At 47.8% G+C, this 288,358-nt stretch overlaps 1 protein-coding gene across 4 annotated transcripts; it reads left to right on the forward strand.

The window, feature by feature from the left end:
• Positions 1-14,577: 14,577 nt before the first annotated feature.
• NFATC2 (nuclear factor of activated T cells 2) lies at positions 14,578-172,540 on the forward strand. 4 transcript variants are annotated; one of them, XM_036827095.1, is made up of 11 exons: positions 29,838-30,175; positions 47,317-48,328; positions 52,650-52,821; positions 93,704-93,906; positions 94,856-95,028; positions 108,648-108,788; positions 125,082-125,137; positions 125,816-125,942; positions 128,151-128,840; positions 161,014-161,101; positions 169,560-172,540. In XM_036827095.1, the coding sequence occupies exons 1-10, from the start codon at positions 30,046-30,048 to the stop codon at positions 161,055-161,057; spliced, it is 2,748 nt and encodes a 915-aa protein (XP_036682990.1). In that variant the 5' UTR covers positions 29,838-30,045; the 3' UTR covers positions 161,058-161,101; positions 169,560-172,540. The 4 variants fall into 4 exon arrangements, with proteins under 4 accessions (XP_036682991.1, XP_036682990.1, XP_036682989.1 ...); XM_036827096.1 differs by lacking the exons at positions 29,838-30,175; positions 161,014-161,101 and adding an exon at positions 14,578-14,976 and having other exon boundaries at positions 47,831-48,328; XM_036827094.1 differs by lacking the exon at positions 161,014-161,101.
• The last annotated feature ends 115,818 nt before the right edge of the window (positions 172,541-288,358 follow it).

Below are 288,358 nucleotides of genomic sequence, written 5' to 3' on the forward strand. Positions count from 1 at the left end.
GAACCAATCATAGTGGTCAGGGGAGTTCCATGTGCTGATTGGTTTAGGCCCTGGTCACATGATACCCCTCCTCCCTCCCTTTCTTCCTCTCTTTTTCCTTCCCTCTCTTCCTCCCTCTCTCTCTTTCTTTTTCTTCCCCCATCTCTCTCTCTTTCATGTGTATATGAAAAGACATTTTGTTATTATTTCACTGTATTGGTGACTACACCAGATTGCATTTTTTCAGATGGCACATGGAGCATGGGCTAACAATTCTCTTTGATTCCCGAGAACCTCAATATCACAATATCTGTGTTTTGGAGAATCCAGTTTCTGACGGCGTCTGTGGTATCATCCCCAAGAATAACAGTGGTGCTTAGTAGTGTAAAGACCGTTTTGCTGAGTTGTTCTATCACGTTCGCTGCTCAAGGTGCTCCCCTTTCTTTCTAATCAGATCTTCAGCAGGTGGCCCTGTGTTTCCTCGTGATGATGCACAGGATCTGGTGGAGGCATTGGTTTTGTGGGTTTTACGGAATGTCCACAGAAGGGTGAGGGTCCTGGTGTCCTGCCCTCAGATATTGAAGCAAGCTCTACTTTGCAGTTCTAGTGGTCCGGAAGAGAAGAATATGTGGATTTATGACAAACACAATATAAAGCTCCATTTGGGAACTGGAATGAAATGCTTCAAGATAGCTGTCGTGATAGCACCCATTTCACTGCTCTTACTGCCATGGTGAGTCAAGATGCTTATCAGGAGGTAGGAAAAAAAAGTTTTAGAAAGTCCTTTTAAGATCTGCTTCTAGGCATACCAGTTCTCATCCTTTGACACTCCTCACCGTGGGCCCACCATCTTGCCTCCACAGGCAAGTGTGTAGACTGCCAAGTGTATAGACTGAGGGTTGGGGAATTGCCAGAGAGAGATTTGGGGGCTGTTTTGTCAGAAGGTGGGTCAACTGACATGCACTACTGTGGGTCTGGGTGAAGTCCTAGCCCCACTTGCCCCCAGGCTCACCCTTAAAATGTCACCCTTGATCGCATCTGAGGGGCCAGGGACCACTGCACATGGAGGGTCCCATCCTACCTGGCAGACCCCCAGCCTGCCCTGCATGGGGCCAGCTGTGAGGGAGGGGAAGAAAATCAGTCACAGAAGCAAAGGGAACATCTGCTGGGTCCCTGCTTGGTCTGTCGGCTCTGGGCTGGAGCTTTACACAGCTGGTCCCTATTCCTCACAGCCGCTATTTGAGATACGTGTGATCATCTCTGTGTTACATGTAAAAAAACTGACTGTGTCACCGGGCACACTTTTGGTGCCAAGTAATGCAAAACCTGACTCGAACTGGCTTAAACCTTAAGGAAGTGTATCATCTCATTAGCAGGAGCTTTAGTGGTAAGGAAGTTTTCAGGAGCTGCACGATCAAAGCTCCAGCCTCATTTCTCTGTGTTTCCCTTGGTTTGTCCTTGCTTTCCTTCAGGGCCACAAGGTGGCCTCTATCAGCAACTGAGGCCCCAGTTCCAGATTTCAAACTCCTATGGATGGAATAGGAGATGTTGCAAATGACAGAACATCCAATTCATATTAGCTTACTTGAAAAAGAAATGTTTTCATATATGGGAGAAGCTACACGAGTTTCCTCTGGCTTCAGGCGTGGCTGGATTCAGAGGCTCACATGTTGTCAGCAGCACGTAATCTCTTCCTATCTCTTGGCCTTCCTCTGTGGTCTTACATTTCTGACATCTTGCTACCTGGATTGCAATGCACCGAGCAGGCTGACAGCAATTCCAGGCTTACATCCTTCTATCTCAGGAGGAAAGACAGAAAATGTGTGGGTGAGATTCTCTTCTCTACTGGTTCAAACTAAAGTCCCAGGGCTGATTCTCACTGGCCTGAGCCAGTCGCTCTGGATGCTGATAAGCTGGACCCAGGTCACATGCACGTCCCCAAAGCTGGGACAGACTCAGTCCTTCCTGAACAGCATGAACTGCGAGTCAGAAAGGTTTGATCCCCAAATAACAATGGCAGCACTCTTTCCGGAGGAAGAAGGAAGGGATGTTAAGGGCTAGGGGCAAAGCCAGTGGGTATTTAGAGGGCGTCTTCCTGCAGCAGGAGACCCCCAGCAGGCCGCGGCATAAGGTCCCTCTCACCCTCAGGACCCTCCTCCCCGGTCAGGGTTTAAGGTCTGTCAGGACTGGGGCCTGGAGATTGTCTGTCGCCTGTGTCCCATGCTCTGACTTTTCAGGTTTGGGAAGAGAGGCCGGTGGCAGACAGTATCCTCCCTACAGCCTTCCATTCATGGCTCCCATTTTGGTTTTTAATGAGTTTTGCTCTTAAAGCTGATTACAGTGCAATTGTATACCGTCTGCCTGACTACAAACTGAGTCAGCACCATGCGAAAGGCTCACTTTGAGAGAACCTAGTCTACACAACTAATCCAGCAGACTGGCATGTCTTCATAAGAAGGAGGGAGGGAGGGAGGGAGGGAGGGAGGGACGGAGGGAAGGAAGGCCGCATGTTGATAAACACAGTTCATGGAATATAAACACTCCCCAAGGAGTGATGTCATAGGCTCCTGCTCCATGGGGCCAGGTTCTACTTGACGACCATCTTCTTGATTCACCAGCCCAGGCAGAGCTCCCAGACACTAAAGAGTGGGCTGCAGAAAAAGCTTCTAAAGAAACATCAGATGGTTCCCAAATGGAATAAATTGAGGGATCTTCTGGAGGACGTGGATCTTCCCACATCTGCCTGCCTCTAGGAGAAGCTGCCATGCACACATGGGAGCCGGGCAGTTTTTGGGTAAAAAGATTGGGAAACTGGATCCATTTGGCCCTGAGAACGAATGTGTCTAAAGTAGTATTAAGTTTCTAATTTTCCTCTAGAGCTGGGGTCAGCAAACTTTGTAAAGGGCCAGATAGTTGATATATTCAGCTTTGCAGGCCAGCTGGTCTCTGTTGCAACCCAGTTGTACCACTCTACCATTTTATCAGGAAAGCAGCCAGAGATGACCCAAACGTAAATGTGTGTGGCTGTGTTCCAATAAAACTTTATTTATAAAAACAGGCAATGGGCCAGATTTGGTCATAGTTTGTCAACTCCTGACCTAGACCAAAGAAACTGTAGGAACAGTTAGTTGCCTGAGTCAGGAAGCTGGTATTTTTTTAAAGTCAGTTTTACTAAATCATAACCTACGTACAATGAAATGCACATTTAAAGTGTGCAGTTCAAACACTGTTGACCACCAACCCCCCAGTCAAGATACAGAACATCCCTGTTGCCATTGGCTGTTGACCCCACCCTCCACGCAGCCACCTGTTACTCTGACTGCCATCCTACAGATTGGTCTGGACTGTTCCAGCATTTCACATGAATGGACTCCTACAGTGTATTCTCATTTGGTCTGTAGAAGCTGGTATTTGAAGCCCTTCTGGTCTGTTTAAGGAATCTCTTTGGTCACTGTGGTGATTTTCAACTGTATCTGAGTTCTCTGACACACTGCCCTTCAAAAGGCAAAGGCGGGGCCTTGCTCCTTGGCCCTGAAATGTGGGCTAGACTTAGCAACATGCATCGGGGAGCAGGATGTGGTGGGAGTGATGGAAATGACTTCCGTGACTGGTCACAGCCTCTGGTTCTGCCTGGTTCTCTTTCTCACTCTGAGGGCGGCCAGCTGCCATGCGAAGAGGATGCTCAAGCAGCCTGAGGAGAGGCCCACATGGGGAGGAACTGAGGCTTCCTGCCAGCATCTAGGACCCAGGTACCAGCCAAGGGAGGGAGCCTCCTTGGAACCGGATCCTCCAGCCACAGTCAAGCCTTCAGATGACTACAGCCTTGGCTGACATCAAGATGTCATCATTGAAGTCAAGCTTCAATGCAATAAAAGACCCAACCAAGCTGCTCTAGAATTTCTCACTCACTTTATGTGGGAGAAAAAAATGTTTACTGTGTTTGAAGACACTAAATTTTGGGGTGATTTATTATGCAGCGATAGATTACTAATACCGTCACTGACACATTGAGTCCATCTATCCATCCCTCCATCCATCCCCCCATCCATTTACTTATTCATTTCTTCATTCAACAAATATTGATTTCTTTAACAAATTGTAAACAATTTATAAAGTGTAATGAAATTTAGAAAGGTTTCTATAAAAATTGGTAAGATATTTTCGAGGGCAAATGCTTCCTTTACAGAGTATGCTTTAGTTATCTAACAGCAATGATTTTTTTTTTTTTTTTTAAATATTTATTTATTTATTTATGGCTGTGTTGGGTCTTCGTTTCTGTGCGAGGGCTTTCTCTAGTTGTGGCAAGTGGGGACCACTCTTCATCGCAGTGCGCGGGCCTCTCCCTATCGCGGCCTCTCTTGTTGCGGAGCACAGGCTCCAGATGCGCAGGCTCAGTAATTGTGGCTCACGGGCCCAGTTGCTCCGCGGCATGTGGGATCTTCCCAGACCAGGGCTCGAACCTGTATCCCCTGCATTAGCAGGCAGATTCTCAACCACTGCGCCACCAGGGAAGCCCTGATTTTTTTTTTGATTTACTTATTTTTTATTGGAGTATAGTTGATTTACAATGTTGTGTTAGTTTCTGGTGTACAGCAGAGTGATTCAGTTATACATATATACATATTCTTTTTCATATTCTTTTCCATTATGGTTTATTACAGGATATTGAATATAGTTCCCTGTGCTATACAGTAGAACCTTGTTGTTTATCTATTTTATATATCGTAGTTTGTATCTGCTAATCCCAAACTCCTAATGTATCCCTCCCCACCCCTTTCCCCTTTGGAACCATAAGTTTGTTTTCTATGTCTGTGAGTCTGTTTCTGTTTCATAAATAAGTTAATTTGTGTCATGTTTCAGATTCCACATGTAAGTGATATCATATGGTATTTGTCTTTCTCTTTCTGACTTACTCCACTTAGTTTGATAATCTCCAGGTCCATCCATGTTGCTGCAAATGGCATTATTTCGTTCTTTTTTATGGCTGAGTGGTATTCCGTTGCACATATGCACTACCTCTTCTTTAGCCATCCCTCTGTTGATGGACGTTTAGGATGCTCTAACAACAGTGATTTAATAGCTAACCCTGAACTGTGAACGGTTCTCTTTTGAGCATGTTCTTAATATTAACTTTCATTACTGTCCCCATTTTGCCGATGAGGAAACTGGCTCACTGAAAGGTTGAGTCACTTGCCCCAAGGCCCCACGATCAGTAAGTGGTGGAGCTGAATTAGAACCCAGGGCCCACAGGCTTCATCACTGTGCTGTATGCACCCCTCCCCCCTCCCTTTGCTTGTCCCCAGGGAGACATTTGCCACGCACCTGTGGGTCTACCTGCTTCCACGTCTGTCACTCTGCAAGGCTTGTGCTCCTCCAGGCCAGAGACCATGTCTTTTCTGTCTGTGTGGTACTGGACCCAGAGCAGGACATCAACAGCTGTGTGCTGACCGACTGACCAGCTGGAGTCAGGAGATGGATGGACGTGGCATGCATTGCACTAAGAAAGCCCAGGGGATCCTGAACAGCCGTGGCACTGCCCCTCTGCTCTAGCGGGAGACTCTGGCCTGCCCACAGAGGCAGACGGCCCCAGAGCCTGCTCTCCTGGGCTGGATCACAGCTCAGAGCGCAGAGAGCCCCAGAATAGGAACACTGCTCCCTCGACTTGGCAGCCCAGAGCCGGCTGACTGGGGTCCGGGATGAGCTCTGTTTACCTTGGAAGGCCCGACCTCTTTTGTAACATTCACCCATTGTTGCCAGGAGCCCAAAAATACCTTTATTAATGGAAAAACGGGATGACTCCACAAAGAAATATTTTGACAAGCCCAGAGGAGCCAGTGGGAAGGTTCAGAGCACATCCTCAGGAAGCTGGGGCTTCTTATCTCCTAGGGAGCCCGGCGGGGGAAAGGGCAGCGTGCTTCTCCTGCTGCGTTTCCGTGCGGGGCTCCCAGGCACAGCTTACTGGGCTGGATTGTGCTGAGGTGGCCCCTGCAACGTGGCCTGGTCCACGCCCCACTCAGATGCAGCTCCCTGGGACCCTGTGGTGTTATCTTGGGTTACTGCCCCATCGGGTGTTCTCTTTTGTGGCCCATTTCCTCTGACTGCAAATGAAGGATTGGAGCTGCTTCTAGACATCTTTCTGGGCTCCCAGGTACCTACCAGTGCCTCCTGGGAGAGGGAGGTTCCAACTGCTTTTCTAGTTCTTCATGGAGACCAAAGGGCTCAAGTAAGGAGTGTCTTCCTCCAGCTGCACTCACAGAGCCTAAGGCTCCCTAATATGTACCAGGTGCTATTTTAAGCACCCTTATGCGTGCTAACTCCTCACAACAGCTCTCCCATCGGGTAATATTACTCCCATTTTGTAGATGAGGAAACCAAGGTACAGAGAAGATAAGTAGCTTGGTCACAAAACTGGGGAGAGGCAGAGCTGGGATTTGCACCCAGACCAGCTGGCTCTGGAGCCTCTTTTTTTTTTTGAAATTATTTATCTATTTTTGACTGTGTTGGGTCTTTGTCGCTGCGTGTGGGCCCTGTCCAGTTGCGGGGAGCGGGCGCTACTCCTCGTTGCGGTGCGCGAGCCTCTCACTGCAGTGGCCTCTCCTGTTGTGGAGCAGGGGCTCCAGGCGTGCAGGCTCCAGTAGTTGTGGCTCACGGGCTCTAGAGCGTAGTCTCAGCAGCTTCGGCGCATGGGCTTAGGTGCTTCGTGGCATGTGGGATCTTCCCGGACCAGGGCTCAAACCCCTGTCCCCTGCAATGGCAGGCGGACTCCCAACCACTGCGCCATCAGGGAAGTCCCTCTGGAGCCTCTTAACCCCACCCATGGCCATCTTCTGAAGCACATATCTGATCCATGTTACTCAGTGTCTCTGTACTTGATGTCTTTATACTCTTAAAGTGAAATTCATATTGACTAGGAAGCAAGTTCAGCTGTTGTACCAAAGATCCACAAATAACAGGAGATTCAACAAGGTAGATATTTGTTTTTTTCTTACAAAAGAACCTGGGTGGGAGGTCCAGGGTTGATATGGAGGCGCCATGATCCTTAGGGACCTGAGCTCCTTCCATCTGACATCTTTGTCTTCATTAACACAGTTTCTATCTCATGGCCCAAAATGGCTGCTTGAGCTCCTACCATCAAGTCTCCATTTTAGCAGGAAGGGGAGAAGGGGAAGTGGATCATATGTCCTGTCTCTTTAAGGGTTTGATTCCAGGCTCTTCCGCCATGCGACCTACGGTAAGTCATTTAACCTCTTTCATCATCTTTGAAAAAAAAAAATTGAATTTCTTTCAAAGGTTATGAGGATTAGATGAGTTAATACATGTCAAGCACTTGGAAAAGGGCAAAGTGTAAACCCTCAATAAATTTTAGCAATTATTATTATTGATGCCGTTTAGATGACACTTTTCCTGACAGTTCCCACCCCCACCCCCGTGACTAGGTTATGTTGCTCTCTCAAGTGTTTTTTGGCTCCCCAAGCCTCTCCCGTTAGAGCACTAGAACCCTGCTTTGTAATGTGTGTTGACCTTTCTTGCCCCCACTGGATGGAGAGTTCCCCAAAGACATGCACTCTCTGTCTTGTTTCCTCACTGTATCCCCAGCAGCAAGTTCAGGGCCACAAGGTAGGTGCCCAGAAAACTTGTTGAATGTATGAAAGAATGAATATTTCCAGTGACAGCAGGTTCACTACCATAGAGGAGACTTCCTCAGGGCCTTTGCACATGCTGTTCCCTCTGTGCTCAATGAGTTCCCCAGCTAGCTGCATAGCCAGTTCTCGTACTTCATTCAGTTCTGCTCATGTCACCTCTTCAGTGAAGCCCTCCCTGACCACCCTGGTTAAAACTGGCTCCTTTCCCCATCATAGCTCCACTTTCTGTTTCTTCCTTGGCATATGTCACCACTCATCCATGTCGTCTGTATTCACGTGTTCTCTCTTGATCTCCCCCCTGGACTGTAAGCCCCCATGAGGACAGCATCCTGTATCTGTTTTTCTCGTGGCTGCAGCCCCAGTGCCCAGAATATTGCAGGTATGTGACAGCATTTGTGAAACGAATAAACAAAGCAACAAGACAGGCCTATTGATTTTTAAAATATGAGGAGAAAAATTCTAGGTATCTGCACCTCAGTCCCTTTTTTTTTTTTTTTTTAAACAAAAGGCCTGAATGTTTCAAGCTTAGCTCTCAGAAGAATGCAAACGAGATAAACCTTTCCTTCTCCCCGCCTTTCTCTTTCTTCTGCCGGCAGGAGGAAGGCAAGCCAAGCCGATTCCCTCTCCCTCCACGTCAGCTCTCCAGCTTCTAGGAAAAACTTCCCCAACCCTGCGGGCCTGGGGCATCCAGAGCGCCGCCGTTGGCCTCTTGTCACATCCCGGTTCTGCAGCGGAGGGAGCCCCGCGGAGCGGCAGGCTCTCGCTGGAAACTCGCTGTCAGCAGCCCGGTGAGCTGGCAGAGAACGTCGGGGGTTCTCTCCAAATGCCTCGGAAATCTCCCTGTTGGGTCACATTCCGGCTTGGGGGACCCTGGGATAACCAGGGCTCTGGGTTGGCAACCAGCGGCTGATTGGGAGGTAGCAAGATTCAGCACTTGTGAGTTGGAAAAAGCGGTGCTGGGTATTATTTTGGGAAGAGGCAGTCATGAGAACCTCCAAGAGAAGATCAGGGAGGCTATTAAAAGCAAGACAATGTATTTTAAAACGAACCAGGCCGGGGAGACACCTCGCTCCCTGCCACAGCCAGGGAACTGGGAGTTCTTTCCGGATGAGGTGAACCTTTCCATCGCTTGGAAACGGGGAAAGCCTCTCCAGCTACCCAGCCACCGCCCCATTCCTTCTTCCCTGCCAACCCCAGCTGAGCATCTCATCCATCTCCTCGGCCACGTGACGGAGTGAGGGTCCTCCCCGGCCAGCTGAAAAGGTGGCCAGACACTCAGGCCTGCCTGCCATTCATTCGACAAACCTTGAGAGGACCTGGGAATACGGCTCCGGAGCGAGGCTGCCACTATCCAAGTTCACGCTGTCTGCTCCTTACTATTTGGTGACCTTGGGTCTCTGTGCCTAAGTTTCCTCACCTGCAAAATGGGGATAATAGTAGTCTTCCTCCTACAGAGTTGTCGTGAGGACCAAATGAATTGGTATATAAGGAGGGCTTGGGAGGGAGCCTGTCACAGAGACATCACTCAGTAGACATATGATAGGATGATTTACTGAGTACCCACCAGTTCCAGACATCATTCCAAGCCCCAAGTAAGACAGACATGGTCCTCTTTTCCTAGTCTGAGTCATAACCAAGTAAACAAACCGATGAGACAATTTTACATTCTGTTATTTACTCATCAAACTTTTTGAGGTCCAGCCATATGCCAGGCATCATTCTTGGTGCTGAGGAGGCAGCAGTGAATAAAACAAAGTCCTGCCCTTGTAGAGTTTATCTTTTAGTTGGGAGGCAGGGGAGACATATGATAGACAAGTGAATATGTAATTTATTTGTGGTAAGTGATTCACTTATTTTGCTTATTATTGCTCTATAGAAATACAACAGGTGTAGTGATTGAGATTTGTGGAGCGGGGTTGGGCTTTAGGGCAGAGGAGCAGATTTTAGAGATGAAGGTCATGGAAGAATGTGTTCATAGGGTGACAACTGAGACCAAGAGCATGAAAGAAACCGGCCATGAGAGATCACGGGACAAAGGGTTCCAGGTAAAGGAGTAAGGAAGCGCAAAAGCCACGAGGCGGGACCAGGTAGGAAAGGACCATGAGGCTGGAGCAGGTGAGTGAATGGGAGAGGGAGGGAGATGAGATTGGACACGTGGGTTGGGTCAGGTCTTGGTGGCCTTCGTATTAGTTTGCTGTTCCTTCCAAACTTAGCGGCTTAAAGGAACAAGCATGTAATATCTCTGTGGGCCTGGAGCAGCTTAGTTGGTCCTTGTGGCTGGTGGTAGGAGGCCTCAGTTCCTCACCATGTGATCTCTCCAAAGTGCTGCTTGAGTGTCCTCACAACCTGGCAGCTGGCTGCCCCCAGAGTGAGTGATCCAAGACAGAAAGGCAGAAGCCACACTTCTTTTATAACCTAGCCTCAGTAGTCACATGCCGCCATTTTGTCAATGTCCTACTGTCACACAGGGTGGGAGGGCCTGGACAAGAACAAGAATACCCAGGTGGGCACCACTGGGACCTTCTTAGAGGCTGGCTATGACAGCCATGGTGAGGTATCTGGATTGTATTCTAAGAGGGATGGGAAATCTCTGAAATGGTATCTTTGATTGATCTGGGTACTTGTAAAACTGCTGTAAGTAGTGGCAAGATGATAGTAATTTTAGTACAATTATTGAGTGCTTCCTTTATACCAGGCACTGCACTTAGTGTTTCATTAGACACAATGTCATCACATCCTCATGTCTCCCTAAGACATTGGTATAGCTCCATTTTACAGATGAGGAAGCTTGCAACCTCCCCAGAGAAATGCTATCCAAGGCAAGCCCTCCTCCCACTGGAGGCCAGTAGAATTACCCAAGTAAAGAGAGAAGAGCGGGGATAGGAGGAGAGACGAAGCAGCCTGCTGGAAGGCCCTGTAGCGAGGAAGGACACAGATGATTGGGGGCTCTGAGTACTTCTGGAGTTCAAAGTGTCAGAGGTGAGCGGTGAGGCTGGAAGGGGTGGGGTAAATTTGATAGGTCTTAGTAGGCCACATATGGGATTCTGGACTTCATGCTGAAGGTAATTCTAATCCAGTGGAGCAACTGAGTTGACACTTGAGAGGCAGCGTTGCCTGGTGGGTCGGAACCCGGGCTCTAGAGTCAGGTGGTTGGGGTTCTAATCCCATCTCTGCCACCTACTGGCTGTGCAACCTAGAGCAAGCTGCATAACCTCTCTGTGCTGCAGTTTCCTCCTCTGTAAAATGATAATCCTAGGATTGTTCAGAGGAGTCAATGAGTTCATACCTGCCCCACAGCAAGTACTCAGTAACTGGTCACGTGATAAGAGATCAGTAACCCTCACCATTCTGGTTTTCATACATCTGGGTCTGTCCCACTTTCTGTGTTTGAGACACGTGGGAGTCCAGACCAATTCTAACTGCTGTCTACCTTCCAGCCATAAAGGGGTTGGCAGTCAAGGTGACCGACAGGTGAGGATGCCGCTTGGGCTATAAACGCAGTGAGAGGACCAGTGGGTGCTCTCCTTGAAGCTGCCCAAGTCCTCTTAAATATTCCTGGTGTTGAATCAGTTGTCTGGGTAGCACCAGTAAGTGATGTCTCAGCAGAAATACCTGCGTTTCTTATTTGGGAGGCTGTTGGAGGGAAGAGATTCTAATAAAAGGCTTCCCCGGTGATTCAAGGTCTCCTTCAGCCCAGATGTCTTGCAGTCTCCCTGGACCTTTCTCCCCATGGCCACCTGGACGCCTTCTATTTGCTTTGATTCAGCTTCTCTTTTGCTTTTTCCTCATACGCTGGCACGTTCCCACCCCAGCTGAGAGCTTCTATTTTGGGGAGTTTTCGTGGATAATTTTGTGGGCGGAAGCTCTCCCCCCCCACGGAGCATCCCTTAAAAAAAGGGAGAGTGCTCGAGAGAAGTGAAAAACAGTGGGTGGTTCAGTTCAAAAGGACAAAATATTTCTTGCCCTGGCACTGGGAGAGGAAAGAAATTGTCTGAGGAACCGAAGAGCAGCTAAACTAAGAAGCTGAAAGCTGCAGCCCATAAGGGCAAATTAGGTGACTCAGCTGCCACTCCCCCGGCTTCACTCCTTGTAGTATTAATGTGCTTTAAAAGGGAAAAATGCTTAACTGTGACAAAGAGTGGGCTCTATAAAAATGGAGCTAATGCTTATTCTACCCAGTTCCAAAAGGCGTCCCCCTCTCGGCACCTGTGGAGATCGGGACTCGCCTCCGAGGCCTGAGCCTGGGTGGGACTGAGTCTAAAATTATCCCCGATAATGAGTCTGGCAGAGGAGGGCCCAGCGTGCTCGTTTCCTGCCTCGCTTCTGGCCTCCAAGACCTCGGCTCCCAGGGAGGCCTCTGGGAGGCAGGGGCTGTGGTGCCAAGAACATGGGCTTAGTGGCCAAACAGAGTTGGGTTCCGATCTGGACTGACTGTGTGGACATCAACTCACGGAGTCTCGGTTTGCTCATCTGTAAACAGGGCTCCCAGCGTCAAGCTCAGTGCGATGGTGAAATGGACTAGATGTTGCAAAAAGGCTGCTTCATGCCCTGGATGCAGCTGAGTTTAATAAAGGGCAGCCTGGAGTTGAAGGGCATGGATTGCAGGGTCGAGCAGTCTTAATCCTGGCTTAATGACCACTCACTCCTTGAGTGTAGGAAGGCTTAAAGTATTGGGGCAGCCAAAAATTTCGTTCCGGTTTTTCCGGAAGATCTTATGGAAAAACCTGAATGAACTTTTTGGCCAACCCTATACACACACACACATATATACATTTTAAGCGTTTACCATATACCTTCATGTCCTTAGCACCACATCCCGACATCAACTCTTAGGAAGGCACTAATAGTGTCCCCATTTTACAGAGTGGGTAAGTGACCCCACGGCAGAGCCAGGCATCTGAGTCTAGAACCTGCACTTTGTCCTGCCTCTCAGGTTGCCTAAGCCCCCGTTGCCCTACAGAACTTTCTACAGTGATGGAAATGTTCTCTTCTGTGCTGTCCAACTTGGTAGCCAGTAGCCACATGTGGCTTTTGAGCACTTGAAATGTGGCTCATGCATCAAAGAACAGGCTTTTAGCTTTCACTTAATTGTTAATTAAATTTCAAGAGCCACACGTGGCTAGTGGCTACCCTAGCACACAGTGCTGGGCTAAGCCCTCCCAGTGTCAATGTATTACTTGGCAGGGGGTCAAGGGACAGGAATTGATCGAGGACCCTACCTCAGGGCCTGGCACATAGTAGGTGTTGAGTTAGGAGTTGCTGTTCAGAGCACTGCTATGTATGTTGGCTGTCTTCAGAGACGAAGGTTTGTAGGTTTGCCTGCCGCGTGGATCACTGCGAAAGGAAGTTGAGTGCTGAGTTTCATTTGTGCCCAAGACTTTCCTGCTTTTAAAACTGAAAGTCCTGCATCCCAGGAGCCACCTCAATCCCAGGCACACCAGGACGGTTGGTCACCCTGTTCGTGCCTCCGATGATGGGATGCAGAGTCTTCAGGGGATGGGGCTTCCTCAGTAGGGTTCCTTGAAAAGAATCTCTTCCATGGCCTTCCAGGCTGCACGCGAGTATCTGCCAAGGAAACCAGCAGGCAAGGCTTCTGCCTTCTCTGTGCCTTGGTTTCTCTTTTGGAAAGTGGGGGAGAAGGCTCCCCTGCTTCTAGGGTGGCTGCAAGGTGTTTGAGGTAAAGTTGCATGGTAGGTGGGCAGATATGGCTGCTCTTTGGGGGGACAGTGTTACTCAAGTTGGAGGCCGCCCTGGCTGAAGCGGGCTTTGAAGTGAGGTGGGTGGGCTGGGGGGCTTTGTGGAACCGCGTCTCCAGCAGGAGTGGTCATATCTGAGAGCCCAGCGAGGCTCTTATGGGTCAAGGTGTGGAATACGGAGTGGTTCCCCGGATGAAGCCAGCTCCTCTCAATGCTTCTTCAAGTTCAAGTCTGTCTGTGAGAAAGTGGGGAGGGGCTGATGAGTCACCAGCCTTGGTGCGACCCACAGTTTTATCAGAGCCCACAACAGCATCTGAAAGGGCCATTTTCAAAGCTGGCTTTATCTGGGGGCCCCCGATTCCCCACCCTGCACGGGGGTGAAGAGGCAAATCCAGGCTACGTTCAGAAAAAGCGTTTTGACAGCAGGACCTCCCCACCGACCTTCCGGGGTCTGTGGCCTGTTGACGGGAGACACGCGTGGCATCCCCTGGACCTTCTTCTGGAGGCTGTGCAAAGTTCATGACATCCCTTCCCTTTATTTTCCTGTTTATTCAGAGCATGAGTAAACACATGGGTTGCCTGGTTTCCGCGTCTCTGTGGCCATTTCATTATTGCTGGAGCCTCTGAGCATCACTGGAAACCTTGGGTTTTCTAAATGAATCTAAAAATAGACCTCTTTGAAAAAAAAAATCTTGGAGAGTTGACATAAGGCACCGTTATTTATTTCTTTTCCCTCCTCCCCCTCCCCCCGCCTTCTCCCCCGTCCCTCCTCCTCCCCATCAGCCCTGAGCACAAAAAATCTGGGCAGCCAGAGGCCCCGAGGGACTGGGAAGGGCCCCTGGGTCAGTGTCAGGGGGTCTCGACCACCTGGGGTGTTGATTTGAGCCCTGGGCGGCTTTCTCGGAGAGATGCCCGCTTGGAAAACGGGAGGTGGGCGGGGGGGGGGGCGGGGGGGGCTTGGGAGTCTTGGGCATGATTTATGCGAAGCTGCAGCGTGCTAGGGAGGCGGCGGCTGGAGCAATCCTTGCAAACAGCCTCCTGGAGCTCCTGCAAGGCCGACTTGGACACTCCCACGCCCCCACCCCCTTCTCCTCGCCGTCGCCCGCATCGCTCCCTCTCCCTGACTTTTCTCCCAAACAATCAGGGACTTGTGCTGGCGGCCGAGGGAGCCACGGAGCTGGCTGGCCGCGGAGGAGGCGACGTCATGGATTCCTGAGTGTGAAGTTTGCAGGAAAGCCCTTAGTTTTGGAGATGGACGGGATCCAGTGGTTTCCATGGCGCTGGATAAACAGGAGGAAACAGTGAGGGAATCCCGTTATTTTACTGCATTGAAAGCCTATAAACACGGAGCGCGGGGAAGGAAGTCGCGTTCCCTCTCGAGTAAGCCGGAGCGCCGAGCCGCGCCGACTCCGCCGCGCCGGGAGCCGGGAGCCTGGAGGCGGGAGGCGCGCAGCTCCCGGGCCGCTCGCAGGCTCCTCGGCCAGGGCAGCCCCGCGAGCATGCTTTAGAGAGGACGGCGCCCCCTTGGCTCCTGGTCTACCCAAACAGACCCCTCTCACCCCGCGCGCCGAAACCCCATCCCCTCCAGATGCAGAGAGAGGCTGCGTTCAGACTGGGGCACTGCCATCCCCTCCGCATCATGGGGTCTGTGGACCAAGGTAACTGACTCCCCCTCTATTCCGGACGCTTCCTCCTCCCACCTCTCAGCCCTTTCCCTTCTGCTCTCTTCCCCGGGCAGCGCTTTCAGCTCCTGGCTGAGGTCGCGGGGAGGCCCGGGGACTCCGGTTTCCCAGGGCGCACAGGTAGCGTGGCCGGGAGGAGAGGCGCCCTCTCCCTGGCCAAGGAGGGGAGACCGGGCAGCCGACTTCAGACCACTTCCCGCGGGGGCAGCGAAGTGTCCCAAGGCGGGATTCCCCAGGCCAGTCTGTCAAAAGGATTGTCCCCTCCATGGGACACCGGGAGGGATTCTCGCTCCTAACCGCGGGCTGCTTAACTATTTCCGCGCTGGGCTTTTGACAGCGGATGCCGTTCAGCTGTGTTATTATTATCACCATCATTTTATCATCATCATTATTTAGCTTTCTTTTTCTTTTAGGAGAACAGGCTTGGCATTTTACTATTTCGTAAATCTAGTAATGAAGACTTTGCTTTTTAACAGAGCAGCAGATGCTCTGGGACATTTAAACAATTTTCTTTCCCGTTTTTTGATGTGTCTCATGGATACAGTCCTCCAGCTCCCCCTTTAAAGTGCAATGTACCATCAGTTTGTTTTGCGATCCGATTACACTCTATTTTCCGTGTTTCTGTCTCTTTTTCCCTCCTCCTGGAGTTCGTCCTGGAATCATACTACTTGGATATTACGGGAGGGGCTTAACGTATACAAATATGATATGAAAATATCCCATCTGGCTGGGATTGTGGAGGGGTTTAGGCTGTACACTAATGAATCTGACTTTAAAAGTGGAAACCAGGCGATGTGATGTGTTTTTCAGAGGCCAGCCCTGCAAATAGTGGGGGGCACTGCCCGGAGGGCAGGGCTGCAAGAGTTAAATGAAATAAATATGCGTAGGAGGAGTTAGCTTCGTGTCATAAAATCAGAGTTGAATGTAGGTTTTGTGCTCTGCGTGGCTGATTAAAGTTCTGGGGTGGGGGGGAGAAATGACAATTTCAGTAAATAAACCTAAGGGGCTTTTTTTGAAAACTGGAGTGGGACCAAATGCCTCGGGTTAGGTAGATGGTGCGCTTTGCCACAGCGGACCTCAGTGACATATATTTTTAGTTGAGTTGCACTTTTGAAAGCAAGACCCTGCCAGCGCTTTGAACGTTTTAACTGGTACCAGTTTATCCTGTTCTCTGCTAGTGGTTAAGCCTATGACATAATGGCCAAAAAATGTTACTAATATTGCATCACCTGTAAAAGGGATGCTCTGAGACAGGCGACAGACATATTAAGGACGCGAATTGGTTTTTATTGCCGTATATACTGAAACACAGTATTTGATGTTATGATGGTGGGGGTGGGAGGACAGACTAACGCCAAATTTAGGTCAATTCGGAAGGAGAGAGCGAGAGCCGGGAAGAGGAATTGGACGTCTGTTTTACTGTGTGATCTCACACAAGCTTCACATTTTGTTGACGCTGCTACACCTCTGCTCCAGGTTTGTGAACTTGGTCCTCTCTCAAGGTGAAGTGTGCGTATTCTGTGTGTGCATGTGCATCGCCTAACCTCCCCAGCCCACGCTCATGTGTGGAGGGATTGTGAGAACGTGCGTGCCAGTTTGTGTGTCCACATGTGGGAGACAGGGCACCGCATTGTTCCCGGCAAACGACGCTTGGCATGCCAGAGCAACTGGGCACACAGAATGCAACTCCAGGCATCAAAGGCAGCTGGAGTGAGAGGCACTTCGACCGTGCCCTGCATTGGGGCCTCCTGAGGGAAACCCAAATGGCCCTTCAAACTCAAACACCACCACAAGCGTAGGGGCAGATCTGAGGGTGCATGCAGTTGGGTGGGGTCATTAAATAGCAAATAGAAATATTTGCATGGTAAGAAAATACTGACCTTGCTGTGCAGTTTTGGGTCAAGGCCCTGGGAAAAACTGAAGATCTGAAAGAGGTGTGTTCAGTTTCATCTGAAGTGGGATGATGGAAAATATTTCAGGAATAAACAAACCCAGGGTGAGCTCTGCTCACTCCCAGACCCGAACTCCCTGCCTTCTGCCTGGGTTAGAATTTTTGCTTAGCTACATTGCAGCTGTGTGATCTTAGGTGAGTGACTTAACCTCTCTGGGCCTCAGTTTCCACATCTGTAAAATGGAACCAATAATAATGTCTCCCTTAACAGAGATTGTGAGAGTCAGTGAGGTAGCGCACGTAAAGCATCTAAAATGCTGCCGTGCTTATAGTCAAGGCTGGATAAACATTAGCTGCAATTCCTGCTGAAAATGCAAAACAGTAACTTGTATTGATGTAGAAACTGGATTTCACGGCGAGAATTCTTTGAAGAGATGCAGTACTTTAAACCTCTCATCAAGGGACTTTATAACTTATTGGAGCTTCACAGTGACACAGATTGGGCTAAGATTATGGCTTGCGAAGCCTCCATTTCCTCACCTGCAAAAGGGAATAGTGATGACCTCACAGGGGTGTCATGAGCATCGTATGAAATCATGCATATAAAACACTTACCTCTGGGCTTAACGTGCAGTTAATACACACTGGATGTTATTATTTTCTGACAGTTGAGGACAATGAGAGCCAGCGTCGCCCATGGTCACACAGTAAGTTCGTAGCACAATGCCTGGCACACGGTAAGGGCTCTATTGCCTTCCACAGGGGTGAGAGCAGCCATGTTATGAGTATTGACTGGAAGCGGCAGGGCAAAGTGTTTTGCAAGTATCAAGTCTTTTAATTGTCAGGGCCACCGTACACCACAAGTGCTGTGATCAGTGTCTCGTTCGCAGAGGAGTGGAGTGAGGCACAGAGAGGGGCAGTAACTGGCTGAGTGCTACCTAGCAGGGAAGTGGTGGAGACTGTAATTCGAACCCAGGCCCTTGGCCACATGCTCTGCTGTCTCTGGAACTTACTAATGTTATCATAATTTTTTATCACATCATTTGACAGATGAGGAAACTGAGGCAGACCAGAGCCTTGTCCTGGGCTTTTTTGCCAACACCGTGTTGTTCCTTGACATATCCTGGGAGAGAAGGAAGTGTGGGAGGATGTGGAGGGTATGAGCATCATTTAGAGACGGGGAAACTGAGGCAGCCACTGATTTGTCCCAAGCAGAGGGTGAGTCAGGGAGAGCTCCTTGCCTTGCCTCAGGGAAATGAAAGCACAGTGTTTCCATTTCCACTAGAGGAAGAAAAGTCCCCGTATGGCCAGGAGGCTGTAAAGCCAGCTCTACTTTCTGTCCACACAGAACTGAGACCCCGTCCAAGGGCCCCTCCTCCTGGCTGAGCCCCTCCCTGGCTACCCAGATGGCCCCTCCACCAGCAAGGCCTTCCGGGTCTCTCCTTCCCTTCCCAGAACTTCAGGGAGAATCACTTACTTTCCCAGATGCTCCTCCGACTGCCTTTATTAAGACTTTCCGTAACTGGATTGTAAGCTTCCTGAGGACAGGGCCAGGTCTCCTGTTTCTGTGAATCTCCAGTGGATCCCAGGTAATGTTTCTACACCCAAGACGTCAACAGCTTGAGATCTGAGTGAGAGGTTCAAATCTTGGCTCTGCCACTTGCTGGCTGCATGACCTCGTGCAAGTAACTTCACTCTCCTGTGCCTCAGTTTCCCCACATATAAAAAAGTGATAGTAATATTGTCTGGAATATTGGTTAATATGTTGAACAACTGAGTATCAACCAATCAGCACAGCAGGAGCAGGGTCCCAAGAGACTCCCCTGCTGGGCCAGGCTTTAACCCTTTATTTGCTGAATTGTAGAGAGGGTCTCAAGGCAGCAGGCGCCCTTGAGGGGGGGGGATGACAGCCATCATTTACCAATCTATGGAGAGTTTCAATCTTTTAGTAAACAATATGAACCTCAAAGTACCCACTTAATTACTAAGTGCTGTTATTATTACTGGACGATTCATTAATTCAATATTTATCCCCCCACACACACAAAAAAATCCAACCTAAAAAAACCAATTACCAAGTGCCTCCCCACACGTATTCTCATTGGCTGGCTCTCACTTACTACACCCATGAGTGATTATTTCACTTCTTAACCTGGAAGAAGCCAGGCAGGTTCCTATTTTTGTTCCTTTGCTAGAACAGGAATTTGAGACTCCGACTGCCCAGACTAGAGAGGAGGCCTCCTCTGGGCTCCCCGGGCCTCCGCCCTGGCACTGCCCCGCCCTGTACTCATCACACTGGTGGTCGTTGTTCATGCCCTGTCTCTGTCTTCCTCCAGACTTGAACTCTGGGAACCAGAAACCACAACTGTCTTATTCAGCCTTGTGGCCCCAGTGCCTGGAACAGTGCCTGATACCTAGTAGGTGCTCAGTACTTTTTTTGTTCAATGGATGGAGGAATGAATGAATGAGGCACAGTAGGGGTGATATGACCTGTTAAGGCCACAGAATTAAGACTTAAACTCTGGGGACTTCCCTGGCGGTCCAGTGGTTAAGGCTTTGCCTTCCAACGCAGGGGCTGTGGGTTCGATCCCTGGTCGGGGAGTTAAGATCCCACGTGCCAAAAAACCAAAAAACATAAAACAGAAGCAATATTGTAACAAATTCAATATAGACTTTAAAAATGGTCCACATGAAAAAAAATTATTAAAAAAAAGACAAACTCTAAAGCACTGTGCCATCTTTCTGGCTCACTCGCTTCTGCCTCCTTTTGACAATGACAGTGGTTTTGACTTCCATGTTTTCCCACCAAGGGCTGGTGACCTAGGCGGGCTTCGTGCTGGGTCACCTACCAGGCACACGCTCTCATGTTGTTCTCTGGAATGAGTCAGCCCCGAACAACAAAAACAGCAGCCAACACTTATTGAGTGCCACCTGTGTGCCAGGCCCCATCCCCAGAGCTTCCCACGGGCTGCCTCATTGGTTCTCAGGCAGCCAGTGATCACCCCATCTTGCACAGGGATGGGTAGCCACGGCCCCAGGGTCACATCGCTAATTGCAAAGCTTGGAACCAATCGCACTGCACCATGTTGATCCCTGTGAGGCTGAATAATCATAGCCAGAAGGGGGTCTGTTTTCCCTACCAGACACATACTGTAGGGCCAAGCACTTTACAGAAATGATCTCAGTGGATTCTCACAAAATAACCTGAGAGGTTGGTACGGAATATGATCCTCCCATTTCAAGAGGAGGAGACCAAGACAGGGTGTGGTCAAGGCATTTAGAGGACAGAGCTGATGCCGAAAGCTCAGCATTTAAGGGCCGCACGGGCCTATCTCTCCTGCTTCCTGCAGCAGGATCACCCGGCCAGACGGTGAGCTGGAGAGAAGGGCTGCAGCCCCTCCAGGAGCCCGCCTTCCACAGAGTGTGCAGTGGGAGTTCCTCCTGCCTTCCACCTTGCCTTTCTGGGCCACTCAGGAGCTCCTGGCGGCCCCCATCCCTTCCCTTTCCGGTTGGGACCTGCCAACAGAGACTCATTTCCTCAAGCCTCTCTCAGTGGCCAAAGCCCCGCCGGGTGCTTCTTTGGCCCGACGCTCCAGCGCTCCCATTTCCGGTGCTGTCAGAGCCAGTCTGCGCCAGTCCGCTTACTCCTTGGCATGGTCCACTTCTTCCCTCTGCCTCGGCCGTGCCAGCCTTTCCACCCGGGGTCCCCGCTCCCTTTTCTCACATCTTTCTTCAAGGCCCACCTCATTCCCATCTCCTCTTAGAAGCCCCCTTGACCATTTAATTCATTTTCATCGTTTCGAGCATCTACTATGCGCCACTAAGCCTCCAAGATGCTGGGGATAAAGTGAACAAGACTGCTGGTGTCTACCCTCACCAGGCAAACATCAAGGGAACAAACCAGGAATATCCAAGATAGTGTGGAGTGGTGTTAAGTGCCAGAGACCAAAACAGGGGAACAGGGCTGCGAATGACTCAGTATATACGGGTGTGTAGTGCGTGGGTGTATGAGTTTCCTGTGGCTGCCATCACAAATTACCACAAGCTGGGTGGCTTAAAACAACAGAGATCTACTCTCGCATAGTTTCAGAGACAAAACGTGTGAAATCAAGGTGTCAGCGGGCCATGTTCTCTCTGAAGGCTCTAGGGCAGGATCCTTCTGTGTCTCTTTTAGCTCCTCGTGGCCCTTGGTGGTCCTCGGCGTTCCTTGGCTTGTAGCTGCATCCCGCTACTCTCCGCCTTTGTCTTCACATGGCCTTCTTCCTGTGTGTACGTGTGTTCTGTCCTCTTCTTGTAAGGACAACAGTCATTGGATTAGAGCCGTTAGCCCTAAGGACTTCATCTGAACTTGATCATATCTGCAAAGACCCTCTTGCCAAATAAGATCACAGTCACAAGTACCTGAGGTTAGGGCTTGAACATATTTTGGGAGAGGGAAATCGTTCAACACACAATAGTGGGGATTGCTAGTTCACACTGGATGGTCCCCTCCTCTCTAAAGAGATGTCTTATTCATTGACCTCTGAATGGTGAGGGATCTGCCTGTACGGGATCTGGGAAACAAGCATCCCAGGCAGAAGGAACAGAGAGTCCAGAGGCCTTGAGGAGAGACATGTGCTTGGGGTAGTCAATGAACAGCAAGACCGGTGTGGCAGGAACAGAAAGGGGGAGAGGGGAAGTGTGATAGGAGACAGATCAAGGAAGCAAGCCAGAGCAGGACCCAGCAGGATCTTGTGAGCTGTTTGAAGTTCATTCTCATGGTAATGGGGATGGGGAGGCTTTGGGGAAACTTGAAGCAGCAGAGGGTGTGAGCTCATTAACCTTTTCATAGGATCATACTGACCTTTACGTGGAGAATGTCCTTTAGCCAGGTAAGAGTGGATGCTTAGGATACAGGTGGGAGGCTATCATGGTGGCCTGGGCAGGAGATGACAGGGGCTGGGACCAGTGTGGGGAGGAGGAAGTGGGGAGGAGTTGATACTTCCCTGTCTGTAGAGCGTTCTCCTTTTCGGTTCTCAAACTGTGTTCCCTTGAGCCCTGGGGTTCTGCAGGGATGGTCCCTGTCTTTGGCACCTGAGGGTAGATGCTATTAATTTTGTGAATGATATGAACTGCTTCCAATGGGTCTTCCTCTTGGCCCAGCCTGGATTCCCCACGTCAGTTCCTCTTTCCCTCTCTGCTATCACTGGGAGTTATAAGACTTTTCGCAGCGTTTCCTCTTGGTCCAAAAGTGTCCCTTAGTGCATCCACCCTTAGCTAATAACCCAGAAACAGTGTGACTCAGTAATGAGTATCAGACTGGTGTGGGACAAAACCACTTCCGTGGTGGCATGTGTGACTTCAAAAGTAACATCACAACCTACTCCGTGCCTTAGTTTCTTTAACTGAACAGCGGGGGTGATAGTAGTCTTTACACATGGCGGGTGCTTCGAGGTTTGGAGATCATGGCTGTGATGCTCTCAGTGTATATAAAATGGTCAGTTCCTGTTAGCTGCCATTTACACTATTATTTTATTGTTTTAAATTCAAGTTGTTATTTTCCTTCAGCCTACTAACCTTCAAGTGTCCTTCCTGATTGGGATAAATCCATTTCCTACCAAATCTTTGGGGTCTTTTCTGGATGACCTAGTTCAATCACTCAACCAATGAGTTCAGAGGGGTTTGTGGAGGACCTGCTATTGCAAGACACTGGCTAGGTGGTGTGGAGAATATCCAAGATATATAAGAAGCTCTCATTTGCATTTGAAAGTCAGATAAAGATGTTTTGTTTTTCAAAGTCGGATAAAGAGACAATTGTGTGTGAAGCCATTTACATGCAAAGGAACTAAAAGTTTCCATGAAGTCTAGTGACTGTGCTGATAGAGGAATTTAAGAGAGAGAGGGCAAGAGCCGATGCCATGTGCTTTCTGGGGGGCGTGGGAGGGTGGGAGATGCTCTGGGGCGTGATTGTGCTGGAGGGAGGCTGGTGGAGGGTGGCCTGGAGATCCCCGAAGTCAGCTTGCTTGTCTGCGCCACTCCCTGACTTCAAAGATTATGAAATCGACACAGATGTTCGAGTCTGCAAGACCAGGGCAGGAGAGAGGATGGAGATGAGCGTCATGATACTGGGGGTGCGGTCATCTAGGAAGACAGCCTGGGTGACAGAAGGGTGATGGCGGAGAGAGGGAAAGGGTGGATGGTTGAGAAATAGTTGTGGGGCTGGGCAAAGACTAACCAATGCTCCATCCCCTAACTAATCCACCCTCTGCTGCCTGCCATTAAGGCTCTGATGCAGTAGAAGACGAAGCTCCCCCGGCAGAGGGATGGCGGCACCTCCTGTTTAACAAAAGGCAAGGACGGTAGTTTAAGGGCTAGGTGAGTGTTCTGATCGTGCTCTCCTGTTAAATATCAGTTCCATGAGGCAGAGGGGAACGTGCTACGAGGCAAGGAATGAAGAGGACAAAGCCAGGACAAAGTAGGTGAGCAGGGCCGAGGGAGAAGGAGTCAAGGGCCTGGAGACCAAGGTCTGGAGCTCACATGCTCGCGGGGACGGACAGGGGCAGCTGGGTGGGGCAGTGGTGACCTGAGAGCCGTAGGGTTGTCTGAAGGAGGTAGCCTCTCCTCAGCCCCAGATGACGGGTCCACCTGGGAATCCAGACCCTGCGTATTGTGGCCTGATCTTCCCATCTTTGGGGAGACACTGGACACTTGGGTTTTTAAATGAAACCTCTCAATTAAAAAACTGTTAGTTCAGATTAAAAAAAAAAAAAATTACGGGCAAGGCCAAACATACTATGCCTGCAGGATGGGTTTGGCCGAGCTACTGCAGACCTGTGACCACCCCTGCTGTCTGATGTGGCATCTTTTTACAGTCCACACCTTGATTTGGGTTCTGGCTTTTAGGAGATCCCTGCTTTCCTAGAGCTTTTACCCTCAGTACCTGCCCCGGGGGGGCCGCCAATTTCAACAAACTGCCTTCAGCTACAATTGCCTCCTGGAAATTAGTTATCTCACAGCAGAGAAGTCCTGTTCAGGTTTTAAAAGATGATGTCGATCATAGACTGGAGTGAAAGTCAACTTTGAAACTGTCTTGTTGTTCCCCCAATTCATAAGGAGCTCATTCCCGGAAAATGGCTTTGTGGGGAGACAACGTGGAAGGGGGCGCTGAAAAACTCAAGTGGTCAAAATGAATAATAGTTTCATGTAATATTTTAGAAATCAAAATTGATGCAAAACATCCAAGATGAACCAAAAATAGAAATAAAAATTTTAAATAAAGACGGGATCAGTATTACTCATCTTCTCTTTGCTTCAGGGTCCAGTACGACTCTGCACAGCACTATTACTGATTCTGTCTTTATTCGAAATGTAACGATTTGCTCACCATGGATTTTTTTTTGCTTTAATTTTGATTTTTAAAAAACATTTCATGAAAACATAATATGTTCAATTATTGAGGTTTTTGGTGCCCTCTTAAATTTTGCCTCACTCGCCTCACTCTGGTTCCAGCCCTGGTGGAGTCAAATGCATCCATCTATAAATTAAAATATTAGCAACTAGGGTGGTAATCCCAGGATGTGCTTAAATTGAGGGGGGATCGTGTTTTGGAATCTGGTAAAGAAAATTCCTACTTTTCGGATTAAACACGTTTCAGTGCCTACTTATAGTCAGGCTTTTATTGCAATGGGGGTTGTCAGGATGTGGGGTTCGGAATGAGTAAAAGATGAACATGTGAATAAAACATGCTGCAGAGATAAGGGCTATGAGGAACATAAAGCAGGATCAAGGGACAGAGGAGGCCAGGGGACGCTATTTTTATGGGGATGGTCATGGAAGCTGACATTTGGGCTGAGGAATGAACAAAGCAAGGAAGTGGCAAATATCAGTGGGAATAGTAGGTGCAAAGGCCCTGGGGTGGGGTCGTGCTTGGCATTTTCAAGGACGATCAGGGTGGCAGAAGGGAGTCAGAAAAGGGAAAATGGCAGAAGATAATACCTAAAGGGAGCTGGGGCAGGGGTGGTTTATCTAGGACCTTGTAGGCCAAGGTGCTTGTGTTTAATTCTCAACTTAATGGGAAGCCATGGGAGGTTTATTGGATGTATATTTTGAAAGGATCCCTCTCACTGCTCCATGTAAGGGCCAATGTGGAAGGGAGGAGGGAGGAGGGAGACCAGGGAGGAGGCTATCATACTCGTCCAGGTGAGAGATGGTGGGGGGCTAGGATTGCTGGGGTGGGAGGAAGAACAGTGAAGTCGGTGAAAAACCGTGGGATTTGGGTTACGTTTTGAGGGTTTTTGATTTGCCGAGGGTTTGCACGTGGGTGTGAGCAGAACGCGAGGAATAAAGGACTTACTCCTTGGTTTTCGGTGGGGGAATGGGATGAATGGGAGGGTGATATTTGAGCTGGGAACAGTGGGAGAGGAGCGGTTTCAGAGGATAATAGGGTTTGTTTGGACACGTGTATTTTGAGGGGCCTGTTGGATGCCCAGATGGAGATGCTGGGTGGACAGTGGGATATGTGAGCCCAGATTTCAGGGGAGGGGTCCAGACTGAGGCTAAAAATGAGCTTTATACCAGAAGGGGGAAAGGAGGGCAGAGCTCTGCATTGGGGGGGGGAGGGTCCTTCCAGGGCCAACTTGAAGGGGCCTCAGGACTCAGAGCCACCTGGGGTGGGGTGGGAGGGCCCCAGAGGGTGGTACACCTCAGGTATTTGTATTCACGTGCAATCAGATTATGCTGCCTTCTAAGAGGTAGCCTGGAAGAGGAAAAGAGATAACTCAAGGATGAGAGTATGCTATCTTTCATGTGCTTCCACTGTTTTCTATCTCAACTGCCCTCACCATAGTTCACGCCCCATTTTCTCTTGCCTGGATGACTGTAAGAACCTCCTAATTGGTCTTCCTGCTTCAATACTCGCCCCCTGCAGTTTCTTCTCCATGCAGAACCCAGAGCAACCGCTTAAAACCCCAAATATGATCTTGTCATGTATGTGCCTAATACACTTGAGTCATTCCTTGTTGGTCTGAGGTCCAAAATTCTCCACACGGGCCCTCGGGCCCCACTCACCCCCCAGCCTTACCTCACACCATCTTCTTGTCCGTTCCTGAGCACCTGTCACTCCAGTCTTTTTTCAGTTCTTCCACTACGTCCTACTTCCTCCTGCCTCAGGGCCTTTGCACATACTTTCCCATCTGGCTGTTCTTTCCCTCACTATTCTCTGGCTAACTTCTACTCAACCTTCTGTTCTCAGCTTCAATATCACCTCCCCAGGGAAGCCTTCCTTGAATTCCCTGTCAACATCAGGTTTCCTTGATATAAGCTCTGTGGCATCTTCTTCTTTCCTTTCACGGCACTTACCTCAGTTTGTAATTGTACACTAGAGTAAATGCTTTTGAATGGAGCTGAATTCCTGGGCCAGGGTCAGACGTGTGCTAGGAGTTTCAAACTCTCAGTGGCCTCACGAGCTTCCCATTGCACTTTTATTGGGGAACCCAGAGAAAAACTAAAAGGCTAGGGCCTCCGCGAGGAGGCCAGTGGCAGGGCAGAGGGAAGGTTGACAGAGCTGCACTGTCAAGGCCTCCATCCCACCCCCCACCTTCCTGCTGTGGCCTCTGAATGCATAAAGGTCATGTATTCTGCCCCTAGCCCTTGCTTCGAACAGCACAAATTATTTATTTTGGAAATGAAAATATGCCTTCCCCCACACCCAAGCCGCACCCTTCAAAGTGGCCTTTAGAGAAGAAAACCCTCTCACTTCCCACTGCTCTAGCAGAAACTTTGTTATGGGTCAGGGCCTAGTTTGAACCCCTTCTCTTAAAGAACTCTGATTTGGTGCAGATCCTAGAAACTTTAAAAATATATCCACTGTTCAGAGGAACAACTTAGACAATTAGAGTATTATTTAGAATGTCCTGAACCATTCTCATAAGGCTGAAGTTTTTGTAGCAGTTTATCAGTTGTAAAGTGATTTTTACCTTTATTATCTCATCCTATTATTGGGTATCTCAAGAGGATATCAGTTGGGGGTAAGAATTTAGATTCTTGCCCAAACAGTTGGGTGGCCAGAGGAAGCCTCAGGGAGGAGGGCCCTTAAAGAGAAATATAAGGATCTTATATACACAAGGACAGTCAAACTCTTTTATCCATCCATCCATCCACTTATCCATCCATCCATTCATCCATCCATCCATCCATTCATCCATTCATCCATCCATTCATCCATTCATCCATTCATCCATCCATCCATCCATCCATCCATTCATCCATTTATCTATCCATCCATCATCCATCCATCCACTCATCTATCCATTCATTTATCCATCTGCATATCCACACATCCATTGTACATAAAGCTGTGAATGAGCCACTCATGACCCCTGCCCTAATGGGTCTCGTAGGCTAGTGGAGATAAAATTCTCCAATTGGCCAAGCCTGGATCATTTGTTCACTTCTTTGCCAGGGGAGTACGGGACAGCTGGGTTGATAATTTTACCAAGATTGTATCAAGAGTAGTTTCCCAAAGGAACACACTGGGGTGTTGTTATCAGAAGAAGTGGGGAATGATGCCAGGGAAGCGAAATCAATAGATGTCCACTAGATTAGAGGCATTTAGTCATCATGGATGGAGGGATGAAAAGGGACACTTGAGGATGACACCAGCCTTTCTCCTTTTCTATATCACAAGGACTGGTTGGTTCCTTTGTTTATCCCTGACCAAGTTTCAGGGTTTGGATTTTGAGTCCTGTCATAGGGACCCAAGAGCATCCCTCTCCTTCTAGATACTTGGCTATAAGTGTTGCAGCCTGGGTCACCTCCTCTCCTCGACCTAAATTTATCAGCCACCCCTAAGATGCTTGTTGGATACACCCAGTATACGTATGCTTATGCTTAGGAAACAAAGAAGAGGATTTGTTTATGCTCTGACAACCAGAAAGTGCTTCCCAAGACTCTGAAAGTTCATAAATCTTGAGCCAGGCCCAGGACCCTGGAATGGAGTTTGTGTCTAAACTAGTGATTCTCACCTCGGGCCACACATTGGAAGCATCTGGGGAGCTTTTACACAGTACTGATGCCTGGGCCTCAAACATTCTGATTATAACTGGCCCCTCCTGGGGCCCAGCCATCTGAAGTGTTTTAACAGCTCTCCAGGTGAGTCTAATGTGTAGCTTGGGTTAAGAGCCAGTGGTCTAAGTGCAATTTGGAAAGCCCTATTCATTGCTGTGTCTCTTTGCTAACAGGATAGAAACATGATGAGGGTAGAGACCACGTCCTGCTAATGGCTGCATCCCCAAGATCTGTAGTGGTGCCAGGTACCTAGCAGGTGCCCAGTAAAGATTTGTGGAATGAATGATGATTGATAGCTTCACACAGACCCCTTAACGGAGCAGAGATGGCTCCCCCTGAAGAGTGCATCTTCTCTATACTTCTGCCACGTGGGGAAGGCTTAGAGTCAGACCCCATCTGAGATCAAGCTGTGGTTCTCAGGGACTCCTTGAACTTCTCCCACCTACTTTTCTGATCCAGCGATTCTCAACACTCGCTGCCCTTTAGATTCATCTGAGGTCATTTAAAAAAAAAAAAAACAAACAGCTTTGGGTGTTCCAGTTCAGTGGGTTTGGATTGAAACGTGGAAACAGGCATTTTTTTTTTAAAGTGTCTCAGGTGATGCTAACGTGCCGCTAACGTGCCATAAGGGTTGAGGCCACTGCTGTCATCTCACCGTTTTTACCTCCGTGAGTCTGTTTTCTGACTTTAGCTAACTTGGTCTGAGACCCCTGGAAGTGTTTCATGGGGGGTGGTAGTAGGTTCTTATGGAAGTGTTTCATGGGGGGTGGTAGTAGGTTCTTATGTACTGTTCCCCAAATGTACCTGTTCATAACATTCACCTTGGGTGCATGCTTTAAAATACACAACCCTGAGCCTTTACTCCAGACTTAGGGTTTCAGAAGCTCCAGTGAGGGGCCTGGGAATCTGTGTTTTTTACAAGCATCCAGGCATACTTGTCACCTGCCAACCTCTCCACCTGCACTGCCCTCCTTCCTGGTCTCCCACACGAGAACACCTTCTGGTTCTTACTTTCTTTTGGTTCCCACCGCCGGAACACTCTTCCCCCAGATCTTCCCATCAGTCTGGTTCAACCAAATGCTACCTTCCCAGAGAGGCCCTACCTGACCACTGAAGTGACCAAAGCCTCCTCAACCCCCAGCCTTTACCCTATATCTCTGGTGAGTTCTCTCCTGACACCCCACGGGGATGATCTTTGCTCCCCTGTTTATCTCCTTCATGACTCTTCCCCCACCAGAAAGTGAGCCCCAGCAGTGTCTGGGTCATGCTGGGTCCCCGGCACCTGGCCCATGTCAGGTGGCCAAGAGGTATAGATGTAAAGGTGGGACTTGCGCTCTGAGAGTATCTCTGATTCTTTCCCAGGTCCTGGGAATTGAGTTCAGGGGCACGCGGGTGACTGATGTAGGTGAAAATCATGCCACAGCTGTGGGCAGAGAGGCACCTGGAGACACGAGTCTGCAAGAGAAGGGCGTGGGTGCACTCCCTCCCCCCATCCTCCCCCCCCCCCGCCCCCTTAGATTAGAAAAGAGGAAAAAGGTTGGGATCAGCCGGTCCTAGAGGGCAAACGACAAGAGGCTTTCTCATCCGGATCCTGGGTCCGGCAGGGGCGCAGAGCTCACCGCGGGGAGGGTAGGAGCAGCGGCCGCACCAGAGCGCCTGGCGGTGGCCCCGGCGGGTTGCTACGCGCGGTGCCCGGGTAGTGCGGCCAGGACCAGGGGGCGGCCTCCTTCCTCCTGGGCCCGCCCGCCACTCCTCCCCTCCCTTCCCCCCTCCCTCCCCGGGTCCCTGGGTGGCGGCCCCGCCCCCGCCGACCCGGCCGCGCTGTCCCCGCCTCCCCTCTCCCCTCCCCGGGCTGCAACAGGTGCCTCCCGGAGCAGGAAGCCCGCGCCGCCGCCGCCGCCGCTCAGCTCCCGCGGGAGCGTCCAGGACTCGCTGTGCCAGGCGCGCCGTCCCCGGGCCCGGCGTGCGTTCCCACGAGGGCAGTGACCCCGCCGCTCCACCCGCCTCTCCGCCCCGCTTCCTGCCTCCTTCGCCACCCCCGACGAGGGCCCAGGAGACAGCCGAGCCTGCCCTCGCCCCCGGCCCGCCGCCCTCCCGCCGCTCTGCGCGCCATGGACGCCCAGGAGCCGCAGCCCGACCCCGACGGCGGGGACGCCCCGGGCCACGAGCCTGGAGGCAGCCCCCAAGACGAGTTTGACTTCTCCATCCTCTTCGATTATGACTATTTGAATCCTATCGAAGGTCGGTGGAGGCTCGCCCCGGCCTGGCCTCCGAGCCCGGGCTGGGGCTTGGGCCTGGGCAGTGGACACAGGGCCCCCTTTTGCCCCACGTGTCACACTTACTGGGGGGCCTGGAGCGGGGGGGGGGGTGCCTCTCCCCCCGGCTGAGAGGGAGGGCGCGAGGCGTCAGGGACTGCAGCCGCCTTTAGGGGGCGCTAGGCTCACTGCCGGGTAGGGCGTCGGTTTCCAGTTACTTCTCCCTGATTGTCACTGATAGCAAAGCAAAAGGTGGCAGGGGTCGCAGCTGGCCTCTTGCCTGCTGCTGGTCGTCAGAGGGCAGCGGAAGCTACGGGTTTGCCTTTGGAGGGAGGAGATGAGGAAGCCAAAGCATGGAGTTCGTGGGAAGGGGCTGGTGCAGACAGAGGGCAGGTGAAGCGGATCCTCCCACCTCCGCGCACCAGCGCGTGCGAGCCCGTCGTTGGGGACTTTGTGTTGACACTAAGGAAGAGGTTGTCTGTATCTAATGCTGGAGGGTGGTTTGACTTCATCTTAGGCGGCTGGCCTATTTCCTCCCTCGGGTCTGCCGCTGTGTTTGCACATCACCCCGCATGGCTCAGTGTGAGCTTTATTAAGGGATCCCCCACCCCGCGGTCATCATGGCTGTGGGCGGTTGGGGGGAGCCGACCTGTGGATTCAGGAAGATGCAGGCTGTTCCTGCCTCAGCGACCTGTCGGTCGGTGCCTTCAAGTGCGCTCTGCGCTGGGGACCGGGGATTTCCCCAGGCTGGGCCGTCATTTCACGTGTTTAACAGGAGCCTTGCTCAGAAGGAGAAGGTCGCACACCCAACCTCACTGTATTTTTCTGGTTAGCAGGTTGGCTTGGAAAAAAAAAAAAAACCCAACCAGGCTTCCTGATTTTGACAGCCTAGCCCAGCCAATGCTTATTGAAGCCTCTGGGGCAGGCCTGGTGGTAACTTCCAGATGCACTTGGGCTTGGCTGCATTAGGGAAAGCAGGAAGAGGTTGTTCTGGCTGCTGTGTGTAGGAGGCCTTTTCCGGACTCTCCAGGGCTTGCTGTTTCCCAGAGATGCTGGGTTAGGCAGAGAAGTTTTCACTTTCCTTCCACAGCGCCTTCAGGTGAAACTCCTTAGGTGAGGGGCTTGCTTTGACTTCGGAGATGCCCTTCACTCGGGTACCAAGTGAAGATGGTAATTCGTAATTATTCTCTATTTCGGCTGGAGGTGGAAATAATTATCCAGCCAAAGAGACCAGTCTTCTTGAGTTGCAATCCGGAGGCCATCCTTTGCTTTGAAAAGATACAGTTAAGAATCTGCAAATGATCCCTCTAGCATCAGTGGTCTTGCTGTTTGTTCAGATTAAACTCATATTTTGCAGGGAACTAATACATACACCCCTCCCAGATTCACAATCAACGAATTTTTTTTTTCCTGCAGTGGGGGGAGATTTCCGGGGAAATAGTTTCCAAGCCAAATCCGATGGGAGGTGCTTTTTATAGTTTTTCTTGGCAAGGGGTGCTTCGTGGCTGCCAGATGGGTGTCTAAGTGACCACAGTGAAGGCCCCACAATCTACTTCTTAAAAATAAACTTTATTTTTTGGAACAGTTTTAGATTTACAGAAAAGTTGTAAAGATAGTACAGCGAGTTCTCATATACCCAGCACCGCACCAAGCTCCCTATATGATGAACATCTTACATTAGTGGATACATTTGTTATAATTAATGAGCCAATATTACGATACAGTATTATGAACCTAAGTCCATACTTTATTCACATTCAGACTGTCGTTTGTTTTTGTTTTTTTTTTATGAGCTTGACAGTTTTGAGGAGTACTGATCAAGTACATTGTAGAATGTCCCTTCAATGGGCTCTTATGTTTTTCTTATGGTTAGACAGGGCTATGGGTTTTGGGGGAGGGAGACCACAGAGGTAATGTGACCATTTCCATCACATCATATCAAGGGTACCTACTATCAACATGATTTATCACTATTGATGATGGCCTTGATCACCTGGCTGAGGTAGCCTTTGGCAGGTTCCTCCACTGTAAGGTTACTCCTTTCCGAACTGTGCTCTTTGGAAAGAGGTCACTATGTGCAGCCCCATTTAAGGAGTGAGGCATTATGCTCTGAAATCTGTAAAATAATGACCCCTTGCTGGGAAGTCGGCAGCACAGAAACATCATGGCTCAGGAAGAGAAGGGATGTCTTGAGCCTTGAGAGGCTAAAGCGAGCTGTACCAGATGTGGGTCTGGCTCACCCAGATGTTAATAGCAGTCCCCTCTCTCTTCTTCCACATGATGGACCTCCCCAAGGGCCAACACTAGCCCTTATCTTGCTATTGGGCTTTGTCCCAGGTGACAATATGTTGGTGATGCACATGAGGTGTTCTCCTTAACTCTGGGCATGGGCTTGGCAAAAAACCAAGGAGGGAAGAGGACTGCCTATGGGACAGATGTTGTCAGAAATTGGTGTCGGCACTTAGGGAATTTGGGGGAAGTCGGGTGCTCATTTTATGGAGCTTGAACATGTGGCAGATGTTTATTAGCTCATGTAGTACCCCTCCAACCCTAGCAGGTAGGCACTGTTGTCACCCTCGTTTTACAGAGGAGGATGCAAAGGCACAGAGAGGTGAAGGAATTTTCCCAAGAAAGCAGGGCTGGTAAATGGCAGAGCTGAAACATGAACCTGGCAGTCCTGCTCCAGAGCCTGTTTTCCGTTCCTCATTCCCTCTCTTGATGAGAGACACATGTTAAGCAGTTTGTTAGGGGCCTGGTACCATGCAAGACTGGAATTTAAAACATTTACCAGCAGCGTGATCTTGGAAAAGTCATTTAACCTCTCTGGACCTCTGTCTGCTCAGCTGTCACATGACTGAAATGATAGTACTCACCTCATAGTGTTGTTTGCCTTGAATGGCTTAACCCATTTAAGTCAGTTAACACAGAGTGTGATTTCTTACTAGCTTTTTATTAAAGCCTTGATTTTGTTAATAGAGGTGTTCAGTAATGTGAGTCATTATTCATTTACTCATCCATCTAACTATTGAGCACCTATGGTGTTAGATCCTGGGGATATAATAGGAAATGAGACTCAGTCCCTGCCCTCAATGAGTTCGAGCCTCTAATTGTTTTCTCTCGTCTAATTGCATTGACTAAGTACCTCCAGTAGCATCTACATGGTAGTGGAAAGTAGGCATCTGTGCTTTGTTCCTGACCCCAGCAGGAGTGCCTTCAGTGTTGGCTTTGGAATCGAGCCATATGTATTTAATTACGTTAAGGAAGTATTCATCCATTTCTATTTTCATGAGAGTTTTGATTAAGAATGGGAGTTGAGTTATGCCATAGACGTTTTAGCATCTATGGAAAAATATGATTTTATTCTTCTAAGATCACTTGTATTAATAGATTTCCTAATGTTGAAATATTCCTGGTATCAACCCCACTTGCTCACTGTGTATTATTTTCTTATGGTGATGGGGCCGGCATCTACTGGATAATATTTTGTTCAGGATTTCTTTTAGCAGTATGTATGAGTGATATTTGTCTGTAATGTCCTTTTTGGTATGCTGTTAGGTTTAAATTTCTTTCCTTCTCTATGTTCAGGAACAGCATGTGTATTATTGGGACTATCCAGTTTCTATAGTTGTGATAGAATTCCTCTGTGAAGCCATCTAGATCTGGTGCCTTTTCATGGGGGTGGTTCTGCGTTGGCTTTCTTGATTGTGTCTATGGGAACTGGTCTGTTTACGTTTTCTATTTCTACTGGAGTCAATTTTGGTAAACTTTATCTTTCTAAGAAATTATGTATTTCACCTATCTGGATTTTCAGATTTATTTGCCTAGAGGCATTCAAAGTAAACGCTTATATTTTTCTACTGAGGGAGAGAGCTAAGTACGTAGTAATATTGATAGAAAGAATGGGGACAGGGCTATGGGAGTCCTGACCAGTGCTAAGTGCTACTGAGCCCACCTTGGAGGGGAGAGGTGTGCTGGCTGTTAGCAGACAGATCAGAAGTTTAATTTCTGTGTGTGTGCTTGTGAATTCAATGCATTCTTACTTCTCCCAACTTGTAATACACTGGGAGAGACGGGTTGGTCCTGGGAATACCCGGTCACCTCCAGAGGTGCCAGATCTCCTCCGGGCTGTGTTGGGACCGACATGTCAGGAGTGCTCGCTTCTAGTCTACCTCATTGGGTCTGGTGTGTCCCTCCTCTGATTCCTGGTAAGCCGATGCACGTGGCGTTAACTTTGACCTTTCAGAAAGGAAAATGGACTCCTGGTCATTGCTTGTGAAGTTTATTCTGGTGATCCTTAAACTTTTCGGGTCACAGCCCTTTGAAAGGCTGATAAAAGCCACAGATCCCATACGCTGTAGGAGCACACTGCACATGTGCACACTCTCCTGCACTGTCCCCCCCACCCCAAATCCCCACCCCAACCAGCATCCCCTCTGCCCCCAGCGCACCTTTTATACCATTTCCAAGTAGAGTCACAGGCCCTGCTGGAGCCCTAACGTCCCCTGCACTTCGACTCAGGGCCACCTGCTCTCAACCCATTCACAGGGCACAATTTAAACCTCATTCTTTCAGCAAACACTCACCGAATGCTGGTTTTGTGCCAGGCCCTGTAGGGGTACAGAGACGAATGAGATGTGGTCCTGCCCTTGCCTGGCCCCCAGGCCAATGTGGGACACAGCCTGGTAAACAAATTGGGACAAATGAGGTGCTGGGATATAGTATCATGGGTTTTTTTTGGGTGCTTACTAAAAATAGAGCTCTACCCTAAGCAAGCAGTTCGCTGAACACATGTGACATTCAGAGACGTTGCCGTCTGTGTCGAGTTAAGGACAGGCCTTAATAAGCCTGCTTTGTACAAATAGTGTCTCCAGGTGCAGCTGGAAAGGTGAAATGAGGGCTGAATTGAGCCGCGGCCTTGTCAAGGGAGTCAAAAGAACTAGGGAGAAAGTTGCCTTAATCACGCTTTACTATCGCACACATGCCATCCCAGCTTCCAAATTAAAGGCCTTCTGTTCTTAAGGTGGCCTTAGCTTTTGATCGGGAGTAGAGGTTCTTAAAATCTTAAAGCTGTGTTATTTGAGTTGGTTCCCAAGGCTTTTTAGTCCTGTACGGTGATGGGGATGAATAAATTGGAAAAATGCAGCATTGGTGGCCAGTGGTCCTCAATTCTGGCTACACGCTGGACTGTTCCAGCCGTACCCAGGACTGGTGAAGTCAGACTCCTTGGGGGTCAGTTCACTTTTGCTGAGAGTCATTGAGCGGTACATGGCAGGGCAGGCCTCGAACCCAGGCAGTTAGGATCCCAGGTCTCTGCCCTCAGCACTACAGTTCAGCCAGTATCTCACTGACTCCAGCTTTCCTGGGTCCCCTGTACGCCAGCATGGGGTGCATTCACCTCGTATATTTTGATATTTATATACTTATCAATTGTATGTTCACTGCTGTCCTAATGGGATTATACTCATAAAACATGCAACAAAAATCAAAGTGGGAAAGGACGGAATATAAACGGGAGTTCTGCCGTTCCTGTATTTCTTTCTACATCCCAGTAGATTGTCGTGCATGCCTCCTGGGGTACATGTTCCCCCCAACTCCAGGGGCCATTGGCTCAGCAAGTCAGAGCACCAGATCTGAAATCAGGAAATCCTGGCTTGAAATTCTGACTTAGCTGTCTCCTACCTGCGTGACCTTGGCCAAGCAAAAGTACCTGGCATTAGCAAGCATGCAATAAATCGTTGCCAAATAAATGGATGAAAAATTGCATAATTCCTTATTAGTGGTATGCCTCAGGGCAGGTGATTTTGATCCTCTGCGCTTGTGTTTTCTCATCTGTGAAATGGGGGTGGTGATGGCAGGTTCCCACGAGGCAGTGTGATTAAGCGCGGGCAGCAGGGCTGTGTGAGTGTCAGGTGGCAGTGGTGGTGGGCTCTGAGATGTCTTCTGGCTCGCCTGACTTCTTGACAGCATTGGTTCCTTGGAGGAGAGAGTCTTTGCCTTGGCCTTTGATGAATCCTGAGTCTTAAGAGAAGATGCTCTTTGGAGAGGAGCCACTGGCCGTTGGGCTTCAGTCGGCATCACAGCAAGTTATCTAACTTACGTACGATCAGTTCTGACTCATCGGGCCCCTGCCTCAGCCCCAGAACTTGGCCAGCTGCAAAAGCTTTCTCAGTTGACCTGACTCGCAGGCTGCAAGGTTCCCTGCGGCTGCCTCTGTGAGAGGCAGGGCCTCCCCAGGTGTCCTGCCCTGGCCCCCCAGGACCCCCTGAGCCAGGGCCAGGAAGAGGCAGCCTTGGAAAGTGCAGCGTGATGGATGCCTTGTGGCTTCCCCCCACGAAGGGACTTCCTCTTTCCTCTCTGCCCAGCACAGGAAATAGCCACGGGGCTCCGCAGAGCTCCAGCCAAACTCGGCTTCCCTGCGCTGGTGCGAGGTTCGGTTTTTGCCGATTGTTCCCAAACTGAGCTCAGGGAAGAAGGCAAGACTCGGCCCTGAGGCTCTTCCTGGGATGCGTCAGGGGCTGTCAGCTTACCTACCTGGAGCAGAGCCCCACATGGGTTCCCCCAAAGCAAGAGGAACTGCCTTTGACTTTTTCCTGAACTTTTATTACGAACTTTTCCAAAAATATGGAAAAGTAGAGACAGTGGTATAGTTAACTCCCGTGTTCCCATGCACCCAGCTTCAACAATCATCAACATAAGGCCGATCTTATTTCATCTCTGCCTCAGTGTGTTCTCTGCATCTCCACTCCTGCTTACTTTATGTCACATTCCAGGTGGCATAATATTTTATTAATAAATAGTATGTAGCTCAAAAATAAGGGCTCTTGAAAAAAAAATCAAATACCATTATCAAACCTGAAAAGGAATAATACTTAATTTCAAATGTCCAGTGTTTAAATCTCCTGCTTGTCTCACAAGGGTCTGTTTATGGTTAATTTGTTTGAACCAAGATCCAAACAAGATCCTCACATTGTAATTGGTTGACATGGCCATTTATGTCTCTTTTATTTTATAAAAATCCCCATCAGTCTGTTTTCTTGCCGTTTATTTGTTGAAGAAGCAGGGTCATTTTTCCTGTGCTGGTCTCCACGTGATGGATTTTGCCAGTGGCATCCCTGTGGTGTTTTTTAAACGTGTTCCTTTGTCCCTTGCATCTCCTACGGACTGGCATTTAGATCTAAAGTCCTGTGCCTTGGACTTTTAGTGCTTTTTTTCCTCTGCAAGAGAAATATATCAAAGGTAGACGGGAAGCTACAGGAAGAGCAGAGAGATTGCTTTTCCCGAGTTGGCATTTGGGGACCCTCCATGCCTCCTAATCTGAGGTTTTGGGAAAGAGCATTTTCTCACCTGGACCTGTTTTAGTTAATACGACATATTTCTAAAAGCCAGTCCTTCTGTGTGAATTTTAATTGAGCCACGCCTGAGTGAGCTGTCTGAAGTAAGAAAGTTGCCTGCAAAGCTCAGGATTTATAAAGTTCTTTATCAAAACAAACCTGCTTGGGTGTGCTGAAAAAGGGTGACCGTTAGACGAGGAGGTGGGGAACGCTTTAAGTCTGCAGTGCCTGCGAAAGTCATTGTAAAGACTTCAGAAAGGGGCTGTTTACCTGTGTGATCCTAAGAAGGTGGGATGAGGGTCTGAAATCCGCAACGGGTTACATCACCTCCGTTGCCAAGGAGAAAGGAGGAATGTCATTAATGACCGGGCTTGGCAGGGGCCACGATGGATGAAGTGTGCCCGCCCTCGGGGAACACGGCACCAAAGTGAAAGCTCCTGGGGACGAGTGTAAATAAAGCACCCATCTGTCAATCAGGTATTAATTTTAAGTCTCTGCCCCTGGCCAAGGGTTATGGGGCCCCACTGTCTTCAAGGGGAAGTTTCCACTTGGATTTCAAGTTGCCTGAAAGAAAGGTGGAAATCAGCTTCGCAGGCCGTGACAGGGGTTGTAGGACTCCGTAAAGGCTACAGCTCTTTGAGGGGCTGGCGTAAAGGTGAGGGGGCCTTTGCTGAGTGAGTTAGAGGAAGGAAAGCAAGGAAGGTGGCCGTGCCCCCTCCCATGTCCCCTTGCGCAGGGCTTTGACGGAGAGGCGGGTAGCCACGCAAGCCCTGTTTCTGAGGGAGGATTATCTGAGATCTACTTCTGGCTAATTCTTCTGACCAGATCTTTCCTTTTCCTTTTGGCGAGGAAGTCACTCTCTGTTGAGCACTGCGTGACAAATGCGGAGAGACTGCCTTTTCTTAGAGACGGATCTCCCTGAAGCACAAGTTCAATCTCAAATGGCTGTCTTCTTGAAAAACGGAGGCAGTATGGCAAGGTGACCAGACAAGTAAAGTCTGATGTCATCATTTGATGGACTATTACACAGAGATGCAAAAGAAACTGCAGCTGCATACGACATGGTTAAATCTCAGACATAAGGTTGAGGAAAACGGTGACATGTACATCTCGTACGGTTTTATTTATACGATGGTCAAAGCAGGCAAACCCAGGCTATAGTGAGAGAAGGCAGGCGAGCGGGTCCCCCTGAATGAGGGTTATTGGCTGGGGGGGGGGGCCACCAGAGAACCCTCTGGCAGGATGGAAACATTCTATATCTTGATTGGTGGGTACACGGTGCATACATTTGTAAAAAGGCACGAGGTGTGCTTCTAATATCTGTGCATTTGACTGCATTTAAATGATGTCTCAGTTTGAACCCCAGCTCTGCCCCTGATTGTTTTTGTGACTTTGGGTGAATCCTCGTGCCCCTGAGTCTCAGGGCCCCCCTCTGTAACACAGAGGAGTTGATGGTTCCTGCTTCCCAGGGTGCTTGTAAACCCCAGCGAGAGAGGTAATACACGGGAAAGCTCGAGGTGCAGTGAACGAATAAAAATAAGAAGGTCTTTGAACTTCTTAAAAGCACGAGGGCCCCATGGAATGACTTGCAACCGGTTCTTTCTATCCCAATTTGAGGACAGAGGTGAGGTCTCATGTCTGCCAGATGCCTGGGCCCTGCTGCCCCCATCCAAAAGCTGACCTTGAGGCACATGGGTTGCAGATTCCATACATGTCTCTGCTTCTCTCCAAAAGGAATACGTGTCAGCCTGCGGGTGCGTGTGTTTTTGCAGACAGCCACGCCAGTAGCCAGTCTGTAAGGCTCGGTGCTTGCAAATTGTCCCGGGTCCTGGATCCTGTGTCCCAGGCGCCTGGCCTCATGGCAGGCTGCCTGGGAGGCAGGACCGAGCCCTCCTTTCTGCCCTGTCTGGTGAAGGCAGACAGCTGCCTTAGCTGGGGCAAGGTCAGCAAAGAGCATAGCGTTCAAGGTGGCTTTTTCTAGTGGTTCCACATTGACGAGACAGGATGGTAAACTGCCTCTCTTCCCTTTCTGGCATTTCTGGACCTGACTTATCTGGATGGAATTTCTCACCTCTCATGCCCTGCTTCTGTGTATGTCATCTCTGAGTGATGGGTGTGACAACCTGATTCTCCGTCATTATTAATACACACGATCCATTGATTGGGAATCCAGTTACTGTTCGGCGTTTGTGCATGGTGGGGGCAGTAGGGGCATGGGGGGCCCTTTGGAAAGTTTGCTAAGTGCTGAATTTATTACTTGAAGCACAACCTGTAACTTTTCAAAGAAGGTCTTTCCTATAGGTGGTGCAAGCTGCCAGATGAAAAATCCATCCACCTTTTGCTCCTCTTGGCATTTCCTGCAGCCCCCGACACAGAGGAGGTTATGACAGGAGTGGGACGGAGGGAGGCGGGATTCCTTCCCTCCACCTTCCCCCCTGTCCTCTGGCTGCACATGTACAGTGCCAGGTTGTGGCATCCTAATGCTGCCGTGGCAACAGACTGTGACGTCTCAAACCCAGCGCCCGGAACTCACACCACCTTGGGGTGTGAGCTCATTGAGCGGTGGGTCTATCACCTCAGACAGGGATGGACTGCAGCTCTGGGGCCCTGCTGCCAGCCTGAGGGGCATCTGGCCTCCAGACCGTGCCCTGGCTTCTCTCCTCCGAGTCGTTCAAGCCTGAGAGCACCGGTTTGTGCAGTCCCTTTCCCCTTCCCCCTTCCCCAAAGGACAGATGCCTCATGTAGGTTCCTTAGCTGGGTTTCTATTTTGGTCATTCTATTCTGCTTCCTGAAAATTCCACCCGCCTGTAGTTCTAGGCGGAGAAGATGTTCTCTTGCTGTTCCTTTTTTCAAAAGCGATCTGTTGGCTGGTGAGTTGGCGCTGGCGGCTGTCTCAGACTTGGCCGTGTGTCCTTAAGGGTGAGCAACAGGCCCGCCAGAGGCTCCAAGAGGGCAGGCACTGGCAGAGAGCTCCTTGTGGCCTGAGTGGGATTTTTAAATAATCGTTGACTCAATCCTGGGGCAAATGGAGGGATTGTGAGTATTCCAGAAGAAAGGAATCCGTGTCTTTAGTTGTCTAGGGCAGCCTACCTCATGATGGGGCTCCAGAGCAGTTCCTATTCTGGGGACACCTCATTTCTATGTGTTGGAGTTAAGGTATCACCATCCAGGACATATCCCCTTTCATGTGTTATGGGGGTGGAGGAGCTGGGTGGGCTGCCTGAGACTGAATCTGGCTCTGCCACTTAGAAGCTGTGTGACCTTGGGCAAATTAATCACCCTCTCTGAGCCTCACGTTCCCCATTTATGAAATGAGGAAACTATCACCTGCTTCGTAGGTCTTTCGTAAGACAAACATTAGTATATGCTAAATGCATACATAGTGGTTCTTGGTATAAAGTATATGGTAGAGATGTGTTAGCGAGAATCACTTTTGTTACTGCAACTAGCTCACTGTGTCACTAACATTTTAGTAAGATTTAGTTGATCAGCTCCCAGGTACCCCAGAAGAGGGAGTACAAAGCATGGAGCGGAGGGGGTGTTCAGGCATTCTTTACTTACTCCACATATTTTCTGAAGGCTAGCAGAAAAAGAGAATTCCCAAAGTGCTGACCAATCCATTTTATTTTTATAAAAATTTCTTCTCTTTTTCTTTTTTAATGCTTTTGAAGGCACTTGGGGGCCAGTGTGTGTCACACTTGCAAGTTGTAAAATAAGCAATGAAAGCAGAGCAAGGGGAGAATTTTCACTTAGAAGATCGTTCTTTCCATAATGATAGTACGAGTATACTGGAAGGCCCCATTTACCGAGTGTTTATTTTGTGTGTTTTGGGCTTCATGTGGATAAGGTGAAACATCAGGTGGGTATTGTCACCAACCTCAGCAACTGTTATACACGAGGACTCAGAGGTCCCCCAGGTCACACAGCCGGGCGGGGGAGGGGGAGGGGTGAGCCGTGGAGCTGGGGGCCCCTAGCACTGTGTATGGACCGAGACCCGGCCCTCAGTGCAGACGCCTTGCTAGGGCGGGGCTGGAGTGGCCTCCGCAGCAGTCTTGTCTTGCGGTTTTTGGAGAGTGGCCAGAGATCTCCCCAAATATTCATGGGGCCTAGATGTTGGGGTCAGCACCTGGGAACTTGACGGAAGGAAGGGCGATGATATTTCGACTTTCAGATGTCTGCTGCACAAACGATTTACCTGCTAGGGCTGACGGGGAGCAGATGTCTCATTTCTGAATCAGTTCAGGTTTGACTCGTGGATGGATGCTCCCAACATTCTTTGGGGCCTGGGCTGCGTGCAGGGCCCGGAACCGTGGGGCCTAGAGCAGTGGTTCCCAGCTGCGGGTGATTCTGCCTCGCAGGAGAAATTCGGCAATGCCTGGAGGTGCTTCTGGTTGTTACAACTGAGAGAGGGGAGGGGGTGCTCCTGGCATCTAGTGGGTAGAGGCCAGGGGTGCTGCTGAATGACCTGCAGCCTCACAGCAAAGAAGTCTGTAGCCCCCAGTGTCAGTAGTTCTGAGGCTGAGAACCCCTGGTCTCAGGTCTGCTGGGTTCAAGCTGTGAGACCTCGGGCAAGTTAATTCACCTCTTTGTGCCTCAGTTAACCCATCTATAAAAGGGGAGTAAACAGTGCCCGTCTCATAGGTTGTGAGAATTAAATAATTTACTCCAGGTAATGTGTTTACAGCAGAGCCTGGCATATAAATTCTCAGCACATGTTAGCTGCTGTTGCTGCCGCTGTTGTTATTATGATCGGCCTTTATCTGCCTTCAAAAAGCTCACTGTCTAGTAGGGAGACAGACGAGTGAATCTATACTTGATAGGCTTCACTACACGACTCTTTAGGTTCTGGCAACACTACAGAGCCTGTAGTGTCTGATCCAGCCTAGGGAGGGCTTTTAGGAAGAGGTGGCCCAAGTGAAATCTTGATGGACAAATAGTGGCTTGCTAGGAAAAGTGAGGACAGGAGGTATGGAAGGGTGTTCTGGGCATGGGGAACAGCATGTGCAAAAGCATGGAGGCACAGAGGACTGAGAGCAGCAACCTCTGAATCCCTCATCTCTGCCTCCACCTTCTGCCTCTTTTGGAATCCTAATGCCTCGAGTGTGGGCTGGGTACCTCACATGGCAAGTGGGATGGTCTCACGGGCCGCCCCAATGAGTACATTGCATACGCGGGTCATCCCCTTGGCAGGGCGCCTTCTCTTGAGTCAGGAGTGAGGCCTCCATCAGTTGCTACTGTGTCTTTAACGCCTTTCTTTCTGACACTTGCCGTTTCCTCCCCCCCCACCCCACTTCCAGATTTAAAAAAGGCAGACTTTCTGGGGTCGTGGAAATGTCCTGCGTCATGATTGTGGTAGTGACAAGGGTGTAGAACATCTGGCAAAACTCACTGAACTCTGCACTCAAAATCTGTATGTATAAATGATACCTTATTTAAATAAAGAGCATCAAGGAGGAAAAAAAGTGGGCCTCAGGCTCAGAGCCTTTGGCTAGCAACAGTGTCTTGCTTGAATTTAGTAACTTTTATTTTGATTGTAGTTTTACCCTACCTTCTATTTATGGAGGTGACACTGATTTTCCATTTGTGGCATGGGTGTAAAGTTTCCGTAAAAAAAAAAGAAAGTAATATGCGAACGAATTTAAATAGAAATATTAAGTGAATAATATTCACTGGTGGTACATGAATATAGCAAAGATCATGCAAGTGGTAAGAAAAGCAAGCTTTTTGGAAACCCTTCTGACAGAATCTGGTACTTCTGAGATGAAATGAACTTGGCCCAGTGCTGTGTGGGCACAGTGAGGGAGCTATCTGCAAGGGTGGCAGTTGTTTACGGAGAAATAGTGAAGAATCCTAGCTACTTAAAGAAATATTTTAATCATGAGCCTTTTGTCTGTGAGAATTACTGTCAAATACCCAGGGAAATGAGAATTAAATGATTATAAATTACCTCCATTACTTGCTTGTGGGTAAGCTTTCAAACTCTTGGGGAGAGAAAAGAAAAAGAAACTCTGCTGCTTGGATTAATTAAAACCAATGTAAATGCTTTAAATGCTTTTGCTCAGCAAACTGGCCTTTCTCTTTTTCATTGCTGCCCCGGAGTGTTAGTGATGTGTGTTTTTATGGCAAAAAGTTTCTGTGACTTTCACATCAGCCCCGAGGGGGTGTTTCTGATAAGATGTAATGCAGTTTTTCTGATAAGGCTGGAATTTTTGCTAAGAGGCTTTCTGTGTTTTGTTTTGCTGGTTCGCAGGGCAATGGATTATCTGAATGTTGTCGGACATGGATTTGACCTGGATCTCTTCATAGATTAAAAATCTATGCTCTGTTACCTGCCAGGAAGGCAGTGTGTGTGTGTGTGTGTGTGTGTGTGTGTGTGTGTGTGTGTGTGCAGGCACAAGTACAAGTTTATCTTGAACTGCAGCTTTACAAGAACCCTAGACCCTACAGACTCTAGTTAGAAAAATGAAAGGACGTCAGAGCCAGAAGCGGCCAAGGAGACTGATCTGGTTTAACGCCGTCCGGTTACAAATGAGGAGGTTGAGACCTAGAGTGGGTGGGGGACTTTTCCAAGGTCACACAACTAGTTAGTGGCAGAGTAGGACTAGAACGCAATTTCCTGCTTCCTAAACCAAGTGTCATTGCTATATATCATGTTATGTCACCGCCCCCCGCCCCCTTAAAATAAATAAAATAAAAACATGTGCCTTTTGGAAATTATCTTTCTATTCCTCAGTGTAGTACAGAAATCAGAGTCTCCTTTCTGCCTCTGCCCCTAATTACTTAGTTCTTCTCCCTGGAGGAAATCACTGTTACCTGTAACTTCCAGGGAAAGCCTGTGTACCCATAAGCATTGTGTGTGTGTATTGTGTGTGTGTGTACACACTCACCCTCTGTTTCTATCCTATGCATACTGTGTGCATCTTTAACAATATCTTGTGGTCATTCTATATCAATGTAAAAAGAACGTTTTCAACCCTTTTTGTAACTGTATTGTATCTCACTATGTGAATGACAGAATTTAACCCATCCCCAGCTGATGCACAGTAGGTTGCTTCCAGTCTTTGGGGATTATAAACAGGGCTGGACTGACTAAACTTATGCATACCTGGTTTTGCGCATGTGCTGGATAAATTTCTAAAAGTGACATTGCTTGGTTCCAAGTATACGTGCGTTTGGAATTTAGATAGATATTACCAAATCACCCTCTCTTAAGATGACGTCTTTCTACCTTTTGGTTTGGATGTTAGCATCTTTGAGGAGTAGTTTAAATATTTCATGCTTTATTCAGCAGACCGACAGATAGTTTTGGAGGGTCTGCTTTGTGGCAGGTCCTGTCCAGTCGTTAGGAATACAGTGGGGGTGGTGGTGGTGAGAGAGTCCTCATGGAATTGACTGATTGGTGGAGGTGGGGCTGGGAGTTGGGGGAGAGGCAGATGATAAACAAGTAGCCACAGAATTACTGAATTAGAATTGTGAGAAGTGCAGTGGAGCAGAGCAGGGAAGTGTGAGTGGGGTCTGATCTCGTCAAGAAGGTCAGAAGGACTTCTGAGAGCACATGACACTTTAGCCAAGCTTCAGCGAAGGAGCGGTTTTAGTTATGAAGAGGGCTGGGTGGGGGAGGAGTTGTTGAGCAGAGGGAACAGCAAGTGCAAAGGTCCTGAGGCAGAAAGGAGCTTGGCATTTTCTGAGAATGACAGCCAGTTTGGCTGGAGTCCGGAGAGAGAGGAGAGGGGGAGAGGGTAGAGAGAGGCAAGGCTAGAGGGGCAGGCAGAGGCTCAACCGGGCTGACCTAGTTGAGGTTGTTTATCTTGATCCTAGGAGCTGTGGAAAGCCGTTTCTGGGCTCTCACCTGGGGTGGGGCACCACCTGAACCCTATGAGATCAGCTCAGCTAAACCAGATAGCACTTACCCCAGGATGGCCCAGAAAGGGCACCGAGGAAGTGGAGGATCACCTGTGTGCACCAACCAGCTCTGCTGTTATAGTGCAAAAGCCGGCCACAGGCTATGTGTAAACAAATAGGAGCGGCTTTGTTCCAATAAAACTTTACTTACACATGCAATCTGTGGGCCAACTTTGGTCCAGGGGCTGTAGTTTGCCTGCCCCTGATCTAGCAGCATGCGATTCTCTAAACAGATAATATCTGATGTGATGTGAGCTGCTAACAGGTGTCAGTGGAGAAAAGACGGCAGGGAAATGGGGTGGAGAATGACACAGGGGTGGGGATGGAGATGATCCTTTTGATGGGCCTGTCTAAGGAGCTGCTGACTGAGCAGGCATGTGAAGGAATTAAGGGAAGCAGCCAGGTGAAGATCTTGGGGGGAGAGTTTCTAGGGAGAGGGAGCTCCACAGCAGGAGCTGCTTGAAGAATGGTGAGGATGTCAGCAGGGCTGGTGCTGAGTCAGCTTGGGGAAAAGTGGGGAGAGTGGGAGTAGTGAGACAGGCCAGGGCCAGGGGACGAGTGTGTTAAGGACTGTCCTGGGGACATCTAGGGAAGCCTTTAAAGTGGGTTTCACTTTACAATGGACATTTCAATAGATGGCTGCGTGGAGAACAGACCATAGAGGGTGAGTGTAGAAATGGGGAGACCAGGAAGGAGGTGACGGCAACAGTCCAAGTGGAAGAGGGTGGCGGGAGGTGGTGACACATGAATTTGGTTCACGTTTTAATAGAGCGGTCAGGCTTTGCTGATGGATTGGATGTAAGGGCATGAGAGAAGAGTTGAGGCTGACCCAAGTAACGACAGAGAGGGTGGAGGGGCCTCTGTTGAGCTGGGGAGCTTGCAGGAGGAGCGGGGTGTGGGATGGTGGGAACAAATAGCTAGTTCCCTCACTAATCTCACTCTCCAGCCACGGGTTCTTTCGAGGAGGCAGCAGAAGCCTGAGCTAGGTGGCCACGATTAAAGAAAAAAATTAGATCATTCTGTATCCACTGATTTTACTAGTTTGGGAGGCTCTATAGCTATGGCTCTGTCTTTTGGGGGCCAAGTAGCTTTTCTGGGGGATTTCTAATCCTGTTCATTCTGTATTTGGGTGAATCTCTTCCCCTCCCTGGACCTCAGTTTCCTCATCTGTAAAATGGCACAAGATGAGATATGGCTCAGGAGTCCTGGTTGTAAATTAAGTCACTTTTTTACATGTGGGCATAAACATTTGGGATTTGAACCCAGAGCGTCATGGTCTCCGGAGCTTCTGCGGCCTCCCCCTGCATCTTGTAGCTGTATCATACAGGTAGAAAGAGCAGATGGGCCTAGGTCAGTGTTTTTCAAACTGTGGGTCATGACCCACTGGTGGGACAGGAAATCTGTTTAATGAGTTATGACCAGAATTTAAACAAAATAACCCCAGACAGGAGGATAGATAAGAGTGCATCATACGTAGCAGGGTAAGTATTGTTTTGGGAAGCTTTTGTTTCAGTTGCCAGTGAATATGATGGTGTGAACTGAATTGTGAAATAAAATCACATTTCTTTTAAGGGTTGCGCTGAAACAAAAGTTTGGAAGCTGTTAGCCCAGCCAGCCATCCAGGTCTCTGGCTGTTGCTGCACGGCTTGGACCAGCTGTGCTTGTGCACCTGCACTAAAATCCTTCCGCTTTGATCTCTCCGTTCAAGGAATCTGGGATGAAGTGGCCTCACTTTCCTTCTGTGAGGGAAGGAGTTTCTAGCTCTGGGGTTTGGTGTGGTGGGGATTAAAAATAAAAAATAACAGGAGACAAAACCCAATCTGTGATTGCTCTGCATCCGGAGTTGTGTTTTAGAGGCTTAAAAAGACCCCTCCCTCCCCCCTTCTCTTTCCAGAAGAACCGAATGCACATAAGGTCGCCAGCCCACCCTCCGGACTCGCATACCCCGATGATGTCCTGGACTATGGCCTCAAGCCATACAGCCCCCTAGCCAGTCTCTCTGGCGAGCCCCCCCGCCGGTTGGGAGAGCCGGATAGGGTAGGGCCCCAGAACTTTCTGTGCCCTGCCAAGCCAGCGGGGGCCTCGGGCCTGAGCCCTCGGATCGAGATCACTCCATCCCACGAACTGATGCAGGCAGGGGGGCCCTTCCGCGTGAGAGACACTGGCCTCCTGGTGGAGCAGCCGCCCCTGCCGGGGGTGGGCGCCAGCCCGAGGTTCACGCTGCCCGTGCCCGGCTTCGAGGGCTACCGCGAGCCGCTTTGCTTGAGCCCCGCTAGCAGCGGCTCCTCTGCCAGCTTCATTTCCGACACCTTCTCCCCCTACACCTCGCCCTGCGTCTCGCCCAATAACGGCGGGCCCGACGACCTGTGTCCCCAGTTTCAAAACATCCCTGCTCATTATTCCCCCAGAACCTCGCCAATAATGTCACCTCGAACCGGCCTCGCTGAGGACAGCTGCCTGGGCCGCCACTCGCCCGTGCCCCGTCCGGCCTCCCGCTCCTCGTCGCCTGGTACCAAGCGGAGGCATTCGTGCGCTGGGGCCTTGGTTGCCCCGCTGCCCGGAGCCTCACCCCAGCGCTCGCGGAGCCCCTCGCCGCAGCCCCGGGACGACGGCGCCCCTGCCGGGTACCCCCCCGCGGCTGGCTCTGCCGTCCTCATGGATGCCCTGAACAGCCTCGCTGCCGACTCGCCCTGTGGGATCCCCACCAAGATGTGGAAGACCAGCCCCGACCCGTCGCCGGTGTCCACCGCCCCGTCCAAGGCTGGCCTGCCCCGCCACATCTACCCGGCCGTGGAGTTCCTGGGGCCCTGCGAGCAGGAGGAGAGGAGGAACTCAGCCCCCGAGTCCATCTTGCTGGTGCCACCAACTTGGCCCAAGCAGCTGGTGCCCGCCATTCCCATCTGCAGGTGAGTCAGGCTTTGAAAACGATTTATTCCATGGTCCAGTTTTAAGAGAAGGTTTTCTGGTTATGAGCGTGGGATTCAGAGTTGGCTAGACTGGTCTTAAATCCTGGCTCTCCATTTACTGGCTGCCAGACCTTGAAAAGGAAGTTAAATTCTCTGGGAAAACAAAACAAAACAAAACTCTGAGCTGCAGTTTTCCCATCTGTAAAACGGGTGTGTTCCTGACTTACTGGGTGGTTGTTAGGAGGATGCAGTCATCGGATGCATGTGATTGCTCATATGACACTGAGCTCATTCATGCATTCGCTTATTTAACAAGTATTTATCAAACACCTACTATGTGCCAGGCACTGTTACAGGTGTTGGGGAGATAGTGTGAACAAAATGGGAAAAAAAATTCTGCCTTCGTGGAGCTGACGTTCTAGTAAGCTCAAAGCAAACCTGAACATGTGGAATTTGCTATCTTATTATAAGACGAATTGATGTTTGTTGGCATCTGCTATGTGCCTCAGTATTGCAATCAGTGATATGGAGGCCTTCAAAAAATGTGGGAGCCATAATCCTCAAGGAGCTTAAAATCTTGGCAAGCTGAAGAGATGCATGAATAGCAGCATGTAGGCTTGGGGTCTCCAGGGATGGATCTGAGTCCTGGCTCTGCCACTCACTGGCTGTGTGATCATGGGCATGTCTGCTGCTGCCATCCTGCTGTGCCCATAACAGACATCACTAATCATGCAGGGCCCTCTTTCTCACTGAGCACCTTTTGGATGCCGTGCCCAGGGCAGACATTGCTAATCAATCAGGACCTTCATTCTCATTGAGCACCTTTCTGGGCCTTGGTTCATTTCCTGTGAGATGAGGATAATAATAGTACCTACCGCATGGTTTTTTTGTTTGTTTTTTTAAGGATTAGGTGAGATAATATATATCAAACTCTTAGCATAGGACCTACATAGGTAAGAGCTCATGAAAGAGACAGCTGTTATTGTTATCGGGGAATCTTATCCTTATAGAGGAAGCACTTTGTTGCTTCCTCACTGATGAGCCGTGTGCTAGGAGATTGAGTCCCCAATAGCTGTTAGAGTGATGATAGTGACAATAATAATCACCAACATTTCAGGATGCTAGCTGTGTGCCAGGCACACTTCTGAGTACTCTCTGAATTATTTCATGTTATTCTCACATAAACCTGGATTGGTTATATATTTATCTTCATTTTGATAATAAGGAAAATGAGGTACACAGATTAGGAGCAGAGATTATTTTATCTGCTTTATTAGGTGAAGAATCTAAGCTTTATGCTATTCCCATTATCCCAATCGTTTTCGAAGTGTTATTTGCTTTTAGCAAATGGAAGCCTCTTCTTTTCAAATAAAATGTTGAATGCCAAAATAGGTAATGTAGAGCTGTTTTGATTGATGGGGGGTTGAGAGTAGCCTAGGGCCGTGCCCACTGGGCCTGGCTTCCCCACGCCCACCTGCCCCCAACCCCGACCGAAATGGACTGAATGGAGCTTCTGGTCTGATGTTTCCTCCAAAGCAGGTTCTGAGAACACTAGTGCCATCATAGGTCAGTCAGTCCCTTAAGGAAAGGAGTTTCTGGGTTTAATAGAGTTTAATAGACACCTTTGTGTAGGGACCGCTCCCTGCTGTGGACAGAATGTGCGGTGATTTCAAAGGCCATCTGACCACAGAGTTCTGAGACTAAAGTTTCCTGGAGCCACCTTAGGAATGCTGATCAAGATCAACGCCTGGTGCAGGTTGAGAAACTGGGGCTCAGAGAGGTGAAGTGATACGCCCATCAGCACCCAGCTAGTTCATGACCAAGTTGGAAATCAGAATTCGAGATTCCTGACTCCTTGTTATTTCTGGTCAACTCCTTGATCAGTCTCCAAAACATGACTTATTTGGGAGTGAGGAGGAACATTAATATAAAATACGATTGTGAGGCATTTATCTGAGACTTTACTGTATATAAAATCCTTCCCTCTCCATTATGTGGCTTGATCTGAGAGGTTCTGATGAGTTAGAATCCTTTAATCCCTAGCAAGTGCCAATCTGTGCCAGCCAGTGAGATATTTGCAAGAATTTTCTATTCGATTGAGAAGATAGGGCATTCAAAGAAGTCTCACGATGATATTTATCTCAGGGAGTGTGGATAACTCAGCAGGGGGCTGGAATTCAAATGCAGGATGTCAGACTGGCTCCAATGGTCTGAGTCTTAAGATTATATTTCGGTTGTCAAACACCTATTCCAGAACCAAACAAAATTAGAAGTTGATACTTAGGGATATTCCATTGAATCTTCTACTCACTAAATGTTTTGATTCATACAGGGGTGGAGTGATTTTTTAATGAACCTTATTTTGCTAACTTTAGAAAATTTTAACTTGCATACATGAGAATAAGAGTATTTAACACATATGGCACCTTGGATGTAGACAGAAGCTTGAAGGCATCTTGGAACTGTAACTAAGGTAGAAATAAAGGCACTTTAGACACCTGAGACTTCAGAGTTAAAGGGGCTTCAGGAGGCAGTGTGGTTATAAAGAAGGGCTGGAGATTCGCTTGCATAGCGAGGATGGAATTGTAAGTTGGATTGTATGTTCACGTTCGGCTCTGGCACTGATGGGGTTTGTGGGGCTTCTGCCCCCTCCACTCTCCCCTTGGAATTGCTGTAAGAGAGAAAGGATAGAATTGGCCTCCCTGCAAATGTTTAATTAAGTCCAGTTGATAATGTTAGCTTCTAGCAGTTTTGGGCTTAGCAGGAAAGACTGTCCTGATTAGATTAATGTTTTCTCCTGCGTGTGAAAAATCAGGACATAGTGACACAAATCCATGCATTTGCAACTTCAAAGCTACTTTGAACATACGGGTGTTCTTTGAAATAAAACTGCTTGTTCATTCATCCATTTATCCTTCCATTCATTCGTCCGCCCACCCACTGAATATTCACTGACGACCTAGCAAATCTCAGGCATTGCTCTAGACTCATTCCATCAGTGAGGTATTTTCTTGGGCCTATTTTAAATAAATTAATAAGATAAGAGACAGTGTAGAGATGTGGAAGGAGCACTGGACCGGGAGTCAAGAGACTTAAGTTGGAGCCTTGGCTGTGTCTTGCTCTGTGATCTTGGGAAAATGTCTTTAGGTTCTCCTGGGCTCTGAGTGAATGGTCTAGATAGATTGTCAAGACTTCATTCACCTCTTCAATGACCTAATTCTAACCTCATATCAAGTACCTGATGTGTGTGCTGGGTAGGGTTGAGACTGTATAATAAAATGAAACTTAACGTAATGCCCTCAAAGATTTTACAAATTCAGATGCCAAAGCATACATATCCGATACCATTAATACTGTAGTCAGATCGTCTGCAGGAAGTAACTATTTATTTGAAATATACACTATATTACATGAAAAAATAATTATAGCTAATATTTATTGAGCAGTTATTGTGCTTAAGCTCTTTATATGATCTCAGTATCCCCATTTCACAGTTGAAGGAGACTAAGGCCTAGGGAGATAGAGGCATTTGCTCTAAGTCACACAGGTAGGTAGAGGTGGAGCTGGGACTTGAACTTGGGTGTGTAACTCCAGTCATGCTCTTGACCTTTACTCCTCATTTAATTGTAGGAAGTCTGAGTGGTTTGGCTCATCCATACCAAAACCAGACACCTCTCTGTGGTTAGATGTTCTACACTTGACCCAAGAAGTAATGATCGTGACTGGGAATGGCCTCTCCCTAAATTTACTTTTATTTGAGACATCAGACATAGAAATAAGAGCTAGAAAAACTCTCAGATGTCATCTAGTCCATTTGTGGTTACAGGATACTGAGGATAAGAAAGATGAAGTTGCATACCTAACGTCACATGGCAAGTTAGTGACACAGTGGGGCCCCTGATTTCTATTTCAGTGTTCCTTCTCCCACACTTACTCCTTCGGAAAAGGAAAACATCCTGGCTAAGGGATGTTCTTTAGAGGTGAGAGGTGATATTCTTCAAAATTTCCAGAGGAAAATAAGCTACAGTGGTTCAGAACATGCTAGAACAATCATATTATGAACTTAGCTTCATAAACTGAGATGTCAGTCATTCTGTCTTCATCAAGATGGAAGGGAAAACAAAGAAAGAGAATGAAAAAGATCTCTACCTTGTGAAGAGCCCTACCTATCATGTCTGAGAAATGTGTGCCTCCCAACAGCCAACATTTTATCATATGCCCATTGGACATGATTTTCAGAAAAGGGACCATTTATGTTTATTGTACAGATTGACGGGATATGATTTATTGTACACATGACTGATTCTGTTTCCTCCTTCAGCATCCCAGTGACTGCATCCCTCCCTCCACTTGAGTGGCCACTCTCCCACCAGTCAGGCTCCTATGAGCTGAGGATCGAGGTGCAGCCCAAGCCACATCACCGAGCTCACTACGAGACAGAAGGCAGCCGAGGGGCTGTCAAAGCTCCGACCGGCGGCCACCCTGTGGTTCAGGTATGGCCTTGAGTTCTCTTCGTTTTGCGTCCTCATTTATCACTGGGTGATTTACTTCTGCTGAGCTACTGCTTGGTGCTTATTAGGTTGAGGTATGTGTCTTAGCCTCTTATTCCTCTGAGGGATGGGAAATTTGAGACTGAGTATCAGAAGCTAATCCAGCTACTCAGAAGCCATAGACAAAAGTTTTACTGAGCTGGATAAGGATAGAAATGATATTCATGCTCAAGCTTCTTCTTCCTTCTCTTTCTGATTGAGAGACCACTAGAGTTTTGCAGAGGTTTCTGTATTGAAGGTTTCTGAAGCCATCATTTTGTGTTTAAATTTCAGATGAGAGTCCATTGAGGAAAATCAATATATTGAAAACTGGGGAAAAGTTAAAACTACGCAGAGTCAAATACCTAAAATAACTATTATTAGCATTTTGATATATTTCCTGTTGCCTTTTTTTCTATTCATAAACATGGCAATGTCTATCACTGTACATTTTTATACTTGATGTTATAGTAGTTTGTACTTTGATTTTTTTTCACTTTACATTATACTCTGAGCATTTCCTCCTGGTTTTTCCTTAAGCATTATCTTTTATGTCTGTGGCTTTTGATTTAACCTCAGATTTTTTTTTCAAAATAAGTGGAGAACTGTTTTTTTTCTCCAGAATATTGAGTTGAAATATTCTTGATTGTATAGTCTGGTTAACCAGGAATTGCTGACTGGTGCCCACCAACCAACTCAATTAACCAGCCCTTTAATACATTTAAATTAATTTAACTCTTTTAAATTTGCCTTAAAGTAAAAGTATTCTATGATAAGAATCTGATGGTGCATCAAAACCCTTTAGAGTAGTTGTTAAAAATGCAGATTCTTGAGCATCCACTGAAACTACATGACACAAGTACAATTCAGACAAAAAACAAACATACAAACCTCTAACCCTAAAATCTTCACAGGTAGCTTTGAGTGTATATACCTGGTTAAGGACTTTAATGATAATATTAAGAACTTATAAATCCTGGCAGTTGCTTTTTCTAAATCTAACATCACAGCCTTTTGGGGATTTTGTTTGCATTCGTTGCTTCTTTTCATTTACCACAAGTCACATTTTACTATTTCTTTGCATGTCTAGTAATTGTTGACTGTATACTGACATTGTGATGATGACGAGTACTGGACATTGTAGAGCCTCTTGATTTTGTTATCTTCCTCTAAAGGTAGTTCAGTTACTGGCTGATCACATTGAACTTTTATAGGCTTGATTTTACCCTTTGTTAAGGTAGACCTGTGGAAAGCCCAGGGTGTTCCCCATGCCCTTCAGGTTCATGGGGTTAGCCATCTAATTCCTTCTTTTGTGGATCTAGTTGAGGCTAGGTTTTAGACCATGTTAGGGCAGGTCTAAAGTAGCCCTTACTCTAAGGCATGACCTTACTCTTAAGGCCTAGTCTTTTTGCCTGCTTCGTGGGGAGGTCACTCCTCTCTGGTGGGCTGGAATTCCAGTACTCCAGCCCTGCTCAACCTCTAGTCTCTCTGTTTCCCTTTTTACCCTATAGCTGCCTCTCTCTGATAAACTCTGCACATTCTTTCCCTGTGCTTACACAGCCCAGCCCTTGGCCAAGGACTTGGGGAGCTCCCCTAGCACCTTCCCCCTCTCTGATGCTTTACCCACAGATCCTAGCTGCTTCTACAGCCTGGGACTCTGAACTGAACTCTGTCTCCCCAGCTGAGCAGGACCACTGTGTTCTGCTTGAACTCCACTCCCTGCATGTGGGAGGGAAACTGTCCCCAGGCAGAGAGCTGCAGTGAACATGGGCTCACCTCCTATGTTTCCTTTCTCTCATGGACCACAGTCTTACGCTGCCTGCTGTCTGTTGCCTGAAAGCAACTGACTTATCAACTTTTGTCCTATTTTATAGTTGTTTATGTTGGTAGGGCTGGTCTGGTACTATTTACTCTGTCATGCTTGAAAACTGATTTTTGGAAAAGAAAGTCTTCATATCATTATCGATCGATCAAGGCTTATCTGCTCTAGGATGGGAACCTCTTGGCCTGGAGGTGGTGTTAGTGTGTGCTGGAGTCAAAGCCTTTGGTTGTAACAGAGAGAGAAACTCATTCAAAGCAGATTAGAAAAAGGGGATTATATGGGGAGGCTACTGGGGTAACATATCATCAGGTCAGGAGATTCAGCTCAAGAAGAACCTGGACTCATGGTCATGAGTCCAAGATTTATTTCTTTGCTCAGTCAATCCATTCAACAAGTGGATTCGTTCTGCAAGTATTTGTTGACCACCTACCTTTTGCCATATACTGTGCTTGATGCCGAGATACAATGAAGACTGAAAGAGAAGTGGTGGTTAGCTTCTCTATGGAGCTCATGATCTAGGGGGTATAAAGTTATTGACTAAATAATCATGCAAGGGCTTCCCTGGTGGTGCAGTGGTTGAGACTCTGCCTGCCAATGCAGGGGACACGGGTTCAAGCCCTGGTCTGGGAAGATCCCACATGCCGCGGAGCAACTAGGCCCGTGAGCCGCAACTACTGAGCCTGCGCATCTGGAGCCTGTGCTCCACAACAAGAGAAGCCGCGATAGTGAGAGGCCCGCGCACCGCGATGAAGAGTGGCCCCCGCTTGCCGCAACTAGAGAGAGCCCTCGCACAGAAACGAAGACCCACCACAGCCAAAAATAAATAAATTAATTAATTAAAAAAAAATAATAAAATAATCACGCAAATGATAAAATTACAAATTGTGGCAAGTGGCAGGAAGGAAACGTGCATGAGGCTCTAGGTGTGTAAAATGGAGGAGCCAGTGTAGAGGGGGGAAGAGTTCCCTGGTAACATTTCCTTGAAGAAGAGACGGGGGCGGAGGATGGTGCATAGAGGGAACAGTATGTGCAAATGCTTAGAGGCCAAAGGAAGCAAACTGTGTCAGTGGACCTTGAGGAAGCCAGTGGAACCAGACTGTGAAGGGCCAGAGGGAGAGAGGAGGGGGCCCGAGTAGCCATGGGGGAGAGTTTGGCTTTTACCCTGAGATGGGAAAAGCAGGAAAGAAACAAGGAGAAGCTTTAGGGGGCTCTGTCCATGGTGTCTGTCCTTTCAGAGCTATGTGGTATCTTTGTTCTCTGATTATCCAACAAACATTTGTTGAGCACTGCTATGTACCAGGCATGGTTCTAGATTCTGGGATGTGGTATGAACGAACCAGCCAGAAACCCTCACCGTCATGAACTTACAGTTCAGCAAGATGATGCTAATAATAGTTAACACTTAGTGAGCATTGACCGCATGTCAGACCCTATTCCAAGTGCCGTCTGTGTTAACTTATTTAATCCTCAAAAAAGCCCTAAGAAGCAGTTACAGTTCGGTCAAGGAGATGTCCAGGAACTTGTTCAAGATCATAGCTCTTGAATGGTGGACTCAGGATTTGGATTCAGGTGTCTGGCTTTGCCTGTTACACAGCTTTTCTCGTCTTCCACATCGCTCTGCAGAACAGCTTTCCCTGCCGCCTCATTCTCACCAGGCAGGGAAGTCCTGGTGGAGAAATGCCCACCAGGCCCTCCTGCCTATCGATTTTCTATGCTGTCCGTGTTCTAGCCCCTCACCAGCTCTTTGGAGCCCAAGTCCTGACCCTCAGGGAGATTCTAATTGGCCCTGGTGGGGAGGGAAGGGTGCCACCCCCGGTCCAGTTAGCTTGGCCGGAGAGGTCAGACCATGTGTAGTGCAAGGCTCTGCTCACCCATTCATCAGGGGCTGGGGCCATGGAAAGTTCCAGAGAAGGGAATGGGCTGGACATGCAGTTCCGAGGATGCCCACTACGCTATGCTTGATGTTCACGCCCCTCCTTCCAACAGCTCCCCAGGATCCGCCCCTCTTCTTGTTCGTAACTTTGAAAACTCAACGTATGACTTAAAAATCTGTAGCCATATCCTCAAAAGACACAAAGTGTCATGGACATAAATACACTACCAAATGTAAAATAGATAGCTAGTGGGAAGCAGCCGCATAGCACAGGGAGATCAGCTCGGTGCTTTGTGACCACCTAGAGGGGTGGGATAGGGAGGATGGGAGGGAGGGAGACCCAAGAGGGAAGAGATATGGGGACATATGTAGATGTATAACTGATTCACTTTGTTATAAAGCAGAAACTAACACACCATTGTAAAGTAATTATACTTTAATAAAGATGTTTAAAAAAAAAAAGACACAAAGTGAAGTCTTAAAAAAAAAATCATTTGAATAGATTGGGTTCTCTTCAAAACGAGATGTGCTAACCCCTGATTTTTAACATAGGAAGTCAGTTTTTTAAAAACTTCTTTGAAAAATGAAGAGAAGAGGGGACTTTAAGAAGACAAGGGCTCTTAACCTTTAAGTAGGTGCGAAAACCCCTTTCGAAATCTGGAGGGTTGCCCTTTCATTCCCAGAAGAGCAGCGAAGCTCTGTTTTGTACCTTGCCTAGATGTTTCTGCTGGTTTCTTTCTTGATCTCTGTCTCTCTCCTTATCTCTCCATCTGTTTCTATTTCTGTACTGTACCATGGCTCACTTTTCCCCCTCTCGATGATTGGTCCTCACCTTTCTCTTTTTTATTTGCCACACTATAAAACTTCACTTTTTTTTTTTTGCATGCCTAGTGGTTTTATGCTCCTCTTTATATGAAAATAAAATGAGTACATGACCATTTCATTCTCTTTCTTTACATGTAAAATTTCATATCTTAAGCATATGCCGTGTTCAGCTGTTTTTCTTTCTTTTTTCTTTCCTCTCTCTTGAATGTCACTTGATCTTGGAAGAAAGTTTGTTCCAAACCTTAAATGCTTTTCAGATCTCATGACTCATTCATTCGGTGAACATTTTGTCAAGGGCTTGCTGTGTGCCAGGCACTGTGCTAGGCGCCAGTAATGTAATGATGGGTGAGGTGGACACAGTCCCTGCCCTGATGTAGCTCAAGGGGCACCAGATATGCCAAGTAGACCAGGATGGTTGGTGTGACCGTTGCTGAGATGTGGGTGTGTCAGGGAGGCCAGATGAGGGCCATCTGGGATGACACCTGGACTCCAAGGTAGGACGTGACAGCTGATTAGGAGTTCATCTGTTGGATTCACAACTTGGGGCGGGAGGTGGTGGTAAGTGCTTTGACAATACAAACCGTGCCAAGAAAGTACTACTTGGATGACCTGCTTTAGAGGGAGGGAGGATCCCTCTGAGGTGGTGACTTACCAGCTGGGGCCTGGAGCAGATGATCGAACCAGCAAAGACAGGAATGTTGCCCTTCCTCTCTCTGTCTCTGTCTCTTTTGGTGGTGGCGGGAGCGTGTTCCACGCACAAGGCACGGCACACACGGAGGTCCTGAGGCTGGGAAGAACTTGGTGTGTCTGAGGAGCCGAAGGAGGGCCAGTGTCACTTGAGTTTAGCTTGGAGGGTGATGGTTGGCAGGACTCATAAGCCAAGATGAGGAACTAGGGTTTTATTTCAGGGCAAGGGGAAGGGAGTGCCGAGTTTTGAGCAGGGGAGGAAGATGATTCTGATTTAATGTTTTTGGGATCACTTGGGCTTCCCTCTAAGGAGTGGGCTTCTCTACGGGAAGAAGCAGGGAGGGGAATTTGATAGGCTGTGGCAGTGCCGGCTGGAAGGTCAAGGTGGTGAGGACTGGGAGGTGGCATTGGGAGGGGAGGGGATGGATTCCAAGGTGTGAGCTTCGGGACTTGGTGCTGGCTTAGGTGTGTGGGGGGGGTGAAGGAGTGCCTGGGTAGAGGGTGGTGTCATATGCCACGTGGGAAGACCTGGGGAGGCAGTCATTTTCCTAGGGGAAGATTACGAGTTCAGTTTGGGGTGAGGGAATTAGGAAGGGCTTGTTGGGCATCCAAGCAATGACAGCAAGTAGGCAGTTGCGTATATGAGTCTGGAGCTCAGAAGCAGAGTCATAGACTTTCTAACGCTCAGGCCATCACTACAGGGCTTAGTGCATATCCACTTGTAAGGATTTATTTCCCATACCCTCAATAACAAGCTGCATCTCTCTAGAAGGAGTGGACTAAGGAGAGAACCAAAGAAGTGAGTGCAGAAACAAGATTACAAACTGAGTGCTCGTGGGAGCCAGACGATGGAAGGAAATGACTGCCTTGGCCAAGCAGGGAGCAATAGGGAGTGGTGGGGAGTAGGGCACAGCACAGTATGTACCATCTCTGAAGGAGGCAGCTGGTACTCAGCCCCCCTTGGTTATGCCATGTGGGAACCAAAGTTGCCAGGTTTCACAGTTTTTATTAAGGGGAGCTAGGAATCTGAATTTTTATGTATAATTTCTGATTTTTATATTTTGGCTACTAAATCAAAATTTGAGTTAGATTTAGCTCAAGGCAAATATCCTCAAGTTCATAGCCTCTGGGGGTTAATAAGGACTGTGCTACGTTAAGGGTTATCAGTAGAAAGGGAGGTAGGAAAGAGGCTATGTTTATACGATTTCTAAGAATTGTCCAGTTAGGGAAGGAGCTCTGTGCGCAGCCAGACCCTGGACATTTCTCCTATAAAGCTCTAAATCCCGTGGAACTAGAGCAAGTTTATGGTTTTTTCTGAGGAGCCTGGGAATCTTACTTCTTTGACGTGACTTTGACCTGTAGGGATCAGAGAAAGGGAACCACTTGATTCACCTTGAAAGAGCCACATGCCTTTTGGTGGAACCCTGCCATCATCTCCTCGTTCTGTTTCAGGATAGGAAGCAGTGGTCCTTTGGTGGACAAAACTGCCATTCAAAGGCAGCTTTGCAAGGTTGGGCTTTAAGCGTTTCCATAGCTCTTCAGCTTATGGGATCTCATAATACCCCAGCTGAGAGTTGCCTGTATAATGCCACTGTCATTGAATCCTTTCCCTGGCGGCTTCCGGACCCTTTAACCATAATCCTGCATAGAAATTCCCGGTAGAGGACACCTCATTATTTTCCTCATCCATCTTTGTGCTGGGGTTTTCAATAAACGTTATTCTTACCACTCTCTGGGACGTGTTTTCAACTGAAAGAAGGATTGGGAAGCCATCCTTTTCGTTATAAAGTAGTCAAAATCTGAGATTGTTTAACCACAGTACACACCTCCAAAGACAATACTCCTGATTCTTTCAAACAGATGTTCAGACATATGGAAAAAACATGGGCAGTTCCTTTAGGAGAAATTCCTTGCAGATGCAGAAACCTGATCTCGATTTCATCCTGGGGAACAGTAATGAGCTTTGCAGAGAGAAGAGTGGGGGGCCGGGGCGCACCTGTCCAGGTTACCGCCTTCCCATCCTGGAGGAGGCTAGTAAAGTCTCCGAGCTTTCATCTCGTAAAACAGATTACGGGACAGTGATTTTCATCCTGTTGGATTTTGGCTTTTGTACTCTCTGCGACTCACTTTAAATTACATCTAAGACAGGGGAGAAAGAAGCCAGATGGGGTTTCCTCCTGACCAGGCGAAACTGGAGTCGTGACAGAGAGCCGCGCTTCTCTGGCAATTGGCTGGGCGTGTTGGCTTCCATTGACTAATAAAATTTTGTGCTCGGTGAGGCTGGCTCCGTGAAACAGGAAGCAGGTCTTGCTGATGCTAATTTGCCTTGATCAGGGGCTGCTGCGTTTGCTTAGAACTACAGAGGCTCGATGAGACCTTCTGGAGAAGGAAAGGAGAAGAGGAGTGAAACAGTGATCCTCAAGCTTCAGAGGCGGAGCACGTGGTCGGAGGTCATCAGGGATGCATTTTGCTCATTCATTCGTTTGCTCGAATTATTCACCCAGCGCCTTCTAGGTGCTCGGCACTCTTCCAGGCGCTGGGAATGCAGCCGTGAACAAAACAGACAGAAATTCCTGCCCCCGTGGCGCTGACCTTCTGGCTGCAGTGAGATAAACAATAAATCTAATAAATAGGAAAATTCAGTAGTACGTTGGAAGGTGATAAGTACTATGGGAAAAACTGCCAGGGCGAGGGGAATTGGGTGTGGTCAGATAGGCCTTCCTGAGAAGGTAGCATTTGAGCCAAGGGGGAGCTGACGGACTAAAGGGTCCGGGTTTCTGGGGATGAGTGCTCACGGCGGCCTGGACAGCCGGGGCCACGCTGGGTGCGGTCTGGGAGCAGAGAGGGGGCCTGCGTGGGAAGGGCAGGCTGAGTCAGGGCAGAGGAGGAGGGGGTGGAGGCCCGGAGGAAAGAGGATGGGCACACTTGGGCCTTGGACATTGAATACTTTCACTTGCAGGAAGGCGGGAGCCGGGAAGACCAGGTCTGACCTAGGTTTCAGCAAGATCCCTCTGGCTGCCTTGCTGATGAGGACAGGCTGCGGGGGGGCTGGGGGAAGGAGCACGGAGATGGGCTAGGAGCTGCTGCAGTGGTCCAGGTGAGACAGGACTGTGGCTGGACCAGAACTGGGGAGTGGAGGGCATGAGAAATGGTTGGACTCTGGGTATATTCTGAAAGTCAAGCAAATTGGATTTTTTGAGAGATCAGTTATGGGCGGGAGGCACGTGGGTGGTTGCAGTCTTGGGGGAGGCCGGAGTGCCCAGGGTTGAGCAGCCGTGCCCATCACACTGAGATTCTCCTGTTTTCAGAGGGAAGACATCTAGGGCTGTCTTGACCCAGTCTTTTCCTTTAAAGGTGAGGATGGGGTGGGGAGGGGATGCTGAGGCCGACTTCAGGAGGACCCATCCTCACTACCCTCTCTTTGTCTATACCAGTCTCTTTTTTTTGTTTTTTTTTTAATTTTATTTGTTTATTTATTTATTTATTTTTGGCTGTGTTGGGTCTTCGTTTCTGTGCTAGGGCTTTCTCTAGTTGCGGCAAGCGGGGGCCACTCTTCATCGCGGTGCGCGGGCCTCTCACTGTCGCGGCCTCTCTTGTTGAGGAGCACAGGCTCCAGACGCGCAGGCTCAGTAGTTGTGGCTCACGGGCCTAGTTGCTCCGCGGCATGTGGGATCCTCCCAGACCAGGGCTCGAACCCGTGTCTCCTGCATTGGCAGGCAGACTCCCAACCACTGCACCACCAGGGAAGCCCTATACCAGTCTCTTGATGATAACACTGGCCATTAATTAAAACATCTTTTCAAAGAGTACAGTCCAAACCAAGTGCATCTGTGGGCCAGATGTAGCCCTGGCGTGTGACCTTGGCTGAGGCTGGAGTGGTCACGGAGGCCTTGTAAAAGCGTGGAGATGGGTGCTGGCCTCCAGGGGTGAGCCAGGTGCAGAAGAGAGGCTGTCGGGGGGGGGCGGAGCCTGTACAGGTACAGGTGTGGAGGGATGAGGAGGTGCAGGGTTGGATGGTGCTGTGTGCTAACACGTCTGCATGTCAGAAACACACCGAGGGAAGCAAGAGGTGCTTTCAGCTCACATGAGAATATAAATTATCATGAATGAGCGTCAAACGTTGCCCCCCGCCGCCCCCAGTGTAAGCAGAAAACAGAAAATTTCCAGAATCTTGGAGGAATAATTGTTCCAAAAAGAGAGATTAAGTCTGAGGCTTGCAGTGTGTCTGGCAACCAGTGGGAACATAGAGAGGAAACTTCATTTGTTCTATAAACAAATTTTTGGATTCCTCTTACGCGCCAGGCATTGTGATGTAACAATGACACAGGTACACTTACCCAGCATCTACCGTGTACTTTCCTTAGAGGGACCTACTTAATCTTTGCAGCGATGCTATGGAGTGCAGGTGGTAGAATTACTCTCATTTTACAGGCAAGGAAATTGGGGCACAGAGAGGTTAAGCAACTTGGCTGATGTCACCCAGCTGGTGAGCGGTGGCTTTGATTTAGACATAGGAGGTTTAAAGCCAGAGCCCACACTAAACCATCAATCTGTGCTGCCTTTTTAAAAATTTTTATTTATTTATTTATTTATTTTTGGCTGTGTTGGGTCTTCGTTTCTGTGCGAGGGCTTTCTCTAGTTGCGGCAGACGGGGGCCACTCCTCATCGCGGTGCGCGGGCCTCTCACTATCGCGACCTCTCTTGTTGCGGAGCACAGGCTCCAGACGCGCAGGCTCAGTAGTTGTGGCTCACGGGCCTAGTTGCTCCGCAGCATGTGGGATCTTCCCAGACCAGGGCTCGAACCCGTGTCCCCTGCATTGGCAGGCAGATTCTCAACCACTGCGCCACCAGGGAAGCCCTGTGCTGCCTTTTGGTAGCAGAAAGAGCAGGTTGTTTGGAGCAAGGCAGTCCTAGCATTCATTAGCTTTGGGACTCTGGGTAACTGTCTGGGCTGCAGCTTCTTCACTTAGAAAATAGTAAAGACCTACATCTTTCAGATTTTTTGTTTTGTTTTGTTAAGAGTTGTTAGGATGCTAAGCAAAAGTGCCCCGCGTGATCTTGGGTACAAAGTAGGTTTTTTTAAAAAAAATTTTTGTTGTTGTTGTTGATGTGGACTATTTTTAAAGTCTTTATTGAATTTGTTACAATATTGCTTCTGTTTTACATTTTGGTTTTTTTGGCCCCATGGCATGTGGGATCATTAGCTCCTCAACCAGGGATCGAACCCACACACCCTGCATTGGAAGGCAAAGTCTTAACCACTGGACCACCAGAGAAGTCCCACAAAGTGGTCTTTTAATCTGCTGATGTTCTTTGGTTGAGAGAGAAAGATTGACATGGATCTGGGGTATTTTAAGCTCTGATAGCCTAAGATTAGATCCTGGTGCCCGTTCAGGTTTTTTCTGGTTGAGTTAACCACATCTGAGACTAACTTAGGGTACTTTATTTACACATTGAGGGTTGTTTATTTACACATCGTTTGTTACATACGTGATACTATTTCATCCTTGCAACCACTCAGTGAGTTGGTGCTATTATTCCCCTTGTACAGATGGAAAAAGAGGCAGGGGGGGAGCTAATGTCACTTATCTAAAGTCAGGCAGCCAGTAAGTACTGGAGCCCTGACTTTGGCTTTTAGCTTCTGGCTTCTCATCTTTCCACGCACCTATTCATTCATCTATCACCTGCTCCCAGCCGGCTCTGCATCAAGCCCCAGCACAGAGAGCTCCAGCCGGGGCTTAACATGAGGGTAAGACGGGACAGGGCTCATGAAAGGCTGCTCTGTAGCATCTTTGGGCAGCACCCGGCTGGTGGTGTGATTTGAGCCCTGGACCCGGCGCTAGGCGTCCAGGTCCCATCATGGCCTTCACTTTCTTCACTGAGGGACCTCGGGAGAAACAAAGACTGTCTCTGGTCCTGTGAGAAAGGAGGCATCTGCTAGAGGTGGATTGTAAGTACCTGCTAGCTCCAACATGCCCCGGGAGAGAGGGGAGGTGATGGCTTCTCACACGGGCCCTGTTCCCTCTGTGAGAGCAGCAGAGCCATTCTCTGCATCCTGGGAGACAGCGTGGAGGTAAAAGCTGCTTGTTCTGAGCTTCCTGGAAAACTGTGGGCTGACTCTGCCCATAATTGCATCTGTTTATCGAGCACTTACTGTGTGACAAGCACGTCACATGGAGTGGCTCAGGCAGGCTTGCTGCCCCTGCTCTGTGAATGAGGCTCAGAGGTGTTGAGTGCCTTCCCCAGGGGGCACGTGGTCACTAGTGACCCTGACCAAGCTTCCCCTGTGTGCCAGTTGCAGGAGGTCATGGTGCTATTATTAACCCCATTTACAGGTGAGGAAACTGAGGCTTAAGGTCACACCACTCAGCAGAGGGGGCAATTCCTAGGGTCTTTGCAAAGATAAAAGACTTAAGACTGGAAAGTGCGTAGAACGGGGCCTGGCTTGCACCAAGCACTCCATGTACGCGCGTTGTCACTATTCCCTGTTATTGTTTATTTTCCTCCGCACCATCCTGTTAGGATAAAAAAAGGGAGCCTTTGTTCTCACGTGGAAGTTTGGATTTCATGCTGTCATCCCAGAGCTGGGATGGGCATGAGCTAGATAATGATGATAGGATGATACGAGTGCCCATAATTTACTGACACGTGCCCTGGATGACGTCAGAGGACTCGCTCAGGGTCATGTAGCCCACACGTGGTGAAGCTGAATTTAAAAGCCCAGCTCTTGGCCTCCTTGGCCAAACTGTTTCCCCTGCTGTGTATGGTCCTCAGACCCACTACCTAGGGGTGGCTGATTCTGAACATTCTGACACAGGTTTGAAAAAGTTTGTGTGGATGTATATGTGTGTATATATATATATATATATATATATATACACACACACAGACTTACATATATAGATTATATATATATTTTTATATAAACAGATACATATATATGTAAATATACACATGTGTATATATAGACACTATATATATGTGTGTATCTGTGCATAAGATACACACATATGTATATAATTTTTATTCAATTATTTTTCTTTTCTTAGTATGTATCCATTGTTTAAAAAATACAGAAAAATATAAGAAACCAAACAGCACCCTTTGTCACCTGGAGAGGACTAGTGTCATTGCTTCAGCGTTTTCCTTTCAATCTTTTCCTCACGCTTGCACACTTAAGCTCATAGTACCCAGCTCCTGCCCCCCCTTCCTTAGTTGAGTCTGTATCAGGTTATTTTCATGACATTAGGGGGAAAATAGCATTTACCAAGCTCCAAGTAAGGTTGGGAATTGCTTTTTGTGCCTTCCATGTATAAATGGATATAATACTACCTTGATTTCCAGGCAATACTTGGAGGCACAGAGAGGTTTAGTAACTTACCTAAGGTCACACAGGAAGTGGGTGAGCCATGAATTGACCTAGAGCATCTAGCTCCAAAGCCTGCACACTTAACTAGTTCGGCCACAAAGAAGAAGTAGAAATCTTTGATGATCCTAAGATAATTTTCCAGGTTGTGCCTAGGGGCTTCTGTTGTTGCTTAGGTATTTTGAAAAATTCAGGAAATAAAACTAGTCTATTTGAGCATCACGGCAAATTCTTCCCTTGTCAGGGTGCTCAGGCTCATGCCGTCCATTGCTGTCTCCCTGCTCCCCTCTCCTCCACCTGCCTTCCTTCTCTCCCAGGGTTTGGCCACAGCAGCCAGCAGGCCCCTCCCAGGTGCAGAACAATAGCCGGCCTGCGGGGCTGTGCGGCCTGGTGGGGGGCATGGACTGCGGGCCTCTGTGGACACTCCCGATCATGTCCTGGTATGAGGCCTGGAGCCTAAGAGCCCAGGGAGGCCAGTGTAGCCTGCACTTGGGCTCTGAGACCTCAGCATCTCCAGAGGGTTTGGCTCCCAAATGCAAACCATGATCCCACCTGTGCTGAGCTGGTCACGGGACCTACCTGGCCATCCTTGTCCTTCAGCCTGAGTTGTTCTTACCACACTAGTGGTGTGACTGTGAACAAGGATCATCTGACCTCCTGGGGCCTCAAGGTCCCCAACGGCAAATTGGACAGAAAGTTACTTCTCTTTTAGGATCTAGGAGACGAGCATGTGTGTAAAAGACAGTGCTAAGTGCAGGCTGCTCTGGTTTCTTTTACAGTTTAACTTTGGGGAAGGAAATGCATTCACGTGATGCAGAATTTGAAAGATACAAGAGATGCACAGGGCAAGACCGGCCTCCCTCCTCATACCCTGGCGGCCACCTCCTCTCCCTGAGGCCCCAGTGTCACCAGTTTCTTGAGTGTCCTCCAAGAGAGGGTTTGTGTCTGTCCTTGTGGTCGGATCCATTGTTGTCATCGCCATCATCATGGGCATCATCTTGGGCAGAATGCCCCGCACACTTAAAATTCCCTATAAATGATCAAAGCAGTTATTACTGTGGCGCTTAAAAAGGCATCACATTGTGATTTTCCAAATAGGAAGTGAAGCTGAGTTGATCTTCTTGGCATCGTTTATTTAACCAAATTGACCTCTCCCCTTGAAGCTTAGGTTTCTGTTAAAGGAATCCCATCTTCCTAATTTGACATTTATTATAAAACTGTAAATACTGATCTAATGAGTACAATTTTTGGAACCTGCCTCAAGTAAATGTTTGTTATGCCTTGGCTTTACCTGACCCCGGGCATAATGATGTAAAATAATCCATCAGCATACACTGGCTGTATCCCCGGTCTATGCCTATATGCTTTCTCTCTCCATCAGAAAATGAAACACTGAAGATAAAAGCAATGGATTGTATCAGCAAGGGCAGGATGCCATAGTTACAAAGTAGCAAGAAGAGTGTGGAGTAGGATTGAGTGGTTTTCTGCTTATCTCTTATTTATTCAACAAATACTGATTGTGCTGCCACCACATGCCAGGCCCTGTGCTGGGTGCTCCCCACTCGTTTGGTCCACGGGCTAGCAGCACAGACCTCCCCTGGGGGCTTGTTCAAAATGCAGAATCCCAGGCTTCACAGTCTGCCAAGTCGGAATCTGCCTTTTACAAGATGCCTTGGTGATTTGTGTGCATATTGGAGTCTGGAGCACGTTATTCTAGGACAGGGGTCAACAAACTATGCCATCCAAGTCCGGCCCGTCACCTGCCTTTCTAAATAAAGTTTTATTGGAACAAAGCCACGCCATTTATTTACATATTGTCATAAATATGTAAATTTGTAAATATGTAAATATGTAAAAAGGTGTCTGCCTTTGTGCTATGTTGGCAGAGTTGAGTCCTTGCGACAGACACTATGTGGCCTGCAAAGCCTAAAATGTTTACTGTCTTGTCCATTATGGGAAAAGTTTGCTGACTGGAGATGGAGATAGAATAGTGAACAGAACAGACAAAACCCCATGTTCTTACGGAGCTGGTGTTCCGGTGGAGGGAGATATACAACAAACCAGTAAACCTAGTGTTGGTAAAAAGCAATAAGAAGAAAAATAAGGCAGGATGGGAGGATGGAAGATGATTGTGAGGTGGTGAGGATGCTATTTAGGGAAGAACTTTCTGAAGAGATGACATTTAACCAGAATTTTGAGTGCAGTGAGAGAGTAAGCTGTGTCACTGTCTTGAGGGAAAGTGCTGTAGGAGAGGGAATAGCTAATGCAAAGGCACTGAGGCGGGAGCTTTCTTGGTGTCCATTTTGGACATCAGTTCAGAGGTGGGTTCTGATTAGGAGTTAGGTATTGACAGTGAACATGTTTTTTTTTTTCTCACATGACCTTTGCTGTGGCATTTCAGTGCCTTTTATATGACCATGGAATGTAGACAGAGGTCCCCGACTTGCAGCGCAGGGAAGTCTTCTATGTGTCATTGGGTACAGTTGCACAGGCAGTGCACTGCACAGGAGCACTGCATATCATGAGGGCACCATTCACATTTGCATATTTATCAAGACAGTGTTCTGACACATGCCTTCTAAGGGTGCAGAGGAAGAGGTGTCTTCTCCTAATTTGTACAAAAGTACCAGGCATCTTAGCAGTGGCCCTGGTGGTATAATTCTTAAAAAGAGAAAAAATCTGAGTGTGAATGTCTTTAGGTTAGGGACATTCGTCTGTCTTTGCACTGGTTGCTCAGTTCATTTACATTACCTGGCCCTTTAAGCCATTTGAATTTAACTCTTGATGGCAAGAAAGGCATTTCTGCTAGTCTAAAAGACATCCCTACTCAATTATTTTCTTTCTTGCAGATGGGGTTTTTGTTGTTTTCTCCTTCCTACCCTCTAACCAACCAGACTGGCTGGGACAGCGTGGGGAGCCTTGTCAGCTCCCACCTCTGCCTTTGCCTGGCTGTGCAACCTCAGCCCACACACTTCTTCTCCCTGCGTTGTGGGAGCCTCAGCTCCAAAACAAGGGGGTAGTGCTCCGTAAGCTCCTTCCCACCACTAAACTTACACGATTCTGTGTCTCAGATTAATAGGTATCACCTGAGTAGAAGTGCCTGCGTTTAGCTCTGTTCACTTTGAGGTGGGAGTTCCAGCTTCTCTTCACCTTGGCCTGCCTTCGCTTGCATCATTTCCTACCTCCAGGGTTGACTCATTCATGGACTTGAAGCTGGCTTGTTTAGAGTTTGGGGATGATTGAGCTAGAAGGAGACTTAGAAATCATCTAGCTGAATGACTGGTGTGTCAGATTCATGCCATTTTACTGAGGGCTTTGGTTACTATCTTACTGAGGGCTTCAGCTACCATTTTATTGAGGGCTTCAGTTACTGTTTTACTGAGGGCCAGACTTTTTGCTAAGCCAATGTCTCATTCAATCTCACGCTGAGGACTTGAGGAAGGTACCGTCATCATTGGTTTGCATTTATCAGATGGAGGCTCAGAGAGATGATGTGAATTATAAAGATTACACAGTGACTAAATTATGTGAATTATAAAGATTACACAGTGACTAAATTGGCAGAGCCACCACTCAGACTGTTAAAAGCAGAGGTTAGGAATGTATTTTTTATCAAGCATGTACAACATTCCAGACATTAAGTACCAGTTTGCATTACCCATAGTTACCCTATGAATTGGGTCCTGTTATAATGAGAAAACTGAGCCCCCAAGAAATGTGTGGCATGCTCAGGGTAAGGCTTATGCAGGTAGTAATTGGAACCATTTCAGATTTCTGATCTTTTTCTCCTTCTCACGCACTTCTCTTTGCTTTGTGAACTTTTATGTGCATCCTGTTTACCTGTTGGCATCTGTTACAGGTCTGTGTATCTGTGCCAGGGAGGGTGGTGCTGATACTTTGGTGGTCCCTGGCTAAACCGTATCTTACCACCTTCCCTCTGCTTCCTGGGGCTGAGCTGTCATCTTCCCTTGTCTGGGGAGACAGCTATAGCTTCCTAACTGGTTTCCCTAGCTCCACTTGTGCCCCTTGCCCAGTCTGCTCCCCACCCCAGCAGCCAGAGGATCTGTTTGAGATGTGAATGGCTCCACAGCACTCCCTTGTTCTGAATCCTCCTGTGTCTCCCCTCTCACCCAGTACACACAGACTCCTTACCATGGACTGCAAGGCCCTGTGTCATCTGGTCCCTGCCTGCCTCTCTGCTCTGCCTCACTCACTCCACTCTCACTCTACTGGCCTCTCACTGTTCTTCAAACTCTCCAAGCAGACTCCTGCCTCAGGGCCTTTGCACTTGCTATTCACATTCCCAGATATCCACACAGCCCTCTTCTCTGCTTCACTCAAGTCTCTCTTTAATTGTCACTGCAAGGAAGCTTTCCCTGATTCTTCTATCAAAATAGCTACCCCTTGCTCTGCCATCCCCTCCCTTTTTACTTACGGTGTTTTTTTTCATAGCCTGATATATTCTTCCTTCCTCCCCTCCTTCCATCCCTTCCTCCCTCCCGCTTATCCCCCCATCAGCCCTCCATTACTGCTCCATCCCAGTCCCAAGCACAACGCCTGTCACTTAGAGGCACTTAATCTGTGCATGAGCGTTGGCTAAGTGAGTGTCACCGCTGTTCCTTGGAGGTGTTAGTGAGCCCCGGTTTGCCTTGGCCCCTTGGATGAACAGTGCCCAGGGAGTTGGGGTGACGGGTGTGCTGACACGGGCGGCCCCTCGGTGGCTTTCCTGTGCTAAAGGAAATGAAGGAAGGAAGTACAACAATTAAGAAGGACCAATTCAGAGCACTGGGACATGCCCAGGCTTCCGCGGCCCCTCGTCTCTTTGCCCAACGTGACTTGGCCTTGCCTGCGGCAAACAGAAGTCGTGACTTGATGGAATGGGCACAAGTTAGTTTTATAATGATTAAGAAGAAGAAAAAAAAAACCTTATTTTTCACTTTCCTTTTTTAATCAAGAAGTATGCCGTGGGTGTTTCCTTGTGGTTTTCAGTCAAAGAGAGGATTGTTGTTGAGCTCCAAGTTCCCCTGGGGGCTGCAGCTTTGCGTGTGTCTAACTTTAACTTTGAACTCATGCTTTTAGGGCTGCGCTGGGATCGGGGGTCCTGGGGTCCTGCTCTGAACAAGGCAACAGGCTTGTTTATTGTGTCCCAAGTGCCCTGTCCACACAGGCCGCCTCCCAGATCTCACCCCATCTTCTTCCTGTTCCGATATACCCTCCACAGCCCGTCCTGCCCCTGGAGCAACGGGGAGGAGGGCCCAGCGGGTGGAAGGAGCTGCAAGAACTGCGCTCGGAGTGGATGCCCAGTGGCGGGGGGAGGGGGGCGTCCGAACGTGGGCTCCTGTGCGGGGGTTAAAGGTGGTTTCGTGCTCAGCCGGGCATCTCTACCAAGGGCTGGTTGTACAGAAACAGGATCACACCGAGTTCAGACGGTGCCCCCAAAGCAGCTGCCAAGTGTGTATCTAGAGACCCCACATACTCTTGCTCTTTCTTCTACACCCGTGTGCCCTGCTCCCACGCATTCTTTTTTCGTGTGTTTATTTTTTGGTGGATGTGTTATTTTCTTGACAGGGGAGCAGAAGAATTGGCTCCTTGACTTTGGATCCCTGGTTGGGGATGAGGTTAGGGGGCGCTGCCCTCTCCTTGGGCCGAGGCACAACCTTGGAAAGTGCATCTCCAGGTGGCAGGCGGACTTTGGGAGGCTGTGACTCGCTGGGGACGTGGGTGCGAGTCCTGCCTTGTGGTCAGACCTGCGTCCCCTCTCAGGGCCAGGACGGGAGTGACGTTTTTCAGTGGGAAGCTTTGCGTCACCTCTTGCGCGCATCTGCCACCCCCCGGCTGAGCTGCTGAGAACATGGTACACCTGGACGCAGTGCCCCTGGATGGCACCCTAACACCCGCCCCCAGAGCCTTCCAGGGGTATCTAGGAGGTCAGGTTGGGCAGCAACCCTTCTTCAGTCAGCAAATATTTACCATGTGTCAGCTGTGCACCCTGGATGGAGAGAGAAATCGATCAGTCCCTGCCTTCGGGGAGCGCTCAGTCTACTGAGATAGGGAGAACCGGATATGGGAATAACTGAGGTCACGAGGGAGGCAGTTGAACAAAGAGGTTAATAGGAGGCGGTAATGGAGTCAGATGGCCTGGGTTAGAATCCTGACTCTGCCACTTACTGGCTTGGCTGTGTGACATTGGGCAAGTTACTTAACCTCTCTGTTGCTGTAAAGTAGGATGATGATGGTACTTGAAAAAGAGATGACGACTGTAAAGCATTAAGCAGAGCGCCTGGTAAAATGAGTCCCATAAATGTTAGTTTTTGTTTGTTTGTTTGTTTTTGTAACTGAGATAAGGGTAAAGTCTATAAGGGATGTGATAGAGGGAGGGGATGGTGAAGGTCTGGGTTCAACAGATCACTCCGCCTCAGAGAATCTGGGGCAGCTTCTGGGAGGAGGTGACATTTGATTGGGGTGTTGAGAGATGTGAAGGAAGAATGTTCCAGGCTTCAGGAACAGCCTGGTAAGCGTGCAGAGCTGACAGCACACTGTCTAAGAGCTCGAGGCCTGAGTCTGTCCACAGATGGTTTTAGCAGCTCAGGGCTTCAAACAACAGTTGACATTAGTTACCAGCATTTATAGATTAGGAGATTTCTCATAAAAAGTTGGATTTCTGGCTGATGTTAATAATCAGAAGATCTGGCAACACTGGGTCCGCATCCTGCACGGTAACAGTGGTCAGGAGCTGGGGACTGCCCTCCCTTTACACCAGGGCTGGAGTCCCAGATCCCCCCAGTTCTAACCAGGCCCAATTTGCTCGTTCAAGTCCTTACCTGGTTCCTCTGGGCACCTTGTTGGTGATCCTGGACAGGGATTTGTTACCTGTTTTGGGAAATGTTTGGAGAAATGAACCCAGGTCTCACTGACTTTAATGTCTAAGCATTTACCCAAAGTCATTTTTCTTAAATATAGAAGTGAGACTTTGAATTACAAAGTTGACCTTCCCTTTCTCACATTACTGTCCTTCATTTCAGTAGAAGGAGGTAGGTGGGGGTCTGTTCTGATCCACAGATTTTTCACAGGGAAGAAGGAGGGATAATTGAGACCTGAATTAAATTCCTCTTCAGGTGACACGCTGGGGTGTCGACCTGGCCAGCGGGGTTGATTTGAGCTGCTGCACCTGGGAGTGGGGATGGGTGTGTTTGTCGTGGGGCTTCGAGCTCAGAAAGTAATGGAATTGAACCCCACGGATTGAGATCAGGGAGCTAGTTTGCTTCCCTCGGCCCCTCAAAATTCCACACTTGCTAAAAAAAATGAGTGCTGCAGATTTTATCTGCATTCTGCCAGTCGGCAGAGGAAATCCCAGCTCAGAACTGGATGAGGCTGAACCCCAGACAGGATACATATGGTACTGACACAGCGCTCAGTTTCATCTCGGACATTTGAGATGGAATTTGTCTCTCCTCTCCCCTGAAATGATGGAGAAGCCGCATTCTCTTTGAGCTGAGTATTAGGGTCACGCTCAAATCCCGTTCAAAAAAGGAAGAAAAAAAAAAAAAAAGAAAAAAAAAAAAACAGGAGGCTTTGGGGTATCTGGGATTCTAGCCCCACAGACTTGGGTGGAGGCTTACTTTGCCCATCTGGAGGTCAGCTCTGACAACCCAGTGACTGTCGGGTGGCTGGGTGTCCATTTAGGTCCCAGGCTGGCCTCCTTTCCAAGTGTGGGTGACTTGCAGGCGGCGGGCACACCCGTCTGCTGTCACGCTCGGTGCAGTAAGTGGCCGTCCTCTCCGTCACCATCTCTCTCCGTTAACAGAGGACTTAAGAGTTTGGGCAACCACCCAGGCCTCGCTAATCCTTAAGGAGTTAGAGTGAGCGTTTCCTTCTTACAACAAACTTCATTTCCCTTTCCTTCCAAAAGTCCTTCTTGGCAAACTGTGGCTTCTCGGCCTCTCACCTCCCTGCCGTGGGAGGTGAGAATCTCTCCCTCGCTGTGAGGTGACCGGGGCAGTGGTGCCTGACTGCTGCCAGCCAGGTTCCAGCCCCTCACACCCCACCGGTCCCGAGTCTCAGGACTCGGATGGAGCCGTGTTCAACTCTTGGCCGGGGTAGGCTGCCCACGGAACGAACAGAGATCTGAAAACGGCAGCAAAGGAAAGGGCTTTGGGGCATGAAATAACAAACCTCTTACGAGTGAAGTGTAAGAGAATCACTGATGTGTGCTGTGTTTCCACTTGAAAGTAAAAGGATGATTTTTAAACAAAGAGGAAATAGGAGGAGCAGGTGTAGCAGAAAAGCAACGGGCTGGGGAAGACTCTGGACTTGCTTTTCGTTCCCAGTTGTAAGCCTTCCGAGCTGGGCGCCTTAGGCAGCTCACTTAGCCTCTCTGAGCTGTCGTCTGGAGGCGCAGTGCCTGGTTCCGGGCTTGGCACAGGCAGCAGCGTGGGCCCCGCCCTTCTTCTCTCTTCTAAGGAGACTAATGAACCAAATTAATGAATGATGACACTGACCTACCTTAGAGGAAGGTTTGAAATTAATGATGACGATGGTGCTGGTGATGATGGTAACTCTGACATTTATTGAGCACTTACTATGTGCCTGGTGCCGTTCTAAGCGCTTTACATGTATTATTTAATCCTCATGGCAGTGAGGACACACGAGGTGGGTACCTGTTATTATCCCCCTTGTACAGATGGGGGCCAGTGTTCTGACGAATCTTAGATCTGAGACACAGATGGGGCCTGAGAAAGCTGGTGGCCAGAGCCACCATGTCCCGGGCCAGGCTCTTTGCTCGGTGTTTCTGCTCATCGCAGTGGGAGAGCGTCATGCCCGGGGCCCTGGTGCTGACACTGGCACAGACGAGGGAGCCGTGTGTGGACCGAGCTGGACTCTGTCCTGCCTCTGCTCCCTGGCCTGTCGGGGGATCAGCACAGCTGGGTCTTTCTGGGGCACTGGGCCAGGGCGCTGTTTCTGCAGAGCTGCCTCAGGTGGAGGAGCTGGCTTGTGTCCATAGCCTGGCAAATGAGAGTCACAGAAGGGGAGGGTCTCTCCCCAATCGAGGATAGTAGATTCACCATGTCCATCTGGGGCCATTCACCCTGTGAGTGGGAAGGTGAGCAGAATGGCCTGTAAGACCAGAACGATTTCTCTGGTACGTCATTGATTTCACATCATGCAGTTGTGACATGATGCCACCAAACCTCATTCCGTGTCCACAACAGCCCCTTGAAAATCAAATGAAGATGATGGATAACGTTTATTGAGCACTTACTATGTGCTGGCACTGTTTGAAGAGTTGCATATGTAATAACTCATTTCCTTCTCATGAGCCTATGACATAGGTAGGCGCTGTTTCCATTTTACACACGTAGAAGCATTTTTGGAGGGTCTGAGTGCTTGTCCAAGGTCACCAGCCAGTGAGTTCAACAGCTGAGACTTGAGCTTGGGTCGGCCAGCTCCCAACCGCACCCCCCCCCCACAAGTCCACATCCCTGACTTCTACTGCTTTTGAAATCTCTTCTTCTGGTTTCCTGATGACAAAACCAGGGCCCAGAAGGTTTGGGTGACTTTGCAAATGTCACATGGCTAACCAGAGACCCAGGCTTGCAGGTCAGTATCCTGTCCTCTTGGAGATGCGGGCCCCAAGCCGAGGACGCCAGCACCAGTGCTGCAGTTGCGTGTGCGCGCGGACACGGCGGTGACCGGGGGACGCAGGGCGACATGAAAGGAACATGCTTGGCCTTGACAGGGGCGCAGCCCCGGCGCTCACTGGAGGCAGTTAAAAGGAAAGCTCCCGATAAGGAGACGCTTTATCACGCCTCTTGACAGGCTGCGTTTCCTCCCTGCTGCTACGTGAGCCTTAAACCTCTAACAAGCCCCTGGCGTGGAGCTCCGCCGCCTCCCGCTCCCACCGCGGGCTCCGGCGGCGGGGGAGGCCATTAGCGGTGGGAGTGGGCCCGGGGGTGGGTGGGTGCCAACCCTTTGAAACCATCCAGGGGGGCCCCACGCCGCCCTTATCTTGGCCTGTTGGTGTTTCCGGACCGGAAAAGGGAAGCGCAAAGAGGAAAGGCTTTCTCCTGCGACTTTTGTATTTGGCTCACATTAAGTGAGGCCGGGGCCGGGGTTTTGTTGTTTGTTTTCCCACTTTTCAACGCGAGGATGATGGATGATCCTTGGCGTTGCCGACGGCCGGTTCTCTGGGGGTGGCACGCCACACGCCCGGCCACACTCACGCACACCTGCTCCCGGCAGCAGTGCAGTCTCCCCTGTGGCTTTGGGACAAGCCCGGGCTGTGCCAGGTCTGAGCAGGGTCCTCTGGCCGCCCTCCCCGCCCCCCGGGTTAGCCCCACGGAGCCCTGGCGAGAGCATGGCCCTGCCAGGGTGTGGAGGGTTGCGAATTCATTCACTCCCGGGCCCCTGCAGCCAGCGGCCTTGTCTAGACAGGAAGATGTGTGTGATTGGATTGAAAGACCAGGCTCTAGCTCCTGCTGGGGTGAGAAGGAGCCTGGAGCATCGGGGCCAGGATACGGCCGCCCCAGAGGAGCCCAGGCTGGTGTACGCAGGGGCGTTTGTGGCGCGGCGGGGGGTGGGATGGGGGGGCGCAGGAGACCGGAGGAGGAGCAGCAGGGAGATGAGGGGAGGCCGAGTGGAGAGGGGGCCAGACTGCAGAGAGATCCTTACGCTTTTCACGGAGTGTGGGCTGGGGGCAAGTGTGTGTACGCTCTCCATCAGTGGGAGAAGAGAGAGAAATGGACAGACAGATACATGAGCAGATGTGCACGAGAACAGACGTGTGTAGAGACCCGCGTGTACCCAGGGGTGTGGCCCTGCCAGTTTGTACTGGCTCGTGGGAACCGATTGTTAAATTTTCAGGAGTTCTGCTACATTTCCCTATCATCTGCGCCCCTGAGGTTATTTACATCCATTGTCTCCGTACAGGGGAAATAGTCTGTATGGTCCGCCATTGTACATCTCTTGCCAAATCCGGTGACATTGCATTGGTAGACTGGAATCAGCTATGGTGGGAGTATTTACACCACGGAAATTGGCAAACATTACCGTGGAGAACTGGTTGTTAAACACTTAGCCCACCCCGGAGACCCTGCAGTTGCACACACAGAACACAGAAGACAGACAGACAGGCAAGCAGCTGCCTGGAAAATGGTCACTTTTGGTTTCAGGAAAATGCATCGAAGTTTTATACATTGGTGCATTTTCTTTTTCCACTTCCTTCTCTGCACAAAGGACCCCTCTGCTAGCACACGGGCAGGGCAGTGGTACTTTTTCTTCTTGTAGAGCTTCTCGGCTCCTTGAGCAAAAGGTTTCCTGAGCCTCTCCTGTGTCTGGGTGCGGACCCAGGTAGTTTTTTAACAAGTCCCTTGGTGATCGCCTAGCTCCCAACCCTGGCTCTGCTCTTCCCCTAGCACTGCCTGTGACAGACTTATGTGTCAGTCAGTGTTCTTCAAACTGGGGTTTCCTGGGGTTCCCTGGTCGATGAATTCTGTGGTACTTAGCATTTTAAAAAACATTTATAATTATTTTCTTGGCTCTGGTATTTTATTGTGTATTTATGTGCACCTTTGATTGCTGACTGATGATCCTGGGTTCCTATTTGTGGTAGTGACATAAAGTTTATTTAATTAATTCATTTATTTATGTTCTTTAAAATTTTAATTATGGCAGATTTCACACATACATAAAATTAGAATGGTGCAGTGAACTTGCTATATACCCATCACTCAACAGCTATCAACATTTTGTCAGCATTGTTTATGGAAGATTTTTGAAGAGGGTTATTATTTATCCAAATATTTCTAGTAGCTTTAACTTGAATTTATTGATTTTTTTAAACTTTTAAAATTGAGATATAGTTGATGTACAATATTATATAAGGTACAGGTGTACAACATAGTGATTCACAATTTTTAAAGTTTATACTCCACTTATAGTTATTATAAAATATTGGCTATATTCCCTGTGTTGTACAATATATCCTTGTAGCTTATTTATTTTATACATAATAGTTTGTATAACTATTTATGGTATACATTATATAAATATTTGTATTTATATATTATGTAAAAAATGTAAAATTTATTTTAAAATAAGTTTCTATAAGTAGAAATACAAGTTACTTTTTTTTTTTTAATTAATTAATTAATTTATTTATGGCTGTGTTGGGTCTTCGTTTCTGTGTGAGGGCTTTCTCTAGTTGCGGCAAGTGGGGGCCACTCTTCATCGCGATGCGCGGGCCTCTCATTATCGCGGCCTCTCTTGTTGCGGAGCACAGGCTCCAGACGCGCAGGCTCAGTAATTGTGGCTCACGGGCCTAGTTGCTCCGCGGCATGTGGGATCTTCCCAGACCAGGGCTCGAACCCGTGTCCCCTGCATTGGCAGGCAGATTCTCAACCACTGTGCCACCAGGGAAGCCCCAAGTTACCTTTTAAAGAGAAAGTTTCAGTAACTAATGGTTCAGTAAAAGCTCAGGAACATGGCTAGAGAATGATCGAGGTTTGGGGACATTGTGTGGCCGCTTGTGGGTGTGCTGTCTCCTCCATTCTGAGTCAACAGGAGCAGAATATCATACCAGGGTCAGGAGAATGGGCCCTGGAGCCCAACCTGCCTGTTTGGAACCCTGACTTCTCCCTTCCTGGCTGTGTGACTTTGAACAAATTGCCTAACCTCTCTGTGCCTCAATTTCCTCTTATATAAAATAGTAGTATCTACCTCAGAAGGTTGCCATGAGGATTGAATGGGTTGATAGATATTGGCACTTAGAACAATGCCCACTATTTAGCAAGCAATAATGCTCAATACATTATTAGCTGCTACTGTCATTACTGTTATTATTATGATTAATTATAGCATCCCCCTGTTATACAGATTTTCCCTAGTGTGGCTTTTTTTTTTTTTATGAATAGAGAGTGCTCAACAAATATTTGTTGACTTGAATTTTAAATTTTTAGAAAGCTGCCAGGCCTGGCACCTTTCAACCAGGAAAAAGCAATTCGGAAACCAGACAGAAAGTAAGCAGCAATTTTATTTCTAGCGAGCACTATCATCACCCCTGCATGTGTCAGACAGCCTTTCTAGACACTCATTCCAATTATGCATAAGAGGTAGAGCAGACTGACTTGGGTGTCGTTGCCTGAAATGTTTCTGAGCAGTTGGATCTTTGACTCTCTGTGTATGGCAGTTTCTTTCAGATTCACATTCAGTACTGGCTCTTAAGAGAAATCATTTTTTATGAAGCCTTTTGTAAAGCAGACTTGTGCACCAATACATCTACTCTTTGAATCTTGAGTCTTTTTTTTTTTTTTTTTCAATTGAAGCTCACCTAAGCATGGTCATCTTATTCCCATTGAGATGCAGTTGAGGGGACATGAAGGTATGGAGGAAATGATGGGATGGGTGATGGAATGATGGGTCTTTCAGTTAGGTTTAGTTGCATCTATCAGACACCCAAAATGACAGTTGCTTTAAACACTCAAAAGCTTATTTTCTTATGGGGAGAGTCTACAGATGGGTCATCTGAAGTACTACGAAGTTATCAGGAATCCAGGCCCCTCCTCTCTTCCTGTCCTGCTCAGGGTCACCTAATGGTCCAAAATGATTGCTGGAGCCACTGCCATCACATCCATATTCCAAGCAGTATAACTCCAAGGAAGAAAGAAGACAGGACAAAAGGGGCCCACTCCCCATCTGGGTTAGCTTCCTCTCAGGAACCTTTCTGCAAGTCCTCTCCACACTTTTGCCTACATCTCGTTGACTCAAACCTAGTAACGTGGCTGTGTTCATCTGCAAAGGGGCTGGGAAGTGTGGACTCTCAGCTGGACTCGTTGCCACCTAAGATAACTGGGATCCTGTTACTAAGGAAGGGAAGATGGGTAACGGATAGAGAGCAAGTGGTCTCTGCCACAACAGGTAACCTTGAAGAAAGATATTGAAACAGTTTTTATAATACAGTTTTAAAGTTTTGAGAGCTGTGGTCCTTCATTTATTACCTGATTTTCCATAACCTGTGGTCTAGAGAGGTGAATATTAAACTTGAAGATGTAGCAGGGTTTTAGGAGGGGTCCAAGGGAGATGCCAGCTGATGAGAGGGCAAGAAAGGTCTCCTATGATGGATGGCCCCTGGGGACCTTTGAGATTCTCTTTTGAGGGCATGTCTGTACCCAAAAGTCAAAAACCTCCAGCCTTCCCTCCTGCTAGTCTGGTCTGTCTCAGTGCTGAGTTTCCAGCACCTAGAACTCTGCGTGGTGCATTGTAGGCACTTTATCTGTAGTCAGTAAAAGGGTAAGTGAATCTGAGCCTTGGTTTCCTTATCTTGAAAATCCAGATGAGCACACTGGTCCACTGGTCCTTCTGGCCTTCATAGATGGAGCATATTCTAAGGAGCCATGGAGGTGTCAGGGGCCAAGGGCCTTGAAAGTCAGTGCTTGCAAGACTAGGCAAAGTGTGGCTATTATTACTTTTTAATAAGTTGTTTTTCTTATACAAAGGTTATAAGTGAAGGAGAAAAATGAGGTGTTCATTCCAATGAGGAAACAGACATTGAACAGGTTAAATCATAAGTTGGGTCGTTTCAGATTGTGATGACGTGTGTTCCGGGGAAAGAGCGGGCAATAGGAGAGAATACCTGGAGAGGTGGTTTACTTTATATTGGCATTGTCAGGGGATTCCTCTCCAGGCGTGGGTTCATTTAAGTTGATGTTTGAATGACAGTAAGCAATCAGTCGGATGAGAACCAGAGAAAGAGCCTTCCCTATAGAGCGAACAGCATGTGCAAAGGCCCTGAGGCAGGAGAGCTTGGGTGTCTGAGGACTGGCAAGGAGGCCTGTGTGGCTGCCTGTAGTGGACGAGGGAAGGAGCAGGAGGAGTTAAAGCTGGAGAGAGAAGAAGGAATTGGATGATGCAGGACCTTGCGGGGCATGGAATTTGAGCTTTATTCTTTATGCACCGGGAAACCATTGGTGGGTTTTAAGTAGAGCAGTGATGGGATCTGATTTGCTTTAAAAAGATCCCTCTGGCTGCTTGTAGAGAGTGTATTTAGGATGGTGAGGTAGGAGGAGGGCAAGAGAAAGGCAGGGAGATTATCAAGGGGGTGGGTGCAGTGGTCTGGGCAAGAGATGGTGGTGTTGGGACCCAGGGAAGGTGGAAGAGAAGGTGAGAGATTGAAGGATTAGAGGTGCCCTTTGAAGATTCTGCCAACTGCACTTTCTGATGGACTGCGGATAGGGTTCCAATACAGATTCTCTGCAGAAAAAGGCCCTTCCCCACAAATGTCAGTGTAATTGAAGAGTGGTCCTAAGTGGGGTGATTTTTGTCCCTCAGAGGGCGTTTGACAATGTCCAGAGACATTTTTGGTCAACACAGCTGGGTTGGGCGGGGGAGCAGTTTACTGGCATCTTGTGGGTAGAGACCAGAGACCCTGCTAAACACCCTGCAATGCACAGGACAGGCCCCCACAGAGAATGAGCTGGCCCCCAAATCAACCTTAGGCAATAGTGCTGAGGCTGAAAAATCCTGATTCACTAGTTTTGTTTTTGTTTTTTTTACCCGGCATCTTAAACAAATTGTGAGATAATGATAATCCCAGGTGTCACCATCCATCCAGAGAGGTACCCGATTCTTCACCCAAGGGTTGTGTGGTCATTGTTCTGAGAACAGCTTTCAGCTTAGCGACCCTTCCCTGAGAGGCCCTCTGCTCAATGAATGAATAAATGAATAAATGAATGAGTGAATGAGCACGGAGCTGCCTCCAGAAAGAGGTGAGTCAGATCGGATTGGCCCACATGCTTCCATCATGTTACGAAAGCCGGCCCCGAGCGGCTCCGCACAAGAACGGGCTCCTTGTTCCTGGATGATGCGATTTGCTGCTCTGCCAAAGGGGCCCCGCCTCTCCCCAGGTCACCGACAGAGGCCTGTCTCCGCGCCGTCTAGCCTGTGCATGGTACAAAAGCTATGCAGAGCCCTCCAAAAACCCACTCTTTGAAACGAAAGAAATTGGATATTAAAATCCCAAAATAGAGTGCGGAAAGGTACACATCACGTCTGCCTTCTCCTTTTTTTTTCCCCTTTGTGGCAAAAGTGACTCAGAATTTTTGGTCTGGATCCAGAGAGACCTGCGTGGCCTTTGGGGGGGGGGGGGGGGGGAGGTGTGTCATTTGATTGGGAATAACTCACCTTTTTAATGCCTTGACTGGCTCAGCTGGCTGTCTTGCATTTCACAAGTCCTGGCTTTTCCCACTCCACCATCTGTGGGTTCTTTTTCAGCTTTTGGCCCAAGGGAAAGTGGAAGGGCCAAAGTTTATGCCTCGCCCAGATGACCCTGTCTTTGGTGGAACATTTATGTGAGGCTGAGCTGCAGTTTCTTTGGGATGTTTTATCAAAGTGTTCAGAGGGGCTGCTGTTGGAGCCGGCTGTGGGATTCTTGTCCCAGCATCCTTGGGTGTTCACACTGCCATGTTGGGTACCACTGGTCAGGGTCAGATAGGTGCACAAGGTTTTCATGAGCTGCCTTCAGTCCTCAATTGCTCCCTCCAGGGGGACTCAGTTTCTCCCCCTTCCCTTCTTCTCCCAGAGACCAGGTCCCCTGCAGACATCAGGCACTTTGTTCCTCAATATCAGGTTGGTGCCCTGAGCGAGAGACTCGTGGAAAAATGTTTTTGAAGCATAGTCTCTCTTGTTGTCTGGTCTTTGGGTGAACACACAGGTGGCAGAGGGCATTGCCTGTGCCTCACCTTTCCTCACCATCTCCAAGAGGCTGCCGAATCACTGTACTTTTGACTCAGTCTCTCCCTGTGTCCATTCCTAAATGCTGCTAGAGAAGAGATTGTACACTTCATTTTTCCAGCCTGAGCTTGTCTCCTCTTTGACTTCCAATGGAATTAGCCTGGTATAATATGTCTCTTTCATGGTGAGACACATTCCTGCAGACTGGCTCAAGTGGTAGTGAATTCATGCAGACTCCAAACATGGGGATTCTCTTCTAGACATGAATAAGCCTCCTTTCTCAGGGTCACTGCAGGATGAATCACTTGGCAGTATGTTGAGCCACATAGGAACCTGAAAATTAATCTGTTCATTTATTTACTCAGCAAATATTTATTGAACATCTGCTATATGCCAGGTACTATTCAAGGTGCTGGGATGTGGTGATGAATAAGCTTTCATTCTAGCAGGGGGTGGGGTGGGGAGGACAGACAATCAGCGATGAGCAAATGTATAAGATAACGCTTCTCAAAGGAAATCAGCAGGAATGATGGAGCGACAGTGGGGAGGCTGTGCTTTAGCCAGGCTGCTCAAAGAAGGCCCTGAATTTAGGCTAAGACCTAAAGAATCAGGGGATTACCAGCCATGGGAAGACCTGAGGGAAGAGTGTTCTAGGCTGGGGGAGCGCAAGTGCGAAGGCCCTGTGGTAGGAGCAAACTCAGCCTCTTTAAGGAGCAGCAAGGGGGCCCGTGTGGCTGGACCAGGGTGGGGGAGATGAAGTTGTTGACATGGGCGAGGACCAGATCATTCAGGGTTTTGTAGACTGTGATGAGGCATTTGGATTTTCTAAATGCACCTGAGGATTATCACATGTTAGAGCTTGAAAGATAACCTTCAAGATGATTTCTTCCAAGAACTTAGACCAGAAGGAGGAATTTCATTGTCCAAAGTCACCAGCCATAGGTGAAAGAATAGTTGTGAAAGTTGATATTTATTGAATGCTTGCAACATGCTTTGTGTGTCACTCACTTGATCCTCCCAGCAACCCAGTGAGGGTACGTTGTCATTAGTCCCATATACAGATGAAGAAACTGAGGCCCAGAGAGGTAAACTAACTTCCCTACCGTGACAGAGTCAGTGCCCATGCCAGGATGTAACCCCAGATGGTCTGGCTTCTCCAGGGTTCATGCTCTTAATCTCAGTGTTACCTTGGTTCTACCCAAGGCACGGGACAGAGAGAAGATGTGAGAAGTACTCGTTTGGCTTCTTAGAGCAACAAAAAACCAAAACTCCTTCCAAAGATCCACCCTGAGAAGGCTCGCGTATTTCAGTCCAGCACTTCCAGACTCATCTCCTATATGACTCAGTCACTCCTTGGCCTGGAGAGATAGTTGGTCAGGATGGGGGTGCTGGTGGGGAGCCGTGGCGGAGCTGACGTTTCTGTTGAGTGGACCACAAGCAGGGGGCTGAGAGTGCAGTGGGGCAGGTGGGACCAGAGAAGGGAAAGGTGGTGTCTCCAGGAGGGAGGGGGCAAAGTGATCCAGTTTCTTTGTTCAAAGACCCCTGGGGGGCGGTGCTGTGGGGAGAGGAGAATGGGGTGCAGCATTGGGTCCTGAATCCCATTAGGCTAATGTGCCTGCCTCTGATCTCGCCACTCTGTTTTCTATGGCTTCCTTGGGGTTTCAAATGTGGACATGGTAATTGGAAACAAATTTAGCATGTTTCAGGCCATCAAGCCTCTCTCTTCAGTCATCGTGCTTGCTCTGCGGTAGATATGTCTGTTTTTAATTTCCAGTGATGTGAGAAATATAGAATGACTTGATTCTTAATTTAGAATACTGAGAGAGACTGACTTGTTTTGTTTTCGAGCCCATGCGAAGTGTCTCATTCTCTTTTTATGGTTCACCATGTGATTTTTAAAATGTGGCCCTATGGAAGCGGGCAGGCGCAAGATAGGGGTAGGGGGGATTAAGAGGTACAAACTACTACGTATAAAATAAATAAGCTACAAGGATATATTGTACAACACAGGGAATAGAGCCAATATTTTATAATGACTATAAATGGAATACAACCTTTAAAAATTGTGAATCACTATGTTGTACACTTGAAACTTTAATATTATACATCAACTCTACCTCAATTTAAATAAAAAAGAAAATACAATAATAAAATAGAATGTGACGCTAGCAGAGAGGCGTCTGGTCACAGAGGTCTCCCTGCGAGGGTGAAGACATATCCGGCCAGCGGGATCCCCGCTTGGGTGAGAAAGCAGACATGGGGCTCCTCTTCCATCACACCCTGGAGATGCTGTCGCCTCTTCTTGGAGCAGGGCAGTCCCGGTATCCGTCGTCCAACCAGCCGAGTTGGACAGTGTTCTCTGTGGGCCTGGAAGCTAGTTGCCTGGCGCCAGCGTGGGCAGCGTAACCGCCCTTTGTCATGGGGGAGGGGAGGGTCTGGAGGGATGATAGCCACTCAGACCCCTCTGGTGGGCCTCCCCTCCCTCCTAGGGTCGCTCACGTGTTGGGCACCTGCGTGATGTTCTAGGCACTGCAGATGCCTCTGTGAGCCGGGCAGGTAAGCGGCTGATGCTCTAGTCAGGGAGGGACCGGAGAAGGGGAAAAATCAAATAAATATATCACGCGACGTCAGGCTATGATAAATGGCTGTTGCAGCATAAAGCGGGGTGGGTAGCGTAGGTGAAGAGTGAGATGGGCGTGGGGTGCCACGTTGGGATGAGTGGTCGGGGAAGGGCTCTCTGATAAGGGTCGTCTGGGGAGAGGTTTGGGCGACGAGGAGGATGGGCCCTGGGAGGATGGGGGATGAGCTCACCAAGCAGAGGGAACTCTACGTGCTGAGACCCTGAGGCTGGAGCGTGCCTGGTGTGCCCGGCTTGTCTGAGGACGAGGCCAGTGTGGCTACAGTGGAGGGAGCGGGCAGGGAGGGCTGGAGAGGGAGGAGAGGGGTCCGATCATATAGGATCTTCTGAGTCACATTGAAGACATTGGCTTTTTGATCCGAAAAAGATGTTTGCTGTGGCGGGGTGGGCGGGGGCAGGGGTTGAGCAGAGGAGCCACAAGATCTAATGTACAGTCTTAAAGATCATTCTAGCTGCTGCGTGCAGAAGATCACGTGGAGGGGGAGGAGAAGGGGTGGGCAAGGATGGAAGCAGGGAGACCCTGGAAGGAGGTTACTGCAATGGTCCAGGCAGGAGATGATGGTAGCTCAGACCCTAGTGGTGGTAATCGGGCTTGTGAGAAGCAGATTCTCGCTGGATTTCAAACGTTGAGCCACCAAGATTTGCTGCTCCCCTGGATGTGGTGTGCGGTTTGCTCCTCTGTTGGTGTGGGCCCCTGCTGGCACCTCTGCCTGCCTCTTCTTTTGCTGAAGGCCTCCACCTTGGACTCCTGCTCCTGACCTCTCTGTGGGTGGGTCCTGGGTCTTTACTTTTCTCACAGGATGGGATGGGACGTTGCACGTGCATTTGTACCTTCATCGCTTTAGTTTACCTTCTTTGTGGCCTTTAAAAGAAATGTCAAGGTTTACAAAGAGAAAAGCAGAGGGGGGGCTCTCTTTCTTTGAATGAATATTTTGGCTTTATTTTTTATGTTATACATTCATTTGAGTTGAATTGTAACCAATATATTGGGTTTAGGGGAGCTACAACCGTGGAGTCATGGGACAACAGAGCTCCTTACGGGGAATGATCAAAGTCCAGTGGGCATTTTAAACTAAGACCTGATTTCTTTTCTACTTTTATTTTGGACACACACACACACACACACATCCCTTCTCCACCTTAAAAACACAGATATATTTGTTCTCACGGTTATGGTGTATTTTGGAGATTATTCTATATTGCTATATAAAAAGCTTCCTTAGGGTGCCCCATGTGGTTGCCCAGATTGTGCACTGCACAACTCCAGGGGTTGCCATTCATATTCACTGTCATGCTGGTCCCTAGCATACTCATTCTTTCTTTCTTTTTAATAACAGTATTATACTCTATAATATCCCAATACTGATTTAACCAGTACTCTTCTCATGGACCTTTAGGTCATTTCCAATATTTTGCTATTTTAAAGAGCGCTGCATTGAATAACCTTGTCATTAGTTTTTCTCTGCACATCTACCAGGGCATCCATGGGATAACCCACTTACTAGTAGTGGAATTACTACAGCAAAGGGAGTGTACATTTGTAATTTTGAAAGATAACTGCAAAATTGTCTACGACAGATTTGGGCACACCCTGTTTCTGTGGGCTCTGCTCTTAGGTTTACATATTTCAACCGGGTCACGTTTTACCTGGTTGGCACCCTTGTTCTGTCTTTTGCATCAGTCGCACATAGTGCAGATGAAGGAAATATTCCTCCTGGCGTCAGACCTGGGTTCAAATCCCTGCACTGCTGCTTGCTTGGTTGGGGACCTCATGTCTCTGAGCCTCCGATTCCTCTTCTGTAAAAGGGCAGTTGAATTGTTGATGGAACTTTAGGAGGATGGAAAGGGGACAGGCACGCCACAATTAATTGGGCACCTAATTATATCTTGCAATTATGAGAAATATAACAAAGAAGACTATTACTGGGACGCCCCGCCTTGTCCGGGGAGCAAGGAAAGACTTTTTTTGGGAAATAGTATTTGAGTCACATTCTGCAGTATGACTAGGAATTACCTAGGGCAGAGGTGGTGGAGAGGGTGACAGGGGGGATTGTTTCTGAAAGATCAGACACAGGGAGCCCCTGGTAAGGGGGTCGGGGTGTGATGGGAGGTGGGGCCAGATCGCACATGCTGGTGTAGTCAGTGGGAGCTGGGAGGTTATAAAAGGTCATTCTGGCCACAGGGTAGAAAGTCGTGGATGGGGACTGGAGGGGATGCAGGGAAACTCTTTAGGAGAGAAATAGTCGTAGTTTGGACTAGGGTGGAAGTGATGGATGGGGAAATGGTGATGGATTTGAGTGCACTTTAGGGAATCAAATTGACAGGACTCTCAGGTGGATCCGATATGGAGGTGAGGCAGAGGGAGTTATCATGAATTAGGATTTTTAATGATGTTATTAATATGTGCTCATTAGATGGATATGTAATGCTGGTGGCATCACTGAGATAAGAGTAAAATCATGGAGTAGTTTTCCTGGTGTGTGTGTCTGTGTGTGTGTGTGTGTGTGTGTGTGTGTGTGTGTGTGTGATGGGAGTGGGCTGGGGGTAGCAGCTATGTTCTGCAATTTTTGCATCCAAAAATAAAAGCAGAATTTGAGATCCACGTGTATTTGTAAAAAACTTTCTCCCTGCGTGCTGTGTGGCAGTTGGGAATTACAATAAAACATCCCCATGGGCTTTTCCCTTCTTTCACAGTGTAATATTTGAGGACGATACCAATTTCCTAATATTCCAAATTCAACAAAAAAATGCTACTTAACATTGTTAAAGTTTGATTTTAGTAAAATTCAGAACAGTTTCCTTGGCCCGTTGCCATTTTGAAAATCAATCCCACATTTCAGATTTGATGGTAGCCTCATCCATCTGAGAGGATTTAAAAACTCTGAACAGAGTTGATAGAAAAATTGTTTTCAAGGAAGTGTCATTTATGAGTTCTCATTGCAACATTATATAATGGGGAATGTCTGAGCAACCTAAATGCCCAACTGTAGAGGTTAAGCTGTGAGTCCAAACATAGGATGGAAGCAAGGGATGCAGGGGAGGGCAAAATTTAAGGTAGCACTCACTTTCAGGTACTCAGATAACATTTGCACAGCCCTGAGAGCTGGTGCCTCCTTAAATCATGTGCCCGGGCACCTCACTTGCCTTGTGCCAGTCTAAGCCCGGGGAGATACTATGCAGTTATTTGAGGTTGTCCCAGTGAACAACATTGAATGACAAAGGGCAATGGTCACATTATATTGTTAAGTGGAAACAGTATCTGGAATAGAATCCCAGATATGTTTCTCTAAGTGCCTAGAAGGAGAGTCTGGAAGGATGTACACTAAAGTGCTTATTTATTTTGAGAGAGTATTTTCTGTATAATATATATATTTTTATATTGTCTATTTTTGCTGCAATGAATGATGAACCCTTATTACTTTTATAGCAAGACGAAGGGAAAGCAAGTATCAACATGTACCGATGCCCTTTTACCTGTGCATCAGGACAGTTCAGTTGCTGCTAAGAGGGGGCAGAGCTTGAATTTGGGGGCGGGGGTGGTTCTGATGAGCTTTCTCTGGGAAACGGTGGGTCTCTGAGATGTGGAGACCATTTCAAGTCTGGGTCCCTTTGGCTGAGCTGGTGGGATGGACCTGCCTGTCGTAATATACATAGTCCAGCACCTGGGAGCGTCAGGAGGCAGCTGTGACACAGGGGAAGCAAATCTGCCCACGTCCCTGAGCTTCCACTCGATGGCTTTGGAGCTTAGGGTCACGAGCAAGTCACTTAACCCCGCTGAGCCTTGGCTTTCTCACCCAAAAAAAGGGATCACCTTGCTTTTCCTTCTGTGCGTTGCTGTGCAGATTAAATCAGCTCTGACACCCCCTAGCCGTGCAGCAGACCCTCATGATGTGCCCTAGGAGCACCCCTTCTTCCTGGAATCTTGTAGACTGCTTGGGAAATTTTCTGCAAAAAGCAGAAGACTTTTGCTCTCACCCTGGCTGCAGGAAGTAGAGCCTCCTCTTCTGCTTTGGAGGTTGGCTGACCTTGAGCTTCTAGGTTCCCGTGGGTGGGCAGGCGGGAGTCTGCTATGGCTGGGAGGCCACCCTGCTTGCCATGCTCCTGAGATGACCTTATCTTTGAGGAAGCCTGGAAAGAGGCCTCGAGACCCTCGAAAGAGGTTGGCCTCTAAAATGGGGGCAGCGGGGCGTTTGAGACCTTGAGGGCAGGTCATGCCATCCCAAGGCATCAAGTTCTGTTTGCAAGACCCAAATCACTCAGTTTTTGGAGAGGCAAGTAAATAGCCATATGGTCTTATCAAACCTCCGGAGAGCTGGCAAGGCTCCTCCAGAATGCACACGCTCTGGGCATCTTCTACCACCTTCAGGGAAGGGGAGGGTGGGGATGGGAGGGGAAGCGTTTCTTCCACGCTAGATGGTGTGGTTTCTTCCCCCACCCTCCTCCTCCCAGCCCTCCACGTCAAGGGCTCTTTAGCTGCCCACAGAGACGATGGAATGAGTGCCTGGGTTTCACCACACATGAGTATGTTTTGGGTTGTTTTTCACATTGTGAGTCTTTCACATTCATTCTTCGCTTCTCCATTCAGTTCTGTCCTATCACCTCCATGTTTTGATTTGCATCATCCTCCGATGACAAGGAGAATTCTCGTTTCATGGGTACCTCCTGTGTGCTGGGCTTTGGGGCCCTATAAAGGTCATCTTCTTTAGCCTTCAAAGAGCCCTGGGCAGTGGGAAGTGATGTGCCTGTTTTGTAGGAGCAAATGGAGGCTCAGAGAGGTGGAGTCACTGCTCTGAGGTCACACAGCAGCTGTTAAGAAGCAGGGCCTGGACTGAGAGCTGGGTACGTCTGACCAAACGTGAAATCCTTTCTCCTTCCTGCTCTACCACAGCCTCTGACAGCAGAGACCTGTCTCATGTGGGAGGGGGCGCTCACGAGGGTGAGGTGGGTTCCGTCTGCTCACGTGGCATCAGCTAGCCCAGCTCAACCAGGGGCTGCTCCGGGACACACAAAGTTCCTGCTTAAAGAAGTGGATTCTTCTCTTGAGGGGCAACGTTGTTTGTCTTGGTTGCCGTTGCCTGTTTCTCTGGCTCCCTCCATCTCCCTTCCTCCTCCCCTGCCCCCACCCCTTCTTGTTCAGCAGGCAGAGCACTCTTGATCTTATAATTTAGCACTTGCTCGTGTTTCCTTTGAGGACCTAATCTGCACTTTCTGAGCTGTAGTTGTAGATCAGAGAGCAGCTGTGGATCTATCAGATGCCAAGGGCACAGACAGTGCGCTGGGAATGGACTTAGAGCCTGAAGGCCCAGAGTCCGCATCCTGGCCCTGCCCTGTACTAACAGTGTCCACTGGGGCGAGTTGCCAGGACTTTGCCAGCCTCAGTTTTCTCATCTATAAAATGGGCCCCTCCTACCTAGAATTGTTGTGATACATGTAAAACGTTGAGTGTGGTGCTTGGCCTGGGGACAGTGTACACTTAGCTGCTGCCCGGTTGTTGATGGTGACTGTTGATTCCACGTGCTTATTGATCACACTGAACAAAACAAACACGCTTCCTCCTACCATGGACTTCCTGTTGAAGTGGAAAAGAGAGATACTAAGCAAATTAACAACTAACAAGAAAATTTCAGATGGTAACGAAGTAACTATTCCTGCGGCGTGTTAGTGAATGTTTAACATCCACTTCTCTAGAAAAAAAGAGCCCCGATTTGTAGCATTTGCCAATTTTTGTGGTGCAGATATTCTCATCGTGGCTGATTTCAGGCTATCAAAGTAATGTCCAATGGCTCTTAAAATTCCTGAAAATTTAACCAACTGCAAGGCTGAAATAGCTGGCTCCGGCACTGGGTGTGTGTAACTAATGTGGTTTGGGAAAGACCTGAAGATCTGAGAGCTAAATGTACCAGTGGAAGAGTATGCCAGCAGAGAAGATGGCTGTGCAAAGGCCCTGAGGTCGGAGAGAGCTTGGTGTGCTCAGGGAACAGAAGGATGGCTGGTGCTGGCAGGAGCCTAATGGGGTGGAAGGGCTGGAAGACAGAGGCTGGGCTGTTGGGAGCCTCATAGACCATGGTACCAAGTGTTTGGATTTTATTCTCTGGCCACAGGAAGTCTTTGGAGGGTTGTAAGCAGGGGGACGTCTGGGTCTGCTTTGCATTTTTTAAAGATCAGAGGGCTATTCTGTTAAAGACCAGCAAGAGGTCAGTTAGGGAGCAGTGGTGGTCACTCCAGGGAGAGGTAGTAGTGGCTTGGACTAGTGTGCCATCAAGGGAGGGGACTAGAGGTGGCTGGGCTCCTCTGGGATGTGACGGATTTTATCCCCAGGTGTTCTGTGGCTGTTTACCCTGAGTGCATGCAGCCTGCAATTTCTGCTCTTAGATCCCGGGAAGGAGGAAGGAACCTCAGACCATTAGGGTCACTATCTATCCTACCTACTCTCCTCTTTGATTCTGAGTGATACCGTGTTTACCACCTCCTGATAAATCCAGGACAGGAGGTGAGGAAAGATATTTATCTTGGGTCCAAATGCAAGGCAAGAACAACAAAAACAGAATCTGTCCTCAGTGCTGCCCTTCCTCCTTTGATTTTTGTCCAGAACAGTACCCTGTTCTTCAATTTGCATGGGGGAGAAAGATAAGAGACTGACTTCATTTCCACCTTTGCCCCAGGGTGCCTCTCGGGTGTGTATCAGATGCTTATGTAAATGTTGTAGGTGTCAGCCTGGCAGGTTCTGAAGAAGGTTGCCATCTGGCTCTGCTCCACCCTTAGCTCGCCTCTTGGTCCAGTGTTTAGAGGGGCACAAGAGAACACCATCTTTCTGGACCAGCATTGTCTGAAAGAACTTTTCTCAATGATGGAAACGTCCTGTATCTGTGCCGTTCATTATGGCACCAGCCATTTGTGGCTACTGAGCACTTGAAAGGTGTGGCTTGTGTGACTGAGAAACTGACCTTTCAATCAAATTTTTGTATTACTTGCTATATTGGACAGTGCAGTTCTAGACCATGTGTGATTATCTATTGCCCTGGAGCCTTTGGTTCTGGGCATTTGACTGGAGATCCTACTGAAATTTTGTAGAACTCTATGGAAGGGTGGGGTCTCAGTGAGTTGTCACTTGTCATAACCCCCCTTCCGCCCAATATGCAGAGGAAGGAGCAGAGGTGCAGAGGATTACACGATTTGCCCAGCATTTCTCAGCTGGGGAGTGGCAAGACAGGAACCCACCTTCTAACTCTTAGCTCAACATCCTTTTTTCTTTTCTTATGTATAATTTTCAAAACCAATGTTAAATTCCACAAGTTTCCAGGCAGCTCTTCTGCCTATAACTTTGTGGATGAAGTTAAATTCCTCTTTGATCACCTTCTCAACCTTGATCTCCTCCTCCATCCCTAGAAGTGATCATGGTGTGGTCAGTCTGGAGCGCATCCTTCCACACCTTTTCCTATTGCATTTACATGAGTATAAATGAATGGATCGAAACATTCAGCATTAAAAAAAAATAAGTTGTATTCTGCTATCCATATTTTTTTTTTATGAATTGCTTTTCTTTTTTAATAGTATGTCTTAGATCTTCCGGGTGAAGTTCATAGATCTCTACCATACTGTTTTTTTAACTGTTGTAGTCTTTCATAGCCTGGACATGTATTACTCATAAGCCTAATGGATGAAACTAATTGTTCATTATTCTGTTCATGTTCGTAAACATTTTTGTGCATATCTCCTTCATGCACAGCATTTCATCTGGGATCCATACTGAGAAGTGGATTTATTAGGTCATAGGGAATATGTATTTTTAATATTAATAGCTGCTACTCCAAAAATAGTTATACCAGTTTATGTTCCTATCAGCTATGGGAGAGTATCTGTGTCCTCACAGCCTCCAAAACACTTGATATTATCAAATATCTACATGGGTGCCCATCTAATGGGCAAAAAATGATATCTCATAGTTGTTTAATTTGTATTTTCCTGTTTACAAGGCAAGTTGAACATCTTTTCTATGCTAATGGTCATTTGTTTTTCTGTGAATTGCCTGTTCAAATCTCTTGTCCAATTTTCTGTTGGAAAATTCATTATTAATTCATTCAGCAAATATGTACTACTACTACTAGAATGCCTACTGTGTGCCAAGCATTATTCTAGGTGCTAGGGATTCTGTGGCAAGTTAAATAAATAGACATTCCTGCCCTCAATGAGGTGATAGTCTAGTTGTAGGAGAAAGACCTAAGCAAAAGGAATTGAGAAAATATATAGTATATTTTATGGGATTAAAAAGAAGGGAAAGGAGCTAGGGACAGCCATGGGGGTAGGACTCGATTTTAAATAGGATGGCCAGGAATCTTGTCCTTTACTTATTCACTTGTAGGCATTCTTTGTGTATTGTATGTATTAATCCTTTGCGTGTTATATGTTATACATATTTTCTTCCAGTCTTTAATTTTCTATCAGTTTAGATGACGGTACTTTTATCTTGCTCTTTCTTTTTTAAAACCATAAAATCTAACTTGTTAATTGGAATATAGTCATATAAAAACTGAAAGTTCCTTCTTTCTAGGCAACCCATTGTCAAGAGCTCTGGTTTATCTCTTCCAATTATTTTCTATTCTCATTACCACCCCCTGACCCCAGATCACCAATTAAGCATAGTTTCTGGCTGTTTCTCCATAAATGCAATTCTGATCTATCACACTCTTTCTCAGGGCTGCTTAATATTCTATTTTAGAGAGGATCCCTATAATTTATCCAAGCAGTCCCCTCTGGCCGGACATGCAAGTTGCTTCCAATTCTCCATGACTCTAGACATTGCAGCAATTCTGCTGCTCATGAGCTTCTTTGATGTTTTTGTTTGTTGGACTATAGCCACCATACCCTGTATGTTAATGGTGCTGTAATAATTTGGTTTTGTTTTCTCCCCCTCAGCTCCATGGCTACATGGAAAACAAGCCGCTGGGGCTTCAGATCTTCATTGGGACGGCCGACGAGCGGATCCTTAAGCCCCATGCCTTCTACCAGGTACACCGGATCACGGGGAAAACCGTCACCACCACCAGCTACGAGAAGATCGTGGGCAACACCAAAGTCCTGGAGATTCCGCTGGAGCCAAAAAACAACATGAGGGCAACGTAAGGGCTGGGGGCTGAGGGCAGTGGGTCTTCATGGGGAAGTGACTGGGGCCAAGTGGCAGGGATTTGGGAGAAGGATGGAGTTGATGGAAGCAACCATAGATGGTGGTTCCCAATTTGTGAAGGACCCACAGAGGTTTCTGTTTTAAAAGTTTCCATTTTAAAAGTTCTAGACCTAGACGTTTTTCATGTGTATTGAGAGGAAGAATACTTATGCATCTTTGGATTATGTTGCTTGGGATGAGGCTGAATTTATTTACATTTATAAATTTATTTGACTTAAAATTATTAAACAACTATGCAGATAGGTGTAACCTCACAGAGCTGATATGCATATGGGTAAAATGTGGGAAACATTGCACCCGTGTGTTGGAGTTTAAAAAACTTTATTAGAGAATAATCTCAAACATGAAAACTGTAAGAATTGTACAAAGAACCCCTGTTACACTGTTTGCTCAGATTTACCAATTGTTAACATTTTCCACATTTGCTTTATTACTGTTTTTCTCCCCCTCTCTTTATTTTTTCCTGAAGCGGTTGTGAGTTAGTTGCAGACATCATGCCTTTTTACTTTTAAATGCTTAAGCATGCATTTCCTAAGAATAAGCATGCTCTCTTACATGACCACGGTACATTTATCAAATTCAAGGTATTTAATGTCCATATTACTACTCTTACTATTGCATAGTCCATAATCAATTTTTCCCAGTTGCGTATTTGAGTTTTTCAGGTACTTTTGAGAGTAGAAAAGTAAGCAAGCAGAATCTCCCTAGAGAGGTAATTTCCACTGGGGGATTTTGCTAATTACTTTGTGTTTTACCCCCATTTTGGTTTAAATTCCTGGCTGAAAAATTTATCCGTGTATTGCAATCCCCCGCCCCCCTTGTGGGTGACCTTTCCTGCTCCCCGAGATGGTCAGTTGTCAGTGGGGTTCTTGACTTTCCGGCAGCATTGACTGTGCGGGGATCCTGAAGCTTCGGAATGCGGACATTGAGCTGCGGAAAGGCGAGACGGACATCGGGAGGAAGAACACGCGGGTGAGGCTGGTGTTCCGGGTGCACATTCCAGAGTCCAGCGGAAGGATCGTCTCCTTGCAGACAGCATCTAACCCCATCGAGTGCTGTAAGTTGGGTTCTGGGCAGGGTCGGTTTTTGACAAGTGCACTGTATGTGACCCTGGGCAGTGTAGCCTGGGTAAGGTACCCAGCAAGAATGTGTGACCCACAGGGGTCAGCGGTGGCCCAAGATGACCAAAGGGGCGAGAGACAGAGCACATTTCAGAGTTTCTCTCTGCTTCTATGTACTTGTGGAGGGTTTACTGTCAAAAATAATATGGCTGATAAGTAGCCTACAGCTTGGTTTAGAAGATTTGAAATGTATAAGTGTTGTGCTGGTCTCAAAAAGGGTAGATGCAGTTGGAGCGAGTTCACTGTACTTAGTGGCCTCTTTTTTTTTTAGATTTATTTGTTTGTTTGGTTGCGCCGGGTCTTAGTTGCGGCAGGCGGGCTCCTCAGTTGTGGCATGCGAACTCTTAGTTGCGGCATGCATGTGGGATCTAGTTCCCTGACCAGGGATCGAACCCAAGCCACCTGCGTTGGGAGTGCAGAGTCTTAACCACTGTGCCACCAGGGAAGTCCCTTTTTCCTCTTCTCTTCTTTCAGTAGAATAATAATAACATCACGGTGGCTCTCGCTTACTGCACTGACTCCACTGGTCACTAGGCTAAGTGCTCAGTGTGTAGTACTCTTTAAATACTCACAGCAGTCCTTGGCAATAGCTGGTGTCATGATGCCCATTTTAGAGAAGAGGAGGGAGAGAGATGAGGGGTAGTGTAACTTGTCTCAGCAGGGCTGGGATTTGAGTAGGAGCTTTGGCATGCAGGAGCCACACGTCCCCATCACCCTTAGCCCATCCCAGGGTGTTTACTGAGAATCTGCTCAGTGTCTGGTGCTGTGCTGGGGGCCTGCAGATGAGCAAGATGTTTTCTCTGTCCTTAGTGAGCTTACAGTCTGGTGTAAGCTAACCCACACAAACATGCAGAAGATTTTCAGAATCCAGTACAGAGTGGCCAAGATCTGCTGTTTGGAAGGTCTCTGAGCAGAGACCTGGCCCAGCTCCATTAGGCTTCAAAAGAAGAAATCACTTTGAGATCATTCTTAGGTACTTTGGGCAAGTTTGTTGTTGGATTTTGTAGTTAGATGTGACAAAGCTTATTGTCTGCTCAGCTTTTGAGAGTTTAGAAGTCATTTTTAAAAGCATAAAGAAAGAAGTAAGCATTGTTCCAGAAACAAAAGCTGTTTTTATTAGTTTTAAAAAGTCTCGTTCTTCTAATATTTTTGTGCTCTTACAATAATGTTCCATATTCAGTTATGTTTCAGGGTTTTTTTTTTCCCCTTTTTACTGGACATTTTACCATAATTAGATGTCACAAAATCAGCTGCCTGCAGAGACCGGGGAGGTCGTGGACATAAGTGGAGTGGGTTGGGTGGGTAGCAGTGGTAGAGACTGGGGGCCAGGGTGGCACGTTCCCCACCTAAATGGGTTGCTGTTACCCAAATCCAGCCAGTGTTTCTATGAGGGAGTGTCGACTCAGTGTGGCCAAATCTGATTTTTTTTTTAAGATAAACCAATAATCTCCTGATTTTTAAAAAAGCGACAACAAAGTCGAAATCCTCTGTAGGTCAGCTGAGAACTGCACGTGGCTTGGATTCTTCAGAGGTAGTCTTAATCAGACACTAATGAGGAAAGGGCAAGTATGAATATTTTATGCAGAAAGCATTGAGGAAGACTGGGCTTCAGCCAGCAAGAGGAGAGGGTGGACCCTCTTTGGTAGAGAAGCCAGAACTTGGTCTTGATTGGTCTTTGGAAAAGGATGAAGGAGGCCTGTGATCTCTTCCAGGCTGGTGAGTCAGGATGGGGATCAGGCTGAATGTGGTGGTGAGTTTGTGCTCTGAAGTTAGAGGAGGAAGACCCAACAGCAGACAACAAGGGAAAACAAGTGTTTGAAAAACATCGTCGCAGAAACAGAGGAGGAATTCCCCTCCTCTGCCCAGCAGACCCCACCCCTGCCCCCCAAGTGCTAGTCGTGGTGACTGCCCCACCCTGGTCTTGGTTTTGAACATCTCAGGACATTTGGGGAAGGAAACTCAGGCTCTTCCTCAGTGATTTGGGGGATTTTGAGAAGATAAGGTCTTGCCTTTCTGGCAAATGACTCAGTCTCCAGGATGGGGCTGTGGTTTGTAGCAAGGTGGGGATCAGGAGGCCTCAGGAGGGACCATTTGTAGGAGCTCCTGTTCCTCTCCATCTTTGGGCCCTTCAGGTCATCCTGTCTCCTGTCAGTCTGAGACTTCAACGATCATCACTGGCAGCATGCACCTCCAGCAAGATCCTCAGGGTGTTAAAAGTTGTTTGAACTCTGAACGTAGCAGTTTTTGGTTTTTGGTTTTCCTATTCGTATGAAAAAGTGTTTGGCTGATTCAACTACTGTGCTTTGACAGATAAGGAAACTGAGACTTTCCTTGGTAAGCTGATTTCTTGTTAAGGTGATTTACTCATTTTTACTCGGTAGGTAGCAGAGGCAGAGTCTCCAACTTTCTAGTTCTGTGAAATAGCTTCTTTTGGTTTCTACAACACCAACCTTTCTGGCAATATCAAGTGGAGCTACCGATGGGCCACTTTCCCTCTCACAGAGGGAAGGCAGAGCCTTCTGTCATTTTGATCTCCTTCTTTGTTCTGTTTTCCTGGATCAGTGCCTGGCAGTTCCATAAATATTTATGGACTAATTGAATTACTGTCTGTTTGATCCTTAGGGAGGTATTCAGTATTTGTTGACAAATTAGTCTGTGACATGTATCAACACAGTATGTGTACAGTAAATATTTGTTGACTAATTGACTTCATGTACACCCCTTGGGGAAGGTAGGTTGGTAAGAAAAACACTCCGTGGGCTGGTGCTTATTTGCAAGGCTAACTTATTTACTTTGGAGATGTCTTTTATGTGACGTCTCAGGGATCAAGGGAGAGTTCTCAGAATCTAGTAGAAAAGTCTTGAACAAGCTACTGGAGGCCACTCTTTGGAAAGTGGAGTTACTTGCTAGAAAGGCAGATTTGTTCTATATATTTATAGGCCAGTGTGCCCAAGGTCAAATCGCACCTGTGCACAGAGGGACACCCCGTGTTTCTAGTTTTCTATTTCCAGCGGATCTTCAGTGTTGCCAGGGAGGTCCTTTGAGTTCCCTCCCCTATTCTCAGCAGAGACTCTTTCGAACCTTCTCTGGTCTCCCAAGCTCTGGAGGCTGCCCCACCCTCCTCCCGCTTGTAGGAGAACGTGGAAGAGGTCAGAAGGGAACACCCTTGTCTTGCCCCACAGAGACCCTACACACGGTCACCGCTGTGGGCGGCCTTTCCTCGTCTGGGACCCTTGAAATGGGACAGTTCTCCTTACCCCCTGGGCTCCTCAGAGCTCAGCTTCAACTCCAAGTTCCCTTGTGGTGGTGGAGCCCTTGCTTCCCTCTTTTGCGAGTTCCCAGGGCTGGCGAAGCCAATTACCACCACCTGGGAGCCTGCCAGCAACAGAAATTGATTCTCCCACAGATCTGAAAGCCAGAAGCCCGAAATCAAGGTGTCATCAGGACTGGTTCCTTCTTGGAGGCTCTGAGGGAGAGTGTGTTCCAGGCCCCTCTCCTCCGGTGGTGGCCGGCGATCACCAGCATGCCTTGGCTTGTGGACACGTCACTCCAATCTCTACCTCCATCTTCACGTGGCCTTCTCTGTGTGCCCTTTTTTGTCTCTCCTAAGGACACTCTCATGGGGTTTAGGACCCCCCAATCCAGGATGATTTCATCTTCATCCTTATTCACATCATTGAAGACCCTGTTTCCAAATGAGGTCACATTCTGAGGTTCTGGGTGGGCAGGAAGTCTGGATGGGGGCTCAGTTCAACCCACTACACCTCCTCAGCTACATTTCTCGGCTTCAGTCTTCTCTCTGCTCCTCAATTCCCAAATCCACTGGCATCTTCCTCAGGCTCCTAGGCTTTTGCCTATGCTGTCACCTCCATCCAGAACAATCTTAGCTGCATGTTGGAATCACCTGGGGACTTCTAAGAAAAAATATGATGCCTGAATCCCACCCCAGAAACTCTGATTTAGTTGGTCTGCGTTGAGGCCTGAACCCGGAGACTTTCAGAGGTGCCTAGTGATTCTGACATGCGGCAAATTTAGAGACCTACTGTCGGGGGGGGGGGTGGGGTGGGGTGCCTACACCCTTCAGTTGCTTAGTTAACCCCTCCTTATCCAAGGCCCCTGTTTAGATGGCCCCTCGAGGAGGAAGCTTGCCCTAAACCCACAGGGTACGGGGTCCCCTCTCTGTGCACTGACACCCAGTTTACTTATCAGTCTCTCTTAGGTAAGGTTAGGGACCAGTGGGTGTTAGCCAGGGCCTGGCACATAGCAACTGTCTCTAGAATGTTTGTTGAAAAAAATGAAAGTGTGAAAACAAGTGTCCCCAGGCCGCCAGCAGGAGAGAGAGGCAGCCATGAGACAGAGTGGATGTGTCCCCAGGGGCAGATGTCTTCTCCCGTGAGAACTTTCCTTGGGTTTTCTCCTTGCCCTGCAAAGGGGCCTCTCTGTTCATCACATTTCAGGAAACACCTAAAGCAATTTCCAGCCCTGCCCCCTCAGAGCACAGAGTGTAAATTCACTTTGCTCGTTTTGCAGGAATTGGGGGCATGGGTATGAGGTGTGGACTAGAAAATGGCTTTTCTCACATGGTGTTTTCAGTCTCTGCCTTTTCATGACATAAATGTGTTTTACCAAGGTATAATTAAGATACACTAAACTGCACAGACCGTAAATCTTCTGTTCAGTGGTTTTGACAATTGTATACACCAGTGTGACCACCACTCAAAACAAGATACAGGGCGTTTTCTTTCGCTCCTGAAAGTTTCCTCCTACCCCTCAGCCAATGCCCCCTCCCCAGCCCCATACACAGGCAACCACTGTTCGGATTTCTATAACCATAGATGAGCTTTCCCCATTCTAGAACTTCATGTAATGGAATAGTACAGTATGGACTCTTTTGTGTCTGGTTTGTTTTACTTAGCATGATGTTTTGGAGATCCATCACTGTTATTGCGTGATTTGGTGGTTCATTCTTTTTTTTTTAATTGCTGAACAGTATTCAATTGTATGAATATAACGATTGTTTATTTACCACTGATAGACATTTGGGTTGTTTCTGGGGTTTGGGGATCATGAATAAGGCTGCTATGAACGTTCCCCTTCAAGGCCTTCGTGGACAGATGCTTTCATTTCTTTTGGGTAAATACGCAGCAATGGAATTGCTGGGTCACGGGGTAAAAAAAAAAAGTATGTTCCAATTTATGTATTTTCCAAATCGTTTTACACTCTGTACAAGAGTGTCTGAGAATTCTACTTGCTCACTAATATTTGGCTTTGTCAGTCTTTCTAATTGTAGCCATTACAGTGAGTAAAATGGTATCTCATTGTGCATAACCCATAATTTGCATTTCCCTAAAGACTAATGATGCTGAACCCTAATCTGTGTGCTTATTGGCTATCCTGTGTCTTCTTTGGTGAAGTGTTTGTTCAGAGCTTTTGCCCATTTTTTATTGGGTTACTCATATTTTTATTGTTAATATACAGTAGTTCTTTTTGCATTGGGTATGAACCTGTTGTCAGATTTATGTATTATGAATATTTTCCCCCAGTCTGTGGCTTGCCTATTTATTTTCTCAATTGTGTCTTATTAAGAGCATCAATATTTTATTTTGATGAAGTCTAATTTATTATTTTCTTTTCTTTGGGGATTATTACTCACTATATTCTCCCAAGAAATCTCTGCCTATCTGAAGATAGCAGACATCTTCTCTTCTGTTTTCTTCTAGAAGCTTTTTGATTCTGGCTTTTAGGTTTAGGGATACAAACCATATCAGGTTAATTTTTGTGTATGGTGTGAGATAGGGTCCAGTTCCATTGTTTTCCATATGGAAATTCAGTTGTTTCACATGCCTTTTTCTGAAAGCGAGAGCTTAGACAACCGAAGACTGTTCCCTCCCTCACCACCTCCCCTTTAATCCTCCACTTCACTCTCCTAAGTCTGATGTGGAAGATGGGTGATCACACAGCAGTGCTTTATGGAAATCCTTAGAATTAGTGAGATCAGACAGGCAAATTGATTTTGCTTTGCTTCATAAATCAGAGATGCTCTCTTGCCCATCTGCTCCTTCCAGAAGCCAAAACGACCCACATAATTCTTATAGGCCCCTTAACATTATTCTTTTAATTAAAAATATATTTGGAGTGCATTATATAGTACTAGGAACTGGGGATCCAGCAGTGAACAAACCAAAGTCGTGGCCATCATGGAGGTCACATTCTAGTGGGGAAAACCCACAGTCAACAAGCAGGCAGAGACATCATTTCAAACAGAGCTAACTGTCATGACGAAAATAACAAGGATCATGTGTTGGTGACTTGGGGGTGGGGGGGCGGCAACCTTAGTCATTCTGATCAGGGAAGACCTCTCTGAAGAGATGGCGTGTTAACCTGGACCTGAGTGATGGGGGAGCATGGCCCAGCTGGAGGGGAGAGCAGGTGCAAAGCCCTAAGGCAGGGATAAGCTTGGCATCGTCAGGGAACAGAAAGGCAGCCGGGGAGGCTGTGTGCAGTGACAGGGGTAGGGAGAGGTGTAGGAGGTGAGGTCTGAGAGGAAGCAGGGGACTTTGGATTTTATTCTAGGTGAAAGGGGAAGCCTTGAGTTCTACATAAGGGACTGGCATGATGTGATTTATATTTTAAAACTTGTTTAGCACAGTGCCTGGCACATAGTAGATGCTAATAAATACTTGAAGACCAAATGAAGGAAGGAAGGACATGAGGGGGACATGGGGGGGGAAGAGGTAAAGGACAAGGAACTATTATCAGTCACCTACTGTATGTCGAGCACTTTCTCTGTTGCTGCTAAATCATTGTGAGGACACCAGGAACTCAGCATCTGTTCCAATTTTATAGATGGGAAAACTGAAGCACAGAGAGGTTAAACTAATTGCCTATGGTCACACAGCTAGTAAGGGGCCAAGCCAACTGTGACGACTATGTCCTGCTGGATCCCAGGACACCAAGGTTGAGCTACATCACGAGTGACAGATTAATTTGGGCCCAAAGGGTGATGTCATCTCATATAAACTGGAGACCAGCTCAGCGACCCTTAGGGAACTGTGGGCGCCCTCCCACCACTCTGCAATGGATTGTCTCCCCTGAGACCCTGTAGCAGTAAATCTTGGGTGAAATTTGGGCACTGGGCAGAGGGCAGGTAGGCCAGGCCTTTGTCCGCCCCGGCTCTCTAAGGTGGCTTTTAAGCAATGACTAAGGGACCACATTCAGAAACATCAGAAAACCAACATGATGGGAAGAAGCAGGGTCAGGGTGATGGTTAGGACTGTGGGTCTGGGTTCACATCCTGCCTCTGCCACTTACTAGCTGCTTAGTCCCGGGGAAGTTACCTAGCAGGCTGTGCCTCAGTTTTCTCGTACCTATCTCAGTACAGTAGAATAACCCCAGTGCCTCTCTTCTGGTATGTCTCATACTTTCCCACTTGCAGCCCTCCCTGTAGCTCTGCAGAGCAGACGTTACATACCTCTGGTTGCCACTCTGTCACTGCTGAGAGCCCACAGCCCAGGCAGCAGTAGGTGTGGGAGTTTAACAAACACTAATTGTTTCAGGTGAGCTGGCAGCAAGCCGCACGCCCTGCTGCTTAGAGGAGCTTAGATGATTACCTGTCTGGTGCTGTGGGTTGGCTGGGTGGCGATTACAGGAAAGCTGGGTTTTTGGGGAGCCCAGGATTGGGGTGGCTTCTCCACTGATTGATATGGTTACCTGACCCTGCGATTATGGCCTTTTACTGAGCTAGTTTGGCGGGGCTGGGGAGGCAAAACTCCCCTTTATTGAAGAGCTGCCAAGTGCCATCTGCCCCCAACTGTCACGTCTATTAACTTTTTCCTACCCTCATCGTAGCCTGGGAAGACTCAAAGACTCTGAGCTTATATCTAGCGGGCTGAGGTTCAGAAGGGCTGATTTGCGAGTCACGTGGCTGGCAAGGGAAGGGGCAAGAGCTGGGGGTTAAAACCCATGTCCTTCTCTCTGTCTGGGCTGCCTGGGTCCCCCAGTGACCAGGGAGCTCATTAGTCAAATGGAGATTCGTGGAGTCCCCTGGAAGGGTCTTGGTTACTGGAGATATGTGGGAATATTCTGCGGGGGCTCCTTGTTAATATATTGGAATGGAGAAGAATAAGAGCCCCACCTATGGACCCAGCACTGTGGGGGTTGGACGAGAGGTACCAGTCTTTCAGGGCCGGTGTTTGTGCTCCTTTTTCCGTATGAGGAAGCCGAGACCCCCTGAGGTCAGAACTGGCAGGTGGTCTCACGCACTGCGGACCCCCTGCATTTGCAGACACCGCCCCCCAGTCCCGTGCCGTGAATGCTGACAGGTCCCTCCCAGAGGTGAACCCCATACTCAGGGAGAATTGGGTTCCTCTGTCCCAGCCTCCCGCTTCCCAGGGGAGACCCATCAGTGGCCAAGGCGGGGTCTGAGGGAGCCTGAGGGGCCAGTCTGCCGGCCCTGCTCCCGGCCCTTCCCAGGCGAGGCCTGAGTCAGCACCATGTTCTGGGCCAGGCCCGGCTCAGCCGGGCCAGGCTTACAGCCAAGGACAGGGCCTGATGTACAGACAGGAAGGGTTGACAGCAGCTGGGATCGGGGGGTGGTCAGTGCTTGGGCCAGAGTGAGACTGAAGGGGGCGCTCCTCCTGGTCCGGGCTGGCTGGCGGCTTTCCCAGTGGGTCCTTCTCCATTTTACTAAAAAGGGGTCCCTCTGGGTAGGGGAATCCCACAGTCTGGATTCAAGTTCTGCCTGTCCGCCTTACATAGCTGTGAGCGCTCAGGCATGTGACTTCTCCTTTGGGAGACTCAGCGCCCTCACCTCCAAAATGGGAATCATTCCTGCTTGTGGTCTCATGAAGTTTAGCAATAAAAATAAACATAGCAGACATTCATTGAGCCCTGATGAGGTGCCACACACTTCCTGTGCATTAGCTCATTTAATCTGCAAACCGCTCTCTGAGGTTGGCCCTATGATGAGTCCCATTTTATAGATGAGAAAACAGAGGCACAGAGAGATTAAATGACTTGCCCAAGGTCCCAAAGCTTGGATGTCACCAAGCTGGGCTTCGAACTCAGGCTTTCACGTGGCAGCATCCTTACTTTGACACATGACCGTAAATTGCTTCTTCATGTGTGTGCTTTATAATATAAACAAAAACATATATAAAAAGTGCTGGAATCCAAGGCACTCTCTATGGCAGCTGTAATTATTTGCTGTTATTAGCAGAACCCACCCACTCTGCACAACCAAATTTACCTGACCAGCTTCTCCCGCCTCTCTCCTGAGGTTCTTGGGTAGATCGTCATTCTTGGCCAGGCAGCCCTGTGACAGGGCAAATTGCAGACAGTCCCCTGTCCAGGCTGACCTGGAGGACCCCCGCCTGGTGTGAATTTCCCTCTCTGAGCCTTTACCTCCGGCTGTGCTCCCAATCAGCCACTGTTGCTAGTGAAAGTAAACACGCAAACTGGCTAAACCAACAGCGCCCTGTTGATTCAGAGCTCATAAAACATAGGAGCCCCAAGCCACTTTATCACGTGCCAGAATCCAGGGGCAGGAGGGAAGCCTGAGGAAGTCTCCTGGCTTCGAGGGCCACCTTGATGCTTAAGCCAGAGCTGAGGGTCTAGCCTCCACCCACAGGTGAGACCTGGGCCATGGGCTTGGCTTTAAGCTGGCGGCCCCGTTTGGTTAGAACACTGCAGGGCTTGGGGTTTGGAGGGTCTGGAATCTCCAATGGTTGAAGAGCCGAATGGGACTCGGTGGGGACGGCTGCGGGTGGTGGTTCAGGCCTGGGGGGCCCAGTGGGCTTGTGGAGAGCTCTCCCATAGGTCCTGGACCGTGTCACCCCAGTTAGTAGCCCTAGGTGTTAGGGGCTGCATCAGAGAGAAGGAAGTGGACCCCAGGAGGGTAGTTTTGGTTGCTGTTTGCCTGTCTTCAGTTCCTCTTTCAGAGGCTAATTGGATTCATTTGCTTTGCCTCTGGGCTCTCTGAGGATGCGGGGGGCCTCCCCTGGAGGAGGTCTCCTTGTCCTCAGGTGGCCTCTTAAGTGTGAGACCTGGCTCTCAAACAGAATGTGTGTAACAAGTCACCTGGAAAGATTGTTTAAATGCAAATGTCCAGTCTCCTCTAGGAGATTCTGGGGCCGGGGGTTGGGGGTGTGGCCTGCGGAGCTACATTTTTATTAAACGCCTCCCCCAACCAGGTGATTCGGCTGCAGGTGACCTGGGAAGCTCGCTTTGAAAAATGCTGGGATTCAGGGCCAAGAAACCTGGGTTTTGGGTCAGGATCCACCAAGAACAGCAGTGAAGAGAGCAGTACTGTGTGTAAACACGTGGACACGGTCCGTACTTATTTGGTGAAATAGCTAAGACAAGACAACAGTGGTTCCCGGCGCTGAGCACAGGGCAGCTGCTCAAGGAGCTACAGCTCTTCGTGTTGTTCGCCATACTGGCCGGTATTTATTGAGCCAAGTACACTTTCTGTGAATTCTCCCATTTAACCCTCACAACAGCCTGTGAGATGGGTCTGCTAACAGCCCCATTTTTCAGATGGGAAAAGTGAGGTTTAGAGCTGGGAAGCCCTGTGCAGGGATCACCTGGTGGGGACTTGAGCTGGAACTGAGGACCCTCCAACACGACAGCCTCACCCAGGCAGGAGCTGCCTCTCCATGAAGCCGAGTTCTGAGCTTCTGTCTTTCTGTCTGTAAAATGGTAGAATTAGGGCAAGGGGGGTCATTATTGTTTCAACTCCCCAGCTGATTCTAATGTGTAGCCAGCACTAAGCAGTTCTTCTCAGACTTGATAGCTCATAAGAATCACCTGGATTCCTTGTTAAGCTGCAGATGTGGGTTCAATAGGTCTGGGGTGGGGCACGAGGTTCTGCACCTCTAATAATACCGCTCCCCCCTTCCCTTGATGCTGATGTGCTCGGCCCACACTTTGCGTTGCAAGACTGGAGTCCAGATAAAAGCTTACAGGAAGCCGGACTGGACTCTTTAAATTTTCATTAGAAAAGATAGTTTTCCTTCAGTAAGGAGAAGGAGCAGGAAATGCAGATTTGGCAAAGGGAGAATCAGTTAGTTGCTTGAAACTGTGAGGCTGTGGAGGGAGAAGCAATGAGTTTGCTTCAGGAAATAGCCGAGTTGTGTTCACAGCAATGCACAGTGATTCACGGAGCAGCCGTCCGGCCCGGCCTCCCGCCCACTGCCGAGCGCTCACGGCCACGTCCAGTCCCCGGCCTCGCTGGCTGTGAGAGCCCTTGGCCGGCTTGCCCAGGAGCCATGACTCAGGCTTTCCACCTGCAAAATGGGAGGGATGGCTCTTGCCGCCTCCCCACCCATCCCTGGGACCAAAAGCCCCCACTGGCCCCCCAAACGCATCAAAGGCAGATCTCAAAAGCCAGGACCTGCTCTTCTAGGCGGTGTGACTGCTGCTTTCACTGCTAATAAATCCCCTTTGGTGGCAGCTCAATTAGGAAGTCATACAAAACTCCTCTATTGAAAGAAAGGCTTAATAACCTGGCCCACGTGGGAGAAATTAGCAGCTTCTGCAGAGAGGCCTTTTTAAGACGTACTCTTAACTGGCAGCCCCTTAGAACCGCGCTGGCTGGTGGGGCCCTGGGAACAGAGAGCCTGGGCTGAGCCTGGGATGGGAAGATACCGGCAGGGGCATCACTGAGAGTCATCCGGCTGCATTTTCACTGTAAAGTGTCTGGGAGCGTCTGGTCCACAGCAGACTCCTTAAATGTCACCAAGTGTATGGCTGCTCCTGAAGGGACTGGTTTCAACGTGGCTCCGGGGCCGAAGGGAGGGGATGCTGGACCTGGAGGCCCAGGCCAGCCAGGAGGACAGGGTTAGGTTTGCGCCTCGGGCCTCACGTGGCTGCGTCCCCGGCTCCCGGATGGGGAGGTCCGCAGGCCCCTGGCACGGAAAGGGCTGGCCCTCTGCCCAGTTCTTGGGCTCTGGGAGGAACGCCAGGAGCTCAGGCTGACTCACCCAGGGAGGGCCGGCCTCTTCGGCCCACGCTGCCAAGGCGAGGCCGAGGAGATGGTCCCTCATGCTGGATGGGACCCATTTCTCACCCTGCCCAGGAAAGGCATCTGGAGAGGGTCTTCATTCTTTCCTGCAGCCCACCTTCAGAAGAACTGGTTGGCTGGAGAGGCTAGGAGATGGGGCTCTGGAGCTGGACAAACCAGTTCTGGAAGGGTCAAATCTAAGCGTCACCACATCTGACTTCTCCTAGGCTTTAGTTTGCTCCCCAAAGGTGAATAATTTTAGTACTTCTTTCCTTAGAAGGTTACTATGAGCATTCAAGTACGTCATTGTGGGTAAACACTCAACCTGTGCCATTCCTCATTGTAGATACAGATGAAGATATAGGTGCAGATATGTAGAGATATCGAGATATATATGTGTGTCAAGATATATTGAGACACATCTGTATCCATACGTATCTCCATCCATCCATCCATCAACCCTTCCTCCCTCCCTCCCTCTCTCTCTCTTTCTTTCCTCCCTTCCTCCCTTCCTTCCATCTATCAATACTTGCATCCATCCATCTCAGGCATCCCCTGCTAAGTCCTAGGAACTGTCCCCAGCCCTGGGCTCACAGCATGCACAAAGCAACGCTCCTCCCTCCTGGGCTCACGTTCTCGCGGGGAAGAGACGAAAGACAAATGAACCAATAAAGCTACATGTAGTGTGTCTGAAAGTGGAAAGTTCTTTGGAAATGATTAAGCAGGATAAAGCAGGATAAAGGGGAAAGAGGGAGAGACACAGCCAGACAGATGGAGAGAGGGTGGGTACTGCTGTTTTAACTCTGAGGGGGAGAGTGGAAGGGTAGGGGTAAGGAAGCTGCTCTGAGGAGGTGACATCTGAGGAGAAACCTGCAAGAAGTGAGGAAGGCAGCCATGCGGGTAATCAGGGAAGAACCTTCCAGAGAGAAGGACTTGAAAGGGCAGACATTGAAAGATAGGAGCATGCTATGTATGTTTGAGAGATGGTGAGAACATTCTAGAAGTGTGACTGGAGCAGAGTGAGCAAGGGGGAGTTCTAGGAAGTGTGGTCAGAGAAGTGATGGGGGCAAATCATGTTCAGGATGGCAAACGAATTCCAAGGCCAAGGCATCTAAACCTTTAGGAATCAGGTCCTAAAGTTTAAAACCGTGAGCCCTTCGTGTGTTGCTGACATCAAGTGCAGGAGAAGAGAGTACATTCTAGCAAAGGAAATCTCTTACAAAAAAGTTGATTTGCCCATCCTTTTATGAAAAAAAAAAAATCAAATTCTTACTCTCCTTTCCTCCCTAAAAGGAGAACAGGCATCTGTCTCTTGATTCATGAAAATGAAACGTGTTGTTAGGAGAAAATTAGCCCAAATTACTTGGGGCATTTTGACAAGAACATAACATTTGCATAGTCACTGGTTGCCAGGGGTGAGGCTTCCACGTTTGCAATGACAACAAGTGACAAAGGTGGGCAGAGTGCATTGTGTCCCGTTCCCGTGAAATCACTGGACGACTCTGCATGGGCGTCTCCTGTCATCACAGTGTCTTCTTTTTCTCTCGCCCGCAGCCCAGCGATCCGCCCATGAGCTGCCCATGGTGGAAAGACAAGACATCGACAGCTGCCTGGTCTACGGGGGCCAGCAGATGATTCTCACGGGACAGAACTTCACGGCCGAGTCCAAAGTCGTGTTTACCGAGAAGACCACAGGTCAGGGGGCCTTCTGAGTGCCATACAAAAGTGACCATCTTTTTCTTTCCAGTGGCATTGATTTGGGGGATAGATCCCATTGTGTAGAGTTTCCTATCCTGCTCTCCTTACCATGAGAAATTTCCCTTGTCTCCAGTGATCTTGATATCGACACGGTTCACCATGGCATGAGTGTGTTATAATGTATTTTAACTCATCCTGGCTTGTTTTTTTGGATGATAAAGTTTTGCCCACCCCTAACTTTTTAAAAAAAATTATATTTTCACATCAGGAGACATTCTTTTCAGTTTTTTACTATTATCAAGAAGGGAGGGCTAGCAACACAATGATTAATTGTGCATGCTCTGGCCCTGGATATCCTGGGTTCAAATCCTGCCTTTGCTACTTGCTTGCTCTGTGATCTTAGGCAAATTACCTGACCTTTCTGTGCCTCCATTTCTTTATGTATAGAATGATAATAGCAAGAGTTATAACCCCATAGGGTTGTCACGAGGGTTAAATGAGTTAATACATGTCAGGTAATTATAATGGTACCAGGTATATTGTAAGTCAACAAATATTGGCTGCTTATATTTTTATTATAAATAGTACTGCAGTTAATCTTGTTATACTTGTAGGATTGATTAATTTTCTTATACATGAATCTCCATGTGTATCTTTTTTGTTTATTTAGGGTTTATTCCAGAGTGCAATTTTGGATAGTCATTTCGAGAGCTTTAAATACCTATTGCTTCTAGAATTCAAATTACCTTCCAGAAATATACAAATTGGAAACTTCCACCAATACTGTGTCAGTGATGGTTTCACCCCATCCCAGAAGTGCCGTGTTTTTTAATTAAAAAAAATATTTGCTGAATTGGTACTTTTTTGACTTGGCACTCCTTTGCTATGAGAGGTTTAATGTTTCTGTTTATTGGACCTGGGTATTCTTTCTTATATGGACTGTCTGTTAATGTGATTACCAATGAAGACATGGTAGAAAGACAGTGAACAAAAGTAGGGAAAATGTCAGGTTATATAATTTATTTGATAGTTACGGTTGCTAGGCCAAGCTTTTTTTTCTTCCTATGACATGATTTCCAGTTAATTCAAAGGGGTGTTTGTCTGTTTGTTTACTGCCCTGAGGATGAGCCACAGACTATCACAGGCAGGTTGTCCACTTGTGGGGATTTTGCGCTGCATGAGGGCACCTCCTCTGGGGGCTGCCATTCAAACTGGATGCATCCTGGAGCTGTGTGTTACTAAACTTCTGATGGGAGGAAGCGGAGTATCTTGGAGAAGGGGTGCTTCTTCCCAATTCACACAAAGCCTCCTCTTGGGACGGGCTGGCCCTGTGACTAGGGTGTGACAACTGCTTCCTTACACTTTGGAAGCATGATAGAAGGCAGATGGTTTTAAAGAGGTTTGATGAAGCCATTGCCAAAAACAAAAACGGGCATTAAGTAAGGCTGTGGCAGTGGGGAGACAACCAGGTGGGTCTGAGTGGTTCAGAAGGCACGTGGTCAGTCCCTGCGGGTTTGAGGGGCTATGGTGGTGCCGTGAGGGGAGAGGAACGCAGATGTGTAAGAGGGTGCATTGCATCTGTCATATGGTTGTCCAGTACTTTATTTAACCATTCTCCCTTTATTGGATATTAGGCTGCTTCCAACTCTGTGCTATTGTAAGTAACTCAGTGATGAACATCCTCTACATTCCTTTGGTCAGCTAGGTAAGGACTCATGTTCTCCAGCCAGTCTGCTTGTGTTCAAAGCCCAGGTCTACTACTTTCTAGCTGGGGGACCTTGGGCAAGTTACTTAACCTCTCTGGGCAACAGTTTCCTTCTCTGTATAAAGAGAATGGTGGCAGTTCTACCTCATAGGGCGGTCACACGATTAAGAGTTCATAAATGCTTGGTACAGTTGTCCCTCAGTATCTGCAAGAGATTGGTGCCAGGATCCCCGTAGATACCAAACTCTGCAAATGCTCAAGTCCTTTGTATACAGTGGTGTAGTATTTGCATAGAACCTATGCACATCCTCTCATATACTTTAAATCACTCTAGATTACTTATAAGACCTAATACCAGGTAAATGCTATGTAAATAGTGAATGGCAAATTCAAGTTTTGCTTTTTGGAACTTTCTGGAATTTTTTTTTGGGAATATTTTTATCTGTGGTTGGTTGAATCCATGGATGTGGAACCTGTGGATTCGGAGGGCCAACTGTATATAGTAAGTGCTTGATATGTATTAGCTAATGCTGTTTGTTACTGTTATTTCCTAGGGTTGAGGCTTACATGTGGTGTAGTGGATTCAAGGGGCATGCACATTTTTAAGCGTCTTGATACAGTTTGGAGGAGACTTTGTCAGGCGGTGGAACAGCAGTCTCGTGGCAAGAAGTTACTAGGCTCTCATGAGACAGACAGCAAACCTGTGTGGCTGGAGTAGAGGCTGGTTATCACCAGGAAGTGCTTTGAGGAGCAGGCGAAGCCCAGAGCAGAGAGGTCTCCTGATGCCAGGTAGAGACACGGCTTTGGTTTAGTCTGCACATGAGTAAGGTAATAGGGAGTCATGGTGGGTTCTTGAGCAGGAGAGTGGCATGAAATGTAAATGGTCGAGTAAACATTACCTGATGGATCTCCAGGACCAGGAAATCATCCTGCTGGCCTTCTGCTGACTTTCACAAGAAGTGTATGGCTTCAAGGCACCTTATTGGCAGAGGGGAAATGCTAGTGATATACTGACATCTTGTTCTCTGTGTCCAGGTTGGCAGTCTCCTTGAGGGGCTGCTGGAAGTGTGCAGGGATGGCTTGGAGGCCAGGTGCTACCAAGTTCCTTGTGGAGTTAGGAGCCAGACAGCTTTAAACTGTCTAGGGAGCTTGTGAGGCTACTTGTGAGGCTACTCAAGCGCCTCCAATAGGTATTTGCTGGCTGGCTGGCTGGCTGGCTGGATGGATGGAAGGCATTTACTCTCTAGCTTTCCTTCTCTTGGTTTCAGAAGAAATTTCAGTTTACCTCTTGAAGGGAGGAAAACCCAGAGTCTGTTTCAACTTTGAAAAATTGCATGTTAATAAGAAGAGGAATGATAATAGTTTTCTCTGATTGAACGCTGTCTGTGGGCGGGCCCTTTGCCTGCTGCTTTCTGCATCTTGTCTCATCTAACTGGACACCGCGGGAGGCAGGTGGCTAAGCCTGGAGAGGTTAGGGGACCCACCTGCAGATAATACAGCATCGTTCTGTTGTTCAGTTTCCCTGGACCTCAGATTCCAGTGAGCGAGTTAATAACAGTCTTTCCCTCCCAGAGTTAAATGCATAAGCAAGCGGTGGGCACTCAGCACATCGGGCGTGCTTGTGGAGTGTTCGTTGTTATTTTTACGGTTTCTCCAGAATTCTCATTGCTTAGGCCATAGACATCGTTTACTGGACCCACACTGCCCCAGTGCGGGCCTGGCAGGCAGACTTTGGGAGGCTGTAAGCTGCAGTGGTTACCAGCATAGCTCTGAGGTCAGACGGCCTGGGTTCGAACCCATGATCTGCATTTGGTAGCTTTGTCATCGTGGGTAAGTCCTGTCACCTCTCTGAGCCAATATTTCCTCTTTTGTAAAATACAGATGATTTACTTCACTTGAGAGACAAGAAGATTAAATGAGATGATACAGATTAGGCTCTTTGCATAGAGCTTGGCACATTATAGATGCTCATTAAATGTCAGCTTTTATTATTATTATCATCATCATCATTATATCTTGGCTGTGGAAGGACAAGGATGGGTACGATTTTATCTCATGGAACCAAGAGACATTGAAAAACAAGAATAAGTAATAATAAACTATGTGCCAGGCCTTGTTCTAAGCACTTTATATGTATTAACAATCTGATTCCTCATGGCAGCCGTACAAGATAGCTATTTTCTGATGAGAAACTGAACACAGAGAGGTTAAATAACTTACCGAAGATCACACAGCTGGTAAATAGCAGTGCTGGGTTGGCCCCTAGGAAGCCTGGCTCTAGCATCTGTATCCTTGATCATTCAGCTTTTCTACTTTGAAAAAGCTCAGAACCAGGTTAATTTGTCTGAAGATCCTTTAGCTTCTCTGAGCCACTGACTTGAACCATTTTGTGGTGAGATAGACTCTTGAATTCTGCAGCAAGTCACTGAGGCCAGGTAGGTCCGTTTAGGACTGTGGCGTGTCTAATGTAAAAGAACCTGGGGTGAATACGGTTCCTGGATCGATGCCAACAGACAAGCCGGGGTGTCTGAGGTGTCCCTGGGCCCTCAGAGAAGTGGTGGGCTTCTCTGGTGGGCTGTCTGGGTCCGGGTGGCTCTGACAGACAGAGGGGGGAATTGCCTTGTGTTTGCAGGGAGCCAGTCCTGCTCTTTTGACCCCAAGAACTTGCCTCCCAGCCCAGGACTGCCTTCTGCAGGGGGAATCCCTGTTGCTCAACTTCTTTTTTCCAAAACGCAGCCCCGTTCCCATCTCCATGGACATTTTGGCCAGCAGGGCCGCTGCGAGGTGGGGCGGAGTGGAACAGTTGAAGTTTTCCAAGGAAGGGGAACCCCAGCTGGTTCTCACATTAAGGAAAGGTGGACAGCCTCCTGGGCTAATCTTAGCCCCCATGTTGGCTCATCGGCACCACCAGCTCCAAAGTTCTTTTTATAGCCGTCGACTGAAATGGAATTGGCAGTTTCCACTCCAGCAGGATGACAAATTGGAGGACGGTGGAAAAACAGTAGGAGAGGGGTAGCGTGGTGTTTCTTAAGTTAGAAAAGCTCGGTGTTTTGGAAAATGGCATCTTATTTATAGCAGCAGTAATAATAATGATTATTATATTGTTTTTATTACCATTTTTAATCATTTGCATGACTTCCAAGAGCCCGTATGTGCTGGCCCTTGCCCGTCTCTCTGATTTCAGCTTTTTTGACTTGCCCTCTTGCTCCTTTGGCTGTAGCTACACCGTCTTCATTCTGTCCTCAAACACCCCACACTCCTTTCTGTCACAGGACCTTTGCTTTTGCTGTTTCCTCATGGGTTGTGGCCTCCTGCTCCTACAAGTCTCAGCTCAGGGTGACTTTCTTAAGGAGCCCCTTCTTGACCAACTGCTCTGAAGTTGTTCAACCTCCGCCACAGCCCTGTCCCTCTCTGTCCCATTGCCCTGCCCTGTCTTCCCAGTAGTACTTAGCTCTACTGGAATTATCTTGTCTCTGATGTCTCCCACGTCAGACTTCCTTGAGGACGGGGACTTGGTGTTTGCTGCTGTATGTGCAGCGTCTAGAACAGCCCCTGGCACTTAGTAGGTTCTTATACATATTGTTGAATGAATGTGTCCTCTCCTTTAATAGTCACACTGGCCCTGAGAGGCAGGCGCATTACCCCCATTTTACAGATGAGACAATTGAGGCTCACAGAGGTCAAGCCATGGGCCCCAGGTCAGCTCACAGCAGGTAACAGAGCTGGAATCCCAGGCAACATTTATCATCAATCCCCAAGGAATCTCTCTAGTCACATCCAAGAGGACAAAGAGGAACCCAGCAGAACGATCAGCATCTTTACTATTTACCATTTTCAATAATTGCTGAAAAGCCTTTATATATTCTGTGAAATTTTAAAAATGTGTAACCTTCTAGGCGAAGGTCACGCCGGGAAGTCCAGGCTGTTTCCTGACCTTCAGCTGGTAACCCTGGCGCCCGGCCACCCAGGCCTCAGGCGGAGTCGGGGGTCCCAGCAAAACATTGCAAAACAGGAAAAAATCTAAGGACACAAAAATAAAAGTGATGTGGCAGCGGAAACCGGGTTGCCATGGCTTTGAGCGACTCGCTGCGCCTGGGTGGGATCCAATGTTTTGGAAGGTTCCTCCACATGACACAGGGTTTTGGAATTTTTCAGCTGGTAAATCTTTCTTAATTCAGGCCCCCGGCCCCAGCCAAGTAGCTCCCTGGCTCTCTGTGTCCCGCGGGGGCGTAGGTTGGAAACTTGCCCGCGTCGGATTACTCAGCTTTGAAACTTAAATTGTTTGAAGAGAACTTGTGTTTTGTTTTGTTGGACGATTTTTTGGACCACTCTGATGGCAGAGGCTCCTATCACCTGTTGAGAGGGCAAATTGATTTTTTAGAAAGGAGGCGTGGGTGGTGGAATTCCCTCTTTCCCACTGAGTCATCATATCCTAATGTGAGTCATTTTATGACTTGGAGGTTCCCAAAGGTTGTATTTTGAGCTTTGTTTAATAAATACAAATGCATATGCTTAAAATAAAATTTTTTTGCTAAATTAAGTACTTTTCCATGAATTAGTGCCCTGGAAACATTGGAACTCGCTTAGAGAAGACACCTCCTCTTCCCACCTGTTTTTCTCCGTGGGTTGGGCTTCACCCGGTCTGGTGTCTTCTGAAAAAATTGACCTGGTCTGGGAGTCTCTCTGCCTTGGTCTTCCCTCTGGGAAAGGTCAGACTCCAAGCTGGGCTTGCCCATGACTAAGGCTCTGTAGACCTTTGCCCTCGGTGACTCACGTCCACGGTGTCACTGGCCCCCAGAGCTGGAGCCACCCCTTACACACAGCTGGCTGGGACACAGAGCTTTCCTCCAAAGACAGAGGCCAGATTGCCACTCGGGAGCCCCACTGGAGATAGAGAAAATGGTCTTATTTTCAGAGGGCTGAATATTTGCCCAAACTTCAGTCCTCTTGCATGCGAGAACAGACTTTGGAGTGAAAGGATCCTGCTGTTTAAATGCCTGAAAAAGAGGACACAGAGAAATGTTTTCTAATTAACTCGGGTCCTAGTGTTTCCACCATCAGAAATTATTCTTGGCACCAACAGACGTTCTGTAATTTGCAATTAGCAGGCTGGAATTTCCACCTCCGTCAAGAAAATCATGATATCTTTTATTAATGAATGGTCTGACACCCTCTTGTGTTTTTTTTTTTTCCCCTACAGTTGTGGTTGCATACCTTTTTTTTAAAGTAAAAATTGTATGTATTTAAGGAGTCAGCAGGCTGGATTTTGGATCATCCAGCAGATTTGGCTTGAAGCCTGGATAGGCCTCATATTATGTGCTTTGGGACTTAGTTTCCCCATCTCTAAAATGGTGTTGGTGGTATTTCAGCAATAAAAGGAGATCAAGGATCTGAAAGTGTCGGGCCATAGGAGGTGTCCAGAAAATGTCAGCTGACCCTCCATGTGTCCTCTGGGAGCTCAGTTTACTTAACAGGAAGCGGAGAAGGCAGGCCTGTGTTGGTTTCTTATCTGGGAGAAGAGTCCTTCCTGGCACGGGTGGGTCTCTCCCCTCCTCTCAGCCCCGAGCCTTTACACTCCTGCTGTCACACCCAATACAGTGGAGGGAACATGACTAGTGGCCCGCCCCCTGCCCCCATCTTACAGATGGGAAGCCAACTCACCGAGGGAGATTGGCAGACTTCCTTGAGGTGACAGGGCCCGTCAGAGGAAGGCGGGGTCCCAAACTCCCACTTCCCGGTTCCCAGGGTGACTGTGTGAGCTGGTGTGGGACATCTAGAGATGACATCCCATCGCTGAGAAGAGGTGCCCCTGGAGGCATGAAAGATGAGCTGAAATCCGGCCTCTATGTAAATGACCTGTTAATGCTCTTTTAGCCTCACTCCTCTGCTCACTCAGCCCCCAGGACTTCCGTAGTTGCTCCCAGATGTTTATTAAACCCCTACTGTGTGCAGGTTCTGTGCCAGGCACTGGGGGCATATGACATACGAGATCCCTGCCCTCAGTGGGTGGATAGTCTCAAACTTGTTTATAAGCAGGTCACTTTGAGACAGGGCCAGTGCTGTGAAGACGGGGAAACCAGTCCTAGGAGCAAGAGCAAAGGGGCTGGAAGTTAAGGGAAAAATATAGGATGCTAAGTTAATTTTGAATCTCAAGCAGTGCATTTCTTTAGTATGAGTATGTCCTGTGCAGTGGCACAGAGCTTGGGACAAACTGGTAGTTAAAATCATTTTCTGAAATTCAAATTTAACTGAACGGTCTGTATTGTTATTTATTAAATCTGGCAACCATGGACAGTGCAGTCAGGGAGGGCTTCCCTGAAGAGGTGGCTTTGAGCAGAGCCCTAAAGGCGGGAAAGAGGGAGCCATGTGGATGGTCAGAAGAGTGTCCAGGGCAGAAGGAACTGCCCTGTGCCAAGGTCTCAGCATGGGGATGAGCTTGGGGTGTTTGGGGAACTGAAAGCAGACCCAGGCAGCTGGTGCAGGGTGAGAGTGAGTGGGAGTGTGACACCAGTCAAGCCTGGAGAGGTCGCCGGGGGGTGGGGGGGGGGGAGTCAGGTCATGCTGGGCCATGTAGGCGTGGCGAGGAGTTTGGATTTCATTCCAAAAGCGAGTAGCTCTTGGAGGCTTTTAAGCAGGGGGGGTGTCATGATCTCATTTACATTTTTAAGGTTGCTCTGGCAATCTGGATGGAGAATGGTCTTTGGGGGTTGGGGTGCGGGGACAGGTGGAAGCTGGGCGGTGACTGAGCAGCCACTGCAGTTGTGCAGGTGGCGGACAGGGCAGGTAAGCCCACCAGGAAGTGGCGGGGCAGGAGGAGAGGGGGAGGTGTGGGAATCAAGGCACTCCTCTCCAGCTCTCAGGAAATACGCAGGGGCAGTGGTACCATTTCGGGTGGGTGAAATCCTAACTAAGGGGCCACCCCCGAGCCCCCCATCTGCTGGGCTCGTTAAGCCCATGCATCCAGGAAGCATGCGTTTTCCTGCTACTTAGCAGTCGTAAAGAGCAGACTGAAATGACTTCAACCATCTTCATTTAGCTAATTTTAAAAAGCAGGGCCAGGCCTGGGAAGCGTCACACACGGTTTCCTAACCCAAGCAGACACTTTGATTTCCTCTCCGTTTGCCTCGAGCCCAGTGGCACGCTCATGGCCCCACTGAGGACGGATTTGCTTTCCTCCTCCTGAAAGCGTGCGCGTTTCTGCTGTGAGTGCTGACATGAGCCCGTTGCTGACACGAGGCTGACTGCTAAGACTCCAGCCCGGATCCAACGCCAGCCCTGCCGCTTCCTGCTGCTTTGCTCCATCGCAGGGTTCAAGAGCTGCCTGCAAAGAGAATCCACTCAACGAACCCAAGTATAGGGGCCATCCATCCACAGACGCACTGGCTATTGAGGCATGTTCCCCTGGCACTGTGGCCAAGTTAAAACAAAGGCGGTGGTGTTACTTGGGCCATGCGCTTCCTCCCACCCCATTTTTTTTCTCTTGCAGAGTCTCGCTAAGTCTTCTCTAGACCCAACCTCTCTGCCCAAAGAAATTGGCTCTTTTCTCTTCGCCTCTGAGTAAAGACTTGGAAGAGCCTATTTTGTGCTGGCTGGCAGCCCGTGTTAATTTAGGACAGGGGAAGTTTGCCCGGACATCTGCTTGAAAGACCGAAGTCCTTTATTTCATCTCAGCCAGAGCAGGAGAAGCAGACTTGGTCTTCTTGAGCCTCTTCTGTTCTGGGCAGGTTTTCCAAGTCCCAGACCTGGGGTAGGGATCGGGAGGTGGATTATCTAGAACTCGGGCTGAGTGGCTCTGGTTGAGTTTGATTCCTTGTCTGCATCTGTACTCCAGGCTCATTCCTTCTCAGTCCGTTCCCAGAAAGGACTCTTCAACAAGGGTTCGGTGATTCCTCTTTGTGGGGTCTTTTTGCTGGAGAGGCCAGTGGTCAGGCATTTCCTGAGCTCTGGCTGTGGGCTGAGCACTGGGGAATCTGAGGTCAGTTTGTATATTTAGTCCACCATTGTTTATTGAGCATCTATTAAGGGCCAGACACGTAGTGCTGGGGAGAAAGCCGAGAACAAGACTGCCATGTGGCCCTGCTCTCCGGGAACCCCCAGCCTAGCAGGAGAGAGAGATGGAAAACCAGTGGGCCGATAAAATGATGTCAGAGAGTGGAAGGTAGGAGAAGAAAATGACAGAGGGTGGGGGGACCTCCCTGAGCCGGACCTGAAGGATGGGGAGGAACTGGTCCTGGTGAGGTGTGGAGAAGGGCAGGCATGGTTGTTGGAGGGATAGAGGAGGCCAGTGTGTCCGGAGCTGAGTCGGGGTTCGGAGGCTGAGGAAGGAGGCAGCGTCCCCATCCCAGCAGAGGTGAGGAACCTTGAATCCATTTCTCTTTTGAGCTCCGGTGGGACCCAGGGCCCTGCCTCCTTGTCTGGGGGCCACTGAGGGCAAGAGGGCACGTGTGGCTTGTGTCAAGGCCCCAGCAGCCTGCAGGGGACCTGCTGTGCTGTAGGAGCTTAATCCACACTGGGGGGTCCATGCCCATCCTCCCTCTAAGATCGTGGCCCCAGGGGGCTCCTGGGGGACGGACAAATCAACAGGCAGTTGCAATATACTTTTTTTTTTTTAAATGTGATGATCCATTTATTTATTTATTTATTTATTTATTTACGGCTGTGTTGGGTCTTCGTTTCTGTGCGAGGGCTTTCTCTAGTTGCGGCGAGTGGGGGCCACTCTTCATCGCGGTGCGCGGGCCTCTCACTATCGCGGCCCCTCCCGTTGCGGGGCACAGGCTCCAGACGCGCAGGCTCAGTAGTTGTGGCTCACGGGCCCAGTTGCTCCGCGGCATGTGGGATCTTCCCAGACCAGGGCTCGAACCCGTGTCCCCTGCATTGGCAGGCAGACTCTCAACCACTGCGCCACCAGGGAAGCCCCCAATATCCTTTTTCCTTAAGAGAAAAACTTTATTTTAAAAATGCACATCAATTAAAATCGCCCATAATTCTACCATGTTTCTTGAATCATGTGAAAGAAGACGTGAAGGTCTCACCTCATCCATCCAGTCCCAGGCGTGGGGTTGTGACTGTCCAGGCAGCTCGGGGCACAGGTTCCTTAAGCATAGCAGAGATGTTTATAGACTCACAAAGTGACGTCATGCCTCATGTACTAGTCTGCTACACTTTAAAACTTCTGCTTTTAGGACTTCCCTGGTTAAGAATCTTCCCAAGGGTTAAGAATCTGCCTGCCAGTGCAGGGGACATGGGTTCAGTCCCTGGTCCGGGAAGATCCCACATGCTGCGGAGCAACTAAGCCCGTGCGCCACAACTACTGAAGCCCACATGCCCTAGGGCTGGTGTGCCACAACTACTGAGCCCACGTGCCGCAACTACTGAAGCCCGCATGCCTAGAGCCTGTGCTCCACAACAGGAGAAGCCACCGCAATGAGAAGCCCGCGCACTGCAACAGAGAGTATAGCCCCTGCTCACTGCAACTAGAGAAAGCCCACGTGCAGCAACGAAGACCCAATGCAGCCAAAAAAAAAAGAAATAAGAAAAAAAAAATTGTGCTTTTTAATAAGCAGGGATGCATTTCTAGGTCGGAAAACATGACCGTCCTTATTTGAATATATTTCTATACCTGATATTCCATACCAAGTATGGATGCCCCATGATCGATTCAGTCTGTCCCCTATCAATACTTTCTATGGCCATTTTATTTATTTGCAATGAGAAGTGTAATGCAAAGAACTGAAATGAGAAGCTGTGATACCCACCAGAATAGTGGGGTCAAGATGGCCAGCCAATTCTTTCTCCTTAAAGTTGGACCTATGTGAGATACCAAATTCTAAAATAATAATAGTGATAACAGTGCTCACTATGGGCTGGGCATTTTGCTAAGGATTTTACGTATAATTTCTATTTGAATTCTTACCACAGCTCTTTGAAGTCAAGAAATTAAGTTTATTGTCTGACCTATGAGGAAATTGAGGCACAGAGAGGTTAAGATACCATTCAAGGGCCACACAGCAAGTAAATGGCAGTGATGGGACTTGAACCCAGACAGAGTAACATCAGGCTGAGAGAGTCCTGGCAGCATTTACTGTGAATTCCACTGCCTCCTGGAAGCTCCATTCAGAGGATGGGATTAGTATGTTCTCTTGGTGAAACCCAGGACCTATGAGCTGGGATTTCACGTGGGATGGGGGAATGGAAGAAGAGCCCAGGAAAATGGCCTTGAGGTATTTTGTAAGCCGCGTGCTCCCCTTAGAGACCAGCCCCCTTGGTGTGTCTTCCATATGCTATGTAACATCAAGGACGCAACGGCAGCTTTCACTTCCCGTTGAGGGCTTGTTTGTTCAGAACGGAGTGCAGAGACCACGGGAGATGCACAGCCAGGCTAGATGCCTGAAGCTGCCCTTGGGGCTATTAAAAAGTTGAGATAATGGTGTAAACACCCATTTTTGAAAGGAAAGAAACTCAGGCACCACGCCACCTGTCTCCTGTAACAGACATTGTCCTTTTGTAAAGTCCCTCCAGCCCATGCCTGCAAGCAAATGTGTTTATAACTGCAATCAGAGAATGTTTTTTATTATTTTCTGATTGAAAAATGCTTGTGTTTTTTTTCAATCGTGGAACAAATGCAAAAAATGATAAAGGAGCCAATATTTATATCATCTGTTGCTACTAGCCCTGCTGCTAATGCTTGCCAATGTCTGTTGAATGTTTGTACTCTGTCTGGGTCTCTTCTCTTGGAATGAACCTGTGATGTATAGGTGCTGTGATTATCCCTGTATTTTGGATAAGAGATAAAGAGAGGTAAAGCATCTTATCCCAGCTCACACAGCTAATTGGGGGCAACACAAGGGAGGGATTCAAAGCTGGGTCTGTCTGCTCCGGAGTTTGGGGTATGTAGGATAAAATGGAGAGCGTTCTGGTGACCCATGGAGGGGAAGTCTGTTCTGGCCACGGAACACGCCCGAGAAGGCTGGGGGCTACAGTAAACGTGTCGCTGGGGGACGCTGGGGTGAGTAGGCATTTCCTCCTAAACCCCATGGGCTGCTTTCCTGGGCTGACATCTGGAGCTTGGGATGTGGCCGCCTGGCTGCCAGGCTGGAGCTCGAGGGATGGCGGTGGGAGGGCTTCTCAGTGAGCGGGTGGAGGGACGACCCTCTGCAGCCCACGCTGGGAGCCCTGTGTCGATGCACTGGGGCCCTTTCTGGGCCGCGTGGTGGCCAAGGGCCTCCTGGGCACGTGGTTCTGGTTTTGAAGCAAAGAGAAGGTCAGGTCCTTGGAGCAAGGGGCCTGTGGTCCCGGAGGAAGAGAAGCGAGTTTTCCTGTCCTGACAGATAGGAAGGGCCGGGGGTCTTTGTATTTTTGGGGGGGGGAGCGGTATACAGCAGCAGAGTGGGATGCTGCCTGAGATGATACTGGGCGGTGGCTTCTTCTGAACAAAATGTCGTACAGTCCTGAGAAAACCTCGGGCACATCCCAGTGGAGGGCCTTTCTGCAGAACCCTGACCAGTTCCCCTCGTCACGGTGTGGGGAGAGGTACCTGTCTCTCAAAGGTCCACTAAGGTAGGGCCTGGAAAGTGGATGGGAGACGTGCGGGCCAGGGCAGGGGCTGTGGTGAAGTGGCGCCTGCAGCGCCGTCCGGAGAGGCCACCGTGGTCCACTTCCTGTCAGGGGTGCCCAGAACGGCCAGATCATCTGAATTTTCTTTTTTTTTTTTTTTTCAGGAGTAAAAACTTCATTTTCTGGTGAAATCTCATTTTGAAATGGCAGTAGCTAATTACAAAGCCGCTAAGCCACTCTCTATAGGCTACAAAACAAGCCAGAGCTCTGGGGTGAGGCCAATTGGCTTTTAAAAAAAGTAGTAGGAGGGGTGAGAATGGTGCCCCAAGAGGCTGGAATGGAGGCAGGAGCGAGGTGGGTCAGGGCCTTCAATGCTGCCGTGAGATTTTAGATGGTATTTCTGGAGGCACAGGGGAAGCAGGGAAAGGTTTGAGAAGATGTGCGTGAACCTACGTGGTGGATGCGACATAAAAATATCGTTCCTATGTAGGACCTTTCTCCAGCCTCCCAGGAAGCTGGCATCTTCTCTCTGCTTAGTAACCTTGAAAGCATTCCCTTTGTTATTGGACTGTGCCAGTTGTTGGTTTAATAACTGTCTACCGCGTATCTTTGGACAACCCCCCTTCCTTCTCTGGGCCTCAGTTTCCCTATCTGATGGTGTTGGGCTGGCTAATTTTTAAGACTGCTGTCTAGCACCTGTACCCTAGAATTCTATGGCTGTTGCTGGGTGGAGTTTTGTGTATTATGTATGCTCACCGGAGATGGAGACAAGTGTGAAATTTGGGGAGAAGGGCTCCTTTCCATTTCTCTTGGGTCCTTAGACCAGGGGAAGGGACTTTGAGGACTCTCCTCATGGTGACACCCTTTTCATCACACTGTCATTTTGTATTTTCTATGCTTCATCTCCCACTTATTGGCGTGAGTCAAGGAAGAGAGCTGGGTGGCAGCTTTATGGACCCAGCTTAATACTTCCCAGTCACGTTTCTGGGTACTTCTCTCTCTCTCCTTCCAATTTTGAGACATGAAAATGGTCCTTCCTTTTCTAAGTGAGTGACGCTCACACATGATAATGAACCAAACCCAAAGAGCCATGGTACCATCAATGGCAGAACTCAATTCAGCCACTGAGAGGCTAGGGCGAGGGTGACACACCAGACATCGACATGCTGTTCATTTCCTCAATTAATTTATTGCTTGATCTTCTGACTTAGAGTTTGCACTGCAGTTAGTGAATAAAGATGTGGTTTTTTGATGAGGACCCGTGCCTAGCTCGTACCACCACCTGAGAGGGGGACACGTGTCTCTGTTGGATGACCTTTGACCTGTCTTTGATAAAGAAACGAGGATTTTCTCTGAAGAGTTCTGTCCCGGGCTTTACACACTGGAAATACTCTATCTTGATGACTTAACTTCAAATTCCTTGACATCTATCCGTCTATCCTTTCTTGCTTCCTTCTGAGCAGTGGCTGGTGTCAGCTCCTGGCTTTATCCTGGCCCCCTCAGCAGCCTTGGGAGCCACTGACACTTTCGTATGCTCTAGACGTGAGATGTTTACTAGGCACCTACAGTATGTCGGGTGTTGGGGAGACCGTGACAGCTATAACTTGGTCCCTCCCTCAGGGATCTCACACCATAGTGAGAGTCGGTACACTAACCATGTTTTCCTCTTCCCTTTGGACATAAACCTGTGTCTTCCTTAGTCCTTTCAGGGATTGCACTGAATAGAACCGTAAGGCCAAGACTTGCAGACTGACTTGTTGGAGAAGGCTCCAACTGGCTCAGTGCTTGTTCTTTCTTCAGATCATCTAGATTGCATTAGCTCTGGTAGCAATCACAAGACCTTTTATTAGTTATTATTTTGGGAAGTACGTCCTATACAAGTTCAAATAATGCTTAGAAACCAGATTTCTTTGGGTGAACCTTAAGAGCCAAGACTGTATGGGTTCAAATCTAACCTATCACAGAGGCTGCTAATACTGCTTACCAAGAGGCGGGATGCTTTGGCTAAATGTCGGGACATGATACATACCCAGCCCACCTTGGAGAGTTAATGCTGCACCTGAGCAGATTAAAGGCTCTGAGAAATCCTGCAGTAAAGAAACCCGCTTGACTCTGACTCCGCCTTTTCCAAATTCTTACTAGCTGGTAGAACTTGCTTTCCTTTCTCATAAACCCATTTACTATTCTTCAGAGCGAGTGTTCCACAAAACACCCTGGAAACACTTGTGGAAATGATTTGTTTCAGCCGAAAACTGCCACTGGCCGATGTAGGTGGTCAGCAAAAAAAAATCTATTATTTGCAAATGCAGAGTTTTGTTTGGCCCAACTTGTTGGCCCCGAACTGGGGAACCAGTGCCCTGCTCCAGGGGAGGAGGGTTTACCCCTGAGCAAACCTCTCAGCGCCTGTTGTAATGAGTCACATGAGAGCCAGGCTCTCTGCTGACTGAAAGGTGAAGGGTGGGTGCCTGTGTTTCCACTCACTCCAAGGCCTCACGAGCCAGGACATTGTTTAAGCCTCTTTAGGACAGAATATGTGAGCCACCTGTGTTCTCAGACAATGAAGAAGTCATGTCTGGGACAGCCAGGGATCTGTAATGGGGCCCCTGTGACAGTCTTGGCATATGCAGAGTGTTTTGGAAATAGTCTTTGGTTGAACGAAGCGTATTAGAAAGTAAAGCGTATAACAATACTTGTTTTTTTTTTAAAAGAAAGGAAGATATGTAGACATTCAAATATAGAGAAAAAAGATAACGGTATTGGGATGATGGGCAATTTCTATTTTTTCCCGTATCTTGTATTGTTGCCCAGTTTTCTCTTGTCAAGGTGCCTTCTCTTTGCAAAAAGAAATATGCGTTTATAGAAATAAAAATACATATATGTACATATATGCATACATAATGCAAACGCGCAGGTGTACTTTACTGAAATAATCTAACACGTAAGCCAAGATACATATAAGTTGGTGAGTTTTTGTCTTAAATTCTCGGTTGCTAATAGTTCCTTCAAAGTCTGTCATTTTTAAATTTTTCCAGATGGGCAGCAGATTTGGGAGATGGAGGCCACGGTGGATAAAGACAAGAGCCAGCCTGTAAGCACCCAGACATGATGACCAGACACCCTGTGCTCCCCTCCCCACCTCCCTCGTGCTCTCTTTCCCTCTTTTTTCCCCTTCCTTCATCAAAGTCCCAGTGCTTTGGACCTAAAAGGCACTCAGTGGGTATTGAATTGATGAATGAATTACACGTTTATTGAGCACCACGCCCTTTTGATTTGTAGCAGTGACATCTTCATATACCTTGATAGAGTAAGTGGTAAGTCTTCCTTTGCTGCGGCTGAAAAGTCAACTTCCCCTTAATTAGAATTTTGCCTGTAAATGTACGGAACGTGTCACGGGTCCTTTTACTTTTATTTATTTCTTTATTTTTATTGAAGTATAATTGATTTACAATATTGTGTTTGTTTCAGTTGTACAACAAAGTGATTTGGTCATGTATATGTATATATCAATATTCTTTTTTTAAAAATTCTTTTCCGTTATAGGTTATTACAAGATATTGAATATAGTTCCCTGTGCTATACAGTAATTCCTTGTTGTTTATCTGTTTTATACTGAATATATGGTAGTGTGCATCTGTTAATCCCATGCTCCCAATTTATCCCTCCCCACCACGAGGCCTTCTAGATGGGCTGGCTTACTGTGCTTAGGACCTTGGATGGCAATTTAGATGCGGTTGCAGTTAAATTATTGACAACTCCTTTCTTTCAGAACATGCTTTTTGTTGAGATCCCTGAGTATCGGAACAAGCACATTCGGACATCCGTGAAGGTGAACTTCTACGTCATCAACGGGAAAAGAAAACGAAGTCAGCCTCAGCACTTTACCTACCACCCAGGTAAGAAGTTCTCTCCGAAGGCCCCCTGTGCGTGGAGAGGCAGCATCGGCATCTGGGTGAGGATGCACGCGATCTGCTGGGTGACCTAGGGCAGGTGACTCAACCTCTCTGAGCCTCAGTTTCCTCATCTGTCAAATGGCACCTCCCTTATAAGAGTTATATAAATCAAATGCACGTAAAGTGCTTAGGATGGCGCACATCAACAATATTAACTATTGTTGTTATTAATATTTTCTTGCGAGGGCAGAATAATAATGGGGCACATGTAGACTTGTTCACCAGAAGGTGGCAAAGCTGATGACTCCTATCCCTGTTTTAGATTTGATCACAATAGGGGTAGAAGGTGAATGTGCCCTAAAATGGGGAATCTTAGGGACCCCACAGCAGGTGGTCACCTGGTGGCCAAATGGAGTTGCTGGGCGGATAACCAGGCCAGGAGGCCTCATTCTCACAAAGCACTACAGTCCTAAGAAGGGCGACGAGAGCCATTTTGCATTCATTCATTTGTCCAGAAAATATCTGAGTGCCAGGCACTGTTTTAGCTTGGAGACACAAGAGTGAACACAACAAAAATCCCTGCCCTCCTGGAGCCGATGTTCTAACAGGGGATTCAGATGAAAGATAATACTGACGGAAGGGGATTCAGATATTAAGTAATATGGATATTACTGATATGTTGGGTTGTGGTTAGGGCTGCAGAAAGAGGCTACAAACTTCCCAAGGCTGAGACAGGCCTGCCAGCAACCTTTCCAGGAAACCTACCATCTGAGAATGTCAGCCAGGGTGTAATTTCCATCCTGTGACAGTTTCACGTGGAGCCTCTGGGCTGCCGGCAGCACAAAAGTGAGGGCCTGGCTTGGGTGGGGTGTGTGCGTCCACGGGTTTGTGTGGCACCGTGAGGGTTCCATTGTCCCACGACTGGTGTTCCATGCCGTGAGTGGCAAAGGCCTAATGGGACTCAGAACTGGGGGAGAATCTCTGGGAGGGCTCTAGACCGCAGTTCAATGATCCTTTGTAACATGGAGGTTTTCAGTTAAGTGGCACGTGCTGTCGCCCCTCCTGTGTGGCGATGAGGCCTCCCTGGGTCTGGGCATCGCACTCACCTGCCTGAACTTGGCTCGAGTGAGAACTCGAGGCCCGGGTACCTGGAGACGGTCTTTGAGTGGCTTCCTGAGAAGTTGGAGTCAAAGCTGCGTTTTTGCTGTAGATGCTGAAACTCCTTTGCCCCCTCCAGCCCCCAGCATGTGGGAGCCCCCGTCCCCCACCCCCAATTCGATTACGGTCCTGTCACCAATTCATTTACTCCAGTGAAAAGAAAACTGATTCCTCAGTTCCTGGGCCTGGTGATGCTTCGGTAAAGGATGTCGGAGAAGTACGAATTCTGGTGACCGTCCTGGGTGGGGAGAGGGGAACGGTGACTTCACCAACACTCACAGTAGTAATAGTGACAGTAGCAACAACAGCAAGCATTGAGCACTTACTGTATGCAGTCACTGTACATACATGCACACATATCTCATTTAATCTTGCCCACAACCCCATGGGGTAGGTATGATCGTTCCTGCCAGCTAACAGATGGGGAAACTGAGGCCCAAACCAGCAGGCCTCATTCCCCCAAAGTACTACAAAACTGAGGAGGCTGACAGTCACCGTTTGGTCATTCCTTTGTCCAGAAAATATCTGAGTGCTGATTAAGTGCCAGGTACGGTTTTAGGTGCTGGGGATCCAGCACTGAAAAAAAAATTCTCCCTTTGAGGAGCTGACATTCTAGTGGGGGGTTTCAGATAATAAGTGAGCACGTAAAGTGCACAGATACTTCAGCTGGTGGTGAGTATGATGAAGGACAGCAAGCAGGGGAGGGGGGCTGGAGCTGCTAGAGTAGAAGGAGGAGGCGGAGGCATAATTTTACATCAAGCATTCTTCCCCCTGGGCAAAAAGGCTGCACAAGGGCTGACACAGATCCACCAGCCACTTTTCCACTGTCAGAAAGACCTATAGTTCAAGATCATCACCCAGGGTAAAATTTCTAACCTAAGACAATTGCACAGGGAGCCTCTTGCCCAAGGCTAATAAGTGACAGAGCCTAGATCTTTGATCCCACCCTTGTGGACTCCTAAGGCCGTGTTCCTAACCGCTGTCTGCTAATCCTCTGCGCACCCCTGTGGCACTAAGAATGGTGCACCCCGTGTGCTTTTTCTCTTCTCTCAGTCCCAGCCATCAAGACGGAGCCCACCGATGAATACGACCCCACCTTGATCTGCAGCCCTGCCCACGGGGGCCTGGGGAGCCAGCCTTACTACCCACAGCACCCAATGGTGGCCGAGTCCCCCTCCTGCCTCGTGGCCACCATGGCTCCCTGCCAGCAATTCCGCTCAGGGCTCTCATCCCCCGACGCCCGCTACCAGCAGCAGAACCCAGCGGCCGTCCTCTACCAGCGGAGCAAGAGCCTGAGCCCCAGCCTGCTGGGCTACCAGCAGCCGGCCCTCATGGCCGCCCCCCTGTCCCTCGCGGATGCCCACCGCTCCGTGCTAGTGCACGCTGGCTCCCAGGGCCAGAGCTCGGCCCTGCTCCACTCCAGTCCAGCCAACCAGCAGGCCTCACCGGTGATCCACTACTCGCCCACCAACCAGCAGCTGCGCTGCGGAAGCCACCAGGAGTTCCAGCACATCGTGTACTGCGAGAACTTCGCGCCCGGCACCACCAGGCCCGGCCCACCCCCTGTCAGTCAAGGTCAGAGGCTGAGCCCGGGCTCCTACCCCACAGTCATTCAGCAGCAGAATGCCACAAGCCAAAGAGCCGCCAAAAACGGACCTCCAGTCAGTGACCAAAAGGAAGTATTACCCGCGGGCGTGACAATTAAACAGGAGCAGAACTTGGACCAGACCTACTTGGATGACGGTAAGATGCTTGTTTTTCTCACTGCCCGTGAGTTCGGTGCCCTGAAGCACCTCCCCAGCAAGTTTACTGCATGGCCTGGGGATCTTCCTTCACCTGTTTGGGCCTCAGTGTCCCCTTCTTTAATTTAAGGGAGTTGAATAAGATAACCTTTAAGGCCTCACCCAACTCTGTGCGTGAATCACCTCCAAGCAGGAGTTCTGGGGTGGGTGGTAGGAGTTTCAGTTGCTCCCCTACAACCATTGCAACAGAAAGAGCAAATGAGGGCACTTCCGGCCCTAGGAGTGTCCCCTGGGTCACGAACTGGGTCAGTTTAACTGCTTCCACTCTTTCCACTTGCCAAATTTAGACCAAGGATAGGGAAACAGAAAGGAAGGAAAGCTAACCTTTTATTCCCGGAAAGAAAAAAAAAAATCCCACTTTATAGCCCTCTTTTGTGTGTTTGGGGGAGGGGGATGGGGCCGGGGGAAGGAGAAATCTCGTTGAAAAGCGGCTCTCTCGGAAGGGAGCATGAATGGGGGCTTGCGGGCAGGCTGCGGGCATATCTCTGCCCCGTGCCAGTGGAACAGAGCCGCGCATTGATGGGAGGGAAGCAGCAGGCTTCCACTGTGGTGAGCCCAGCTGGTGGGGTGGCTGGACCAATGAAAAGAGGCAGAGGCAGCTTTGTGTGTCTGTAGGCGCCTGAGTCTGTTGGCGGGGGCCCAGCTGGAGGGTAGTCTTGTTGGAGTGGCCATGTGTGTGACATTGGTCTGTGATCGCAGGGAGGAAGGGCCAGTTGTGTTGGCAGGACTCACCTGGGGTCAGCCAGGTGCGGGTGAAGGACAGAGAGGGCGGGGCAGGCAGAGCAGCCTTCCCCTGGGGGCGCCAGAAGAAAGAAGACAGGTGGTTTGAATTTCTGAATGGGAGAAGGAAAGCCTATACCGCTGGCGGCCATCCACAGCTCCGGCCTCGCACTTTACCGGCAGTAGCATCTGATATACCCTGAAACCTCAATTATTTAGGAAAATGTCCTCTCAGGAACCCAGCCAAGAAGTAGGAAGTAAGGCAGAAAACTTCAAAATAGCCACCGTAGTTATCACAAAGACCAGGTGCTAGATATCAGACACTCCAGTGGCAGGAATCCTTTGGTGCTCACTCGGAGACTATTGACTTTTCCTTTATGCAAAGTTTTGACGATCCGGGTTACCTGGGGGTTCGGTGACTTCTTGTAGTTTCCGTGTCCTCTCTCTAGTAAAACAGTCTTTCAAAAACTTCCCCCAAATGCATCCAGCAAAGATGCTTAGAGCCACTTAGTATAGGGTCAGACTGCCCCACGTGCCTTACAGGGCTGACCTCAAGGTATTGCTGAGTTAATAATTGATCTGTCTAGTCCTGAATAATCAAACACAGGCTGAGTTCGGGGCACCTGTGCTCCATTTTAAAAGAGAGACCAAGGTGTCATCCACTTTTGAACAGTTTACACCCAAAATGGTGAAGATAAAGTTTTGGTGCTTACCTGAAAGGGGGTTATCATGTAGAAAATTCAACTAATGCAGGATGCCTTACCCGAGTGAGAGGGTAAATGAAACGGGGCTGTAACTGGACCTCTCTCCACGTGTGCGCTCAGGGGTTGGATCAGGGCAGAGGTGCTTCATAAATAAATGATGCCAGAGCAAGGACTGGAACTTTCCCCCGTGGACTCTCTGTCCGGCGCTGGTTTAGTCTCTAGAGTGAGAAATGTGCCAGCCCCTCCCACTCACCCTGTCCCTCATCCCACATTGTAGACCAGTGGTGAGCGTCTCGGGTAGAGAATGGGAGTCCGTCCGTGCTTCTCCGTGATGCATCAGATTCCAAGTGGGGCCTCACATGGTCATGAGTAACCTTTAAGTATCTGTGGTAGCCCCAGACAGAAGTTTGTGTTACAGAGAAAGCAGCTGAGAATGGAGACCCTTTGGGGCCTCCTAAGTGTCTTTCTGAACACAGGCAGGTTCAAGGTCGTGGTGAGGGTGACCTCCCAGAGGGTCAGTAACACGAGTCAGCTCTAAGGCTGTCTCTGAGAACCAAGATAGTGAAATTGCTTCTCCTGGTGGAGCCTTTTCTTAAGTACATTCTCCATAAGCGCTGTTCCCTGGGATTTTAGGAGGTATTCTCTGAAATGAGGGTTCTGTGGCTGAGAAAGCAAAAAATACTTGATAAAACCAAGTTTTTAAAAACCTTGTTTACTGTAGGACTTCTCAGAGCCTTTACTGAGCTAGTGGACATTATCAGTCTCTAAAACGAGGGGGAGGTAGCACTTGCCAGAATTACTTGATCACCCTCACATCTCCAGGGGAGGCTGTTCACATTGTATTTGATTGTACTCTGTGTGAACGGGGGCCCTTGGAGTTATACAGCGTGGCAGGCCTGGGACCTCTCTCCCCTGATGTGCGGGAGAAATAACATGAAGGAATCTCAGCGTTCAGAACCAGCACTGCCCCGTCCCATGTGCTGTATTCAGTCTTCTCAATTTGGGGGCTTCACATTCCTGGGGCCAGAGCATGACAGGGCAGGAGAATAATCTCCACCCGTGTGGTCCCCAAAAGGCAGCAATGTGGCTGCTGGTTAGATGTTCCGTGCTTGACTGGAATTGTCCCCAAGGCTCTGCCCAGCCCAGGTCCCTCTGCTGGGGAGGTGCTCGTGTGGCCTGTTGGCCAGTGGTGAGCCCCGAACTGCACCACCGCTGTAGCCGCCAGGAAGAGGGGTGCAGCATCGTCTCCTAACTGCTGGGGTTTCAGATCCCTCTCACAGACGCCGTCTGGCCTGTGCACTCACGAAACATTCTCAGACTCCACTGTTGGCTTTGTGAACGTGGGATTCAGACTTCTCAGCTCTTTGGCATTTCTTTCTGACAGGTAAACTGGAAATCCCTGGGTCATTTCTCTAGTCTGTTTGGGAGGCATCCTAGGTCGTTTTCCATCCCTTTCGTCAATTCCCCAAAGGAGGTCTCCCCACAAAATACAGCTCTGGCCGCCCAAGCTCCAGCGGAACGTGCTTCCCAGGTGGGGGCTATTTCTCACCTGCCATTCATTTGCCTTTTGGGATTTTTGGCAAACTAGACTCTCCTTGGAAACTTTGTGAGAGCTGGGCTTAAGTGCTTTGAGGGTCAAAGGAAGGTTCTGCAGCTGGAAAGAGAAGAGTCACCAGGGGATATGGGTCCAAATGCAAACACATCATCTTAGAAGTGGACCACGATGCTCACCTGTGATCCCGGGAAGCCCCAGTGTTTGGTTATCTTTCCCCGACCCTTTGCTAACGACCAGAGCGATCCGTTGTCTGGTCTGGGTGTCCCACCTGGCTCCACCTCTCTTCCTCCCCAGCTGCATTCCTGCACACAGACGCCGCCGTCTGCCTTGGCCCCCTTTCTTCTTGGAACTCCAAAATGCAGCTTCTGCTTTCTCCACTCCAAAGACTTGAGACGTTTTCCAAAAGTCTCTTTGTGAGCTAACAAGATAAGTGATATTTCAGGGCAAAATATACCCTCACTCCTCTCCTCGTGTTCCTCTGCCCGCCCCAACTCAGGCGGCGCTCTTCCGAAATGCATGCTTTGCGCACACACACTCACTGGTTTTTTCTCTGTCCCCTTGTCTCCTCTGTAACCAGTTTCTTGTTCTAAAGCCCCAGGTCGTACCTGGCGAATAGCCTCGGCTCCTAGCAGCAGCCCGACCCTGTGAACTGGGAGCCCTCCTCTCCGTCCCTCCTTCACCAGCCTCCCTCCCTCTCACCCAGAAGCATCAACTGGTTGCCTTTTCTGGGCCAGGCACCCTTCTGGGACTAAGGGGTGCGCTGGTGAGCGAGTCAGAAGTCCTTGCTCTCGTTGGGTGTTTTTTTTGGTAAACGAGGCAGACGTTAGCCTGTAAGGTAATAAACCAGCTTATTTCAGATGGTGATAAAAAGCCACGAGGGAAAGCACCCAAGGTCAGGAGCCGGAGTGTCGCTGGGTGGAGGTGGTGTTGGCCCCCTGAGACCGAGTGCAGGCCGGCTCTGAGGGAGCTGGGCTTCGGGGAAGATCGGAGGGAAGGGTGTTTGGGGGAACGGCAGGCGGCGGAGGCTGTGAGGTCAGAGGCTGGGCTAGTGTCGGTGGGTTTCTGGCAGCAGGGCAGCGCGATTCGATTTACCTTCTGAAGAGATCACTGGCTGCATTTGGAAAATGGACAGTAGGGAGGCAGAGGTGGAAAACAAAGGGTTTACTTGGCTTTAGACACACCCAGATACTAGACTGTGAATCCTGCGGGCCGGGAATGTTGGGGGCGGGGCAGGGGAGGCACATTTTAAAAGGTTGCCTTGTGCCTCTGTCCACTAGTGCAGTTATTGGAAACCTAACTGGAAGAGCCAAAATGTGATGAGTTCACAAGGAATTCTGATGCCCTCCCCTGCCTAGAACTAAAGGGCAGCTCCACCTTCTACCGCCCAGGGCGCCTGCTTGGAGCAGGTAGGGAGTGTTTGTGCTGTGCCGGGATGGGGCGGAGTGGGGGTCAGGCAGGCCAGAGAGGCATTGGGGAGATGAGACGCGGAGGGCACTCCTGCCGGCTGCCTCAGGTGACACGTTCTCGGAAGAGCTGGGGGTTCTCAGGTCATCAGGCCATCTCACCGTGGGCTCTGGGGTAGTGAGCCTACGCCGGCAGCCTGGAGACTCAGCCATGGACAAGCACACCCAGGGACAGGGGTGAGGCCTGGGACTCAAAGGAGAGCCTCCATCCCTTTCTGGAAATGTCTTAGGGAGAAGGATGAGGTCTCAGTGATTGGCCAGAGCCTCTGCCAGTGGCTCATAAGGATGGCAGCCAGGGTGTGTGTGTGTGTGTGTGTGTGTGTGTGTGTGTGTGTGTGTGTGTGTGTGTTTATACATGTAGGAAGAGCACAAACCAGTTTGTTTTTCAATCTGCTTTCCTATTCTTCATACTTGAAAATCATTTATTGAAATAACACTGAATAAATCTGAATATTTCTATATATTTAAATATTGAAATATAGGCACACTCAGAAATCAATAGTGTATTCTGCATTTCACCAGGTGGACCACCCAGGTAATTACCACCCAGACCATGCATGACATGGAATCTTGTTAGCACCCCAGGAGCACCCCGACATGTAATCTTCTGCCTTCTCCACAAAGGTGGCCATTATCCTGCTTTCTAACCCCAGAGGTTCAATTTGCCTTCGTGTAGAAACAGAATTCACACAGCTGTGCCCTTTTGTGTCTGGCTTCCTTCTGTCAACCACTAGCTTGTGAGATCCGGCAATATTGTTGGCTGTAGTTGAGGTTCATTCATTTTGTTGTCATGGATTATTCCACTGGGGAAACATTCTACAATCTCTGTGTCCATGTTCCTGTTGATAGACATTGGGGTTGTTTCCAATTTTATGAAGAAGCCTTCCGTGAGCACTCGTGAACTCTTCTTTTGCTGCCCACACAGAAGGTCAGGAGTTTAAAACCCTTAAAACCCTTACCAGATGGTTTTCCAAAGTGGTTGTACCAGTTTATACACCCACAGCAGTGCAGGGGGTTGTACAAAGCGGTTTTAAGTTTCGTTCACTTTGTATCTTCTCACCTTGGGACCTGCCCTCAGTTCTAATGAAGGTGCCTAGTTATGGGGGTTCCAGGCTGCAGACCCAGGGGGCTGCGAGCTGTTTGGGTATCAGCTGCTCTGACCCCTGCTTGGACCAGTTACTTAAACTCTCTGGGCCTCTGCTTTCTTACCCATGAAAACTACACCTCCTGTTCAGATACTCAAACTGCCAAGCATGCATTAAGATCTGCACTTGGAAATAAGCCTCCTAAAAGACGTTCAACGATTAATATTCGCTCCATTAATAGTAATGGTGATGATTGTAATAACCTTGCTTCCCTTGAAGTTTCTTGTGGTGCCTTTTCCAGCCTTGCCTTTATTTTGGCCGCTTGAGTACTTTGACCTTTTTTGTTCGATGAGAATACTCCCCGTGGAAAAAAGGTAGGGAAAAGCCGCAGAGAACGCACTGATCTGTGGCTCGCAGAGGCTGCCTTTCAGGCCACAGAGAAGTGGAGGGTACACGTGCTGTTCACCTCGGGGCCCAGACATGGCCCAATTTCAATTCCCTGCTGCCTGCTCTCTTCCGCCCTGGGAGTGAACACGGCAGGTTGGAATGAACCCCAAACTCGCCCATGGAGGTTAGGCGGCCGCCAAGAGCTTTCCCTTGACCCTTGGAAGCCACTCGGGTGCACCGGGAGGAGCTGGCCACACCTTGTGCATTTCTCTGTGGAGGTGGTTTCCTGGGGCTGCCAGGCGGTGGAGCCAAAGGTGCCGCCCCGCCGCATAAAATGTGTGCAGGGTAGTGGCCTGCCCGCAGGCATTCTCCTTCCTCGGTTGGGTCTAGTTTGAATCTTCCCCTTGCCTTGTTCCCGGTTCTCAGTACTTACTTGCCATGTCTCCGTAAGACATGTTGAATGGAGCTTTGAATATCAGCGTTCGTACTTACCTGTGACCTTGGGCAAGTGACTAGCCTTGCTGTGCCTCAGTTTCCCCATCCACAGAATGGACATAATCCCAGCTCTTCCCTCATGAGGCTGTGGTGAGACTGTATTGAGTTAATGCGCATCATACTTTTAGAACATGGCTTGGCCCAAAGGACTCCCTGATAAACGTTAGCTGCTATTTTTCCTTGTGAATTTAATTGACTTCTTGTAGGACATGGTTCAAATTTTTTACAATATATCTGCATAGGAGAATAGAAAATTGGCTATTCTGGTCTTTGGCGATGAGGACCACTTGCCCGTATGCCCTGTCTCTTCCATGTGGGCCAAAGTAGGGGACAAAGCCCCCAGGGCACTGGCTCAAGGTTTCCTTCCCAAGCTTCTTTCAGGGACCTCGGGACATTTACCTGCACAAGGGGACGATGCCCTGGGCCCAGGGACAGCTGGGAAGTCCAGTTAGCATGTCCCCTGCTATGCATCCTCGGTGGAGCATAGCAGGGCCCAACCGCAGGCCCAAGTTTTGCTAGTTGGGCCGTTGGCAGAGGGTCCCAGGGTGTCCTTTTCAAAAGCTCTTTACCCAGAGGCTGGATGTGCCAGAGTGTGAGAACAGGCCAGGGAAGAATGGACAGAGGGACGCACCCTCCAATGTGCAGGAAATGGGAAAGGAATCGAGGGTGGAAGAGCCATCTGTGACTGGCGTGGCTTTGTTCAGCAGGTCAGGGATCTTTAACTGGGGCCGGTCCATGCCTCCGGCAAAGCCTGTGACAAAGCAGCTCCTGTTTGGAGAGGCGTGCAAAGCCCACGGACAGCCCGGCTGCTGCTGACAACGGCCATGTGCCTGGCCGCCGTATTGGCCCAGGAGGGCTCAGCTTCTGGCAGCCACCCTGGCGGCGGTGGTGCTGATGGAGGGTGACATGCAGGGATTCTCTATTCTGATGAGAACCAAGCAGAATGGTTGCCTGGCTTACGGCACCGTGGAGAGCCTGATTCAGGTGTTGTAGTGTAGGGCTGTGCGGGGCACCAGAAACTGCCAGAAACCACCAATGCCAAGTTTAATTCACACGGCTGCCTTTAGTGGGCACCAGTAGAGTCCAGGCTTCTGTTGAGGGCTTTGGTCAGCATTCTTTTTAAAGATCACGTAAAAATATCTGTGTTTTATAGAGGCACTGTGTTCACATGCTTGAAAAAACAAAACAATATAAAAAGATATCCAGCAAAGTCTTACTCCCATTTTTGCTCTGCTCCCTGATACTAGTTTTCTCGAGCCTTCTAGAGTAGTTATTTCTTAGCCTTTTGATCACTATTGCCACCCTTTCTACTCAGGCTCCTTTTTAGATAATTTTTTCCTCATCGCCACCCCCATGAACTGTCAATCCCATAGATGCACTATATACCTGTTTAGGTACCGGGGCCCTTCGCAGGGCCACAGACCATTGTAATAGAACCAACTTTCACCCCTTTGGGGTGGTATCATCCCCATTGGGAATGCATGTTAGAGTTTCTGTATGTAATTGTGAGCACATGCAAACATATCGTCTTATTTTCCCCTTTTGTTCTACAAGAGGTAGTAAAATATACACACAGGTCCCCTGTGGATGGGATTGGGTATCTCTGACCACCACAAGCAGCACTTACACATATCTGTCACTCAGTGAATGGGCGGGTATGTCAGGGGACCGTTCTCTGGAATGGGATGTCTGGTCCGAGGGTCCAGCCTCGATTCAGGGCCTGCTGGGTGCAGAGTTTCTGGAGTTATCCTGCCTGGCTTTCAGTCTGGCCTCACCACTTCACTCTTTTGTGACCTCAGGTAAGCCACTTATGATAATGGCCCCCAGTTCTGAGGGTTATTGCATGCATGGAAATGGGAGCATCCTTTGTAAGGAAAGCACTTTGCCCAGTACCCGGTGTGCATGGTGGGTGCTCCAGTAGTTGTTCATATACTTTTCTGCCACCACCACTACCACCAATATCATCGTCATCATCATCAATTCTGGGCCATTGCTATAGTCTGAATGTTTGTGTCTCCCACAGCTTGTATGTTGAAGCCTATCCCCCAATGTGATGGTATTAGGAAGTGGGGCCTTTGGGAGATGCTTAGGTCCTGAGGATGGAGCCCCCTGAATGGGATTAGTGCCCTTATAAGAGAGACCCCACTAAGCTCCCTAGTTCCCTTCCACCATGTGAGGTTATGCTGAGAAAGCAGCCATCAATGAAGAAGCGGGCCGTATCTGCCGGCATTTTAATCTTGGACTTCTCAGCCTCTGAAACTGTGAGAAACAAATGTTTGTTGTTTATAAGCCATCAAGTGGCTTTTTTGTTATAGCCTCCTAACTAGACTAAGACAGTCGGCAGGTAGTAGGGGCAGAGCTGGGCTTTGGAGAAGAGCCCTGAGGCTGACTCTTCGCTCTTGTCCTTATTACCCTGCTGGGCTACTTCTTGTTAATTCAGCAAAGGATATTTAGAGTCTCACTGGAAAATGCCAAAGTCCAGAAAACTGCTTGCCTAGAGACAAGCCCACAAAATTTGCAGGAGCTCCTGATTGAAGATCACTTCACTGAGCCAGTAGAAGGTCTGCATCCCTCTCCCAGGAGAATAAACCTCATGTAGGTGTCTGTTCCAGGGGCATCTTTATTTTGCCCCTCTTGATGTTTCCCCACCTTCTAAGAACCTCAGATTTCTAGCTGTGACACTTAGCTGTCCTTTCATCCCAAATCATGTGTACTTTATGTTGCTGGCTTATGTAAATATAAGGAACCACCTTCCAGCTGCCTCCAGGCCCAGAAATGCTCAGCCATCTTCGTGAAATTCTGCAAAGCAGCTGTTTTCAAAGGAATGTGTTCTTGCATTTCGAGGTCAGAAGCTACCAAACCACAAGATAGTCCGTTCTCAGACTTGCTGTCCACTCAGCCCGTATTCCAGAGTAGCCTCTGACCCACAAAGAGCAGCCAGGACCCAAGAAAGAGGACCAAGGAGACATTATTTGGTGTCATCCGACGGCCCCAGAGTCAGCCACCAAACCCCAACTTTTAAGGATTCGGAGTTGTTTGGACTGTGTTTATTTTCCACTTCCAAAATGAGGTTATTGTCTGGGGGAAACAAGTAAATATCCTGGGGAAGGAATAAGGTGATCAGTTAAGATGTATGGGGAGGTCAGCATCCTTTTTTTCCAAGGCCCTTCTAGACTTTCATTCTTATTAGCACAGCCTGCAGAAGTGCTGGGACTTACTTCCCCGCTTAGTGGATGTGCCGGACATGCTGGAAACATGGCTTGTTTCAGGATGATGCGGCAACTGGGTGATTATTGTGAACGCCATTCCGTGCAGGACTGTACTTGTGATGGGCCTTCACTCGTCCCAGGCCATCACCTAACATAATCCAGAATGTGTGTATTAAAAAATGCGTAACTCCCCAATATCAGCTTGAGCTGTAATTTGTTTCTCTCTAGAGAAGTTAGAACTTGAAAAGCAATTTACTTATTTGAGGCTATGAATTAGATGGGGGGGGCAGTTAATCAAATCTTATTTTAATACTGAATTTCTTCCTGTACTCCCTACCTTCTCCTCCATCAATAAACCCATTTCAGATAAATAGTAAAGTTTATTTTCCTGAAAAAAAAAAAAAACTTTAATGAAATAGCCCTAGTTTTATTCCCCTCTGTAGAGTTGAGATTTGGGTGCATTTTGTCTTTTGTTGCCCCCGAGTATAGTTCTGGATTCTTTTTTTGCCCTGGACCTATTCAACTTTATTTTAGCACCATTTTCTTTTACTTTTCATCCGAGAAGGGCTTTGTTCTTGGGAAATGATGAAACCATTTCTCTGGCCCTTCTCCACTGCATTCCTGACACCTCTTTAATTTGTTATTGACCCTGGGATCTGGCTAGCTGAGACTGTGACTCTCAAGGCAGGACTGGGGCCTGTTTTGCCCATCTACGATGTCCACAGTCTCTCTCTAGGTGAAGTCAAAGGCAAACCGAGGGTCGAATTTGAAGAGAGAGTCTGTTCAGGTCCTCAGCAACCAATCCTGCCACTTTCAGGTGTCAGGATGACATTGGCCTCATTCCTTTCAACTGCCATGAAATCAGATCTCCGGCCAGGCGAGTGAAGCAGAGTGCGCCGTGGTCGTTTTACAATGAGAGCTGAGTATCCCAACTCGATTTTGTGGCGGGCTTGTCTGCTGCAAGCGGTTTGGACTTAAGTCCCAGGCGTTCTGCAAACCAACAAATGGGTTTCAGCTGAAGCCTGTTAGTTCCACCATCCCGGGAAAGTTGAAAGGCCACTCCCTGGTTGTTAGTTTCCAAAACTCTGGACAGGGTGCTGTTCTGTTGCATAAGCCGACGACGTGGGGAACGCCTTTGAAATGTTCCGCAGCCGGTTCTTATAGATTTCTGGAAGTCGATGCTGTCTTTTGAATTCTCAGCTTTATTGGAAGCCTAAAAAAGAATTGACCCAAAATTGATGAATGCACCCTTTCCACTTCTTACAGATGGATTGAGTTGTGGTCTGCTTCAGGACTTGGCATGGGGGCGGCCAACTAGTGTTCCATGGGCTACATTGAGCCTGCAGATATTTTGTTTGGCCCACACAGTATTTTAAAAAATATTTGGATTAGATGCCAACGTTTAAAAACCAGGAGATTGCACATAAAAATACAGATTTCCGGCTTTCCTTGGAAAATCCAAGCATCTGGCCACCCTGGGCCCCATGTTCTGCACGGCGGCTACCTGGAGTCAAAGTCAAGGCTGGTCCTGAGTAGAGACCACCTCCTTTATTCAGACAGAGCGTGTACTTGTCCATGGTGCCCCCCTCCCCCTCTGTCTCCTGAAGATGGATGGAGTGTCCATTGTTATTTACCAGCACGCTGGTACTGTTGTTCCTCTCATACTTGGCCGACCTCACTCAGCCAAGGTTTCCATCCAGACCCGTTCGGCATTTGCATTTGTTAGCACTCTTCTGGAAGTGCCACTTACGTCTGTGGCCACCTAACGCAGCACCTGGCGCACAGTGGGCACTCTGGAGGTGTCAGCTCCCTCTTTCTTCCCTCTCCCTCCTTGTGGCCGGGGGTAAGATTTAAAAACACCTTTTTGGATGAAATGCTGTAAATATATATAAATATAGAGTAGCACAGTGTACCCACTTACCCACCGCTCGGCTCCAGCTGTGGTCAACTCATGGCCAGTCGGGTTTCTTCTACACCTCTGTCTTCTACCGTCTCTATTTCACAATAATAGTTTGAAGCAAATCCTACACATCAAAAATCCTAGATACCAAAACCATATCATTTTGTGTGTAAATATTCAGTATGTATCTCTAAAAGAAAAGTTTTCTGAAAATACTCATAACACACATGAAACTTAATGAAAATTCCTTAAAATCATGAAATATCTGGTGTTTAAACTTCCAGTCTTCTCACACATAACATAAAGGTTTCCTCCTTCTTTGTTTTGTTTTTATTATTTTATAGTTTGAATCAGGATTCAGACCAGGCCCACACACTGCACGTGGATGCCTTGGGGTCTAAGACTGTTGTCATCCAGAGGTTCCCCCTCTAGATTAAATAATAGAACCCTTTTTTGGTTTTATCATCATCATTATTATTATTTTGCAATTTATTTGTTGAAAAAACCAGATTGTTCGTCCTATAAAATTTCTCACAGTCTGGTTTTTACCAATTATGTCCCCATGGTGAGCTTTAGCATGTTCCTCTGTCCTCCGTATTTCCTGTAAATTGGCAGTCAATTCTAGTGGTTTCATGGATTCAGGTTTAATTGTTTTGGGCAAGACTGCTTCATAGGTGGGCGCATCTTTCTGTCAGGAAGCACGTGCCGTCAGGCTGTCCCCTTCTTGGTGATGTTACCAGCTACTGATGGTCAGTGCCGAAACTCCATTAATTCAGTGGTGCATTGATTGCAAAATGGTGATATTCTGTTCTAATTCTGTCTTCCCTTCCTCTTCTGTTAGCTGGAAAACTTCTATAAAGAGAAACTTTCCTTCATCAACAATGGTAGGATTCATATAGGAAAAGCAAGATGAATGCTTGATTCTTTCCCTTTATTTACCAGTTTTTAAAATAATGGGTTGGTTCATTAACATCGTCCAGTGGTGATCAATTAAGGAGGTTTTTTTTTGGTACCGTTATGAACTCATAGATTTAAGCATAACTGATGTTTTAAGATTTTAATGGGCTTTTTTGCTTGTTCCTTTTGTCTTTGTCATTTGATGGATCTAAATAATATGACTTTCTCTCCTTTTTTCACCTGGCTTAGCAATATGCTCAGATATTTTGAGACATCAGGAAGGAAAGAACCCTATACGTAGACTAAGGGTTGTGTTCCTTACATGTGTGAAGGGGAAATCATAAAATAGCTCTTGAGTGCCATCTGGCTCAGATATCCCTCGCAGCATTGACGAGTCTTTAACCGTGGTTTAAGAATAGAGTTTGCAGGGCAGGGGAAAGTTATGTATTGATGAGGATGTAGAGGGCACCCAAAGTAACAGCAGCTTAAACAAGATAGATGATTTATTTCTCATGTAACAGCACAGGCATAAGCAGTCCAGGGCTGGTATACTGGTCCCATGGTGCCAGGACTAGGCTCTTTCTGTCTTATCACCCTGCCATTCTTAGGGTGGTGCCCTCATCTGCACTGTCCAAATGGCTCCTGGATGCAGGAGAGGGTGGAGGAAAAGAAGAAAGGCATGCCCCTTCTCTTTAAGGGTATAACCTGGAAATCTCATATATCCCTGCATCTGATACCTCATTGGCCAGAACTTTGTCATGTGACCACAGTGAGCTGCAAGGGAGGCTGGGAAATGTAGTTTTTATATTTACCCAACCACGTGCAGAGCTAAAGTCTATTAACTATGGAAGACAGGACGAATGGGTTCTGGGTCTCTGCACAAGAAGCATGATCATAATGGGAAAATAGCTCCAAAAGGAGGTTGGATATTTTGTATTGTTTAATACTCTTAGGAGTTTCTTCATCTATTCCACAAATATTTATTGAATGCTTCCTATGTGCCAAGTGCAATTTTAGGTCCTGGGGACACAGAAATGCATTAAACAGGTCCCTGCTTTCATGAAGCTTACCTCCTAGTTAGGGAACCAAACAAACAGCTAAATAAATATGTAGTTGTCTCTCTGCATTACAGGGAATTAGTCCCAGGATCCCCTGCAGATACCAAAATCCATGGGTGCTCAAGTCTCTTATATAAAATTGTGTAGTGTTTGCATATAACCTACATGTAGCCTCTTGTATACTTTAAATGATCTCCAGATTAATTGTAATACCTGATACAAGGTAAATGCTATGTAAACAGTTGCCAAGCTTTTGGAACTGTCTGGAAATTTTTTTCCAAACATTTCAGTCCACGGTTGGTTGAATCTGTGGATGTGGTTATAGTCTATGAAGAAAGTCTAAAACAGAAGAGGGAAGAGCCCTTACATGTCCAGTTATTGCTGATTCTCCCCACGGGAGGAAGAATTGCCACCAGTTAACCACCAGTCGGAAAGGTTTAGTGCCTGATTCTAATGGAAACAACAGCTATATAATGTTGAGTGTTGACTATAAAGGCCGGTTTCATAGACTGGAGAATTCTTGGCTCTCTCTGGGTGTGAGAAGCCACTAGGAACTTCTTTCTTGCTGTGTTCAGTGTATTTCCTGCTGAGCGCCTGGGACAGTGGCTTCAGGGTCAGAAGATGTTGATGAGTAGCTGTTATCAAAGGAAGCTTGACTTGGAGCCCCACTTTGCTTCCTTGCTTGTGGCCTTGGGCGAGGCATGTGTGAAAAGCAATTTGTAGACTGTCATGTGCCCCACAGATACTGGGGAGGGCCTCTTTTGGCATGGGGTTGGCAGGCCGCTGCCTCAGGAAACTGCCAGGAGGCATCTCGTTTGGGCATTTGCTTTCTTGGTTTGCCTTTAATCTACTGGTGCCCATTCATTCATTCCTTCTTTGAATGGATATTCACTGGGTACCTACTGTCTTCTGGGCTTTGTGCCAGGGGCTGGGACACAGCAGTGAGTGCAATGGACGGAGGCCCTCGCCTCATCTGACCAAGTCTCTAGGGGAGATGTCAATCAATGAGTAATGTGAATTTCAGATGGGGTTCAGTGCTCTGATTAAAACAAACAGATGAAGGTAGGGGAGGGCATAACTTCTGACCCGGCCGTCAGGGCCAGCCTCTTAGAGGAGGCGACCTTGAGCTGAGACCTGAAGGAGGAGGTGGGGAAAGGGAATCCCAGGCAAAGGGAACAGCATGTCTAAGTGCTGGTTTGTGTGGAGGACAGAAAGAGGTCTGGGGTCGTTGAGATTCATGCCCAGGAGATGAGATTTTGAGGGCAGGCCAGACCACGGAGGGCCTCAGAGGCCACGGCGAGAGGTTTGGATTTGATTCCTGGAGGGAAGGGAAGCTGCTGGCAGGTGGAAGGTTGCCGTTTGGGGGGTGTGTTGGCCAGGCTGGCAAGTACAGGAAATAATCATAACAATAATCCCTCCCCCTTAATGAGCACCTTTGGAAGGCAGAGACTAATTATCATCTCCGAATCAAGGCTGTGAGACCAGGCTGAGTAGCGAGGCAGTGATTTGTCTCGGGTCACGGAGCTCGAGGCCCAGGGAATGAGCTGTTGGAGGCATGTGTGTGAGAGAATGATCTAGATTCAATTCATAAACAGAATGGAGCATTTATCTTGGGCCTTTCACTCCGTGCATCTGATGAGATGCCAGAAAATTGCTTTCCCTCCATACCCGCTGATCTGACTGCTTCCTGGACACCACTGCACGGACACCCTGCAGGAATGCCCGACTCAGCCGGTGCTAAAGTGCTCTCATACCCGACCCTCCTCTGTTCCTATCTCCCCTCCCCTACCTGTCCTGAGGAATTTGGGGTGTGGCCTTAGGCGAGTGACTTAATGTCTGTGACCTCAGTTTCCCCATCTGTAAAATGGGGCTAATAGCAGTGCTTCAGGTTTAAATGAAGTGATATATGAAAGTGCGTGTAGCAGGGTCAGTCACATGGCAGGCGCTCCCTAGCGTAACTGTCAGCTTCATCATCTTCCTCTGTCCAGGGTGGTGGAAATGTCTTAGTCTCTGCATTTGGGACATGCCAACCCTTCTTTAATATCTTCTCACCACTTCTGGGTCGAGGCCATCTGCTCAGGCCCCACAGTGAGCCTCGTCAGGGACGCTGGCCCGGGCCCTCCGGACACCCTGCTGTGTGTGGGGCGCGGGAGGTCGACTGTAGTCTTGTTCGTACCAGCAGACGGCCGGAAGCAACCTGAGTATCTATTAATAAGAGTCAGCCACACAAGGGGGTACTGAGCAGCTGGGGATAGGAGTAGAAGCGGGGGACCTTTTCCTGTTTGTATGTTTATGCTTTGGGATTCTTTTCGCCTTTGCCATATGCATGTATTTACTTTAAAAAAAAATTAAGAGGAAAAAAAAGATTAAAGGAAGGGATACATTTCAGGTCCTAGCAATGACCCTAGAAGCTAATATAAAAAAATGGGGATTTAGAAATAGGAAGCTTTTAGTTCCGGTTAGGGGCTCGTCTCCCACCATTTGGATGCGTAATCGTCCTTGTGCACCCCTCTGGGCTTTGAGTGGAGGACACGCAGCTGCGCTGAGATTTTCTTGCCTCTGGACCTGCGCCCACGCCGTAACCTCCGCCTGGAATGTCCCACCCCTCCCTCTGGTGCCTTCTGAAATCTGACCAGCGTTTGGAGGCTCTGACAAGCTCTCTTCTCCCTGCAGCCGTAGGGTTTTTCTCTTCCTCTGAGTACTGGAGCCACACCTGGTCCCTTGCTGTTGCTGTTTATTCCATGTTCCTTTCAGGTGCTTTTGTGTATTCCCCACCCCTCACCTCAAGTCCAAGTCTCCGGGTGGTAAGGACTGATGTCTCTGACTTGTCTGTACCCCGGCTGCCCCTGGGCTGACTTTGCAAATAGTAAGCCCTTAATAACATTTTCTAATGTCGCCTTTGTGCAATCTAGCCCAGCTCCCTGCACATAAGATGCTCACCATATATTTGTGGAACTGCATGAATATCCCAGAATGAAATGGAGATCATATACTGCCTGGGTTTTTTGTTTGTTTGTTTTTTTGTTTTTTTAATTTATTTTATTTATTATTTTTGGCTGCGTTGGGTCTTCGTTGCTACTCGTCGTTGCGCTGCGCAGGCTTCTCATTGCAGTGCCTTCTCTTGTTGCGGAGCACGGGTTCTAGGCATGTGGGCTCAGTAGTTGTGGCTCGCGGGCTCTAGAGCGCAGGCTCAGTAGTTGTGGCGCACGGGCTTAGTTGCTCTGCGGCATGTGGGATCTTCCCGGACCAGGGCTCGAACCCGTGTCCCCTGCATTGGCAGGCGGATTCTTAACCACTGTGCCACCAGGGAAGCTCACTGCCTGGGTTTTAAATGATTGAAAACTATTCATCATAAAACCACAACAATAATACTTCTTTTTAATAATAATAGCAGCTAATACTTTGATGTCATTTATTGCATACCAGGCACTCTTCTAAGACATCATTATATTAACATATTTAATCTTCACAACAGCCCCATGAGGCAAGGACTATAATTATTCCCATTTTATAAATGAGGAACCTAGTCCAGAGAGGTTAAGTAACTGGCCCAAGGTCACACAGCCAGTGAGTAAGTATGTAGATGTTCCTTATCTAGGTTTTTGGGGAGGAAAGATGCCATGCATTTCTTTGGGAGTTCAGGAGTACAAATACAAAAAAACCCTGGAGCAGCTGCTGGCAAGGTGTGACAGCATATAAAACCTGGGGAGACGACCTGTGTCCTGGTCCTGGAATCAGGCCTCACGACAGCTTTGGAACCAAGGGCTGTGAGCTTTTCAAAAGGCCTGAAGAAAAGTTTGAGAGACTTAGGGGGTTGGAGTGGAGGAATAAACTCCATCCGAAAAGAGAAGCACAGAATTGAAGTGACAAACGTTCAGAGAACTGCCTGTAAACATAAGATGTCAGCCAGTCACCTTCAACCTTTGCAGCAATATTTAAATTGTATTTATTGTGAGCAGTGGGGGCATTTTACTCGCTTGGCATCATAGGGCCAGCCTGGAGTTTTCAAAAGTAACAGTGCTGGGGCCCTCGAATGTCCCGCTGGTTCTCTGGGGTGGCAGCCAGGGAGGCACAGGGAACAGCGCGGGAAGGCTCCCGCGGGCCCCTGGTCTGCCCCTCGACGCCACGCTCTCCTGGCCTCAGACTGCCCCGTGGACTTGAGTCCCAGAGGCAGAGTCCGAAGACCAGGCCGGGGCAGGCCTTCAAAAATGTGCTGGCTGCTGGGCCCACTAGAAAATCCATTTCTTGCTTCCAGCCAGCAGCCCTGCCCAGTCCCGGGCCATCCTGGGGTTGTTGTGACAGCAAAACGAAGTGCCATGGAAACGATTGTGCAACCCCGGGCTGCCTGGAGAGCAGGGCAGCTGCTCTCAGCTGGGTCGGTGCAGCTTCGATCTGCCCTCCTCCCATTCCCCTTGGTATCCTGTTGTGCTTGGCCTGGGCTGCCTTTGGACTCAGAAGCGCTTCTTTTGCAGGGAGACCCGCGAGCTCGCTCCCCCTTTTCGCGCCAAGAGGCAGCCCAGCTGGCTCTCACGCCCTGATTCCGGCTGCCGCCTTCCAGCCCCTGCTCCTCCCGAAGGTGCGTCCCCGTGGGCCCAGCTGGCGGCCGGGGACACCCGGGGACGCCCGGGAGTGGGCATCTGAGCTGGCCCGGGGCTTCCCTCTGTAAACACAGTGTTTGCATCCCAGGCCTGGTCAGGGCTCTCCCGGCCAGTGGGGCCTCCCTCCCGCTGTGGTTCCAGGCGTTTCTGGGGGCCGAAAACAGAAACCAGCCCTGTGTTTTCCAGGCTGCCAGGCTTCTGAGAAATTCATGCCTCAGCCCAGAAATTCCCTGCTCCTGCTCACCCCCGGCCCCTTTCAGAGAAGAGGGTACCTGCTCCCCACAGGCTGGCTTCCTGTCTCTTCTGATGAAGGGGAAGTTTCTGGGGAAGGTCTTTGGCCCCATTCGCAGTGGCCCATCTCTCTGGTCACGGGACCCTCTCCCACCCCAGTCCCGCAGCTGTTTGATGTCAGAGCGCAGGTCGTGGGGACCCTGCCGTGGGCTCTTGCCACCTGACTGTGGCCAGGATCACCCTGGAAAGAGTTTCCTAAATTCAGACTCGAGATCACAGCCCTGGGGCAACTGCTGTCCTGAGGGAGCTGCTAGGCGTTCGGGGGTTCCCTCTGTGGGGCTGGTGTTGGGGGCCGGCAGGAAGGAAAGCAATCCACTGAAAGTAATTCCTGCTGAAATAGGAGTGACTGAGAAGGTTAGGGCCCCCTCCTGTGGGTGCCTCCAATTCCCACGGGGGCTCATTCATGCTGATGGGTCTCTCAGGGAGAAATGGGCTGGGATGTTTTCACGCAGAGGTTGCCACCTCTAGTTTCTGTGTTGGAAGGTTTGGCATCCTGACCCAAAGTCTTGCAATTTAGTCAGTTCTACTCCACACTTTTGCTGAGTACTTACCTACTGTGTGCCAGGCAGAGAACAAGTCAAAGGGCATTGATTTGCTAACTCGCACTGTGGTTTGTAATATGGCCACGTGTAGTGTGTGTGTGTGTGTGTGTGTGTTTGCACACACGTGCCCAAAATCAGGCATGCAAAGGAACAGCCCAAGAGCTAGAATGGGCAGCAGAAGAAATAAGTTGGCTCCATCAGGTCCTCCTTGGACTTCAATGGTTAACTCTGATCATTTTAGGTCTGAACAAAAAGCTTCTGTCTTTACCATTAAACCAATGTTTCTTGGCGAGGCAGGAAGGCAAGGTAGAGGGGTTTCGAGTTTGCACCCTGGAATCCCGCCTGCATTTAAATCCTGGCTTGGCCACCTGCTGGCTGTGTCACTCTGAGCAAGTCCCTTCAGCTCTCTGAGTCTTGGTTTACTGGACTGCAAAATGGGGATAATAATAATACCACCTACTCAGGGGGCCTTGTGAACACTGAATGGTTAATGCATGTAGATTTCTTAGACCAGAACCTGGCACAGAGCAAGTGCTCAGAACGTGCCAGCCTCCCGCACGATTTCTTTTTTTTTTTTCCTGAATGAATCAAACCGTTTCTTTCCGATTTGTGCTATAGGAATTATCCAAAGTTCCTTCTCCCCTACCATCAATACCAAGACAGACCATCTTGTGGATTCCATTCAACTGTGTGGTCAGTCCCCACGCAGCACGATTTCTTGACACCTGAGGCCAGCCAGGTCAATTGACAGGTGCTGGGTGAATGAGGGGAGGTCCCTGCCCTGTGGCTCTTACAGTCTCACGGGGAAGAAGGATAATAAATACAACAGAGAAATGTATTTCAGATGGTGAGACATGCTATGAAGGAGAGAAACAGGTGCTGTGAAAGGAGACCTTGGACAGGGTCTCTCAGAGGAGGTGACCTACTCCTGCCCCAAGTGTGCCAGAAGGCCCCCTCCCCCAGTCCCCACGGGGCACGCTGCTGTCGTTCCCCAGCCTAGTTCTTGTGTGGTAGGCACAAGGTCGTCTGTCTCGGTTTGTCTGCCTTCCCTCCATTTCCTTCCCCACCTCCTTCCTTCCTTCCTTCTCCCTCCCCCCCCCCAGTTCCTTCCTTCTCTGTCCCGTCTCCCGCCCTCCTCTCTCCCTCCCTCCCTCCCTCCTTCTCTCTCCCTTTCTTCCTTCTTTCCTTCCCTCCTTTCTTTAACTGCCAAATGACTTTCATTAAATATACATAAGATATAAAAAAAAGTAACTATACAAATACCATGTACCTACCCCGAGTTTAAAGAAAAAGAATATAACCATTACCTTTGCACTCTTCTGCCTTCTAAAAACATTTTTCATTTGCAAATCTTTCAGTTATGTTTCTCTACAAGAGCACTCGTTAAAAATTTTTCTCTGATTTTCATTCTCACAGTGAAACTAATTCTTTTTTGGGGGCTAATTTTTAAAAATTAAAGTACAGTTCATTTACAATGTTGTATTAGTTTCAGGTATATGACAAAGTGATTTAATTACACATATATATGTGTGTATGTGTGTGTGTATATATATATATATATATATATATATACACACAGATATATATATATTCCTTTTTTAGATTCTTTTCCATTATAGGTTATTGCAAGATAGTGAATAATATAGGTCCCTGTGCTATACAGTAAATCCTTATTGTTTATCTACTTTATATATAGTAGTGTGTTAAAATAATTCTTTAATATCAAACTCAATGCTCAAATTTTCAGCTGCCTCATAAATGGCCTAATTTTTTTCCCCACAGTTCATCTTGACTCTGGATCCAAGGCAGGCCCACACAGTGTGGTTGTTTGAAATGTATTTTCCGTTTCTTTCATCTGTGCAGGCCCCCTTTATCTTTTTCCCCTTTGCCATCTTTGCATTGAAGAAGCCAGGTGGTTTGCATGTAGGCTGGGTTTTGCTGATTGCAGCCCCGAGGTGCCATAAATCGTCGCTTTGTCCTCAGCATTTCCCGTAAATCAGTAGTGAGATGGGTGGCTGGATCAGATTGAGTTTGATGTTTTGGGTGAGGCTCCCTCACACGTGGTGTGTTCCTCCATCAGAGGTGTCTGGGGTCTGTCTCTGTTCTGCAGTGTTCTCAGCCATGATGTTCCACGCCTGGACTGAGCGCGGAATTTTGAGTCTATTTTCTTCCCTCCCACCTTAGACGAATTGCTATCCTCAATTTTGTGTTTGTCACTCTCCTTTTTTTAAAAAAATAGTTTTACCACTTGTTTGATTCTCTGAACAACACACTGAGTTTTGCATGCTTGTGAGCTTTACATAAATGCAGTCATTCTGTAAGTAGTTTTCTGCAACTTGCCTCTTCCTTCAACATTACGTTCTTGGCATTCTTAGGTTGTCATTTTTGTAGCTGTAATTCTTTCCTTTTCTCTGCCGTGTAATAGTCCATTGTAGAGCTCATTTATCCTTTCTGCTGATGGTGGATATTTGGTCATTTCCAGGTTTTTTTCCCTATGCTGGTACAAACAGTGCTTTCCAGAATGTTCTTTCTCTGCACACAGAGGCGTTTCTGTCGGGTTGTACTTACAAGTAGAATTGCTTGGTCACTGGGCGTACACATCTGCCACGTCAGTAGACAATACCAAATTGTCTTCCAAAGCGGTTGTACCAGTTTATACTCCCATCAGCAACACAGAAGTAAGTACATGGCTCTACATCCTCCCAACGTTTGATACTGTAAGATTGCTAAAGTGTTTGCAAAACTCCTGTGGGTGAGGTGGTATCTTTCAATGAATAGAAACTTTTAATGTCGTTAAATTTATTTTTGGAAAGGTTTGAGCTTTTTGAGTGTCATTTGGGACGGTGCTACCGAAAATGTGTCATTGGACTGGCCACATCCGTGTCACGTGGAAGCTTGTTAGAAATGCAGATTCTCAGGCCCCGCCCACCCCAGATCTGCTGAATCAGAAACGCTAGGGTTGGGCCCAGCAACCTGAGCTTTTACGAGCCCTCCAGTGATTCGGATGCTTCTCTGAAGCACTGGTTTAGGAAATCCCTTTCTACCCCTATGTCATAAAGAGAGCTTCTCCTGTATCATCTTCCCAACATGTTACAGTTTTATCTTTCACACTTAAGTTTGTAATCCACCTGGATTTGACTTTTGTGTCCAGTATGAAGTAAATTTCTAATTTCATCGTTTTCTGTGTGGATAAGTTGTGGCCCCAGACCATCTATTGAGAAGTCCGTCCTTTCCCCACGGGCCTGTAATCCATCCATGTTGTAAATATCGTTTCCATGTAAGTGCAGGCCCCTTCGTGCTCTCTCGGCTTTGTTCCATAGGAGAGTTTGTCCCCAGTTCTTAATTACAGCCGCTTTGTAGATATTCTGGACGGCTGGTAGCTTTAGTCCCCAGCTCGTTGTTCCCCAGAAGTGTCTTTTTGCTTTTCTGCAGACACGTTGGAGAGTCAGCCTGTCAGGCTCCACAGCATGGCATTGAATCTTTCTGTCAACTTTAGATCGTTGAATCCTTTGCTCAAATGGGGGAAAATGGACATTGTACAGTATTGAGTGTTTGTGGGGTCCTTCTAAAACCTGCTCAAGGTCATCTTTTATAACAGAAGTAAAGCTAGAGCCACTTCTCACAGGGGCTTGCTGTCATTCTGGCCACCAGCCCCGCCGCATGGGCTGGGCTGGGCTGCGTCTCACAAGCTCATCACAGTGGTCCCTAAACCCACCGCCCCCCTCGAAGCTCAGTGGCCTCAGTGGACGCGTCCTCAGGGTTGAGATGACAGAGGGCTATAGTTGGAAAGGCTGACCCACCCATCTCTAAGTGTCTCCAGTTTCCTGAGGATATGCTACTCTTAAAACCTGCCTCCTGCTAAGGTCTTTTCATGGGCAATTTCTAGCCACATCCCAGTTGGCGTATGAAATGGGCTCAGGATAGAGATGTTCACAAATGGAGAAACAGTTTCTCCTCCTTGAAGTTGGACTGAGTGGAAAACAAAGGTTGAGGGTTCCAGATTCCACAGTCTTGTCTGAAGCCCATTTGCAGCATGGTTTAGTACGCCAGCTGTGTACCACCCTCGGTGCTAGGTGCTCTGTGGGTGGTGTGGGCCTTGTGGAACTCTGGAGCCAGGATTTCACTAGTCAGATAAGGAGCCAGGCAGGGGACAGCATGACCCAAAACTCAGAAGCCCTGGCTTCTCCCTTATGACAGCAAAGCATGATTTCTCTTGGAATCTGCTCTACTGAGACGGATGTTACAATACCCCACGTTTGGCCATGATGAGGTCAACACTGGGGACACTGAAGGGAACACAAAGGCTCAAAGTTCCTGCCCTCTTTGAGCTCACAGTCTAAACATAAACGATAACACCAGCTAGAATAAGTGCTATGGAAAAAGGTAAAGCACGGTGGAGGGGAATAGAGAGTGGTGTGTGGCATGGGGGGGCCTGCTGTTCCATAAGGGAAGCATCCCAGAGGAGGTGACATTTGAGCAGAGATCTTGCTGATACAGCCTTGCAAATATCTAAGGAAAGAGCACCCTTGGTAGAGGTAATAGCAAGTGCAAAGGCCCTGGGGTGGAAGTATACTTGGCGCATTCAGAGTGTAGAAGGAAGGCTGGGGGTACTAGAGGAGAGTGAGGAAGAGAAATGCATCCTCTTTGATCTCAAAGGAATGGCCTTTCCCAAGGCCAAGTGGGGTCCCTGGGTCCCAGCAGTGGGTTGGTGCTGGCTGGTGAAAGTCCAACCAAATGCAATTCTAACTAGGAAGCCAGCAGGTGTCCAGCTGCGGATAGTTGCAGATAGAGGCAGCCACTCACCTCTGTCACCTTCTGGGATAACCTGGATTTCCCCATCAGATAGGCCCCTGACTGTGGAGGCTAAGATGGTTATACTTTCTTTGGAGAGAGGGTGCCTTATATGCCATCAGAGCCCGAAGCCAGAATCAGATTGACACCACGGGAAGGCTTGGTTTCCTTAGATCTAGAAACACAGCTTGCTGGTGGTTTTGTGAGGCGTGAGCTTCAACTTTCCTCTTCTGCAGGAGAATAGTGCCAACAGAAGCAAGCTGGGATGGCTCCAGTCACAACTGGGAAGCTGCCGTCTCTCTCTGAACCCCAGGCCTTGGCTCTACTTTAAGTCTTATGAAAATCTAGCACCATCTCACCTTTTAGATATGTACCCCGGACTTGGCATCGTGGTCCCAAAGGGGCCAAGTCACTCTTTGCTTCTTAAATCTCATCCCCCAGATTAACTAGAGTAAACATATATGTTAGCTCGCCCCCATTTTTCCTTGAGTACTATATGGGTGACTTCTACTGGGTAACCCTGATAAAGGTTGGGGTCTCCCAAGGACCAGTCTTTGTTCAGAGTTGCACTCAAAGAAGCAAATTCTGACTGCCAGATGATAATTACAAAAGAATTCCCGTCTTCAATAGCTTGAGCCAGACTGGGTAGGTTTGAATCCTGGCTCTGCGACTTAGTAGCTGTATAAGCTGGGTATGTTCCTTAATCTCTCTGTGCCTCAGTTTCATCCTCTGTAAAATGGGGACAGTTAATACCTACTCTGTGGGATTACTGTGAGGATTAAATATATGTGAAGTGCTTTGTAGAAAGTGCTATATAAATTAATAAAACAATAGTAATTATTATTCTACTACATGTATCAGGAGGTCTCATCTACAACTAACAGAACAGCTGGTCAGCAACCTTCCTACTAGAGTTTCAGACCAGTTCCTGGAGACCGTCAAAAACCAGACTCAACTGGGCAAATTCTGGTTAAATCCAAATCAATTTGGAGTTTGTGTTTCATTCATTCATTCAACCATCTCTCCAGGAAAATTAACTGAGTACCTACTATGTACTGGGCTCTGTCCTGGGTGCTGGGGTCATGGCAGTGAATGAGAGAAGAGGTCCCTGCCTTCATGGGGTGATAACAACCCAATGAGGGGTTGATGTTTCCATGTCTTTTTTTTTTTTTTTTTTTTTTTATTTTTGGCTGTGTTGGGTCTTCGTTTCTGTGCGAGGGCTTTCTCTAGTTGTGGCGAGCGGGGGCCACTCTTCATCGCGGTGCGCGGGCCTCTCACTATCGCGGCCTCTCTTGTTGCGGAGCACAGGCTCCAGATGCGCAGGCTCAGTCGTTGTGGCTCACGGGCCCAGTTGCTCCGTGGCATGTGGGATCTTCCCAGACCAGGGCTCGAACCCGTGTACCCTGCATTGGCAGGTGGATTCTCAACCACTGCACCACCAGGGAAGCCCTGTTTCCATGTCTTGAGCTTCAAGATACAGGGTCCTTATAGCCTGAGCCATGCTAACTGTCCCGCCCAAAACCAGGATCCATCACCATGGTAACCATGTGCAAGGGAAAGGCGGGGTTCACCCTGATCCAGCTAATGCTAGGCTTCTGTGAACACTGGTGTGTGCCCACAGAACTGTCGGTGGCCATAAATGAGATGACATATGTGAAAGCTGTGGTCCTGCATAGAAGGTGCCACTAGATGTTGCTTCATCGGCCCGTGCACACGTGGTCCTTTAGAAAGTGTGGAGATGAACGTGGCCACCTGCCCCCCCCTCCCCCCAAGGTCTTTCCAAGTGGCCAGGCTCCCCTGTCAATGCCTGGGGAGCAGCTCAGGCACCGCTCTCTCTCGGCCTTGATGGAGTCGTGTTGCACGTGGATTTGGAGTTCTGCCTTGTGAAGTCTGATTTGAGTGGAGGGTGGGCCTGGGGGTGGATGCTGGCACGAAGGCCCCAGGAAGCTGTGCTGGGAGGTGGGGCCTGTCTCACGTTGCTGGACCAGAGCAGGATGAGTGCGTCTCCCTGGGGGCTGGCTCAGGGCAGGGGACCCCGTCCCACCCCTCAGGGCTTGGCACCTTCTTGGCTGCAGCTCATCTGCCCTCCTCCCAGTTAGCACCTAGGCTTCTTACTCGAAACGGGAGCCTCAGAACTGCCATGTTTACTCATCCTGAGAGCTAAGGACAGTTGGGACGAGGTGCGGCATTTTTCTCGTAAGCCCCAAGGTCTTGCTGGTAAGATGTCGGCTGCTGGGGGCCATGCGGGCCTGCTGCCAGGGCTGGCTTCCGGAGGCCTCTGGTTTGCAGAACGTTGGTGACTCAGAGGCTGTTGTGTGTGTCACTAGCCCAGTGCAGCCAGCACACCGTGTGGGGTGGCCTGGGAGGTGGCCCCCCCTTGGCAGGATGTAAAAATGCACCTCTAGGAGCCGGGCTGACCTCAGACCCACCCACTCTGAAAATTCAGAAATAGCTTCCAAGGTGAAAGTGCTTTGGTGAGAGAAGGTGGCCTGGTCACCAGTCAATTCAGTGTGGTAACCAAATGTTCTCTGTGAGGTGGACTAATACGTACTAACAATGTTAATAGGAACAGCTGCTAACATGGGTTTTTTTTTTTTGTTAACTTGGCATCGTTCCAACTGTATGCATTGCCCAACGTCTTTCTGGGATGCACATTATTATTCCCATTTTACAGATGAGGAAACTGAGGCCCAAGAAGTGAAACGATTGACTCACATTCCATTAGTGAATGTGGGGTACTTACAACGTGTCGGACGCTGTTTACAGCACCTGTCATGTGTCTACTCATTGATTCCCTCTAAAGTTGTTAAGAACCATCATTGCCCACTTTTTGCAGGGCAGGTTCAGAGGGGGTCAGCGCTTGCCTCAAATCCATGGCAGGGCATGGCAGGCTGGACTTGGACCCCAGCAGTCTGGCTCCCACCCGTGTGTTTCCCTGTGGCTCTGCCCTGGTGTGAGCCCCTCACTGCTGTGCTCAGCCCCTGCACTGGGCCATCTGTGGCCACCACCCTCAGACACTTACCACCTTACCAGACACAGAAAGGCTGAATTTGTGAGGTCAGTGGAGGGCAGGGAAGGGAGAAGGAGCTGTTGGCCAGAGGATCCCAGGCAGCAATTGAGGCTGGATGGCGGCAGAGAAGTGGGATTCGGATGCACAGCAGGGAGAAGGGGGCTTTGCCGGCACAGAGCCACATGGCATGAAGGTGTGTGTGTGTTTAGGGGTGTGGAGGACACTGGGGCCACAGCAGCGCCTGCTCCTTGTTCAAACCCTGCCTCGGAGTGTGACCTTGGGCAAATCACTTAACCTCGGTTGCTTCGCCAGCAGATGCCTGCCCTGTGAGCACACCTTGAGATATTAGAGAGGAACGGTCTTGGGTAGAGCAGCGCTTACAGGACTGTCTTCGCTCAGGCCGCCATACAGAATTCCACTGACCGGGTGGCTTAAACAGCAGAAGTTATCCTCTCATAGTTCTGGAAGCCAGAAGTCTGAGATCAGGGTGCCCATAGGATCAGGTGTTGGTGAGCCTGCATGCCTTCTCGCTGGGCCTAGTGAGTGAGCAAACAAGCTCTCTGGTCTTTCTTCTTACAGGGCACTGATCCCATCCTGAGGGCCTCATCCTCATGGTCTCATCTAACCCAAGTCACCTCCCAAAGGCCCACCTCCAAATACCATCACACTGGGGGTTAGGGCTTCAACATGGCCATTTGTGGGACACAGTTCAGTCCACAGCAAGGACTGTACAGGTGAAGGTTTGATCGAGCTGGGTGAGTCAGGAGTTAGGGTTCTGTCTGCATGTCCTGGGAGAGTTAAGGTATCTTAGGGACACCTGGTATAATGTCACACACACATAGTCCTTGCTGGTCACTCCAGACAGCCTTTGAGTTGGCCATCTGTGCCAGGCCTGGGCCTGTGAATCTCACTTGGAGAAATTTAGGACTGGGTCTGGTCCCGGCTTGAACCTGGTGGAGTTTCTTTCCAGGCAGATAGTGACTTCTTGGGCCTGGAAGAGGGTGGGCTGGGGAGCCCAGGGGTCCCAGGTTTATCTCGCTGTCACTCAGGCACTTGGCCCTGCACCGTCGTCCTCCATCTCCCTCTGCAGGCTGGTGTGGGTGGGCTATCAGGTGGGTCCTGTAGTTAGGGCTTGCCGAGTGCACGTGGGGACGGTCTGCAGGTCAGTCAGTTCTCACGCCAGACTGGGCTGAGGGACTCGAGAGGGAGACAGATGTGATTGAAATCTTTTGGGGGAAAATTTCAGGACAAAATGCCTAAGACTGACGGCAGTGTGAAGTGGGTGGGGCTGCCTCCTTACGGCACGTGGGCTTATGTCGGGCTTTGGAAACATGTGGATGTATGTACGGGTACCCTTCTTGATTGCGGGGAGGGGGGTGGTGGTGCTGTGCTGTGAGCTGGTCGTGACACGTGGGAGGACATAGAATGATCTGGAAGGTGAATTTGTGGAAGGGTGAGGTGCAGACTAGGCTAGAAGATTCAATCAATATCCAGCGAATCTGTTCCAAGTAGCAGGGGCTGTGCTGGTTTTCGAAGGAAAGTTCGCGTGAGGCAGGCCTGGGGTTTTGGACCTCTTCTCAAAGGCCTCGAGGAACTTTTGTGAGATTCTGTGACATGAGGAAAGTAGCTCAGGCTGGAGATGTTTCTTCCTGCTCCGCGCTTCCCCCTCCTAACCCACCTGGCGTGTCTGACCCGCCCTCAGTTCTCTCTGCTGCATACGCAAGGCTAAGGAAACGCAAATGTCTTAACAGAAATGTTTGGTTAATTCCTCCAACCTCCAAAGAGAAAGATGATGGCTTCCCAAACAATTAGGTATTTATTTTATCATCTCATTTGTGGTTGCAGGCTGAGCTGAGCTGTGGGTTTGGATCGCTGTTTCTTTCCCGAATCTCAACTGGATGTAGTAAAACAAGTGCTTTTCTTTTTGCTTCTGTTTTATTTTTGAAAGGCAGCAGCTCATTTTGCAGTGCTTGCTTTGTGGCCGAGGCCGTGATGACGCTTCAGGAGGACCAGGAGGCAAGCCGTGGTTTGTTTAGAATGCCTTCCTGCCTGTGGTTGCTACCTTAGAAGCCGTGTGGTTGCTTGATAGGAGAGGTGCCTCTTAGCTGCATGTAATCGGAAGAAATTCTGCTGAATTGGGGAAAAGGACCGGGCAGAGGAGCTCAGCTCAACTCAGGTCTGAGTTCATACGGTTGGCTAGTCCTTCCTTGCAGGGCAGCTTAGCGTAGAGAAAGTCTGAGTTGTTTCTCCCTAGCTTGTAAGTTGACGTGTAATTATGGAAAAAGCGGAGGATGGAGAAGATGGTAGCACGTTCTACACAGGTGGGGAGGGAACCCGGTGTTTTCATGAAAGAACCATTAAACTGAACGTACCTTAGACCTGTCTAACCCCTATGGTGCAGATGCACACAGGTTTTCTCCCCTGACGCCATCCCATTTAGAGATGTGCCTGTGCTCTCAGGAGGGTGGAAGCTAGTTGTAGAATTTGTCAGGGTGACAGATTGAGTCTGTATTTTCGTATTTTATCTGTTGACACCTTGCACTTTCGTGTTAATTATCCGTGTTGATTAATCAGTGAACCGTTTCCAATCCATATCCTAAACCATCACCTAATCCATGAGACTAGCAGGACAACTCACCGATTTATGGCGAGGATTGTAAAAATGTACCATCACTATATAGGTCTTCAGCAGTAGCCTCATAAAAGACCACAACAATGGGGCAGTGATTCTGTGACCCGAGGCCGCTCTCCCTGTCTTTGGGCGGGTTTCTAGGTGTCACCTAGGTAACATAATTCGAGATGCTGCCTTCTCTCTCAATGTCTACCTCCACGTTACTAACAGCTGATCAATGGAACAGACTTCTTCTTTAAACATGTAGGGAAATAGCATTGTATTCTTGGTTAGTGGAAGAGGATTGGATTGGACTGGTCTGTCTCCTTCCACATCTTCTCTCTCATTCTTCCGTCTTCTCTACGGGTCTGTATTGCAGAGTTAGTAAACATCTGCCCATGAATAAGCCAGCTACATCATCTCCTTCAATCCTCACAGCAGTCTCTCGAGGGAGGTATTCTGATCCCCGTTTTGTGGGGAAACTGGGGCTCAGAGAGAGGTCGTGAGACTTACACGGGTGTATTGACAGAGTGCTTTTGTGTCGAGCCCTTCTGATGCAAAACCGCATTTTAACTCAGTCCCCAGGGCAGCTTGATGATCTTACACGTATGGAAGCCCTGACCTGGGACTGGCACCCACTGAGCTGGGGCCGTTCCTGGAAGGGTCACTCCATCTTTCTCTGCCTCAGTGACTTGACCTGAGAAATGGGCATCATAGCCCCAACCCCCAGAGATGACTGTGAGGATTAAATAAGGCACGTGAACAGCCCCCTACAGAGCGGGGCAGCTTGGGGTGGGGTAAAGGTCTTAGTTGAATTTAAAACAGGCCCTTCCTCTGGCTCCTGGTACCTGCCTCCCACCAGGAAATAATAGACGATTAAAGTGTCTGCTTCATGACTAAACAGGAAGCTGCACCTCAAAAGTCTGCAGACAAACCTATCAGTTTGATGCTTTATAAACTCTCTGAACTCTTGACAAGGGGGCGGGCATGGAGCCAGAGCAGGCGTGGGCTTCCCGGGGAACGGCCCCTACTATTAAAAGCCTGGTGCCTGGGGTTCCTCCTCGATTCAAAGGTGCTGCTCCAAGGGTGTGACCTTGGACATGTACATGGCACCTGGTCCCCAAAAGTGCTAGTTGAATGCTTACAGAGGGATAAAGTGCAAACATCTTGGCCATTTTAGCACCTTGGAACTATTTTTTCCAGTGCAGTGAGGTGATTGATAGAGGCTGTTTGTTAGTTTCTGGATGTTGAGGGTAAATCCAGAAGCATTTGCATATGGAGGGGATGTGGGCTGTGACCAAGATTGACCTGAACAACCGGAAGAGGGGAGTGTGCGTTTCCTATGATGGGACGAGTGGAGGGTGGGGCGGGGCAGGGCGGCGATGATTGTGACGATCAGGAGATTGGTTTTGACCGTGTTAAGTTTGAGAGGCCCAGCTGGTAGTTTGATATCTAAGTCTGAAGTTCAGGGGTGAGGTCCAGGCTGAAAACATTATTTGGTCACTGTCAGGATAGAGGCTTTTTTTTTTTTTAAGGCCCTGAGGGAGTGGTCAGACAATGCTCTGCTCTTGGGTTTGGAACCAGCCAGTGTGTAGTAGAGACCGGCGAGTGTGATGAGGGAGCTGCCTTCGGGCCACGGGCACCTGGATTTGCCAGTGGGCCTTTTTGCTTCAAGAGATGGCCTGAAATGCATGGTCCAAACTGTGTTCAGAGCCACTACTGAGGAGGTGATTATTTTGTCCTGGGCGGCAACAGCCCGTGACTAACCCCATCCAGTCCCAATCAAACCAACCCTATTGGAGCCCAACAGGTGGGAGTCTAGGCCTGCAAGTGAAGAACTGCAGAAAAGATCTCATTATTGAGTGTTCTCTGCCTTGAAGATGAGAGTTCAGAGAGCTTATGCCTTTTGAGAGACTATCCTGGTTTACCTAAGGATGCAAGTATAGCGACATCTAGCAAAAGGTGGGATTACTCCCTGCAAGAAATTAATCCCAGAAAATATTTCTACATCAAGCACTCAAAACAGACTCTGGCCTTCTAATTTGGCCATTGAAAAGGGATTGAGAAAACAAGTGTTTTGAATGCTGTAGGCATTATACAGCTATAGCACAGGGTTATTTAAAATTGAAGAGAAAATGTGATATAATTGAATGCCTGTAAAATATATAGCTCCTGTCTCCTTTTCTAAGCGCCTTCAGTGCTCTGACTGGGCAGGGGCTATAAAAATAGTAACTTGCCAACCAGAGAAAAACAGGAAGAAAGTGTACAGTCTTATGAATTTGCATGCTCACTGAGGTTGTATCACTCATAAGAAGGAAGCAGGGGTCAAATGAGGGAGAATTACATTTGAGTAGCTCCATCATGAAATTCTGATTTCCTGATCTGCTCTGCCACAGATGCCAGTGTTATTTTATCTCCTTAGTTGGCCATGATTTGAAACCGCATGACATGCCAGCAACTGAGCCATTTTGTCTTGCTTTAAAAAAAAAAAAAAGAACCCAAACCACCATAATCTTGCTGATGAACTTTGATTTCAGAGATCCCTATTTCTTTGTACAAAGGCCCTCATCTCAGTGATTATTACCCTGGTTTGAGGTTAATTCTGGCACAAATGTTAAGACGATATAGAATTGGGGCTTAAACTACAGCCAGAGGGTTGAGTTCTATCCTGGGTTCTCAGTGGCCCTGGGTGAGGAGCTACTCATTAAATGGATGATATTAGCATGAGTTGGAAGCATAAGAGGTCGAAGGTGATTTTTTTTTTTCTTCTCAAAAATGGTTTTGCAAATCTTTTTCAGAGCTGATAGACACACACCTTAGCTGGATACAAAACATATTATGAAACAGAATGACTGTGATCTTTGATCCAAGAAATCAAAGTTAAAGGTAATTGATATCTTCTGCCTTTCCTTTTGTTTTCCAGCTGTGTGTTTCCTTAACTTGAATTTTTTTTTTTTTTTTTTTGAGTAAAAGAAAACTTTACAACCTGAAGGCCCTCTCTGATTTTCCAACATTTCCTACTCTTAAGGGCTAGACCCCACCACTCTGTAAGGGGGAACCTCCTGGGGACATACCTGAGATTCTCGGAGGCTGGAGGTCGGGGTGGGGAGTAGGGGTGGCAATGAGGCTCTGGGGATCTGCATGCTCTCCCAGTGGCCCCATCACCCTCTTCCAGGGAGAAGGAAGGCAGCAGCGCCAGGTGCCAGCCTGTGGCAGCTCTGCTTCTGCCCTGAGCCAGCTCCCTTTTGGTTTTGTACACTTTGCTTGGTGTTTCCAGTTAAGGAAGGCTCTCCGTCAACGGCAGGGCAGTCTGCATTGGGGAAGGAGAGAGGGGGCGGGTGGATCAGGAACCTCTGGAAGTGCCCTGTGCTTAGGTAATTTCCAGTCTTGATCTCATCAACTCAAAGCTCCACACACACCCCACCCCCCAGGGGCCTTCTTGTGCACTTTGGAAGGGGTTAACCATCCCCCTCGCCCCGTGCTTTCTGGATGTGAAACCAGGCTCTGGACCTGGGCTAGAGCTGGGTGTGGTTTTCCCACTGAGCTCAGTGGAGCCCCTCGCCTTAGCTGTAGATCCCCTCCATCGACTTTGGGTTCTGGGCCTGCGCAGAAGAGCCTGGGACCCAGTGGGTTCTGGGCCTGCGCAGAAGAGCCTGGGACCCAATGGGTTCTGGGCCTGCGCAGAAGAGCCTGGGACCCAATGGGTTCTGGGCCTGCACAGAAGAGCCTGGGACCCAACGCAGACCTGACTGTGCAGGGAGCAGGAGGCTCTGGGGGTAGAGAGCCCACGTGGGACGGTGAGGATGTCGCTTTACCTTTCTGTGCCTCAGCTGTTCAGATGCCGCTGCTGTTATTTCATTCTCTGCACATGATTGGAATCAGGTAGCACGGGCAGTGCCCAGCATCAGTGTTGCTGGCTTACATGCCTCCTGCTGTCCCGCTGGGCCTTGGCTTTCGGATTGGCTGTCTGTTGGTGAAAGTGGCTTTGCTACATCACAGGCCAGACCCAGAGTCCTCTGCAGCATCACAATGATGGCTCACTCTGAAAACCCAGTTAGAACAACCATCAGCTTTCACGTCCATCAGCACACACAGCGGAGGGAGCTGACATCCCAAACCTGGTTTCCCAGAGGGTGGGGCCTGCTGAGAAGTACCGAAACTTCCCCACAGCAGCATGAACCTTAGCAGGGGGAGGGTTTCCCTGGCCCATTCTCCACCAGTGACTCTCAGACACCATCAACAGGCAAAAGGCAACAGGAACATTCAGCGAAACTTGGCTGGATACCCACCATGAGCCAGAGTCCCTCCCGAGAACTTTGCATCCGGGGAATCAGGATGACAAGACAGGATGACAAAAATGCAGCTGAAATATCAGCGCTGAGACTCGGCCACTTAGTCAAAGGGCCTTTTTAATGAGCTTCTTCCCTCCCTGATGTTAGGACTTGGCAACGCTCTGACCTTGCAGGGGCCTGGGAACTCTGGCAAGCTGGCTCTGATCTGCCTGGCCTCAGAGGGGATTTACCATCATGTAACGCTTCAGACCCCACCCACAGCTTTGGGCGACAGGCCTATCAAGGCGTTTTTGTCCTTTTCACTGAGCCGCTCAAGTCTGGCCCTTCGAGAAAGCTCTTCTTCAGTTCCCAAGTGCCCCCAGAGCATGTGGGGATGGCTGGGAGGGGAGAAAAGGCTGGGAGGGGAGAAAAGGCTGGGGAGTCGCTTAGCAAGTGAAAGCATTGTGATACCCAAGTCACAGGGGAAGCCAAAGCCAATGGCCACCTTTCCTTCTTAGCTCCTTTCCACGTGCTTGTGGGGAAGAGAGGCCTGGTGCTCAGGGCACAAGAGTTTCAGCCCTGGAGTTCACTCTTGGCCTTCAGAGTAGCTTTCCCTGAAAGCACTTAGGACAGAAGGTAGAAGCATCCAGAGAGCACTTCACATGCTTTCTGGTTCAGCCACCCTAGTGTCTAGACACCTCTTGCCCCGGCACAGGTCCCAGGCCTGACCGGAGCAAGGCAGTGCAGGAGAAGGGCGGCGGTGGGACTTGCGCCTGTGTTAACTCTCAGATTCTTTCTTTTGGCCCCCAGAACACTGCCTCCCTGGTTCAGGAGCGACTCTCTGGCCGACCCCAGGCTCTCGAGGGCCCTCACACAGTCTAACCAGACTTCAGAAAACAAGCTTGAGGTTTGGGAGAGAAATATGATGGGGCCCGTCCTCTCCTTCCTGTTGCTTCTTTCTCAGGGGATTAAGTTCCAAAGTCAGCAGTTATAGAAAGCCTAGAATAGTCAAAGTGCTCTGGAAAGTCTTAAATTGCACCTCAAGTCTATCTGTGTGGGTTTCTGTGTGTAATCCTGAGTGGCCATTCTTCTGCAAACTGAACTTGGGGAACCTCCGAGCTCGGCTAAAAGAAAGAAGTCAGCACGCAGGTGTCCGGGCCCGCAAGTGAACCAGAAAATTCCTGGGGCAGAGTGGGAGGCTAGCAGAAATCAGTTTTAAGAAATTTACCACTAATCAACCCAGAGTTGTTGGATGAACAATAATAGTAAGAGGCATTGGCTTTCCCCAGATTGCCATCCCCGAAAAGCAGGGGAAGAAAACACACTTTGCTTTCTTTTTCTTCTTTGCCATTGGCGTATATACTAGAGACTGGCAAACCATATCTCAGGCCAAATGCGGCCCCTGGCCTGTTTTGTTAAACAAAGTTTTATTGGCACACAGCCATGCCCATTTGCTCACATATTGTCCGTGGCTGCTTTCAATGTTTAAAAAAAAAAAAAGCGGAGTTGAGTAAGGGGCTAATACAGCTCACAAACCTGAAAATATTTTTATCTGGCCCTTTATAGAAAAAGTTTGTTGACCCCCTGGTATATTCTCTCTTTATGTCTGTAGCCATTTTTATTAGAATTGTTATTGATTGGTAACACCTCTTTATACATGACTGACCTTTGTCATGTATACTAAATATACCTCAGATTTCTTTTTTGGAGTTTTAAAGAAAAATGTATAATTTTTATATCCTTACATGCGTCTGTCTTTTCTTTCTTTCTGGTTTCAGCCTTAGGTGTCAGGCTTAGAAATCACCCTGAGGCTGTAGCCATGTTCAGCATCTGTGTTTTCATCATGGTGTCTCTCTGTAAGGGTAACAAAAGGTCGGGGGTGCTTGTGGCAGACTGAACACCACTGGCCTCAATTCTGTTCCGAGAAAGTGATGCTCCCCGACCACCTTAACCACTCAGCACACAGCCTTCTCTGCTCATTAACTTCGCAGAGGCTGCTCTGGCCTTTTCCTGACACACAAAAGACGCTGAGGATTCCGGGGCCCCAGAAGAAAGGTGATAGCTAGCGAACCTCATAGCACAATCTCTTTGCCTATATGGTGGAGCCATATAAGGTACAGGTTAATAAAATGGGGCTATGGGTTCAAATCCTGATCCCTCCCCTTCACCTGCTTTGCCAAGTGACTGCCTGTCTCTCTTTCTCCATCTATAAAACGAGGATGCCTGTATTACTAGGTTTGTTGTGGGAAGTAACTCAGTGCTTGGTTCAGCGCCTGGCACATTGTTAGCCCTGAAAAAATGTGAATGGCTTATATTCTTTTGTGGAGAAAAAACTCCAGGCAAACAACAGACTAAAAACCCGTTTGTCAATTGGATAACAGAAAAATCAGCTTCCCTAAACTAAGTGACCTAGGCTGATGGTGTGGGGTCCTCGTGGTGGGCTAAGATGCATGCATTAGGCACCTGCTGTATGCATGCTGCTATGCATGGTACAGTGGGCATACAAGCGACTCAAATAACATGGCACAGGCGGGGCAAGCAAAGCATTTTGAGAACTCAGTGTTTGCTTCTGGAGGGAGTCAGGACCCCATGTAGGAATGTGAGAAGGCTTCCGGGAAAAGGTGATACTCAGGAAAGGGGGCAGGAGGGAAGGCAGGATTTGGACAGAGAGGAACCATTTGGAGAACTGCCCATGGCCCGATTTGGGAAGAAGTGGGAGAAGAGGTACAGAAATTGGCATAGGATAGATGCTCAAAACATTTATCGGATGAATGAAATACTGATGGCAGTGACCTAGAAGGGCGGGTTTCAACACTCAGACCTGAGAGTCAGACCTGGGGCCAAATCCCAGAGCAGACAGTGTGACCTGAGGCTACTTAGTCCCTTGCTAAGCTTCTGCTTACTCAGTAATACATGTTATTGAGCGCTTCCTATGTACCAAGGCACTCTTCAAGAGCCAGGGATACGGTGGGGGAACAAGAAAACTAAAGCACTAGAACAGTGAACTGCCAGGAACTGGTATATGAAGGAGATAAGGAGACCAAGCAGAACTGGGGGGGCGGCAGGGGGCACTGCGGACTGTCCCCAGAGCCTGGGACCGACGAGACTGTTTGAGCAGAGCCTCGAATGAAGTGAGGAAGAAAAGCATTAGAAGCGGCGAGGGGACCAGCAAGGGCAGAGGCTTGGAGGCATGAGTGCGGCCTGGGGAGCACGTAGAACGGAAGCCAGTGTGGTTGGCTGCAGGGGGGGGGGAGGGGAGAGGGGGAGGGCAGTAGGAGGCGAGGTCACAGCGGGAACCAGATCAGGGGCAAGACAAGCCCAGAGCAGGGTTTCTGGATAAAGGAGACCTTAAGCACGTAGTGGGCCAGAGCGAGGAAGTGAGACTGAAGGTGTGACAGAGAGCAGGTGACAGGGCTGAGCGGGCAGACGACCTTTCCTTACCAGGGAGAGGTTCCACGGTGACATCGGGAAGTTGATTCAAAGAAAGGGCAGCACGATGCCCCCTTTTCCCTTCCACCCAAAGACGCGAGGCTGCAGAGGAGGGACCTCTCGAGTCGGGGTGAAGTGATCGGGCAGAGACCCTTTCGGGGAACTTGGAGCCCGCGTTTGCAGACCCATGTGGCTGCACTGCCGTGGCCGCCACCCAGCTGGCGCTTCTGCCCTAGAGCTTTCTCCTCATCCACGGCCAGGGGCACGCGCTCTGAGGCTTCAGAAAGAAAAGGTTCCTCTCCCCCAGAGAGGTTGCAGCGGGCGCGAGTGGGCCTCGCTTTGGGGCCCGACTGGGCAGCCGGCCGCCTCCCTAACCCCGACCGCGCGGGGCTCCGATGCAGAGCGTTCCCCGAGTTTTCTAGATTCGACTGTGGCTTTCAGAAAGCCAGGGTGGTTTCCATCCAAAGGGAGGGGGAAGCTAGACCGTCTCCCACCTCCCAGCCCCTAACCTGGCCCCGAGCTCCGAGAAGGGAAACGACCCTTTGGCGAGGGCGGTGGTGCCAGCGGCTCTGCCCAGCAGTTATTTTTAGAAAGCCGAGGCCGTGGAACGTTTCCACTGAGGATCGACTCCTCTCGTTTCCTAGGTTGAGAAAACAGGAAACCCTTCAGAATCCGGGCTTTGAAAAGCTTCGCGTGAAGCCGCACCGACCCCACCTCCCCCCGCCCCATGCTTTCACTCCTACCCGGCTGTCCTCACTGAGGCCCCCCGGCCGCCCAGCCCTGCACACTCCCCAGAGGCCGGGGCTGCAGAGGCGAGGGGTCCTGCTTCCTCCAGCTCCGGTTCGGGGCCCCTGGGAGGCAGCTGGTATCTGCTACACAGTCAGGGCCCAGTGAGAGCTGGTTAGCCGAACACACGAATTCATCCCCGGAGTTCCCATCAGTGGAGCCACTCCCACACTTTGCAGCCGGCTGTTACTCTGATACATACATTCTCATCCATTAACATCCAGAGATACAGTGTCGTGTGCTCGTACATATATACACAAGCACATACCTCTCTCTGAACCAACATCTGCTCTACGCCGCAGACTGTGATAATTTTCTCACTGTATCATCTCATCTAAGCTCCTCAACAACTGTAGAAGGAAGGTCATATTTTTATACACAGTTTACAGATGGGGAAACTGAGGCACAGAGCAGTTACATCACTAGGGCGAGGTTCAGCAAGCAAGGAAGCAGCAGAGGTGGGATTCCAGCCCCGGCCCCCTGGCTCTGGAACCTGAACTCTCGAGCTCCCCTTGCACCTGCTTTCAGCACACATCTGAAGAGCAGTGAGCGACGCCTGATGGGTTTTCTGCCACAAAACAGAGCCCACTGGTGTAAAGCACTGGGTTTAGAGTCCAACACAAAGCGTGGGGTATCACTACCCGTCACACAACTGACAGCTACACAACACTGGTCACCTGGCCTCCTGCTAGGAGCTTGTATATACGTCAATACCCAGCATCCTGACAACAGCCCCAAAAGGTACACCTGATGATGATTCTCACTCTACAAATGAGAAAACCGAGGCACAGAGGGGTAAAGTCACACGGCCCGTGTAGTGAGGGAGCCGGGAGTCAACCTAGCTTATCCAGCTCCAGAGCAGTGTGTTTCTGTTCTCTTCTTCTTCTGGGAGTTGCAGACTCATCCAAGCAGGGGTTTTGCAGGGGAAAGCACCCTGGACCTAGGAGAGCTCGGGGTGGAGGGACCCTGAGCACATCCACAGTTAACCCTCACTGCTCCTCTTCCATCTCCATAACTTTAGGATAAGGCTGAGACGAGAAAACAGAGGCGGCGGCTGCGGGAAGAATTTAGTGCCAGCACCACGAGAGGGGAGATTCATCTGCCTTTTATGGGACCCCAGAGGGGTCTGCCTCCTTTTCTGCTCCCGGGCCCAGTCCAAACAATCCAGCTGTAAAACCGAAAAGTGCACACACAGACACACACTTTAGGGCAGGTGCACACCCCTGCCTGGTGTCTGGGCTGCCTTTGAAGGCAACTTTTCCCCAAGAACATTGAAGGAAGCCTTTTTTGCAAGAGCCACTATTCTAAGACCTTACTGCCTTGATCCTAGGACCTGGTGCCTCAGATAAGTGGCCAGAATGGGAGAGCAGAGCGAGCTCCTTGATACCACTGGCTGGCACTGCATTCTTGGTCCCCTGCTAAATTCCATGCAGCTTTCTGGGGCAGGGGGTAATGGAACACTCCAGAGCCCCTTGAGGACACTTGGTACTTGAGAAGACTCAGAGTGTGATCCTTCACCAGTGAGGAGGGGTCAGGGGGGGCGGAATTCCTGGCTGTGCTGAAAGGGATGAAGAGCTGAAAGGGATGAAGAGCTGAAAGGGATGAAGAGCTGAAAGGGATGAAGAGCTGAAAGGGATGAAGAGCTGAAAGGGATGAAGAGCTGAAAGGGATGAAGAGCTGAAAGGGATGAAGAGCTGAAAGGGATGAAGAGCTGAAAGGGATGAAGAGCTGAAAGGGATGAAGAGCTGAAAGGGATGAAGAGCTGAAAGGGATGAAGAGCTGAAAGGGATGAAGAGCTGAAAGGGATGAAGAGCTGAAAGGGATGAAGAGCTGAAAGGGATGAAGAGCTGAAAGGGATGAAGAGCTGAAAGGGATGAAGAGCTGAAAGGGATGAAGAGCTGAAAGGGATGAAGAGCTGAAAGGGATGAAGAGCTGAAAGGGATGAAGAGCTGAAAGGGATGAAGAGCTGAAAGGGATGAAGAGCTGAAAGGGATGAAGAGCTGAAAGGGATGAAGAGCTGAAAGGGATGAAGAGCTGAAAGGGATGAAGAGCTGAAAGGGATGAAGAGCTGAAAGGGATGAAGAGCTGAAAGGGATGAAGAGCTGAAAGGGATGAAGAGCTGAAAGGGATGAAGAGCTGAAAGGGATGAAGAGCTGAAAGGGATGAAGAGCTGAAAGGGATGAAGAGCTGAAAGGGATGAAGAGCTGAAAGGGATGAAGAGCTGAAAGGGATGAAGAGCTGAAAGGGATGAAGAGCTGAAAGGGATGAAGAGCTGAAAGGGATGAAGAGCTGAAAGGGATGAAGAGCTGAAAGGGATGAAGAGCTGAAAGGGATGAAGAGCTGAAAGGGATGAAGATCATGTTCACATGGATGGCTAGTCTTTGTGGTGGTCCCACCCGCTCTCTTTTCAAAGGCCCCTCTTGAGAGTCGTAAAGTTTTGTGGGTCAGGGAACTGTGATTTAGTCATGGAGTGGGTATTTTCTGGATGTTGTAATAACAGACAGAGTTTGGTATACGGTAGAGCACCTCAAGTGCATTCAATAACAAGAAGGAGAAAGTGTTCCTTAAATCATGCCCTGTGGCCCAGCTCCATTTCTGCCACAGCAATTTTTAAAAGTTACCATTTGGGCAATTTTCACTAACAAACCCATATCACAAAATAGCATCATGGGGGGTGCGGAGGAGACATGATGTGGGAAGGCATTTCCTATGTTAAAGATTGTCAAATGTGTTACTGCAAAGAACAAAAACATGTTTTAAAAAACAGCCCGGTTGTATTCGGTTCTAGAAAGCTAACCTGATCCCTGTTTTGGGTGCCCTCTCACTCGCCCTTACTCTCTCTCTCTTTTCTTTCATAGTTAATGAAATTATCAGGAAGGAGTTTTCAGGACCTCCTGCCCGAAATCAGACGTAGAAGAAGCCATTAGCAAGACACCATCCACATTGCTAACCCCGGAGCCTCCCACCGTCCTCCCCGGTATCCACCCCACCCGGAGGCTGAGCACGGGACCATGTACCGGCCGAAAGCAAACCCTCCACTCCGGAGCTCGCCTCCTCTCTCTGTGCATTCTGAGTCTTGTTCTAAATCCCAAAGAGCATCTCGGTCGACTTTCAGGTGTCCCATCCAAATCTTAAGTGCCTGCTGACCCCAAATACATCCTGAACCAGACCACCCGCTGGAATGCGCCTGAGAGCTGAGCGCCTGCAGCCGGGGACTGGGGGGACGGAAGATGGGGATGCAGTTAAACCCCAGCCCTTAGCCTTCACTTTTTTGGGTCACAGATACAGCTCTTGTACCTTTTGAAGGAAAGGAGTTCTCCAACAGAGCCACCAAAGGAACATGACCCAGCTTACAGGCTGAAGACAAACAAAGAAGCCGGCCCATCTTCCCTAGGGATTGCCCGTCCACACCAGGGATGGGCCACAGCTCAAGCTTGATTTTTAAATGTTCTGCTTCTGAATCAAGAACAGTCTGGCTCATACAAGATCACCTGTTAAAACTTCTTGGCGTTATGACATGTACACTTTTTTTTCTTCTCCACTTTCAAAAAGCTGGCCAGAGGCGGGGGTGGGGGGCCCTCTTGGCTAGCTGCCCTTCCCCCCGGCAGCACGCAGTCACGGGGCTAGAGGAGGTCACCCAGGCTGCCAGGTGAGCACGCATCCGCTGCAGCCGGACAAGCTTCGCGGCTTTTTGATGTTCCCGCTTTCTTTCCTCTAACAGCCCAAGTGCTTTTCCAGAAAGTACAGTAGTTAAGAAGAATCTCAAGCATGTGCATTGAATTTTGAGAAGGAACGGCAGAAGGGCTAAAGCAGCAAAAAAAAAAAAGAAAAAAGAAAAAAGTGCAGGTATTTTTGTTAAGTAAAACGGTTGCAAAGTATGGCAGCTGGTAGGCCTAAGTGCTTCGGTGGGTGGGCGCCCCCATGATAGAGGAAAAAGGCTGAATTCCCTCTCTGGCCTAGACTCAAAGTGGGATACTCAAGCTCACAATTTGGCCCCAAAGTTCATTGGTTATTTTTAACTGAACCCATTGAAACCCGCCCCCCGCCCCAGTCCCCAAGACGCCTCTGCATTAGCTGCTTCATCCAGCACAAATGTGATCTGAATAGAAGCAGATCCTCTCCCACCCAGCCCTTCGTTTGAATGCGCTCCGCTCAGACCACTCGTATGGAGTGTGCAACTTAGCCCTGAGTGTTTTTCTCTCCTCTGAGTGCACCCACGGTCTGCCAAAGTCTTCCTCCTTTGGGGCAATTTTTGCAAACAAATAAAACCTTCCAAGTTCTTGGCAGGTGAGCTTTTAATCACACAGATGTGTTTGTTTACATTCATTGCAGACACCCCAGGACAAACTGGGGATTCCTTTTCGGCCATTTAATTGCTTCCCTGTAATCAAACACAGAGTGTAAATATTCCTGGCACTCTTCAAAAGGCTGTACTCAGACCTTCCGCCTAGCAGAGTTGATTGAAAAAAATCACTCTACGAAGAGAATCGTGGCAGTTAAGGGCCCACTGTGGGTTTTCTAAGTCCTGGCTTTGTCATCAGAACCTTTCTGAGAGCTGGGCCAGGAACTCCAGACCTGTGACCCTGGCCTGGTGTGTTTGGGGCTCCAGAGAGAGGACAGAACGCAGCACATGTCTGTACCCTTTTGGTCAGGACCTAGCATTTCTTCCCTCCCACCCCCCAAGGACAGGGGACTTTTCCACCCACCCCAAGCAGAGTTTAGCAAAATTCTTTTCAACAAACAGAATGCCAATAAGAAGTTGACCGCCATCACAAAGCTTCTGGGATGCAAAATTCTTTCTCATTAATAAAGAGTTCCTTATCCAAGCAGCTTTACCTAAAGAACTTTCTCTCCAGCAGTATTGACTTCACGGGGGAAGGGTTCAAGCGTTTGGTGAGCGATTTGTTCTCACTTGACCTGGCTGGGAGCCATTTTTTGCACATGAGGGAATTTGGCCTTTCCTCAGTTATCTGAATGTTTTACCCAAGTGCCTTCCTGCTATTGTAGCAGTCGCTCAGCTGCATTGTGCATGGGGTGAAAAAGGACTAATGCGTTTTCCATCACTATTCTAACCATGTTAGTGCAAAGGGCCTCCTAGTAGTTCAAATTCCTGTATGTATAGATGTACGTGTGTGTGCGTATAAGACACTCACAAACTCTTTTTCTAAGACATCCTAGCTGGGTATTATAGGAAGCACTTTCATAAACAACTATACCAAATAGCAAAGGAAAGAAACAAAAGCATTAGTTTTGAGACATAAACAGGCAAGAGAATGTGTAGTAAGACTCGACAGCAGTCAAGAAAGTTTTGTCAGTTACAGATGCCAGGAGGAAGTTTTGCCAAGAGTAAACTGCTCATGAAATATTTTCAGTACGGGAAGAGGCAATAGGTCCTCGAAGAGAAAGAAAAAGGATGTCTAAACTGTCAAGATGGGTGTGTTGCACGTGTGTTAGAAGGATCTGTTAGGTGGAGGTTTGTACTTGCTACAACCAAGGCAATGTAAATATATAGCACTTCCAACAGCAGTCTGCCCTGTTGCTGAATGTAGTATATTTCCAAAGTTTGAGTCTTCCTGTATTGTACAAAAATACTGCTGCTTGATAATATATAATAGCAACCCAAATTAATGAGTATGGTATTAAATTTTATTTTCTTATCTGTATTTTTATGCTTTTTATCTGTCCTCAAGATATCGCATCCTTGTTGGAATTAGAAAATATTTATAAGTGGTCAGAAATCTTTTTCAAGTGTCTCTTTTTACGTATACATTGAGGATTTTTTTCCCCTAAGGATGTATTCTTGAAGATTTGTTAATCATTCCAGGAAAAAAAAAAAAAACCCAAAACAAAAGCCCACCTCAGAGGCTGTTAGTCACCTGTCTGCTAGAAGAAACCATCTCCAGAGAAAGGAGGGGGAACGGCTCTGTGGAAGAAGGAAGCACCTATTTGTTGCTTGAGGATGCTGCTGACTTCAGCTCTGAGCCTCCGTCATGTCACTAAGAACTGGAAAGTGTTTAGATCCCTCCAATTAGGGACCTAGTAGGTGATTTTGATGTAACAAAACTGCCTGTGTTGTAAAATGGGGAGTCTAAAAAAGACGCAGGAGTAATGGGGAGTTCCTAGAACAGAAGTGCAGGCTAATGTTTACAGAGCTAACTGAATCCTGGTAGATAAACCCCCGTACACATTACCCAAAGGACATCCAGAGTTTTCCAGCAAAGACACAGACTAGACGAATCAAGTCGATTCCTTCTAAGAACTGGGAAGCACTGATGTAGCCTTTCTTGTTTACATCCAGTGGCCAAGCCGTCCCTCTCAGGAAGCCAGCCTTGGCCAGTGCGGGAGCTGTCATGTGTAGACAGATCGGAAGCTGATGTGTTCTCATTTCTCACTCTGGACTAAAGGGGAGGCTTGAGTTTATTTTCACGTCAAACCCTTTCCAAGACCTTCTTATTTGTTCAGAATTGAAAGAATGTCAGGGGTCTGGTTAACAACTTTGTTTGCTTTACGTTTACAAGTGGCACAGGGGTTGTGACATTCTTGACGAGTCGGGGTAAACCTTCCTGAACTCACTTTTGGAGGGCCAGGCCCTTAGCAGCTACCCAACATATCTTAACCTTGGGTCTCCCAAGCTTGGGTCTCGGGCATTAAATCTCATGGAGCCAAACCAGCCAATGCAAGTGGTTTTCCTGCATTCCAACTAAATGCTTAAGAAAAAGAAGCATCACATGAAACTGATCACAAACATCAATTTCTCTCAGCTTTCATGAGTGCCTTGAGTTATAGCCAACATCACTGTCTTAACTCAGTTTGTTTAGAAACAAACTTTTCTGGTGATTGTTGAGCTAGCGGTGGCTCCGTAAGCCAGCCCTTCTGAAAGTGAACTGGCGTGTTGGGTGCTGGCAGAAAGGTTTAACACCCTGCCTTTATGCAGCTGTTGGCCAATTAGAATAAACTCCACCTGCCTAGTTCAGGCTTTGGATGCAAATGATGCTGTTCTATTAGCAGGTGCTTTCAGCACTCTGATTGGCCCGAATGGATGGATGCTGTGGTTGGGACAAGCTTAGCATCCTGACACACCTTGTCAAAGAACCTCACTCACCCCTGTTGCCTCTACAGCCCTCAGAGGGGAGAAAATGTTGAGAATGCCCTCGCTAATTCTCCAACAAATAGAAGTCTCTCCCACAGGGTGGTACTGGAAGGCTTAGGTTTTGAAAATCTTGACTGTTAAAAGGAGTTTGAATACATCACATTCCTATGCAAAACATTTTTAACCTTCAGTTTAATGTAGTTTATTTTTGCTATATGTAAAGTATTTTTATACGGCTTGTATCATGATAGTTTAGCAATAAAACAGTTGAAAGCAATGGCTACTTTGGGCTTATCTTTTCTTCTCTAGAGATGCTGTTCAAATACCCCTTTACGTTTTTAGTTCGTACATCAAGGACCATTTTTTGTGTGCACATCCACGTGTGGGTTTACTGCTCCTCTCAGCCCTATGAGGTCGGCACTATCCATTTTACATCTAACCTCTGATATTTGCATCTTACATCAGAAGCCCAAGGTGACAGAGTCATGAGCTCAACCTGGATTTGTCTGATTCTCTCTCTGCTCCCTCCACTGCAGCTCTGCTATAATCTGTGTCTCTAGACCTCTTTAGAAGTAGCATCCAGGTAAACAGATTTATAATATCCACCTTGGGTCTGCTTGCAGAGGGTCACAGAGCATTTACAGGGAACTGGGCTGAGCAAAACAGTCACTTGCAGAGCAAAACAGTCACTTGCAGAGCAAAACAGTCTTCTGCTTGAATATCTTACAAAATTCCAATGTTCCCTCCAAATTATCTTTTACCATCAAACCCACAAACAGAATTAGATATTATAAATACTAGAATTTTCCAGCTGGCTTCCTCCTTATAACAGCTTTTTCTCCTTATAGCTAAAGCATCTACGAGGTTTGGAAAAAATTTCTATTTAAAGTCTTAACGTAATACGGTTCAAATGTCATCCCACTCTTCAGCACTACCCTTAAACCCTAGGGAAGCAAGGTCTCAGCCCCAGGCCCTGTACTTCAGGGACCACTTCACCCCACCATAACTCTACACTGAGGATACCTTCTTGGGGATTTCCCAAGCCCCTTTCCAGTGCCTGGAACCAGTACCATGTGGGGTAGGGTGTCGCAAGCATATCAGGGTCCTGCATGAGTTCTGGCTTGAGATGCCCCTGGTCCCCCCTCAGATGGGGCCAGCTCATTCCATTTCCTTTGGGGCGCAAGGTCAACAGGACACAAGATGCCCCAAAGAGCTCCAGGACCTGCACCTATAGGGTCCCGGCCAGTTGCCAGAAGAGCTTCCTGGTGAGCAGATTGCTCCTAATGGCCAGCACAGGCTTTTTATTTTTTGTGGGATCGGGTGAGATTGGGCCACCAGAATGGTGCTGAAACATTGATTTGAGGATGACTCAAATCGCTTATAAAGACAGGAGCCCCACAAAAAATATTTCCCTAGGCCCGCCTGCCCGCCCACCCACCCTAGGGGCAACTGTGCCCCTCAAGATTTTTCGCTGTAGCTGTATACAACCAGTTCTCTTCAAATTCACTCACTTTCTGAAAACCTTATGTTGCTGTTCCCAGATAGAACCCAGAATCATCTTAAGCAGAAAACAAAATACAAATACAAAACTAGACAGATAAAACTCTATAGTCATTTAAAAAATAAGTCTGTGTCCTACATTTGTGTGAGCTACACTTGGTACATACCACACAAATTCAGCCTGGGCCTCAGTTTCCCCAGATGTAAAATGAAGATAATAGTCCCCACCTCACAGTCGGTACGTGCTTAATAAATGTTAGCCATCAATACAACCTCCCATCATTTAACTAATAGATTTAAGATTCACCCAAGGCTGGACCTCATTTTCCCAATATCTGGAAGGAAGCATTCAGAGCTCTGACAATAGGTCTTGAATTTTTCTAACTAGATAAGTAACTAACTAATTAACTAGCTACCTAATTAGTTAACTAGATAGTTAAAGCCCCAAACTCGAGCTTATCCAGTTTTCAAATCCTGAACTGAAAAGGAAACACACCCCGGGGCATCCAGCCTCTCCTTCTTGGGGAGATTTTGCAAGTCTGTCAATGTCCCTTGCTACCTGCAGCAGCATGGCGTACTTTTGTACCAAGGAGCAGATATATAACACTGGCTTAGTAACAAGTGGGAAATTAAGAAATTACAAGACTTCCAGGAGCAAACAAAACGCTGACTCCTACACAGGCTTTTCAGGTTCATAAATGGAAGGGAAACCGGTTTCTTGGCAAGAGCAGGTTGAATATGAAATAATCCCGTGAAGGAGGCACAGACCACAGGGACCATTAAGAAATGAAAGCCAAGTCATTTCTTTTGTTTGAGGAGCTCTGGGAGCTGTGATAAGCTGCACCCAGCTTTCTCCAAAAAGGGCTTCCACTCTTAAACTGTCTCGGCCTTCACCCTCCCAGTAAAATTCAGAAGTCCAGCTTGGTAAATGGCCCAATGCGGAGTTATCACCAAAGAGATGGAAACCCCTGCCCAATCCCAGGATTTCCAGGAATTCTTGGTTTACTAGAAATTTTAAACTCAAATTCTGCACTGAACTCCAGACACAAAGCACTATGACAGGACTTCCCTGGTGGCACAGTGGTTGGGAATCTGCCTGCCAATGCGGGAGACACGGGTTCGAGCCCTGGTCCAGGAGGATCCCACGTGCCGCAGAGCAACTAAGCCCATGCTCTGCAGCAAGGGGAGCCACTGCAATGAGAAGCCTGCCCGCAACTAGAGAAAAGAAAGCCCACGTGCAGCAAGGAAGACCCAATGCAGCCAAAAATAAATAAATAAATGTATATTAAAAAGTAAAAAAAGCACTATGACAATTGGATCTTAGCTTTTTTTTTTTTTTTTTTTAAAGCGGGGAGGGAGCAGCTCAGGGCTTTCTATGAGCTACTGATGGGGCTTCCCAAGAAAGACCCCCAGATCACATGGCTGCTGATCAAGAGCCCTCTGTAATTAATACCATCAGGACAGCTCTTGAGGAAAAGCATTCATAGGACGATCTTGGCACCAGATTTTAAGTACACCTTCTCATGCACACTCCAGACTCATGCACCTGCCTGTGTGACGTCTCCACTCTGATAACCAGGAGGCATCTCTAGCTCAACATGCCCCCGATCTTCCTAATTCCCAATCTCCTCTTCCCACCCACAACCCTCTAGTACACCCTGTCCCACCCATCGGTTTACGGCAACACCATCTAAGCAGCTGCATAGTCAAAAACCTGGGAGCGACCCTGGCTCCCTCACTGTCCCCGGGCCCCACACATCAGCAACGTTTGGTGGATCCATCTCTGAAATCACACCTTTTTGCTTCATGCCCATTGGACCACCTTTATCTTCTGTCTGGACGACAGAGCGGCCCCTTGACTGCCCTGGTTCACGCCTACCCTCACTGGCCGCACAGTGGGCAGAACATAACACACCCGCTCTTAAAGCGTTCCAATAACCTCCCTTTGCATTTACTTTTTTTTTTTTTCCAAATTTATCAAAGTATGATCGACAAAGTGTGTATATTTAAGATATACAATGTAGTATCTTGATATATGTTAAAAATTGTGAAATGGTTACCAAAATTAAGCTCTTTAATGCATACATCACCTCACACAGTTACCTTTTTTTTGGTGGTGAGGACATTTGAGATCTACACTCTTAGCAAGTTTCAAGTATACACTTTTATTAACTCTAGTCACCATGACGTACATTCAGCTTCCAAAACTTATTGATCTCAGAAGTTAAAGTTTGCCCCCTTTGACAGAATCTCCCTGATTTCACAACCCCCATCCACGGTAACCACTAGTTTACTCTGTTACAGTAAGTCCCCTACATACGAATGAGTTCCATTCTGAGAGCGCATTCGTAAGTCCAATTTGTTCGAAAGTCCAACAAAGTTAGCCTAGGTACCCAACTAACACAATCGGCTATATTGTACTGTATTGTAATAGGTTTATAATACTTTTCACACAAATAATACATAAAAAAAAACAAAAAATAAAACATTTTTAATCTTACAGTACAGCACCTTGAAAAGTACAGTAGTACAATACAACAGCTGATACTTCTTAGCAGTACCGGCTACATCACTGCTGCTTTCACGTTTGCTTCCAGACATTCTGGGCTTATAACAGCTTTTTCTCCTTATAGCTAAAGGACATCCGGACATCCTGGGCTTGAAATAAATATACTGTACTACTGTACCGTACACAATACTGTAAAGTACACAAAAGCACAACTACCTGTAGAGGATGCACGCACGTGAAAATGTACGCCAGACACGTGAACTAACTTAATGTGACTGGACATGTGAACGCATGTTCACATCTTTGAAAGTTCGCAACTTGAAGGTTCATATGTAGGGGACTTACTGGACTATGAGTTCAACTTTTTTCAATTCCACATTTAAGTGGGATCATACGGTATTTGTCTCTCTCTATCTGGTGTATTTCACTTAGCATAATGCCCTCCAGTTTCATCTGTGTTGTCTCAAACAGCGGGATGTCCTTCTTATGGCTGAATAATATTCCATTTTGTGTGTGTGTGTGTGTGTGTGTGTGTGTGTGTGTGTATACATATATATATGCCACATCTTCTTTATCCATTCACCCATTGACAGGTACTTAGGTTGCTTCCATATCTTGACTATTGTGAATAATGCTGCAATGAATGTGGGAGTACAGATCTCTTCGAGATCCTGTTTTCAATTCCTTTGGATATATACCCAAAAGTGGGATAGCTGGACCATGTGGTAGTTTAATTTTTTGAGGAACCTCCATACTGTTTTCCATAGTGGCTGTACCAATTTACATTCCCATCAACAGTGTATAATGGTTCCCTTTTCTTTTTTCTTTTTTTTTAGGGGTTCCCTTTTCTCTACATCCTCACCAACACTTACTTTGACTTTTTGATAATGGCAATCCTAACAGCTGTGAGGTGATATCCCATTGTGGTTTTCATTTGCATTTCCCTGATGATGCTGAGCATTTTTTCATATACCTGTTGGCCATTTGTATGTCTTCTTTGGAAAATTCAGGTCCTTTGCCCATTTTAATTAGACTGGTTTTGTTTGTTTGTTTTTTGCTATTGGGTTGTATGAGTTCCTTATATATTTTGAATATTAAACCCTTACGGAATATATGACTTGCAAATATTTTCTCCCATTCTGTAGGTTGCCTTTTCATTTTATTGATGGTTTCCTTTGTTGTGTATAAGCTTCTTAGTTTGATGTAGTCCCACTTATTGATTTTTGCTTTTTTTTTTTTTTGGCTTGTGCATTTGGTACCAAATTCAGGAAATCATTACCAACACTAGTGTCAAAAAGGTTTTCCCCTATGTTTTCTTCTAGGAGTCTCATGGTTTCGGGTCTTACATTCAAGTCTTTAAGACATTTTGGGTTGGTTTTTGTGTATGGTGTGAGATAAGGGTCCATTTTATTCTTTTGCATGTACCTATCCAGTTTTCCCAACACTACGATTTATTGAAGAGACTTCTTTTTCCCCATTGTGTAATCTTAGTGAATTTGAAGCTTAGTTGACTATATATGCATGGGTTTATTCTGGGCTCTCTATTCTGTTCCATTAATCTGTGTGTCTCTTTTAATGCCAATACCATACCATTTTATTACTATAGCTTTGTAATGTAATTTGAAACCACAGAGTGTGATGCTTCCAGCTTTGTTCTTCTTGCTCAAGATGGCTTTGGCTATGTGGGGTTTTTTGTAGTTAAATACAAATTTTAGGGAAAAAAAATCCGGTTTCTCTGAAAAATGTCATTGGAATTTTGATAGGGTTTACATTGAATCTGTAGATCACTTTATGTAGTATAGACATTTAAACAATATTAATTCTTCAAATCCTTGAGCATGGGATATCTTTCTATTTATTTGTGTCTTCAGTTTCTCTTATCAATGTTTTATAATTTTCAGCGTATAGATCTTTACACTCCTTGGTTAAATTTATTCCTAAGTATCTTTTTTTTTTTTTTTTTAATGCTACTGTAAATGAGATCATTTTGTTTTTTGGATGGTTGATTGTTAGTATATAGAAACACAACTGATTTTGTTAATTTTGTATCCTACGACTTTACTGAATTCATTACCCTAACAGATTTGTTGGTAGTCTTCAGAGCTTTCTAAATAGATCATTTCATATGCAAAGCAGGCAATTTTACTTCTTCCTTTCTGAATTAGATGCCATTTCTTTTTCTTGCCTAATTATTCTGGCTAGGAACTCTAGTGCTGTGTTGAAGAGAAGTGGTGAGAGTGAAATCCTTGGCTTGTTCCCAACTTAAGAGGAAAACCTTTTAATTGTTGAGTATGATGTTAGCTATAGGCTTGACACATGTGGCCTTTAACATGTTAAGGTACATTCTTTATATACTTAAGTTGAGAGTTTTTAATCATGAAAGGATCTCAAATTTTGTCAAATGCTTTTTGTGTATCTATTGAGATAATTATATAAAATTTTTACCTTTCATCTTGTTAAAGTGGTATATCACATTTATTGACTTGCGTATGTTGAAACATCCTTGCATCCCGGGGATAAATCCCACTTGACCATGGTGTATAATCCTTTTAATGTGCTATAGAATTTGGTTTGCTAGTATTTTGTTGAGGATTTTTGCATCTATGTTCATCAGGAACATTGGCCTGCAGTCTCCTTGTAGTGTCCTTGTCTGGCTTTTGTATCAGGGTAATGCTGACCTCATAAAATGAGTTCATAAATATTCCCTGTTCCACAATTTTTTTGGAAGAGCTTGAGAAGGATTGGCATTAATTCTTCTTTAAATGTTTGGTAGAGTTCACCAGTGAAGCCATCTGGTCCTAGGCTTTTCTTTGTTGGGAGATTTTTGATTACTGATTCAATCTCCTTACTAGTAATCAGTCTTTTCAGATTTTCTCTTCCTTCACAATTGTTTTAGCAGGTTGTAAGTTTCTAGGAATTTCTTCTAGGTTATCCAATATGTTGGTGTATAACTGTTCACAGTAGTCCTTTATATTTCTATAGAATCAGCTTTATATTTCTATAGAATCATCCTCTATTTTCAGATGATATAATATACAAAACTCTAAAGATTCCACCAAAAAGCTATTAGAACAGATTCAGTAAAGTTGTAAGATACAAAAATCAATAAACAAAAATCAGTTGCATTTCTATATACTAACAAACTCTCTGAAAGAGAAATTAATCCCATTTATAATAAAGAGGAATAGATTTAACTAAGAAGGTGAAAGATCTGTATACTGAAAACTGTAAGTTATTGATGAAAGAAACTGAAGATGACACAAATATATAGAAAGATATCCTGTGTCCATTCCACTCAAAGCAATCTGCAGATTCAATGCAAACCCTATCAACAGTTCCAATGGTATTTTTCCACAGTGATAGAATAAACAATCCTAAAATTTATATAGAACCACAAAAGACCCCAGATAACCAAAGCAATCTGGAGCAAGAAGAACAAAGCCAGAGGCCTCACACTTCCTGATTTTAAATTACATTACAAAGCCATAGTAATAAAAAAAAATATCGTACTGGCATAAAAACAGACACAGATCAATGGAACAGGATAGAGTGATGCTCAACATCACTAATCATCAGGGAAATGCAAATCAAAATCACAATGGGATATCACTTCATACCTGTTAGGATGGCCATTATCAAAAAGTCAAAGATATTAGGTATTGGTCAGGATGTGTAGAAAAGGGAACGCTTATACACTGTTGGTGGGAATGTAAATTGGTAAAATCACTATGGAAAACAGTATGAAGGTTTCTCAAAAAAATTAAAGATTGGATTGGAAGAGTTAATATTGTTAAAATACTACCCAAAGAAATCTACAGATTTAATGTGATCCCTATCAAATTATCCATGACATTTTTCACAGAACAAGAACAAATAATCCTAAAATTTATATGGAGCCATAGAAGACCCAGAATTGCCAAAGCAATCCTGAGGAAAGAGAACAAAGCAGGAGGCATAACCCTCCCAGACTTCAGACAATTCTACAAAGCTACAGCAATCAAAATGGCACGGTATTGGCACAAAAACAGACATATGGATCAATGGAACAGAATAGAGAGCCCAGAAATAAACCCACACACCTACGGTAAATTAATCTTCAACAAAGGAGGCAAGAATATACAATGGGAAAAAAAGTCTCTCTAGCAAGGGGTGTTGGGAAAGTTGGACAGCTGCATGTAAATCAATGAACTTAGAACACACCCTCATACCATACACAAAAATAAACTCAAAATGGCTTAAAGACTTAAACATAAGACATGACACCATAAAACTCCTAGAAGAGAACATAGGCAAAACGTTCTCTGACATAAATCATACCAATGTTTTCTTAGATCAGTCTCCCAAGGCAACAGAAATAAAAGCAAAAATAAACAAATGGGACCTAATCAAACTTACAAGCTTTTGCACAGCAAAGGAAACCACAAACAAAATGAAAAAACAACCTACAGAATGGAAGAAAATATCTGCAAATGATGTGACTGACAAGGGATTAATCTCCAAAATATACAAACAGTTCATACAACTCAACAACAACAAAAAACAAACCCAACTGAAAAATGGGCAGAAATAGACATTTTTCCAAAGAAACCATACAGATGACCAATAGGCAGATGAAAAAATGCTCAACAGCACTAATTATCAGAGAAATGCAAATCAAAACTACAATGAGGTACCATCTCACCCTGGTCAGAATGGCTATCATCAAAAAAATCTACATAAATACTGGAGAGGATGTGGAGAAAAGGGAACCCTCCTACACTGTTGGTGGGAATGTAAGTTGGTACAATCACTATGGAAAACAGTATGGATGTTCCTCAAGAAACTAAAAATAGAGTTGCCATATGATCCAGCAATCCTATTCCTAGGCATATATCCAGAAAAACTATAATTCAAAAAGATACATGCACCCCTATGTTCATAGCGGCATTATTTGCAATTGCCAAGACACGGAAACAACCTAAATGTCCACCAACAGATGAATAAAGAAGATGTGGTACATATAAACAATGGAGTATTACTGAGTCATAAAAAAGAACGAAATAATGCCATCTACAGCAACATGGATGCACTTAGAGATCATACTAAGTCAGAAAGAGAAAGACAAATACCATATGGTATTACTTATATGTGGAATCTAAAATATGACACAAATGAACTTATCTACAAAACAGAAGCAGACTCACAGACACAGAGAACAGACTTGTGGTTGCCAAGAGGGAGGGAGGGTGCCAGAGGGATGGAGTGGGAGTTTGGGGTTAGCAGATGCAAACTATTATATACAGAATGGATAAACAACAAGGTCCTACTGTATAGCACAGGGAACTTTATTCAATATCCTGTGATAAACCATAATGGAAAAGAATATGAAAAAGAATGTGTGTGTGTGTGTGTGTGTGTGTGTATATATATATATATATATATATATATATATATGTATATAAAACAGAATCACTTTGCTGTACAGAAGAAACTAACACAACATTGTAAATCAACTGTACTTCAATAAAAAAAATTAAATATAGAAACTACCATATGATCCAGTCATCCCACTTTTGGGTATATATCCAAAGGAAATAAAAACAGGATCCCAAAGATAGATCTGCACTCCCATGTTCCCTACTGTGGCATTAATCACAATAGCCAGATAGGGAAACAATCTGAGTATCTGTCAATGGATAAAGAAGATGTGGTAGGTATATGTATAAACACACACACACGTGTATGTATACAAACATATATGTATATATACATATACACACAATGAAGTATCATTCAGCCATGAGAAAGAAAGATATCCTGCTGTTTGTGACGACAACAGATGAAACTAAAGGACATTATGTTAAGTGAAATACACCAGACACAGAGACACAAATACTGCATGGTCTCACTTATATGTGGAATCTAGGAAAGAACATAAAGTCAAACTCATAGAAACAGAAAAAAGTGGTTTCTGGGGCCTGGGCAAAATATGGAGAGGTTGGTAAAAGGGTACAAAGTTTCAGCTGTAAGATAAATAAGTTCTGAGGATCTGATGTAGAACATGGTGACTGTAATTGATATTGCTATTGTGTAATTGAAATTTGCTAACAGTACAATTTGAAGGTTTTCACACTCAGAAAAAGATCAATAGGTGAAGTAATGGATGTGTTAATTAATTAGATGGGGGAATCCTTTCACAGTTTTTATCATCTCATCATGATGTACACTTTAAATACCTTACAACTTCATTTGTCACACCTCAATAAAGCTGAAAAAGAAATCAATGTTCTGTGGGGGAATGATGGTAGAAGCCTCCTATTCTGCCATCTTGCTGGTATCACTTTAATTTCAAAAAAACAGGCAGTTTAGTCACTCAGGTCGGAGACAGTGCAAGAGCCTCAGTAACCTGCCAGCCACAGGACTGAGACCTTCCCTTTGCATTTAGAATGATCCAGATTTCTGTCAAGACTTTCGACAATCTTCCCTGCCTACCACTTCTCCAGACTCAGCTCTGTTCCTCCATGTCAGCCTCTCTTCTGTTCCTCGCCTAATCCTAACCCTGTCCCACCTCTGCCTCAGTTTTCCCAAGACTTGAAACGCTCTGACCCCTGAGGCTCATGGAACTGCTCTCCCTCATCCCTCAGGTCCCCAAATCAAACCTCTCATCCTCGGAAGACCTCCCTGACAACGTGGAATGTGGGATCTACCTCCACCCTGCCCACAAATACACCCACCACGACATATACAGGATTCTCCCGTTTGCAGAACCGTTTGCTGGTTTACAATCTGTCTCTTACACCTGTAAATTCCATGTGAGCATAGATAGTCTTTGTTCGGGTTCAATGCCATAGGCCCAGACCCCGCCCTCAGTAGGCCCTCTGGAACTATGTGCTGAATGGACGAACGTGTCCAAGTTTCACACATGCAAGTGACATTGGGAACAATGGATTCATCCGGAATGCATGGAAAATTAATCCTTTCCTAATATTTAACACATTTTTAAAACCTAAACATCCGACTCAAGAGAGACCTTTCTTCTGTCCCATCTGGCTCAGTTCATTCGCTTCTAATTACACATCTGTGGGCTCCAGGCTGGCTTCTAGAAAGAACCAGTTCCCTTGGCTGCAGACAGCAATAAAGACCATCACTCCCTGGGATCCCGAGCCTGCCAGGCTCTTATCTGCCTTCTGGCTTCCTGCCGTCACCCGTGGCCCTCCCGCCCGTAAAGTGCTGGCTGCTGTGGCTCAACGGCTCCTCGGGGACAGGTGAGCGCAGGGCGGCCGGCCAGCTGCCGTTTACAAGCCGAATGTGCACCGCGACCTCCCCGGGGAGTCTGGCGAGGTAACGGGAACCTGCGGCAGGCGAGGCGCTCCTGCTCAAAGAGTTATACTGTTGACGCGTTTTGGCGGCGGCTCTCCTCCATCTGGTTCTCCCAGACACACCTGCAGCCCCGCTGCTCCCGAGCCAAGCGTCTCATTTAGCCTCCAGGTGATACAAAGGAGCCAGGGCCCCCGGGGGGCACTGCCGCCCCCCAAGCTGGGCCTTGCAGAGCCCTTCCGACGTCCACGCTGTGCGCACCCCTGCTGCCCCGACGGGGACCCACGCTCTCAGAGCAGGTCCGGGCCCCTCTGAGGGTCGGGAAGCGGGGCTCCCAGACGCCGCCGCTTCCCATCACCCAGCGCCCACGTCCTCACCCTCAGGGCTAATCGTTTTGCTCTTTCTCCCTGTCGGTGTCAGGCTCTCCAGCAGTCCCGCTCCTCGCACTCACTAGCCCCTCGGAAGCTCTGCAAGCCCACCTTCTGCCCCCCCCCCAACTCCCAAAACACAGTCGCTGCTCCTTTGCCCTCCACATCTCACGGCCCACCGTAAACAAAACCCCACGTTCTCAGTTTTTTCCTCCCGAGTGTGCCTGGTGTTTTTGCTCTGAAACCCACCACCCTCCTGAGGCCCCCACTTCCCTCGCAGAGGTCTATGGTACATTATCACAAACATAGTGGTTTAAGGTGATTCAAATTCATTACCTTACAGTTCTGGAGGTCAGGAATCCAAAATGGTCTCGCTGGGCTAAACTCAAGATGTCCGCAGGGCCGTGTCCCTTCCGGAGGCTCGAGGGGAGAATCCGCTTCCTGGCCGGTGGGCCTCCCTCCATCTTCCAAGCCAGCAACGGCATCACCCCGACCGCTGCCCCCCCGGAGCCGCATACTCCTGCGTCTGAGTCTCCGGCCTCCCTCTTATAGGGACGCTTGTGATTACATTGGGCCCACCTGGATAATCCGGGCTACTCTTTCCATCTCGAGATTAGTAATCACACCTGCCAAGTCCCCGCTGCCGTGTAAGGTAACATACGCACAACTGCCAGGGATGAGTGGACATCTTTGGGGGGCCGTTGTCCTGCCCGCTATACCCCGCAGAGGGGCTGCCTATCTCCCACAGCCCTTATATCACTGGGCTCCGGGATAGGTGTCCTCCTTACTGTTTTCTGCCACTTCTAGACTCTTCTCCACCTGGCCATTGTCTTCATTTCTTGGTGACTTTAGCTCCTGGGTCCGGGCACTTTCTTCAGCTGTACCTCCTTTTTAAAAAAAATTTTGGCCACACCCCACAGCATGTGGGCTCTTAGTTCCCTGACCAGGGATCCAACCCACGCCCCCTGCATTGGAAGGCGGAGTCTTAACCACTGGACTCCGGGGAAGTCCCTGTACCCCTGTCTCAATTTTCAGCAATTTCATGTTCCTTAAGGAATCCTTTTCCCTTCCCGACCTCTCAATTTCTTAAATTCTTCTGGTCCTGTGACACTTGTCCTCCTCCTTTGGCCATTCTACCCTAGGGCAGTGGTTCCCAAACCTTCATGCATATCAGAAAGCCTGTGGGGAGAGGCGGGAGTTTGTGAGAACACAAATCGCTGGCTCCACCCCTGGAGATTCTGACTCAGTAGGTCTGGGGTGGGGCCAGAGAACCTGCATTTCCCGGCGAGGTCCCAGGTGATGCCTGCTCCTAGGACAGCACTGTGGACCATGGCCGGAGACCTTGAAATTACCAATCACTGTAGCCCCTCCCCCATCATCTCAGTCTCAAGCACCCCCTCGTTGACACTGGCTTCTCTCCAGCACCTGATTCTAATAATCCCACATCCCACCTGCCACCTATAATCCTTTTGCCCTTCGACCTTTTTTTTCACTCGTCTTTCTCTCGATGTGCTCCCTCCTCCCCTTTCCCAGCTTAAATCCCATGGTGAAGCATCATCCACCCTCCCAAGCTGGTTAAATCCAACGCTCAGTTTCCTCTGTGCCCATGAACTTGGCTACAGAAAAACAGAAACGCACTGCATACCTGTGACCACCAATGATGCATGGGCTTCCATCACTGCCTGGGCACCAGAGTCCATTTCTCCTTGTCCTCCACTCTTGACTCTCCTGGATGACTCGTTCACATCTTCTCTCTCTCCTTAAACTCCCAGCGCCTCCTCCCGCCGCTCTCCCTCTCTTCTGCCGGCCTTGCTTCCTATTTCGGGAGGAACATGGAAGCAGGTGGAAAGAGCTGCCGTGAGCTCCTACCACCGCACCTGCCCCACCAGCATCAGGGCCCCTGTGCTCGCTTGGCTTTGCCTCGTGATACTTCAAAAACCGTCCTGTTCCTACCTTAGACCACCCCCCTCCGTTCCCTCTCACCTTCTCAAGACATCGCCCAGCCTCCTTCTCTACTAGATAATTCTGATCAGAATACAAACATGCAATTATTTCCCCTACCTTAAAAATAATTGTGTTAGGGGGCTTCCCTTGTGGCGCAGTGGTTGAGAATCTGCCTGCTAATGCAGGGGACACGGGTTCGAGCCCTGGTCTGGGAAGATCCCACATGCCGCAGAGCAACTAGGCCTGTGAGCCACAACTACTGAGCCTGCGCATCTGGAACCTGTGCTCCGCAACAAGAGAGGCCGCGATAGTGAGAAGCCGGCGCACCGCGATGAAGAGTGGCCCCCACTTGCCACAACTAGAGAGAGCCCTCACACAGAAACGAAGACCCAACACAGCCAAAAATAAATAAATTAATTAATTAAAAAATAATAATAATTGTGTTAGCATACAGTATTTGTTTTTCTCTTTCTGACTTACTTCACTCTGTATGACAGACTCTAGGTCCATCCACCTCACTACAAATAACTCAATTTCGTTTCTTTCTATGGCTGAGTTATATTCCATTGTATATATGTACCACATCTTCTTTATCTATTCATCTGTCGATGGACACTTAGGTTGCTTCCATGTCCTGGCTATTGTAAATAGAGCTGCAATGAACATTGTGGTACGCGACTCTTTTTGAATTATGGTTTTCTCAGGGTATATGCACAGTAGTGGGATTGCTGGGTCGTATGGTAGTTCTATTTTTAGTTTTTTAAGGAACCTCCATACTGTTCTCCATAGTGGCTGTATCAATTTACATTCCCACCAACAGTGCAAGAGGGTTCCCTTTTCACCACACCCTTTCCAGCATTTATTGTTTTTAGATTTTTTGATAATGGCCATTCTATATGGAATCTAAAAAAAAAAAAAATGGTACTGATGAACCTAGTTGCAGGGCAGGAATAAAGAGGTAGACATAGAGAACGGACTTGAGGACATGGGGTGGGAGGGAGAAGCTAGGGCGAAGTGAGAGTAGCATCGACATATATACACTACTGAACGTAAAACAGTTGGCTGGTGGGGAGCAGCCGCACAGCACAGGGAGGTGGGCTCGGTGCTTTGTGCCCACCTAGAGGGGTGGCATAGGGAGGGTGGGAGGGAGGCTCAAGAGGGAGGGGACATGGGGACGTGTGTATGCATATGGCTGATTAGCTTTGTTGTGCAACAGAAACTAACACAGTATTCTGAAGCAATTATACTCCAATAAAGATCTGTTAAAAAAAATAATTGTGGATCCTACAATTCCCCTTCAACTATTGTCTTATTTCTCTGTTTTCCTTTACAGCAAAACTCCTTGAAATATTGCATGTATCCACTCTATCCCATGCCTCTCCCCTACCATTCTCTCAAACTCCTTCCCATCAGCTTTCACACCCACTGACACCACCTTGTCAAAGTCACCAGCAAACCCAGGTTGTTGTTAAATCAGCAGTCAATTGTCCATGGTCATCTCACTGGACTGGTCAGCAGAATCAGCGGTTAAACCCGATATGCTTCTTTCACGTGGCTTCCACTGGGTCTTCTTCTTTTCCACCGGCTTCTCCTTACCATCTATTGCTGGTTCCCCATCATCTCCCCAATACTGGGATACCCCCAGGCTCAGCCCTTGGACCTGTTCTCTATCTGCACCTGTTTCCTTGGTGATCTCAACCAACTGCATGGTTTTAAATACCATCTACGTGCCTAGGGCTCCCACATTTATATCTCCTGCCTGGACCCTTCTCCTGAATTCCAGACTCAATTATCCACCTGCCTACTTGACAAACTCCATTTGGAACTCAAGGTGGCTTCTGGCTTCAGACAGTGAGGAAATGAGGGCCTCAGTTAACAGCCCAGGGAGAACTGAATCCTGCCAACAGCCGCTGACTTTGCCTGGAAGTGGGTCCTACCCAGTCGTGCCCTGAGCAGACCCTGGCCTCTGCCACTTCCTTGATCACAGCCGCGTGAGGAACCCCAAGCACAGGGCCCCACTTAAGCGGCTCCTGGCTTCCCAGCTCACAGGGACTGTGAGATACTAAACGGGTGTTGTTCTCAGTTGCTAAGTTTTGAGGTAGTCTGTTATACAGCTACAAGCAAATAATACACACAGAGAGGTCAAGTAACCAGCCCGAGGTCACACAGCTTGTTGGAAGGGAGTCAGGATCCAAACCCAGTCTGTCCCCTAGATCTTGTGTTTTTAAACTTCAAAGAATACCACCTCTCAAAATATTCTGCATCTTGAGTTATGATGGGCATTTCCACCAGCATCTCCACAGAGGAGATGGACACTTGTGAGCCCCGTTCCTAACAGGTTGATGGGCTTCTTCCACCCATTCACTCAGCTGCCAGATGTTGGTTCTGAGGCTCCAATCGGACCGCATCACTTGTAGATTTAAAGCCCCATGATGACCTGCCCATCCCTGCACCGCCCAGAGCCAATGCCCACGTGCTTGCTGCACACACCTCCTGCTTCCAGCCCACAGGCCTCCCCGCACGGGTTCCTTCCTCCCAGATGGCCGTCCCACCCCCGTTTTGGGATTCTGGAGGGGCCTCCTCCCGCCCACTTGGCACCTTGGTCAACCCCTCCCCTTTATCTTCACCTCCCCCTCTCCTGGCTCCCAACCATCAGCATTTAAACAAGCCAGGTGTCCCCTGCCTAAATAAACCAGAAATAAAGATGGAAAAAGCCATCACCGCCACGGCCACCTCCAGCCACTGGCCTGGCTCCTCCGTACTTCCCGGCCAAGGAAAGAGCCGTTCACGCGTCTTGTCCCGGCTTCCTCTACTGCTCACCCCCCCGCCGCTGCTCTGCAGCTTCTGCCCCCAGCACACGGCCGCAACCGAGGCCACTGGGGCCCTCCTCCAGCTGAACCAAATGGGTTCTTCTCGAGTCTTCCCTTCCTGGGCTTCTCTGCAGCGTTCAGCCCTGTTGAGTGCTCTCCACCTCGTGAGCCTCTTCCTTTGCTCTTGGCTTTCTGGGCACCCGTGCCCCGGTCTCCCTGCTTCCGCCCATCAGCTCCTCGTCCTTTGCAGCCCAAACGGAGGCTCCCCAGGCATCGGCCCCAGGTCCTCTTGTCTTCTCCTCCATGGGGAACCCACCCTGAGATGAACAATGCCCACATTCATTAGCTCCAGCTCAGACATTCCCTCACCCACTGACACCCCATGTAGATGGACCTTGGGACCGTCACACTGTCATGCCCAGGACGGAACTCATCACCTCCCCGCAGGCCTGCAAAACGTTGTTCTCCTCCTGTGAACCCCTCTCTGAGGATGACATCTCCATCAACCCTGTTGCCAAACCTAGAATCCCAGGATTCAGCCTCCGTGCCCCTCCCGCTCACCAGCCCCACATGGCAAACTGGGCACACCTCCACCATCCTCCATCTTCATACCCCGCTGTTTTGTTTTTGATCTAGTGCCTCTTATGTGATCTCTCCCCGACTGTCCTTCTTCCCCATGAGAAGTCAGCTCCCTGAGGGCAGGGCCCGGTCTGTCCAGTCCACACCTGTGCCTGCAGCACCAAGAGGGGCCAGGCATACGGCAGGCACTCCAATATTGGATGAGTGAAGGGATACAGTTTGCAGTCAGTTTTCTCTGGAATCCTTGGCTGCAGCCTGCCTTCTAAGATGCTCTTCCACTGCAACCTGCATGGCCTGGGGGTGATGGTCTGAGAGGGATGGGGGATGTCTGCGGAGACGCAAACTTTCTCCTGCACTTGACTCAACCAGAAGCCCAGGTTAGAACTAAATCACTCCTTTGGTATCCAGCCTGGAGCAAAGGAGAGAGAGAATCCACTGCAGCAGGAGGAATGCAGGGCCAGCAAAGGAGGCATCCTGGGCGTGGTCAGCTGAATAGTGGTCCCCAAAGATGTCCACATCCTATCCCTGGGACCTGGGAATATGTCACCTTACAAGGCAAAAGGGACTTTGCAGCTGTGATGGAGAACCTTGAGATTGGGAGGTTACCCTGAATTATCCAGGTGGACCCACTGTAGTCACAGAGTTCCTTATAGGAGGGAGGCAGGAGGGTCAGACTCAGAAGACGTGATGACAGAAGCAGAGGTCAGAATGGTGTGAGCCCAAGAACAAGGGCAGCTTCTAGAAGCTGGAAAAGGCAAACAGATTCTGCTCTAGAGCCTCCAGAAGGAACCAGCCCTGCTGACATCTTGATTTTAGGACTACTGACCTCCAAAAATGTAAGATAAATTTGTGTTGTAAGCCAGTAAGTCTGTGGTGACTTGTTGTGGCAACAATGGGAAACGAATACAAATAGTACCTACTCTTGCCTAACTACCTACCAGGTGGGTGCTGGCCACTTCAACGGCCACTTCCTTGGTTATGGACTGAAAACTCAAGTTAAAATCCTAGCTGCCAATGTGATGGTATTAGGAGGTGCCTAATTAGGGGTAATTAGGTCTTGAGGGTGGAACCCTCATGGATGGAATTAGTGCCCTTACATAAGAGGTTCGAGAGAGCTCTCTTTCCATCCCGTGAGGACGCAGGGAGAAGTGGATAGTCTACAATCCAGAAGAGGGCCCTCACCAGGACCTGCCCATGCTGGCATCCTGGGCTCAGACTCCCAGCCTCTGGAACTGTGAGAAATAAGTTTCTGTTGTTTACAAGCCCTCCAGTCTATGGTACTTTGTTATAGCAGCCCCAACGGATGGAGACAGCTATCCATGGTATTCTGCAAAGCAGGCCCTCTTGTCTGCATTTTATCCATCAGGAATCAGAGGCTCTGAGAGGTGATGTGACTTGCCCAGGGCCATGTGGCTGGTTGAAGCTGCACTGCTTCTCCAGGGCACCTCCACCTGTTTGGGCTTCAGTTTCTCCATTTGTCTCATGAATTGATTTGAGTAGATCAGCCCATCCACCAAACACAAGCTTTGTTGAGTTGTTAGTAGAAGTTCTGGGGGGAAGACTTGGAGGAAGAAGGTTTATGCTACAGTATCTTTGGAAGTGCTGAGTGGCAGTTAGAAAGCCTTTCTTGCTTTTTGCTGCAGGCCTTCTCAGAGCCTCTCAGAGGTAAGAGTACTGTGACTGTTTGAAAGGTGGACAGTGTACGCAGCATTTCCTAACCGACTGACCCATGGGACCATTTTGAACAGAACATTGCCCGGGACTAATCTGGGGGACATCCCGCTCTGAAATGCGGACCTAGATGACCTTGACGGTCTCTTCTCATTTACAAAGGGCCGGGGTTCTACTAGATTTAACCCCCTGTCAGCAGGTCTGAGACTGATCTTCATTCTGCCATGTTCTGCTCCTGAGAGGGGGGCCCGGGTCAAGGCTGCCATAAGCAGCCCGCCTGTGAGTTTCCCATCACTGCACGAACAAACTGCCACAAACTTATGCCTTAAGACAACAGAGAGTTATCGTCTTACAGTGTGGGAGCTCAGAAGTCTCTGGGCTACAATCAATGTGTTGGCAGGGCTGCATTCCTTCTGGAAACTCCAGGGTTCTTCTGCCTTTTCCAGCTTCTGGCGGCCACTCACATTCCGCGGCTCACGGCCCCTTCCTCCGTCTCCAGCGCCAGCAGTGGCAGGTCCAGCCTCTCTCACTGCCTCCCTCTTCCACTTCTAAGGGCTCTTGTGGTTCCACTGGACCCACCTGGATCCCCCAGGCTAGTCTCCTGATCGTAAGGTCAGCCAATTAGCAAGATTAATTCCATCTGCAACCTTAATCCCCCTCTCAAGGTAGCATCCATTCACAGGTTCCAGGGATCAGGGCGTGGATGTCTTTGAGGGGCCGTTACTCTGCTTCCCTCAACTCTTTTGCTCGATTCTGAATTCAGCACAGTAACGACTCTCATTCCTGTGCTGGTTATGGTCTCACCACAGCTCTCAGAGCGGCGGGCTCCCGTCACCCCACCGGACAGGAAACCGAGGCTCAGAGGTGTGAGGTCACCTGCTGAGGCCACCCAGCGAAAAGCAGTCAAGCTGGGACTCATGCCCACATCCACCTGTGTGCCCTTGCTCTTGGCCACCGTGGGTGAGGGTCTGTCACCCACCATGGACCAGCTCCCCCCCTCCCCCAGTGAGAGCCCCCAGCTGCTTCACGCAGAACAGCGGACACGCCCTAGACCCCGCGCATCGCTTACACAGACCAGTGACCCCCCGTTCCTGAGCCTCAGGGTCTTCCTCCCTGACCTGGGCCTCCCTGCCTGGTGTGTGGAAGGATCCAACGTGCAGAGACCCCGCTCAGGCCCCGCTGGCCGAGTCTGTGTGGCTGTCCTCGAGGGCTGGAGGAGGGGCCGTTCTCCTGACTGTGTTACAAAGCCGACAACCGGGGACGTGAACTTGCATCTGCTGAGTGCCTGGGCCAGGTGCTCACACAAGGGCTTGATGCATCCAAAGCCATCTAGAGACTTCTAGCAGCATCACCCTCACTGCACAGCCGGGGAAGCTGAGGCCCAGATAACTGGGTTAGAGCTCCCATTCCCTCACGCGTGCACTCAACGATATTTATGTACGCATGTATGTATGTGCATATGTATGTATGTTTCTTTGTTGACGTTGTTGTTTTCGTTTTGGTTTGGTTTTGGCCTCACGGCACGTGGGATCTTAGTTCCCCGAGCAGGGTTCAAACCCACGGCCCCTGCACTGGAAGCGCGGCATCTCAACCACTGGACCACCAGGGAAGTCCCTCAACAATATTTATTGATGTTGAATATGTGTCCTGCATAAGGCAGGGGAGAGCTCATATTCCAGCTGGAGACAGACTGTGAACAGTAAACACAGAAGGGATGGAGTGCCAGGGAAGTGGGAAGTGGTAGAGGTCAGGGAAGGGGGGCTGGAGTAGGCAGCGGGGTGGGAGCTGGAAGGGTGGCTGGTGGTGTGACGGTGAGTGTCAGCGTGTGCCTGGCACCCCACTAAGCCCGTTCCAGGACTCGTGTCACTGGAATCACGTCTAGAAATAAGAGTCACCCTGCAGGGCAGGTCTCTCCTTGTTTTTCAGGCGAGGTGGGCGGCTCCATGAGGACCCCTGCTGATGACCACACAGCGTGAAGTGGCAGATTTAGGATCTGAACCCAGGACTGTGTGCGCCCCATGCAGATGTACCCGTACCCCCTGCCCCCAGCGTGGACCACAAGGCCACACCATGGGGCGGTGCCGCCCATAAGTCTCGGGTCTTTGGGGTCACAGTGCTACATGGAAACACAGCCAGGGGCCGTCCTGGTTCCCCCAGCAAGAGAGGAGGAGGAGCAGATGCCCCCTACGATGGGTGGGGGAGAACCGGTCAAGGAGATCTGTTTTGAGGGTCTAAAAACCTGAACCTGGCCGTGAACACTAGTGCGGAAACGCACGTCTTCTCCCTGTGAATATCATGAGCCTTAGAAATCCAACTTCCTTCCCCCGTCAGGCTGGAGGGGGGTGAACTCCTGGCAGCTGGAACCCCAAAGTGCCCCCTAAGTGGGTACAGCTGTCAGCTTCCACTTTTAGAAACATTCACGTGTTACCGTGACATTAAATGCTTTCCTTCCTAATGAGCATTTCCCCCCCAGACATCTGAATGTGAAAAGATATATCCTCTGGGCCCAGCCAGGGCAAAGTCTGTGCAGAAATTTCCCTTGATGTGCTCTGTGGTGACCTAAATGGGAAGGAAATCTGAAAAAGAGGGGGATATACGTAGAGCTGATGCACTTTGCTGCACAGCAGAAACTAACACAACACTGTAAAGCAGCTATACGCCAATAAAAATTAAAAAAAAAAAGAAATCTCCCTTGACGCTGACACCGAGGCACATTCTAAGGCGAGGAGCGTCTCCCGGCCTCTGCAAGACGAGACAGGGGCTCTCAGTGGAGCCCTACTGCCCCCTAGAGGGACGGATCCCGGAGGCCCAGGTGGGAGGAGATGCCTGCGGGCCCGGGGCTCTCCATGGGCCTCCTGCAAGTGCCCCGGCCTCTCTGCCCCTTCTCACCCCAGGACCACCTTGAGCCTGACCTCCATCCATCTGCCAAGTCAACACGACGTAGGAGACCCCTGGCTCCGCTGGCCGGTCCCAAAGTTCCAAGGACTCAGCTTGCTCTGCCCAAAATAGTGGCCAACATCCCCTGGTACCTCTGCCAGGCCTTTATGAAGATTTTCAAGCCCCAAACCCTAAAGAGAATAGGTGTCCCAGGCCCCCAACCTGATTCGAACAAGCCCCAAGTCAAGCTGTAAGATAAGAGTAAGGAACTCCAAGACGTTTCAGAGTTTCGCATGATGACTAATTTTAGGTCCTTTTTTGTTTGTTTGGTTTTTAAAATAAATATTCCTCAATTACTAACAAAATTTTTTGGTGCATGGCTCTGCCTGTGTGCCAATAATGTTAACATTTAAGTATTCTTTTAGAAGGATTAGCTATGGCTTATGAAGCAATTACTAGGAACTCTGCAGCTGTGAAGGCTCCCCATGGGTTTACTCACCCAGTCCTCAGGATGGTTCCAGGAGACTGTGTTTTTGCCGTCACCACTTTATACACGAGGAAACTGAGGCAGAGAGGGGTAAAGCAACTGGCCAAGATCACACAGCCAGGAAGTGAGAGGGAGGTTCCAACCTGGTCCTTCTCAGCATCCAGGGTCCAGCTTATGTGTCACATCTTCCGCAAAGCCTTCCCTGACCTCCCTGGTTGGAGCTGGTCCACCCTGACCCACCCCCAACCCTGCTGGTCTTGGCCCCCCCTGCTTTCTTTTGTAGTTCTACCTGCCGTGAGCAATGGTGTAACTGCTTCTGTTGGGTCTACCTCCCTCCACTGCAAAGTCAGCTCCCAGAGGGCAGGAACTGGATCTGTTTCCATTGCTTCAGTCTCCCCAGGACCCAGCACCGAGCCTGGAACACGGCAGATGTTCCCTCAATATTTGGGGAAGGAGGGAAGGGAGAGAGGGAAGGAGGGAGGGAGGGAGGGAGGGAGGGAGGGAGGGAGGAAGGGAGGAAGGAAGGAAGGAAGGAAGGAAGGAAGGAAGGAAGGAAGGAAGGAAGGAAGGAAGGAAGAAGGAAGGAAGGAAGGAAGGAAGGAGGGAAGGAAGGAAGGAAGGAGCGAGCACAGTTTCCATCCTCAGGAAGCTCCCACTTAATGGGGGGAAATAGGCCTTATTGGCTGTAGTAGGTTGAATGGTGTCCCCCACCCAAATATCCACCAGGAACCTGTGAATGTTACCTTATTTGGGAAAAGTGTCCTTGGCATTGTTAATGATCTCTAGATCATCCTGGATTATCGTGGGGGGGGGGCTAAGTCCAATGACAAGTGTCCTTATAAGAGGAGGAAAAGGCCACGTAAAGATGGGGGCAGAGGTTGGGGTTCTCAGGCTACAAGCCAAGGAACACCCGGAGCCACCAGAAACCGGAAAAAGCAGTGAAGGATTCCTCCCTAGCTAGAACATTTGGAGGGAGTGTGGCCCTTCTGACACCTTGATTTTGGACTTCTGGCCTTCAGGTCTGTAAGAGAACAAATTTTGGTTGTTTTAGGCCACTTGGTTTTTGGCAATTTGCTACAGCAGCCCCAGGAAACTAACATATTGGCCACCCATGGATGGTTCATCAATATTCAAACACCCCACAGAAGGGCTCACAAGATGCAGGCACTAGGGGCCCATCAAAGGAGCTGCTCTCACAGGAGTGGCCAGTTCAGCCCTCCAGGCCTTTGGGGCACTTGCCTCTCCCCCCGGCAGGGATGCCAGACGCCAGGCCTCTATTGCAGTATCAGTCATCATTGTTACTATGATCAGACCTTCACAGTATTTTCTCATCCACCTTTTGGATTTCCTAGAATTCCCTTTTCCCTCAGCTCACACCCGTGCCACATGGAGCGACCTCTTCCTCGCAGGTGCTCAACTCACCTGAACACACAAGGTGCCCGCTTCCCTCCTGCGCTGGTCCTCCCCTCCCACCCGGCTCAACGCCAAACCCGCCTACCGCTGGGAGCTTTCCAGAACGCCCTGGTTGGAGGTGATTTCTCCCACTCCGTTTCTCCTAGCCTGTCTCTTCCAACAGCCTGTGGACTTGGGGAAGTGAATGCTTCATGCCCACCTGTCTCCGCCTACTGGCTGGCACAGAGGGGAGGCATAGCAGTTAATGAGAGCCATGTCCTTGGTCAGCCACAGCTTTCTGCTGCCCTCCACCTGGGTGCAGCCAACCTCCTGCTTCCCTTTCCTGTCAACACTGACCTTGGACCCCTCTCACGCCCTGCTCACCACCTCTGGCCACCCGCTCCCACCTAGCTGGCTCATAGCTTCTCCCTCAGGGCCAAGCAGGCTTTGCCTTGGGGCTTCGTGTTCCTAAAGAGACCCCTGGTCTACCCACCCTGACCTCCCAGCTCCTGAGCAGTACCTGACAATGTCACTCAGACCGCAAACCCAAGTGGTACCTGCCTGACAGGATGCTGCGAGAATGGGTAGCTCCCTTAGAACAGCATGGGCCGTACGTACGTAATAAGGACTCAGTAATATCAGCCAGTGTCACGTGATGACGACCACGATGATGACAGTCACCACTATCACTCCCAGCTGGCCCCATGTCCATGCAGGTATCCGGGGGTCTGACGGGGCATGGCATCCCAACTTTGACTCAGGCCACTGATACCCCCGAGAGCCGTGTGGGAAGGCCCTGGTCCTGGCCTTCGTCCACTGCGTCCTTTCTCATTCTGAGTCAGTTTCTGTGGTGCTGTCAGATGCTTTCAAAATGATGCGAGCGTACTTCTGAGGTCAACTTCTAATCAAAAACGACTTCTAGACGGTGCCCTGGTTTAAAAAGAAAGAAAGAAGAAATGGAGTGAGTCATCATCCAAACCATTTGAATGAAACAAAGACACAACAAACCCTCTGCTTTCCTCTTGCGCCAGAACAGATTACCTCAGTCCTGCAGAGCCCAGCTGGAGGGAATTAAAGGCGATCTCCGGTTCCCCAGATAGGAAGGCGGCACAGCAGACCCGCCATGACTCACGGCGAGAACCACAGGGATGTAGTTGCTTGGGGCAGAGTCTGGAGCCCTTGGAGGGGCCTGCAGCCAGGGCAGCGACTCTGGAGGGGGCTCTGGGGGCCTGACACTGATGGGTGGAGGAGCCAGGAGGCCAAGGGACTGCAGACCCAGAGAGCAGTCAAGGGGTGAGTGTGAAGAGACCCCAACATTGCAGGGGCTGCCACCCCACAATATCTTCCAGGGAGCTGGAGGACGCCGCCAGACCTAAGCAAGGTTTCACAAATGTGCTAAATGCCCCCGATGATGATTTGAGTTGCAGTGTCAGCAGTTCCTCTTCTAGATTTTCCCAGAGCCCACCAACCAACACACTCGCCCTCCGGGAGAAGGGCGAACACAGCCATTTCCCAGGATTCTTGGTCTCCCTTTTGGAATGTTGTGTCTGCCAAGGTTCTGAGCTTGGAAGACTTTGCCAGACAAACTTTTCCCAGGAGTGGGAGGGAGATTTAACTGGACAGAACTGAGGGGATGGGCTGAGCCGGCGGCCAGAGGTGGGTTCCAGACCCTCCACCCTGTTATTCCAAAATGGGCAACTTCTGCTCAGAGTTGTCAAGATGACTCACCGCATTTAGAAAATGAATTTTTTTGGAAAATTGAACTCGTTTCTAAAACGATAGCAATAACACATGCACATGATAAAATATTTTTTTCAATAATAAAGTATTAGCTGCAAACATGAAGACAAATGTAGTATCTCAGGATATAAATATGTGAGGGGGAAAAAAAGTAAAGCATAACACAAAAAATCTTCTTCCACCAGAGTACTTGAGTACTTCCCCAGGGGTGTCAGTTCTTGGCTTGGGTTTTCTAGTTTTTCTGATGGTAGAGTTTACCTTTAACAGTATGTCTACTTCTACTTCTTGATTTATCAACCTTAGACTGTATTGAACAATTCCTTCCATTGAAAGATAAGGAAAATAGTGTAGTTACTCTGACTTCTGTCTGTTGTTACCCCTTCCCTCTTATGTACATTAGTTATATTATTTTTACTTCGTGGACCCTGAGGTCAGTATGTCTGAATTTAAATCCCACCTCTGCCACTTTTTGCTGTGTAACTTTGAGCAAGTTACTTAACCTCTCTGTGTTCCAGTTTCCTTTTCAGTAAAAAGGGGGATAATGATAGTTTCTGCTTCATAAAGTCGTCATGCAGATTAAAAGTGTTAATTCACACTAAGTGCTTAGAACAGTGCCTGCTATATAATGTCTCAATGTGTTACTATTATTTCTCATAATTCTGCTCTAGAATTTAGAACTAAATCTTCTTTGAATTGTCAATAGGCTGACTCTAAACACTGAAAACTAATAAACAGCACTGACAACATCACCAAGTAAACAATATTCATTAAGTGTGAATGAACCCATGCAGAAGGAAATATGATTCCGAGTCACTGAAACTTTACCACTCAAAGGAGAATCTTTCAAGTGTCAGGTATAACACATATATTTTAGTTTCTTTCTAGTATTCTTTGCCTCTTCTGTACAGTTGTCAACTGCCACTTTTAAATAATGTATATGCCATCCTCTTTCTTAGATTCTTTTTCAGGAGGTTGACATAAATCCTTGGGCAATGTTTTCAAATAGAGTACATGAACTGTGAATTTTTAAATTCTTCGATGTCTAAGAATATCTTTATTTTGTTTAGTTATATAAGGAACCCTAGATTGAAACTCTTTTACCCTTAGAACATGGAAGACATATCCTCATCATCTTCTGGCATCCGAGTAGATGACAAATCTGGTGTTAATCTGATTTTCAATCTGTGGTAGTTTACCACTTTAAAAATTATTATTTCCAAAAGCCTGTAGGGTAGCCTCTTTATTCTTTTTTTAAAAATTTTATTTATTTTATTTATTTATTTTTGGCTGCGTTGGGTCTTTGTTGCTGCGCACGGGCTTTCTCTAGTTGCGGTGAGCGGGGGCTACTCTTCCTTGCGGTGTGCGGGTTTCTCATTGCGGTAGCTTCTCTTGTTGTGGAGCACGGGCTCTAGGCATGCAGGCTTCAGTAGTTGTGACACGTGGGCTTCAGTAGTTGTGGCTCGCGGGCTCTAGAGCGCAGGCTCAGTAGTTGTGGTGCACGGGCTTAGTTACTCCGTGGCATGTGGGATCATCCTGGACCAGGGCTCGAACCTGTGTCCCCTGCATTGGCAGGCCGATTCTTAACCACTGCGCCACCAGGGAAGCCCTTATTTTTTTTAAGTAATTAAAAAAATATAATTTATTTATTTATTTGGTTGTGCCAGGTCTTAGTTGTGGCAGGCAGGCTCCTTAGTTGTGGCACATGTCCTTCTTAGTTGCAGCTTGCCAGCTCCTTAGTTGTGGCATGCAAACTCTTAGTTGCGGCATGCATGTGGGATCTAGTTCCCTGACCAGGGATTGGCCCCGGGCCCCCTGCATTGGGAGCATGGAGTCTTAACCACTGTGCCACCAGGAAAGTCCCGCCTCTTTATTCTTAATGTTTTAAAATTTCCCCTGAGGTCTATAGGTATGCATTGTGAATGGTACCAGGTGAAGCATGTAATCTGAGGACTCAAGCCTTTCCTGGAGTGCAGGGAAATGTTCATCTCATTTCTTTTATTATTTCCTCCCTTCCAGTCTCTCTCTTCTTTTGAAATTCCCATTTCATAGCATCTGGAACTCCTGGATTTATCCTCTTTGACCCAACTTTTCTCTTACATTTTCCAGCTTCGTTTCTTTACATTCTGGGAGATTTCTTCAATTCTGTCCTCCAGATCACTAACTTTATCATTGGCCATGTCTTATTTCTCAGCCCACTCATTGAAACTTTCAAATGTAATCCTATTTCTCATTTTCAAGCCTGATTCCTTCTTCTCTGACTATTCCATTTTCACAACAACCTGTTCTCATCAGTGCACTGTCTCTTGAATCCTCCTGAAGATACAAAGTAGAATGAAAATGATTTTTCTTCTCCCTGGATTCTCTATGCTTATTCCAGAGTGAAGTATTCCATTTATCCACTTTGATCCTTCCCTTTTTTAAAAAATGTTTTATTTATTTATTTATTTTTGGCTGTGTTAGGTCTTCATTGCTGCGTGAGGGCCTTCTCTAGTTGTGGTGAGCGGGGGCTACTCTTCTCATTGCGGTGGCTTCTCTTGTGGCAGAGCATGGGCTCTAGGTGTGTGGACTTCAGTAGTTGTGGCTCACGGGCTCTAGAGCGCAGGCTCAGTAGTTGTGGTGCACAGGCTTAGTTGCTCTGCAGCATGTGGGATCTTCCCAGACCAGGGCTCGAACCCATGTCCCCTGCATTGGCAGGTAGATTCTTAACCACTGTGCCACCAGGAAAGCCCTGATCTTTCCCTTCTGTAATGTTTGTTTTCTCCATATCTCCTGAGAGCTCTTAAATGTTGTTTTGCATTTACAAATAAAGGATCAAGTTGGTTAATGACTAAGAAGCATGGGTTTCTTCTGCAACTATATATGCTTTCCTTCCCCAAGGGGCCTCTCCTTGGGATGGTGGGATAAGCCATGGGCTGTGTATATGTGGGCAGAGCACACCTACCAGCGAGTCCCACTATAATGTACAAGGGCAGAGAGCAAACAGTCAGGCCAGGGAGACCCCAAATTGCCAAAGGAAAGAGGATTAAACAAACAAGGCGTTTGCTTTTCTCTGCTAGAAGGAAGTCTGCAGTAGGCAGTCCACAGGTGGTAGGGCTCAGTGTTATCAGCAAGGACCCAGGCTCCCCCTGGATACCCCTCTGTCATGCTTGACAGATGCTGCTGCACCTGCAGAAACTCCTGAGCTTCTGGTAGGAAGAGGAAGCCCAGAGAAGCAAGAAGGGAGGGTATTTCTATCAGGAAGCTGAAGGCTGTTCCGGATATCCCCAGCAGATTTCTGCTCACATTCATGGTCTCAAGGGAGACTGGGAGATCAAACTTTTTAGCCAAGTGCTTTGTGATCTTGACCAAAGCAGGGTTTCTCTTAGGAAAGAGGAATGAGACTAGAAGCTGACTAAGCTATTAACTGTGAGTGTGATGGGTATTTCTGTATCTTCCCACCTGGGAGGAGCTGCTTATTCTCCCCTCCAGCCCCACGTCTGTGACAGGGATCTCCGTTTTCTCTCCTCTCTCAGCCCTATGGCAGAATTGCTATTTGTCTCCTAATATTAACATTCTCCTTCCTTTTTAGTACTAGGACTCCCATTTTTACTGGGCACGTGGCCACCTAGAACGACCATATTTCCCAACCCTCCTTGCAGCTGTGTGGCCAAGTTCCAGTCAACGGGATGGTGGTGAAAGTCAAGGCTCCAACTTCTGGGTCTGTCCCTAAAAGGAAGAGGGTGTGTGCTCTCCCCTCCCCCCGTTTCCCATTGGCTAGTCTGCAGGTGTGGTGGAGAGTTGCCTGGAACACCCCTAGGGATGGCAGAGCATCAGGTCAGAGAGAATGAGGACCTGATAGAAAGAGAGAAAACGAGAGATAGAGAGCTAGAGGAGGGGAGGAGAGAGAGAGAGAAAAAAAGATATTAATCTTGTTTTAACCCTTGTTATTTGAGCCTTTGTTGCATATCTTAGAAAATGACAATCCAAACAGCCACCTTAAAGATGGCTTCTCAGGCCCATTTTTTCCCTTAAATCACTATCACTGGTTGTGGAAGCAGAATAATGGCCCCCTAAACGTGTCCACATGCTAATCCCCAGAACCCGTGAATGTTTCCTTCCATGGCAAAAGGGGCTTCAAAGATGCCATTAAGTTAACGATTTTGAGATGAGAAGATTATCCTGGATTAATCACAAGGGTCCTTATAAGAGGGAGACAGGAGGGTTGGAGTCAGAGAGGGAGATGTGATGACAGAGAGATCTGAAGATGCTCCTCGCTTTGAAGATGGAGGGAAGAGCCACAAGCCAAGAAGGCAGGAGGCTTCTGGAGGCTGGACAGGTAAGGGAATGGAGCATTGCCCTCAAGAAGGAACTTGGCCTCGACTTCAGGATTTCTGAACTGCAGAACAGTAAGATCCTTAATCTGTGTTGTTTTAAGCCATTAAGTTTGTGGTAATTTGTTACAGTGGCCACAGGAAACCAACACACTAGTTAAGGACACTGTCCATAAGAAAATAAAAGTAGCCATTTGTAGTGTTTCATCCAACACTCATAATGCAAATTCATAAGCAAATGAGGTTTGTGCACTACTCATTTAATCTTCACAACCCTGCCAAGGAACTACTCCTATCTCCCCCATTTGACAGATGAGGCAGTTGAGGCTCAGAGAGGTTATGTAAATCATCTAAGGTCACACAGCTAGTAAGTAGCAGAGCCAGAATATGTTCCTATGTGTTGTGCTCCTGCCTCCATCTTCAAAAAACTTAGGTTCAAAGATGATACAAATAGATGGAGAGATATACCATGTTCCTGGATTGGAAGAATCAACATTGTGAAAATGACTCTACTACCCAAAGCAATCTACAGATTCAATGCAATCCCTATCAAACTACCACTGGCATTTTTCACAGAACTAGAACAAAAAATTTCACAATTTGTATGGAAACACAAAAGACCCCGAATACCCAAAGCAATCTTGAGAACGAAAAATGGAGCTGGGGGAATCAGGCTCCCTGACTTCAGACTATACTACAAAGCTTCAGTAATCAAGACAGTTTGGTACTGGCACAAAAACAGAAATATAGATCAATGGAACAGGATAGAAAGCCCAGAGATAAACCCACACACATATGGTCACCTTATCTTTGATAAAGGAGGCAAGCATATACAGTGGAGAAAAGACAGCCTCTTCAATAAGTGGTGCTGGGAAAATCGGACAGGTACATGTAAAAGTATGAAATTAGAACACTCCCTGACACCATGCACAAAAATAAACTCCAAATGGATTAAAGACCTAAGTGTAAGGCCAGACACTATCAAACTCTTAGAGGAAAACATAGGCAGAACACTCTATGACATACATCACAGCAAGATTCTTTTTGACCCAGCTCCCAGAGAAATGGAAATAAGAACACAAATAAACAAATGGGACCTAATGAAGCTTAAAAGCTTTTGCACAGCAAAGGAAACCATAAACAAGACCAAAAGACAGCCCTCAGAATGGGAGAAAATATTTGCAAATGAAGCAACTGACAAAGGATTAATCTCCAAGATTTACAAGCAGCTCATGCAGCTCAATAACAAAAAAACGAACAACCCAATCCAAAAATGGGCAGAAGACCTAAATAGACATTTCTCCAAAGAAGATATACAGATGGCCTACAGACACATGAAAGAATGCTCAACATCATTAATCATTAGAGAAATGCAAATCAAAACTACAATGAGATATCATCTCACACCGGTCAGAATGGCCATCATCAAAAAATCTAGAAACAATAAATGCTGGAGAGGGTGTGGAGGAAAGGGAACACTCTTGCACTGTTGGTGGGAATGTAAATTGATACAGCCACTATGGAGAACAGTATGGAGGTTCCTTAAAAAACTACAAATAGAACTACCATACGACCCAGCAATCCCACTACTGGGCATATACCCTGAGAAAACCATAGGTCAAAAAGTGTCATGTACCACAATGTTCATTGCAGCTCTATTTACAATAGCCAGGACCTGGAAGCAACCTAAATGTCCATCGACAGATGAATGGATAAAGAAGATGTGGCACATATATACAATGGAATATTACTCAGCCATAAAAAGAAATGAAATGGAGGTATTTGTAATGACGTGGATGGAGTTAGAGTCTGTCATACAGAGTGAAGTAAGTCAGAAAGAGAAAAACAAATACAGTATGCTAACACATATATACGGAATCTAAGGAAAAAAAAAAAAAAAGGCCATGAAGAACCTAGTGGCAAGACGGGAATAAAGACACAGACCTACTAGAGAATGGACTTGAGGATATGGGGAGGGGGTGGGGTGAGATGTGACAGGGTAAGAGAGTGTCATGGACATATATACACTACCAAATGTAAAATAGATAGCTAGTGGGAAGCAGCCGCATAGCACAGGGAGATCAGCTCGGTGCTTTGTGACCACCTAGAGGGGTCGGATGGGGAGGGTGGGAGGGAGGGAGATGCAAGAGGGAAGAGAAATGGGAACATATTGTATATGTATAACTGATTCACTTTGTTATAAAGCAGAAGCTAACACACTATTGTAAGGCAATTATACTTCAATAAAGATGTTTAAAAAAAAAAAAAAACAAAAAAAAACTTAGGTTCAGAAGAGAACAGTACAGGGTGAAACCCATGACCTGTGGGTCAAGCTGGGAAGTAATGATTTGTCAGGACATCCTTCTAACCTCCTAAGCCTCCCTCTTCTGGTTAAAAAGAGTCTTTGCTCTGCTGACGTTTGGCAGCTCAGAGACCCCTCATTAGCAGCTGCCCATGAGCACACTGCAGCCTCTTCCCTCTGTTTGGAGAACAGCTCTCCTGCGATGACAGAGGCATGAGTCAGGGGTGCTGATGGGGCCGGGGGCCAGGGGACCCTCAAGAGCAGCCGTGCTCAGGAAGCTGTGGGGGGGCCCTCTGCGAAATCTGAGAGGCTCCCCACCCCATTTCAACACACCCTGGGGACCCTTTGGGCATCTCCCCATCAAGGCTACTTACAAAGGAGTTGGAGGGTTACCCAGCCCGTGAGTGAGGGAATCCTTGGGTCCCTTGCATATTTCATTTTTCTGTTTCTTTACCTGCAGTGACACCTCTCTCAAGGCCCAGCGCTGCCGCTACCTGGGTGTCCGCTCAGGGGCAGACCCCCTTCCCTCTCTATCTGTATCCCCCTCTCTATCGTGTCTGATATGGGAGGTGGGTGATTAGAATGCATCATGTCAGAGGTCCCTGTGCCTCCTGTTGGCCCCAGGTACCCAGAGGTTCTCACTGATCCCAGGCGAAGCATGTCTTAGTTCATACTCAATGTCATAAACCTTTGTACCCTCATCTTTAAGAGACCCTACCTTGCCCAGAAATAAACCCACACACCTATGGTCAATTAACCTGTGACACAGGAGGCAGGAATATACAGTGGAGAAAAGACAGTCTCCTCAATAAGGGGTGCTGGGAAACTGCACAGCTACAGGTAAGAGAATGCAGTTAGAACACTCCCTAACACCATAGACAAAAATAAACTCAAAGTGGATTAAAGACCTAGATGTCAGACCGATACTATAAAACTCCTAGAGGAAAACATAGACAGAACACTCTGACATAAATTGCAGCAATATCTTTTCAGATCCATCTCCTAAAGTAATGGGAATAAAAACAAAAATAAACAAGTGGGACCTAATTAAACTTAAAAGCTTTTGCACAGCAAAGGAAACCATAAACAAAACGAAAAGACAACTTACAGAATGGGAGAAAATATTTGCAAACGATGCGACCGATAAGGCATTAATTTTTAAAATATACGAACAGCTCATACAACTCAATATCAAAAAACAAACAACCCAATCAAAAAATGGGCAGAAGACCTAAATAGACATTTCTCCAAGAAGACATACGGATGGAAAACAGGCACATGAAAAAATGCTCAACATCGCTAATTATTAGAGAAATGCAAATCAAAACTACAATGAGATATAACCTCACTCTGGTCGGAACAGCCATCATAAAAAAGTCTACAAATAATAAATGCTGGAGAGGGTGTGGAGAAAAAGGAACCCTCCTACACTGATGGTGGGAATGTAAATTGGTGTAGCCACTGTGGAGGTTCCTTAAAAAACTAAAAATAGAGTTACCATATGATCCTGCAATCCTTCTCCTGGGCATATATCTGGAAAAGGCAAAAACTTTACTTCAAAAAGATATATGCACCCCAATGTTCACTGCAGCACTATTTACCATAGCCAAGACATGGAAGCAACCTTAATGTCCATCAACAGATGAATGGCTAAAGATGTGGTACATATACACAATGGAAGACTACTCAGCCATTAAAAAGACTGAAATAATGCCATTTGCAGCAACATGGATGGACCTAGAGATTCTTATACTAAGTGAAGTAAGTCCGAAAGAGAAAGACAAATACCATGTGATATCACTTGTATGTGGAATCTAAAATATGACACAAATGAACTTACCTACAAAACAGAAACAGACTCACAGACAGAGAACAGACTTGTGGTTGCCAAGGTAGGGGTGGTGGTGCAGGGGGGATGGAGTGGGAGTTTGGGCTTAGCAGATGCAAACCATTCCATACAGAATGGATGAACAGCAAGGTCCTACTGTATAGCAGCACAGGGAACTGTATTCAATATTCTGTAATAAACCGTAATGAAAAAGAATATATATGTGCAACTGAATCACTTTGCTATACAGCAGAAACTAACACAACATTGTAAATCAACTATACTTCAATAAAATAAATTTTTTTAAAAAAGAGTTTTTAATCTATTAGCACAACCAGCTTACCCCTTTTCTTTCCCCTTTGTAACAATAACGTTATATTTCTAGACCATATAGCTGCTGAAGGTGTAGCTTATTCGGAATGGCCATTATCCATCTTCTGGATTTTAGCTGAGCCCAGCTAAAATCCAGAAGTGCCATTATCCAGGAAAAAGGAGAAAATCAATTTGGGGGACAAACAGCAGTTTCTGACACACTGACATTTAAAAATCGGGACATTTTAGGTTCTGGGGCACCTTGATTATAAGTAAAACTAACATGCATGGAGTACCTCTATGTGCCCTCCTTGTATCAGCCATACGAAGGAGGTGCTCCAGAGACTGGGGGCCGGCATTCAAACTTGCCCCTAGGGAAGGCAAAGCCAAGCTCCTTCCCCTACTCTGTCTGTGTGCTGGATGGCCACCCTGGAGAAAGCTTCAGAATAGCCCAGTGAGTAAATGTCACAGCCCCACCCCCTAGAGGGTGACATCATCCCACCGTCTGGAGCAGACAGTGTTTCCTGCTCTCAATTCCTTTCCTCCTGATCCTTGAGGGCCCTCCAGGCACAAGGCTTCCTTCCAGATTATGGTTGCTCCCATCTGGTCCTGGGGGGCCGGGAGGGGCACCATGGAAGGTGCTTGAGGGTACCGTTGGCACCACCCCTCCCTCAGGCCCTGGAAAGGCCACCTGGCCACCTGTTGCCCTGGCTCCCCAGCCCTGCTAGCCCCAGAAGCCAAGGAGCCTTGCGGGGAAGCTGAGCTGGCAATGGTGAGGCTGTCCCTACGGGAGGGTGCTGGGCCCCCCCAGGGCCACAGCTCCTGGCTGCTCTGACACTGCAGTGTCTGCCTTCCACCTCCCAGAGGGTCATAAATATCGCTCCCGGAGATTAGCTGGGCCCCACGCTCCCGTCTGCAGCCTCTCCAAGGGGTGTGAGGAAGGACTGAGTCATGGCCCCCAGCTCTTTCTAAATTGGAATTAAACTGAAAAAATAAATAACAGAGGGAAAGGGCCTGATTGTTTTTAAGAGCAGAAGAATGAGCTTTCTTTGTGCTTGCACGTCTCCAGGAGGACCCCGGAGAGTGAGCTCAGAGCAGCCGCTCCCCCTCCCCAAACTTCACCTTCAGGGTGAAGGTGAAGTTTGGGGAGCCAAAGAAAATATTGTGATAAAGTCTATGTTACTGCTGATGCCTGCCGGGCCACTTGATTAAGTGAATTGAGTGCAAACAAATCTCCCAGCTCCTTCCTCTCTGCAAATGTTGGTGGGGGGAGGCCAGGCCTGGGCTCAGAGCCAACCCCTCACCGGCCAAGCCCTGCTTGGCACCCTTGAGCATTTCTCCTCTTGTTTCTTTCTCCAGAGTACTCGGGACTCACTAAACAACCTGTGGGACCCAGTGCAAAGTGAAAACGCAGGGCCCTGGTTCGGACAGCAGGAAAAAAAGTGCTGCTACAGGTACTAAAGGTACTAAAATATGAAGTTTTTTCCCTTTCTTCTGCGGTCTCTCTCCCTCGACTTATTACGGTGTTTTTTATTCGCCACTTAATGTCCTAAGTACAGGGAAACATTTCAATTTTAAACTATTATATTCAATTATATTAAACTCATATGATACTAAATTCATGAATGGCATGCATTTTTGCCATTATTTTTATATGGCACAATCCCAATACTAAATACAAATAGAAGAGCATTTAACCTGTAAGCAGAATCACCAAAATTACACAACTTCTATTTCCTAGCTCATATATGCACGTGTACCAGAGGAGTGGAAACGCCGCACAAAATGAACTCAACTGTTTTACAGTTGACCCCTGAACAACATGGGCTTGAATTGCGCAGGTCCACTTATTGGAGGACTTTTTTCATTAAACAAAAACCCCCCAAACAAAAAAACCCCACACGCTCCCCGGTTGGTTGAATCCACGGATGCAGAACCAAGGATAGAAGGGCTGATAGAACGGATCCATCAGTCACAGTCACATCTTGGATGGATCCGTCCAAAATCCTTCAGTGGATTTTGGGATCCACAGCAGGTCCTGGAACCAGTGCACCCCCGATACTGAGGGGCGAGGGTCTTTCACTTCTTGGCGCATTCTACAGACACTCTCCACCTTCCGCTTACTGGTGCGTAAGGAAGGACTGACGGGCGAAGAAACTGTAGGTTTCATACTGTCTTCCCCTTTCCTTCCAAGTCATCATTTTCAGTGTAAATGGTTGACTAATACAAGGAAGGAACACACGTAAGGAGGGGTTGCTTGGTCGTTCGTGTTTCTTTCTGCCTTTGCCTTCTTTCTGCATTGAAAGCAAGTTCTGGTTCTGGCAGAAAGCCCTTTCTCTTGGGGCTGACGGCGCCCCCAGTATGGCTCAGTTATGTAGGTAACACACTTGCTTTGGACTTGCTTCGAGTCTCACTGACCTGCCGCGTGTGGTGGGTACCCGGGGATTCTGATGTTACCGGGAACAGCGAACATGTACAGAATGCAACAGAGCTGTGTATGCGGCGCGCGTCTCCTCCGGGCACGTACACGCACGCTTCTTGTCCCATTGGACTTCACATAAAAAATACAAGTTCAAGGACAACTTTATTAGGAATTTTAAGATGACGAACGTGCCAAGTGCAGGGCCTATCTGAGCACGAGGCCTTGTGCAAGAGCACAAGCTGCACAGCCATGAAGCTGAGAACACGTTTATTTTTCTGACTCTCAACATACGTATGTTGTGGACAAATTAAGAAGCACAGTCAAGCAAAATGTGAATGGACAATTATCTCCTAGAGATAACGACCATTAACACTGGTCATGTAACTTTCTGGATGTTTCTCGAGGCCTGTGACACCAGATAACTTATGGAAACCCTCCAGTGAATTCTCCAATGGCTTCCCTTCTGCCTAGACCACAGCACATGCCCCCTGCAGGCCAGCCGGCCCAGCACTGGCCCACCTTCCGCCCCCTGCTCTGTCCCTCCCTCACTCTGCCCCAGGCACTGGGCCTCTTTCTGAGAACAAAGTCTTCTTGCTTTTGCACCAGCTGTTGCCTCCACCTAGGATCCCATCCACAGCTCCTATGTGACTGCCTCTTCAGCCTTCAGGTCCCAGATCCACTGTCACCTCCTCTGAGAGCCCTGCTCTGACCACAAAGGGCCTCCCGGTCATTCTTCATGAAAGGTCAGACCGGTAACTCCCACCAGGGCTACGCTTGGTACTGACGGGGGTCAGATTGAGTTTCTGAGCCAATCACGATGGGGGTTAGATGTTTACCATTGGCTTAGGCTGGGTGGGCAGCTGCTGCCCCTGGACCACATGTGGCCCACTGGCTTTGTGAGTAAAGTTTTATTGGAACACAGCCAAGCGTATTTATGTGTCATCTGCAGCTGCTTTCCTGTCACAACATCAGAGTTGATTAGTTGTGACACTGTGTGGCCTGTGAAGCCTTAAATATTTACTATCTGGTCCTTTATTGAATATGTTTGCCGACCCCTGGGTTCAATTAAGTAGAGCTTTCTGCTGGATCTAGGGGTGGGGTCAGCTTCCCTGGAGTCTCACGGATGCATCAGAAAGGGATCAATACCTAAACAAAGTTGCGTTGGCAAGAAGAAAGAGGAGGGGGTGGGTGAAAGCTGAGTGATCAACCACCAGTTTCAGTAAAGACACGCGTACAGTAAACATAAAGTGTGTTCCCCTTTATGGCAGTGCTGTGATTTATTTAGTAAATCTTATAAGAAGTGATATCTAGATGGCCTCTAAAGTTTTGTCATTACAAACACTACTATGATGTACGTCCGTACGCATACATCCCTCGAACCCTGCCCGCTTTTTCTTACCTAGATGGGTGGTCGCAGTAGTGGGCCTGAGCTGTTCTCCTGTGGTACCAACCTCCGTCATCTTCCAGGGTGGGTGGGGAGATCAGAGTCTGGCCTCATCCTCCAAGGTGAGTAGGAGGGTATCTGTTGAGGTGACCGGCCGTATGGAAGGCTGATGTCAGTGGAGGGGCTCCGTGGGGGTCACTGCAGCCTCACATCGCACTTGGAAGGCTGGCTTTCTTGCTGCCCTTTTATCCCAAGGAAATGGAGGCTCAGAGATGCACAGTCACTCACTCAAGGTCACACAGCCCATCAGTGGCCGAGCAGGGAATCAGATTCGAGGCGTCCTGTACTATGTGGTTGTACTGGGGAGCTGGGGAAGGCCACTGCATTGCTGGACTGGACTGTGAGGCTCTGGGATGATTATAGAGGGTTAAAAACATCTCAAGCACAAACCCCCTCTTACACCCGCTGGACGCTGCTGTGAACTTTTCAACCAAAACCCAAGCATTCTGTCCTGTACTTGGAGATTAAACCACAAGTGCGCCTCTCCAGGGAGGAGCAACACGCCAGCCCAAATTGCTAAGGTACTCAAGAATGGGACGGAGATGTTCTACACAGGGCGGTAGAGCGGAGGAATTGGGGGTGCGTCCAAAGGCTCTGGGATGGGAGACAGACAGCCAGGCCCCAAAGACAGAGGGTGCCCCTTCCCAAGGCAGTCGGGGCCTGCTGATGGCCTTTTTCTGGCGCCTCCTGGTGGGGAGACTGTTGAATGACGGGTCCTGGCAAAACCGCTTCGACCAGTGCCTCAGTTTCCCTCTTTTATTATAAATCCACTTAAAATATTTGGGGCACTCCCCCAAGTACCCAGAGATCTGTGCTGGGGACTCAGCACCACCCACACTGGTGCTTGCCAAATTCAAGCCATCCCAGCCGGTCCTTGGGATTTGGGCCACGTCTGAGTACCCGCTCCACTATTATATAGATAGATAGATAGACAGATAGATAAATAGATGTGTGTGTGTATTTAAGTTGATTAATTTTTTCGCTTACATAAATGTACTTTAAAGGAAGCTTAAAATCATTACTATTGATAATAAATTAGTCCCATTTGTCATAGAAAGAAGGCAAACATGAAAGTGCATAACCATTTTCTTAAACATGTCCATTAATGCAACACCTGACTGTCCCTGGTGCCACCAGGGCCACGTGTCCACCTTTCGGGATCCATGACTTGGCACACGCAGTGCTTCCGAGGCCACACAGATACGTGGACCCTGAGCCCGAACTCACTCGCATCTCCCAAATGCCCTCCAGTGGCCCCAGTTTCCTCCTAGCACCTGCCCAGATTCTTTTCACTTAGCCTCACCTCCGCCATCCACCAGCCGCAAGCCTGGGGTGCCAGATTTCATGGAGATTTTCTCCACCCCTAGGGGAGCTTTTTCCAGAAGTGAAGCCACGGTCATCAGCAGCATGTGGTATGAATTTGGAGGAGCTGAGCAATCTGCCAGCCTCCTTTCTAACCCCGCCCCATCACCTGGAGCTGGAAACCCTTACCTCTCTGGTCCGGCAGCCAGACAGGCCGGTTGCCCCACGTGCACCTCCACTCAGGTGTCCTTCTGCAGCAGCATCTGTCCCATGTTCTCTCTCCCTGGCTTTCAACGCTCCCACAGCACCACACTGCAAAGGGAACCAGGCTCTAAACTCATCCAGAAATGGAGGGAACTTTAAGCCTGGCCCTGATCTGTCTTTCCAGAAATTTCTTCCACTACTACTCACCCAGAGGAAGGTTGCTTGGGGGTTTTGAGGGGAGGGATAGGTCAGGGTATACAAGGGTCTAAAGACAAATGCAGGCAGACCTATGCCCCTTCTTCACTCCTGCCTCAGCCCATGCAGAGGAAACTGTGCCCTTTCTGAAGAAACGTTTCCAGAACTCTCCTTCCTAAGGGAATAGGAGTGACACCCAATTGGTGGTAGAAAAATAGCTGAGTATTTATTGGGACTCTCCATCCCCCAGCCCCCTCCTCCCTCTCCCTTGCGGGTAAGCCTGCAGTAGCCAGTTCTGCCTGTGTCTGGGTGGACCCCTGAAATTCAGTACGGGCAGTAGTAGAAAGAAGCCTGACCGTGGCCACACATCCAAGGCCCGTTTTCCAACTTCCATCATGAATTGTTGTTGTTGTTTCTCCTACGTTCAACAGACTGTGATTGACTGAACCTCAGGATCCGTTCCCCTTCGCTTCCACAGTAACTGAAGGTTTTCACTGTGTACTGGGCTGCCCAGAATAATGACGACATTTCCCATCCGCCCCTGTGTTTAGTGTGGTCGCATGATTAATTCGGCCTTCTCCTGTGAATTAAAGGGGCACCCCCAGCTTCCGGATAGTAACTTGCACTGGAAGGGGACCTGCCTTTCCTCCAGCTGGCTTTACCAGAATAAGGCTGGGGTTTTGGTCCCTAACTGCCTTTGTGTCTCTATCTCATCAGGCTCAGGGCTTGAGGGGAAGAGTGTTTCAAATTGCAACAATGAATACTATCATGATCCACTGTGAGTAGCTACCACCCAATGAGGTAGGCAGTCTCTACTCAGCCTAATAATAATAATATCACCATCACATTGATAGTGACTTATTGCTTACTCCCTTCCAATCCATGAACACAGCCCATGCATGATTTGGTTTAGTCCCGAGAGGCTGGTTTTATTAACTCCATAGGAAACTAAGGCTCAGAGAGGTTAAGTAACTTGGCCAAGGTCACACAGCTAGCAAGGTTCAACTCAAGATTATCTGTGAGGCCAACGCTCTTAACGACACTATTTTGCCTACCCCAAATAGCAACCGCTACCATTTTTTGCATGCTCGCTTTATGCCAAGGGCTCAATAAAGCCCTTTACATATATTAATTAATAATCCTCCAGCATATCTACAAGGCAGACATTCTCCCCCCGACCCCCCCCCCCGCCCTTTACAGATGAGGACACAGCTATGGAGAGGTGAGGAGATGGTGTCTCCTGCTCTAAGAAGAGGTGTGCATCTCCCAAGGGGCAGCTCTTGCCTGCCCATGAACCTCCCAACAAGCTGACCTCTGAATCCAACTGGCATTCCCCACCCTCCACCCCCAAGGCCATGGCTTACTTATGAGGCCACAGAGGAATGACCGCATTTCTCAACTTCCTGAACCCACAAGCCACACCCCCAGAAGCAGAGGCTGTTGCCTTTGTGAAGAGTAGTCAGGCTGGGTAAGGGAACAGCTCCATAATTTCCAGCTTGGCAATGGTCCCTGGGATGGCCTCCTGGCCCTCACTCTCTCTCACTGAATCCCAAATTCCATAACAAACCAGGGTCTGGGCCCTGAGGCTAGTTATCTAGTTCAGGTGTCTGCAAACTACTGCCCAAGGGCCAAATCTGGCCTTGTTTTTGTACCACACAGGAGCTGAGAATGGTTTTCACATTTTTAAGTGGTGGGGAAAAAATTTAAAAAAGAATAATAGTTCATGATGTGAAAACTATATGGATTTTTGACTGCCTCTAACCATAGAATGTGGCAGAAGTGACACAGAGTGACTTCTGAGGCCACGCAGCTTCTGTAGTTTTCTTTTGGGAGATGTACCTTTGAAGCCCTGAGCTGCCATGTAAGAAACCCAGCCACCCTAAAGCCACCACACTTGACATACCATGAAGAGAGATCACCCAGAGATAGAGAGAGCTGCCTGGGGAGCCCCAGCTGTTTGAACCCACAGCCAGCATCAGCATCTGCATCAGCATCTTCATCAGCATCAGCATCTGCATCAGCATCAGCATCAGCATCTGCATCAGCATCTTCATCAGCATCTTCATCAGCATCAGCATCAGCATCTGCATCTTCATCAGCATCTGCATCAGCATCAGCATCTGCATCAGCATCAGCATCTGCATCAGCATCGGCATCTTCATCAGCATCTTCATCAGCATCAGCATCAGCATCTGCATCTTCATCAGCATCTGCATCAGCATCTGCATCAGCATCAGCATCTGCATCAGCATCTGCATCAGCATCAGCATCTTCATCAGCATCTGCATCAGCATCAGCATCTGCATCTTCATCAGCATCAGCATCAGCATCTGCATCTGCATCTGCATCTTCATCAGCATCTTCATCAGCATCAGCATCTTCATCAGCATCAGCATCAGCATCTGCATCTGCATCAGCATCTTCATCAGCATCAGCATCTTCATCAGCATCAGCATCTGCATCAGCATCTTCATCAGCATCAGCATCTGCATCTGCATCAGCATCTTCATCAGCATCTGCATCAGCATCTGCATCAGCATCAGCATCTTCATCAGCATCTGCATCAGCATCAGCATCTGCATCTTCATCAGCATCAGCATCTGCATCTGCATCTGCATCTTCATCAGCATCTTCATCAGCATCAGCATCTTCATCAGCATCAGCATCAGCATCTGCATCTGCATCAGCATCTTCATCAGCATCAGCATCTTCATCAGCATCAGCATCTGCATCAGCATCTTCATCAGCATCAGCATCTGCATCTGCATCAGCATCTTCATCAGCATCTGCATCAGCATCTGCATCAGCATCAGCATCTGCATCAGCATCAGCATCTGCATCAGCATCTGCATCTTCATCAGCATCAGCATCTTCATCAGCATCAGCATCAGCATCTTCATCAGCATCAGCATCTTCATCAGCATCAGCATCTGCATCAGCATCAGCATCTTCATCAGCATCAGCATCAGCATCTGCATCTGCATCAGCATCTTCATCAGCATCAGCATCTTCATCAGCATCAGCATCTGCATCAGCATCTTCATCAGCATCAGCATCTGCATCTGCATCAGCATCTTCATCAGCATCTGCATCAGCATCTGCATCAGCATCTGCATCAGCATCAGCATCTGCATCAGCATCTTCATCAGCATCAGCATCAGCATCTTCATCAGCATCTGCATCAGCATCTGCATCTGCATCTTCATCAGCATCTTCATCAGCATCAGCATCTGCATCAGCATCAGCATCTTCATCAGCATCAGCATCTGCATCTGCATCAGCATCTGCATCAGCATCAGCATCTTCATCAGCATCAGCATCTTCATCAGCATCAGCATCTTCATCAGCATCAGCATCAGCATCAGCATCAGCACCGACTGTGAGTCAGTGAGACTTCAGGGATTTCCGATGCCAGCTTTCCTGCAAGCCACCCTAGCTGACACCATGTAAAGCAAAGACAAGCTGTCCCCGCTGAGCCCTGCCTAGCTTGCAGATTTATGAGATTAGTGAATAAATAAAGGCTGTTTTTTAAGCCCCCAAAGGTTAAGTGGCATGTTCAAGGTCATCGCCAGCTTGTAAGTGACAGAATTCCACCTCTGTTCAACTCCAGAGCCTCTCTGCCCTTTGCAGTGTGAGGATGTGTTCAAAGAGCTTAGCCCAACAAAGGGGCTCACACTTTGACAAACTCGCATCAGAATCGTGTGGGGATCTTGCTAAAAACGTGGATTTCTAAGTCCTAACCCAGACCTAGTGAATCAGAACCTCAATGTTATGCATTTTAATAAGTGGCCCGGGAGGGTCTTCACCACAGTAACAGTTCCCACCCATCAGTCTAAGATGCAGATGGGAATGCAGTCACCAAACACCAGCTAACTGACTTCAAGGACTGCTTCCCAGTGGCCAGCTGTGGACCAGGCGCTGCTCTGACCCCTGGGGAGTCATAAAAGAAAACAACACATAAAGAGCAAAACAAAGAAATGAAAGATAAAATGACATAAAAACAGAGAAAGCCCCCAACCTCGTGCAAATTTCAGTTTAGGGCAAGTATGAGCCTTGGTGTTAGGGAAATAGATGACAGAAAGCAAGCAAAGAATAAGATTATTCCAGAGAGTATTAAATGCTGGGAAGGAAATCAGACGGGATGACGGGGCACAGTGGAAGGCAGGGGCCGTTTCAGACAGCGGAAGAGGGAGGAGGTCAGGGGAAAAGGTTCCAAGTGTGACAGCAAGGGTCAGGCATGCTGGGCACTTGGCGTACATCACTCCATTTGATGCTCATGGCTTCCCTGCACAGGATTTATTAGGGTTCCCACCCTCCACCCGCTTTTACACAAACCTCCTTCTAGAGTCTCCATCTCAATCAGTGGCAAATCCACCTTTCCCATTGGTATGTGTGTCCCGTGGCTGCTAAAACAAAGTACCACAACCTAGGTGGCTAGAACGACGGAAATTTATTCTCCCCCAGTTCTGGAGGTCGGAAGTCAGACGTCAAGGTGTCCACAGGGTTGGTTCCTTCTGGAGGCTCTGAGGGCACATCCAGCCCGTCCTGCCCCTCTAACTTCTGGTGGCCGCCTGGCCATCCTTGGCGCTCCTAGACTTGTAGATGCATCACTCCATCTCTGCCCCCATCTTCCCATGCCCTTCTCCTCTGTGTGTCTCTGTGTCCTCTCCTTTTCTTACAAAGACATCTGTCATTGGATTGAGGGTCCACCTTAATCCAGGATCATCTCATCTTGAGATCCTTAACTTAATTACCTCTGCAAAGACCCTTTTCCCAAATAAGGTCACCTTCACTGGTTCAAGGGGTTGGAACTCAGGCACAGCCTTTGGGGGGGCGCTACTGAACCCACGACACAGTTTCTCAGGTCAAAACATTTGTGGTCACTCTCGATGGTGACTCTCTCTCTTATAACCCACCTCCAAGCCATCAGCCAAACCTACTGGTCCCAGCTTCAAAATATACCCTGAATATCTTCCTCACACACCTCCCCGCCCTGTTTTCCTCTCATCCCCTCCCACCTGGACTCTCGTGGCCGCCTCCTCTGGGCTCCCTGCCCCCTCCCTGATGCCCCACGCTCAACATAATAGCAGAAGGGCTCTGTCAAAATCCGGCCAATCAAGTCCTTGCTTTGCTCAAAACTTCGCAGTAGCTTCTCATCTAAATAAGAGTACAGCGAAGGTCCCAGTGAAGTTCCAGAAGGCCCAGGTCTCCCCACATCACTCCCCACCCCATCCTCCTCTTGCTCCAGCCGTGCTGGCCCCCTCGCTGCTCCCGAATAACAGCTGTGCTTCTGCTCAGGGCTTTCTTCTTGCTGTTTCCTCTGCCTGGATCGCTCTTTCTGGAAACATTTCTCAAACATTTTCTTCTCTCTTCCGCGTCAAGTCTTTGTTTAAATGGCCTCAGCTCAGTGAGACCAAATTTAACCAGAAATCTGGACAGGGGAAGGCCCGGTCCAAACCTCCAACACTCCTAAGAGGAGCACTGCTGCGAGCATGTGTGGAGTGCAGGAGAAGAGGGTCCGGGTGGCCAGTGCGCCCACCATCCTCCTGCACACAGCTTGGTGGAGTGGCATTTCCTTCTCGCCTTTTGGTTCGGCCTGGAACGGTATTTGCATAATCCCATGAGATTTCTGTTTCTTGTTTTTCATCTTTAGAATCAACCTTTTGTTTTCTTTTGCTTTTCATGATGGGAGGTACATCTTATAAACCTCAGCCTGGCAATCCTGATGTATATGTAAGTATTTCTCATACTCAATCCCACTCCGCAAACTTGGGGGAGGTCTAGGTGCCAGGTACTGGACAACACGCTTGATGGGGATTATCTCCTTCAGCTCTCAGAAAGCCCCAAATACTGCAGATGTGCAGACAAGCTAGAGAGGTCAGGGGGCCTGTTCAAAGTCATAAAGTTGCCACATGTCACAGCTGGGATTTGAGCCCAAGCTTTTGACATCAGAGCACATGCTCTTAACTATTAAGCTACATCCTCTGTTCCCTTTAAGCCAGATTATCTCAGCCTCAATGCTACTGATATTCTGGGCCAGATAATGCTTTGCTGTGGGGGCCTGTGCTCTACTCTGTAGGGTGTTTGGCACCATCCCTGGCCTCTACCTTTTAGATGCCAAGAACACATCCTGTGACAATGGAAAATGTCTCCAGATATTGCTAAACTTCCCCAGGGGGCAAAATCGCCCTGGTTGAGAACCTCTGCTTTAACCCAAGTTCTCCCCTCTGGTCTTTGAGTCCCAGTGATTCCCGATCAACTCCACTGTCTACCCCTCCCCACCATGGCCATCCCACTGGGCTCCCCATGAAGGAGATCCCACTTCCTCTGAGCTCCACCCCGCCACCCTATAGCCAATCTCTAGGATTCTAGAAAGAGCTGATGGGGCATTAAGAATAAGAGAAGGAAGGTAAAACAGATAGCAGAATAGCCAATACGTTGGCAATGCCACCTTGGGGGAGATAAAGAAACCCAAAGCAGAGCCTTGAAATACTTTTCTATTGGAGTAGGTGGGGTAGAGTCAAGTAGATTGTGAAAGAGGGGGACAGATTCTCAGCTAGAGAGATCATGCCTCTGGGGCATAGGAGTGGAGACATACTCCTGAGAACAGAAGGAGATTGCTCCTTTCATTTTGCTGAGCCAAATTTACCTAGGATCAATAAGTCACTCCTATCTCCAGATCTGGAAGAAGGGAGTTTGTCCCAGGTAATGAAGACTTAGGGTCAATGAATGATGGAGGAAGCACCAGGGGACTCCTTGGTCCCCAGCACTGTTCTGGGTGATCAGAACTCCAGTTCTCCTGGGCTGATCTCGTCATACTACATCACTGATGGTAACAGAGACTGCTGATTGTCAGCCAATGTCCAAAGACTACATTTCTTAGCATCCCATGCAGCTAGATATGACCACATGACTATGACTTGACCAAGGAGACATAAAAAGAACTTGGGTGGGGTTATTACCAGGAAGGTTCTGTAGAAGGGAGGGTGTGAGGGCCTTTTGGTGCTTCAGTTTCTTCTGGCTGCTGTCCTAGAAGGTAGATGTGAAGCCTGGAACTGAAGCAGCCACTTTGAATCATAAGATGACCTTGAAGTTGGTGGCCACATGCTGAAGATGGCAGAACAGAAAGACAGTCATCTGGATCTCTGATATTTTTATAAGAGAATAATAAACTTTGATCTTATTTAAGGCATAACATATTGGGGGGGGCATTCCGTTATATTTAGTGAAACCTAATCCTAACAGATATAATTGGTTATAGATGGAAATCTGAAGTTGGACTCATCCTCTGAACTTTTTTTTACAAATGCAGCCCTGCACATTTGAGATTGTTTAGACTTTACAGAAACTCAAAGCTCTCTGTTTTAATGGCACATCTTGGGACAAGGAGCAAGAAAGGGAACAGGACTGGTATTGCTGTGTAGACAGTGCTAATTACAGCAATTGTAAGTGACAAACAAAAGTGGTTTCTTGGCTGGGGGTGAGGATGGGGATGGGAATGGGAGGAGGGTAGAAGGTGGGGATGAGCTGGAAATGTATTCCACGGATGGGGATAAAACGTGTGTTTATGTGATTAGCAGAATTAGATGCGGGTCAGTGTCCAGAGCTGGAGTTTGTAAATAGCCTTTTGAGCAGTTGCACATTTTTTCTGGTTTGATCAAAATGAAACATCATTAGAAACAGCTCCATTGCCAATTGTCATCTCTGCCAGAGCCTTGGGAGGTGCCCTCCGGTCACGTCAGGCTGGATGTAATTGGCTTTGAAGTTTGTATATGCGAAGTGCTTTGAGGATTGCAGGCTAACAGAACTTTGGCAGAGGAAGAAATTTTGAGAGTCCATTTACCAATATGGGTTCAGCCTTAACTACAAAAACATCAAGCAGTCATTAAATGCAGCCTTTGCTGAATGAACCTGAAAACAGGTTCAAGTGGGGTAAGCTCTCAGCCATCTAGAAGGAGTGAAGTCACCTTAAGATGCAATGGCTGGGAACCAGATTGTCCTAGGCCTGTGGGCCAGTGGGGTTAGACTAGCCGGCTTCAAATCCCTGCTCGATCATTTAGCAGCCACTGTCACCCTAGCCAAGTCACTTCACCTCTCTGTGCCTCAGTGTCCCCATCTATAAAATGGGGACAATATTAGAAGCTAGCACATATTGATAAAGTGCTTAGAACGATGCCTGGTTCATAGATGTGCAATATACCTGAACTAATATTACTACTATTATTATTATTCCACAGTTTCTATTCCAAGTTAGCCCTCCTGAAAAGAGTTGTTTTTTTGAATTGCATGATGTTTAGTTTGTACGCTTTTATTATATTTATTCCATTAACAATTGAACAAGGAGAAAGTTCAGAGTCATTTCTATTTCTTGTTCTTATTTTAAAGCAGATAACACTGGAAGAAGTTTAAAAACACCAAATACAAATGGATTTAAATTTTTAAAACAACCCAGCAAAATAGTTGCAGGCATATCCAAATCTCTTGCTTAAAAAAGAAATAGGTCAGATTTCACCCTGAGTTTACTTTATGATTAAATTGGTTTCATGAGTTTGTTTCCAAATTTAGGTGAGTTTTATGTGGAGAAAGGAGATCCACGGAACTTTTGCTCTACGGAAAGGCCAGGAGGTCATTCCAGGCAAGAGGCGATGGGGCGGGTGTGATGTCCAGTTGATATCAGGAAGCATTTGGCACTGGGGAGATTGCTGGGCCCAGCTGGGCGCTATCCTTCCTGAAGCCTTCTGTCTTTCATGGGAATGCCCACCACGCTGACATCTGCTCACCAAAAAAGAGAGCTGGCTGACAGTGTTAACCCCACACTCGGTTAAGTCGGGAAGAATTGGGGACTTCAGCCTTTGGGTTTTATGCTCAATCAGATGGTATAGATGGCATCTGTGGTTTGGGCTGTTACCTTTTGTAACAGCACCCTGATTTGCTTTGGGGGGACACCTCCCCTCTGTTCTCAATCTAGACTGTATGGGTGGAGTTGCTCCTATTCCAGACCAGAGGGCAGGCACATGACCCAGGCCTGGTCAATCAAAACACCACATACCCACGGCTGCAGGGATTGGTTCAGGAATGGACACATGACCCAGGATGGGCCAATCGCAGTTGGCCCCAAGATTTTTGCTGGAACTATTGTGAAAGAGATGCTCTCTTTCAGCTGAGGTTCCTCAACCTGTTGAATGTGAGTCCAGAGTTGTTGGTGGGGATGGAGTGGGGAGGTTAAGCCCGTGTTTGGGAAGTACTTGCCTGAGGATATAACCAAAATAGAGGAAACGAGATCAAGGGAGAGAGATTCCTGGAAACACTGCATCCTGAATCCTGCCATGCCCTGACTTTTCTGTTACATGAGCTAATGCATTTCCTTTTTTGGCTTAAGTCCATTTCAACTGATTTCCTCTTACTTTGACCAAAAGGCTCTTGACTCACCTAAGTGGAGAACTGAGACCTTAGGCCATAGTTCCCCCTTGGGAAGCAGACACAGATAAGAAGAAAAAGTTGGCAGTGGAAGAAGAGGAAACCTTACTAGGAGGTCAGAAGCCAGCTGGGGACCTGTGTAAGCTACCAGGGTGCCAGGACATGAAAAAATGGTCACCATGGATGTTTGTCATGACGCCCCTGAAGGGCCATCGGTAGACAAAGAGCTGCGTTTGTGCCCTCCCCAGTGGTGACACGGACTACGCTCAATCATGCTCCTTTCCTCTCCAAGTCCTTTCGTCACCATCCTTCTCATACCAGCTGGAGGGCCTATTACACAGTTCTGGGCACTTGTAACCAATGACAGCTGCCAAAGGTGAAGGGCAGAGATGGAACCAAGGAGTCAGAGCAAAGACTGTTACAGTCGACCCATGGCAAAGGGGAGGAATGAATGAATGAATGAATGTCACTAACATTTATTGAGCATTTACTGTGGGCAAGGAATATTCCAAGCCCTTTATACATATCCTCTCATTTGATCCCCAAAATTCTACCAGGTGGGTCCTATGATAATCCCCGCTTTACAGATGAAAAAACTGAGGCACGGAGAGATGACCTTGCCCAAGGGCACATAGTTAACCAACAGCAGAGTCTTAATCACTGGGGAATCAGTGAAAACTCACTGAGCCCTACTCCATGCCAAGCACTGTGCCAAGTACAAGGGAAACTGTGTGTGAAAACACTCATAGACCCTGTTCACACAGCAGTTTTCATCATCTGAAATTATCTTAGGAAATATACTAATTTGTATACCAGTTTCTTATCCGTCTTCTCCATCAGAATGTTTGTTCCATGAGGGGAAGAACCTCACTGGTCTCATTCACAGTCTTACCTGCAGGGCTGAATGGGACCCGGCATATAGTAGGCACTCAGAATTTGTTCAACAAACAAGTAGCTCTAGAGCAGAGTTTCTCAATGTCGTTACTGCTGACATGTGGGGCTGGGACATTCCCTGTGGTGGCAGCTGTTCTGTGCATTGTAGGGTGTTTAGCAGTATCCCTGGTCTCCACCCTCTAAATGACAGTAGCACCCCTCTCCACTCCATCCCCCATGGTTGTAACAACCACAAATGTCTTTGGACATTGCCAAATGTTCCTGGGAAGGGGAAATTCTTCATCTGGAGAGTTAGAATGACTGCACAGATGACACGCATAATCAGGAACTTAACATCGGAGGGACTGACATAACACATATCTGACACACAGGGTAGTTGGTACCTACATCAAGCTCCTGAACCATCTGTTACGTGAGCGAGCACGATTGGGCCTGAAAGCTAAGAAATGACTTGAGCCACAAGTATGTCGCAATTCCCCGTTAGCCCTCGAAACCCTGAAATCTATACATCTGTAGTGGTGAGACGGAACATTCAGACCCTGAATGATGTCAAGATGCAAGTGGGCCCAAACTTAATCATTCCAAGAGGTATCCTATTTCAGAGGTTCTGCTGGTTTGAGGAGAGGCCGTTTCTCAGGAGGGTGCCATTTGCAGATGGCAGCAAAAACATAATGTCATTTGCCTTTGCCACAACTGGCAAAAGTGAATTTTCATCGAGAGGGTTTTTACTTCCTTTGAGTGGCTTGTTTCTTCCCAGTGATAGAACTGGAGAAAAAAAATTCCAAAAGTGAACATCTCTCTTGGTGCCCCTGCAGCACCCCAAGTTGTTCCTTCTCCGGGGTTCTAATATAATACAAATAAATAAGATACAAGGATGTAATGTACAGCCCAGGGAACAAAGCCAATATTCTATAATAACTTTAAATGAAGCATAATCTATAAAAATATCGAATCACTATGTTGTACACCTGAAACTAATGTAACACTGTAAATCAACTACACTTCAAGAAAATCACATATGTAATATATAAATCATATACTACATATAAATTATGTGTGTGTCTTGTTTTTTTCCAGGTGTTTGTAGCCATTATCTCATTTAATTTTTACAACAGCTCTACTAGGTAGGAGTTACTACCCCTACTTTATTGATGACTAAGACTGAGGCATACAGAGGCTAAGTGACCTGCCCAGGGTCACCTGTAATATTCTCTATCACCAAACACAGCACCACCATCCACCAGGTCACTCTGACCAAAACAGTGTCCCTTGATGTTCCCATTTCCCTCCACCCATGCATCCAATCCATGGGCAGGTACCATGGGCTCTCCTTCCAATAGATGCCCCAGATCTGGTCACGGGTCTCCCCTACCCCAACGGCCAGCTTGGTCCAGGCCATCCCTGTCCTGCAGGCCTGAGTCAGCCTCCCCCTCTGCTCCTGCTCCTTATTTCCAGCCCCAGTGTCCAGGCCATCCTCACTGGGCGGCAATCAGCCCACTGAAGTGCCAGCCAAGGCTCCCATGGGCCTGAGGACCAGTCCAGGCTCAGAGTGGAGGCCAGGAGGCCTCGGCTATGTGCCCTGAGCTCTCCTCCCAAGATTCTTCTTTGCATTCAGTTCCCTTGACCACGCCTCCCATACATTTATTGAGCACCTACTGCATGCCCACTCTTCACATTCCCAGCACTGGGGATACGGTGGTGGGTGAACAGGTGAAGTTCCTCCCCTCATGGAATGGACATTTGTGGCCTGCTCTCTAATGCAGCCATTCTCTCTTCCTTCTGGGCCCCTGCACAGCTGGTCCCCATGCCTAGAACGACCTCCCTTTCTTTCCTTCTGAAACACGGCTAACTCCTGCCCCTCTGTAGAGGTCATCTGTTGCTGCATAACAAATTTCCCCAACAACAGAGTAACTTAAAACAACAACATTTTAAATCTCAGCCTTCTAGGGGTCAGGAATCAGATGCTGCTGAACTGGGTCCTCTGGCGCTGGGTCATCCCAAGGCCTGACTGTGTAGGCCCCTCGCTTGCTGGCATGACTGTGGCAGAATTCAGCTCCTCATGGGGTGTTGGACTGAGGGTCTCAGGTCCTCACAAGCCATTGGCCAGAAGTCTTCCTTCGCTCCTCACTATGTGGGCCTCTCCACGGCACATGCAACAACACGGCAGCTGGCAGAGTGAGCGGGCAAGAGGGCGAGAGGGAGTGCCAGTGGGATGGAAGTCAGAGTTCAGAACCTAATCCTGGAAGTGACATTCCATCATTTTGCCACATTAAAAAAAATTTTTTTTGATGTGGACCATTTTTAAAGTCTTTATTGAATTTGTTACAATATTGCTTCTGTTTTGTGTTTTGGTTTTTTGGCCACGAGGCATGTGGGATCTTAGCTCCTCGACCAGGGATCGAACCCGCAACCCCTGCATTGGAAGGCAAAGTCTTAACCACTGGACCGCCAGGGAAGTCCCCATTTTGCCGCATTTTATTCTCTGGAATCAAGTCACCAGGTCTAGGCCACACACGAGGAGGGGGTGACACAAGGATGTGAATAGACAAGGTGGGCAGGGATCACTAGGGGCCATGGCAGAAGCTGTCTACCACACCTTCTTTCAGCATTAAATGTCAGTGCCTCCTCCTCAGAGGCCTTCTCTGATTCCTGTGTTAGGAGCCCCTTCTTTGAGCTCATACAACTCAGGAATCCCCGCATGGTACTTAGTACATTACTATGTGTGAGCCCTGTTGATGAGCCCCTTTACCTCACCAGACTGGGGGCTCCTGAAGGACAGAAACTCTATCTTATCAGTTTACTCTTTGTTGTATTCCCAGCCCTGTCCACTCTGAGCACACAGCTGGGCTCAGTGTTTTTTTAAACCAAATGTTTCTTCACTAGTTGAAAAGTAGTGACATATATCAGTTCATATTCATTATTTCACAGATGCGTAAAACATTAGACTAGACAGAACTTAAAACAAGAATAATCCTTACAGGCCATCTAACAGTGAGTATCTGATTTATTTTATTTTGTAACAGAATTCTGTCTGAATTCAAATTCCTGCCCTCTCCTCACATGGGCTGTGGAAACTTGGACCCATCCACCCGTTTCCTCATCTATATAATGGGGATAATAGTTGACTTTCATTAGATATACAGATAGCCAACAGGCACACGAAAAGATGCTCAACAGTGTTAATTATTAGAGAAATGCAAATCAAAACTACAATGAGGTATCACCTCACATCAGTCAGAATGGCCATCATTAACAAAATATACAAATACCAAATGCTGGAAAGGGTGTGGAGAAAGGGGACCCTCCTACACTGTTGGTGGGAATGTAAATTGGTGCAGCCACTATGAAGAACAGCATGGAAGTTCCTCAAAAAACTAAAAACAGAGTTGCCATATGATCCAGCAATCCCACTCCTGGGCATATATCTGGACAAAACTATAATTCAAAAAGATATATACACCCCTATGTTCATGGCAGCACTATTTACAATAGCCAAGACATGGAAACAACCTAAAAGTCCATCAACAGATGAATGGATAAAGATGTGGTACATATATACAATGGAATACTACTCAGCCATTAAAAAGAATGAAATAATGCCATTTGCAGCAACATGGATGGACTTAGAGATTATCATACTAAGTGAAGTAAGTCAGAAAGAGAAAGACAAATACCATATGATATCTCTTATATGTGGAATCTAAAATATGACACAAATGAACTTACCTACAACAGAAACAGACTCACATAGAGAACAGACTTGTGGTTGCCAAGGGCTGGGGGAGGGATGGAGTGGGAGTTTGAGATTAGCAGATGCAAACTATTATATACAGAATGGATAAACAACAAAGTCCTACTGCAGAGCACAGGGAACTATATTCAATATCCTGTGATAAACCATAATGGAAAAGAATATGAAAAAGAATGTATGTATGTATACAACTGAATCACTTTGCTGTACAGCAGAAATTAACACAACATTGTAAATCAACTACAGTTCGATAAAATAAATTTTAAAAAATAGTTGACATTCATTGAGCACCTACTATGTACCAGGTATATACTTTATGTACATAATCTCACTTAATCTGCTAAACCACCTGACGAGGTAGATAATACTGCTGCTACTCTCATTTTAGAACAAAGACAAATGAGGTGCAGAGAGATGGAGTCACTTGTCTAAGTTGAAAGAGGCAAGGATTCGAATCTAGGCTACCTGGGTCCAGAGCCCACCTAATGCATCAGGTTATTGTAAGGGTTCAAAGTGATTATGTGCATGCAGTTTTAGCTCAGTGACCAGCATAAGGCAAACACCCAATAAATGTTGCCTTATAAGTTTAACTTCAGCTGAATATAACAGAAACTGAAATACAGCTTTTAAAATGTGAGCTTCATTCCTTTCACGGAGAGGGCAGGACAGGGCTGGCACAGCAATGCTGTAATACCATTAATACCCCAGGCTCCTGACCAACCATCTCACACAAGCTTTCATGTTCAATGATGAATCATGGTCCAAAGTGGCTCAGAGCTCCAGCCATTCCATTGCAGTTCCAAGCAGGAAAAAGGAGACAAACGGAGGAAGGACCAAAAGGGCTCACCTTCCAGTGAGTGAATAAACTCTTTATTAAGAGCCTTTATTAAAAGCCCCATCTGCTGACTTCAGCTTATATCTCACTGGCTACCTACACTATAAGCAGGGCTGGGATTGGGGTCCTTTAGCTAGACACAATGCCACACTAAATAAAACTGAGGTTTTGTTAGTGAAGAAGGGAAAAATAGATAGTGAGTAGGCAACTAAGAGTGTACCTTGTATACTTTACATTATTAGTACAAATAAACAAGGGGAGGCCTGTTTATTTATACTATTAACCAGAAGTCCCACATATAAGAACGGATTGCTTGCATTGAAGTGGGGAGGGTTGGGGGCCCTCAGCTCCCTCCGTGCCCCTCACTGTGACTTTGAATTAACTGGAGAGGTCCGCAGGAGGGCCACACAGTGTGAAAACTCCCTCTTAACCTTGGTTTTTTCACTTCTCTGCATCTCTGTTTCATCACTTGGAAAATGGGAATGATAAAGGCACAACTCCATAAGACTGGGATGAGGACTGAATGTGACCAAACAATGTACATCTTGGTCCAATACCCGGCACTCGGTCCACATAATGCTGCTATTCTAACCTGGAGAGAGAGAAAGCAGCAAAGCCTAACTTCTGGGCCTGGGACTTCTCAAAAAGTGCTCTCTTGGCTTTTTTCTTTTTTTTTTAAAACCAATGTACTGAATCCCACTTGGTTGGCAGGAGGCCACGGGCGAATTTGGGGCAGCACAAAACACAGCAGAGTGCCAGGGTGTACCCCACCGCAGTATTTTTCCACAGACTCTGCCCAGTTTGCCCTGGCTCCCAGTGGGAGCTGTGGTCCCCGCAGAACAGCGCGTCCTAGGCAGACCGAGTGGTGCTGCCCCGCAGTGACTCACGCCTGTCTGTGGGGAGCCAATGCCAAAGCTGGCACGCCCCACTGCCAAGTGGGCCTCGGCTGGTCCTGCTTCCCCCTGGGGCTGGAGCTGCCCCAAGCTTCTTTGCTGATCCTCAGCACCTTGGGCCCAACCCGGATTCCACCCTGATGGGTCATTTATGGCCTGTGCTCAATCCAGGGCCTGAAACATGCACACTTAACTTCCCACAACACGGATTCAACAGACCCCAATTCAGACAAAGAGCACCACGAAGTGTAGTGATTCCTCAGGGGAACAGACAGAGCCCCCTCTTCTTCCCTCCCCACCCAAATTCCAGCTGTTATTAAGACCACAGATTTGAGGACCTGGGTGTGATTCCTGGCTCTGTCACGACTTGACTGTGTGGTCTGAAGTAAGTAATATAACCGCCGTGGGCCTCAGTTTCTTCATCTGGCAAATGGGGATCATCCCATTTGGTGAGGATCGAAGGAAGCAATGCATGGGAAGGGTCATGCCTGGCGCTGAGACATACGCAAGGTCACAAGCCACTATCATCTCAGCACAGAGTTTTCCATGCCTCACAGTCAGGCCCCTTGTCATCTCTCTGACCTCATCTTTACCATCTTCCCCGCTTCACCTGGTCCAGCCACATCAGCCTCTTTGCTGACCCTTTGACACACTCAAGCTCCGGCCTCAGGGCCTTTGCACCTGCTGATCCCGCTGCCTCGAAGACTTTTCCACACAGTTAAATCCCTCAACTCCTTTCAGTCCTTAATCAACCATCACCTTCATAGTGAGGCCTTCCCTGCCTACCTTACCTAAAAGTGCAATTCCCTCCACCCCACCAGTCCCATTCCCTGCTTTATTTTTCTCCATAGCCCTTAACCTTAATCTGGCATTATTTGGGGCTTCGTCTGTCTCTCTCTATGTATTAGTTATCTATTGCTGCATAACAAATTACTCCCAAACTTAATGGCTTAAAACAACAAACACTGATTATCTTAGAGTTTTTGTGGGTCAGGAATGTGGGAGCAGCTTAGCTGGGTGGTTCTGGCCCAGGGTCTCTCCTAAGGTTGCAGTCAAGATGTTGCTGGGGCCGTGGTTTAATTCAGAGGCTTGACTGGGGCCGGAGGGTCTGTTTCCAAGATGGCTCCCTCACATGGCTGTGGGTGGGAGGCCTCAGTTCATCACCTCGTGGACCTTGCCACACTGGGCTGCTTCAGCATCCTCACAACATGGCAGCTGGGTTCCCTCAGAGTGAGGGATTCAGGAGAGAGCATGATGGACGGTACCGTGTCTTCACAAGCTTACCTCAGAAGTCACCTCCATCACCCCTTTATATTTGTGTGTGTGTGTGTGTGTGACATCAGTCATCCCTATCCAGGATGGAAGGGGACCACGTAAGGGTGTGAACACTGGGAGGCAAGGAGAACTGGGGCCATCCTGGAGGCTGGCTACCACAGCTTAGAAGCATGTAAATATCATGAGAGCAGGACCATATCTGTTTTGTTCACTGCTGTGTCTTCAGTTTCTAGAACAATGCTTGGCACATAATACATTCTTAATCCATTTTGTTGGATGATTGACCGAATGAATGGATGAATGGGACCAGGTGGAACTCAGCCAAAGCAGAACATACAGACTGCTCTGAGGAGAGGTGGAGCTTGGCTCTCCAACAAGTCCTTCCCCTGGGCAGCCTGTGAAGGACGCCAACCATTCGCTACAACTTCGGAATCATGGGGAAATAAAAGAAAAAGCAACAGCTTCTGAACACAAAGCCACTCTCTCACAGTACTCCCACAATGTTCCAATATGCAGGAGAGACATAAGGCTGTGTTGTAAAGGGCGCTGGGTTAGATGTTAGAAGGTCAGGCATCAAGTCCTGGCTCAGACACTTAATTGATAAACTACCGAAGTTTAGTTTGTTATTTTTAAATGGGAGTAACTGCACCTATTCTGCCTATTACCCAGGGATTTAGTTCATTTATTCATTCATGCTCATCACTTAATCATCACCCTGGACTTCATGGATTCACAGTTTAGTGAGAGACTCAGATGGGTTGGTAAGTTCTGAAAACAGTACCACACACTCTTATGTGCCTTGATAAATTCAGATTGTGCTAAATTTTGTGTACATCATCTGTATGCAGTAGATATTTTTAATCCCCATTTTACAAGTGAAGCAATGCAGTTTCAGAGAGGTTAAGTAACTTTTTCTAAGTCATACAGCTAGTAATTCTAAAACACAGAATCTAGGTTTTCTGACCTCCAAGCCTTTCCTATGACACCAGAACTTTTTCATAAAAGTTTTAAATGTCTACATTTAAACTGACAGTTGGGAGTGACATTTCTAATAAAAGCCCCAATCAATTCACTCACCGCCATTTACTTTTTGATGTAATAACTGTGGTGGATTCGGATTGTGTCAACTCAGCGAAGTCGGAATTCCCAGAATTCCTTCCCCTGCATAGTTGCTGGTTAGCATGGGCCACAGGAGACATTTGAGGCAAGATCTGGAAGGTAGAAGTGGAGAAGCAGATCTACAGTTTTTACGCCTGGAGGGTGGGCGCAGCGGGCGCTGTTGTGGCTGCTTTTCTGTGGGCTGAGCTGGGTGGCCTGGGGCAGCAGCAAGCCCGCGGCCTCCAGCACCTGAGCGTCTTCTTTCAGCGTCTCCAAATCCTGGGCAGATGCCTGTTTGGTTCCGTGATGAAGAATACCACCTCCTCCTGCGGGTCCCTTGGGTGGGGCGACTCGTCTGTCCTTGTGGCTTCCTCCTCGTCCTCAGCCGCTCCCAGTTCTCATCCATCCTTCTTTTGTGGCGGCCACCTGCTGACACCCAGCCTCATGTTCAAAGAAACAGGTTCACATACGCTGTTGAACCAGCTCTCACATTTACATAAGGTGAAACTCCCAGGATAAATCCCTCCAGTTGATTTTTCTTTCTCTGACCAAACCCTTATCCCATAATTGGAGGCTAATTCTCATTTCATATACCTTAAAATAGAAAAATCTAAGCCTATTTTCACAGCTCCACTGTTTTCAAATACCTATATCTAAAATCTATGAGCATGTAAGGAATACCCACATGTGCTACACATCATGGTTAAAAGCTCTGCTTGAAATTTTCTAGAAGGACACTCAAGACAACTGGCAGGTCTGTCTGGAGAGGGGCAGAGGGGCTGGAGTACGAGGGAATCCCCTTGCCTGTGACCCAGACTCTTCTCCCAATTCACTAGGTGGTTTTTCCCTGGGGCCCTGGACTTGGCTGTGGCTTTGAGGGCAGGAACACCTCCGAGCTGGCTGCCGGAGCACGCAGACCGGACCATCTAGTGGAAAATCCTGGTGCCAGCTTCAGCCTGTATTGTAAGCACACGGCTAGACTGAAGGGAAGTGCCCACTCACTGGGAAGTAATGTGTCTTGTTGGACAATGCCAGCGGCTACTATTTGATGTTCATAAACTTTTCCAGACTCTCAGAGCAGAAGATGAGCAACCTCACTTTTACAACCACTAATAGTACATTCCTAAGCTTGTACGTGTGTGCATACATATATGCATGAAAAGGACTGAATTGAGTATAAATCACAGAAGATGAAAGATCATTTTTCACCTCATCCATGATTCAGCTTCCATCAGCCTCAAGGAGAAAATAATCATTAACAAATAACTCCCCATTTATACAAAGGAAGAAATAGCAATTTGAAAATGTGCTGATGAGCCTCTTTTATTTAAAGGAGAAAAGGACAATTAGCAAATCCATGGAGGAACGAGATTTCAGTTAACCAAAAGAGGAAAGAACATTTTATGAACATTTTCGTTCAGTCATGAAATTTAATTAATTAATTAAAAATTATTCATTTAGTTATTCTATTTTAAAAGGTGGAAAGACTGACCTCAACTGTTTACCCCAGGGGTCAGCCCATGGCTGGCTGGCTGTTTTTATAAATAAAGTTTTATTGAAAGACAACCATGCTCATTCTTTCACTTATTGTCTATGGCTGCTTCCATGTTACCAGAGCAGTGTTCATTGGTTGGAACAGAGCTAAAATATTTATTATATGATCTTTTAATAAAAGTTTGCTAACCTCTGGTTTATTCTATAATCTTTGTGACCAGTAAGGTACACAAATACTTCCTGATTGCTTTCATGTTTTCAGTAAATAAATTGAGCTTCATTGGCAGGAAATCTAACACCTCCTCTGGGCTTCCTACTTCCTCACCACTCCCACTGTCCAAGAACTCTGGGATTTACTTGGTTCAAAGGGGGCCAGCCCTGCCTCCGAACTGGTGAGTCTGAACCATCCACTACATGCATTGATTCTCCTTGCCGCTAGGGGTCACTGTTGAACATGGGATATGTACACCCATCCTGGCTCTCCTAGTGATCAGCCATTGATCCCAGACCGATTGCACTAGGATTGCTGGGGCCTGAAGGGATCCCAGCTTACCTACCTGCCCTGTCGGAAGCAGCCCTCCCCAAAGCTCATTTGGGCTCTCAAACTTTGGCCAGGTGCTCCTGTCCTGTTGATGACGTCCCATGTGGGTTTCTTGTCCTTCCTAGTCAGTAGGTGTTAGGTGGGAGCTTCAGAGCCCACTCGGATGGGCTTTCCTGACTTCATATCTCGAGGAGCAATGGTTGGGTATCTGAGTCTCTTCCTTCCCTAGAGACCCTGGCTCCATGTGCAAAGCAATCCAGTCCCCCTCACCCCCACCACCAAGAACTAGGTCTTTATGGTGAGAAGCCTGCCTTTGTCAGGTCACAGGAATTCCTTTATAGCCACCCTCAAGCAATGGGTGTCTACTGGTCCCCTGTTGACATGAACTAAGAAAGACCAATTCTTTCCTGAACAAAGATGGTTTACTGTGAGGTGACCTGAGGAGAGGTGTGGGCAGGTTCAGGGAACTTATTACAAATCAAAGGAGGTGATAATCACGAACCCACTCAGCTAAGCCTTTGCTCACACCTGCCAGGCTCTTCCCTGTTTTTGGCAGCTTCTGAGATGACCCCAGTGATCTCCACTTTCTGGCCTTCATGTCCTGGAGTGATCCCCTCCCCTTGAGTAACTTGTGTCTAACCAACAGAATACCTCAGTGTTGGGGGAAATGTCCCAACTGTGATTAAGTCCGACTTCAATCACGCTGGCAGACTCTCCCTTGCTGGCTGTGATGAAGCAAGGCTAGGGAGGCTTATGTGGCCAACAGCAAGCTCACGCTGTGGGCTTCACTACGGAGAGGGCAGTGTGATAAGGAACCAAGAGGGCTCCCCCCAGAAGCCAGTGAGGGGCTGAGGCTCTGAATCCTGCCAACAAACACATGAGGGAGCTTGGAAGTAGATCTGTCCCCAGTCGAGCCTTCAGAGGAGACCCCAGCCCTGGCTGACACTGACTGCATCCTTTTGAGATGCTGAAGCAGTGGATCCAGCCAAGCTGTGCCTGGATTCCTGACCCACTGAAACTGAGATCGTTTTAACTGGGTGTTGTTTAAAGCCACTAAGTTTGTGGTCATCTGTTATGCAGCAATAATTAACACACCCATCTCCAGACCACACAGGCACCAAACACAGGAAAAGCTGTTAGGCTTTATAACTGTATCTACCTTTTAAGAGTTCTACATTTTTCAGTAAAGAGTGGCATGCAAGTAAAAATATTTCCCAGAAAAATAAAAAGCATGACCTAAACAGTTAAATATTTGGGATTGCCTGACGGTGAATGTCTAAGCAGAGTAACACATGGCTCAGTCTTCCTCCTCGGTCCAGATGCTGAGTGGTGTTATAGATCAAATGTTTGTGTCCCCCCGAAATTCGTATGTTGAAATCCTAACCCCTAATGCGATGGTATTAGGAGGTGGGGCCTTTGGGAAGTGATTAGGTCAGGAGGGTAGAGCCCTCATGATGGGATTCATGCCCTTATAAAAGAGGCCCCAGAGAGCTCCCTTCCCCCTTTCATCACAGTGAGAAGATGGCCATCTATGAACCAGGAAGCAGGACCTCACTAGACACCAAATCTGCCAGTGCCTTGGTCTTGGACTTCCCAGCCTCCAGAACTGTGAGAAATGAAGTTCTGTTGTCTGTAAGCCACCCAGCCTATGGTGTTTTGTTGTAGCAGCCCGAATGGACTAAGACAGTCCCTCATGCAACCAAAGCTTTTTAAAGCTAACACTTACTGCAGGCATACCATGAGCCAGGCATGGGGCTATATGCATTAGCTGTATTATTTCAATAGATCCACCCCAAATCGCTTGTAAGGTGGTACTATTAGCTCTAGTTTTCAGATACGGAAACAGACTCAGAGAGGCTGTCTGACTTGCTCAGGCTCACACAGCGAGCGGGGAAGGAGTAAGGCTGGGATTTAAACCTAAGCAGTCAGATTTCAAAGCCTTCCCTCTTCACACTTCTCTCCTGCCACAGGTACATTTCATAAAATATCACCTCCCCTGAGGGGCAAAACCATGATTCCAGTTTCTTCACGGTATCCACCCCCCCGCCCCGCCCCCTGCCAGTTCCCCAACCCAAGGCAAGCACAGCTGTATCTGCCCCTGGTGCCCTGGGTTCCAGCTCACAGTGCCACAATTTCTTCTCCGATTGTGTATTACATGTTCAACACTCACTCACACATTTGTCCTCTCTTTATGGAGCATCTACTATGCCAGGCTTTGTTCCAGGCACGAGGACACGCTAGTGAACAAGACAGACAAAAATCCCCACCTTCATAGAGCTGACGTTTTAGTTGGGGAGACAGACCATCAGTAAATTATCCAATACATGGCATCATGCCAGGTAACTACAAAGGCTCTGGAGGGGGAGAACCGGGTAAGAGAGATGGAATAAAATCATGGGGATGGTATTTTAGATAGAGTGATCACAGAGGGCTTCCTTGAGGCGGTGACAACTGGGCAGAGACCTGAGACCAACATTTCAGGCAGAGGGCACAGCCTGTGCAAACACCTTGAGGAATGGTGCTGGGAAGGAGCCTGAGGAATCTGAGAAACAGCAGGGGGCGGATATCAGGGCTGAGGGGTGCAGAAGGCAGGCAGGAGGGTGCTAGGCAGGGCCCACATTATGTAGGGCCATGTGGGAATTAGGATTTTATTCTTTGCTCTTATGTAATGATAGCTCTTTGTCTGGGGGTCTTGCTACTCTCCTCACCCCTGGTCAGTGGGAAGGACACGGGTCCCTTTAACCCGGCTCAGGACCCCCCTTTGGCCCGAGGGCAGGCTCTGCTGTCACCCTACAGAGCAACCACAGCGTGAGACGGCAGACTTGGAGAGAGGATAGGAGGTGGTGGAAAAAGTGACTCAGCGCCACTCCTGGCAGGGGCCCCTCCCACTGCCATATCTGCTTTCTGTGTAACTGCGGAAAGCCCACACTCCTCCGGGGACGCAGGCCTGCCCCCAGCACGGGGGCCTCATCCTTCCCTTCCCCGCACGCTACAAGCCAGGGAAAGCTCACCACCGCCCACCCTTCACCCGGGCCAGGTTCCCCATGGCGTGAATATTCTAGACCCAGAGCGTTAAGGCCCCACCAACGCCACATGGACATCGCCCAGATCGCTTCCGTGGCAGCTCCCTCCCGGCTCCTCTTGGTGGGCCACCCCCAGAGCTCCGTGTACTTCGGGCTTGAGAAATGTTTACTTTTGCATCTGCGAGTTCACAAGGCAATTATCGGTAACTGAATCCACAGCCCAGGAAATCTGACTTCATCGGGACACCGAAACCCAGGAAGGGAGACACTTTTGGGCCCTGGGCTGACCACAGACACCGCGGAGGGGAGTTCTGCACCGTGGCATCAGGTGACATCACCGCGGCTTGTGTCCGAGACCTGACGTAAGGGCAACCCCCGAGGACACCAGACCCAGCATGTCTGTGAGAGGTTCCCCTCCGTCTGCCCACCAAAACCCCGGTCGCTTCTATTTCTGGCATCAAGGGAAGATGGATTTGATGGTTGTGGGAAGGAATTAGCTGTTAACGGACTTGCCATAAACAAAGATTGATTTCCAATTCTATGGATTTTTGAGTGGAGGGGGTTTAAGGTGAAAGATTTATAAATTTATAAAATACGTCTAACAGGGTTTGGTGGAGCCGTCGCTAGCACCCTAGAAGAGCATGTAACCAATGAAACACCAGAAAAATTTCCACACCCCTCTGAGCAAACAGTATTTCAACTCTGTTCTTTAAACACACAAACACACACACACACACACACACACACACACACAGCCAGTTCCTCTGAAACCTTTCTGAAGGGTTTAAAGGTTTAAACCTTTCAGCAGAGCCACAAAAGCTAAGGCACAGCTTAGCTAAAAGTCTGAAATCTTCAAGTTTATTTCGTGGGCACTTCCATTTCCTAAGATATGAAATAAATCGGCAAGGATTTCGAGGTCCTAACTGGTCCAAAAGGGACAAAAGGGCCTAAAGCAGCTTGGAAGTGAAGGCAGTATTGTGCAGCAGGGCAGCACCCGGGTGCGGAACCAGAGCCCTGGGTTCGAATCCCGCCTCAGCCCCTTTCTATTCGGGTCACGCTGGGCAGGTTCCATCTTATTTCCTTCTGGAAAATGGAGATAACAACGTTTAGCTTTTCACGTGTGTTTCGGGGAGGACTGAATAATGCTCTGTGTGTAGATGGATTCAGTAAAGTATAGGGCTTGTGAGGATTACACATCAGCTCACGCAAAGAAGAGCTTTAATCTGCTCCCACTTCCTCTAACTCATGGCTCAGAGTGCACTGTCCCAAAGTCCAGACCCTGGAGACTTTGGGCCTGAGAGGTGGTGTCTGCAGGGGCAGCTCTGAACTCCAGAGTCTCAGGCTCGAGTTCAAGTTTCTTACTCATGGTGTGTCCTGCAGCAATAGCCTCGCCTCTCTGAGCCTCGGTTTCCTCATCTGTCACCTGGTGGGGGTAACTTTCACTCTGGCCAGTGAATGCTGTGAGGTTCTAACATGCTATTTCTTACTAAAGTGTGAAATCAGGCCTCAGGTGGGTAAGAAAGCCAGTGCAGGAATTTGTCCCAATAAGTCCTTGTAGGGGCTCCAGATTGGCCCCCACGACCAGCTCTGACCCCGTGGCAGTGAGTCGGGCTGAGCGATGGCAGCCCTGATAATACAGTGGAGTTGAGCTCGGGTCACTCTGCAGACAGAACTACAGGAAAGCTGGCCTTTAGAAGATGCTTCCAAGCCATGACAGCCCATTTGCACATCTTATATGAGATGTCAGATATTCCAAGTGGCTTCTATTCCCTCCCCTTTCCCCGCCCCCTTGAAGGCTTCAACCTCAGCACTACAGGCATTTGGACCGGATCATCCTTGGCTGGGAGGCTGGCCTGTGCACAGTAGGGTGTTTAGCTGTATCCCTGGCCTCCAGCCACTAGATGCCATCAGCACCTCCTGAATCGTAACAAACAATCCCATAGTTGCCTTTACATTTATAGAACATACGCTCCTGTACATAAATGATACACGTTATTGCTTTTCATGCTTCAAACTTCATATGAATAAACTTTATATACAAAAATAAAATACCATGCTTTTGGGCTTCCCTGGTGGCACAGTGGTTGAGAATCTGCCTGCCAATGCAGGGGACGCGGGTTCGAGCCCTGGTCTGGGAAGATCCCACATGCCACGGAGCAACTGGGCCCGTGAGCCACAGCTACTGAGCCTGCGCGTCTGGAGCCTGTGCTCCGCAACAAGAGAGGCCGTGATAGTGAGAGGCCCGCTCACCGCGATGAAGAGTGGCCCCCGCTTGCCGCAACTAGAGAAAGCCCTCGTGCAGAAACGAAGACCCAACACAGCCAAAAAAAAAAATACTATGCTTTTGTCATTCTAAAATGATGTTTTGAGATTTGTCCATGTTAATAAACGTAGCTGTACTTCGTTTTCACTGCAAATATGGCACAAGGCATTTCTCTGTCCTCCTGTTGATGGACACTTGGATAGCTTCCTACATTTCTCTATTACACGTGTGTACACACAATGCTGAGATGAATATCCTTGAGCATGGCTCCTGTACATGGAGTGAGTTTTTCCACGGTATGTAGGGGTGGATCTGGTGTTTCATAGAATATATGTGTATACAATTTTATTCTCCACAGCAGTTGTATAAGAGTCGTAGACATTTTAAACTGAAGAGAGTGTCATGGGCCTTCTGTCCAAAAGTCACAAACTCTCAGCCTATTGAGCCGGAAAAGTCTGCATAATAGTTGAATAATTAGTGCTAATATTCACAAATGGGAAGATTTCACACAAAATCTAGATTCATAGCTTTCTGTGAAAAATTGAAAAGGTTGGCAATTCTGGGCCCAGAGGGCTGCAGTGTTGCTTCTTGAGGCAGAAAGGAAGGGAAGAAATACCCCTGCTTTTCTCTCCCTCCTGCAGGGCCTCCCATTGGCCAAACCCAGCTGCTACAGGAGCCAGCAGGGGTCAGCCCTGCACTGGGTAACCTCATCCTCTTTCTGTGCCTCTTACACACTGCACGGTAGCCTCTTCTTCTTCTTTTTTTAAAAAATTAATTAATTAATTATTTTTGCTTGCGTTGGGTCTTCGCTGCTGAGTGCGGGCTTTCTCTAGTTGCGGCGAGCAGGGGCTACTGTTCGTTGTGGTGCACGGGCTTCTCACTGCGGTGGCTTCTCTTGTTGTGGAGCATGGGCTCTAGGTGCGCAGGCTTCAGTAGTTGTGGCTCGCGGGCTCAGTAGTTGTGGCACATGGGCTTAGCTGCTCCGCGGCATGTGGGATCTTCCCAGACCAGGACTTGAACCCGTATCCCTTGCACTGGCAGGCAGATTCTTAACTACTGTACCACCAGGGAAGTCCAGCCTCTACTACTTGATTTCGAGCTTCTTGAGAGTAGGCAGACGTTATTGGTCATCTCTATGCCTATAGGACCCGGCTGACAGCCTGGCCATAGCAGGAGTTAGGTCAACTTGTTAATGGATGAGACATTAGGCCACTGGAAGGAACATGACAATGACCCTTAACCAGCCCTTCACCTGTGCTAGGCACTTCATGAAAATGTCAAATTGCAAAGATAGAAAGAGTAAACATGTTAGGTTTACATACTGTCTCCATCTTAACTCTTTAACTCTGCTGTTGAATAGTGAAAGCAGCCACAATTTACAAGTAAATGAATGGGCATGGCTGCGTTGTAATAAAACTTTACTTACAAAACCAGGCAGGGGGCCAGATTTGGTTCACGGGCTCTGATTTGCAGCCCCCTGATGTGGATCAGCGCCACCTAGGGTTGTGTTTTCCCAGCTGTTTGTGGGGACCCTAGAAGTCACGCCAGCAGAAGAGAGTGCTGAGTTGCTCTGTGCTAAAGTACAGAGGAATTCAGAAGAGAAAGTTGCAAAGAGAGGGGAAGGGGGGAAAGAGGGAAGACGGCAGGACAGCACAGGTGGAAAGAGGAGGCAGAACTGGGCAAGTGGCCGAGAGCCTTTTTCAGGTGAGGGAGGTCCAGCCCTGAAGGGTCAGTTGTCTTTGGTCCCTGAGATGTGAGTCCCTCCACTGATCCAAACCTTCTGCCCTGCTCCCAAATGCCTTTTGAGAGTGGTTTGTATGTCTGTGTGAAAGTTAACCAAGAATTCGGTGTTCCCTCCGGTCGATGTGACCTGAAACAGCAAGCGGCAGGATGAGCAAGAAGGTGAGACCACCCTAAGCGGAGCACTGTCAGCGAGGCTGGAGACCGTGGGCCTCAGGAAGTTGACACAGGTGGAGACAGGCCTTCCCCAAGGAAGGGGGACCTTCCCCAAGCTGTGGAGTGGGGCTGGAAACAGGCTTTCTAGATCCTGTTAGGAGTGAGTTCACCTGTACAAATCTCAGGAAACCTTACCCCTGTTTACGATGACTGCTTCTCCCCCTCTCCCTAAAAAGGACTTTTAGGATCGCCCACCGTTGTCCTACATCCCCTTTTTGGCCCAATCCACGGGCTGTGTTTCCAACTGCTCACTGAGCTGGTAGCCTTTTCCCAGGACCCTTTCTCTGAGCCACGGGTGGTGGGATCCGCAGCCCTGCCCTATGTTCCCAACCTCTGCGCTGATCTTCTAGAAACCCCAACGCCCCATGTGTCTCCTATGTTACACCACGACCCCGAGGTCAGGGCTGGCACGCTCGTGTCCCCGAGTCCCAAGCGCCAGGCAGATCCCCAGCGCTCAGGGACCTACTCTCAACGTCGGCTGAACAAACCCCACTTTCTCCTCCAGCTGCCTGGGGAGGGGGCCATTATCAACCCGACCACAAAGGTGAAGAATCAGAAGTTCAAAGAGGTTAACCCAAAGTCACACAGCCCCAAAGTGGCAGAAATCGAAACCAAATCCAAAGCCCAAACTCCTCCCATTATTGCCCAGACAGGTGGAAATTCAAAGTCATTTCTTCTGATTTTGGAATGAGCTTCGGTGCATCCTTTGAATGAGGGCTGGGGGCTCAAGAATAACCTCAACCCAAGCTCTGAGGCCAGGTGGTCCAGAATTCAACTTGAGGAGGTGAGAGGTTTCCTTATCCTCACACTCTCCCCTCTACCTGGCCCCAGGATGCCCCCGCCCAGAGGACCTCGCTTGTCTGCAGCGGAAGTGGCCTTGCTTCTCCAAGAACTGTTAAGATAACGGATGCTGTGTTATTTCTGCTCGAATCCAGCACCTGGGTCGATACAATTCAGCTACTTGGTGCCTTTTATAGAGTGGGGAGAAGGGCTGGAGGGCAACTTGGCCTGGGCCATTTAGTCATAGAATTCCCTACCTTAGACTTCTGACATTATCTGTAACTTAGATGAGTAATCATTGAACTTTATTTGAAAAGCATTACTTTAATAAACATAAAAACTTAAAATCTACCACAATCTTCACATCCCTTTTAGCTTTAAATCTTTTAAAAATTTTAAATGGCTCTTGCCATCCTCAACCTCTGAGAGACCCTGGTTAGGTGTCGAAATCAAGATGTTTCCAGAGTTAAACAAAAGTCAGTTTATGCAAGACCCAAGCTCATCACAAGTCAGTTAGGGCACAGACAAGCCTTTGTGACAAGCATTCCTAATCAGTTCCATCCCACCCCCCTCCAAAAGTCTTGAAAGAGTAAACGAGACATCAAAACAATACGAAACAGAGGCTCTGTGACTTCTTTGGGTCCCAACCCCTTTGCCTGTCTCATGGCTGCTCTGGGCCTCTCTCCAGGGAAATGTGCAGAGATGCACACGGCATTTCATATCCAATCCCAGGGATTTCCAAACTCCATCCATGGATGACTTTAAGTCCCCCAGAAGCCTCAGACAAGGTTTTTTGAACAAGCAAGTTAAAAATAATAAGGAAATGTAATTCAGGATCCATGTGATGGTCCCCCAGTGGTAATAGTTGGGCTGTAGTCTGTTGGCCCCAAAGCCACTGGCTGGAAGTACAGCCTCTGTGTGAGACAGATGTGGGTCCAATTCCTGTCCCTATGATTTTGGGCAAATGACACCATCCTTCAAACGGAAACACAAATGGGACCAACCTCGCAGTGCTGTCAAAAGGATTGAGTTAATGTCTGTAAGGTGCATGGAGGGTATACCCTAAGTGCCCCATAACTGTTAGCTCTCACCAGCATCTTTGGTGCCCTTCCCCTTCCAGGGTCTGCGAGCCGAGGGATCCCAACTCCGGCCTCCAGCTCTGGCCCCCTGGGGAGGATGCTGGGCTCACCTCTTAGCCACTAGAGGGAGCACTTGCCTTTCCTAACACGGCCAGACCCCTGACTCCGGGACCCGGAAACTTCCCGTCCAACTACAGCCCGGGACGGGGTGGCGGTGGAAGTGGGGGGATGCCCCGCTCCTGGCCGTTTCCCCCCACTTTGGACAGGCCTCTAATTTACAACTGAGTACCCTGGCCTGAGATTTCTTCTCTGCTAGAGTCAAGGGCTGGTCCTCTCTTCCTTCTCGCCCTTAGCATCCTAATTTGTCACAGTGGCTCCACGTGCCCGGCCTGTGTGATAAACCACGACGGGCTGGGGCCATTTTCCTCACTGGACACTTTGTCTCCCAGCCTGCCTCACAGCTGGGATGCCCGCCTGACTCGGTTCTGGTCAAGGGCATAAATGCGGGAGCTCGCTGGGCCTTCTGGAAAAGGCTCTGCTTCCTGTCTGCTTTACAGGCATCCTTTGGGCCTCGGATGCTGGCAGCCGTGGTGGCCACTTTGAGACTGCGAGGTGGCCAAGCAGAGAGACGGCCTGGGCCCACCTCCGGACTTCCCATGCCTCCTAGAGAGGCTGTCACACCCATCGGCCCTTCTCACCCTCCCATGGTTGCCCCCGCTCTGAGGATAAAATCCAAACGGAGGCCACTGGGCCCTTCCCCGACCTGGTCTCCTGACCCTTTCCTTCCTGCCTTCCGTCCTGCCACACCAGCCTTGTTTTCTGTTGCTCTGCAGCGCAAAGTCCATTCCTCCCTCAGGACATTTGCACTTGCTAATCCCTCCATCTGGAAAGTTCTTCACCCAAATTGCCGATGGCTGGCTCTCGCCAGTCAGGCCTCAGCTCGGAGGTTCCCTCCCCAGAGGCAAGTTCCCTGCCCTCCTGCTTCGCCACACGCCTGTTCAGTCTCTTCAGAGCACAAAGCACTGTCTGCAATTGCCTTATTTATTTATGTGGCACCTGCTTACTGACCCTCCTCCCGATGAGAACCTGGAGGGCACAGTGTGTGGCACAGAGTAGGTACACAAATCATACTCAATGAGTGAACGAATGTATTTTCTTTTTGCTAGATTTCCTTTGAGTAGCTTTCTGTTCTTTGCAATTATAAAATTCTCGACCAAGATAATTGGCAGCAAAATTAACCCGAAACAAACCACCAAACAAATGCTGCTCTGGATGCAGCAGGCTGAGGGCTCTTCTCTCTCCTTCCCAACCTCTTTCCTTCCCTCCAGCTCACCCACCATCCCCATCTCCCCCCCACTCCCCCCAGACACCATGCGTTGGTCTTACCTTTGATGTCCTTCCTGGCGCTGACACTCCCCTCCCGGGGAGGAGCCTTCCATTGCATTACGCTGCGAGCAGCATCTCTCCCTCAGATGGTCAGCGAAATGCATGAATGGATGGCTGCCCACGTGCCCTCTTAGCTCACAGGTGAACCTTGACTCCCCCAGCCGATGGCTTCTGGAAAAGCAGATAAACAGTGAACTTTTGCAGAGCTGAGACGTGTCAAAGGGCATGCTTTTAAAAGGGAAGCCTCACAGAGGAAATGTGAGTCATGGCCCCCATCACGCAGTTGTGTAAATTCAGGATTTGCTCACTGGGGTTTCTGTGAAAACTCAAGCTAGCCATCGCATTCACAAATAGCCCTGAGTAGCCAATGACCATCTCCCTTCCCTGCACTGTGACTAAAAGGCCTGGCCCTGCAGTCACACAGACCTGGGTGTGAGAACCGGTACAACCATGAGTCAGCCGTGTGATGTCTGGCCAATCACTTAACTTCTCTGTGCCTGTGTTTCCTCAATCTGAAAGTGGACGTAACAATTGGAGCCACTTGATGGACTCAGAGGGAAGACAATATGATCGCATGTGTAAGGAGGGCACATCTTGAATGCAATAAATGTTCTGTTTCATGGGGGTCAGAAGAGGCTAGACCGTCAGAGCAGGAGCCTGTGCGGCTGTGTGGAATCTGTGCCCCTAGCTGTTACTACCAGGCATCCGGGCTCCAATGGGAGTCTAAGTTCCTCTCCTACAAGCTTGGCAATTCACTGGTTTACTTTCTGCCCTCAGACCACACGCATGTGTGCGGTCAACAGACATCTACTGAGCACCCTCTAGGGGCTAGCCCCAGCTCTGTCAAGTGCAGCAGGACAAAGCAGTTACAAGATCTGAATGCTAGCTAGCTCCATCGCTCGCAGCTGTGTGACCTTAGGGAGACACCCACCCTTCTCTGTGCCTTTGTTTCTTCACCTTTACAATGGGGATAATAGTAGTACCTATCTCATGGGGGCGTTATAAGGATTGAGTTGCTGTATACACAGGAATTACAACAATGCTTGGGACACGGTGAGTGCCATCTAAGTATTCCTTATCCATGGCTGTTTGTAAAGCATGCTTGACTTTCCTGAGGGCTACACAGGAAGGCCTTTGAGGAGACCTAAGCTCCTTGAGAGCTGAATCAGCACCACTTAAAATCCACTGAGGGCTTCCCTGGTGGCGCAGTGGTTGAGAATCTGCCTGCCAATGCAGGGGACACGGGTTCGAGCCCTGGTCTGGGAAGATCCCACATGCCACGGAGCAACTGGGCCCGTGAGCCACAACTACTGAGCCTGCGCGTCTGGAGCCTGTGCTCCACAACAAGAGAGGCCGCGATAGTGAGAGGCCCGCGCACCACAATGAAGAGTGGCCCCCGCTTGCCACAACTAGAGAAAGCCCTCGCACAGAAACAAAGACCCAACACAGCCATAAATAAATTAAAATAAATAAATTTTAAAAAAACAAAACAAAACAAAACACAGAGGCCCCCCCATCACTGCTCATGAAACCATTGTTTAAAAAAAAAAAAAAGATACCCACTCACAAGCAAGGGCCTTATTAAAAAAAAAAAAAAATTCCACTGAGCACTCTTTCTCTGCCCACATGCTTTGTATCAAGGGTTGATAAGTTTTCTCTTCAAGGTCTAGACAGTAAATCATTTAGGCTTTGCAGGCCACAGGCAAAATTGAGGCCACTACGTAGGTACTTACATAATGGTTTAAAATGTAACCGCTTAAAAATGAGGGTGAATGAAACATTCTTAGGTCATGGACCTTGGAAAGAGCAACGGGCAGGGGGACAGAGTTGGTCTACAGGCTGGATTTTTGAAACCTGCTTTTTATCATTCAATCCCTACAACAACACAAAGTGAGCAAGTACTATTTTTATTCCCACTTTAAGAGGTGGAAACATTGTCTCCGAGAGGTTGAGTGAGTTTCCCAAGGCCACACAGCCGGTAGATACAAAGGCAGGATTGGCAGCCAGCACTGTGTGACTCCGGAGCCCCCGGGGTTAAACACTAGGCCTTTGGTGCTACGTCAGCACCACAGCTGACCTTCCGCCTCCACCATCTGAGACCCATCATCCCAGAAGAGCTGCTTACTTCCTCTCTGAAGGTTCAAAGCGACTCTTATTACTACACAAGGGTAGTGGCTCAGACGAGCACAAAGGTACAAAAGCGAATCACGCCGTATGGACACAGCAGGGTTTTCATCTATTCCCCAGCTGATGGAATCTGGGGCTATGGGCTGTCACTTTATTGCTTCTCAGCACCAAACCCGCTCCTCTTTGCCCGGCTCTGTGACACTGCAGCTGGACCCTGTCAACATTTCTCCTTTGCAGGCTGGCCTGATGCTAGGCTTCATCGGTAGAGGGAGCTGGAGGGGCAACGCGATCCACAGAAAGAGAGAAGGACTTCTCATCCTGGTTCCAGGTCTTGTGATGGTTTTGTGGCCTGGATGCCAGCAGATGCACGTGCAGGTCAGTTGCAGTCACCCAGCAGCTCTCTGGCCCACACGCCCTGCAGCAAGTTTCCAGACCATCTGGCAGGACGGTCTCACCTGCACCCCCTGGCGGCTGCATGTCCCCTACGGCAGCTGCACCCTCTCCCCCTAGGAGAGGTCTGACTCTCTGCCTGGGGGTAGGGGAACCTCTGCTGCGTTCCTGCTGCTTTCCCTTTTCACGCTCCCTCAGGCCCTACTTGCTGCTTTCTGGACTTGCCATTTCTATATCCTTTAAAACCCTCTTTTACCCCTTCAGTAGTGAACTGCCTTTTCCTAGTTAATGCTCAGATTACTGGTGTTGATGAAAAATGAATCAGTCGCTTTAAGAAAGAAATGAAAAATTTTATCCGAGTCCAATTTGAGGATTATAACCCGGAAACAGCATCTCAGAAAGCTCCAAGAACTGTTCTGCCCATTAGAAATCAAGGCACAGTTATATAAAGTTTTTGAGACAGAGGGCTGTACATTAAATGACATATTATTGACAGTTGACACAATCCAGATCTAAGCGTCTTCGTGGCCCCTTACAAGATCAAGAAGGAATGTTATCTTTTAAGGAGTTGTCTTGTTGATGCTAGAACACTGCTCTTTATGGCTGAGCAGGTATTTCTGCTGATGGAGGAGGTGTGGTCCATGCATAATGCAGATACACAATGCACCATAGGCGGGAGAGAGAAGAACAAAGGGCAGGGAAAATGTTTTATGTTTAAATTTTTCTTGTCTTGCCATAAAACAGGAATTTTATTTCACACTGGTGTGGCTTCTGTCTCCTGACTGGACCCTGACAATCAGAGGTTGTTTCCATTTGAGGGCTATTATGAGTAAAGCTATTATAAACATTTGGATACAGGTCTTTGTGAGGATGTATATTTTCATTTCTCTGGGGTAAACACCAAGGAGTTGAATTGCTGGGGCACAGAGTAAGTGTGTATTTAACTTCATGAGAAACTGCCAAAAAGCTTTTCTCCACATCCTCGCCGACACTTGGTAATGTCACTCTTCGTACCCATGAAATACTATCTAGTGATGAAAAGGAAGGAAATGATGATTCAAGCAACAACATGGATAAATCTCAAAAATGGGTTGCGCAAAAGAAGCCAGGTGCAAACGATTGCATACCATTACGTTTCTGTTTACACGAAGTTTTAGAATGGGCAACAGTAACCTATAATGACAGAAATCAGATCAGTGGTTGTCTAAGGTGGGGAAGGGGCAGGAGGCTGACTGCAAAGGGACATGAGGGACTTTTGGGGTGATGGAAATGTCCTTTATCTTGATTTACAGGTGGTTGTTATATTTGTCAAAATTCATTTAACTGCACATTACAAATATGCATTTTATTGTATGTAAAATTATATTTCAGTAAAGTAGATCTTTTAAAAAAGGATGTCCTGGGCTTCCCTGGTGGCGCAGTGGTTGAGAATCTGCCTGCCAATGCAGCGGACACGGGTTCGAGCCCTGGTCTGGGAAGATCCCACATGCCGCGGAGCGACTAGGCCCGTGAGCCACAATTGCTGAGCCTGCGCGTCTGGAGCCTGTGCTCCGCAACAAGAGAGACCGTGATAGTGAGAGGCCTGCACACCGCGATGAAGAGTGGCCCCCACTTGCCGCAACTGGAGAAAGCCCTCGCACAGAAATGAAGACCCAACACAGCCATAAATATAAAATAAATAAATAAATAAAAGTTCACGTTAAAATATTTTAAAAAAAAAAAAAAAAAAAAGGATGTCCTGTTAAGGTGTGGATGCTGGGCAGTGGGCTAGGTTCATCCAGCAGCCAGGTGGAATGGTCCCAGGTGCATTATTCAAATCCATACTTCAAACAGGTGACAATGGGTCATGACCGTTCAGGATTGGACAAAGCATGGCAGCAGGTGAATTCCACGTTTCTGATGTATATACTGGAAAGTATGGGGGGTTCTTCATGTCTGAAGAAACTGATACAAGGAAAATGACCTCCTAAGAAGATTTCACTTAAAACTTAGATCTAAATTTCATAGTAAGTAACAACAACAAATGCTATGCTTTTTTTTGAAATATGCAATATAAAATTAAGAAAACTGTTTAAAAACCTTTAAAAATTTTAAGTTATAATTAAAGCTATGTGTTAAATTCTTAAAGTAAACAACAGAACAGTATTTTATCTTGGAGTAATTTTCCAAGAGACAAAATTTTTTCTAGCACAACACAAACAACATCCTTTACTCAAGATTTGATTTTTAAATCGTGTTATGAAAAGGGTCATTTCAAGGCTGGATCGATTTTTCCAAAGGATACTCTTAAACTTTGGCAATTCTTGTTTGAAGCAGTTAATCCTGTTATTATTTTTTTCAATTTTTCTCTCCTTTGATTTTTATTTTTTAATTTTATTTTTTTTGAATTTTTGTATTTTATTTTATTTTATTTTTATACAGCAGGTTCTTATTAGTCATCAATTTTATACACATCAGTGTATACATGTCAATCCCAATCGCCCAATTCATCACACCACCACCCTGCCGCTTCCCCCTCTTGGTGTCCATACATTGATTCTCTATATCTGTGTCTCAATTCCTGCCCTGCAAACCGGTTCATCTGTACCATTTTTCTAGGTTCCACATATATGCGTTAATATACGATATTTGTTTTTCTCTTTCTGACTTACTTCACTCTGTATGACAGTCTCTATATCCATCCACGTCTCAACAAATGACCCAATTTCATTCCTTTTTATGGCTGAGTAATATTCCATTGTATATATGTACCACATCTTCTTTATCCATTCGTCTGTCGATGGGCACTTAGGTTGCTTCCGTGACCTGGCCATTGTAAATAGTACTGCAATGATCATTGGGGTGCATGTGTCTTTTTTTTTTTTTTTTTTTTTCAAAATTTTATTTGTTTGTTTGTTTATTTATGGCTGTGTTGGGTCTTCGTTTCTGTGCGAGGGCTTTCTCTAGTTGCGGCGAGTGGGGGCCACTCTTCATTGCGGTGCACGGGCCTCTCACTATCGTGGCCTCTCTTGTTGCGGAGCACAGGCTCCAGACGCGCAGGCTCAGTAGTTGTGGCTCACGGGCCCAGTTGCTCCGCGGCATGTGGGGTCTTCCCAGACCAGGGCTCGAACCCGTGTCCCCTGCATTGGCAGGCAGATTCTCAACCACTGCGCCACCAGGGAAGCCCTGCATGTGTCTTTTTGAATTATGGTTTTCTCTGGGTATATGCCCAGTAGTGGGATTGCTGGGTCATATGGTAATTCTATTTTTAGTTCTTTAAGGAACCTCCATACTGTTCTCCATAGTGGCTGTATCAATTTACATTCCTACCAACAGTGCAAGAGGGTTCCCTTTTCTCCACACCCTCTCCAGCATTTGTTGTTTGTAGATTTTCTGATGATGCCCATTCTAACTGGTGTAAGGTGATACCTCATTGTAGTTTTGATTTGCATTTCTCTGATAATTAGTGATGTTGAGCAGCTTTTCACGTGCTTCTTGGCCATCTGTATGTCTTCTTTGGAGAAGTGTCTATTTAGGTCTTCTGCCCATTTTTGGATTGGGTTGTTTGTTTTTTTAATATTGAGCTGCATGAGCTGTTTATATATATTAGGAGATTAATCCTTTGTCTGTTGATTCGTTTGCAAATATTTTCTCTCATTTTGAGGGTTGTCTTTTCGTCTTGTTTATGGTTTCCTTTGCTGTGCAAAAGCTTTGAAGTTTCATTAGGTCCCATTTGTTTATTTTTGGTTTTATTTCCATTACTCTAGGAGGTGGATCAAAAAAGATCTTGCTGTGATTTATGTCAAACAGTGTTCCTCCTATGTTTTCCTCTAAGGGTTTTATAGTGTCCAGTCTTACATTTAGGTCTCTAATCCATTTTGAGTTTATTTTTTGTATGGAGTTACGGAGTGTTCTAATTTCATTCTTTTACATGTAGCTGTCCAGTTTTCCCAGCACCACTTATTGAATAGACTGTCTTTTCTCCATTGTATATCCTTGCCTCCTTTGTCATAGATTATTTGACCATAGGTGCCTGGGTTTATCTCCGGGCTTTCTATCCTGTTCCATTGATCTATATTTCTGTTTTTGTGCCAGTACCATATTGTCTTGATTACTGTAGCTTTGTAGTATAGTCTGAAGTCAGGGAGTCTGATTCCTCCAGCTCCGCTTTTTTCCCTCAAGCCTGCTTTGGCTATTCGGGGTCTTTTGTGTCTCCATACAAATTTTAAGATTTTTTGTTCTAAGTCTGTAAAAAATGCCATTGGGGGCTTCCCTGGTGGCGCAGTGGTTGAGAATCTGCCTGCCAATGCAGGGGACACGGGTTCGAGCCCTGGTCTGGGAAGATCCCACATGCCGCGGAGCAACTGGGCCCGTGAGCCACAAATTACTGAGCCTGCGCGTCTGGAGCCTGTGCTCCGCAACGAGAGAGGCCGCGATAGTGAGAGGCCCACGCAACGCAATGAAGAGTGGTCCCCACTTGCCACAACTAGAGAAAGCCCTCGCACAGAAACGAAGACCCAACACAGCAATCAATCAATCAATCTATCAATAAGAACGTGAATTTCTAAAAAAAAAAAAAAAATGCCATTGGTAATTTGATAGGGATTGCACTGAATCTGCTTTGGGTAGTATAGTCATTTTCACAATATTGATTCTTCCAATCCAAGAACATGGTATATCTCTCCATCTGTTGGTATCATCTTGCATTTCTTTCATCAGTGTCTTATAGTTTTCTGCATACAGGTCTTTTGTCTCCCTAGGTAGGTTTATTCCTAGGTATTTTATTCTTTTTGTTGCAATGGTAAATGGGAGTGTTTCCTTAATTTCTCTATCAGATTTTCATCATTAGTGTATAGGAATGCAAGAGATTTCTGTGCATTAATTTTGTATCCTGCAACTTTACCAAATTCATTGATTAGCTCTAGTAGTTTTCTGGTGGCATCTTTAGGATTCTCTATGTATAGTATCATGTCATCTGCAAACAGTGACAGTTTTACTTCTTCTTTTCCAATTTGTATTCCTTTTATTTCTTTTTCTTCTCTGACTGCTGCGGCTAGGACTTCCAAAACTATGTTGAATAATAGTGGTGAGAGTGGACATCCTTGTCTTGTTCCTGATCTTAGAGGAAATGCTTTCAGTTTTTCACCATTGAGAATGATGTTTGCTGTGGGTTTGTCGTATATGGCCTTTATTATGTTGAGGTAGTTTCCCTCTATGCCCACTTTCTGGAGAGTTTTTATCATAAATGGGTGTTCAATTTTGTCAAAAGCTTTTTCTGCATCTATTGAGATGATCATATGGTTTTTATTCTTCAATTTGTTAATATGCTATATCACACTGATTGATTTGCGTATATTGAAGAATCCTTGCATCCCTTGATTTTTAAATGTATCACTCCACCATATTCTGGCTTGTCAAAGTATTTGGATAGAAATTGAGTAGTTTTCCAACATTACTTTTATCAATTTCATGGAATCCTACATTTTTGGCAATATTTCCAGTTTTACTTTGTAATTGATATAGTATTATCTGATGCCACATCCAACACTGAGGACAAGCTTGACTAACCAATTTGGATAGGGACAGACAGCTGGTATGAAACAAGGAAGAATAGTTAATTAGGAGCCAATTTAAAAATGCTCAGTCCATTTGTGAATATGTGTTATGGTAACTTCTGCTTCCCTATACAAATTTATGCAGATGACAAGGACCCTGTGTAGATGCACAGAGGAACATATATGTGATGGCTGGATCTCCAGCAGTCATTTTGGAGCATGAAGGAAAGGGCCACATTCTAGGGATGGTAAGCAGAAAGTTGGAAGGGACCTGAATTACCAAAGACTGTGGAACTACTACACCATCACTGGAGAACCTACCTCTAGACTTCTTTTCTGTGAGTGAGAAACACATTTCTCTGTTTTTTAAGCCCACTGTAATCCTAACTGACCCCAAGGTCAGGCCAAACCCAGCTCCAGGACTCTGGGACTAGAGTATAAAGTTGTGGTTGTCCCCAGTGAGGAGGGTCACCAGACTACTCATGAGATAATCTGGGGCCTGGATGAAGCTTCCTTTAAGCATTCTCACCACTCAAGCAAGACCAGGCAAATGAGGGCTCATTGACTTCCTAGGGGCCAAATGGACTTGCAAGTGAATGCTATTTACCCCAGACAGTCTTAAAAAGATAATTAAATGTATAGGCCTTCAGGTGAGGTGTGATCTCAAAAACAGGCTGAAGGTTGGCCCCGGCCCACTCTTCATGTTTCCTGCCATGGCCCCTGTAGACTTTTGAGTTTGAGCCCACCCTATTAACATCCCAGACTCGGAGTACAGAGACTGTGTCTGTCTTGTTCACGGTGGATCCCATTGTCTGGAAGAGTTCCTGGCAGATGTTTGGATCTCAGTGGATTTTCATTAGACGCCTGAACAAGGAGAGTAGGATGTGAGGCATCCAGGTGGCTGACTTCCCAGATGGTGTTCTGATTAGAAGGAAGGGGTCTATGGTTTGGAGGATGTATATACAGAAATATATAGAAGAGAGGACTCTGAGAAACAACAAGAAGCTACTCAAGCTATTACACAAGCAAGGAGTCCACACAATCTCTACTGGGCTCTGCATGAGGCCAAAATAATCATCTAATGAGAGGAACAGCACTAACTGATAAGTGCTTTAAAATGCTCTAAAATGCTGTTATTTCATATAAGTATTTAGTAGGTTCCTACTGTATCCCCCCCAACCAGTTACATTAGCTTGGGTACAGGGTCCCTAGGAGGCCTGCGGCATCACTTCTAACGTTAATGGGCTGGAAAGCCACATGCAGCTGACCACATGGGGGCCCAGAGAGCCATGCAATGGAAGCACTTGTGTGATGTGCACTGCTCAGCAGACATGCCCAACCTCAGGGCCTTTGCACCTGCAGTTCCCTTTACCTGGAGCAGGAATTGGCACGATGTTTTGGAAAGAGCCAGAGGGTACATATTTTAGGCTTTGTAGGCCTTATGGTCTGTCACAACAATTCAACTATGCCCTTACAGCTAAAAGCAGCCACAGACAATGCACGATGAATGGGCGTGGCTGTGAGCCAATAAAACTTTATTTACAAAAACATGTGGTAGGCTGCATTTGGCCTGTGAGCTATAGTTGGCCAACCCCTGAAAGCTGCATGGCTCCCTCCTTTGCTTTTTTCAGCCCTCTGCTCAGATGCCCACCTTATCTAAACAGCTCCATGCCTGCCATCCTCTGCTCTTTAACTTTCCTTTACTTTCCTTCACATCATATGTTCATTTATTTATTGGTTCATCATCTGACTCCCCTTTCGGGAATGTAAGAGCCACGAGGGGGTATCCACAGCTTCTAAGAAGTGTTTGGTATATAGTAGACACACAAGAAATATTTGTTGAATGAATGAATTGTAAAGGACAATAACACTAAATAGAAATAACTACTGCTTTCTGCACGCTTATGTTCTAGACCTGCTAAGACACACGTGGAAAGTATCATTCAATCTTTTTTTTAAATTGAAGATGGCAGACATAGTGAGGCCGGCGAAGCCTCAGCCACATCCTTCCATTGCTTCTTTTTTTTTTAAAGGGAACGCTATTTATTTATTTATTTTTGGCTGTGTTGGGTCTTCATTTCTGTGCGAGGGCTTTCTCTAGTGGCGGCGAGTGGGGGCCACTCTTCATTGCAGTGTGCGGGCCTCTCACTGTCGCTGCCTCTCTTGTTACGGAGCACAGGCTCCAGACGCGCAGGCTCAGGAATTGTGGCTCACGGGCCCAGCCGCTCCGCGGCATGTAGGGATCTTCCCAGACCAGGGCTCGAACCCGTGTCCCCTGCATTGGCAGGCAGATTCTCAACCACTGCGCCACCAGGGAAGCCCCCCATTTAATCTTTTAATAGCCTACAGTAGAGGGTCTATTATTATAGCACCTTTACAGATGGGGAAGCTGGGGCTCTGAGAGGTAAGTTACTTGCCACAACAGTGACATTGGCCATGAGAGCACGACAGCACGGAGCGTTAGAGCTGGCTGGGACCCGGAAGGTGAATCCACCCCAGACCCGGCATCATGAAAACGCAGCAACTGGGATGTGGAAGAGGGAGCCACATGCCCGAGGTCACACAGCAGGAAAGGGACGAAGTGGAATGAGGACCAGGTCCTCGCTTGCCTGCTACAAGGCCACCCGGGCTGCAGTGTGTCCTGCAGGTACAGGTGGGCCGTGGACACCCCAGAGCCGCACTGCTCCCCTGGGTGATCTGCCCTTGGCGGGGGGGCTGCGACCTGCCTGTGGCCAGGGGGACCACGGGACCAGAGCTTCCTCTGGATGGGTCGCATCAGAGACAAACCATGTGGCCAGGCCGGCCGCCTCCCTGAATTAGAAACTACAGACGAAGCTGGATCATCTCAGAATGCCTTAGCCCCCAAGATGCTGAGACGTGAGCTTCTATAAAGTGGACGATAAAAGCCGCGGAGAAGCCGGCCCAGGAATACTAACCAGCTCTCTGTCCTCCTGGAGCTGGTTGGGTCCCCCTGCCGGCTCTGGAGGAGGGAGGGACCATCTACTTCTCCCTGGCACTCATGTCCATGAGCTTTCTGCGGAAAGGAGCCCTAGAGGAAATTTCCCCCTTCCGCGATTAATCCCTGTTTCTATTCCCAAAGAGCCTCTAAGGACCAAAGGCCGGAGCCGGCACCCCCCCACCCCGCCTGCACAGGGCCTGGCTGAGTGTATGGCCGGGGTTCCTGCCCAGGCAGAGGCAGAGGGGATTCATTTGCTAGGGCCGCCCGAACACAGTACCAGAGACTAGGTGGCTTAAAGGACAGGATTTTTTTTTCTCAGGATCTAAAAGCTAGAAGTCCAAGAGCAAGGTGCCTGCAGGCTTGTTTCTTCCAAGGCCTCTCTCCTTGGCCTGTTGACAGCCATCTTCTCCCTGTGTCTTTGTCACATGGTCTTTCCTCTGTGCGTGTCTTGGTCCTAATCTCTTCTTATGAGGACACCAGTCAGATTGGATCAGGGCCCGTCCTAATGACTTTATTTCAACTTGATCACCGCTTTAAATACAATCTCCGAACACGGTCACATCCTGAGGTGCAGGTAACCCTAATTACCTTCCAAAGGCCCCATCTCCAAACACCATCGTATTGGGGATTCGGGCTTCAAAATAAGGATTTGCGGGGAACACAAAACATTCAGTCAAGTCTTGCAAGCAAAATAATCAAAATAAAAATCCACTGGGATAGTCCAAAATCAAAGTCAGTATAGAGCCGGGGTCAGCAAATTATAGCCAGAGGGCCAGATCCTGCCTGCCACCTCCTTTTGTAAATAAAGGTTGATCAGACCGCAGCCGCACCCACTCCTTTACATATTATCTGCGGCTGCTTTCAAGCTACCACCGCTGAGCTGAGCGGTTATGAAAAAGATCACATGGCCCACAAAGCCTAAAATATTGACTATCAGGCCCTTTTTGGAAAAAGTTAGCTGATCCCTGATGTAGAGGAACTTATTATTCCTCCCCAAATGATATCTCAGCTAAATAAATTTCTGGGTTCTATGACACGCAGACATGAAATCAGATACATTAATGATTTAAATGACAATGCTAAGCTGTGAAAGTGATAGAAGAAAATCTTTGAGGGTAATTGTATAATCTTAGGTAGGAGAGGACTTCCTAAAGCAAAATAGAAAATAGAATATATAGGGGAGGAATATTTTATGTGCTTTACAGCCTTCGTGACTAAAATTCGAAATATTTATACACCAAAAGATTCTATAAACAACATAAAAGACAAACGAGAGCCTAAGAGAGAAGCATTAATCTAAGACAACAGATGGTTTGTATTCCTAATATGCAATGAGTTACCGCACATCAAGAAAAATTCCAATCAACTCAGAATAAAAATGAACAAAGGCGATAAACAGGCAATTCATAGAAGAAATACACATAGCCAAAAATATGTAAAAAGATAGAAAAGCACACTCATAATTCGAAAGTGCAAATTCTGACACTGTTACTAATTTTCAAAAAAATCTAACAAATTGGCTAAAACTGAGATCATGGATCATATTTGGTGTCTATCATGGAACTGGGAAATGACCTCCCAGATACTCTGCTGCTGGAAGTACAAAGTGGTCCAGCCTCTTTGGAGAATGATTTGACAGAATCAGTTTAAATGAAATACTCAAAGCCCCTTTTATCCCAAAATTTCACTACTAAGAATCTAGGCCTGAGTAAGATTTATGTTGGAGAATGTTTGAATGGCATCACTGCAATGGTATGTGTTGTGCACACACATGGTCACACGCACAGAAACCACCCAAAGGTCCATCAACGGGGGTGTGGGTAAAATACATTCTGGTACCCAAAGGAAACTGGAAAAGTACAGAGCCATTCAATGGATAAGGCCGCGCTCACCGGAAGACTCCAGAAAAGTGAGAAAAGCACATTTTAGGATAATGTTATGGCATGATTCCTTTCTTTTTTTTGGTAAACTGTAAGTGGCGTGTTTATAAATCATTACTTAGGCTCATGCTCTCCGGACTCTGGGTCCCACATTGTGAGAGGCAGAGGGTTTCACACACAAGCAGCCTGACTGCGGCTCTCCTGGTCCCTGGCCCCCCGCTGACTGGAAGCGGATGGGGGTGGTCAGGGGAGATGAGCCCCAGCAAAGAAGTACACAGACTCTTGAAATAATGCCCCATTGGTTCTCCATCTCAGAGTCAAGCGACAGATTCCAAACCTCACTGAGTCCGTGATGGGGACGGGGACTTAGGAGCTGCTCCCGAACCTGGGGGTTCACTTGCCGGCATGATGCTTCCAGGGTGTCGGGAGCCCAGGTGACCACGCCGTGGACCCTCTCCCCCTCGGTGCTTTGGATGCTTCTCCTCAACCCCCTCCTCTCGGTTCTGCCTCCTCTCTTCCTGGCCAGCATCATGGGCTGTTGTTGGTTCTCTGCTTTCTGTTCTCACCTGGGGGATGGGATGGAGGAGCTTCAAATTCCGAAGGTGGAGGAGAGAAAGGAAGAGAAAGCCACATGTGAGGCTCAGGACTGAGGATGGGGAACCTAAGAAGCGGCTGGGTCTCTTAGGGGGTGGGTTAATCGGTGGGCAGCAGTGGGGGTCTGAAGCCCACGGGCTCTTCATCATCTCTTCCTGCCTTGAGCTACATCATAAAGCAATGCTCCTCCCCATCTGCCTTAAGCAACTCCAGACTCCAGAAAGGGGAGGCAAGTGGGAAAGAGGAAAAGCCCAATCCCACAACCCAAGCTGGTGTCGGGAAGGATACAGGCGCAGAGATACCCGGAGGGTGGGGCAGGATGTGGGGAGGAGGATGATGGGCTGGGGGCATCTCCCTAATGTCTCATCACCCAGGCTTTTGAAAGCTGTTTTCTAAACAATACTTTTCATTTGGTCCTGTTAACTCCTCGTTTCTATTGACGTGTGTGTGTACGTATGTTTTAAAAATTGCTACAGATATTATGGAAAAGACTAAAACAAAAAGAATCCCCTTGATGTCAGAAGGCAGTTCTGATTCTGAGTTTTTTGGGTTTTTAAAAATAAATTTGTTTATTTATTTATTTATTTTTGGCTGCGTTGGGTCTTCGTTGCTGGGCGTGGGCTTTCTCTACCTGTGGCAAGCGGGGGCTACTCTTCATTGTGGTGCACGGGCTTCTCATTGCAGTGACTTTTCTTTTTGCGGAGCATGGGCTCTAGGTGCATGGGCTTCAGTAGTTGTGGCATACGGGCTCAGTAATTGTGGCTCGCGGGCTCTAGAGCGCAGGCTCAGTAGTTGTGGCGCACGGGCTTAGTTGCTCCACGGCATGTGGGATCTTTCCGGCCCAGGGCTCGAACCTGTGTCCCCTGCATTTGCAGGCGGATTCTTAACCACTGCGCCACCAGGGAAGTCCTGATTCTGCGTTCTGAGGCCTGATTTCCTGACTCTTCCGATTTAGCCGAGTAATCCAAGAGGCCTCTCCCTAGAGAGGAGACCAGATATTGCGAAACATTTTCTATAAAGGGCCACACGGTCAATATCTTAGGCTCCTTGGGTCAAAGGGCAAAATTGAAGATATTATGTTTTATATTACAAGATTTAAAAAATGAATCTCCATATATTTTAACTGATGAAATTCAAAATATTATAATAACGACCGAGTGCAATTTAAAAAATAATACATGTTTAGTAATAAGGAGAATGTCTGATGGGGGGAGGATATTATTTCCTTTAGTGTCTTCTATTATTGAAATCAATTGCAAGTGTTTGATTTTTTTTTTCAACCACTTAAAAATGTAAAACCATCCTTAGCTTTCAGGGTGCACAAAACCCAGCAGGGGACTGGACTTGGTGGTTGGGCCATCGTTCGCTGACACCTAGGGTGGGTCACCCCAGACCCTCGCGGGCCATCCCTGGAAACCTGCCCACTTCTCTGAACTAAACAGGTAGCCTCTGGGGAACACAGTCAATACCACCGAGGCACATGGAGAAAAGCAACTACTCCAGGCACTTTTTGTGGACAAAAAATAAAATACAACGCAAACAGAGAGTGTGGCTCTGGTTTGGCTGGAAGAAAGAACCTTGAACTTGAGTCTTGAACTGACTCTTAGCCACCCGGCCAGTGATGAGCCCACCCCTCTGGGTGGGAGCCTGGTTGGCACTAGGATGAGGTGGACCACCCAGGCCAGTGTGCAAAACAACCCACAGGGAGACCGTGAAATGGAGGTTACTGGGCCCATCCTGGGAGAAACTGACGCTACGGGTCAGAGACAGGGCCCAGGAGTCTGAATTCTAACAAGGACTACCTTCCCCCATCCACGTCCTTTTTGTGGTACACGGCTCTGACTTGGAGAAACACTGGCCAGAAGGAGAGAGAGACGAAGTAGGACAGAAACGCTGCAGTCCTGCATAATTAACCACAGTGGCCGTGCCGTGGCTGTAGGTTGCTGTCATGGGGCACCACCTGCCTGCCTTCCTGGCACTGTCCTGTCTCGGGGGATCCTCCCACCCCTGCAGCCCTGAGCTAGAAAATGTCACCCCCCCATTTCCTGCTGAGGTACAGGAGATCGGGGGGTTAATTAGCTTGCCCAAAGTCATCCAGGTAGTAAACGGTGCAGCTAGAATTGGAGCCAGACAGCCTCACTCCAGAGCCTTTAAATCTAAAGCTTATTATCAAGTGGCTTCTGGTGACACAGAGACTCACAAAGCCGTTCTCAAAGCTTAACAGTTTGCCAACACTTGGAAGGAAAAAAAAAAAAAAGGAAACTAAGGTGCTGAAACTAAGTGCTTTAGATACAATCTCTGTCAATTCTCCCAACAGCCCAAGGAGGTAGGGATGACTGCACCCATTTATCACATGAGGACACCCCAAAAGCACAGAGATTAGGGAACATGCCTAAGGTCATAAGGTTTGATAAGTATAAGATCCTATCAGGGTCAAGCCAAGGTTGATCTGGCCCCAACTCAGTGCCTTTATCCTAATACCACTGAGGCTCATTACTACCACACCTTCCCCGAACCTCAAGAGACCATAAGCTCTGAATCTGTCAGCTTTTGCTGTGTAACAACCATCCCAGAACTCAGTGGCGTACAATAAGTATTGATTCTCGTGCTCAAAGGTATGCAGGAGAACTTACTGGCTTTTCTCCACAGGTGTTTATTCTAGGATCCAGGGTGAAAGAGCAGCCATGATCCAAGAGTCTGTTATGCTCATGGGTAAAATTAGAAGCTACCAGAAGGGCAACTGGAAATATGAGATTAATCTTATGGTCTAGGCTCAGAACTGGCACACTGTTGCTTTCACCCCCATTCCATTGACTGACACAAATCACAAGGTCAAGCCCAATGGCAGTGGGGCAGGGAATATACTCCTACAATAGAGGCTTGGGAAATAGGAAGAAAGAGAACATTTGCTGAAAACCAATCTAAAGGCTGATCTGGGGGATCTGAGAGCTAATGACCCTCCTTCCCTGTGATGTTTTCAGGTACTCTGATACTAGGATGCCAAATGCTTACTCTCAGTGGGGGAGAAGAGAAGACAGGAATTCTGCAATAGCAAGACAGGTACTATAAATGAGGAACACAGGATGCAAAACAGTAGGGAGTGGTGAGGACTGCGGCAAACTGGAGAGCACAGATCCTGCCCGGGTGGCAGCTGCTCCTCAGCTCCTGCAGACTGATGACAGAGACGCGACCTCTCCACTGACCCTGGCCATCCTTGTCTGCTTGGCCCTGGCTCCCAAGCATCCCACCTGCTCTCATGGCAAAGGTGAGGTTCCCAGAAGCAACATTCTAGGAGAAGCTTGCTGCCGTCCTTGCTGTATTGCACAAAGAGACATTGCCAGCACTGCTGGATGTCTGCCCCGGGCCCCTCATTACGCCTCGCTGGGCTCCTTCCCCAGGAAACAAGGATGCTCATGCTGCTTTCCTCCCCCAGAACTCTTTGCTGCGGGGAGGAACTGCGGCACAAACCTATTCATTATTAGTGCAAAAATAGACAGGTTTGATCAAAAGAGATTCGAATTATAACTAATTGGCCTGAAAGTTCAGCAAGATTGCTTTGTAAGAGGAAGAGGAGGAGGCGGGAGTAAAATGTTAACCATGGATTAAACAGCCTTGAGCAGAGGTATGAGACTCTGGGGAATCAGGGCTGGAAAAGGACCCAAGTGCCAGCTGCCTCCGAGACCCGTGCCAACCTGGGGACGTCAGGCAGGATCTCAGGCCAAAGTCTGGCTCTGCCCCAAGCCTGCTCTCCCACCACTGGAGCAAAAGTCCTTTGCGTTAGGCACTGCTCCATTGCAGTAGAATCTGTCCTTTTGCATGTTTACTATCCAGTCCTCTTTTCAGAACTGAAATAGCACCCAACATCTGGGTGTGCCATCCCTCCCCAACTGTCTCTGTATGTGACCGGGTGGGGCTGGTTTCACTCCCAGTTCTGGAGATGAGAAGGAGGCTCAGGCCTGCTCGTCTGAGTTGACGAGAATCCAGTTCACGGCTTCTGTCTGTATTTCATGCAGGAGGATGCAGGCCTGAGGCTGCTGGGGCCACCTCGGCCACCAGCAAGGGGAGCCTGCAGTTAGTACGGGGTCAGTCACAGCCTGTGCCCAGCTGTACTGGAGTCTGAGCAAAAGAAAAGACCATTCAGAATGATCCTGGTTTTGTTTCAGAATTTGATATTTTGCCTTGTGGATTTTTTTTTTTTTTGCATTGATTCTGATTTTTTTTTTAATATTGCATTCTAATATAACTTATCTTGATCCCTGAGCTTCTGGGTGCCCCTTTACACTGTGCCCCCAAGGCGAGTGCCTCACTCTCCTCACCCTATTCCCGACCCTGGTGCTTGCAGTCGGAAGGTCTGGCTTCTGGTCCTGACTCTGTTACTTACAGATCTGTGTGACCTGAAGCAAACTGCGTGGCCTTCCTGAACCCCAGTTAGTTCACCTGCAACACAGGGGTGGCCATACCTGCCAGGCTGGATGAAATGAGATGATATATGTAAATACTCCTTGCCAACTGTGGTCACCTGAATATAAGGGACTCTTCTGGCTGCACGTGCATCTCCTCTTCCTCCCCACACTCAACATGAGCGTTCACTTGGGGTCGGGCACTGGGCAAAGAAATTAATGTGCTTTATCCTACTAAAGCCTTGCTACAGTCCCCTGAGATGTTGGCCAGAGAAAATGAATCCTATAGTTATAGCAGCTCCATTTTCCAGATCAGAAAATGGGCACAGACAAGGGCCACTCAGCAGTGAAGTGGTCAGATCTGGGTGGGAGTGACGGACTCAGCAGGGTCGGGGGGAAGCAGCAAGCATACACCCGAGACGAAGACTCCAGAGCTGGGCTGACGTGACCAATACTCCTCATCACAGTATTTTGAGGCTCGTGAATTTGCTTCGCTTGTGCTGCTTTGGATCAGCTTTTACAGCTGAAATGCCTATAAATTGCCATAATCGGTGCCTGCCTTAGTCATTAAGGCAGCTGTGGCTGCCCAGGCTGCTCAGCGACAGCGGTGTTGGTGTCGGCCGCGGCTGACATCCTGTGCAAATGGGGCCATGGGAGCTCAGGCCATCCTGGCCAAACCCAGAAGAGAGGAAGCAATAAAAACGAAGCCTTTCTCAACAGACAAGCGAAGCCCCCGTGTGTTTGTGTCACTAAGCAAAGTCTGTAAGCTGCAGGAAGGACAACTGGCCTCTTGTCTGGACCATTCGCTGCTGCTGAATGGCTGGCACTTTCTCACCGGTTTACATCTTGTCTTCTTTTGAAAATCTCATTGTTTTTTCCCCCACCCAGCATTCCTCCCAGAAAAGAGATTGCCTTTTTTCTGTAACTGCACCCCAGCTTCCTTTCAGGTAGGCAATCCCACCTACTCTTGGTCTATAGGGTTTGGGTGGGGCTGACCCCACCCTCAGGTCTGGATGGATGCAGAACTCAGACCTGGCCAGTCTAGCTGAAGGGTGCCAAGCCTGGGACCTGAGCCGCGCCCACTGTTACTGAGTGTGTGGGACTCAAACTAACAGCCTCCTTGTCACTCAATGCAGAAAGCTTGCCTAAGAACTAAGCTAACACAGAGAAAAGCAGAGCCCAGAGACAGATGGTTTTTGATGACATTATATGAATACCTGGATCCAACCATGCCTGAAGCCACTTATCCCTGACTTTTCATTTACATGAACCTATATATTCCTTTCTTCTTAGGTCAGTTTGAGTTGTGTTTCTGTCCCCTTACAACTGAGAGAGTCCCGATGGATACATCTCCTTGACTCAAGGACTTGAGGGTCGGGACTGTTTCTCATGCTTCCTGGAATCCCTTAGAAGGCCTAAAACAATGCTTGGCCCCTAGGAGGTGCTCAGAAAATATTTGCTGGTATGGCGGGCACAGTTAATGATCTGCCTAATAACCATTCTTCTTTCTTCCTCGCTAACAGAACCCTAATTTTGTCAGGGAGGCAATGTGCTTAGCCCAAAGAGTAGGCCATGATTAATTTAAAGCAACTGTGATAATCATGCCCCCAAATTTCCCAGATTCACTTGCAGCTAGGGGTGGTCCCATGATTTACTTCTGACTAATCAGACCCAAAAGGAAGTCTGATGTGGAGCCTTCTGGAAGAAGTTTTGTCATTTTGATTAAAAAAGATTGATATGCTAAGGCTAGTCTTTTCTCCTTCTTCTTGCCTTAAGCATAGATGTGATGCCTGGAGCTGCAGGAGCCATCTTTGACCATGAGGCAAAAAACCAAAAAACAAGGAAAAGGAAACACTAAGGAAAGCAAAGCAGAAAGACATAAAAAAAAAGAAAAAGCTCAGGTTCCTTACATCACTTTTGAGCAACTTAATCAACATCAGCAATTACCTACCTCCAAACATCTTATGTGGAAGAACAAATCCCGCCTGCATACATACACCTGTTTGTTTAAGCCACTGTTGGTCAGGTTTCTGCGATGTGCAGCCAAACACAGTTCTAATATAGCTAGTTGTTAGATTCTTGCACTGTGTATAATTCAGTTACTTGAGCAGTTTTTGCTTGGGGTAAGAGTTTCTGGTCATTAGTCAATGAAAACGTGTCCACATATGCATTTAATGTGCATTTAACGTGCAGACTAACTTTCAAAACTAATCCCCTTATGCGATGAGACTCCATACATCTCCTTTAGTTTGTCCAAGAAACACATCTGTGAACATGGGCTAGGTCACAGCAGCTTAATATTACAACAGAACACAGTGAACTATCTGAAGAGGGGAGCAAACCTCATATATGTGCATCTGACAAACTCCAGCTGCAAGGGATTCTGGGACAATGTGGTTGGTAGCTTTCTTGCCCCTATGTACAGGAAACAGCCAAGAGGGAAGGGGGAAGAGATGCTGAATTCACCCCGTCTCCCACACTGCCTTACTGTTCTAACCCCAGCAAAAGAGGGGTCTCGCTATATTTCAAAAATCATTCAAAATTTAACTTACTGCTCAAGCAACTAGCACAGGAAACAAACAAAACCCCACAAAACAGAAATAAAAATCTCCACACTATCAGATAGCTCTGATAGATACTTGCAAACCTTACCCCAAACTTTAAAAAAATGCCCAAAACTATAGAGTGTCAATAAACTCCCTAATTGGTCTTCAAGTTGAAGACATTAACCTAAATGTGATATTTAATACACTTTTATTATTATTATATAGTTTATATATATTAAGTTTTTATACAGTTTAATAATATAATACTGGCCAGTGGTGAAAGGTTTATATTCCAAAGTTAAAAAGTTTATTTTTAAAAAAGACTTGGGGGGCTTCCCTGGTGGCGCAGTGGTTGAGAATCTGCCTGCCAATGCAGGCGACACAGGTTCGAGCCCTGGTCTGGGAAGATCCCACATGCCGCGGAGCAACTAAGCCCGTGCGCCACAACTACTGAGCCTGCGCGTCTGGAGCTTGTGCTCCGCAACAAGAGAGGCCGCGACAGTGAGGCCCGCACACCGCGATGAAGAGCAGCCCCCACTCGCCGCAACTAGAGAAAGCCCTCGCACAGAAACGAAGACCCAACGCAGCCATAAACAAACAAACAAATAAATAGATGTAAATTATTAAAAAAAAAAAAAGACTGGGTTTTCAATACCTGCCTCAGGTATTTAGTGTGTGATCTTGGGCAAGTCACTTAAATTCCCAGCTCCTCTGTTCTGTTATCTCTGAAGTGGGCACCATGATATCCAACCTAATTACTACCTGGGGTTTCTGTGAAAATAAAGTGGGATCATGTACAGGAGAGCATTTGGTAAGTGGTCCAGGGCCATACACATATAAAGAACTGGAAGCATCAGATCTATAGCTAAGAGTTGGGATCAGTATTTGGGGATAGAAAATAAATGAAAATAAGACAACTGTTGATCAAGGCACAATATGCCCAGGTATGGCAGACTGGCTGAGAAATATGAGGCTAATTTAGGGAGAGACGATGTCAGTGTTTAGAGATCCTGGTAAACAGCCCATCATTCTATAAGGCACATGTGATGTGTTTTCAAACCACAGTCAAAGGAAACCAAGGACCAGAGGGAAATGGTGCTTTGATGTTTAGTCCAGCTGAGTCCTCTCCCTCCCATATGTGTCAGGCTCTGCCCCTCACCTCTAGACCATCACCTCTGCTCGGTTCTGGACCACATTAGCTTTTGTCCAGATGCCACCAATAAGCTCCTCCCTCAAAGGGCACCTCTCGCTCTAATCTTCCCACCGCACAGAGGATGGGGTAGACCTCCTAAAACTCAAGTATGATCATTCTGCTCCCTCATTAGAAAACCCTCCAAGGGTCAGCGCAGCCCTTCCGCACTAGGAACTCACGCCTGAAGGGCCAGGCAAGGCCTCTGCCCGCAGCACCCTGTGAGCAAGTGAAACTAGACTGAGCACAAAGGAAAAGAAAAAAAGGGGCAGTTAAATAAATTTTGGATGATCTAAACATGGAGCCTTCCAATTTATATCACAGTGAAAGTGTATCAAGAAAGGATAAGGAGGGAGATTGGTTCAAGATGGCGGAGTAGAAGAACATGCTCTCACTCTCTCTTTCGAGAACACCGGAATCACAACTAACTGCTGAACAATCATCAACAGGAAGACACTGGAACTCACCAAAAAGGAAACCCCCACATGCAAAGACAAAGGAGAAGCCGCAATGAGATGGTAGGAGGGGCGCAATCACAATAAAATCAAATCCCATAACTGCTGGGTGGGTGACTCACAGACTGGAGAACACTTATACCACAGAAGTCCACCCACTGGAGTGAAGGTTCTGAGCCCCACGTCAGGCTTCCCAACCTGGGGGCCTGGCAATGGGAGGAGGAATTCCTAGAGAATCAGGCTTTGAAGCCTAGTGGGATTTGATTTCAGGACTTCAGCAGGACTGGGGGAAACAAAGACTCCACTCTTGGAGGGCACACACAAAGTAGTGTGCACATCGGGACCCAGGGGAAGGAGCGGTGACCCCATAGGAGACTGAACCAGACCTACCTGCTAGTGTTGGAGGGTCTCCTGCAGAGGTGGGGGGAGGCTGTGGCTCACCAAGGGACAAGGACACTGGCAGCAGAAGTTCTGGGAAGTACTCCTTGGCGTGAGCCCTCCCAGAGTCCACCATTAGCCCCACCAAAGAGCCAGGGGAAGGCTCCAGTGTTGGGTCACCTCAGGCCAAACAACCAACAGGGAGGGAACCCAGCCCCACCCATCAGCAGACAAGTGGATTAAAGTTTTACTGAGCTCTGCCCACCAGAGCAACACCCAGCTCTACCCACCACCAGTCCTTCCATTAGGAAACTTGCACAAGCCCCTTAGATAGCCTCATCCACCAGAGGGCAGACAGCAGAAGCAAGAAGAACTACAATCCTGCAGCCTGTAGAACAAAAACCACATTCGCAGAAAGATAGACAAGATGAAAAGGCAGAGGGCTATGTACCAGATGAAGGAACAAGATAAAACCCCAGAAAAACAACTAAATGAAATGGAGATAGGCAACCTTCCAGAAAAAGAATTCAGAATAATGATAGTGAAGATGATCCAGGACCTCGGAATAAGAATGCAGGCAAAGATCAAGAAGATGAAAGAAATGTTTAACAAAGACCTAGAAGAATTAAAGAACAAACAGAGATGAACAATACAATAACTGAAATGAAAAATACACTAGATGGAATCAGTAGCAGAATAACTGAGGCAGAAGAACGGATAAGTGACCTGGAAGACAGAATGGTGGAATTCACTGCTGCGGAACAGAATAAAGAAAAAAGAATGAAAGGAAATGAAGACAGCCTAAGAGACCTCTGGGACAACATTAAACTCAACAACATTCTCATTATATGGGTCCCAGAAGGAGAAGAGAGAGAGAAAGGACCCGAGAAAATATTTGAAGAGATTACAGTTGAAAACTTCCCTAACATGGGAAAGGAAATAGCCACCCAAGTCCAGGAAGCACAGAGAGTCCCATACAGGATAAACCCAAGGAGAAACACACCGAGACACATAGTAATCAAATTGGCAAAAATTAAAGACAAAGAAAAATTATTGAAAGCAGCAAGAGAAAAATGACAAGTAACATACAAGGGAACTCCCATAAGGTTAACAGTTGATTTCTCAGCAGAAACTCTACAAGCCAGAAGGGAGTGGCATGATATACTTAAAGTGATGAAAGGGAAGAACCTACAACCAAGATTACTCTACCCAGCAAGGATCTCATTCAGATTTGATGGAGAAATCAAAAGCTTTACAGACAAGCAAAAGCTAAGAGAATTCAGCACCACCAAACCAGCTCTACAACAAATGCTAAAGGAGTTTCTCTAAGTGGGAAACACAAGAGAAGAAAAGGACCTACAAAAACAAGCCCCCTGGGCTTCCCTGGTGGCACAGTGGTTGAGAATCTGCCTGCCAATGCAGGGGACACGGGTTTGAGCCCTGGTCTGGGAAGATCCCACATGCCACGGAGCAACTAGGCCCATGAGCCACTACTACTGAGCCTGCGCGTCTGGAGTTTGTGCTCCGCAACAAGAGAGGCCGCGACAGTGAGAGGCCCACGCACCGTGATGAAGAGTGGCCCCCGCTCGCCGCAACTAGAGAAAGCCCTCACACAGAAACGAAGACCCAACACAGCCATAAATAAATAAATAAAATAAATTAAAAAAAAAAAAGAAGCCCTCCAAAATTAAGAAAATGGTAATAGGAACACACATATCGATAATTACCTTAAATGTGAATGGATTAAATGCTCCAACCAAAAGACACAGGCTTGCTGAATGGATACAAAAACAAGACCCATATATATGCTGTCTACAAGAGACCCACTTCAGACCTAGGGACACATACAGACTGAAAGTGAGGGGATGGAAACAGATATTCCATGCAAATGGAAATCAAAAGAAAGCTGGAGTAGCAATTCTCATATCAGATAAAATAGACTTTAAAATAAAGAATGTTACAAGAGACAAGGAAAGACACTGTATAATGATCAAGGGATCAATCCAAGAAGAAGATATAACACTTATAAATATATATGCACCCAACATAGGAGCACCTCAATACATAAGGCAACTGCTAACAGCTCTAAAAGAGGAAATCGACAGTAACACAATAATAGTGGGGGACTTTTCACTTACACCAATGGACAGATCATCCAAACAGAAAATTAATAAGGAAACACAAGCTTTAAATGACAAAATAGACCAGATAGGTTTAATTGATATATATAGGACATTCCATCCAAAAACAGCAGATTACACTTTCTTCTCAAGTGTGCATGGAATGTTGTCCAGGATAGATCCCATCTTGGGTCACAAATCAAGCCTCAGTAAATTTAAGAAAACTGAAATCATATCAAGCATCTTTTCTGACCACAACGCTATGAGATTAGAAATGAATTACAGGGGAAAATACATAAAAAAACCACAGACACATGGAGGCTAAGCAATATGTTACTAAATAACCAAGAGATCACTGAAAAAATCAAAGAGGAAATCAAAAAATCCCTAGAGACAAATGACAATGAAAACACGACGATCCAAAACCTATGGGATGCAGCAAAAGCAGTTCTAAGAGGGAAGTTTATAGCTATACAAGCCTACCTCAAGAAACAAGAAAAATCTCAAATAAACAATCTAACCTTACACCTAAAGGAACTAGAGAAAGAAGAACAAAACCAAAAGTTAGCAGAAGGAAAGAAATCATAAAGATCAGAGCAGAAATAAATGAAATAGAAACAAAGAAAACAATAGCAAAGATCAATAAAACTAAAAGCTGGTTCTTTGAGAAGATAAACAAAATTGATAAACCATTAGCCAGACTCAGCACGAAAAAGAGGGAGAGGACTCAAATCAATAAAATTAGAAATGAAAAAGGAGAAGTTACAACAGACACGGCAGAAATACAAAGCATCCTAAGAGACTACTACAAGCAACTTTATGCCAATAAAATGGACAACCTGGAAGAAATGGACAAATTCTTAGAAAGGTATAACCTTCCAAGACCGAACCAGGAAGAAACAGAAAATATGAACAGACCAATCACAAGTAATGAAATTGAAACTGTGATTAAAAATCTTCCAACAAACAAAAGTCCAGGACCAGATGGCTTCACGGGTGAATTCTATCAAACATTTACAGAAGAGCTAACACCCATCCTTCTCAAACTCTTCCAAAAATTTGCAGAGGAAAGGAACACTCCCAAACTCATTCTATGAGGCCACCATCACCCTGATACCAAAACCAGACAAAGACACTACAAAAAAAGAAAATTACAGACCAATATCACTGAATATAGATGCAGAAATCCTCAACAAAATACTAGTAAACAGAATCCAACAACACATTAAAAGGATCATACACCATGATCAAGTGGGATTTATCCCAGAGATGCAAGGATTTTTCAATATATGCAAATCAATCAATGTGATACACCAGATTAACAAATTGAAGAACAAAAACCATATGATCATCTCAATAGATGCAGAAAAAGCTTTTGACAAAATTGAACACCCATTTATGATAAAAACTCTCCAGAAAGTGGGCATAGAGGGAAATTACCTCAACATAATAAAGGCCTTATACGACAAACCCACAGCAAACATCATTCTCAATGGTGAAAAACTGAAAGCATTTCCTCTAAGATCAGGAACAAGACAAGGATGTCCACTCTCACCACTATTATTCAACATAGTTTTGGAAGTCCTAGCCACGGCAGTCAGAGAAGAAAAAGAAATAAAAGGAATACAAATTGGAAAAGAAGAAGTAAAACTGTCACTGTTTGCAGATGACATGATACTATACATAGAGAATCCTAAAGATGCCACCAGGAAACTACTAGAGCTAATCAGTGAATTTGGTAAAGTTGCAGGATACAAAATTAATGCACAGAAGTCTCTTGCATTCCTATACACTAATGATGAAAAATCTGAAAGAGAAATTAAGGAAACACTCCCATTTACCACTGCAACAAAAAGAATAAAATACCTAGGAATAAACCTACCTTGGGAGACAAAAGACCTGTAGGCAGAAAACTATAAGACACTGATGAAAGAAATGAAAGATGATACCAACAGATGGAGAGAGATACCATGTTCTTGGATTGGAAGAATCAATATTGTGAAAATGACTATACTACCCAAAGCAATCTACAGATTCAGTGCAATCCCTATCAAATTACCAATGGCATTTTTTACAGACTTAGAACAAAAAATCTTAAAATTTGTATGGAGACACAAAAGACCCCGAATAGCCAAAGCAGGCTTGAGGGAAAAAAGCGGAGCTGGAGGAATCAGACTCCCTGACTTCAGATTATACTACAAAGCTACAGTAATCAAGACAATATGGTACTGGCACAAAAACAGATACATAGATCAATGGAACAAGATAGAAAGCCCATAGATAAACCCACGCACCTATGGTCAACTAATCTATGACAAAGGAGGCAAGGATATACAATGGAGAAAAGACAGTCTCTTCAATAAGTGGTGCTGGGAAAACTGGACAGCTACATGTAAAAGAATGAAATTAGAACATTCCCTAACACCATACACAAAAATAAACTCAAAATGGATTAGAGCAGCTCAATAACAAAAAAACAAACAACCCAATCCAAAAATGGGCAGAAGACCTAAATAGACATTTCTCCAAAGAAGATATACAGATGGCCAACAGACACATGAAAGAATGCTCAACATCATTAATCATTAGAGAAATGCAAATCAAAACTACAATGAGGTATCACCTCACACCAGTTAGAATGGGCATCATCAGAAAATCTACAAACAACAAATGCTGGAGAGGGTGTGGAGAAAAGGGAACCCTCTTGCACTGTTGGTGGGAATGTAAATTGATACAGCCACTATGGAGAACAGTATGGAGGTTCCTTAAAAAACTAAAAATAGAACTACCATACGACCCAGCAATCCCACTACTGGGCATACACCCTGAGAAAACCATAATTCAAAAAGAGTCATGTACCAAAATGTTCATTGCAGCTCTATTTACAATAGCCAGGACATGGAAGCAACCTAAGTGTCCATCATCGGATGAATGGATAAAGAAGATGTGGCACATATATACAATGGAATATTACTCAGCCATAAGAAGAAATGAAATGGAGGTATTTGTAATGAGGTGGATGGAGTTAGAGTCTGTCATACAGAGTGAAGTAAGTCAGAAAGAGAAAAACAAATACAGTATGCTAACACATATATATGGAATCTAAGGGAAAAAAAAAAGGTCATGAAGAACCTAGTGGCAAGACAGGAATAAAGACACAGACCTACTAGAGAATGGACTTGAGGACATGGGGAGGGGGAGGGGTGAGGTGTGACAGGGTGAGAGAGTGTCATGGACATATATACACTACCAAATGTAAAATAGATAGCTAGTGGGAAGCAGCCGCATAGCACAGGGAGATCAGCTCGGTGCTTTGTGACCACCTAGAGGGGTGGGATAGGGAGGGTGGGAGGGAGGGAGACGCAAGAGGGAAGAGATATGGGAACATATGTATATGTATAACTGATTCACTTTGTTATAAAGCAGAAACTAACACACCATTGTAAAGCAATTATACTTCAATAAAGATGTTTAAAAAAAAAATGGATTAGAGACCTAAATGTAAGACAGGACACTATAAAACTCTTAGAGGAAAACATAGGAGGAACACTCTTTGACATAAATCACAGCAAGATCTTTTTTGAGCCACCTCCTAGAGTAATGGAAATAAAATAAAAAATAAACAAATGGGACCTAATGAAACTCCAAAGCTTTTGCACAGCAAAGGAAACCATAAACAAGACAAAAAGACAACCCTCAGAATGGGAGAAAATATTTGCAAATGAATCATCGAACAAAGGATTAATCTCCAAAATATATAAACAGCTCATGCAGCTCAATATTAAAAAAACAAACAACCCAATCCAAAAATGGGCAGAAGACCTAAGTAGACATTTCTCCAAAGAAGACATACAGATGGCCAAGAAGCACATGAAAAGCTCCTCAACGTCACTAATTATTAGAGAAATGCAAATCAAAACTACAATGAGGTATCACCTCACACCAGTTAGAATGGGCATCATCAGAAAATCTACAAACAACAAATGCTGGAGAGGGTGTGGAGAAAAGGGAACCCTCTTGCACTGTTGGTGGGAATGTAAATTGATACAGCCACTATGGAGAACAGTATGGAGGTTCCTTAAAGAACTAAAAATAGAATTACCATATGACCCAGCAATCCCACTACTGGGCATATACCCAGAGAAAACCATAATTCAAAAAGACACATGCACCCCAGTGTTCATTGCAGCACTATTTACAATAGCCAGGTCATGGAAGCAACCTAAGTGCCCATCGACAGACGAATGGACAAAGAAGATGTGGTACATATATACAATGGAATATTACTCAGCCATAATAAGGAACGAAATTGGGTCATTTGTAGAGATGTGGATGCATCTAGAGACTGTCATACAGAGTGAAGTAAGTCAGAAAGAGAAAAACAAATATCGTATATTAACGCATATATGTGGAACCTAGAAAATGGTACAGATGAAGCAGTTTGCAGAGCAGAGATTGAGACACAGAAGTAGAGAACAAACGACATATGGACTCCAAGGGAGGAAAGCGGCGGGGGGGTGGGGGTGGTGGTGTGATGAATTGGGAGATTGGGATTGACATGTATACACTGATGTGTATAAAATGGATGAGTAATAAGAAAACAAATAAATAAACATTAAAAAAAAAAAAGAAAGGATAAGGAGTTTAATTCTGCCTCTCTGAATATCATTTTGTATGATCCGGATATGTGCTTCTTATATTCTTTTCTTAAACAAAGTGCACCGGGGCTCCCATTTGTTTTATTTGATCGTTTGTGTTTCACACATGCCGGCAGATCTTCTGCATGATTCCATGTACTGTTCTAGCCCGAACTCATCTTTCCCTGATGGCCTTTCTAAATTCACCCTCTGGTGCTCATCTTCCATCATATTCCACTGTCTAGTAACAAAACACTGGGCACACTTCCTGCTCATGCTACACCTGTAAGCATCTCTCCTGCTACTCTCTGGTTCAACTTCTACTCAGTCTTCAAGACTCAGCTCAGTGTTCACCTCCTCCAGGAAGCCTTCCTTGAATCCCACCTATAGGCCAAACACCTCTCCTTCTGGGATCCTGGAGCTGTTTGTACTTGTGACTCTTGTCCCTCTTACCATCAACTATACAACATAGAAATAATCCATTTACATAACTATTTAAAATTTGAGCCACCCCCATCCTCCCCTCACCAACGCCCCCCCCCCCCCACACACACACGAGGACTAAGATACAACCGTCTGTGGAACAGAAATGCTGGCAAACGCTCATCAGTTGCTTACTGTTTGCCAGACCCGCAGCCAAACATTAAGTCTTCCTAACAGTCCTTTGAGTGGGTGATATTGTTATTCCTGTTCTGAGCGGTTAGGGACCCTGTTAACACTACTCAGTCACTAAGGGACAAAGATGGAGGAACCAGGGACCCAAGTCCATCAACCCCCAGCACCTGGCATGGTCCGTAGTCAACGTTTGCTGAGTCGAAGTGCAATTCTGGGAGTGAATAAGCAGAATGAAGGTATCTGTAAGGAAGTCTTACTGACTGCAAGCTGGAAGCCCCTGTGTTAAAGCAAGGGTGAGGGACATGAGAAACCTCTCCGCTCTGTGGTCCCCAGAATCCTGCCCCTTCCCCACAACTGCCAACTTTGTCCCAGAAGGTAGCCTTGCCATTTATGCTTTGAACATCCTTCTCAGGGATCCCCAGGGAATACCTGAACCTTGCAGAGATTGCCCCTTGTCCCCATGGGGTTTGCATTGGTGGGAAGGAGTAATGCCTATGCTTTGCTCCTACCCTTCCTTCTTGCTTTGAGCTGTCCCTTTGAAGCAACATGTTGGCGGGGGAGGCGGGGGTGGAAACTCAGAGATAAAGTTGCTCTATGCAGCCAGGATCACACCAACAGGTATGAGTATTAGTGCTCTTGCCATAAAACTGAATTTATGAACTCATATAACCATCTAGTTCAAAATTAATTAGCTTCAGGAATGGCTGGATCCAGGTGTTCAAGTGATGTCATCAGAACTCCATCTTTCTCTCTCCCTCAAGTTTTAGCTCTGCTTTCCTCTGTGTTGGCCTCATTATCAAAAAGACTCTCCCAACTCTGGTTGCCAGCAGCTCCTAGTTTGCCTCTTACCCATTCAGCCAGTTCCTAGTAGGACTCCTCTTTCCTTTTCTTATATAAGTCCCCAATCCAGGTGGCCTGGCTTAGGTTTCCTGTTCATGTCTGAATCACCAAGGTACATCAGAGAGAGAATACATCCACTGGCCAGGCTTGGGTAATTTGGCCACTCCTAAAATGTGCATTTGTGAGGGAGTAGAGGTGGATTTCATCCTCACCCAAAATGCAGGAACCAAGGGTAGAGGTGGCAGTAATGCCCCCAGGGAATCAAAGTCCTATTTTCAGAAGTGACTGGGCAGAAAAAAATCAACAGACATCTACTACAAAATGTCTTGGTGAAACAGGAACTCCTTCTTCCGCAGTAAATTCCTCAAGCCTGAGCCCATGTCAAGTACCCCAGAATCCCAGAATTCAGGATTCTCGTGAAGGGGCCCTAAAAGTGGACATAATGCAGGACACATGGGTTGTTTATGATGGCAACCTTCCACTTGTCCTCTCATGTGTCTGGCTAAGATGATATCAGAATTCAAAGACTCGGGAGATCACAAGCTGTAAAAAAATAATCCTCTATTAAGCCTTGCGCCATCCCAACTGTGGTGGCATTTGGAAGATGAAACCAGCACCGTTCCTTTGGAGATAGCAGCTACTTTCCAATTGCACTGATAAAAAAAGGAAGGCATGAAGTAAAGTGACATTTACGTGCTAGGAGAAGCATATTTTCTTTCCTACTCCAAAACCATTTCAGGAGCTGGGGAAGGGGGGGCGGTCATTGGTGGATGCCCCCCCCCACCATCTTTTAGGCTGTGGGAGCATCTGGCCTGGGTCGGGGGGCGGCCAGCCTCAGCGGCCAGGTGGGCTTCAGCCTCCCATCCTTTGTGCTGCCCGCACCCCCATCTGCTACTCTGCTACCGGCAAATTGAAATACCAGCCTGTTTCAGCTCAGAAACGTGGAAATTAAGAAAGGAAATGAGGGGCGGTGGGAAGAAAAGAGAAGCGATGAATCACTTTTGGATTGCTGCCTCATTCGCAAGCCGTGTGGTGAGAGGCAGATCCATGTAGGAGGAAGAGTCTGGGAGTTGAAAAGACCTGAGTTCATATGATAGCTCCATTACAGGCTGGCAAGAGGCCCTGGGCCACTCACCCCACTGAGCCTCAGCTTCCTCATCTGTAAAATGGGGATCCTGCCTTCACGGGGTCATTCTGAAGGTTAAGGGACACAGGTACATGGCAGCTGGTCCAGAGTTGGCTGAAGGATGTTGATCTTCCTTCTCTTTCTCCTCCTATCAGGTGGGGCCACAGCCACTGCAGCTCCATCGCCATCACTCCCCTCCATCTAGACCAGCAGGCAGCGGTGCTCAATTCCCTTCCAGCGGCCCTGAGATCCAACCTCCTTGTCCAGCTTTCCAAGCCTGCCCCTTCTGCTCCCGCCCAGCCCTACTTTGGCCTCTAGCACATTCTCCACCCCCAGGCTCTACCCATGTGGGTGGTTGGCTGTTTCTGCCCTATCCAGGGCTCTTTGCTACCTCAGGGCCTTCCCTCTCCCACCCCTACTTTTCCCAGGGCTGGTTCCTTCTCATCATTTGGCCTCTGCCCAAATGTCACCTCCTCCAAGAAGCCCTCCCTGACCACCCTGGAGAAAGCAGCTGCCCACACTTCAGTCACTTTCTAGCTCATCTCTCAAAACCGATCTCATTTATTTATCTGTTATTATCTCTCCCCCAGGAGAAGATGAGCATTAAAAGGCAGGGAACATTTCCATCTTGTTCATCTGTGTGTTCCTAGTGCCCAGTGGCATGCCTGGCACAGAGCAGGCATTCAAACATTTGGGGTGGGAGGGAGGAAGAAAGGGAAAAGGGAAGGAGGGAGGGAGGAGGGAGTGAAGGAAGGAGACAGAAAAAAGAAGTTGGAGACCTGACTCCCCACCCCACTCTAGAGCCTCTGTTCTTCATGCTCCAGGTCTTGGGTCCCTCCACCTCCCGCTCCCAGTCCCTACACACATGTGACCCCCGCCCCGCTGGACTCCGATGCCTGGCCTACCCCATGCAGATGGCTGCCTTACATATAACAATCCACCGTTAGTACTTCCTCCTTTCGTGCCGTGAGGGCCAGTCCAGTTCACACATACTATTTCCACATCACTCTTCTGAGGTATCAAGCATAATGTTATTCATCTGTTATTTCTGCTTGCCCCCTGCACACCCCCTTCTGGAAACAGAACCCTGTGTCACCTCTGGAGAACCACCCCTGCCCCACACGCAGCCCCTGTAGCTCTGATGGAGTCATCCTGATCCCCAGCTCCAGGGTTGGACGTGTGACCCAGGTCTGGCCAAGGAGAATGCAGTATTTTCCTGGCCACGGTGATTGGCTAGGAATGGTCACATGACTCCAGCGGGGGCCACTGACATTGAATCCAGGACTTTCCCTGCATGTTAATTAGCCAAGAGGCACTGTCCTTCTGCTGGGAATGCCAAACCAGGTAGATATAAGTCTGGAGCTGACAGCCATCTTCCCACCATGTGGGGACAGTCTGACTGAGAATAAAGCCAGCATAGAGGGCAGCAGAGCCCAGAGATAGACAGATTCTGATGATATCATTTGAGCACCTGGATCCAGCTTTACCTGAAGTAGATGCCATGCCAGAAAAATCTCAGTGAACCAAGCCAATAAATTCCTTTTTGTGCTTAAGACAGTTGGACTCGCACTTTTTGCTTGTCGCCAAAATGGTTCTGACTCATAGAACATTAATCAGTTGTGGGATAGTCAAGACATGTAAGGCAGCCAGGGGGACAGAGGGCAACATCCTCCGCTAGAAAGGGGAGAAGGTAAATAAAACTCCAGGGCGGATTAGACCAGAAGTCAACCGGGGATTTCACCAGGAAAACCAGCATCTTCCTAGCTCCTGAGCCGCTCTCTGCTGGAGGTAACCAGTCTGTTTTGAAGGCCCTGCTTCCCCTCACTCCAAGAATCAGACAGCCTTGAAATCTTTCAAGGCAAAAATTAAGTCTGAGGTAGTAGTCATATCTCTGGAGGAAAAAGACTTCCTCAGCCTTCTTTAAGGGGGTGGGGTGAGATGTGACAGGGTAAGAGAGTGTCATGGACATATATACACTACCAAATGTAAAATAGATAGCTAGTGGGAAGCAGCCGCATAGCACAGGGAGATCAGCTCGGTGCTTTGTGACCACCTAGAGGGGTGGGATGGGGAGGGTGGGAGGGAGGGAGATGCAAGAGGGAGGAGATATGGGAACATATTGTATATGTATAACTGATTCACTTTGTTATAAAGCAGAAGCTAACACACTATTGTAAGGCAATTATACTTCAATAAAGATGTTTAAAAAAAAAAAAAAAAGGTGCAAAGAATTTCCAGCATGCAGGCCTCCCACTTGCCATCCGTTTCCAGACCCGTATCAGGCATGCCTCCTGGATGCTGTGTATACTCAAAATGGTACCCGGGGACAGGCTGGGGCCCATTCCAGCTGTCTCCAACAGGCAAGCGCTCACCTGAGCCCACAGGAGGAAACAACTCCAGAAAAGCATCCCTATGTGGGTGCAGCCCAGATCCCCAGAGCCTCGCTTCAGAGCGGAAACACAGCTGGGGGTGCGAGGCACCAGAAAAGGCCTCGTCAGTGTGACAGGTGTCAAGTTCTCAGGAAGAGTGACAGCCTCTAGTTCTCCTGGGATCTCTGACTCTAGGTAGACAGACAATTCTCTCCCTGCTTCTGAGGCCAGGAGTAGGGCCTGGCTCTTTGGGGGATGGGCTGGGTTTTGCTTCGTTCTGGACGCCCCTCCTGGCTGCAGCTCCACCCGACACTCAAGAGGTGGTCTCGGGAGGACACGAGGAAAAGCGCGGTGCTGGACAGACAAGAATCAGGGTTTTCAAGAACTCGGCCCCAGGTCTGAATCGCACCCCACTCTTCAGTCCATTCTTTACGCCCTCTCTGTTGGGGACCCTGAACTCTCTACCTTCCAGGGCACACCCGGCGCTCCCTCCTGAGCTCCAGACTCACAGGGCCACCCTCCAGCTGGACATCTCGGCTGAGACATCCAACAGACACCTCAAACTCAACACGTCACAAACTACACTCCCTGCTCCTCACACCAGCTGCTCCTCGTCCTCCTCCTGGTTTCTTAGCTCAGTGAACGTCACCTCTAACCCCTCCCCAAACTGAAGTCTTTCCCTAATTCTTCTCTCCCCCGCTCACCTCCAGATAATCAGTGCCAGTCCTGTGGATTCTCCCTCCTAAACCTCTCACCCCACCGGGACCTTTCAGCCCAGCCTTCTCTTGCCTGGATTATTTCAGCAAACTCCTAATAGGTTTCCCTTGCTCACTGCTAGTAATTCTCCATTCAGCAGCCAGACTGGCTGTCCTGAAACACACATTCAGCCCCCTGCAGGGACAATCCTTTGCCAGCCCAACAAGGCTCAATTCCTCACCATGGCTTACAAAGCCTTTCCTGGTCTGATTTCCAGCCTGGCAAAAAGAAAGTATTCACATGTTTCCTCTAAACCGGACAAACTTTTTCAGTAAAGGGCCAGATAGTAAATATTTTAGGCTTTGCGGGCCATATGGTCTCTGTCGCAACTACTCCGCCGTTGTAGTGGGAAAGCAGCTGCACGCATTATGTAAATGAATGGCGGTGGCTGTATGCCAATAAAACTTTATTTACAGAAACCGGTGGTGGGCCAGATTTGACCCATGGGCCATAGTTTGCCAATCTCTGCTCTAAAGGGATGAGCTAACTTCTCACCTCATCTCAGTTGCCTCTAGAAAATGGAGATAATCCTCACATTGAAGGGCTGGTGAAGGATTTGAAAGAACTTGTCAAGCACCTGGCATAGAGTCTAGCACACAGTAGGTGCTCAGTTGGTGATCACTGTTATTAAAGCTGTTATCACCTCTCTCCCTTTCTGCATGTTTAAGAATTGGTCAGCCCTGACTCCATAGCAAGGAGGTTGTAAGGATGGAGACCCTCCTTTTCCAAAGGCCTGATGATACATGATGCATTTCCAGAGGTGTTGGGAAACCATACAGCTGAGCACCTACTATGTGCCAGGCACTGGGCCTCATGTTGCTGAGTGATCAAAATAAATCATAAGGCAATATTCACCTCCTGAGCCCAAGTCTTTGAAGTCTAAAGAAGTTGAGGAAAAACTGCAAGAAATTATTCGTTCAGTAGCATGCCTACTATGTGCCAGGCCTCGTGTAGCACTAGGGCTGCCCAGAGGAACAGGAAGCAAGCTCTGCTTCTAAAAAAAGGTACCGCCTAGAGAAGCTATTTTCTCTTGACTTCGAAATTTCTCCTTGTCCTTGAAGCCACGTCTCCCACTCAGAGGGAAGCAGAGGTGCAATTCGCCTTGGGTCCCTCCAGAGCTCTGCAGGCCAGGCCTACGTCCCCTCCATCTCCTTGATGGGGCCTGGGGATCTGACAATAAATAAAACTGCCTCCTTCTTTTACCTGGGCAGGACCTTAGCAGGGTCCCAGAGCAGAGGGGTGAGAAGGGAGGGGGTCCTAGGTCCTGGATGACTGAAGATCCTGTGTTGGCTCGTGAACAAGACCTTCTCCATGGCCTTCATCTTCCTAAAGGACATCTCTCTTTGGACAAATCCCAGTTCATCTCCCACCTGGGCTCTTCTTCATCCATGAGGCAGAGATCTAGCCCTTGTCCCTGGAGAAGCAGAAGTCTTGGGCAGAGACTGTTAACTGTGCCCCAATATCCAATCCCCACTCGTCTCTGCTAGTGACAGAATCCCCACTTTCTGATGGAACTCATGGACCCCCAACCGGCAACCACCCTACCCAGCTCCCTTGCTAGGCACGGCTGCATGACCAAGTTCTGTCCAATGGGATGCCTTTGGAGGGAAGTGGTGCACTCTTCCTTCATCTCTGTCCCCCCTTTGCTACCTGGAACACGGACCATGCCGATGAGAGGAAGCCATCTTGGGTTATTCAAATGAGAGGAATATCCGAGGCATCACGGAGCCACAACAGGGAAGGTGCCTGGGTCCCTGATGCCATGAAGCCACTGTCCCAGCTCTGGATTACCTCATCCGTACTGTCATGTGATGGAAAAATAAACTGCCTTGATTCAGATACTGTTATTTTGGTTTCTTTGTAACAATAGCTGAATCTGAATCTTAGCTAATGTGTCACACAGAGGGGCCTGATACCCCAACATCTCACCAGTGCACACAGCACTGTGAAAACTAAGCAATACGTTATGGATTCACTAAACCAAAAATCGCTGAACACGTACTATGTGCTGGGGATGGAGCCAGATGCTGTAGGGGCTGCTGAGATAAATCAGTCCTTGGTTGCCAGTTAGTAAGAGAAAAAAAGAGTAGCGATGAAGATATACTGCGTACTTTCTATATACACATAATAGACTTATAAGTCTCGTAAGTCTATTATGAGACACAGATGTGCAAACTGAGGTCTAGGAAGGTTTAGTTGTTTGCTATGGACTAAACCGTCCCCCTAAAATTCATATGTTGAAGCCCTTAACCCCCCAGTGTGACTATACTTGGAGATAAGATCTTTAGGAGGCAATTAAGGTTAAACGAAATAATAAGGGTGGGGTCCTAATCTGATAGAACTGTGGCCTTATAGAAGAGGAAGAGATATCTCTCTGTCTCTCTCCGTCCCTCCCCTTCCCTCCCTGTCCCTCCTCCACCCCTCTCAATCCCTGCCACGTGAGGACACAACAAGAAAGCAGCCAACTGCAGGTCAGGAAGAGAGCTCTTACCAGAACCCAATCATACTGACACCCTGATCTCAGCTTTCCAACCTCCAGAACTGTGAGAAAATAAATGTCTGTTGTTTAAGCCCCCCAGTCTGTGGCACTTTGTTATGGCAGCCCAAGCAGACTAAGACACAAACGCACAGCCAGGCAATCTGGCTCTAACCTCTTCTCCATCCATCCTCCACGAAGAGTAAAAAGAAGCACATTACAGGCAGACTTGTCCCAATACCATCGACATCACCCCAACGAAACAGGACAGAGTTAACCTTCACGGAGCCCTCACTCGGACCCTGGTGCTATGCTCAGTGTTTCCCAGGCACCACGTCTCCTCTCCCTCTCTACAGCCCTGGGAGGCACATGCTCTTATAATCCTGATGTTAAAGATGAAGAAAGCGAAGCAGAGAGGACAAGAAGCTGCTCCAATCCTAAGTACATTCACGTGACACCGTAATAAGGGCTGAAGGGATTTCCATCTTCCTACAGAAAGAGAAGGGATAAAGGGGCTGGGAGACACCAGAGGTCCTGTGCAGCTCTGTGCCTCGTCCTTATTTTAAGCCAGACAGGAATAAACTCTCACCTGTCCTCTGAGCTGTGAACTCCTCAAAGCCAGGCCCTGTCCCTCATTTGTCCCCTAGTCCCAGCACACAGTCTGAGGAATGGTAGGCCTTCCACCGTGTGTGCTGTGAAAATGGGTGAATATCTTTGTTTCCACTCTGTCCATTGCTCTTGCTTTTGTCCCCAGGACCCCTCACCCTTCTTCTGGCAAGAGTGCTCCCTGATGTCTTAGGGACCAGCCAATGGGACCCTCCCGAAGAGGTGAAGCGTGTGTCCAAAGCCTAAATTAATCAAAGCATAACCCTCACCCAGCCACAGTGACTGGTACTGGGCTGGGCCCTTGGGCCAATGAGGTAGAGGAGATGCAGCTGGGAGCCCATGGGGATTGTAGTGGTGGCAGATGCCGTCGTCATTTTGCTCCCAGGCAGAGCAAGAGACTGAAGCCAACACAGAGGAAGGCAGTTCGGAGTGACAGAGAAGAGCTAAGGTTCCGCTCACATACGTCCCTGAAGATGGAGCTACCCCTGGAGTTTTCTTTCACACACCAATACATTTTCTCTCCCTCTCTCTCTTGTTTTGCTTAAGCCATTTTTGCGACCAATTTTTCTGTCCCACTTGAACCAAAAGTGTTCTAATGGACACTTTGTATGAGGCCTGTCTCCTACTTTCAATAAATTCCAACTTACCTTTTAAGGAAAAAAATCTCCCCTGGTCTCCATGAATATTTTCCCAAGCCCAGTTGGTCCATACGGTTTGGCATCCGCTGTTTGTCCTGTTTGTCCAGCATTATAAGGTCGCTTCAAGGAGGAAGATCAAGTATGACAGCATCGATTGCCTGTAGAACTAGCGCCGGGCCTTGGTCCCAGCTTGTCTCACATCTTATTTAGATTCAGACACACGTGTCTCATTTTTCAAGGAGACTACAAGTTCCATGAGGTCAGTGACGTCCTACGAATTCAACAAACGATGATGAAGTTCCTGAGGTGTCCTAGACACTGGCGAGAAGCTGCGAACACAGAGGATAAAAAAAGGTCACTGCCCTCTCCAAGGCAAACGTGAAAGCAAAACAATTACATCTACAGGAGTGCATCAGGACAGGGTGTTTCTAGTTGCAAGTAACCGAGAAAGGCAACTTGCACTGGCTGGCGAAACCGAGGAGATCTGGTTTGTCCAAATGGAAAGTGCAGGTAAGATCAAGCTTCCGGGTTGGATGATTCCCGAGGCTTAACAACGCTACACGTCGCCCAGGTGTTTTCTACTCCTCAGCTCTGCCATCTCAGCAACATCCTCATCAAGGCTGCCTGCGTCCAACGCGCACGCCTTTCCACATCACATCCAGGGCAGGTGAATTTAGGTTCAAACAAGATGCACCCTGATTGGATCTGCTAGGTCACATACTTGCCTGCAAACCAATGACTGGGCAGGAAATGGTCAGTGCCGATATCTGTAAGCCAATCAGGGCTCACTGCCGGACCAAGGGGGTGGAGTCAGCTTTCACCACGGCCCTGGCTGCATGGGGGCAGGGGGGTATTTAATACCTGAAGGAAATTCCAGGAGCTCAAGGAAGGTGGGAGGGAAGGAAGGGTTGGTGGCAAACATCCGCTATCGGCTCTCAGAGGTGAGAATCGGAGCAGACTCCCCTGAGCTGATACGGAAGGCTTTCCTCCCACCTCCATCACTGGGCTGTGCTCACGTCCTTTGCTCAGTATTACCCCGTGGTCACTATAGCATCAGCAGCAGAAGCAGGACCTGATGTTTATGAACCACTTTCTGGTGCCAGATGCTAAAGTGCCCCACATTTGCTGTTCATTGTCTCATTTAACCACAGCCTTAGGAAGGATGGTTATTTCCATTTTGCAGATTAGGAAGCTGAGGCCTGGAGAGCCAAAGTGACATACCCAAAGTTGGCCTGAAATGAAAAGTCAAGGTAGCACCTTGTTGTCCTCGGTTCCCTAGTTGGAGAGGTTTAGTCACCCCTGTGTGCTGGGTGCTTGGGTAGGGGGATGGGCCTTCAAACGTAGACAGAAGTCGCGTCTCCACTGAGCATTAATTTGCCCTCGAAACAACCCTACACACTTCACAAGGGCTGCCTCCAGAGTCCTTGCAAACGCCCAGCTTGGCAATCTCTGCTGCCTTATTTCATTTCTCTGCAAACTGCAGGGAAAATGCAATGGAAGCATCAGCTTCAGGCCTCGTGATGCTCTAAATTAAAGTGAAGTCTTGGGATTTCCCTGGCGGTCCAGTGGTTAAGACTTCGCCTCCCAATACAGGGGGGTGTGGATTTGATCCCTGGTCAGGGAGCTAAGATCCCACATACCTCTGGGCCAACAAACCAAAACATAAAACAGAAGCAATATTGTAACAAATTCAATAAGACTTTAAAAATGGTCCACATCAAAAAAAAAAAAAAAATCTTAAAAAAAATAAAAATAAAGTGAATTCTTCCCTGAAAATAAACTCGACACCACACTACACTGCATGATTAGCACGATAACATTAGCTACTACTTTCTAGAATCGGCAAAATCAACACTGGCTGTCAGTTTTCAGGGGGAGGGGGGCATGTTTCACCAAGTGTATCGCCTCAGGACAGGTGTGCATGGCATGGCAGGTACTCAGTAGAGCCAGCAGAGCCCTCTGGTTGGCCCTGTGTTTTCTGTCTCGTTTCCCTCTCTCGTATCTGCTAGAAGCGCCAGTTAGCACCCTGGGCTTGGAGAAGTTCTTAGCTGCTCTGCCTCAGCTAGGTCCACATCTTCTCCTCTGAGGGCAAGGGTTCCAAGGAGCCCTTTCCCTCGCTCAAGTAAGTTCCTCCTCTGATGGGTGGGGGCCAGGGTGGGGCAAAGGTAGGCGTGGGAGAGAATGAGGAAGAAGTCACATGGGGCCCGTCTCCACCTAACAAAACAGGGCACTTCACATTGGAAGCTCATCAAAGCCTTGAGTCGGCTCCCTTCCTTCTTGACTGCGTGAATGAGTTGCCTGGTGCTTCTCCTGGAAGCATCTGCCTCACTTTCCTCTGAACTACTGGAGCCCTTCATCAGGCTTGCTTTCTGGAACTTTGGATCTTCTCCTCATACTAGCTTTGCTCCATTAAGATCCACCCTCAGCTCACGTTTGCTCTACAGAGGCCACTGAGGAGAAGCAGCTGGGCAAAGCTGGCAGATCCACGCAGGAGGAACGTGCCTTGGGGCAGTGGAACCGGGGGACCCACAGGAGCTGTGTGGCTTAAGCATGTTACTTCCTAGTCCTGAGCCTCATCCATAAACTGGGAACAAAAGTGGCGCCTACTCCCCTGGAGGTTCCCCCCACCCCCACCCCTGACACAGGTAGTCGGGTTTCCTCAGTCTTAGGTAAAGGGATATATAAACCTCAAGCCCCTCCCAGCCAGACTGCCATCCCTAACTCCTTCCCATCCCCAATTCTGGAGCTGCTGCAGTTCTATCTTACAAGGATATCATGAAGATTAATGAGCATGGAAAATGTTTACCACCGTGTCTGGGCCTCAGAAGCACCCAGCACATAGCCACAATTATGGCCTGATGATGTTCATTTTTCAATATCTCTGTGCCTCAGTTTTCTCATCTGTAAAATGGGGATAATAATAACACACGCCCTCAAGAGGCTTAAATGAGCTGTTGCAGGAGAAGCATTTAGCACAGCTCCTGGCCCATAGAAAAGACTCAGCAAAGGTTGGCTGTTAAGCAATTAAATATTAAAATTAAATAATTGAGAGGCAGTGGGGCATAGTGAGAACAACATGGTCTGTAATTTCACTTAGTCTATGTCCAGGTTTTACCACTTATTAGCTCTTAGTAGAGTTCTCCACCCTCTCCGAGCCTTAGTCCTTTCTCCTCCAAATGGGGATAATGATTGTGCAGCTTTGTGGGGTTGCTGGGAGGGTTTGTGAATTTCAAATGCCTCACTCTGCCAAAATGAGTTACCATAGCAGGTCTGGCTGCTGTCCTTTGAAAGGTCTGCTTACAAAGTTGGCCCTTAGCTGGCATCTGGGAAGGTGGATTTCAGGAAGGTTCCCATCATTCCCTGATAAGGGTAGCTAAACTATTTGCACAAACAATGTGGTTTCTGCTGAACACTTGTTTCCCTTCAGGGAAATTTGGTACATGCCAGGCAAGGAGTGCCTATTTTCCAGCCCCAGTAAAGACCCTGGGCACTGAGTCTCTAATGAGCGTCCCTGGTAGGTAACATTCCGTATGTGTTGTCACAACTCATTGCTGGAGAAATTATGCCTGTCTTGTGACTCCCCGGGAGAGGGCTCTGCATGCTTGTGCCTGGTTTCCCCTGGACTTTGCTGCATGTGCCTTTTCCCTTAGTGGATTTCCCTCTGTATCCTTTTGCCATAAGAAGCCCTGAGTTCAACTATGTGCTCAATCCTCTTAGCAAATCATCAAACCTAGGGATGATCTTAGGGACACCTGATGCACATAGTACCTGCCCCGTGCTTAGTCCTCAGGAAGCAGAGTCCTCGAAAATAAGTTCCCATGGTAGTCATGGGTTCAGTGTCCTTAATTGCAAGAATCAAATAAGAGAGACCCCTAACTTGTTTTCCATTTTTAAAAACGTTCAAAAAGATATTTATTGGCATGGACACAGAAACTACCAGTGGCAAAGACAAAGATATGCAGTCATGAGAATATTCACAGCCTTTTCATCTTAAATTATAAAGAAAAATTCTATCAGCTTTGCCTTTGCTCTCTGGGAAGGAAACTTGTCTGATTGGCTATGGGGCTTTTTCTTAATTCATTGAAATAGTCAGTAAAGGAGAGAAGATGAGGAGGGGCTAGTGGGAGTTCCAGTGGGGAAGGAGAGAACTACCAGGGGGAGAGAAGGATGGATTTGGGAAGTAGGGAGAGAGATCAAAATCAAAGCACCCATGCAGGTTGAAGTAGAGATAGTTTTGTTTGTTTTATTTTGTCTAAATGTGATAGATAAAGAAGAGAAGATAACTATTTGGTAGCTATCGTGTATTGAAGGAAGAAGAATTGGGGAAGAACTTACACATGCAAGCACAGGATCAAAATTTCTTAAGGGAAAAGAACCTGAAACAGATTCTTAGAGGGCAAACATCTCACAGTAGAATTAAAGACAAATTAGTAACATATGCATAACATGGGCTCCTGAAGACTCCTGAGTTTAGAAAAGAAAATAGCCACACTCTCCGAAGGAGACAGCTAGACTTATTGTCGAGGCAGAAGGTAATTTACGCAAATAAAAGGCATAAAAGATTATTGGAAGAGGTACTTCACAAAGAAGATATCCAAAACGGCTATGAACATAAGAAAAGGAGCTGAGCTGCATTACTTATCAGGGAAACGCAAGTTGAAACCATAAAGCGATACCAGTATGCACCCACCTGAAAGGTTGATGTGAAAATGCCAAGCGTTAGCAAAGAAATGAAGCAACTGGGATGCAGACACGGCTGCTTGTAGATAAAGGAGAATAAACTGGTACAACCACTTCGCAAAACTATTGAGCAGCAGCTTCTAAAGCTGGACGTATGTACAACTTACAACCCAGCAATTCCGCTCCTTGGAACATACCCAGCAGAAATGCAAACATATGTTCACCAAACACATGTACAAGAATGTTTATAGCACTATTCATAAATAGTCTCAAATTAAAACCTAACCCAAAATTCATCAACGGAATAGATGAAGAAATTGTAGTATATTCACACAATGGAATATTCTACAGCAGCGGCTGGAAAACTATGGCACTCTGTTTGTAATCCAGGTTGCCTGTTTTTGTAAATAAGATTTTATTAGGACACAGCCCTGTCCATTGGTTTAAACATTATCTATAGCTGCTTTCACACGATAACATCAGAGTTGAGTAGTTGTGACAGAGATCAGATGGCCTGAGAAGACTCCTATATTTACTATCTAGTCCTTTATAGAAAAAGTTTGCTGAACCCTGCCCTACAGCATTGAGCATAAACAACATATAACTACATATGATGATAAGGATGTGCATACCTCACAATGTTGAATAACAGAAGCCAGTGACAGGAAAAATTTGATTCCATTTTCATAAAGTTGAAAACAGGCAAAACTAGCCCAGGGTGTGGATGTGAGGAGTCAGGATAGACCTTCCCCCTGGAAGGCATAGTGACAGAAAAGGGACATGTAGCTTCATGGGCATTGATTATGCTCTGCTTCTGGATCCATAGGCATGTGACATGGCTGTGTTCTCTTGGTGAAAATTTACCCAGCTGCACACTTATATGCACATTTTTCTCTCTATATATGACATTTTAATGGAAAGTCTTTAAAAAAAAAAATTGGTGGAGCTCTCTGACCTCACCATAAAACTCCAAGCCTTCACCCTGCTCTTGTTCGTATCTGCCTTCACGTAGGTTGATGGTTCCCTGGAGGGCACTCCTCCTTCTCTTTAATGTATTAATAATGCAAACCTCTAC

This window comes from Balaenoptera musculus, chromosome 15, assembly GCF_009873245.2.
Source record: "Balaenoptera musculus isolate JJ_BM4_2016_0621 chromosome 15, mBalMus1.pri.v3, whole genome shotgun sequence".
Classification (NCBI taxonomy): domain Eukaryota; kingdom Metazoa; phylum Chordata; class Mammalia; order Artiodactyla; family Balaenopteridae; genus Balaenoptera; species Balaenoptera musculus.

What these genes read in the sequence shown, in the direction of transcription:
- NFATC2 (XM_036827094.1), top strand. Translation starts at nt 30,046, where the DNA reads ATGGACGCCCAGGAGCCGCAGCCCGACCCCGACGGCGGGGACGCCCCG. An exon ending in GCGGCCACCCTGTGGTTCAG is followed by an intron (nt 52,822 to 93,703) that starts GTATGGCCTTGA and finishes TCTCCCCCTCAG; the next exon opens with CTCCATGGCTACATGGAAAA. An exon ending in AAAAACAACATGAGGGCAAC is followed by an intron (nt 93,907 to 94,855) that starts GTAAGGGCTGGG and finishes ACTTTCCGGCAG; the next exon opens with CATTGACTGTGCGGGGATCC.